General features: G+C 38.9%; 1 long non-coding RNA gene and 1 pseudogene across 1 annotated transcript; one reads left to right on the forward strand and one right to left on the reverse strand.

Moving 5' to 3' along the window:
• Window positions 1-54,477: 54,477 nt before the first annotated feature.
• LOC116563163 lies at window positions 54,478-229,840 on the reverse strand. Its single transcript, XR_004274253.1, has 3 exons — window positions 229,775-229,840; window positions 225,687-225,690; window positions 54,478-54,654 (listed from the first exon to the last, which is right to left on the reverse strand). It is a non-coding gene; the product is annotated as an uncharacterized LOC116563163 (long non-coding RNA).
• On the forward strand, window positions 203,520-203,638 carry LOC116563340 (annotated as a pseudogene).
• Window positions 229,841-288,358: the final 58,518 nt, after the last annotated feature.

The raw sequence follows: 288,358 nt of genomic DNA on the forward strand, positions 1-288,358 counted from the left end.
CTCCTACTCTTCCTGAGTTCAGAAAATGTCTCTAGCATAACAATCCAATTCCCTTTTTTCTCGTGCAATTTATTAACATGTTCTGGTTTCTATCATGAAAGACATTTACTTCCTCCCGTCTCCATGGACTACCTACCTAGTCCAGGCATTGTAATTTCTCACTTGAACTACTGCAGTTGCCCCTAACTGGTCTTCTGCTCCATTTTTGCCAACCTGTAATCAACTCTCCAAACAGCAGCCTCAAAATCCTTCAATGTCTTTTCACTGTAGTTGGGATAAAATTAAAATTCTCTACAACAGGTGCGGGGCCCTAGTAACATCTCTGACCTCATCAACTGTTTTCTCTTCCCTTACCTCTTTCCAGCTGCATCTGCCTCCTTTCCATTCCTTGTCCTCACTCTCACCCCACCAATTTTGATCTCATCTTAAGGCTCTTCTGGGATTCTCTTCCTCCAAATCCTGTCATTGCTGTCTCATTATTCTAGTCTCAGCTCAAATGTTTCCTTCTTAGAAAGCTGTTCCTGACCACCCAATCTAAAGAAATCTCTCACCTGACTCACTCTATGCTATGTCAACCTTTTAAATTTTTCTTCATGAGTCTTTTCCCTATCTAGAATGATTTTTTATTTGTATGTTTATCATTAAAGTGAAAAATCCAAGGGGAAAATATTGCATCTGTCTCATTTATATATTCTCAGAATATAAGATCATGTCTGGTACAAAGTAGATGCTCAATAAATGTGTTGCCTGCATAAGTGAATTCTTTCCAGGCAGGTTGGTTGAAAATTGCTGGTGAATGAAGCAGATGGTAAGCAGGGAGCCCTATTCTGAGAATGGATTTCTACTTTTGTGAAAAGATGAAACGTGAACATTTTATTCAACGAATTAACAAAAACAGTTCTGGACTCTTCCGGTTACAGGGCAAGTGTGTTTGAAGGTGAAAACAATGTGGTCTTGATCTCTTTTCCTGGCTTTGCAAAGAACAAGGAAGATGAAATCAGTGATTTCAAAATGAGTCACTGGAAACAAGTGTTTTTCAAAGAACACACCTTGAAGTTTAAACCAGGTGACAGTGAAAGAGGAAGAAAAACATGATGGTATTTTAGACCTTGTAAACTTTTCAGCAGTTCAGAGGAGATTTGTCATTTAAAACAGGTACACTAAATCATGGGCTATGGCACCCTCAAGGAACGAGTGATTCTGGGTACCTGTGGATGGCTGCTTTCCTGATAACTCATGGTTAACTTGTAATTGCTGTAACTGATTTTTTTTTTTAATGGAAAACATTCTAAGATTTTCCCTTGATTAAGGGAGACAGTGGAATAAACATGGACTTTAGGGCAGGATAGACCTGGGCTACGTCCAAGTTCTGCAACTAAAAAATTCTATGACGTTGGCACTTACGCTGAGATGCCAGTTCTTTATATCTGTAAGATGGGACTAATGATAGCTCATTGAAGGGCTGTGTGATGAAATAAAACAGTGATTGTAAAAATGTCATTATACATAACAGAAATTTTAGACATGGTAAATATTATTGAAGCTACTAGAAAAGTATGCTCTTTAGAGATATTGATCAACATATATCCTTTTCTAATGCCTCATTGTCAACTTTATGAACAGATAAATTCTGCGATGTCTCGTTAAAATAGCTGTAGATGCATGTGATGTAAAATATGAGCTCAAATATGTGCCAACACCACTAGCAGCATTAAAATTGTGCTTTTCTGAAAACATTTCTGATATCAGATTGTTTTCATCCATTTGCCTTTCTCTCACGACAGTTAAGTGAGACATGGTGAAATTCATGACTTCCAGGTCAGCTTTACATGGCCACTTTCATACAAAATCAATTAGTCAATTAAAGAGTGCTCTTTCAGAACGAGACTTCTGATCCCCCCAAAAAGCCTCTCTTGTCTGTGTTGATGCACTCTTTGACAGGATTGTGTTTTCTAAGTTTCTTCCATGAACCCAAGAGATATTCCAGTGGAAAAGGATTCTGTGATAAAATACTCTTGGGAGTTTGATTCACAGTGCACAGGGACAACTTCAAGATTCTGAAATATCGTAAGGCAAGACAAAACATTTAATTTGGATCTAGTATTTCTTAAACAATTAGACTATAATTTTTCTTTAACAAAACACCTGTTAACAGGAAATTCACTTGCTACAGAACACATTTGAAGTAACACTGCTGTAAGAAAATGTTCCATTTCTTAAGAAAACAAGCACTTTAAGGTTGTCTCTGGAAGGAGAAGCTCTTGTAGAAAGGAGGAGATATCGTTCTGATCCTGAAGTTTTATCACTTCCCAAGGTAGGAAAGTGCCATATCATGTAGGGCATTGCATACTGTGCATTCCCTGGGGAACATTTTGAAAATGTGGAGGCACTTTTGTCTTCTAGCTTGATCATACTTGAGCATTTACTTATCAAAGATCATCAACTATTTTCCTTTGATAATAATAGTTTAATACTTACACTGATTTCTTCATATGTGTAGATAGGTTATATTATCTTTGAATTTTATTTTAGTATAGCAAAGGGAGGATCACAAAATATTTGTTCTAAGAAGGTGTTGTTCCTGTAGTGGGGGTGGGAATCACTCATTTAGGGATTTCTTTTTTTTTCTACTGTCAGCTTCACACAGGTATGCAAGTGTCAGGAGGCTCTTGTTCTTCTTTTAATTTTGTCCCTAGCAAAACAAAACAAAATTTTGCTAACTGCTCAAGGAGAAAAGCAGGGAAATAAATATGGACAGTTGGAAGAAATCACACTAGGTAGAATCTAAACAGTCTGGCCCATAAGATGTGACTTGCTGCAGCATCTTACAGAATCCGTCCCAGAGCCTGTGTGTTCCAGAGATAAATAAATGACTTATTTGAATCTCTAACTTTCTAGTACTTGGCTTATTTCTGTGAGTTGGTTATTAATTTTTAAATGTATCATCCAAAAAAAAAAAAGTTTCTTAGATATTGACATCCTCCAAAGCCCATGGAGGGTTTTCTAACATGATACAGTCTTACTTTTCCCCTTGTATTTATTATAATTGGGTTCAGTGTCTTGTGGAAGAAAACCCAAATATGGCAGCTTAAGTCAGAACGTTTTGTTGTCTCATGTAAAAACAGGAGATTACCATCCAGGAGTGGTATGAACAAACTGCCTCCAATTTCTTCTCTGCCATCCCTTGAGGGTGTTCTGTATGGTCCAAGAGGTTTGTTGAAGCTTCAGTTGTTGTCCATATCAGCTAAAAGAAGGAAGCAAAGAAAGGAGAAGATCGTGCCTTTTCCCTTTTTGGACACTTTCCAAAGATGTATACAGCACGTCTTTGACCAGAACTTGGTCATATGGTTGTACCTATCTGCAAAGATGACTAGGAAATGTAATCTTCATTTTAGGAGCCCACAAACCCAGCTGACATTAGTGGGTTCCATAATAGCTGGGATATAATGTCACCCCCATTTTCCAAAGTAGCCTCATTTATTCTGGTTGCAAATTTCCAGATTTGCCTCTTACTTATACGACTGACTTTAGAATTGACTTCAGACACTTCAGGTGTGACCAGTCCCTTTTATAGGTGTAAAAGCTATGCAATAACTTATTTGAATATAATAGGAGCATTTATATGATAGAAAATGTTTCTGTACTTTAATGGTTTAAGAAACGTATTGTCATGTGAGTACAACTTACTTTTCCTCTGATTTCTCCACTACTGACAGTGAAAACATCTTCCAAATATTCGTCTTCTACTTGCAGCTTTTCTTATGAGATGTGAATTAATAATTCTTTTTCCAACTCTATTTAGCCTTTTGATGCCATACCTTTGTATGAAACATCAAAATTAACCCTGATAAAAATGTACATGATTCAGTCAGCTTCAGTTATTCATAAAACATTATAATTTTCCATTGAGCATTGAACCAGAAAGGGAATAATTATGATGTTATATGGCTGAAAACATAAAAAGTAGTGTAAATTTTTGTTTGTGGAAGATGCATCTTTACTATATGTCTGCGTGCTCAGAAAAACTGTTGTAGCTTCCTCCTCTGGGCATCAGTGTCATAGAGGATAGATAAGCAATACTGTCTGGATTGACTTGCATGTGTCAGTGTTCCTCTGGCTTCTCAATGTAAACTTTATGTCCTCAAGTTCTCCAGCCTTTAAGGCCACACTTAATCTGAATAATAATACTAATGATAATAATAATAATAATAATGTGGGAACCCTTTCCGCATGCACAGAAAATGTAGTATCTTCTCATAACCCATCCCACACTTTTCTCAGAATCCCCAAGGAACGCTCACGTGCCCCACAAATCTATCCTGGTCGTGTTATCTCCCTTCAACTGGTCATTTTGTTCCAGATGACTTCTCTGTGCTGGGCAGCCTTTGCTGTTTTGTAAGCAACTTCTCATGGCTTCTGCTGATTTCCTTGCACTGATTCATCTCATCACAGAAACAGGCCTCTCTCTTAATTCCCAGAAGGCATTGGCTTGGCTGGAATAGTTAACAAAAGTGATCAATGACTTGGGAAATACAAAGAAAAGAGAGAGAGGGAAAGCTTAAGCCTTTCCACATGCATTGCTACTCCTGGAGCCCCTAGCTTATTGCCTGCAGAAGGAAATGCCCTCCCCTCACTTTCTCTGCAGGCCTTTGGGAGGTCCTTCTTTCTCACAAGGATGCCTTTGCCCATGCTCCCCTCTACCCTGCCCCTCCCCCAGGATAAACAAACAAGCAGAAATACAGCGGTCAAGTTCAAGATAGAGCAACTGGGTACATATAATCTGTTTTCTCTTTTAAAATTTTTTAATACATTTTAGATTTTTACACTTTGACTTCCATTTAAAAAATACAATTTAAGTCAAGGAGTGGCTTCGCTAAGATGCCAAGCTTTTTTTTTTTTTTTCCAATTTGGTGCCAGCAAGGTTACTGTTATGGCTCAGTTTTGTCATTTAGTTTTGACTTGATGCCGCGAACAGGGAACACCTCCACAGACTGTTAAGTTGTGTACCGGGTGCTGTGGCTTTGATGAGACCCCATGAATATTTCAAGGAGAATGGGGTATAGACTTCTCCTCTTTTCCCACCACATGTGGGCACACATCTGCTGTGTCCTGCTGGCGCTCTCCTTGGTCTCCCATGGCCTTGGCCACATTTCCTCGGTCATTCCCCTGGCAAGCCTTTTACACAGTGTGGGGGTGTCTGCTGCTCACCACGCCGATACCACATCCAAACTTTTTACCAAATGTCTTTACCACTGCCTCCACATTTACTCACATTTGTCATTCCCGCTCTCTTTTTTTTCTGCTTTCTGTCTTTCTAGCCTCTCGCATTTCCTGTCATTTTACTCATGTTTCTTGGATAATGAAATGTATAGGTATTGCCATCCAATGAAAGTTTTTCTTCCATTTCGTAGCCACAGGATGAGTTAGATCCTAAGCATTTCTGACTCTTTCATTTGATGTTGGCTGTTCTCAGAAATTGCTTCTCTACAACTGAGAGATTTTTGCTTTGTTTTGTTCAAATAGTTCAGTCATTTTTGAACCTGGAGCTGTTCCAGAAGTCTAATGGATCCAGAGGCCTCCACTTAGCCAGGGTTTTGCTGTTTATCAATTATTATAATGGTGCTTGGTATTCAACATGTGCTGTGTACCAGAATGTACAGACCTGAATTAGGGGTGATGTTTTCCAGGAAAGTCTAATTCAGTCATGGGAAAAGTATGTCTTTGGGTTGTTAATTCTCCAGAAGAATGCATTTCTGTTTCTCCATTATAAATTGGCAAGGGTGGTAAAAGGGATTCTGAATTGGTTAAAAGTGATTTAGGATTTAAAATTAGCGTGAAGAAAATATAAAATTGTTATGAAACATTCTAGGTATAAAAGGTGAAAACAGTGAGGACTGGGAAAAAGCTGGCATTAGTTTTTTTTTTTTTAATTGTAAGTAACAAAAATTCAAGTAAAATTGACTGAAGGAAATAGGAGATTATTTGCTTCATGCGACTAGAAAGAGTGAAGTGTGGCTGGCCTTACAGCTGGGGACAAGGATTCTCTCTGCGTCTCTCCTGTCTCCGCTCCCCTTTGCCCTTTTCTCCTGTGGCAGATAGATTTTCTCTATGCCACGTGGCCAAGGTAGCTCATGTGACTTATTCATTGCTCCATACTCTTGACTTAATAAAAATCTTCCCAGCTCAGTGACTGTGAAGAAATAAGCGGTGAACTTTTCTCCTCCTGTTTGAATCCATACAAATTGCAGCAAAAGGCTCTGTTGGCACACATAAGGTCCTGAGCCTGTCACAGGCTATATCCAGATTATACCTGCCCTGGCTCTGGTCACTGGCCCAGCCCTGTGGTAGGTGGTGTGAGTGTGTGTGTATGTGGGGGGTGGGGATGGGCTCGGGTGAGTGGGTCACCATAACTGGCAGTTTTCACAGAACTGGATTTTCTTCTGAGTGGGTAGAAGAAGTTACCTGGGAAAGGAAAAAGAGATTTTAGGCAGACCAAACAACTATATTCACTGCAAGGATGAAGAAAGTAACTAAATTGTTAAACTTTGGAAAGAACGTAAATAGAAAGTAGGATAATGATACAAAAATATAGGAGGAAAAGAACAAATTTGTGGGAGGATATGAAGTAATGATTATGCCAATGATAAAATATTTCAAGATTATCCTGAATGTTTGAAGTTTTTAGGCATTATAGAATATAGTTAATATTAAGATGTATTATTAAAAGTAGGATGAGCTTGGCATGGTGGTGTGCACTTGTAGTCCCAGCTACTTGGGAGGCTGAAGCAGGAGGATCCCTTGAGCCCAGGAATTTGAGGTTATAGTGAGCAAGCTATGATTGTACCACCACACTCCAGCCTGAGTGACAAAGTGAGGCCCTGTCTTTAAAAAGAAAATTAAGATAAACTAAAGTAAAAATGGTTCATGGACTAAAGTAATGTATATTGATAAAAACATAAATTGTCTCAAATAGTTGATTTAAATTTTATCTACTCGCTGGCTTAGAATGACATTAGGTGGGTATCCTGGAAGACTCAATCTTCTATGTGGATTTTCAGTGGATTTTTAGTAGAAGGATATTCCATGAGAAATAAAGAAGAACCAGAGGTGGGAGTTTGATCTGACAAGATATGGCTTCTAAAAGCTGGCAAGCATGATGATGAACTAAACCAGAATGACTATCTGTGATCCACATGGCCAACTACAGACAGCCTGAGCACCAAAGGAAATTTCCAGAGAAGACACAAAACAGCCTCATTTGGACTGAGGCTTATGCTAATGTCAGGAATTACACAAGCAACACAATACAGGGAAGTGTGGCCTACATTTGGCACTGTAAGGTCCAAAAGTTCATGGATTATTCTTTCCTGAGGAAATAAACAGTAGGAAATCAAATGAGGTAAAAGGAAAGTTACTCAGTGAGAGCAAAGCTGAACTTCTTTAGGGTTCCTCATTAAGTAAATCCATATGTATAACCTGTGGAGATGGTAAGACTGTTACAAATATCCACTCCATCCCACCCTCTCAACTGATATAAGATGCTAACATCACTTCTCATCCTGAATCAGGATCTTCACCTACCTTCATGATACAGTAAAACACTACCACCTGTCTATGCTGATGAATTAGTGTACTAAAATGGAAACAGAGCGGGCTCCAAATCCTAGCATTACCCCTTGGACATGACACAGTCATTTAAATGCCCAAGCTTGGTTTTCCCACTTGGGGAATGGGGAAACCTAGGATTAAGAACCTAGATCTTCTATTTTTAATACAGTGCACTTTCCCATGAATAACATTATTTTTCTCTCAGCATGATAGTTGTGCACACTGAATGAAACATTCACAAAATTGCTGCATAAAGTATAGACAGAAAGGGAGGTAGCATTTATTGAGCAGCTACTATGATGTAGGCATTTGAGGTGCAAGAATGACTAAGACATGGTCCTGCCCCTGAGGGTTATATTAGACAGACAGACAGCCTTCTCCACCATCAAATGTCCACATCCTAATCTCCCAAACCTGTGAGTATGTTAACTTATATGCAAAAGGAACTTTGTAGGTATAGTTGTTAGGATTTTGAGATTGGAAAATTATCTTGGATTAAATCTTTTTTTTTTTTTTTTTTTTTGAGATGGAGTTTCACTCATGTTACCCAGGCTGGAATGCAATGGCGCGATCTCGGCTCACCGCAACCTCCGCCTCCTGGGTTCAGGCAATTCTCCTGCCTCAGCCTCCTGAGTAGCTGGGATTACAGGCACGCACCACCATGCCCAGCTGATTTTTTGTATTTTTAGTAGAGACGGGGTTTCACCACGTTGACCAGGATGGTCTCCATCTCTTGACCTCGTGATCCACCCGCCTCGGCCTCCCAAAGTGCTGGGATTACAGGCTTGAGCCACCGCGCCCGGCCTTGGATTAAATCTTGATGGGTTCAGTGTCATCACAAGGGTCCATATGAGGGAAGGAGAGAGTCAGGAGAAGCAGAGCACAGAGAAGGAGCTGTGACAATGGAAACAGAGATCAGAGTGAAGAGTCCAAGAGCCAAGCAATGTAGGCAACCTATAGGAACTAGACAAGGCAAGGAAATGGATTTTCTTCTGGAGCCTTCAGAAAGAATGCAATCTTGTGAACACCTTGATCTGAGCTATTAGACCCATTTTGGACTCTATCCCCATGCCCCCAAATAGTAAGATGAATTTTTGTTGTTTTAAGCCACTAAGTTTGTGGTAATATGTAACAGCGGCAATGGGAAGCTCATAGAATGGCTTGAAATGTACGGGATGAAGGGATCCATAAACGGGGAATCTCAATTCAGTATTGTAGTTGCTATGACAGGGGTGTACACAGGGTGTATGGGAGAATAGGGGTAGTGCTCCTCACCCAGCCTGTGTGTGTGTTAGAGTTCAAGGAAGGCTTTCAGACTTAGATGAGCTTGGTCATGAAGAAATTTTTCTCTTGCCTGTGACTTTAATATCTTCCTCTCCATTGTTTTTTCCTATCAACCTATCAAAGGATCTCAAATATATAATGTTTCATTCTAAAAAGTCTTTCTCTACCTTGGCTCTCCTTTTAGGTGTCTCTGTAAGGAGTTATGAGTAATGAGGATGGGGAGGTAGCTAGGCCTTACATGCTGTGATAATGTGCTTGGTTTTTTTAGATAAGCAATGGGGAGCCATCAAAGGTTTTTGAGTAAGGGATAGACATTTAGTTTTAGAAATATCACTCTGACAGTATGTGGAGGAGGATTTGAAAGCAATAGCGACTCTGGGAAGCCTGCTAGAAGCATTCCTCACCTGTAAAAGATGCGTGATAAATATTGCTGTCTCTCAGGGTTGTGTGAATTAAGCAGAAATTGGAAGAAATACTTTCAAAGACTACATATACAGGACTGTACAAATATGGTTTCTTTTGTTTTATCAAGAAGTGCTTTGTTACTTCTCAGGAAATATCATATATTTCTATTCACTCTGTCATGGAGAATCATAGAATATTGGAGCTGGGCAGAATGTGAGCTGGAAAGAATCTGAGAGCTCTTAGATGATACAATCATTTTATTTACACATTGGAACTTGGAGGCTAAAAGAATTAAAAGCAACCTGCCAAGAGCATTCAGTGGCAGGGTGGAGCTGCAACTTAGAACTCCTGATGTCTAGCCTAGGACTTTTCTCAGTACACCAATGCTTCTCAAGCTGTTTTTCTCATCCCATGAGATGATCCTGGAGTGGAGGGAGAATCTATTATTAAAGAATTTTGAGGCAATAGGAAAAGAGAATGAAAAATCTCAGAAAATGCAAATAGTTGCATCTTTTACTTCATCACGTATATTAACATCTTAAAGTTTCTAAGAACACCTGTGCTAAAGAAACTTGTTTAACTTATAATTCTCCATTTCATGACTTAGTTGACTATAGAAACCCCCCTTTTTGTTTTTGTTTTTGCATACGGCCTTTTGGGAGCTGCAGGTGTCACTCTTTAGGGAACCCCTTCCTTCTCTCCCTGCATAATTTCTCTCAATTTCTCCCTTTCATTTTCTTTCTTTCTTTTTCATTGTTTGTTCACAAAATTCACAGCAGAAGTTGAGGCAGCTTATATAATTTGTTTTTCAAAAGACTTAAGTGGGGGGATGAGCATTTGTTTACAGTGTTTACTAATCTCATTTTATTAATGCAAATTCTGACTTTCATTTTATTAAAAAAATCAGTGTTTACTATTTTCTCTCCTTCCTCTCTATGCACATGCATGATTCTCTACATTGATCACTTAGCTAGAGAAACATTGACTCCAGTTAGAAATTAGTGTGCTTTAACTCAATCTGATAAATAGAATGCATTTTTGGTGGGGGAATAGTTTCTAATTGTATATGTTTACAAGTTATAGTAAATATAATAATAAGGCATACCTTATTACCATTGCTTAGTCATAACATTTATACAGTCCTTCCACATTTTTTTCATGCTCCTAGTGCCAGTCTCCTAAAATCAGCAGAATAGCTGCTTTATATGCTCATGTTGCAAATGGGAGTCTGTGACTCAGAAGGATTAGTGACTAGTGCTAGTGCCCAGAGTGTGGCAGACGGGGAGAAGATGTGTCTTGTCCACAGTGATCCAATGGTATTGATTTAAATGCCTACAAAATGGTTCATAAAGGAGTTTAAAAATTTAACTTCCTAAAGTGTTGGCTTACACAAATGTGGAGACTAGGAAGTCCAAAATCTTCAGGGTAGGCCCTCCAGCTGGTGACCCAGGGAAGAGCTAATGTTGCAGCTCAAGTCTGAAGGCCATCTGGGGCACGATGCCCTCTTCCTTGGGGGACCTCTGTCTGTTTATTCTTAAGGCCATCAACTGATTGGATTAGGCCCACTCATGTTATGGAGAGTAATCTGCCTTATTCAATGTTTACTGATTTAAATGCTTAATCGACTTACATCTCATCAAAAAATACCCTAACAAAAAGCATTTAGACTGTGTCTGACCAAATGTCTGAGTACAATGGCCTAGGCAAGTTGACATGTAAAATTAACCATCACATCAAGTAACAGATGTTCATGAGTGACATAACTCCCTCAAACTAGACTGAGAGAGTGTTGTGTCTGTTGAGGGCCAAAGTCCTCTTTGCAGTTTCACAGTCAAGAACCAAGAATGGTGAAGAAATAATGCCAACAGGGAACAGGATAGAGAGAGGCTTATCATTCTAAAAGCTTGGATGAGAGTGGTCAAGAATGACATATTTTATTTTAAGGAGGCCAGATCTTTTCTAGTAAGATTGATGGTTACTACTCAGCCTCAAAAACTATCAGAGCTGGGGTAGACCCTAGAGTTTTCTAGTTCAGCCCTTTCAACAGAAAGATGAAATGAAGGGACTGAGGCCTGAGCCAAAGGCTTCCTTTAAAGAACAGACTGAGAGAAGTCAAGTCCTTGAGTCCTTGTCCAGTGTCACTGATTTTAAAATACTGAATTCCATGGGACTCTTAAATGGCATTCTGGGGCTAGGCATTCACTGGCAATACATCACAGTCAGGCAGATCTTAATGGAAAGGGAGTCATTAGAGGATTTGGCTAATTGAGTTTTTGAATGAACAACGTCTTCAGTTGGAAAACTAATGAGAAACAAGGGGTGTTGGAAAAGAGTCTGGCTGAGCTTTATTTGGGTACAGACTAAAATAAGGTTTTCCCTCAGTGACTATTGTCTTTACCAGAATCACTGTACACATGCAATTTAAAAGCCCTTAAATATTAGCTAAACTAATATTTTGATAGCTGAGAAATTAGAAGTGTGATAAAAGCCTATATATAATTTTCAGGGCTGAGAAAATTCTCTAAACACCACTATAAGCAAGTGTTTCTGAGTCTGTATCTAAGATTACTGAGTTCTTCAACTCTATTTCCTGCCAGTTAGCAACACTGGTCTTTTTTTTTTCCATAGGTTTATTGATCATTTATGTTTCTTTCATGTGAATTTCTTACTTACAGCTTTTTAAAAAACCTGAGCAGTAAAAATTGAATATTTTCATGGCATACAGTATGATGTGCGCGTGGGTGTATACACACACCTCCACACACATCGTGGAAAGATAAATTAGCTATTTTTCAGATGCATGATACCTTACATACTTATCTTTTTTGTGTGGTGAGAGCACTTAAAATCTACTGTACTAGCAATTTTCAAGTATACCATATACTGCTACTAACTACAGTCATCATGACGTACAATATAGCTCTTAAATTTATTCTTCCAAACTGAAATTTTGTGTTTTTTGACCAACATCTCCCCAGCTTCCTACCCTATGGCCTCCGGTAACCACAATTTTCTCTCTGTTTCCAAGAGAGTGACTTTTTTAAGATTCCACATATAAGTGAGATCATGCAGCATTTTTGTCTTTGTCTGATTCATTTCGCTTTATAATGTCCACCAGGTTCATCCATGTTGTCATAAGTGACAGAATTTCATTCCTTTTTTAAGGCTATTATTCCATTGTGTACATATACCACATTTCGTTATCCATTCATCTGCTTATGGACACTTAGGTCGATTCCATGTCTTGGCTATTGTGAATAGCCAAGTAAACATGGGAGTGCAGCTAGGACTTCAAGACATTGATTTCATATCCTTTGAATATATACCCAGAAGTGGGATTGCTGGATCATATGATAGTTATATTTTTAATTTTTTGAGGAATCTCCATATCATTTTCTATAATAGTTGTAGTAATTTACATTCCCACCAACAGCGTACAAGGGGTTCTTTCTCTCTACATCCTCGTCAACATTTGTTATCTTTTGTCTTTTTGACGATAGCCATTATAATAGGTATGAAATAATATATCTCTGTGGTTTTAATTTGCATTTCTCTGATGATATGTGATATTGAACATTTTTTCACATACCTGTTGGCCATTTGCATGTCTTCTTTTGAGATATGTCTATTCTTTAATTCGTTTTGAGTTGCTTTTTGTAGATAGTGTGAGTTAAGAGTCTAATTTTATTCTTCAGCATGTGGACACCCACTTTTCTCTGCACCATTTATTGAAGACTACCCTTTCCCTATGGTGTGTTTTTGGCATCTTTGTTGAAAATATTCCATTTTTTGAGTGCATTAAACTCTCTCCTATCTCAGGGCCTCTGTAAATTCTTCCTTCATTGCCTAGAATCCACTCTGGTTCCTTCTCATTCTCTAGGACTTGAGTTAAATGCCATCTCCATCCTATCCTATCTAAATTAGACCCCAAGTTGTTATTCTCTTTCATGCCACCTGTTTTGTTTCCTTCATGGATCTTATCACAATTTGTAATTATATGTCTGTTGATTGTCTGTCCCCGTGTACCCAACAGTAAGTTCCCTGAGAACAGGAACTTTATTAGACAGGGAAAAGATGGCACATGATCGAAGGACACTTTGAGCAAGGCTTAATCTTAGAGAAAGTTACACTGGTAGGGGCAATATGTAGAAACACTACAGGGGAACTAGTAAAAGCGAGGCCATTGCCACCCTAGGTCTCTGGGGGTAAGTAAGAGAAGGCAGCAGTCAGTGGATCTGGAGGGAGAAATTCATATGCAGAGGAGCATCCTGAACAGAGCAGGCCCTTTTGAGAGATGTGTCAGGGCTGGCTAGCAGAATTGGCTGTAGAGTTAGTCAACCAAGCTGACTCCACAGAGAGGGGGCCAGGTTCACAGATAGCCCAACTTCATTTTCCTTCTCCCTCCCAGTTTCTACTGGGAACCTGAGGGCAAGGAAACCCACTGATATCATCTGGCAGAGATAGGGCAGAAAAAGGTGGAGGGTGGTCATGAAAGATATCCAGTATAAGAATTACACCTGCTTAATTCACCTTTACCCCTAGTGCTGAGCACAGGGCACTGTTTATCATACTTTATCTGCATTTATTCATAAATGCAAACAGATAAATAAAACAAATTTGTTTCCTAGTATGTGTTTTATTACAAGTTCCTTCTCCAATTCTTATTTTTAAGAAGATGCTGCCGCTGTTGGCCCGATTCAAGTTAATTTGAACACTTTTAAGTAGATGGGCCTTCAAGGCATCTTTGTTTGAGGAAGGAGAACTTGATGGAATAGAAGGCAGCAACCACATATTAGGGAGCCAGCCAGAGGCTGCCAAAGCTAGAAATATTCTTCAAGGCTGCCAAGGCTAGAAATATCCTCGCCCTTTAGAGAACAATAGCTGGCTTTTAAATATTCTGGTATTATACTAGGGAACGAACACACGGCTGGATATGGAGTCAGGATGCACATGCTTTGCATGGGAAGGAGGAGAGAGAATGACAGTTATTACTTTCGCTCACATTTCCCCAGTCCCTTTCCTCCATCCGAATGGCAAGGATATGATGCAAACTGAAGCAGCTGCTTGGGACCCAGATATGTACCCTTGTGTTCAGGACAGCAGACTGATTACCGCTGGACTGTCCCATAACAGAAATAAACTTTATCTTAGGCCATTATCTTGTCTCTTTGTGACAGCAGCTCAATCTACATCCTAACTAAAGTAGAGAGATTCCAGAGGATTAAGATAGTCAGGCTCCCAGCAGGGTTTGTTTTGAGTGAGTTTGAGAGTCTTTCTCGAAGAGGAATTCAAAATAGAAGAGAGCCTTAAATAGAAGTGGTGTCACTGGGAGTTTTCGTGTGAAGTTAAAAGGATGTCAATTACCATTGCTTTGTGGTCTAAAATGGACATGAAGAAAGCAATTCATAGTGAAGGTGGCACGGATCCACTCTATGTGATGGCATTGGCACCCAGCGACCATTGGAGCAGCTGGGGCTATAATGTTGGTGTCAGGAGTCAGGTGGGAAGTAAGAAAAGGGGTAGATGGTGGCATATCTGGAGATAGTTAATTTTGAGTAGAAGGGCGTGGTTTGAAAGTTCATTGAGCAGATTCTGAGTAAAAAAAAATACCTTAATCCTTACCTAGTTTCTTACTCCAATTGTACCTTAGAGTAGTGACCCTGGAAAATTCCTGTCACTTTGCCTACTTATGATAGAAAAAGTTTAGACTGAATGAAAATCATTGTGCTTTGGCTAGAGAAGGCTGAACTCAGATGTCAATGAGAGAGGAGAAAGCCTTGCTGCCCTGAGAGGCCTGCTGGTCGGTGGGGAGGAGCAGAGCCATGTGTCACTAGGAACTTAATTTGCTCATTGCCTCAGACTTGACCGGTTCTCTCTGGGGCTTAATCAAGATAAAAGAACTCACAGGAGATGAATATGTTAATCAGAATTTGAATTATTCGTTTGTAAAGTAGCTATTTCTTTCCAGTGACTGAATTTTATATAATTATCATCCATGCCCCCTGTTTCTGTTATTAAAGTATATAGGAAACTGAGTTGCTGTATTTCTATGATTTTAAAATGTTAACTAATAATTAGATTGCACCATGGGTTAATTGCTATTTTTGGAAAACAAAACTAATACCACATTAAATGTGCTCATTGGAAGATGCTTACAAATGTCATAAATGTAAAAATGTGAAAACATATACATCACTTTTTAGAAATGACAAAATGCTATAATAATACGGTTGTTCCTTCATGAGAAGAGGTTCAGAGGAAATAAGGTGCACTCTCCAGTCTGTGGACCCCAGACCAAAAGAACTGGGGAGGCATTTGGAAAAAGGAGTGCCAGGCTTGCTCTCCTGGGAGAGCAAGTGTGCTCTAGTGGAGAGAGGTAGGATGTATGATATGGACAAAGTATATTCAATTTGGAATAATTTGAACTCCATTTTTGTAACATAGGACGTAACATTTTGTTTTAGTTTCAAATTAACATGAAGAAGAATGAAATTTTAATGTTTAAATAAATAGAATATTCTTTAATTCAAAAAATATTTTCCTGCATACCTGTCTCATGCCAGGCACCATGTTAGATGCTGGGGACACCATGATGAGCTAGACAGTCTCTTCTTGTATGGAGGTGAGAGTTCAGTGATAAAAGTTGATAAAAGCAGGCTCTGAGGCAGCTCAATGAACAGTGATGCCACCTCAGCAGAGAATATTCTAGTAGCTACATTAAATTCCTCTACTTGGGACGATGGTGAACCAACTTGACAAGTTTTTGCTCTCTGGCCCCCTTCCTAGGCTCCATGTGCATTGACTTCTTTTGTCTACACATTCATTCTGTTTTTAAAATAAATCAGTTAAGATAATTGATTAGGTTCCAGGTTTTTTTTCATAAATGCAATAATTTGTCTTCCTGTCTCTGATCTTCTGATTTCAGAACATAATATTTTATAAAGTGTTTTTTAGAGATAACAGATCATATCCATTCAGAACTGATTTACTAGTTTAACCTTCAAAGAGACATCTTATTTTTAAGCTCTGATGGGCATCTCAATGTCATCTCAACTTCAGTGGTAGAATATGTCACTCACCATCAACAACATTTATTAAGCACTTAAAATGTGGTCAGCACTGTGCTAGACATACAGGGTACAGTACAAAGATCAAAGGAAGATGTTCTTGATCTCAAATAGCTTAAGGCTGAGTGTACATGTATAAAATGATAACTAGCCCAATGAGCCAGCTTATACCAAATCAGGGCCATTGACAGGAAGTACTAAAGAGCTCTGTGGATGAGAATCATGTGGGCTGCCAAGATTTTGGCAAAGATAACTCCTTAATATTACTTCCATTACCTACAAGTTAATAGTCCATCTGGTCTTACCTTACTGGTATAGGAATAATTCTTTTAGTTTGGATTAAATTTAGATTTTACCCAAATTGGCCCTCAGGGAAGTAAAAAAGAGTCTTTTGAAGACACTGTAGTAGGTACAACGTGAGAATTCTGAGATATAAGACATCTTTTATATCTTCTGAGCAGCTTCCAGTCTGATTAAGGAGATAAAAATCCTAGTTAAGATACAGAATAACAAGCATCTAAAGTTAAATGCCAAACTGTACCATGCAATTAGAAAAACTACCAACTGTGTTATTGGAAAATTTTAATTTAGCTGTCAAAAGCAAAATATTTCTACCCCAATGGAGTAAAAGACAGTTTACAAGTACAATAGGGCTCTGTACAAAGTAAGCCTGGACAACAAAAGGGTTGGTTTGGTCATTTTTGGTGATAAGTTATGGCAGCCGAGGAACGGAAAGTAGCCGTGTCAGGACTCAGGCTGTGCTGGGGAGGGAGTTGCTCTCTTGATGTTCAAACAACCTATACCTCTAAAGTGGAAGAGTGCTCTGCAAAAGCCATATCACATGAGTGCCCCATGTCATGTACTTTGAACTCAGCTCTGCTGTCTACTTAGGTCAGTCAAGGTGGAGGGAGAATTGAAACCAAAGAAAGTGAAATAAAGAGTACCATGCATTGAATATATACTACATTCCAAATATAGTATATGATAATTACTTTACTTGTATGTTATTTTTATAAAAGTTTTATATGAGACATGTTATCATTCCCCCTTTACACATGAGAAAAGTGAAACTCATGGAGTTTGAGTGACTTGTCTCAGGTCAAATGCCTAAGCAATAGCATAGCTGGGATTCGAACTCATATCTCTGTCTCCTAAGCCTGTGCTTTTCCTACACCTTACTCAGGGGGGGTCGCTGAGGGGACAAGTGTCTCTCCAGCAGCAACATCTCATAGGCCATGCCTGCTCTGTAGGGCAGTAGCCTGCCTTCTGCAGTGCAGAAAGGAGAAGGAAGAAAAGCAGGTTTCAGATTGCTTCCCTACTTCCCTATAGTTTCGCTCATGTTTTCTTTTTAAGCTATAGGTTTCTGCCAACAGAGAATGTCTCCCATATCACCCATATGCACCCTATTTATAATTGGAAAGTATTATTTAACTCCAGTGGAGCCAGTGAAACAGCAGAATACAACATCCCCTTGTACGTTGCAGTCATACAATAAACGTTGAACAGAAAAAAAAAAAAAAAATCTCAATATACCCAGAAGATGAACAGCTGGTGTTCATCAGGGCATTCCAGTGGAAAATTCATGAAACTGCAAAAAATTCTGTTTAATTCTCACTGTCACCTCTTGCCCTTTGGCAGTAACTCTTGAAGTATAATGACATGAAAGATATAGTCAGTTTAGAGTTTTCCTCACTCTTTACCAACACTCCCCAAATTAAGAGTTTTCCTTCCCTTCTTCGTCCTTCTGATGCAGGGCAGAAACAGAACTGTGTAGTAAAACAAAGCATTGACAAGAGTTAGGGAAGTCGGGATTTTACTTCTAGCTTGCTGGTAATAATTATATAATTTTGGGCAAGTAAATTTTGATTTTCTGGTCTCCATTATCTCACCAATGAGAGTATTGTTCTGTTGGGACCAGTATTCACTTATACACTGCTGGTGGGAATGTAAATTAATTCAGCCACTGTGGAAAGCAGTCTGGAGAGTTCTCAAAGGACTACCATCTGACCCAGCAATCCCAATACTGGGTACATACACAAAGGAACATAAATCATTCTACTATAAAGACACATGTACTTGTATGTTTGTCCCAGCACTATCTGCAATAGCAAAGACATGAAATCAACCTAGATGCCCATCAATGGTGGGTTAGATAAAGAAAATGTGGTACATATATACCGTAAAGTATTGTTCAGTGATGAAAAAGAACACAATCATATCCTTTGCAGCAATATGGCTGGAGCTTGAGGCCGTTATCCAACGTGAATTAATGCAGGAACAGAAAACCAAAATACCACATGTTCTCACTTATTAGTGGCAGCTAGACACTGAGTACACATGGAGACAAAGAAGGGAACAGTAGACATCAGGCCTTGCTTAACGGTGAAGGGTAGGAAAAAGGTGAGGACTACACAACTACCTATCAGGTATTATGCTGATTACCTAGGTGACAAAATTATATGTACACCCAACAGAGACACTTAATTTACCCACATAAAAAACCTGCACATGTACCTCTTGAAACTAAAATAAATGGAAAGAGAAACAATAAAAAATAGTAATAATATTGTCTACTAGTTCATGAACACAAAATGTCTTTTTATTTATTTAAGTCAGCTTTGATTTCTTAAAGCAATGCTGAAGCATTTTACCTCTTTTGTTACATCTATGGCCAATTAACTTATGATAAGGATGTGAAGATCATTCAATGGGGGTGAATGATCTGTTTAACAAGTAATATTGAGATAACTTTATAGGCAAAGAGTAATGTTGGACCTCTATCTACCTCATGCATGTACAAAAATCAACTTAAAATGAATTGATGATGTAAATATAACATGCAAAAGTGTAAAATTCATTAGCAAGAACATAAATCTTTATGACTCTTGGTTTGGCAATGGCTTCTATGATATGACACTGAAAGCACCAAAAGAAAGAAAAATAGCTGAATTGGATCTCATCAAAATAAAAAGCTTGTGAATCAAAGAATATTATCAAGAAGGCAAAAAGACAACCTAGAGAATGGAAAAATATTTGCAAATAATATGTTTGATAAGGAATTAACATCCAGGATATATAAATAACTCTTATAACTCGACAACAAAAAGATAATACAATTTTAAAATGGACAAAGAACATGAACAGACATTTATCCAAAAAAGTTATACAAATGACTAACAAAAACCTGAAAAGATGCTCAACCTTATGGAAAATGCATATCAAAAGTACAATGGCTTACCACTTTATACTCACTTGAATAGCTATGAAAAATAAAAAATGAAAAGTAACAAATGTTGGTGAGGATGTGAGGAAATTGGAATCCATGTACATTGCTAATGGGAATGTAATATGATTCAGCAACTGTGATAAACAGTTCCACACAGAATTATTATATGAGCCAACTATTTACTCCTAAGTATATACTCACTAGAATTGAAATCACATATTCCAAAAATTACCTGTACATAGCAGCACTATTCACAATAGCAAAAGGTTAAAAGCAACCTTAATGCCCATCAATGGATGAATGGATAAACAAATGGATAAATACATATTGTGGGGTATCAATATGATGAAAATATTAGACACAGAGAAGAATAAAGTACCACAAAGAATCACCTCAAAAACACACTAAGTGAAAGAAGCCTGACCTAAAAGGTTACATATTGTGTGATGCCACTCGTGAATTATCCCGAATAAATAAATACATAGAAATAGATAGATTGGCAGGTGCCAAGGGTTGCAGAATAGGGGAAGTGGGGAGTAGCAGCTTAATGTATACAGGGTTTCACTTTGGGGTGATAGAAACATTTTGAAAGAAGATAGAGGTAGTGTTTGTACAACGTTGTGGATGTACTAAACGCCACTGAATTTTCACTTTAAAATTATAAATTTTATATTATGTAAATTTTACTTTAAAACAGGTAAGAAATAAATAGGTCTTCAGTTATGTAGTTTTTTTAATTACAGGAAATATATTTTGGTTTAATTTTATCTTCTTTAAAATCCTTGTCATATGGAATTTCATGGTTACAACTCTTAAATTCAAAGTTGACACTCTCATGTATATCTGAAAGAATCCCAAGGTGTGTCAGGAACATGCTGATTCTTTGACGTGTATATACCTGCTCATCCTGTACATCTACTATTTAGAATACCTATTTCAGTCTTGAAGCCTGCAACTTTTCAATGTTATCACCCCCAGCTGTCTGACCTGAGGTCTCTTTTGTTTCTCCATTTTTCTTTTTCCTTTTGGATTGTGTTCATTTTTCTTTTTCTGTGGAAAACTGTAGTCAGTATGACTTCTGGGGGAAAAAAGACCTCTGATCATGAGCTACCAAAATGACCAGTGTGGCAAAGACTGTGTGTGAAAAAAGGAACTGGAGTTGGAAAGCCCATGGAAGAGTGTCTAATACTTGACATTGTACAAGACTACAGCTCATGTGGTCCTGAGCACATATAAGGCTCTGCTAAACACCATCTCCTCTGATTTATTTAGTCTGTTTATTTTTATTAATCATATGGTAAATTTCCAACATGACTGAAAAATTCAATAGATAGATTCTAGTATGCCACCAAAAATTGGGCTGTTCTCAACTTGGGAACAGTCTGTCCAAAGAACAGCTAGCTTGGTCACACACTCTCTATTCCCTCACTCTGGCGTGTTGGCGTGTTTAAACTGTAAAGTCATTTTTCTCTGTGAAGCTTTCAGTGACCACACCAATTGACCTCCAGCAGTGTGCAATGTTTAGAAATGTTTTTTTAAGTCAAGTTTCCATTTTCTCGTTAAGTGCAATAAACTTACCCAGAAAATGCTTCTATCAAACCCTAACTTTTATTCTCTTGGGCTTCAGTGTAGCACATTGTGTTGTTCATGACATCATAGTCTCCATGGCAACTCCTCAGTGAGACATCTCATGGTCAAAAGAAAAATAAATGCAAACAAAGTTCTGTTCAGTCTTAATAGCTGTGGTTATTTATTATTGAGAAAGGAGGGAGTGGGAAGAATTGAATTATATTACTTGAGAATAACCACAGAAATTTCAAGCCAAACTTTTAAGAGTCTCAATCAGTAATTTCCATTCTTTCAATTTCTTCTTAACAAAAACTGATCCTTTTGAGGCTTACTTGGACAGGTATTCTGGGCATTGAGAAGTGAGAGGAAATTTGACTGAGCATGTGAAAGAGGGCCCAGCTACCAAGATTAATACCCCTGCCATAATAAACAGGTGTTGGGCTAACTGTGTGATCTTCAGACAGTCAGACAAATTCTCTGTACCAATTACCTCAGGTGCTGAAAGGAAGAAAGTACTTGTTCTGGCACTTTTAGAGGGTATATTGTGAAGATAAAATACCTGATTTTTGTATATTTGAGACTATGTATATTTTTGGAACCAACTGGCAACAATTATAGTTTTCTTTGATAATCAATTGTATAACACATTTCAATTATGGTGGCTGCCACACCCATAATCCTTTCTAAGAAAATATGCCTCTTACTGAAAAAGGGATCTAGACAGCCATATTTACTGCTGTGTTGACCTGCCTCTGCTATAGCCATTGACTAGAGGTGAACACCTAAAGCATCCATAATATGTCCTGGTGTGAAGAAAAGAGGTGAAGAAACCAGATTCTCTCTATTTGGAATTTGCACTGGAAAATTGTGAGAAGCAGAATACAAAACTGAGAGTACAGATAGAAAGTAGTCATGAAGAAGTATCAGAGACATGAGGGAATGGTGTACACTTGTAAGGAAAACAAAGAGAAGTATCAGGACAGATAACGGCTAAGTAGATATTATAAAACAGCAGATACTATGAATTCAGTAAAACTCTAGCGAGAGGATAAAAACAGTAAGTCAACCAGTAGCCAAAGAAAGACAGTGATTGTTGCAGAGAGAATTAGAAACACCAAGAGAAACTATTTATTCAGCAAACATTTATTGAGTGCCTATTGTACAATGTGGGGCTTAGAGATTCAATAGGAAGACAGACATGGAGCAAAAAACTGAACAGATTATTAATTTTTAAAATGTTATAAGTGCTCTGATAGAAAATATATAGTGTACTGCAGGAGAACATAGCAGGTACAGCTAACTTAGTCTGAACAGTTCAAGAAAGTCTTCCCATTGAAACTGGTCATTTAAGCTCAGACCTAATTAATAAGTAGGAGTAATTCTGGCAAAAAGAGTGTTTCAAGCTATTGTAAAGAAAACATGGAAAGACTTGGTAATGAGAAGTCAGCAGCTTGCCAGCCCCAGGATACATGCAATTCTGCAATTAATTCCATTCTTTTAAGATATTCTAAGCAAAGCTATCTTTCTTCTGACCTATATGGTCTAACTAAAGTAAATGCCTTTAAGATTTAAGACAGCTCACATGAAGATAATAGGTTTATAAAGGAATATGAGACATAGTCCTGCTCTCAAGAAGCTCAGAACATCAATGAGCAGGTGGGCTATCAGCAACAAAGAAATAAGAAAACTAATAATTAAACATTCTATTTTTTTAAAGTGCCAAGTTATAAGTATAGACAGCAAATGGTATATGAATTCAAAGTTGGCAAATCATAATTTTCAAATGATTAAACATGAACTTCTTTTCCAAAGAGATATTTTTCTTTGTGGTTAATAGAAGTTTTACATATAATAGCTTATAGATGTAGCAATTTATTTTATGCTGATACCAGCTTAACTTCAATTGCATACAACTTTGTACTTTTATTTTTCTCACACCAAACTTTTTTTTTTTTTTTTTTTTTTGAGACGGAGTTTCACTCATGTTACCCAGGCTGGAGTGCAATGGCGCGATCTCGGCTCACCGCAACCTCCGCCTCCTGGGTTCAGGCAATTCTCCTGCCTCAGCCTCCTGAGTAGCTGGGATTACAGGCACGCACCACCATGCCCAGCTGATTTTTTGTATTTTTAGTAGAGACGGGGTTTCACCATGTTGGCCAGGATGATCTCCATCTCTTGACCTCGTGATCCACCTGCCTTGGCCTCCGAAAGTGCTGGGATTACAAGCGTGAGCCACTGCGCCCAGCCCCATTAACCTTTTTATAGTTATGATTATTTTTAATACTTTCGTATTTTAGCTTTTATACTAGACTGAAAAGTGATATATGATGTATAGTTACAGCATTACAGTATTCTGTATTTGTCTATATATTTGCTTTTATACTTTCGTATGTTTTCCTCTTGCTGTTTAGCATTCTTCCATTTCAACTTGAATAATTGCCTTTAGCATTCCTTGTAAAGTAGGTCTAGTGGTGATGAAATCCCTTAGTTTTGTTTTTCTGGGAGACTTTATTTTTCTTTTATTTCTAAGGGATATTTTGGCTGGGCATAGTATTCTTGCTTGGCAAGTTTTCTTTTTTTTTTCTTTCAGCACTTTGAATATATCATCTTACTCTCTTCTGGCCTGAAGGAATATCTGCTGAGAAATCTTCTATTAGTCTTATAAAAGATCCCTTATATGTAAAAAGTTGCTATTCTCTTGCTGTATTCAAAATTTGCTCTTTATATTTGATGTTTGACAGTTCAATTATAATATGTCTCAGTGTAGATTTCTTTGGGATTATTTTATTTGGGATAATTTGGTATTCCTATACATGGAGCCCAATTTTCTTTCTCAGATTGGAAAATTTTGGTGACTATTTCTTCAAATAAGATTTTTGGCCCTTTCTCTTATTTTTCTGGGACCTCTGTACTGTACCAATGTCCACTTGATGGTGTCTAATAAATCCCTTAACATTTTTTCAATACGTTTCATTATTTTTTCATTTTGCTCCTCCCACTGAGTCATTTGAAATGAGTTTACTAATTCTTTCTTCTGCTTGACCTACTCTGCTATTGAAACCATCTCATAAATTTTATAGTTCAGTTTTTATATACTTCAGCTCCAGGATTTCAATTTTTTTCTTTTAAGGTATTTTATATCTCTTTGTTAAAATTCTTACTTTGTTTATGATGAGTTCATGAATCCTCTTTATAATTGTTATTTTAAATTTAGTGTCCAGGGATTGATACATCTCCATAACATGAGGGCTGGTTTCTGAAGCTTCATCTTATTTCTTGTTTGGATTATGTTTTTCTACTCTTTTATTTTCTTTGACTCTTTGTGTTGGTATCTTAGCATTAGGAAAAAACTCCATCTCTCCCAGTGTAGAACACACAAAATAAAAAGATGAATAAATTAAAGCATGTCATTACAAAAATCATGAAAAAATAAAGACAGAAAAAGAAGAAAAGAAGGACAAAAGAGCTACAAGACAGAAAAAAAATTTTAAAAATGGAAGTAACAAATTATTTCCTATAAATAATCACTTTAAATGTAAATAGATTAAACACTCCAATAAAAAACATAGAGTGGATGAATGGGTAAGAGTAAAATTTGACTACATGCTGCCTATGAGAGACCCACTTTATTTTCAAAGACACACATAGGCAGAAAGTAGCAAGATATAAATAGATATTTCATGCAAATGGTAACCAAAAGAGAGAAAGGATGACTATACTTATAACAGAAAAAAATAGACTTTAAGTAGAAAATTGAAAAATGAGACAAAGAAGTATTTATATAATAATGAAGTGCTCAATTCATCAAGATAATGTAAATATATATGCACCAAATGTCAGAACACCTAAATACATAGGCAATCATTGACAGAGCCAAAGGGAGAAATAAATAGTAATACAATAATACAAGGGGACTTCAATATTCAAATTTCAACAATGGATGGAACACCCAGAGAGAAAGTCAATAAGAAAACAGTGGAACTAAATACTATAAATCAAGTAAACCTAACAGATATATACAGAACATTCTACCCAACAGCAACAGAATATATTCTTCTTGAGAGCACACAGAACAATCTCCAGGTTACATCATGTGTTTGGACACAAAACAAGTCTTAACAAATTTCAAAAGATTGAAATTATCTCAAGTATCTTTTCTAACCACACTGGAACTAAACTAGAAGTCAAAAGAAGAAAAAATTGGAAAATTCACAGTTATGTGGAAATTAACACACTCTTGAACAACCAACGGGTCAAAGAAGAAATATAAACCAGGGAATATCTCAAGATAAACAAACAAAATACCATATTCAAACTTATTTAATGTAGCAAAAGCAGTATTATAAGGGAAATTTATAGCTTAAATACCTACATTTTTTAAAAAAGAAAGATCTCAAGTACATAACTTAATTGTACACCTGAAGGAACTAGATAGGAAAAAAACAAACTAAGCTGAAAGTTAACAGAAGGGGAAAATAATAAATATTACAGTAGAGATAAGTAAAACAGAGACTATAAAAGAAAGATTAGACAAAAAATCAATTAAACTAAGAGTTGGTGTTTTAAAAAGAATTTTAAAATTGGCCAACCTTTAGCTAGATTCACTAGAACAAAAAAAGAGAAGACACAAATAAATAAAATCAGAAATGAAAGAGAAGACATTACAACTGATGCTACAAAAATAAAAATGATCACGAGACTAGTATCAACAATTAGATATCAACAAATTGAGTGACTTAGAAGGAACTGATAAATTTTTAACACATACAACCCACCAGGACTAAGTCTTAAAGAAATAGAAAACCTGAACAGACCCATAATTAGTAAGAATATTGACTCAGTAATAAAACACCTGTCAAAAAAGAAAAATCCAGGACCTAATGGCTTCACAGCTGGATTCTACCAAACATTTAAAGTAATATTAATACCATTGTATCTCAAACTCTTCCAAAAAATTGAAGAGGAGGGCACAATTTTAAACTCGTTCTATGAGGCTTGTGTTACACTGATATTAACTTAAGACAAAGACACTTGAAGAAAAGAATATCCCTGATGAACAAAGATTCAAAAATTTTCAATAGAATACTGGCAACTGAATTCAACAGTACATTGAAATGGTCATGTAGTATGATCAAATGGGATTTATCCTTGGAATGTGAGAAAAATTTAACTTATGAAAATAAATTAATGTGATACATCATACTAAGGGAATAACATGAAAACAAATTAATGTGATATATCATACTAAGAGAATGAAGATTGAAACGTATATAGTCATCTCAATAGACACAGGTCAACATTTGAAAATTCAACATTCTCTCATAAAAAAATATAACAAACTAGGAATAGAAGGAAATTACCTCAACATAATTTAAGCCATATATGATAAGCCCACTGTTAACAACATACTCAATAGTAAAAAATTGAAAGCTCCTCTTCTAAGATCAGGAACAGGGCACGGGGGCCTACTCTCACCACTTTGATTCCGTATAGTACTAGAAGCCAGAGCAATTAGGTAAGAAAAAGAAACAAAAGGCATCCAAATAGAAAAGGAAGAGTATAATGTTCTCTGTTTGCAGGTGACATTATTTTATATGTAGAAAACCCTTCAGACCCTACAAAGAGCTTTATTGGAATAAATTATGTAAAGTTATAGGATACAAAATCACCATACCAAAACCAGTTGCATTTCCATGTAGTAATGACAAACTATATTAAAATAAATCAAGGAAACAATTATGCTTACAATTGCGTGAAAAAGAATAAAATATTTAGGAATAAACTTAATCAAAGAGGTGAAGACTTGTACATTGAAAACTATAAAGTTGATTAACGGAATTAAAGAAGACACAAGTAAGTGAATAGGCATCCTGTGTTCAAAAGTTTGGAAGACAATATTGTTAAAATGTGCATACCACCCACAGAAGTCTACAGATTCAATACAATTTCTATCAAAACCCCAATTATATTATTTACAGAAACAGAAAAATTAAAACCAATACATATGGAGTCACAAAGGACTCCAAATGCCCATACAATTGAGCTAAAAGAACAAAGCTGGAGGCATCACACTTCCTGATTTCTAAATATATTACAAAGTTAAAATATGCAACACTGTATGGTATTGGAATAAATATGGACACATAGACCAATGAAACAGAATAGAGAGCCCAGAAATAAACCCAAGTATGGATGGTCAACTGGTGTTCGACAAAGGTGACAGGAATGCACAATATGGAAAGGATAGTTTTTGACAACTGGTGTTGGAAAACCTGGATAATTATATGCAAAATAACAGAAATGGACTAATGTCTTACATCACACCCCAAAATTAATTCAAGGTGGATTAAAGAGTTAAAGACAAGAAACTGTAAAATACTCCTAGAAGAAAACATAGAAAAAAAGCTTCATAACATTAGTCTTGGCAATGATTTCTTAGATATGATAACAAAAGCACACATGCAAACAAATTCCAAGACAGGTAAGTGAAATTGCATCAAACTAAGAAGCTTCTGCTCGGGAAGAAAAATAAAAAAGCAATAGAATAAAATATATGCAAATCATGTATCTGATAAAACATTAATATCCAAAATATATAAGGAACTCCTACAATTCAATAGCAGAAAATCAAATAACACTATTTTAAAAAGTGTGCGAAATACCTGAATACTAAAATTGGTATTTCTTTAAATGAGACATACAAATGGCCAAGTATATGAATAGAAGTTAACATTACTAATCATCATGGGAATGCAAATCAAAAAAACCACAAAGATATATTATCTCACGTTTAGAATGTTTTTTTTTTAATATGTATATATATTTTATGACACGTTAGGTTCTGGGGTACATTTGTAGAGCATGCAGGATTGTTGCATAGGTACACACATGGCAATGTGGTTTGCTGCCTCCATCCCACCGTCACCTATATCTGGCATTTCTCTCCATGTTATCCTTCCCCAGCCTCCATACACCCTGCTGTCCCTCCCCTATCTCCCACAACAGACCCCAGTGTGTGATGCGTCCCTCCCTGTGTCCATGTGTTCTTATTGTACAGCACCCACCTATGAGTGAGAACATGTGGTGTCTGATTTTCTGTTCTTGTGTCAGTTTGCTGAGAATGATAGTTTCCAGATTCATCCATGTCCCTACAAAGGACACAAACTCATTGTTTTTTATGGCTGCATAGTATTCCATGGTGTGTATGTGCCACATTTTTCCTGTCCAGTCTATCGTCGATGGGCATTTGGGTTTGTTCCAGGTCTTTGCTATTGTAAACAGTGCCACAATGAACATATGTGTGCATGTGTCCTTATAATAGAAAGATTTATAATCCTTTGGATATATACCCAGTAATGGGATTGCTGGGTCAGATGGAATTTCTATTTCTAGGTCCGTGAGGAATTGCCACACTGACTTCCACAATGGTTGAACTAATATACACTCCCACCAACAGTGTAAAGTGTTCCTATTTCTCCACATCCTCTCCAGCATCTGTTGTCTCCAGATTTTTTAATGATCGCCATTCTAACTGGCGTGAGATGGTATCTCAATGTGGTTTTGATTTGCATTTGGGTATTATTTTTAAAAAGATAGTTGTTGGCAAGAATGTGGAGATATTGGAACCCTTGTACACTGTTGGTGAAAATGTAAATTGGTATAACATTTATAAAAACAATATGGAGGTTCCTTGAAAAATTAAAAATAGAACTGCCATATGATCCAGCAATCCCTCTTTTGGGTATTTATCGAGAAGACTAGAAATCAGGATCTTGAAGAGGTATTTGCTCTGTCATGTTCATTACAGTGTTGTTCACAATAGCCAAAATGTAGAAACAGCATAAATATCCATCTATTAATGAGGATATTTACAAAACGTGTGGTGTATATGTGTGTGTGTGTGTGTGTGTGTATATATATACATGTAATATACATAGAATGAAATATTTTTAAGCCTTCTAAAAAAGGAAGTATTTTCATATATAAGAATATGGATAAACCTTGAGGATATTATGCTAAGTAAAATGAACTAGTCACAAAGGGACAAACATTGTATGATTCCACTTATTTGAGATATCTAAAATAGTCAAACTCATAGAAGTAGAAAGTAGAATGCTGGTTTTTATAGCCAGTGGGAGGAGGAAGTGGAAAGTTGCTGTTTGACAGGTGTAAAATTTCAGCTTTGCAAGATGAATACATTCTAGAGATCTACTAAACAATATTTTGCCTATAGTTAGTAACACTAATGTATGCTTAAAAAATTGTTAACAGGATAGCACTTATGTTGTGTTCTTACCACAGTTTTAAAAAAGGAGATATTTGGCATGTGTCAAAATTTTATTTAAGTGATTAAAGGGCCTTTAGTATGGCAAAACTACTTCAGTGAGAATATGAGAAATTAGGATTTACATAGTCAGTGAAAATAAGAGTGCTGAAATAAGATTACTAAGTTAGGTAAAAGAACATCTGGGCTCTAAAAAATTGTTAGTGAAAATTACATTTCTTGAGAGACTCAGATGGCTCTCAGATGCATTAGAAAAATGGTACTAGTAGGACATTAAAAGATTACGTAGTCTTTTTTTTTGCCTTATTTTCAAGTTCTAGATAAACTATCCTGAATATTGCCTGTACCACCACAAAAAGCTGAATATTATTCTTAATAATGAATGTATGCACATGTACTTACACACACATAAAAAGATGATTTCATATATTTTGTACTAAGAGCATTCATCTAACTTGTTAATTGCTTTCTACAGTTTTTATAGATAAATGAAGTTAGACATAGGCTTAATATGTTGCCTACATATACAGCCATGACTCCAACACTAATGGTATAGTAATTTATATTATTATGCCAAATTCAGTGGTAGTTACTGTATGTAGTACATTGTATAGGTTCTGTTCTATTTGGCCTGATTTATTTACATGTGGATAGCAAGAACTGTTGGATCATAAACACTTTTATTGTATTTTCAGCAAAACCAGAGAGAAACTCACCTAATTAATTTCTGTCTGGAGGTTCTGTAAAGAATCTAAGGATCTAGGGCTGCATTTTCAACAATGTTTATTTTTTCAGTTTTGTTTCTGCTATGATTAGCTTATCTTTCCTGAGGCTAACAGTACCTGTAACTGTAATAAACTTTGCCTCTGCAATGTCCCCAAGTTCAGTGAGATTCCTGGCCTGCCAGGAAGTGACCTTCTTTACTGTCAGCTGAAAGCCACAGACCTCCTTAGAGGGCTTTGTAGGTATTGATTCCACATAGAAAGCACAACCCTTGCTCCTTAGTGGTAGGCCCTTCATACCTGATTAAATGGGATTTATTCTCTACCATGGCATTACAAGCATGGTTTTGTTTTCCAGTTTATCTGTCCATTTATATACTGGCAAAAGGACTGATTCCTAAAAATCCTGTATAAATAATTACATTGCCAATAAAGATAAGGAGGCTCAATTCAGGTTGTTGTAATAATATCGATTCACTTTTTAAATACTTATGTAGACAAGACAATTAGTATTTTATATATTTTCTGTAAGATCATGTAGATTTTTCCAGAGATAACATCTGTCAGTGTAGCTTGTTTCTTTATAGATGAATTAAAACTTGGAAATTGTAAAATCTAATTTAAGTAGGATCTTACCTCTTTCTTTTTTGCCAAAGATCAGTTATGATTTTTCTAAGCTTAACCTGACATGAAATCACTTTTCTGAATTCTGGGAACCAGAGTCATTATTATCTTTAAGTTTCCCCGATGATTTGTTAGTTTAAAATATATATTACAAATTCTAGTAGGATATTTTTACTAATTTTAGGGGCCAGTGGGAATAAGCAAACATTTAAAGAGTGTTTCCTTTCAGTTTGCACTAATATAGCCTGCTAAACTGAGCATGAGAAATAGTTCAAAAAGAAAGAAAAAGGAAATCTTGTCTGCTTATCAGAAAAAAAAAACATTAAAAACACTACTAATAATATTTTAAAACAAATAACCACACATAGATTTTACTGATTAATTTTATTCAGTCCTAATTAATTGAATTACATTTTGTTGATACTGAGTGAACTACTGTTTACTTTCATGAAGTTTCTCCTTCTGGATTAAAGTAGTCCTATAAATCCTGACTCACGCACGTGGTAAAATTTGATAGGTGCTTCTCATGGTGTTGATGTCAGCTCACCCTAAAAAGTCTATACTTATGAGTCTCTCCTTGGAGCTTTGGTCATCAGGAGGGCTTACCAGTGCTTCTCCTCTCTGACACACCAAGACGATCCTCCTTTGCTATTTCTTCTAGAAGGTCCAATTTCTGACCTATTGCTAGAAAAAATAAAAAAAGTAGAGGTCTTCATGCAAGATAAGAGAAGAAGGCACCTGTTGATGAAAAAGTGAAAAATTGGGCTAATTTTTTTTGAAGAAAGAAATCAGGAAAATTATGAGAAAACAAGCGAATAAGCTATGTCAACTGAGACGTGTAATAGAGTCCTAAAAAGAATGAAGACTTTAAGGAATAACAAAAATATTGAAGCCTCAAATATGAAATTAGTCAGGAGATTTACTGGCTAATAAGTGAAAGGTGAAGGTAAAGGAAGGAAAGTAAATGACATTGAGGCCACTTAGAAGAAATAAGGTTATGGTTTGTGAAAATAGTTTCAGATTTGTTGAAAAATGAATTATAAACATGTCAGCCAAGGAAGACTTTATATTCTTAGCGATAACCTGTGAGCATTAAGCAAGATTAAAAAATATTTTGAAAGCAGGCTATTCTAAAGGAGATGTCAAGCAGACAGTATTTCTGTTGACTGTAGCTCTAACATGCCCAAAGAGTGGTTTATTCATTGTATTGGTGTTGACTTCGAAATTTCCATGAAAAAGGGGAAAAAGCCTTGTCAAAAATTACTGTTAAATAAAGCCATGTGATCTGCTTACTCATTTTCAGGAAACTCATTAGACCCCAAGGCAGGTTTTCTAGTTATCTTAAAATATTTTCCCTAATCTACTGTCCATTTGGCTGCTAAGCTATAATTAGAAATCTGGGTAAGCACTCAATTATTTTTTAGTGAAAAGCAATGGGCTTGTAGTCAGTTTTAGTTTTCTAAACTAAAACAAATTTAGAAAAAAAAATCTGAAGATGAAAGACACCTTTATCCTTCTTTCCAAGATAATACACAGGAGGCACATAAGCTCTGTGATAAGAGAGCCAAGAATAAAACCAGTACTTGCCTCTTCTGTTTGTAGAAAATTCCCCTGTGTGGGTATCCTAGCACCTGTCCATGCCAGCCTCTGGAGTCTGCTGGTTCTCATGTTGGTGCCATTGTTGTTCTTCTGGAAGTCCTCACCTCACTCTCTGTGTTCACCCAAAAAGCCATCTAACTGACAAGATTCAACTCCAATCCCACTGCCTCTTTGAAGTCAGTTCTCCTCGCTCTGGCTTTTATTAATCTCTGCTTTATGGTCCAAACACAGTTTTCAAAGGTTCTACCACAGTACCCTGCACTTCTGAGTCAAATGATGCACTTACACGCTGTTAAAAAAGAAAGTCATAAACCCTCACAAAATAGTGGTTATAGCCTTGTGTGATGGAAATAAAACTTCATAGAATGAGTATTCCTTGCCTTTTACCTCCTTCTGACCACTCAAATGGCTTATAATTTTGTCTTTTTGGTCACTTTTTCTTTTCAACACTCCAAGTTTCCAGGTGATTTCTTTTGAACTTTTTTGTGGAAAATTAGGAGAAATAGGGGGAAAGGAAGAAATAAAGGCACTTCATTTAAGTCTTGAAGGAGTGCTATCTGGAGGGAATAAGAATAGTGGATGTGAGGACAAAAGCATGTTAAAGAAATATAGCTTCAGACTATACATTTTATTCATGATAGTCAAGAAGTTCTAATCACAGTTTTAAGTAATTTTGAAATTGCCTTTCTTGCTTGACTATGTTCTTTTGACTATGACAATAAAAAGGTGAGGATTTCCTAACTCTTCCATTTGGTATCAATTTATTGAAAAAATATGTGCTAACCAAAATCAAGAACACTCTCTCGGAGTGAGGAAAGACAATATAGCATAGCATAGACTTTTGAGGCAGACTGATAGAGGTTTGAATTCCAGTTTTGCAATTTACTTCTTGTGTGACTTTTGGCCAGTTATCTAAAAAATCTGAGCCTTGAAATACCACCTTTGTAAAAGGAGAATTATAATACTAATAATAACAGTGATGATAATGATACATAGCTCATAGGTGAGGTTAGTTGTGAGGGTTAACTAATGAGTCTAACGAATCTAACAATTTGTCAGACACTAAGTAAATACTCATGAATATGAACAACTATTATTGCAACCCATATGTAATTAGTCCCTTTGGAAACAAAAGTGATGAGAAAGGGATTAATTCATTTAGCTAAGGTAGTTCAAGCAAGGTTCTTCACAGGGTTACATCTCATAGTATTAAATTTTTATTCATTTATACTTTCAAAAATCACATAAAATATGCACATTCACTGCAAAAAGATCATAAAATGTAAAAAAAAGAAAAAGTCATCTGAAACACCATCTCTAAAAATAGTTACTGGCTTTTTTTTTTTTTGCATATTCTTTTCATACAGATTGTTTTCTGTATGTACTTGTGGTTGATTTTTGTTTTAGGACAGAAATAGGATACCATTATATATAATGTTTTGCAAACTACACTTATGTTGTAAATATTCTTTCATGTAAATATCTGTATCTATACTTCCATTTTAGATTTCTGTGTAAAATTCCTTTGTTTCATAATTTATTTAGTTCTGAAGATACAGTTTTGAGTTGATTTCCAAATGGTGAGAAACAGGCTGTCACATGAAACTAATGGCAGGGAAAGCAGCACGTTTCAAGGCTCTGATGTGGAAATAGGCTTTGTCCAGGACTAGAAGATGGCCAGCATGATACCTAGGTAAGAAGAAAATATTGGAGGATTTTGGGCAAAAGAATGACATAATCTGTTTATTATTATTCTTTTAATCAATCCAGCAGCTCAGTGAGGACTAAAATAAAGTTGGGGGTGGTGGCAGAGAACCAGTTAGGGGGGCCGTTGCAGTTTTCCAAAAGGAAATAATAGTAACTTAAACCACAATAGAAAGTCTGATGTTGCCATCTTGAAATGTTTAATAATATATCTTTGAATTTGAGCTACATAAGGGAAAGTTTGATGGCACAATGAACCATGCACATGATCAAATGAGATACATGCCATATGTGTATCTATCATTTCTTGCCATCTCATTTGCATACGGAATTTTCAGTACCCCATGAGCACAAATTCTCGTGGACCCACAATACAATACATGGAAGTTCAGCAAGACTCACAGCAATACTTTTTTTTTTTGGCTGCTTTTAAGATTTTTTACTAGCTTTAAGCAATTTGTGATATGCTTGGATGTGTTTTTCTTCATGGTTCTTGTGCTAGGGGTTTGTTGGGTTTCTCGGATATATAGCTTTCATGAAATCTGGAAAATTCCTGATCATTATTTCTGAAACTAGTTTTTCTGCCTTTACTCCTCTTTTGAAGACTCTAATTATCTACACTTTAGGCCATTTGGAGTTACAAGCTACTTGTTAAGAATTTGATCTTTTTAGGCTTTGCTTTTATGATTTGTTACGTGGATCTGAACTAGGGCTCAGTTGAAAGCTAATTATTTCCTACTACTGAGGAAGGACCTTCCTGAGTACTTTCCCAAGTGGTCCATAAATTATGAGTTTTTCCAGCCTGGCTGGTGAGAACACAGTTCCTGGGCACTGCTCCATTTAATCCTTTTGAATGGTTCTTTCTCCAACGTTAAGTAGCTTCCCTCACATGGATGTACTGATAAGTACCCTGCTCAGTAGCGGAAACGAATGCTCAAGTTTTCCTGAGCTCTTGCTCTGTGTAAATTTTTCTCCTCAACTTTGCTCTGTTTCGAGAGCTGTAACTGTCTTATCTTCCTCAGAGCCTTAGCTTTATCCCTTTAATTTAAGGAGATCACTGGTCTCCACCTGGTTTTCCCCTCTTAACTCCACAACCTGGAATGATTCTTCAGAATGTAAGCTTAGGAATTTGTAGATTTTACTTCATTTGTTTCCTGTGTCTTAGAGATCACTGTGTTTTGTTGCCTGATGTCAAATGCTTGAATGCCTTCTTAAAAAAAAAATACATATATAGATATACACACACACATATATATACACACATGTATATGCACACATACCATACCGTATATGAACATCATATATCTGTATCTATCTCTACCTATCTATTGAGAGAGAAAGTCAAGATTATTCTCTGTTATTCCATGTTTACTGGAAATGGAAATCTTTCTTTCATCTTAATACATAGATTTTTCCCAAAATTTCCAAGATTTTGATTTCCCCCATGCCCATCCATTTCACCCAAACCTTCCACACTCATTTCTTTGTTTTCTTATACCCACCTCTGATGGGTGATCACTCTCAGGGAGCATTTACCTTTTATTGAACAGTTTTTAAATATACTAATCTGATTGTTTTATTAAGTATGTGAATGTTCTCCAGATTCTGCCTATGTCACTGGCGCTTCATTGTAGAACCATGGACTCTTGGCTTTGGGAAGCTCCTCATAATTTATCTCATCATGCAGATACCTCGTCTACATTACCCCTAAGAAGTAACCACTGATGTCTAAATTTCTAGAGTTAGGAAATGTGTCTGTTTATCTCAGAGAGTTGTGTATTTAACCTATGAATACATTCTGTTGATGATGATGATGATGATGATTCATAGGGAATATGTAGGTTTTACTGATTGGCTTAAGTGATGGAATACTAAATAAACGTTACTTTGAAGAAGAATTACCTGAGGGAGGATCCAAGATGGCCGAACAGGAACAGCTCTGGAATGCTTTTCTCAGCAAGAACAACACAAAGGGTGAGTGCCCACCGCATTTCCAAACAAATTTTCACTGCCCACAGACCAGGAGATTCCCCGTGAAAAAGCACCAGGAGTTTTCAGCATGGCGGTTTCGGCTGCTGCCGGGTTGGCGCACAGAAACTCACACAAATCTGGGCCGCCGTTTCAACAGGCGCCTGGAACGCCTGGGAGACAGAGCCGCCCATTCAACTGAAAGGGAGGGGGCAGAGCCAGGGAGCCGGGGATCTGGCTCTGCAGGTACCACCCCCACAAAACAAGCAATCTCTGAAATGCTCTGGATTGAGAGTTTCACAGCAGGCACAGCTGGACCCAGGACGGTCCAGCTCAGTGGGGGGAAGGGCCTCCCCCACTGTCAAGGCAGTTCACACAGCAGCTGGGCAGAGCCTGCGGCAGCTCAGCAACACCTCTGCTGACAGACTGTGACTAGACCATTCCGTGTGGGGCAGGGCATCTATGAAAAAAGGCAGCAGCACGACAGGAACCTATGCAACAATCCTGCATGATCTGCACATGTACCCTAGAACCTAAAGTACAATTTTAAAAAATTACCTTTGCTCTATGGCTAGTTTAAAAACAATTGAGTATGCATGTGTGAGTTGACATACTTGCACACATGCACATATGCACACAAATTCAAGTTCTCCAGTGAACAAATTCCTTCCTTTATCTACCAGTTATTCTTCATAGCAGTTTGATGTGGGAGTTACTTTACTATATTGCACTCTTACGTTCAAGCCTTTACACAGGCTGTGCCCAGGCATGAAATGACACCTTCATTATCTATTTAGTTAACTCTTCATCCTTCAGTTATTAGTTTAACTCTTATTTATTTCCTCAATAAACCTTCTCTTGATTCCTAGAACTCGTTTTGAACTCCTTCCTCTGTGTTGTCAAAACTCTTTTCTTCATACGTAAGTTTTAATTTCTTACTGAGAGTTTGTTTTTTCCACTAGACCATAAACTCTGTGAGGGGAGGGACAGTGACTCTTTTTTTTTTTTTTTTTCTACAGTGATGTATATTCTGTGCCCAGAACAGCATCTGGCTTATGGTAGGTGACCAACAAAAATACATCATGCCGATTTAAATTCCCTTTAGATTTGTCGAGTTAATGAACCACGGAGGCAAGATTTCTCAGCACTTATTTCAAAATACCCTAATGATATGTGAAGATTCTAAAGGGTGAGGTGGAAATTACACCCTGATGGGCTTTGATATTGGACAATGAGTTTGAATTCTTACCAACTACTAGCTGAGTAATATGAGGCAATGTTTTTTGCATTCTCGGAGTCTCAAATTTAAAAATATATATATTGAGACAATTAGAACCTCTTTTTGAAATTGTTATGAAAATTAAATGCGGCTACCTAAGTGCAAGTTCCTAGCACAAAGCTTAAAATATGGTAGAAATCCCTAAATACTGGCTTTTCTTTCCCATCCATTTATCACTCCACTTTCCTCTCATTCCCCTTTCTTCTTTATTTCCATGCTCTTTCCTCCTAAGGAGAATCCTAAGTGAATTGTTAATATTAACTATAGCATAGGGATGACATAGCAGAAAGCATTTTCTTCTCTAGGTCATTAGCAGGAATGTAGATAACATAGATGTAGTACAAAATCAAGAAGTCAGAACTGAGGAGATTTGTAAACTTAAAATCCTCCCTTAGGTGAAGGCATTGAATCCCAAAGAGGAAAAGTAACTTGGCCAGGGTCCTAGCAAAAACCAGTGCAGTGCTATTGAAAATAACATGCCTCGGTATTTCAGGGAATGAATTCATAGGTTTGTTGGTTCTGGATTAATTACTATCAATTAATATTCTTCTTTTTTTTTTGAGGCAGATTCTCACTCTGTTGCCCAGTCTCAAGTGCAATGGTGCCATCTCAGCTCACTGCAACCTCTGCCTCCTGGGTTCAGGTGATGCTCCCTGCCTCAGCCTCCCAAGTAGCTGGGATTACAGGCACCCGCCACCATGCCCAGCCAATTTTTAGTAGAGATGGGGTTTTGCCATGTTGGCCAGGCTGGTATGGAACTCCTAACCTCAGGTGATCTGCCTGCATTAGCCTCCCAAACTGCTAGGATTACAGGAGTGAACCACTGCACCTGGCTTGATACTCTTAGTCATATATTGAGTACTCCCAAGTTGTATTTATGGAACTAAAACTGGAAAATAAAATGCAGATAGATGTTGAGATGAATTCTATCCTTTTCCTTATTTCTAAAAAAATCTGAGACTTCTTGTGTAAAGAAGGTAAGGCAGGCGTTGCTTTCAGCTGGAATTCTTGCCATGTATTTACTGTTCAGAGTAGTCCATCTGTTTAATAATTACCATTAACTGTACCTACTTCTATGGCATAAAACTCATATTGCAGGCAAGTGGGTAGCATGTCTACAAAGGTTGTGTCCATATGTTGTACTGTTGGGGTACGCGGGTGGTGGTCAGGAAGGGAATGTTGAACTCTAGTGTCAGATAGCCCTGATAGAAATCAGGCTGTTGATATCTTATGACTGTGTGTTGTTCCTTTGAGTTGATCTCTGGGACCAGTGCCAGAAAAATAAATGAGAACCAGAGACCAAATTAAATGTTGTCTGATCATTATGTCAAAGACAAAAGCAGGAAGATAAAAATCTCAAAGCCAAATAGATCCAGGACAAAGAGGAAATAATGGCAGCTGTAGCCATAGTTTGGAACTAAGAAGTGGAACAAATGAGGCTGAACTTGCTGACCATCTGTTCAGAAGCAGAGAGAGCCTCAGAAAATACACTGGGCTGGGGAGCTGGTGGTGAGGTTTCATTTTCTTGTTCAGTTTCTTATTGGTGGGGTGACTTGGAAACAGTTCTCTCTGAATTTCAGTCTCCTCATCTGTTAAACGGAGACGATACCCTCCACTATACAGAATCAGCGTGTTAGTTCTCTAAAAGCTTTACCCATTCTACCAACTGCCCCCCATCATGAGCACCCAACTTCCACCTTCAGTGACTTTCCAGAACCTCCTGTCATTTCGAGATTCCTGCCCATTGTAGGCATTGCTGTGGTACTTTAGCAGAAAAATACAATGCAATAACAAGAATACAGAATTCCTATTAAATTATCCCAGAGTTATAATTCTCCCTCTGCTCAAGGATGATCTTGAAAGATTACTTATTTTCTTTAGGCCTCAGGTTACCCAAACTCATAATAGGTCATTGTGAGGATTAAATGTGATGCTGCTTACAAAGTACTTAATACAATGTCTGGCATATAGTAAGATACTGCTAAATATGTGTTATTAGTGTTGATAATATTGTTAAAGTATTCATTTTAAACACTTAAAAACTTATTTAAATATATATTGAGCATGTGTCAAAGATTTAAGCATCAAAGAGAAAGCAACAGGATTGGTAAAGGAGACTCTGAAAGAAAGAAGTATAGATAGTTCGTGAAAGAATAAATGCTCAAATAAGGTTGGTAAGTTACACAAAACTGTACACGTCCTAGGGGGCCGATAAAATGGTGGCCTCTGAGGTTATCTTTTTCACTGGGCAATTATTATTTTTATCCCTGCTGACAAAAATATCTTACAGCTGATCAATCTTCTACAAGTTAACACTCAACTATACACAGAATATGAGCCCTAATTAATAACAAATATTAAGTCGAACTAAATGACAGCCCTAGAGAATCAAATAACTTGCAGCAGCGTTGTTAGAAAATTATTTAATAGATGATGAGAGATCTTGCAGTGCTCTTCTTATCTTATTTTTAAGTTTCGGATAATTAGTTTTGCTTTGAATGTGATCAGTGGGTGACCCGTCCAGTCTGAGACGTTGGCCTTCTGGGATCTAGGCTTTGGAGGTCAAGTTAAAATTTCTTACCCTATGAGTCTTTGTAACCAAATTAAATCACCATAAATATTGGATTTAAGACTTGTACAGGCATTGGGAAATGGGGAAGGGAAAAGATATAGGAGCCCAGTAATTGAACAAGTTTAACTTTCATTTTTTTGCATGAAGTGCGACCTTTTTTCTTGGGCTGTTAGAAATGGGACCTGTTTCACATCTGCACGTAGCATAATGTTTCTATCTGGCCAATGTAATACTTAAACCTCAGCTGTTATCCTTCCCTCTCTGTCCTCTTTAGATGAATTTCCTGTTTGCTTTTTAAATCCTTTCATTTCCCTTTATTCTTTATCTCCCTAGTTCATCTTTCCCTCCTCCTGTCCTATCCTTCCCAGGTCTTTATATTATTTACTTCAAGCTGCTTCTCCTCTTGTTTTATGACCCTTACCTCTTAGAGTGGTTGAAAGCAGAAAAGAACTGTTTTCTTTTCACTCTCTTCTCTGATTCCTTCCTTCGGTTTCCTTTTACGTTATCTAACCCCAGCTGTTTCTTTAGTAGTTACTACCCAGGCCCTTTGTTCCTCAATTCCTTCCTTTTGGCCATTTCACACATTCTTAGGCCATTGAGGGTGGACAAAAGGGGAAATGAAACTCTTAAAATAAATCAACATACATTTTAGAAGTGAATCAATCGTTGATTATTCTTTAATCCAGGATGCCACATTTAATACATTAAATAAATAAAATTATTTTATTACTTTTGAAATCTGTAAAGACAGTGATTCCAGCATAGATTTTTAAATCCATGCTTTCCCATAAGAGTGCCTCACTAATGTAAGTATTTTCATTTCTGTATGCTTTTTTGCATAATTGTATTTGTCACATACCTACATATAAAAAATCTATTTAAGCTTGTGGCATATCTTGCAGATGTAGTAAGGAATAGCCTGTGGGCCTGAAGACCTTTTGGTATGAAAGGCAAAGACCAACAAGCAGAGAAAGCTGAGTCTAACCTCATGGAGGGTGTCATAGTGTTTGAATTACCTTCCTCTGCACACATGGTCACGATACAGGCCTGCCTTCCACAAGTGTGACTATCAGCAATGGACCCATTTTCTAATTCGTTTAGAGCAGAAGGTCAAGCTAGTTAATAAAGGGCATTCTAATACACGAAAAAAGAAGCTCCATTGCTTGAATAAAAAGCAGCACGTGTTGTATAGTGGTGAGAATCTGAGTTCTCGAGTGAGATCAGAGTTGAAGTCCTGCCACTTGCTAGTTGGGTAATTTTGAGTAAGATAATTACTCGAGGTTCCCCAAGCTTTGATTTCTTTTTTTGTAAGATGGAGATAGTAATGGAGATATTAATTACTATTTGTGAGGATAAATTAAAGATACTATTTGTTATATATACTTTGTGACAAGGTGCAGGTTAGCATAAATGTTCAGGAAATGTAAATCTTACATAACCACTTGCTTTTCTGTTCATTGATGTTTGCAAAGAGGAAAACATTTTTCAAGATATGTTACTGGTCTGTATTATCATTTTCTTTTTTTCACAATCCCTTCCAACTGGCAAGTGGATACCTGCTGGGCAAATGGGAGTAAGAAAATCAATAATTAATTTAAAAAACATGTTACTGATATAAAAATAGACTAAATACTTAGTGAGGCAGCATGAAGTTCAGAAATAAACCTACATTTGTAGAGAAGTTTAGTATGTGATGAAGATGACCATTTCAAATCAGTGGGCATTTGGTTGAAAGTACACCCTTGTATGACATATGAAATCCCCACGTTTGGCCAAAATTTAAAGAAAAGCCCTAAATTTTGTCTTTAAAAATTAATAAATTATTACAGGATGGTAAACTGACTCTTCCTCCTAAATCCTGAATATAATCAGAGAAGAGATACTTTAAAATCAATACATTCATAACAATGCTGAAAATTGAGAAAGGGTGATATAAGGAATAGAAACTTAAAAGAATTTCTGGAGAATTGAAAGAAAATAGAGATCAGATTAATGAAAATATTAAGAATATACAGATATTTGAGGAAAAGCAACAATAAAAATATAAAGAACTTAGCGGTAGAGGAAAAAATCAGAACCAGTGACCCAGGAAACAGAGAACTTTAAGAACATCTAATGTTATAGTTAGAGACATTTAAGAGAAGATTGCCACCTCAAAACAAAAACAGGCTGCAATGAAGGAGGAAGAATAAAGAACAGCTCTTATAAATAAAAATCATGATTGCTAATTTTTTAAACATAAGACCTGAAGACCGAATTATAAATCTCAAAGATGAAGATGACAACATTTCCAAAAATATAGAGAGCAAAGGGGATAAAAAGATTATGAAAGAAAAATTAGAAAGCAAGGAGATACTATCTAGAAGTACATGTCTATTCCTAGTATTTAAAATGGTTAAATGCTTCTGGAAATAGACTGATAGATTAGTGTGGCAGCATGGAGCTCAGCATCTGATCTGCATTTATATGGAAATTTATATATGAGAAAGGTGACACTTTCAATCAGTGGGCATTGAGGAAATAGGGTTCTTTAGTCTTTTGGAACATCGTTAGTGCCCTACTCCACTCCCAAGTTATTTGATCAGATGCAAAACTGATGCAGATATGCCAGAAGATCTTGTAACCAACACTTCCAGTTTTAACATTTTAATGTTTATTTCCTTCCACCCTAAAAGTAGACTTCACTTTCCAAGGGAAGGGGAAAATGGAGTAGAATGCAAAGGGAGGTTTAAGTTCTGCTCTAGCAGGCATGAGTAGGGAAAAATAAACAGCTGGGGAATTTTTCCAGTCCTGTCTGCTGTTCCGCTCCGTTAATAATAGGCTGTTGCTCTTTTACAAAACCGAAGAATGGGCACTAGGACACAAATCTCATTCTCTTCCAGTTTTTAGCATTCCTTCAGAAGATGGATCCATGAATATCCCCAGATGACTTACATAACCTTGCTCAAATAGAAGCACAGATTTGCGGAGTTCAAAATGAAAGAAAAAGGCATAAGGTTTCCTCAACCATTTTGTGAACTGAGAGCAGAAAGGAAACATTGATTTTATGTCTTACATATTTCATGTATATTAGAAGGAGGGAGGGAGTGAAAGCCTGACATGATGGTCAAGAAAAGGACTAGGTTTACTAGTTACTCAAACTAGTGTGTGTAGGTTCTTCACAGTAATTTAAATTAAATTTGTGTTTAACTTTTAGCACATTAATCTAAATACATTCTAAGTCATCAAACTGCCACATAATTTCTGTGTTGGAGTTTGCTTTTGTGTTTACAACTTTATTGGCCTCAAGTGGAAAGGAAAAGATCAGAGAAAAAAATAATATATTAGAGAAGGCCAATGGCATTATGATGCAAGCTATGAGTAAAGGTTTCATAGTAACTTAAATAAAGAACTGTGATGGGAACATTAAGTTCTCTCAAATCACACAGTAGCATGGCTGCCAAACCGAAAAGATTCCTGCTCTGACATTCAGGGCCATAGTCACAGAGAACGGAGTAGCATCCTCGGTCACATTAAATTAATAGAGGTAGTGTGAATTATATTGGTTCTGTAAGTTCATAGTTGTGTGAGCATAAGAAATTTATACCCAGATTATGTTTGTACATATATTTAAATAGCATTAGGATAAAAATAATTAAACGTAAACACTAGTGTCATGAGTACTAGTATTTTTATTAGCCAGGACACACATCGAATTAGATCATCACAGACCTTAGTAGTTCTGCCAGGCTGGAAAGGTGGTTACACGTGGTTGAGCTGGAATAGAAAGTAGGGCTCAGGTACTTTGGCCTCCTTATTTCTTCATTTGGCAAGCGCTCCCTAATCTGTTCTGTTTAATTTCCAGCCCATTCTTTTTCATGTTTTAGTTTCTATTCATGAGTAAGTCTCTCTTTCCTTGGTGTTTACTTAGTAGTATGTACTTCTTAGCAGATGGGAGAATGGAGTTTTTGAAAGAGCAGGGCGTGGGGTTTCTGCTGAGAAAAAAATGGGAGTTAGCTCAAAACAAAGTAGCCTGAGTGGTACATAAACACTATCCCAGACAGTTCCAAAGCCTCTAAAATAATCCCAACCATTTTGAAGGCAAGACAAGTGCTCTGGTGAGAATTATGACCACTCCCAGAGAACTAACACTTGGCAAAAATCCTTCCCTGTAAGACAAAGAATCCATGGCTCTTGGAGCTCTTATGGGATGAGTGTTAATCAGATGGAAAGACGGTGCATAGTTATTAAACTAGAAAAAGATCAGTGAATTTACGATGAGAATATAACTATATTAAGCAGATAAAGTGCTCCTGGTTGCTGATCAGTGTATTCCCTCCCTATAGTCAATTATGATAAAAATGTTATCTGGTGGACATATAATCAGAATCAGGGAAGTTAGATAAATTGCCCATCTTGTTAGATCAGAACATGACAGACTGAGGCAGCCATCTCTTTTCAGGGGTGCACACCTGGCACACAGACTTAACACTCTTCACAAATCAAGGGGCCCTCTCTTCTAGACAGGAGTTGAGTAAGCTTAACCAAATTTGCTTCTGTGTTCTTTTTAAAAATACTTTCTTTTATGAATAGTCCCTTTCTGATTGGTGTATGTTTATCTGAATGTACTTACACTCTAAATCTGCTTAGAACTAGGGCTTGCCAGCCTGTGTCTTAATTTTAAAGGCAAACATACACCAGGTTTGAGACAGTGTGTCCATTTTACTTTTCTCTCAGGTAATTGCCTTAGTCCATTTTTGCTACTATAACAGAATACCTGGGACTGGCTGATTTATAATGAATTGCTTACAATTCCGGAGGCTGGAAAGTCCAAGATCAAGTTGCCAGCATCTTGTGAGGACCTTCTTGCTGTATTATCCCATGGTAAAAGGCAGAAGGGCTGAGAGAGAGAAAGAGAGAGAGAGCCAAAGAAAGCAAAAGGGATTCAAAGTCTCCCTTTTATAATAAACCGACTCCTGCAATAACAGTATTAATCTATTCACTGTGCCCTCATGGCCTAATGAATTCTCAACTCTCATTAGGTCCCACCTTCCAGCACTGTTGAATTGGGTATTAAGTTTACAACACATGCTTTTGGGGGACACATTCAAACCATAGGAATAATCTTGTTTGTTTCCACGTTCTTGGCATCCTACTGTTGCTTCAGTTTACCACTTCTTTCTTTCTTTCCCTGGAGAGCCATGGCACCTCAAGAATTCCATTTAGGAAGGGCTTGGGGGCTATGATCTAGTGGGAATGGCAGATGGACAGAGTACTCTTCTGAAGTTGCTTTCGGGGAAAGGTACACTGCTTTATGTAGAAAGTATTTATGTGGCAGTAGCTTGAAGCTGTGTTTACATAGTAATCATGTTTTTACTTGGGTTAGATGTTTATTTAGAGTTGATTTGGGCTATGAGGCTGATGAAGATTGCAGGTATTTCTGCCTTCCTAAGCCACCCCTTTGTTGCCAGTGTGTGATTTTGCTTTTTAACCTGGATCATAGATTGGCTTTGCAATATTCCTGGAGATGGAATTAATTAATTGGCTCTCTCCCAGCCATCTCAAATTACTTGTTTCACTTTTTTGGTTTACAGATATTTGTTTGCACCTGTGTGTATTTTGTGCCCTAGTTTTGCAAATCTGCAAATTACTAACTTTGTCAGCAAATGGACAACTTTCTTCTGAAGCTGTCTCCTTTGCCAGAGAGTAAACATGCTTTTCTCTCTCCATTTGCACAATTTGACTTTAATCCCAGGAAATGTAGATAAAACCTGTGTGGGCATTGTGTTATCTCTCAATTAACTCTTGGTAACTGCAACCAATCCCTTATGGCCCAGGCTTATCCTTGAATTCTGGTAACAAGATGAAATTAGAAGAGGAATGCCACGAGCAGAAATGTAAGAGACTAAAATTTACAAGGGTGTGTATGCAATGTGTAGTTTTGGATGTATATATATTCCCTTTAATTATACTCAAAAGTCAATATAAATTACATTACTAGTTGTTTGAGTGACTCATGGTCTATCTTCGATGCATCAATATAGTGCATAAGTTCCTATTGCTGTTGTGACAAATTACTACAAATTTAGTGGCTTAAAATAACATGTTTATTATCTAATAGTTCTGAAGGTCAGAAATCCAAAATAGGTCTCATTAGGCTAAAAGCAAGATATTAGCAAGACTGTGTTCCTTTTGGAGGCTCCAAGGGGCGAATCAATTTTCTTGACCTTTCTGTCTTCTAGAGGCTTCCCATAGTCCTTGACTCATGACCCTCTTTCTCCATCTTCAAAGCTAGCAATGTTGGGCTAAATACTTCTAATGCTGCTGTCTCTCTGGTTCTTTTCTATTTTTCTCTTCTCCTTTTAAGGGCTCTTGTGATTACATTGAGTTTACGTATATAATCCAGGATAATGGCAGTATTTTAAAGTCAGCTGATTAGCAACCTTAATTCCTTCTGCAACTTTAATTATCCCTTTCCTTCTAGCCCTACATACTCACATGTTCCAGAAATGATAACACAGATATCAGCCATCTTTTGAAGGTAGGGGGTACTATTTTGTCTACCACACATGAAATGTCAAAACAACCTCTGAACATTTCAGTGTGAGTACTCCTGCTTCCACATTCTTTAACCTAAATATAGATCAATGTTTGTATGTTTGAAGTTACCATAATGTGTGATATATGTTCATAAATACTCTCATTGAAATTCTTTCCTGCTGTAGTAAGTGCCATAGTAATGTGACTTCTCATCAAAGGCAACCCTTTTCAGTATTTGATTTGGGTGTCATGGAAAAATCTCCCTGCCCTTTTTTATATTTCTCCCTTGTAGGCCTGCCACAAGTGTATCAGATTTCTAGCATTACTTCTTTGGGTTAGAAAACTTTTATCAATTGACCCTTTCAAAATTAAATTATGAAACTTGGTGGCGTATGACTCTACTGCCACAATTCGTATTTATGTATCAGAAAATTTAGATGGCTATCTTGCAGGGTAAATTTGGAGCTTGGGAAGTTGGAGAGACATAGATGTGCAAGGCTATTGCATGACAGAATGATGTGTATGGTTGGTAGGGCCTCGGGGAGAACTGTTCATTCATAAATTCAACAAAGAGTGCTTACTCTATGTAGTAACTATGCAACACATTGGAGTTTTGAAAGAGAATAAAATATGCAGTAGCTTCCCTCTCAGGCACTACTTTACGGCACTCATTGGGATACAATGAAAATACATTTATTTTTCCTGGGTTTAAGCCTTTGTTCCTTCACTAACTGAGGCTTTTCCATAGCTAACTACTACATAGAACTTTTCATGTAGTAGTTATAGGCTTACCACATATTGTCATGGACTGCTGTCTTGTGTAGCGTGAGTGAACACAGTATAACTGCACCTCAGCTTTTATCAGGAACATCTTACATTAGTATTGTGTAAGCTCTCCACACTATTATTATTCTATTGCTATTTTATTTTGCACACTTACTTTTATTGATGTATAGATAATCCTTTGTCACAGGAGGTTGTGTGTTTGTGCTATGTATTATAGGATGGTCTCTGTCTACTAGATGCCAGTATACCCTCTAGTTGTAACATTCAAAACTGTCTCCAGAAATTGCCAAATGTCCTTTTGGAGGCAAAGTCAAGCCTAGTTGAGAAACAGCAATGTGTAGCAAATAGAATTATGCATAAATCACAAGTGTACAGCTTGGCTAATTTTTATGAATGCACGTCACATTCAATTAAAGAAAAAGAACATTACTAGCACCTAAGCTCCTCTCCTTTTAACTCCTTTCTGTTATTTCCTAACCAAGGAGAACCACTATTTAGACTTCTAATACCATAGTTTTCCCTGTTTTTCAACTTTAAGTGAATGCTGACATGTGGTACAGGCTCTTTCGGTTCTGTGAGGGTCATCTCTTGTGCTGTATGTTGTAATGGTTTGCTCTTTTTCATTCCTTTCTACTGTTCTACCACAGTCATACCACTGTATAGTTATCCCTCCTACTTTTGAGAAATATTTGAATTGTTTTCAAATTCTGGCAGTTATGAATAATGCTGCTATGAAGATTCATGTACATGTTTTTTGGTTCATATCTGTTGCATCAAAGTGAAGTTGCTGAGATTTGAGTCCAAGTATGTCCAGCTTTAGTAGATAATGTAAGAGTTTTCCAAAGTTGTCTTAACAATTTTATTTCCAGGAGCAGTGTTTGAGTTCACTGATCCATCATTGCCGCATTACCAACTACTTGGTGTTTCCTTTTTTTGTTGTTTTCAAAAATTTGGCCTTTCGGGTACATACATAGTCTTACTGCATTGTGGGTTTTGTTTGTATTTCTCAGATGATAATTGAGATTCAGCATGTTTTCATACAATTTTGTCCATTTTCATGTTTTCCTTGTGAAAGGGTATATTCTTTTGTCCATTTTTGTGATTGGGTAGAAAAATGATACCATTGGCTCATGTGATTATCCATCTCCTTGGCATTATTATGGCTAAGCTTAATCTAATTTAAAAATAGGCTGATTTTGTTCATCTCTCTCATGAGCTTCAGCAGTACAAGTCCATTCACCAGTCAGAGCTTTCCTGGATGAACTGATGGAATGGAAGCCATAAACTAGCCAAACTAAGGACAGGCCTGTGGGCCTGGCAGTCCTGCCAAGGAAGGTCTCGGCTGAGACAAAGTTGTAATCCTTCCTCTTCCTTCTTTTCCTTTTAGCTACAAAATCAACAGATAAATAACCATTCCTAGAATTTTCTTTCCTGGTACCATAGCTGAATACATGTTGGCTATTGGCATAAATGTTTTCCAAGATGTTTATTTATCAGATTACTTTATGAACTAATTTGCTGCTTGAAATGACTACCTAGTAAAGTAAGAATTTAATTTTAGGGAGTCTCACAGATAATGGATAACGGTATAGTCTTCTGTTCTTTTCCTTCATCCAATGGTAAGAGCTGTAAGACCAGTATTTTCCTTCCCCAGGGGTTTTTGGCCACCTTTGCTGGTGCAACATCACATTCAACATAAAGCCTAAATCGCCTGCCTCATTCTCAGGCTTCCTCACAAATCCAGAGCCTACTTATGGGGTGCTTCCTCTTTACATTCATGAGCCACCTCCTCCTCTTGCCATTATTACATAACTGTTGAGAGCCCTGTGTACTCCTTCCACCTCAGGCTGTGTCATCACCTCAAGTCTTGGATGCTCTCCATGTTTGGATGGGCAGGCTCCAAGGTGCATTTCATCTGCCCATGCTGTGTTTAGTGCTGCCAAAGGTAGGGCTCCTGCCAGTGATGCATACTTAGGCTAATGGCCTATGGGCTTCTGGGAAACAAAAGGGCAGGTAATGGAGGACAGCCATCAGAAATTGGCAGGAAACAAGGTTCTTTTTGAGCAAAACCATTAAGAAGAACATGAATCAAATAGAAAGAATCTCAGAGGCTCTGGAACTATGATTGTGTTCTCATTTATATCTCTCATGTAGAAGGAAATGGAAAGGGATGGCTGGGATCCCAAATTTCCAAGTCCTTGACGTCCACTGTCACAGCAACAGGAGGAAGAGATAACAGCAGGAACACACAGGGCAAATGCCCTCTGTCACCCTTTATAAAACTTTAGTTTCAAACCTTATGTTCTCAAATAATAAAGAATAAACCAAATTTTCCTTCTACATAGCAATGCTTTTTGATTTCAAATTGGTGATTATGACTCCCTTGAGTTGTCTAATGAACATTTGAAAGTTGAGTTGGGAATAAATGCAGAGGTTCTTTGACCAGTCAATTAATCAGTGAAATGTATGAGGCATGTATTAACAGTAAATTCCTCACATTATGTGCCTAAGGGCAGAAAGAATAATAACAGCCAACACTTGTATATTTTGTGCCAAGCACTGTTCTAAAGGCTTAATCCTCACAGCAACCCTTTGCTGCATGCACCGTTATGATCCTGTTATACAGATGAGAAAGATGAGGCTCAGAGGTGGTAAGTAGCAAGACCCAAGGTTACATGCTAAGGGAGTCACAGAGCTAGGATCCATACCCAGGCATTCTGGCTCCCTAGTCTATGTTCTTAGCCAATAAACTAATACTGCCTACCTAAAAAGAAGTAATAGATTTCTTCTTTGAGAATATTACAAATGAGATAATATTAACTATACATAATGCATGTAGCCATGTCCTAAGAGAGATAATGGTCTGGGCTAAAATGGATAAAGAAGATGAAATATGAAGGAGCCAAGCCTCAGAAATTATGCAGAATTTCAATAGGTGCAGAGGAAGGTGAAGGTTGTAGGATGTTTGTGGACATCTAGCATCCCTGCCTCCAGTAATTACCAGTAGTAATCATCAAGTTTTGTGACTACCAAAAGCTGCTTTACATGTTTACAAAAGCCCCTCCCTGAGGACAGCTGAGCTTCCGGTATAGTGGTTGGAACAGTGGTACTCATGTGCATCAGAATCACCTGGAGCTCTTGTTAAAATTTGGACTGCTGGGCCTCACTTCCAGATTTTCTGATTTAGTAGATCTAGGATGACATCCAAGAATTTATGTTTCTGACAAATTTCTAGGTGATGCTGGTGTTGTGGGACCTCAGCAAGGCCTGAGAGAAAGAAAGATGTGGGCTGACAGCAGTAGAAGAAAAAAAAAATGATTCTTAGAATCATTATCTAATATTAGCGTGATTATCTAATAGCAATAGCCAAGTTCAGTGATAATTTATTCTGAGCCAGAGCTGTATAAAACACTTGATATACATGATACTTTTAAATCCTTCAAACAGATTTTAAATGCTGTTATTATTTCCATTTTGCAGATGAGAAGAGTAAGGATTAAAAATACATTATGAACTTCTCCAGGTCATGTACATGTAAAACTAAACCCACATCCAGCCAACTTTGGGGTCCAGCCACTAATCAGTACTGCCGTTCAATAGCTCTCGGAGGTGTTTTGATGTGATGTGTTCAGAAGTCCATCATCTTTGAAAGTATCTAATCAGCCATGCAACAAGACAAAAGTAATAATTAGCATAAGTTATTCTGGTAGCACTGTGTGGAGCTTAAAGCCTGAAAGGCTAGCTATGGATTTATCATAACAATATAGGCATGATCAAAATTTCAGCAACATAGCTTTTCTCCCTATCCAATTTTCAAAGTGAATAACGTGTCAAATGCTGTGATCGGGGTAATTTCATTAAGACTGCATTCCATTTTGTGTGCATACTTGATATTTAAAAACATAGATTTTGGAATCTTCAGTCTGTTGCTTATAGTTCATTCATTGATTCAAAAAATTTACTAAAATCTACTAAAGGGCTGAGCATGGTGTCTCATGCCTGTAATCCCAGCACTTTGGAAGGCTGAGGTGGGTGGATCATGAGGTCACGAGCTTGAGATGAGCCTGGCCAACATGATGAAACCCTATCTCTACTAAAAATACAAATATTAGCTGGGTGTAGTGGCAGGCATCTGTAATCCCAGCTACTCAGGAGGCGGAAGCAGGAGAATTGTTTGAACCCAGGAGGCGGGGTTGTAATGCCTGAAATCGTGCCACCTCACTCCAGCCTAGGCCACAAGAGCGAAACTCTGTCTCAAAAAATAAAAAAATAATTTTAAAAACTTATAAAAATAACATTTTTTTGAGAAAACTTTGATTTACTTTCAGTTTGTTTTGAGGTGACAAACCAAGCTCAAGTTAAACTTCTCTTACTAGCTGCTTTTAAAACCTCACCTTTGTCTTCAGTGCCCTAAAATTTTATGATTGTATGTCTAAGTGCAGATTTATTGTTGTTTATACTGTTTGGGTCTAAGTGGGTGTCCTTCTGGAAAATTCTTCATTATTATCTCTTCAAATATTGTTTCTTCCTCATTCTCATTGTTACTTCCTTCTGGAATTCTGATTAGAGTATGTTGGACCTTCTCCTTCTGCCCTCTAATTTTATTAATCTTTCTTTTGTATTTCCAATATGTATCTTTCAGGAACATTCTGGGTAATTTCTTCGATCCTATCATCTTTTCATGAAGTCTCTCTTCACCTCTTTCTAATCTGCTATTTAATTTATTTAATGTTTAATTTCATCTACTTTGTTGTCACTTTAACTTTCAAGTTATTTCTCTTCAGATCCTTTTAACAGTCTTGTTTCTTGCTTATATTTTTAAACTTCTCTCTTCAAGCATATCAGACATTCTGAGTTTATGTTTAGCATCTGATAATTCCAGTACTTAGATTTTTTTTTTGTTTATCTGATTCTGCAATGTTATTTCTGCTGGTTCTTATTCATAGTTCTCTGTTTACCTGTGTATTTATAATTATTGGCTATTAGTTCATATCCCTTGGATTGTTATCTGCCAGAATTCTTTTAGCTTCTGTTGAAATTGAATGTTTTTCTGAGAAAATTTTAATTTACTTCTTATCACTTGGGGGTTAGGCACTAAAATCCAGGAACATTTTATGTTTTATATTAAAATTTCCATTGGAATATTTTTTTGACCACACAGAAAGTTTGAACTTGGGCCAAAAACCTGTGTGAAGTCAAGATTACAGTTCCAAATTCCTTAAAGAGATTTTTCTTTCTCTTCTACCCATTGCAAAAGTGAAAAGAGAAGTCTCCTTCCTGTCCACTTCTGAGAGGAAATTATATCTCCGGAGGCCTCAGCTTTACATGGGGCACTACCATTAGACTTTCTACTTTGCATGTTCTGTAAGTTTTGTCTACTTTCTTATGTGCCATATATAATCTTCCATATGTTCAAGTTTGCCAGGGTTCAGTGGATTCCCTCAGGGTCAAAGCTGTCTTCTGCACTTGCTTGTGTCTCATCTTCTAATAGCACTTTGTTTTGGCTTTGACATATCACATGCCTTTTTGCCAGATTAGTGATGTACCTAAAACATTCTAAATATATGAATACAGGCCAGGCTCACATGTGTAACCCCAGCACTTTGGGAGGCAAAAGTGGGCTGATGACGTGAGCCTGGGTGTTCAAGACCAGCCTGGGCAACATGACAAAACCCTGTCTCTAGTAAAAAAAAAAAAAAAAAAAAAAAAAAAAAAAAAAAAAAAAAAAAAAAATTGGTTGACACCCACCTGTAATCCCAGCTACTGGGAGGTTGAGGTGGGAGGATCGCTTGAACCCAGGAGGTGGACGCTTCAGTGAGCTGAGATCGCACTACTGCACCCCAGCCTGGGTAACAGTGAGACACTATCTAAAACACACACACACACACACACACACACACACACACACACACTCCCACACACTCCCACACACTCATACATAATGTTTTAGCTGTTTGCATCAGAAAGTTTGTTCAGAGCATCAAATTAGTCTAATATATTGCAGAGAATGCAAATCCAGAGTTAAACTGAAAATATGTTACAAATTATATTAAAAAGACAAAGAGAAAAGCTGAGATTTGTATTTAAAGTAACCATTAAATGGCAACTGACTTCCCTGAGGACAGGAACAACACGTTTTTTACTTGTTTCTTTAAAGCTTTATACTATGCCTAACACATAAGAGCCCATAAATAATATGTGAATAAAATAATGCAAGCATTTAGATAGCTTTGGAAGCTTCAAATGGATTGATCAGTAGAACTCATTATAAAATGTGTATGGATATATGCTTGACGGATTCCCAAAAATACCTGAATATTTATAGATATTTTAACATCTGTTATCCAAAACTATGAAATCTGAAATGCTCCAAACTCTGAGACTTTTTAAGGGCTGACATGTTGCTGCAAGTGGAAAATTCCATACCTGACTTCATGTGATAGGTCACAGGCAAAACACAGGTGTACAATACACAGTTTACACAGTTTCCTCAGCATCCCCAAAGGACAAAAGACCCTCTCAGCCCCCTTTAGGTGTGATATATTTTTCTATGCCCTCCCAGATTCCCCTACACCAGCACACTACTAAGAGTAATAAAATGGCACATTTGCAGGCTGGATGCACCAACAGTAGGTTCCCTAAGGTACCCCACATGGGTCTAAGACCTATGTTTGTTACGCACTGTGTTTTTTGCTTATTCTCTGTTCTGTAGTATAAGGATAATGTTTAAAATGTTGAAATAAGCCTGTAGATACCCCTATGGGTAACAGTGATAAGAAAACAAGGAAGCATTTATGCTTCCCTGTAGCGCAGAAAGTCTAGCTGTTGGAGAAAGCAGACAGTAATATAAATGTGAAACAGAAGAATGTAGTGTCGGAATGACCACCATACGTCACCTGAAGAAACAAAAAGATAAACTCTTGAGGGTTTATGCTGGAAGGGATTAGCAGAAGTTAATTAAAAGTAGAAAAACACTGCATAAAGCTAACAAATGAAGATATTAATTGTGTGTTAAAAGAGTGGCTCCCTCAGTGTCGCGATGAACATATGCCACTTGAGGGTATACTGATCATAAGACAAGCAAAGAATCTGTCACAACAAACTGGACATTGAAGGGAACTATAAATATTCAACAGGCTGGTTGCAGAAAGTTTTTAAAAGACACAGAATTAAATGTTTTAAGATATGTGGTGATAAAACATCTGCTGATTATGAAACAGTGAAGAAATTAATTGATGAGTTTACCAAGGTCATCACTAATGAAATTCTGAAGACAGAATAAGTCTATAATGCTAATGAAGCATCAATATTTTGGTGTTATTGCCCCAAAAAGATATTAATTACACTTGAAGAGACAATCGCTATAGGAATTAAGGATGCCAAGCACAGAACAACTGAGCTGAGATGTGCTAATGCAGCAGGCATGTATACATGTAAACTTATGGTGATAGGTAAAAGCTTACGTCCGCCGGGCGTGGTGGCTCAAGCCTGTAATCCCAGCACTTTGGGAGGCCGAGGCGGGTGGATCACGAGGTCAAGAGATCGAGACCATCCTGGTCAACATGGTGAAACCCCGTCTCTACTAAAAATACAAAAAATTAGCTGGGCATGGTGGTGCGTGCCTGTAATCCCAGCTACTCAGGAAGCTGAGGCAGGAGAATTGCCTGAACCCAGGAGGTGGAGGTTGTGGTGAGCCGAGATTGCGCCATTGCACTCCAGCCTGGGTAACATAAGTGAAACTCCGTCTCAAAAAAAAAAAAAAAAAAAGCTTACGTCCTTGCTGTTTTCAGGGTATGATTTTTTTTTTTACCAGTACATTATTATGCTAAAAGGCATAGATCACCAGGGGCATCTTTTCTAATTGGTTTCACAAACAATTTGTACCAGTGGGTTGTGCTCACTGCAGGGAAGCTGGACTGGGTAACTGCAAGAGTTTGTTATACTTTGACAATTGTCCTGCTCGTCCTCCAGCTGGAATTATCACAAAAAAATAATGTTTATGTCACGTACTTTCCCCCAAATGTGACTTCATTAATTTAGCCATGTGACTAGCATATCCTTAGATAATACAAAAACACTTTCTCGAATAGCATGCCAGCAACTGTGAACAGAGGTGTTGGTGTGGAAGGTTTTCAAAAGGAGTTTAACATGAAAGATGCTGTATTTTCTGTTGCCAGTGCTTGGAACACAGGGACTGAAGACACACTGTGCGTCCCTGGCACAACCCTGGCCTGCGACTATGCTCAGTGATCATGATGAACAAGAGTGTGGCTTTGGACGATTATATCTGTCGAGTGAGAAAAAATGTCTACCCTCCTTACATATCCAAAAAAATATACTTTTAGAGTCCATCAGTAAGCTGGAAGAAGTAGATATCAAAGAAATTATTAACATTAATAGTGATGCTCAATTGTTTACTCATTGACTGGTGGTGAAGTAATTGAAATGGTTCCGAATCAAGGTGATTCTGATAGTAGTGACGATGAAGACATTGTTGTTAATGCTGCAGAAAAAATGCCTGTAGATGACATGGTGAAAATGTGTGATGGGCTTGTTGAAAAACCAGAACAGTGTACATTTATAACAGAACAAAAAATCATGTCAGTTTATAAAATCAAAAGGAATACCTAAGTCAAAAAACATTAATGAGACAGATGACTCCAGAGGAAACATTTTAAAAAGTATCCAGGAATTACTTCTCATTCCTAGAGGACACATTTCCTGGTTGCTCAACTGCTTCTGATGTGTCTTTTCACCTACAAAAATAAAATCCAGTTTATGGTAACCTTTTAATCCACATATAGTAGGTGGCAGTTGAAAGCCTGGTGTTGTTTGTGGTTAGACAGCTAATACAGGTATTCTGGCGATGCTACCATGCGGCTTAGTTACCCTGAACATATTATTTTTTTCACTATATTAAAAATATGCCATTTTTTTTACTAAGTACTTAAGTGTGAATAGTGTAAAGAATGTTTGCTATTGGTAGCATGTAAATTCAGTCAGAATGACGGTGAAGCCATCACAGGTTGTCCACATGAGTGGATGAGATAGTGACACCTGTGCTGTCTGATGCTTCAATGCACACAAACTTTGTTTTATGCACAACATTATTTAAAATGTTATTCAAAGTTTCCTTCAGTTTAAGTGTATAAAGTATATGTAAAATATAAATAAATTTCATATTGAGTCTTGGGTCCTATCTCCAATATATCTCATTATATCTATGCAAATATTCCAAAATATAAAAAAACCCAAAATCTAAAACACTTCTGGTCCCAAGCATTTTTGAAAAGAAATACTCAACATATACCGATATGTATATTTTTTCTCATACATGTATATGTTGAGTATATATGTATATTTGAGTATAAATGTATATATTATGTATGTGTCTATATGTACAAATATCAATAAAATGGCCATTAACTAAGTAGTTCTAATATTATAACTTAGTCACAGTTATTTTTAAGCCCAGCACATTTCTGATAATCTATCAGGCAACTCCTATTAACAGACATGAGCTTCCTTTAGCATCCTTATTTAGAGCTAACCCATTTTTGATTCTGAATTCCAACCTTGTCCTTCTAGCCTAAAATGGTGAATCACTTACTTGCCTAAGTTTTATCCATGGAACTTCTCCTTGGGTCTACTTCTGTGAGCTGAGGAGAGGGCATGTGTTGAACGTAAAATCACTGAATGCAGGAGAACTGAGGACAGGGGGTCCCTACCAACGGCATTCCCCTTACAACTGAGGAGCTCTTCCAAACTTGGTAGAAAAGGGTGATGTGGAAACCACAAGAATATCAAAATTCTGCCAAGTTATGAGGTATATTGTTAATTCTGACTGCCTGGAAATCTAGTGGGTAGCTAATTATACTAAAAAGAAACAAACAAACAACAACAAAAAAACTTTGCTTTCAGATTAGGAACTGCTCTGTCTCTTTTAGAAGGCATTTAGAATAATGTTTAGAGTAGACACTGGAATTAAACAAAACTAATTTCCAATCCTGGCTTTGTCATTTAGTATATTTTTGTCTCTAAGCGAGCTACTAACCCTTTTAAGTCTCTATTTTATCATCTGGGAAATGTGAATAACACCAACTCAAAATATTGTATTAAAATTAATAAAATATAATACACATAAAACCATTAGCACAGCAACTCATGTGTGTAAATGCATAATAAATTAGCAATAGTAATTGCTTTTATGTTTGTCCTTCTCTATGAAGCATAGTGCAGTGTGCTTGTTTCACGTTAGGACCCTTAATAAATGACTGCAAATGAACTAATAAAGCCAGGCATCTTTACTTGTTTCAGTGACTGCACACATTTCCTCCCTGCCTTGGCCTTCACCACTGGAAGAAACAAGAACCAGGATGATTCTCTGTTCACTGAAAAGAAAACCATGTAGAGACCTATTCACTTCAACTGCTGATGGACTTGTTAAGTAGTTATGCAAAGAAGGCAGCAAGAGCTGCTTTCTTGCCCCATCAAGGGATAGAAAAAATTCCCAGCACCTATTCCAGCTTTGTCCTGGAACTAGCAGCTTCCATGCTGTCTGCTTTGCCTTGGCAAAGCTTGTGTACTTCCATTGAATCAATATGCTGACATGCATCTCTGCTGCCAATGCAGCCACCACCCACATACACTCTCTTAAGAAGCAGTATTTATTCTTGCTGATCTCCAAAAAGAGGTAAGAAATAAAGACCAATCTTCTGGAGGGCCTGCTTTGTGACCGCACTAAGGGTCTTTCCAACCATTTCATTTGTTTGCTTGAGAAACTCCCACCTTGTCTCTAACAATTCAGCTTGTTATCAGAACGAAATATGGAGTCCATAGAGAAAATCTCAGTAGACTGCCTGATTCAAGGATGTACAAAACAGGCACTCACTATGAAATAGCAAGCGGGGGACTATTTCTATGACTACATTAAAGAGGAAAAGAGGGTTCATAGTCAGAACACAAAACCATAAATGAAATTATAGTATTTCTTTCAAAACCCTCCGTCCCCTCCTCCCTCTTATTTTTTACTTGGTTTGTGACATTAAGCTAATGGATTAGACATTCTAGATTCCAAGGCTGTCCTCTGCCAATTGAAAGCAAGATATTTTTACAGAGGTATTTTTGTTTCCCTGCAATACCATGTACATTGCTTATTGTATTGAATGAATTTTTGCTTCACACAATTTTAGAAGCTTCTACAAAACCTTAATATCCAGGTAGTAGGTATATAGTGAGCTGCTTAATCAGAGGGGATCTTTAATAGTATTACACAGAGTACAACGTGGAATCTATGATTCTGACCAACAGGTAAAACTCTTGAACCCCAATAATGAACTGATGCAAAAATCCTCAATATCCATGTTGTGGCAAATGGTAGAATTTCTTTCTTTTGTTTTTTATTTTGTTTAAAGCTGAATAGTATTCTGGGGTGGGTGGGTGGGTGTGTGTGTGTGTGTGTGTGTGTGATATGTATGCGCCCATACACACTGTATTTTCTTTATCCATACACCCATTTAAAGGTCTTACATTTAAGTCTTTAATCCATTTGGAGTTGATTTTTGAATATGGTATGAGATTATGGACTAATTTCATTCTTTTCCTGATAGATATCCAGTTTTCCTAACACCATTTATTGAAGACACTGTCATTTCCCCATTGTGTGTCTCGACAGCTTTGTTAAAGAGCAATTGATTGTAAATGAATGGATTTATTCTGGGTTCTCTATTCTGTTCCATTGGTCTATATGTCTGTTTTTATTCCAGTACTATGCTGTTTTAATTACTATAGCTCTGTAGCATAATTTGAAATTAGGAAGTACATTGCCTCTACATTTTGTTCTTTTTGCTCAAGATTGCTTGGACTGATTGGAGACATTTGTGATTCCAGATGAATTTTAGTATTTTTTTTTCTTTCTCTTTTTTTTTTTTTTTGAGACAGAGTCTTGCTTTGTAGCCCAGGTGGATTGAAGTGGTGTGATCTCGGCTCATTGCAACCTCTGTCTTGTGGGTCTGGGTTCAAACAATGATCCTGCCTCAGCCTCCTGAGTATCTGGGATTACAGGTGCACACCACCATGCCCAGCTAATTTTTGTATTTTTATTAAAGATAGGGTTTCACCATGTTGGCCAGGCTGGTCTTGAACTCCTGACCTCGTGATCCACTTGCCTAAGCCTCCCAAAATGCTGGGATTACAGCCGTGAGTCACTGGGCCTTGTCAGGAATTTTTTTCTATGAAAAAATATTTCAGGATTTCATTTTCTATAAAAAAATGTTATTGGAATTTAAATACGTTGAATAGAAATGGCAAGAGAAGGCATCCCTTTTTTATTCCTGATCTTAGAAGAAAAGCTTTCAACTTTTCACGCTTTGAGTATGATTTTTAGCTTAGACTTATCATACATGGCCTTTATTGTGTTGAGGTACATTTCTTATATACCTAATCTATTAAGAGTTTTTATGATGAAATGATGTTTGTCCCTTATTCTGTTAATGTGCTATATCACATTTATTAATTTGTGTATGTTGAACTATCCTTGCATCCAAGTAAGAAATCCTACTTGATCATAGTGAATTTTTTTCAGTGTGCTGTTGAATCTTATTTGCTACTACTTTGGTGAGGATTTTTACATCTAAGTTCATCAAAAACATTGGCCTTTAATTTTCTTTTATTGTAGTGTCCTTGTCTGGCATTAGCATAAGGATAAAGTTGACCTTGAAAAATGAGTTTGGAAGTGTTTCATTGTCAAGTTTTTGGAAGAGTTTAAGAAAGATTGTAATTACTTCTTAAATGTTTGGTAGAATTTACTAGGTTGTAGGCTTTTCTTTCATGGAAGACTTTTGATTACTAGTTCAATCTTCTTACTCATTACTGTTCTTTTCGGGTTTTCTATTTCTTCATGATTCAGTTTTTGTGGGTAGTATGCATCTAGGAATTTATCTGTTTTTCCTAGGTTTTCCAATTTGTTGGCATAGAGTTATTCAGAGTCTTTTATGATCTTTTGCATTTCTGTAGTATTAGTATATTGTTTTCTCTTTCATTTATAATTTTATGTATTTGAATTGCCGTCTTAGATTAGCTAAAGATATAACAATATTACTTATATTTTTACAAACCCAACCTTTAGTTTCTTTGAATTTTCCTTTTGTTTTTCTGTTTGATTTATTTCTGCTCTGATCTTTGTTATTAATACTTATCTTCTACTGACTTTGGGCTTAGTTTGTATTTCTTTTTCTGCTTCTTTGAAGTGTAAAGATAGGTTGTTTATTGGAGATTTTTTTCATTTCAGCATTTATCACTATAAACTTCCCTATAAACTACTTTTACTGCATTGTATAAGTTTTGATATGTTGTATTTTCATTCTTATTTGTCATCTTTCTCATCAAGATGATGATATCAATGTCATTAAGATATTTTTTGATTTCTTATTTGATATTTTTATTGACCCTTTGGTTGTTCAGGAGTGTGTTGTTTCATTTTCACATATTTGTGAATTTTCTATGTGTGTTTGAGAAGAATGTGTATTCTGCTGCAGTTAGAAGAAATGTTTTGTATATGTCTATTAGATCTATAGTGACATTCAACACTGTATACTTATCAATTTCCTATGTGGATGATCTACTCAGTGTTGAATGTGAGGCATTGAAGTCTCCTGATATCATTGAATTGCTGTCTCTCTATTCATTTCTGTAATGTTGGCTTTATATATTTAAGTGCTTTGATATTGAGGAGGTATATATTTATAGTTATATCCTTTTGATAAATTGATCCTTAATCATTATGTAATAACCTTTTTTGTCTTGTTTTGCGGTTTTTTGGCTTAAAGTCTATTTAATGCAATTACGGCCACCCTTGCTCTCTTTGGTTACCATTTGCATGGAATATCTTTTTCCTTTTGTTCGCTTTCAGCTTATTTGTGTCCTCAAAGCTAAAGTGATCTCTTTTAGGCAGCATATAGTTGGATCTTGTTTTTTAATCCATTCATATACTGTATATCTTTTGACAGAAGAATTCAGTTCATTCATGTTTGAAGTAATATTGATAGGTAAAGATTTACTACTGCCATTTTGTTTATTTTCTGACTGTTTTTTGTAGTTTCGTCATTTTATTCTTCCTCCATAGGTGTATTACTTTGTGATTTGATAATTTTTTTTTTTTTTTTTGAGATGGAGTTTCACTATCGTTGCCCAGGCTGGAGTGCAATGGCATGATCTTGGCTCACTGCAACCTCCGCCTCCCCAGTTCAAGTGATTCTCCTGCCTCAGCCTCCTGAGTAGCTGGGATTACAGGCCTGTGCCACCACTCCTGCCTAATTTTGTATTTTTAGTAGAGACGAGGTTTCTCCACATTGGTCAGGCTAGTCTTGAAGTCTCGACCTTTGGTGATCCAACTGCTTCAGCCTCCCAAAGTGCTGGGATTACAGGCATGAGCCACTGCCCCCAACCCTGTGATTTGATAAATTTTATGCTTTGATTAATGGTATGCTTTATTCTCTTCATCTTTTATGTATTTACTGCTGGTTTTCTCTTCGTGGTTTCCAAGGGGCTTACATAAAACATCTTATAGCTATAACAGTTAATTTTAAGCTAGTAACAAATTTAACTGCATACAAAAATTTTACACTTTAATGTCTCCTCCCACATTTTATGTTAGATGTCACAATTTCTATTTTTATATATTATGTATCAATTAAAAATTACTAGTTACAGTTATTTTTAATGTTTGTCTTTTAACTTTTATACTAGAGTTAAAAGTGATTTATGTACCACCCTTACAGTGTTGGAGTTTTCAGGATTTGACTATATTTTTACCTTTATAATGAGTTTTATACTTCATATATTTTCATGTTGTAAGAGTCCTTTTATTTCAAGTTGAAGAACTTCCATTAGGATTTCTTGTAAAGGGGTTCTTCAGACTTCATGGATCTGGGTGTTCATTTCTCTCTCCAGATTTTAGAACTTTTAGTCATTATTTCTTTACAAAAGACTTCTGCCCTCTTTTCTTTCTCTGTTCCTTCTGGAACTTCCATAATGCATATGTTGGTTTGCTTGATATTTTCCCTTAAGTCCCGTAAGCTTTTTTCTTTTCTTTTTTTTTTAACAGTTTTTCATTCTGTTTTCTTTTTGTTCCTCCAATGGATTAATTTCAAATATCCTGTCTTTTGCTCAAGATTATTTTTTCTGCTTAATTGAGTCTATGATTAAGATTCTTTATGAAATTTTAAAATTCATTTATTGTGTTCTTTAGCTTCAGAATTTCTTTTTGATTTATTTAATATGGTTTTTATCTCTTTATTAAATTTTTAATTTGTTCATTTTTTAAAGATTTGTTTGGTTGACTATCTGTGTTATTTTGTAGCTCACTAAGCTTCTTTAAAAGGATTATTTTTATTGGTATCAGGAAGTACATAGATCTTCATTTCTTTAGAGTCAGTGTTGGGTGCATGTATGTTTAGCATTGTTATATCCTCTTGCTGAATTGATCCCTTTATCATTATATTATGACCTTCTTTGTTTCTTTGTTTTTTAGCTTAAAGTCTGCTATATCTGATATTAGTATAGTTACTACTGCTTAATTTTGGTTTCTATTTGCATGGAACATATTTTCCCATCCCTTTACTTTCAGTCTATATGTGGCCTTACAGATGAGATGAGTGTCCTGGTGGGTCATATATATATTTTTATCCATTCAGTAATCCTATGTCTTTTGAGTGGAAAATGTAATCCATTTCTATTTAAGGATATTATTGATATATGAGGGCTTATTCCTGTCATTTTGTTGATTGATATCTGATTGTTTTGCATATACTGTACTATGTTTCTTTCTTTCTCTCCATTGTTTATCATTGTGGTTTGGTGGTTTTCTGTAATGTTAACATTTGAGCCTTTTCTTTGTGTTTTTCTCTACCAATGGGTCTTATATTGTTGTATGTTTTTATGATGGTAGATATTTTTCTTTCATTTCCAGGCATAGGATTCTCTTTGGCATTTCTTGTAGGACTGGTCTAATGGTGATGAATTCCCTGAACTTTTGCTTGTCTGAGAAAGTCTTTATTTCTCCTTTATTTATGAAGAATAATTTTGCTGAGTTTAGTATCCCTGACTAACAATTTTTTTCCTTTTAGTACTTTGACTGTATTATCCTATTCTCTCCTCTCATGTAAGGATTCTGCCAGAAATTTACTGTTAGTCTGATGGGGATTCATTTACAGGTGACTAGCTATTTTTCTCTTGCTGTTTCAGAATTCTGTTTGTCTTTGACTTTTGACATTCTGATTGCAATGTGCTGTTGAGAAGACCTTTTGAACAGTATATATTTGAGGATCTCTGGGCTTCCTCAATTTGGGCGTCTACATCTTTTGCTAGGCTTGGGAAGTTTTAATCTATTATCTTGTTAAATAGTTTTCTAACCCTTTAGTTTTCTCTTTGCCTTCTGAGACCCCCAAAATTTGAATACTTGGTCACTTTATTGTGTCTCATATGTTATGCAGGCTTTGCTCATCCTTTTTTATTCTTCATTTAAAATTGTTTTCTGGATAGGCCATTTTAAGAGACCTGTCTTCAACTTCTGATATTCTTCTGCTTGGTTTTTCAGTATTTTCTTGGACCTCCCAGAGCTTCTTCAAGATTAATATTTTGAATTATTTTTCTAGGAATTTATAAATTTCTTCTGGATTGAGATTTGTCGCCTAGAATTATTGTGATCTTTTGGCAGCATCATATTTTCTGGCTTTTTCATGTTTCTCTTGTCCTTATATTGATATTTGTGCATCTGATGTAACAATTGCTTTTTTAAATTTTTGAATAAACTTTCATAGAGGAAGATATTTTCCTGAAGACATATATATGTTGATGGTTGGTAAGAGTACTTTAGCTTTGATTCAGATGCATGCTGTAGTGTAGACTCTGGATGATTTCTTCAGCTATGAATAGCAACAGAGGAATCTGTGATTTCCTCAGTGGCTTGGCTGAGGTTGTTAGTAGAAGCTGTAGTGAGGCTTTGCTGGGGATGGGTATGCCAAGTGGGCCAGCTCTCAGGCCCTATTGTATCAGTGGCAGGCAGAATGTGCTTGACCTTGGGCCACTCAGTGGCGTATACAGGCACTGGTTTTACTGGGTCCAGATGGGCCAATTCTTGTGCCTCCAAAAATATTGCTTATGTACAGGCAGTTGTAGCAGTGTGCCAGATGTGTGAGTGGGTCCTGAGGACAATGTCCTGGACATCATCCCTGACATAGGTGATGGGAGTAGCAGTGCCTTAGGTTCCCAAGTGGCACTTACTGATGTTAGCAGTGGCAGTGATGGGCTGGGCAAGCCAGTCTCCAGGTTCCTAGGTGGCACATGTAAATGGGTGTAAGTGGCAGTGTTGGCAGCAGAGTGAGTGGGCCCATCTCCAGGTCCTGGGAATGAGTAATTTTTGTCATTTTCAAGTGTACTTTTGATTTTTTAGTTAAATCTCTGTTTCATTTATTTGTTTGTTTACTTATTTTATTTTAGTGCTTTCTCTAGGGTTTACAAATTGTGTATTTGCATTACTAGGGGCTATCTTTAAATAATGTTATAACATTTCATGTTATAATGGTCTGAGAACCTTACAACAGTGTACTTTTATTTTCTCCCTCTCATTTTTATGCTGTTTTTATCATATATTTTACTCGACATATGTTATAAATTCAACAATATGTTATTATCCTTCATATTACAGTCAATTTTCTTTCATAGAAATTTAAAAATGGAAAAACTCCTATATGTTTACTCACATATCTATCATTTCCAGTTCTTTTTGTTCTTTTATGCAGATAAAAATTAGCATTGGCTATCATTACTTCTTGCTTGAAGAACTTCTTTTAATGTTTCTTGTAGTACATGTCTGTTGGTGGTGAATTATCTTAGATTTTGGTTATCTAATAAACTATTTTGCCTTCATTTTTGGAAGGTTTTTTTTCTTGGAATAGATATCTAAGTTAGTAGTTTATTTCTTTCAATACTTTAAATGTGTTGGTCATTTGTCTACTGGCCTGCATAAGTGGCTATGAAAAGTTTGAATTCATTCTTTTTGTTCCTGTCTATGTAACTCTTTTTTTGAATGGAAGTTCTGAAGTTCTGAATGCTTTTAAGATTTTTAAAACATCACTAGTTTTCAATATATTGATGACAATGTGCTTTGGTATGGTTTTGTTTATTTTTACTCTGGGGTTCTTAGATCTATGCATTTATAATTTATATCAAATTTGGAATAGCTTTGAGTACTATTAATTCAAATCTGTTTTCTAATTATATGTATGTTAACTGCTTGATGTTGTTTCACAGGTTGCTAATATTCATTTTGGATAGCTTTTTGCTATGTATCAAGTTTGCTGATCATTTCTTTTTTAGTGTCTAGTTTTGTATTAATGCCTCCCAATATATCTTTCATTGTAGCCATCTCTAAAAGTTTTGCTTGGATCATTTTTAATACCTTCCATTTATCTCTTCATTATGTTCATATTTTCTTCTACTTGAACATGTAGAGTTTATTTAAAATGTCTGTTTTATGTCCTTGTATGCTAATTTTACCACCTCTGTCTTTTTTGTGTCTATTTTTATTGGGTGATCCTTCTGGTTATGTGTCAGATATTTCTACCTTTTTTACATTTCCAGTATATTTTTATTGGATGCTAGACATTATGAATTTTACATTGTTTGGTGTGATTTTTTTTTCTCATTCTTCTAAATACACTGAGACTTTATTCTGACAACGAGTTAAGGTACTGAAATCAATTTTATTCTTTTGAGACTGGATTTAAGCTTTTAAAATAGCCATTTAGAGCAGCCTGTAATCTGGGGATAATTTTGCTCTTATGCAAAGGTGATGTCCTGAGAATTCTATTCAATGACCAAGGCATTATAATATCTTTCCATTCTGGCTAGTAAGAACACCAGCTATTCTTAGCTTTTTATGAGGAGTTTTCAACCCCCTGCTTCCTGATGATTCCCCAGTCTTCGTGGCTTCTTTCTCAGTTCTGCAGATAAGCACTCAACTAAAGATTCAAGGATACCTTTATGCAGAGGTCCAGAGCTCTTTGATTCCTCTTTTCAACTAAGTGAGTCTCCTAGGCTCTGGATTCTTTCCTCTGAAGCATGGTCTACAAAGTGAAAATCTGGGAATCTATAGGGCTTACCTCACTTGTTTTACTGCCTATTGTCCAATGTCTAAAAATCATTGTTTCAAATATTTTTTCCATGTGGTTCACTGCCTATGGCTTATGAGTATCTGTTTTGCATTTCCTACATTTGGACCTGTTCAAAGTTATTTTATCCTCAGTGTCCCAAATGGACCTCTATTATTCATTCACTCATGGTTTAGACATAATTGACATGCCATGTGCTGGAAAGTTTGTGAGGCACTAGGGAAACAGAGTGAGTGAGACGTAGTCACTGTCTTGGAGAGCTACCTGTGTGTGGGAAACAAACTTTTAAAATGATAATTGGGCTATGTGGCTACAATGTCTGCTATTATGAGAGGATAAATAATATGACATGGGAAACCAGAGGAGGAAAGAATTAATTATAACTGGGTTGGGCTAGGATCAGGGAAGAGTGGTTAAAGATGATTTCACATAGGAGGTGACTTAACTGTGCTACAACTCAATAGTCTATGTCTCACAAAAAACTAATAAGAAATGAAACAACTTTTTGGCTTAAGGGTTAAAGCTGCTGGAATTCCTAGTAAAGTTATCGAATGTGAACACTTAAAACTTATATAATAATAAAATAAGGGTTTAACCTTATTACATGCTTAAATACAGGAGACCATAATAGATAAGATGTGAAGTACTATTGCAAATTTTAAAACCACAGTTCAATAGCACTAAATAATTTTTGTTTGCTTATCCCTTTGAATCATCATTCCATTTAATATTCACGACAGCTGTAGGAGACAGTGTTTTTATCATCAGCTACCCTTTGCAGATAAATTGAAGTATCGACAGGTGAAGTAAATTGCCATAAGCCCTGCAAATGCTATGTGGCAGAGTTTGGATTCAGGGTGAGGAGGTTGTAGGGCACCAGAACTATAGTCTTAACTGTTAAAGCAAACTGAATATGGCCTGAGAAGGGCTACGTATTTTTATATTTGAGTCCTTGTGGATGAACTGTAACCTAGCTTAATAGTCAGACAAAATTGAAAACCTAACTTAATAGTATGCACCTGTAACACCAGCTGAGCGTTTTCCAATCCCAGCAGCCATACTTCACTCATAGACTGCTGAATGCTCAAACTCCATTCAAATAAGGCAAACGCTGAGCTGTAACCAATCTCGCCATTTCTGTACCTCACTTCCGATTCCTGTACATCACTCTACATTTTTTGTCTATAAATTTGTTCTGACTACGAGGCACCCCTGGAGTCTCTGTGGATCTCTTGTGATTCTGGAGGTTGCCTGGTTCACCAGTTGTTCATTGTTCAATTAAACTCCTTTCAATTTGATTCAGCTGAAGTTTTTCTTTTCTCAGTTGGTGTCAGAAGCGAGATCCGAAGTGAAGCTTCTAGCAACTCCAGGAACGCTGAGTGAACACGCAAGGTACCTGCAGGACCCACTTGTGTCCGCTGATCTCTCAGAGCAGTTGGGGATCCTAGGTAAGGTCTCTCTCAGATTTCTGATCTTTACGGATTCGTGTTTTGAGCTCTCCAAGTTCCTTTGAGCAAATTTCTGATCCATACTGGGTTTCCAGCCACTACAGAAACTGGACTGGGTTCAGGAATGGATTTGATCTGGGAATTAACTGGCTTGGATCCAAGTAGAGACCTCTTATGTCTGGCTGGGTCAGAAAGGAACTGGTAGTAAGCAGTAATACTGCAGGGGTTATAAAATTTGGCTTTTGAAAATATATAGACTTTTTGTGTTATACCCACTTTGTTTTATTTTTCTTGCATGCTAAGGTAGGAAAAAAATCATTGGCTAAGTTAAGAGAACCTGAGTGTAAAGGCAATATTTTAGGTAAAACTGGGATCCTTAATTTCTGGAAAACTGAGTTCCTTCTGGCTTATACTTTAGGCCTGGGAGGAGCAAAGTCTTAAAGAAACAGCAAAATCTTACTAAAGATAACTTACAGTGGAAGTGAACAACAGTGCATTGAAGTGCATTTAAAAAATGAGGGCTGACGGTAAAGTCCCTTTTGACGAAGAATGTTGGCACTACAGCATGTCAACTGCTATTCTCTTTGGGATAATCTGCCTTGCATTGGCTGTGGATGTTGGGAGTAGGCATGTATGGGATCATGGGATATGGGGAGATCTTTCCTCCCTAAAAAGGGAAACTTAAGAGATGAAGGGACAGCTGGTTAAGATCCCTTTGCTACCCAGAGGCAGCCCCCTGAACTTTTCAGCGTCACTGCAATGGTTGGATCTTTCTCTGGCCTCCCTGATCATTTCGCCTTCCCCACCCTGCCTTAGGCAATGCTTTTCTCTTTCTCCTTTCCCTTCCTTATCTTTTCTATTACTCAGGGCGATCATATTGCCCAGAGACCACAGGCTGAAACTCCTGGTCGGAGGTTGGATTAACAATGATGGGGCCCAGGCAGGGGCAAGTTTGAGCCTTACCAGTTTGATACTGGGTGCTAATCAGAGTGGCTAATGTCTATGTTTTGTCACACATATTTTACTCTGGCCAGAGCAGAGGAATTTTGCTTTATGATGTGGCTTGGCCCCAGTGTGATGGTGTGGCAAGTTGAGTCACTAGGTGAGCTCAGGGAAAGGGAACCCAGAATCCTGGCATGCCAGCAAAAGGGTATGAATTTCTTACTAGTCAGGTTTCTGCCTTCTCTCTCTCTGGGAAAATGGTCGAATGAATGGTAAAAATCACTGTTTATCTCCACCTGGTTTTATGTCCTTGGGAGCTTGACCTTGCAACCATGTGGCAGTACTTTCTTTTGGTTTCCGCCTTCCAGGGAACAGGAATTTTAGGGTTTATAACATAATTAGCTCTAAAAATTGAGTAGTTAAAAGCCTTTGCAAATTCAAAATTAACTACTCTAGATTTCCTCTGAAAATTACAGTAGAGGCTGCTCTGTGCTATAGCTCAGTAGCTAAGGTTTTTGCCCTTTTATGCTGGTGGTCCAGGTTCAATTCCCTGCTTAGGAAGTAAGCCCTTTTTGGGTTAATATCTGCATTACTTTGCCTAGTGTCTTCTCCATGTACTATCTTAAGTTTTCCTTTCTCTGAGCGCCTGTGAGGTTACCTTTGGTAAAGTTCAATAGCCAGAAATATTGGCCGTTTAGCCTGGCTAAGATTGGGTAATAAAAAATTTTTAAAGGATGTTATTAAGAGTGCTAGGGTTAAAAGTCAACTAATTAAAAGTGGATATTTAAGCTCTAACAGCCTGGTCTCCTTGGGAAAGACAGGAGGCACCAGAAACCCTTTTCCTGGCCCTGTTCTTCCAAGGGCTTCACCGTAAAGCCAATAACCAATTAAGAAACTTAAAAACTGGCAAATGAAAAATCTTATAACTACTGTAGGAGTATTCTCTGTGTAATTTTATATGTTGTATTTATATGTTTATACAAATGAGCTCTAATTTGCTTAAACAAAAATGAGTGCTTAAATCAAACATTTTGAAAGTAAAATAAAAACAGCTTTAAAGGTTATGGATAAAATAAAGACATTTTATCTAAACTATGCAGTTCAGATATTAGGTTTGCTAAATGCTTTAAGGCATAAACTGCTTTGACTTTTGAACATTGTTCAATTTCTTTTGGAGACATTAAATTCTAAATAAGACCTGGGGATATATAGAATTAGCCATGCCCCATTGCTCTGCAAAGAAGGTTATAAAGAAAAGAGATTTTATATAAAAAATGATTCTGTATGGTAAATTCTTATCCTAAAGTAAAATGACTGGTTGTTTGAAAAGAGGGATGTTTAGGGCAAGTCAGAAAGTCTAAACCTATCATATATGGTCTGTTTAAATTATGAAAGAATTTATGAAAATTTATGGCAGAATTTAAAGGTGATTAGGCCTAAATGCTTCATAAAATGCTGCTATGACTCTTAACTATACAGCTTGCCTGTTTTACAGCTAGGTAAGCCCTGGGACATGTGAAGTTAGATGCTACAAAGTGTCAGACCTTATCTGTATTTTTGTCTGGGTCCTAGGCTATACATCTAATACATAATTAAAATCCCTTCTTATCAAGGTTTTCACCAAAAGTAAAAGTCACTAGGTGTTAACACTGTAATATGTAATTGAGACTACTGAAAAAATAAGTTTACATACAAGGTGTGTAAGGAGAATAAAATGTGTTTTTGTAAGACATTATAAGAAGGTATGGGAATGTGAATTTTTGCCTAGGTTAGAGGGTTAAAGAATTGTATTAAATTAAATAAAGTTAAAAGTCAATCCCAGGGACCATACTTCAACCACTCATAGACTGCTGAATGTTCAAACTGCATTCAAGTAGGGCAAATGCCAAGTTGTAACCAATCTCACTATTTCTGTACCTCACTTCTGATTCCTGTATGTCACTTTAGCTTTTTTGTCTATAAATTTGTTCTGACTACAAGGCATCCCTGGAGTCTCTGTGAATCTGCTGTGATTCTGAGGGCTGCCCAATTCACATATTTTTCATTGCTCAGTTAAACTGTTGCAAATTTAATTTGGCTGAAGTTTTTCTTTTATCACTATTGTATTAGCTATTTATGCTCTCCAAGTTCAATAATGGTTCATATCTTCTTTCACAAACATCTGTTAAAAAGCCTTTAAAATGACCCAAACAAACACATTTTAAATAACTAGCTACATAAATAAAAACTTAAAAAAAAACATATAAAATAATTAGCCAAATTTAAAACTTGATGGAAAAACTCAATAACATATAGAACCATAATCTATTATTCATTTATGCTTCATGGAGTGGATTTCCTTTTAGAATTATCCTTGGTAAAACAGTCATGTATAGGGTGCATGAGTAATCAAAGAAATTCAAATAGGATAAATATGATACACTATTTTCTATTTTTCGATCTTTCAAACTGGTAAGATCTAGACAATATTAATAACTAATGTTAAAAGTGTATGAGAAGAGATACTCTTATATACTCATCACATCAAAAATTGATAATATTTGGAAGCTAATTTGGAAATATATAATAAAAGTCCTAAAATTTCATTTCTTTTGACACTGTATCTCCAAGGAATATATTCTAAAGAAATTATTATAAATGCACACGAAGACTTATAAATTAGAAAGTTTAAAATAGTGTTATTTAAATGTGATCAGTCAATAAATTAAGATAAAAACTATAGAATTAGGCCGGGCACAGTGGCTCACAGCTGTAATCCCAGCACCTTGCGAGGCCGAGGCGGGCAGATCACGAGGTCAAGAGATGGAGACCATGCCGGCCAACATGGTGAAACCCCATCTCTACTAAAAAATACAAAAATTAGCTGGGTGTGGTGGTGTGTGCCTGTAGTCCCAGCTACCTGGGAGGCTGAGGCAGGAGAATTGAACCTGGGAGGCAGAGGTTGCAGTGAGCCAAGATCATGCCACTGCACTCCAGCCTGGCGCCTGGCGACAGAGTGAGACTTCGTCTCAGAAACCAAAACCAAAACCTGTAGAATTGGTTAAATTAATTATTGTATAATACTTATACTTGATGAATATTTATATAGTAAAAAAATTTATATGCCAATACAACAAATAGGGCATAATTTCAGTTTCATACAGATGTACACACATAAGTGACCCTTAAGGCTTGTACTAATCACATCTCTTGTATTTTCTAAAACTACAACCATGAATGTTAATTCTTTTTATAATGAGAATCACACACACACACACACACACACACACGCAAATAAAGAAATGCAGTATCTGAGAACAGATTTGAAAATTTTTTAACTTAGGCATATTCAAGAAAAAGCAAGGAGGGTATTACACAATATTCTGCTACATTTGTCAATCTCAGGATGTCATGGTTAATTCAGAAATATCAATTATTAGAAATTTTCTTTGATAACTTGGCCAACTTTTTTATATTTCTGTGAATGTAGCTATGTAGATGGTTAATGCTCTTGATTTAAAAGATAAGCATTTCCATCAATCACATGGAAGTTTCATTCACACAATTTTAAACATTCAGGTATTTGGAAATCCGTTGATATTAAATGATGAGGTTTTCTAATGATTCCTTTTGTCCTCCCTGCCCATCCTGATTGGAAAATCCCTGTTTCAGGCATTTGTGGAAAGAGGGCTATGGCAGAACTCCAGAGAACAAAGGAGTCAATTCTCAGCTTTTGAATTCAAAATAGAGTTTTGTTGAGATTGAAAGAAAGGGCTTATGTGTATGCCACAAACAATAGTTTGGGGAAGAATGTTGTGCAATCTGAGAGCCAGTTTTCCTGCCTTTGACTTGCAGTAAGATTCCCTAGGCTGAGAGAGAAGGTGTAGAAAAGAAAGCGCTACAGTGAGGTATGAGGAAAGATGGCAGTGACAATAGTAAACCTCAGTTCAGAATGAATATTGGAAAGCAGAGGAGACCTGGACTTCCCAAAGGATATGTAGTAGCCCCTTGGAGACTGTAGCAAGACTAGACAGGGTGGGAGGAGTAGAAGGCCCAGGAGGAACTGGGATATGCACCCACAGAGCCCACAGCACCAGAATGGCAGGAGAAATCATCTGAAGGGGGCAGGGGCAGATCTAGGTCTTATGAAGCCTGAAGCTTATAGAATTTGGGATATCCATTTTAGGAAAAAAGAGAAGAATATAAATAGAGATTTAAAAATGGATGTAAATATTTATTAGACGTTGAAAATGGATCACAACAAATTATTAACTTTAAAAAGCTGACAAATACCATCAACATCAGAAAATCTTAAAAAGTAACATAATGTTTTGTTAATAAGCTGTTTGACATGTCCTTTATAATAATTTATTTTTACAGTTCTTGGCTTCATATACATTGATTGCCTCTTCCTATGATAACATCTTTTAATGTTATTTCTATGGCTTTCTATACAAAGATATATATCTCTATACAAAGATAATTTAGTCCCTCTTCTACACACTTGTTAAAATAAAAAAATTTAAAATTTAAAAATAAAATAAATTTTTTTAAAATCTTGGGGTTTTGTTCAGTCAGCTGAGGAACTTAGAATTTTATTTTTGGTTTACATTAGCAATTTTTAAAATTTAGAATTAAATTGTAATTAAAATTAGAATGCTACTTTGGCTAAGAAAGCCTGAAAAACCAGTTCTGGCCATAGACTGGAAGGGAGGTTGGACATACCTCATTATGCTCCCTTTCTTTGGAGTTTAAGCACAGCAAACAGCATTAACATGAAAATAGAGATTGTAAGACTGACAAAACGCCTCTTTGTAGCAATAAGATACCAAATTCCAACCTAACTCTGGTATGGCATCATGTGACAGATAGCAGTCCCCCCAAAAAATTAAGATATTTTACCCAAAAATATATTTCTTTGACATATTTTGAAATGTTCCTGCAAAGCCGTCTTGTAGTGAAAATTTGCATTCTTTAAAGAATCTTCTTCCTTTTCTAGGTCTTTTCCTGATCTAAGAGAGATTTAACTAAGAGTCTGATACCTTTTAAATTCCAAAGAATGTCATTTATCATTCATCATCTATTATCTCTGAAGTCTCCTGCTTAGAAGCTGTGTCTGCCTAAAGAGAACTTGGGCTTCCACAGTCTCCCTTGTTTTAACTCAAGCATTTCTTTTTACTGACTTCAACTCTTCAGGCAAAGCTTAACTCTTTTAACCAATTGCTTATCAGAAAACCACTGAATATGGCTGTGACCTATAAGGCCCCTTTCCGGGCTGAACCAATGTAGGTATACTTTATATGTATTCTTTTTGCCTGTAACTTCTGTGATATGGTTTGGCTCTGTGTTCCCACTTAAATCTCACCTCTTAACTCCCATAATTCCCAAGTGTTATGGGAGGGACTCCGTGGGAGATGACTGAATCATGGAGGCAGGCCTTTCCCCTGCTGTTCTCCTGTTAGTGATTGGGTCTCATGAGATCTGATGGTTTTAAATACAGGACTTTGTCTGCACAAGCTCTCTCTTTACTGCTGCCATCCATATAAGATGTGACTTGCTCCTTCTTGGCTTCTACCATGATTGTGAGGCCTCACCAACCATGTAGAACTGTTAAGTCCAATAAACCTTTCTCTTTTGTAAATTGCCCGGTCTCAGGTATGTCTTTAGCAGCAGCATAAAAATGAACTAATAATTCTATCTCCCTAAAATACATAAAACCAAGCTGTAACCTGACATCTTTGGCACATGTTCTCAGGACCTCTTGAGACTGTACTCCAGGCTGTCATTGCTCGTATTTGGCTCAAAATAAACCTTTAAATATTTCACAGAGTTTTTCATCAACACTAATGTGATAATGTTACACACAGATATACTTGCTGTTATAATACTGCTATAGATTTGTGTTCTGCAAGGGATTCTGATAATCATAAAAATTCTAATTAGCTTTATTTTCTCAAGTTCTACCAGAATGAAAATAAGTAAGGTGTATTAATATTTTATATGCTGCTGTATTACTGTCTATATTCCTGACAGGAGAGTGTGTCCATTTTGACCAAGTGTTGATCAGAATCAGACTTTCTGCTTATGATTTTTCATATCTGATTACTGGAAGAATTTTCCACAGACTAGATTGTTTCACATATTTACAACCATTTATCCTCCACTCTACACATATTTTTAATGCCAGGTGCTGCAGGATATATTTTATATTGCACCTTTGTGTCATGATAGATGAGTTGGCACAGCAGGTTTTAGAAGAATTGTTAGAAGGCAACTTGGGACAGCCAGAAATAACTGTACGTGGAAGTGACTGAATTTCGTAAATACTGATGTAAATATATGTCTGACTCAGCTTCCTCTTTTCTGGATATTAAAAATGCCATCGGCTACTCTAATGCTTCTTAATGATAGGGAAAGTGTAGAAGAGCATACAGGGCATTGATAAGAGGTAATGGTTTTAGTCAATTTTGACTAAACTATTTTAGCTCTGCAAATTTTACAAGACAAATACTATCAGAACACATCGCTGGAGCTCCTCTCAGCATCTTGAATAGGACCTACACGAGTGTGTGGAACATGATGGCTGAGATTTTCTAGCTTTGTGGTAAACTTGTCTCTGACTGGTAGATGGATGACCCAAGGTTCTGGTACATTATGAAAAGACTATACGGGGACCACACACTTCCTCTGAGTTACTATGCAAACCTCTATGAATATAGATGCCACAGCAGAGAAAAAAATGTTCTCTAATAACATAGGTGGGAATGTGTAATTTGCTGGGGTTAATTAGCAAAGTAACTTTATGAGAAAGACCTTAAAATAATTTTGCGAAGTAGAGAAGAGGAAATCTAGCTTAGTGAACCAGTCATTGTCTATGTGAATTTCACCATAGTGTCTAAATATTTTGGAAGCTTAGAAATAAAGTCTCCTACTCCATTGCAAATATTGGTTTTAGTGAATAAAGGATATCATTTATACTGTGTTTTATTCTGAAAGGAAAATTCTCTTTGCCACATTCATGTGTAGAAATATTGCTTGGACATATATGAGATTCTGTCATTGGACAACCTCCAGCGCTGCCAATGGCTCTGTAAAAGCATGCCTGGAGAAATATGCGATGTTTTCTCCGCATTAAATTGATCCTTTTAGGGTTAATTGAGAATTTAAGGGCCGGCCATTTCCTTTAAGCCTAAAGGGATTTATGTATCCTTCAGAATTTCTAGGCAAACCATGTGCACCAAAGGAACACTGTAAAGTAAATTTTCCCAACAGTCTTGCCTTTGGGAGCAAAGCTTCTACATTTTAAGATTATTTTTAAACCCAAAACATGTCTGTCTGTCATCAGTGAGCTATTTTTAGTGGATGACATATAAAAGTAGAGTCAAGTGGGAAGCCCCTCAGAGCAATAGCAACTCAAAGTAAGGAGAAGCGGACTCCAAAGTAGAGGGATGCAAGAAAAAAAAAATGACAAAATCAAAACATGAGAGTTAAAATACCTGAGAGATAATACAGAAAAAATGTGGTGGTGTGAGAAACATGGGCAGCATGTTAGACTTCTCATTAGTTGTTAGGATTTAGTAATAATTGTGACTTGCTTTCCTGTGTGTAACAAGCTGAGTGTTTTCAGAGAACATTATCAATATTCAAAAAGAATTTGCTATTATTTTTCAGTGCCTTCTCTGGGTGAAGAAACTAATATACATTAGTTCTAAATCTCCTGCTAATCTTGAACTTGAGAATCGTTTTCTTTATTTACTAATCTACAAAACAGAAACTTAAAAAATGTAAGTAACAAGTCATGAGGGCTCATCTTAAGCATACATGACTTGTGCTTTAATGGATTTTGTGAAATTACTGATACTTTCATATTTCACTTCTCAACAAACATCATATTCTCTATCTGATTTCATTGGTCCTTCAATTATCCAGTACATAGTTTTCCAAGGACAGCCAAAAAGTATGTATCTTTTAGCTTCCATTCTCAAAGTTCTATATATTTTTAAAATAGAATCCCAAAAGAATAGAATCCCAAAGAGTTGTTTAAAAATTATGGCTTGACAACATGCATTTATGTTTGCTACCCTCTAAAATCTTATCAAAATGGTAATAAATAAATAAAACAAGGATTAATGTACAAGGACAAAGAGAATGGTAGATGAAATAACTGCAGGCAAGAAATTTCAATGATCTTCTTTAAAACAAAAAGGAGAAGCAGGCCTGGCCTGTTATAATGACAGTGCAGCTGGTCTGATTGTACCTTCCATAACTAACAGTTGTAAAGTTGAAGCTACACACACACACACACACACACACACACACAAACACTGTCTCCCCCCCCTCTCCCCCCTCCCCCCTCCCCCCTCTCCTCCCCCTCTCCCCCCCAACACACACACACACTCTCTCTCTCTCTCTCTTTCTCTCTCTCTCTGTCTCCCTTCCTCCCTCCCTCCCTCCCCCTCTCTGACACACACCACACACCACCACCACCCCCACACACACCAGTGCACACATACTCACTATTAGAATGCTTTATAGAGCAGCAAACTTAGGCAGAAACTGGGGAGCAGTTCACTCTTGAAAGATGGAAACTGTACTAGGTGACTTTTATGAGTTGGTGGCTTTTTTCCTGAAGTAAATCCTCAATTAACACAACTTGGATTGGCAGAAAACAGCTGTCTTACTGGCTTGAGGTGTCAGGAGGTTTAGGGCTGGCAGAATGGCAACACTGTGGAACAGAGGGACCACAGAAGGGTTAACAATGGAGAAAATTAAGAAAGCCAAAAAATAAGGTTTTTAAAAAATATATAATTAATAATCACTTAACAGGACTAACAAAAAATTTAAAAATGTATTAAGAGCAGAAATGAAAGTATATTACTACAGATCATTCACACATTCAGAGGAATATTAAGCACTATTCTGAAGTGCTTCAGGCTAATAAATTTGGCCCTGTGTGGTGGCTCACGCCTGTAATCCCAACACTTTGGGACGCTGAGGCGGGTAGATCACAAGGTCAGGAGATCGAGACCATCCTGGCTAACACAGTGAAACCCCATCTCTACTAAAAATACAAAAAATTAGCTGGGCATGGTGGCGTGTGCCTGTAATCCCAGCTACTTGGGAGGTTGAGCAAGTAGAATAGCTTGAACCTGGAAGGCAGAGGTTGCAGTGAGCCAAGATCATGACACTGCACTCTAGCCTGGGCAACAGAGCTAGACTCTGTCTCAAAAAATAATAATAATAATAATAATAAAATAAATTTGACAACCTGGATGAAATGGGCATATTAATTGCATAACAAAACCTACTAAATTGACATAGAACAGAGAAAATGAATATCCCTATTTTCATTAAACAAATTTAATTGATTTTCAAAAATATCTACAAAGAAAACACCAGGCGTAGATAGTTTTACCACTGAATTTTATCAAACATTTAAGGAAGAAATAATACAAACTAATCAAATTATTTTAGAAAACAGAGGAGAAAAAAATCTTTAATGGACTCCTTCCTACTTATGTTGAAAGGCAAGCCTGACACTGAAATAAAATATGACAGACTGTTATAAGAAAAGAAAATTATAAATATTCCTCATGTGTATAGGTACAAACTCCTTAAAAATTAGTAGCAAATTGAATCCAGAAATACATAAGGGGCATAATATATCATGCCTAATGTCTATTTTTTTTTAGAAATATAAGATGGTTTTAATATTTGAAAATCAGGGTAATTCACCATATCTGAAATAAGGGAGAAGAACTATGTGATCCTTTCAATAGAAGCACACAAACCATTTGAGAAAGTTAAAAACCCATTTATGATAACAGTTCTTACAGAATTGAGTTGAGAAGGCAATTTCTTCAGCTTAAGAAAGGGCATCAATGAAAATATACAAATAATTTCATACTTCATGGTGGAAAACTGAATCGCTTCCCATAAGATTGGGAATAAAAAAGGAGACAAAGAAAGTGTTTTTACACATTTATTCAACATTGTATTGGAAGCACTAGTTGGCACAATAAATAATTTTTAAAAAAGAAGAAAAGAAAAAAAATGGAAAGAAGGAAGAAAGAAAAAAATATAAAATTGTCCCTAGGCACAGCAAATATTATTGTTTACATAGAAATTCCTATGTTCCAAAAAGAAATAAAACACTAAAAGTTCAAATAAATGTGTTTAAAAGCTTGAATATAAAGGTGAAAAAATAAAATTGATAAAAATTTCCCAGAGACATGGCAATTAAGAGAGGAAAGAAAAATTAAGAAATTTTCATTTTTTAAATTTGAGGCCTTTTAACTATCAGTAGTTTCAGAAAGAACAAAGAAAATAAAAAGAAGAAGATTATCAAAAAAATAAGAAAATTTCCAAGAACTGATGTCTCCAGAAAGAAAGGGCCTACTAAGTACCTCACACAGTGAATAAAAAAAAAAAGACCCAACAAGCACATTTTCTAGAATTGTCAGAACCCCAGATATAAAAATATTTTAAAAGTCTAGAACAAAGTGTCATATATAATGATATAGTAATCAAAATAGCATCAGTATTCTCAATTGCAATATTATCCTAATAATGGAGGAAGCATCAAAAGTCTGAGTCAAAATGATTTTCCACTTAGAATTCTATACCCAGCAGCCAGGCTCAGTGTGCATGCCTGTCAACCCAGGACTTTGTAAGGCCAAGATCACTTAGGCTCAGGAAGTTCGAGACCAGCCTGAGCAACATGGAGAAACCCATCTCTACAAAAAAACACAAAAAATCATCTAGACATGGTGGCCTGGCTTGTAGTCTGAGCTGCTTGGGAGGCTGAGGTGGGAGGATTGCTTGAGCCCAGGAGCTTGAGGCTGCATTCTGCAGTCAGCTGTGATCCATGCCACTGCATTCCAGCCTAGGCAATGAAGTGAGACCATGTGTCAGAAAAATAAAAAAAAGTCAAAATCGATACGTTAAAACATGGCAGAATCAAATGTAGACCTTTAAAAGAAAGAAATGACAAGTTTACATTAGAAACATTTTTACATGAAAATATAAACAGTTAAAAAAGAAATCACTGTAATTTATGTCACAAAGTGATACTTTCCTAATGTGTAAATTTATCTTAAGGAAAGCTAAAAATCCTCAAAAAGAGTCAAATCTATGAATAAATAGTTCATAGAAAAGTAACTATAAATGACTTCTAAGCATATGAAAGTATGTTAAACCTTTCAGATAATAGATGAAATACAAATTAAATCCAAGATAACATTTTGACAATTGACCATTATCAAAAATGTGATAACAATCTGTAGATAAGATTGTAGAGAAAGGAGCATTCTAATATTTCTAATTGAACTATAATTGATATGACCTCAATGGATGCAATTTGACAGTTATTAAATATAAAATGCACATAATATTTGATACAAATTCTACTTTGAAAAGTATATCCTACTGATATATTTGAATATATGCACAGTGATATATGCATGAGAATATTGATTGCAGTGTGTTTTTGTGAGAGCAAAAGCTGAAAACGAACTAGTCGTATAGTTCATTTAAGTAGCCGAGCTAGACTAAATGTCTAGTTTGTTTCCAATCTTCTGCTCTAGATTTTGTACATCTGCATCTATTTTCTATTAGAAATAATATAATTTTTTTTTTTTTTTTTTTTGAAGCTGGGTATGGTGGCTCTTGCCTGTAATCCCAGCACTTTGGGAGGCCGAGGCGGGTGGATCACCTGAGATCAGGAGTTCAAAACTAGCCTGGGCAACACAGTTAGACCCCGTCTCTACTGAAAATACAAAATTAGCTGGGCGTCATGGCCCATACCTATGATCGCAGCTACTTGGGAGGCTAAGTCAGGAGAATCACTTGAACCTGGGAGGCAGAGATTGCAGTGAGCCGAGATTATGCCATTGCACTCCAGCCCAGGCAACAAGAGCAACACTCCATCTCAAAAAAATAAAAAATAAAAAATAGAAATGTATATATATTTTTTTTTAAAAAAAAGAATTTGGTGGAAGTAAAAACACAGCCATTCAAGCATATTGCTTAGAAATATGAATGTCAATACCAGGTTTTTAAAACGCTGGAAAAAGTGAAAGTGATTGCCTCTTGAGGGTGAAGAGGGCTAGAGCTCTTTTTTATTATGTTTTATTATGTTTGTTGCATTTAATATGTATTTGTTTATTATTATGCTGTCTTTTATTATGTCTTAGAGGCTTTTTAAAATTTTACCCTTATGTGCAGATATTAGTTTGATAAAAATACCAATTAATTTGAAAGAATTCACAAAGTCAAAATGTTATACCATCCCTACTGTCTTCCTTCCTTCCTAGCCCCACATCATACTTCTCTCTAGTGTATAGGCTTATTCCCTTCCCACCCTTCCAAGAAAGACAACTGATTTTTGTGATTTGATTTTATCAGTCCCTCTTTATTCTGTATAAAGTGTGACTTATTTGTTCAGAATATGAATGCTTCTATCAGTGTTTACAAAATCAATATGGAACACCCTCAAGCTTAAACTCACCTTTTAGAAGCTGCATTGTCTTCAGAATAGTGTTATTCTTAGCAAAGACCCATCTTTCCCTAAAAAAGACCTCAGAGATTATCTGATTATGTGAGCATAACTTGTATCTTATTACCAAATCTGCTTCCCCAGATATAAAAATGTTGTTCCTATAAGAATATTATTTCCAAAATAAGGTTTATCTTGTAAAGAAGACCTTCTTTGCTCCACTGAATATTCATGGAGAAGGTAATGTGAGGACCTCATCCTCTAAATCTCCTTGAAGAAGGGAAATATTTGTTGTTATTGTTGACTAGAAACTGTAGGACAATTTGCATTGTTTAGAAGCTGTTTTGATCCTTAAAAATGTAGTGGGTATCCATAATAATGATACAATGAAAATAATATTTTATTATTTGTTTGAATTCTACGAACATTTAATAAGTTATTTGCTGAGTATTGATATGGTCTGAATGTTTATGTGTCACCAAAAGTTATATGTTGAAATCCTAACTCCCAAGGTAGTGGTATTAGGAGGCAGGAACTTTGGGAGGTTATTAGGTCATGGAGGCAAATTCCTCATGAATGGCATGAATGTCTTTATAAAAGAGCCAGAATGAGACTTTTCACTACCTCCACCATGTGAGGACAGAGAAAGAAGTAGGTAGTCAAATCTGGAAGATGACCCTCATCAGAACCCAACCTTTTTGGCACCCTGATTTCTCACTTCCAGCATCCAGAACTGTGAGAAATAAATTTCTGTTGTTAAGTCACACAGTTTATGGTATTTTGTTAAATGGACCAAGACAGGTGTCCTCTCTGTGCCATGTAAACTGGGATATAATTTGAATAAGGGATATAATCCCTTAATCAATATTTAGTCAATAATTATGCTAAGAGGAATAGAAAGCAAGGAAAGAACAAAAAAAGGAAGGAAGGAAAACATGAATTGATTGCCTACTATGTACAGGGAACTTGTGTGCTTTTCTATATTATCTCCCTAATGCTCCCACAATAAGCCTGGGAACTCTATTATCAAGTTTAATATATAAACAGATATGCTAGAGGAATACACACCCACACAGACGCACACACCGCACACACACATACATACACTCTTCCAGGTTAATTGAAAAAAGTATACAAAAGCAAATATATCTATTTATGTCTTCACACACACCACACACATTCACATATACACACATACATATATTTTACAAGTTAATGGAAAGAGCATATGTGTATGTATATAAACATATTAACATACATTAACTTGAAAGAGTGTGTGTGTGTATTAAAATGTAGTATTTAGTGTACAATGGATAGGGCAGACAGAAATTCAGGAGAAAGCTCATTAAAAGAATAGAATAGAGATAACATACTAATGTTTTTGAGTGGCAGAAACTTAACATATATTATCTTTTTCTACCTTCTCAATAACTCTGCGAGGTAGGTATTATTATTCTCATTCAGAAAAATTGAAACAGGTAGTTAATGATGACCTAGGAATTTAAATTCAGATCTGTGTGATTCTAAAACATTTTTTCATCTTACTTCAGTAAATGTCAAGACTTAAGAGTACCCTTAAGGATGGTTAGATGTTAGTACTATTTAATATTTTCAGATATCACTTAGCCTAACTTAGGAAGTTTAATATATAAAAGGAAAATGGGAATTTTTTTCATCATCCATTCATTTAACAAATATTTATTGAATTCCTACTTTAGGCCATGCACAGAGTGAATAGGATTCAACTCTGCACCAGACATAGTCCTTGCACTAGGTACTTACAGTGTTGGGGATTGGGGAGAGAGAACATAGACCATGGAAGTATGGTGTGGTAAGTACTGTGATGGGAGAGTACTGTGTGCAGAGATGTACATGGATGGGTCTGTATCCAGGTGTCAGAATTCCTGAAGGCTTCCAGGACAGCTTGCTGTGACAGGAGAAATGAGCACATGTTGGCCGGATAAGTGGAGGCCAGGAGCAGAGGCTGTGGTGGTGAAGGTGGTAGGGATGGTGGGGTTGGTAGGAGATGGAAATGCTCTAGGCAGGGGGATCTAGTTATGGAGATGTCTGATGTCACAGGAGCCTCAAATGGCCTGACACGTTGTCTAATACTTGTTGGAACATGGGTGGGTAGGCAGAGAGGCAGTTATTGGATAGGAGAATAATTGGGGAACATAATCCAGTAATTACTGTAGGAGCATGAGATGAGAGTTATTGACCCAGAAATTCTCTGTAAAAGGGTTTTCTCTGTTCTTTCAATTCCCAGAGACAGATTGTGCTGATGTCGGAGGGAAAATGTGTGCTTTTATCCCTCATATCTAAGTAGGTCAGTATTTGCTAACACTCAAGGAGTCTGCATTATTTCCCAGTCAGCTAGAACATTGTGCTAATGAGGAGCAGGTCATAGATTTAATCCCCTTATGGGCCTCTTAGCTTCACTCTGTTCGGTAGCCACAGACAGCACCCCTAACCCTGGGCTGCACTTTCTCAAATGCCAGTTTCTGATGAGAGAAACCTAGGGAGATCTTTTGGACAGATTAGAGAAAGCTCATCACCACTCAGTCCCTCACAGGTGTATGACTTCCAGTGAATGTTCCACTGACAATGCATAATCAATGTAATTGTGGTTTTCTAAGAAAGCTCGAAACATTTAGTGTTACTCCCACTAAACCTCTAACCTCAGCTCCTGTGAAAATGTGCAGCTAAGTGGCTACAGTGGACTCATATTCTCTTCTTATTCCTCTTCAGAGGAAACTAAAAAATACCTATTAAGCATCTAGTGAATTTGTGGGGAGTCCTACTAGTTGCTGCAGCAAGAGAGCCAGAGACACAATCCCCTGTGCATTGATGTTTAAGTTTAAATACCATGTATTTATTCAACATTAATTTTACAGCATGATCTATAAACCCAGTTTTGTGCTAGGCATCTGGAAAAAAAATCTGCACTAATTAACATTTATTGAGTATGGCCTGAATGCCAAGCACACAACTAAGCACTTTATGAGGATTATTTCATTTCATGCTCAAAATAGCATGCCAAAACTCAAGCTGGCCAAGACCCCTCACCTGCCATCACAGCACATCGCCGCCTTCTTTCCTGGGATAGGAGGTTAGAAAGTACAATATATGTGGCCATAGGAAAGGCACTATTGTCAGAAGTTCTCCCAGGTGAAATCTCCAGGCAAGGAGGTCTGCATAATCATAGTAACTATAACCAACTTATTATGGGACAGGCATTTTCTGAGCACTTCATATTATTCAAGCTCTAAATTTAGTCCTTCACTGAATCCTAAGAAGTAGGCTCTATTAATATCAATAATTTATTTGTGAGGAAATTGAGGCATAGGAGGGCAAATAAGCAAACCTGTCCAAGATCACATGGGAAGAAGTAAGTGTGGGTCAGGACTGAAACCCAGTTCTGACCTTAGCTATACTGAGCCTGTTTTACTGTGTCATGTATTTTCTTTGTGTGTCTATGCAAATCTTTTGCCTTTTTTTCAGATCAGGTAGTCTGTATACTAATTACTGAATTGAGGAGGGTTTTTATTTACTTTTATTATTGTAGTGGCTAAGATCAGCAAGACAAAATTGAATCGAAATTGTGAAAGCATAGATCTTTGCCTTATTCACAAGTATAGGTGGAAAGTATTCAGTTTGTCATTATATATGATGTCAGCTATTTTGTAGATATCTTAGTTTGAGGAAATTTCTTGCTATTCTGTTAGCTAAGTTTTGTTATTATTTTATATTAAATTTTTGTCAATTACTTGTTTAGCAACTATTGACAAGATTGCATGAGTTTTGTCTTCTGTTACTGTAGTGAATTCCATTGAAAAAATTATCTTTGAATATTAAACTGGACTTGCTTTATTAAAATAAACTTGGTCATGATAGATTGACTTTCTTATAAATTGTTGGATTTGATTTTCTAATATTTTGTTAAGAATTTTTTTTGTTTATATTCGTGAGGAATTTTGATTTTAAGTTTCCTAATTTGGGGTAATATATTTGTCAGTTTTTAACATTAGGATTATACTGGCCTCATAAAATAGTTTGAGTGATGTTTCCTTATCCTTCATTTCCTGAAAAAGTTTGAGTAGTATTGGTGTTATTTATTTCTCATATTTTAATTTAATTTACTAATGAAACTATCTGGGACTAGAAATTTTATTTTGGAATATTTTTGATGAACTCAATTTCTTTAATAAATATATCACTATTCAGATTTTTTTGTTGTCAGTTTAGATAAATCGTGTTTTCATAGAAATTTATCTGTTTTATCTAAATTGCCATCTTTTTGGCCTAATATTGTTTATAGTATTCTATTATTCTTCTAATATCTGTCAGACCTGTAATGACAATCCCATAAGCCAGCCAGTCTGCCTGCCTGCCTGCCTTCCTGCCTTCCTTCCTTCCTTCCTTCCTTCCTTCCTTCCTTCCTTGCTGTCTCTTTCTTTCTTGTCTACCTGGGTGTTTGACAGTTTTATTGATTTTTTTTAAAAGAACAGCTTTCGACTTTGTTAATTTTCTATAGTGTTTGTTTTCTATTCTTATCTTTAATATTTATTTTCTTCTATTTACTTGCTCTTCTTTTTCTAACTTCCTAAGGCAAAATTTTAGTTTATTGATTTTAAATATTGTATTCTAGTTAAGCACTTAAAGCTGTAAATTTGCTTTTTTGCTGTACTTGAACTGCATAGTTCATCAACACTGTGTCTGAGGAAGCCTTTTAAAACCGAAGATGGGAAAAAAAGATTCAGAGTCTCATGACATAGCACCCAAAAGGTCTAGATTTCAATTGAAAAAAATCCCTATACCAAGAACAAGAGAAACTACACCTGAATAAAAAAAGATAATCAACAGATGCAAACACCAAAAAGACACAGATGTGGCATTATTTGACAAGGATTTTAAAACAACTACTATAAAATTCTTGAAAGACCAATTACAAACACACATAAAAAATGAAAAAGAAGTAAAAGCAATTATATAAAAGACATAAGGAAGAATCAAGTAGAAATTTTAGAACTAAAAAATTTTAAAACTGAAAAAACCCCTCAGTCAGTGGGTTTAGCAGAAGAATTAAAAGGACAGAAAGATGAATCAGTGAATTTCAGGATGGAACAATGGAATTAATTACTCAATCTGAACAACAGGGAAAATAAAATTACATAAAAACAAATAAAGCCCCTGGGACATGAAGGCTATAACTGAATATCTAACACTGATATCCTTGAAGTCTCAGAAGAAGAGAGAAAGAATGTAAGGCTGAAAAAATTGTAGAAGACATAATGACTGAAATTTTCTCAAATTTGGCAAAAACACATTTCTAATCCTACAGATTCAAGAAGCTGAGTGAAATACAAACAAGATAAACCCAAAGGTATCCATGCCAAGACACATCATAGTCAAACTTCTAAAAACTAAATACAAAGAAAACATCTTGAAAGCAACCAGAGAAAAATGATACATTGCCTACAGGGGAAAAGCAATTAAAATTCCAGAGACTTTCTCTTCAGAAATCATGAAGTTGAGAAGAAAGTGACACAACTATTTTTAAGTGCCAAAAGAAAAATTTTAAAACAGAATTCTACATCTAGGGAAAACATCCCTCAGAAATGAAGAAGAAATCAAGGCCTTCTCAGATAAAGGAAAACTAATAGAATTTATCACAAGCAGACATACCCTAACAGAATAACTAAAGAAAATTATATACATGTAAGAAATGATAAAAGAAGAATTAAAAGGACAGAAAGATGAATCAGTGAATGTCAGGATAGAACAATGGAATTAATTACTCAATCTGAACAGCAGGGAAAATAAAATTACATAAAAACAAATAGAAATGATAAAAGAAGGAATCCTGGACCATCAGGAAAGATGAAAGAATGACAGGACGTGATGGTCTGTGTATCTCTTCACAGAGCCTTCCTTATGGCTGCAGAGCTCACTTTGTTTTCCCTGTGTATTCATTGTACGTTAGTGAGTTCTATGGTGGAGATAGGTTTCTTTTCTTTTTATTTATTTTTTGTTCTTTGAGCTACAAGTCAACAGAGTTACCCTAGGCAGCCATTTTGAAAATTCATTCAGTTGTTCCATTTTTTTTGTTTAATACCAACTCTATATACAGTGTTTTGCTAGAGACTCTGTAGTAGGGATAGAGAGTTACATAACAAAATAACTGCCTGTAAAGAATTCAGTCTTGTGGGAAAGGCAAAATATAACTTAAACACACATAACATAGTAACAGGCATAAGCCGCAATGTATGGGAGAGTCAAGGAGGAGTGCCTTACCCAACTGGGAAAGCAATAAAAGGCAGCACTCCGAAGTGGTCCCGGGGAGGGTAAGTTCTAAAAGACTGAATACAGGCTTAAATGGATTCTGAAAGATCATTACAAGCTCATCACGGGTGGAAGTAATGGCAGGGAGGGAGGTTCGTGCAGAGGGAGGGGAAGCATTTGTGAAGCCTTGGAGGTATGGGGAGTATGGTGCCTCCTGGATCTGTAATTTGTTTTGACTGGAGTTCAGGGGAGATAAGGCGGGACTGGCAGGCTTGGTTCACACAATGAAGAGGCTATTAGGCCTCTTGGTCACAAGGAAGTCTGAATTCGAGAATGTGGGTGAAGAGGTATTAATTTATATCCACACTAGAAAAACAACTCAAAGTACAAGTCTGGCTGCTGACAAATCAGTTGCCTAAGATATGTGTCTGATCCCACATTGGGGATGATGCAGAAATAGCAATGACTGACTGGGCCTGAGCTCTCAGACAAGAGAGGAAATCTGCTGAGTGGAAGCCTTTAGAGTCTGACTATGGGATAAACAGAGCTCTGCCCTCTGGGCAAACAGTGTGTTATTTCTGGGGGGAGGTAACTCAGCCGGAGGTGGATGGAGTTGGCTCCCAAGGCAGAAATAGCACTGCCTGGGCTTGTGCAGGTTCTTGAGTTCTCAGGCAGACCTCAGGAGGCTGACAAACCCAGAGAGGCATGAACATGGTGGAAAGAGCATTGGCAAAGGCCAAGGAAATGTTTAAAGCCAGGCAAGGGAGTAAGGAGAGGCATATTCTATGTTAGTAACAACCTTAGTGCAGGGCCTAGTACTTGATACTCCCTTCTCAGCTCCATAATTTTACTCGCAGGTACCAGGCTTCAAGCTAAGCACTTTCTGTGCATATTTAATAACAATAACAGACACAGCCCTGTCTCACATACTGTTCCAGATAACATTCCATGTTGCTACTCATTTAATTCTTATGTCTTCCCACAAGGGAGTCAAAATACTATTTTCATGTTACAGATGAAAAAGCAGTCTCAAAAGTAAGCTCCGCCTAATATTACACAGGTAGGAACTAACCACTGGATCTGGGATTTGAACCCAGGTAGTGGAACTTCACAAGCCTGTGGTCCTTTTCATTATAACGCCATAAACATCATTTCCCTGATTTATAGATGGAAAAGGTGAGGCTCAGAGTTGTTAAGTAAGCGGTGAAAAGGCAATGGACCTCTGTCTCTGATTACAGTGCTAATTGCCTCAGATACTATATTCTACAGCTCACGAAGGTAACATGTTCAGAACTAGTTTCTGCCTCGATGGGGCTCTTCCCTGATTAGAACAATGCATAGACCTGAATTGTGTGAGAAAACTGGGCTGAAGGGAGACCTACCAGACCCTTTAAGGAGTACATACATGTACCCTCCAAAGGGCAAGCGTAAATGCTTGTGCTACACAGAAGATGCCAGCCACATGGTCAGTGTTAGTGAAATAATTCATCCATTAGGCAGGAACCACCACCAGGGGCTCCATTTCCCTTGCTCTCACAAGCAGCCTCAAACACCATAGACCTTAGGTCTTGAAAAGAGAACTAGGAAAGGTGTCCTGGGACCAGATATTGACCACCCTTTCCCCCAATCTCCAAGAAGACAGAGTAGGCAAAAACAGGAATAAGCAGGCTTGCTTTCCACTCTAATTCCTCAAGCCTACCTCATGCAGGAGATGTGAGGAAGAGACAGCAAGTAAGTTGGTTATGATTTTCAACTGGACTAGTTAAGTCTTTTTGTTTTTGTTTTTTTTTTTAAAGCAACCTGGGAAGCTTTGGAATCACTCAAGGAATCATTAAGGAAAGAGAAAGAGAGAATCCACAGAGCACAGACAATGACAGAAAAATAGAAAACTGTTTTATGAGACATTCAGTAGACCATATACATTGGTCATCTACTAAGGCATTCCATCACGGCCTCTTCCTGTTGCCTGCTGCTCTTTATTCTACCTGTCTTGTCCTCAAAAGAACTCCATGTCCAGTCCCGATGCTTGCTCACAGAAGAGCCCTTTTATCTCATGGTTGAAAGCTGACAGTTATTTTGCTAGAATTTATACTATGTTCTCCTATCCAGATTTTTCAACAACCTGAGGTTAAGTCATAGCGCTTCTGCAAAGGTTAGATAAGTTTGAGTAGATAATCACGAGCAAGCCTCTAAGTACCTCAGAGGGGTGGATTCTAAAACCTTGTTAAGCAGGATTCCTGAGCCCTTTCTTGTTAATCATGGATGGACAGTGCAAGAACTGTGCAGAGAGGCCCAGGCCTGTTAAACAGTTAGGGAAATGGTCTACATTTCCTTCTACCAATGGGAATCAAGACCTTATAGGGTGAGGGCAGAGGTGGGTAGCTGAGGCCTTGTATTTCTTCCTGAAAGGCATGGCCCTGGGCCAGAGATAGAGTCAGCCACACATCTCTCTGCCTCAGTGGATAAAATGGAAACTATGATAGACACTTGGGAGACCATGAGACTGTGAAAGGGAAGCTCCAGGCTTTTCGACTGAGATGTTAATTGGAAACTTAATTCTTCTGAAAGTTTGACTCCCACCAGACCTCAGATATCTCCCCTAAGAACAGAAAGTCAGGCTAATGCTTGGAGCTGTGTTGAGACTCTTAAAACGACACCAAAAGAGAATGTGTGAGATGGCAGTTACTCTGTGTTACTCCCCATACCATGAACACAACTCCACGTTGCTCTTTATGGTCTAGAATTGATCTATCATCTAAGAATGGGTACTTCTACGTTTACCTTTATTTTATTATTATTCTTTATTTTGTATTCTATTTCAGGGAGAGCAAACGTTATATGACTGTAGGTAGTCATTATCTTAAACTATCCAAGATGATCAATTCATGCATTCATACATTCATTTGTCCAACAGTCATTTATGGAGTACCTCTTTCTTATATGCCAGGCACCCAAACTTAAATTATCAGGTTCTTATATTTCCAGGCCCCACAGGAGATGTCTCGGAAAACAACGATATTTACTCATGCTATAGAAAGGTAGCCATGAGATGCATGAGAAACAAAGTCACAAATTTTAGGACAATGAAGGGCTTTCTGGAGAAAGGAATATGAAAAAAGATGTCACTTTCACTTTACGTTCCCATTTTTCTGAGTACTTAAATCACAGCAGCATGTCAACTTTCAATATGGAGACTGCAGTGTGAAGCAGGTAGTATAATCTATTCCTTTCTATCCTGGTTGGGAATTAGCACACCTGAATGTGGCTTTTTACATGTTCATGGAGATCAAAGTATTTACTGCAGATTACTTGTATGTTGCATAGTAGTGGTTTTTAGCTTCTATCTGGATAAGAAATGTGTCACTTTTATGTTTCAGAAAAAGATGGAGGTGGATTTTATAATTTACATTCCTATCTTCATGTTCATTGGACAGTTCTGTCATGTTTCCATCACTGAAAATGTTTTTTCATCTGAAATGTTTCGATAATGGCATGGAAATTCCTATCCTATGCCTTTGGAGGATGAGAAAGGGTGTGGGGTAGAGAAGCAATTATAGCTTTAAAGAAAGACTGGCTCAGCCTCACACTCTCATAGCCTATTTAGTGAAGTGATTTGGATTGCATTTTGCTTTTAGCCGCAGTCTTGTGTAGGTAAAGAAATTACAGCATGAGCTCACCCTTGGCCCCCAGCCCTGGGCTATCATGCCAGTAAAGTCAGCACACCAAATGTCTATACCTTTAATCTCAAAATGAACTGGACTCAGAAAAAAAAAAACATTCCATATTATTTTTATTCTTAACCTTCAAGCCTGTGGGTTTCTTCTGAGGCATTTCTTTTGTCAGGTAGGAGAAGACAAAGGAGGAGAGAAAAAGGTGAATAAGGGACGAAATGATCTTTCCTAGCATGCTGAGGCTAAACTTTCCCTTTTTACATGGGGTGGGAGGAAGAAAGAATCCACGGACCATTGTGGATGGCACTGTATGGATGTGCGTGGACCTTTCCAAGCAAGTTTTAAAAATTATAGCTGTAAGGGAACACAGCAAGTATTTGCTATGGTTTGAGCAAAACACATACCAGAGCTCTTTTAATGATGCTTCCTGGGCTTCAGGACCCTCTACAAAGCCTCTGGCCTGTTTTACTTACTTGAAACAAGCAAGTGATTTGGTGGTTTATCCTGCAAAACAGCCCTACAACCCTCACCCTTGTTCTTCCTTAAGTGAATGTGCCAAACAGCATGTTTGCCTTGCCCACGGCCTCCCCACGGGACAGCAGCTTCAGTTCTTTATTCAGGCATCTTAAATGAAACTTGAGCACTCAGCAGAGCTCCACAAAGCAGCAGGAGAAGAATCTGGACGGGATCCTAACCCTGGCCCCTCCCCTTGTCTCCCACTGTGACCCTTCCCCCACAACCCTGACACTCTCCCCTAGTTGGTAGCTGCAAGGAGAGCTCTGAACCTTCCTTTATCCACAGTTCTGGGTTGGAGGCAAATTGCAGATACCAGTGACACCTCTCCTAAGGGAAGCACTTGGTAGAGCAGCTGGATGAGGCACCATTACGTGTCCTTTAAAAAGTCAGAATGGTAAGAGATCGCTTTTGATTGGGGAGATGGGATCTGAGAAGGACATTAAAAGTGAGGGACAATTAAGATGGCTGGAGAAGACAAGAGCAGAGATACTTGTGTCTGAGAGGGATGGAGACTCAGGTCAGGAAAAGTCTGTGATAATCCAAATGGCCAGGGCACCCTCATTAGGATTCTCACCAAAGCACATATCCTCAGGACTGTAACCATTTGCTTACTTTTTAGACAGCTAGACAAGATGGTGGCCTCAGAATGGCATCAACTATATCAATAGATTCAACTCCATATGGCCATACCTAGCACAGGCATGTCACAGAACAAGTACTTAATGTGCTTGTTGACCTGAGCTGAAATGACAACGGCATGAGCCAAGCTCAGCAGGTGCAGGAGAGAATAAAAAGGCAGGGGAAAGGTGGGAATAAACCTGGAAGGGAAACGGCTGTTTTCTCTTCCTGTGAGTCATGTAGCTGAAACTCTTTTGGATAGTCAGCAAGACTTCTGAGAGCTTTTGCATAGGTACCGCTTTCAGTGCAAGAGGTAAGATGGCAACTGTGATCTCCACAACTCCTTCCTCCCTCGTAGCCCCGCTTAGCTCCTAAGAGAATGGAAGCCATGAAACCTTTCTCATCTACTCACCACCAGCTGACAACCTTGCCTGCATTCAATCGTATTCTGGCCATCTTTCTGTTGGATGCAAAAACACTTGCTGCCAGGGGCCAGGCTCTCTCCCCAGGAACTGGCTCCTGTCCTCTTTCATCTTCTCCAGGACTTTGCTCCTGTAGCTGTCCTGAAGTTATTCCCTGTCTGTCCTGCACAGATAGTTTCTCAATCACAGACAACTTGCTTCAGTAGCTCCCATTTTAGATATTGACCCCTTTCTCTGCCTCTGTTTATATCAAAGCTCTCCAAAGAGTATATAATATGGTATTATATAATTATATATTTATATGATTGTTATTATATACTATATAATTATATATGATATATATTATATCATATATATTACATATATATCTGTCTCTAACTCTTACCATCCCTATTTCCTTTAACTGATACCAGTCACATTTATGTCCCCAAACTCTGTTGGAAATGCTCTGGCATGGTCACCAGTGATTTCCATCTTGCCAAAACTAACCGTTTGATCACAGCTCCCACTTTTCCCAGTTTATTGTACCAACTCTGTTCATTCTTGCTGTTCTTCAAAGCACCAAGCTCTTCCCCACCATGCACTTGCCCCTTCCTTTTCTGGAACATGCTCCCTTCAGACCTTCTCCATATTTTCTTTGTTACTTCATTCAAATCTCTGTGCAGAGAAGCCACCCTGGCATCCTTGCTGCTGCTGAAATTATCCTTTATCCTCCTCCGTGTCATCTCTTGCTCCCTTATCCTCCTCTGCCTTCCTTCTTACCACTTCTTATTGCTGAAATTATGTATTTATTTGCAAACTAGTTAATGTATAATATTCCAGTAAAGTATAAACTCTGACAACTTAGAGACTTTGCTTGTCTTGTCCCTTCCATATGTCCAGCACCCAGAAGAGAACTGATACACAGCCAGCTCTCAGTAGGCAGTTATTGAATGATGACCGAATGAGGGCATGCCCTGACCCTAAGGAGCTCATAGTCTAACTAGGACCATTGGTAAGGATGAGAATGAGGGTGATGAGAAGACATAATGTTAAGTGTCATATATACACACATATTAACTACTCCCGATACCTATATGAAGTTATGAAGTAGTGAGTGCTATGTCTACTTTATAGATACAGAGACTGAGGCTTTAGAAGAATTATATAGCTTGTGTAGTATTATACAGCAGTCAGCAGGAAAAGCAGCAACTTAAAGAGAGATTCTTTTGATGCCAGAGACATGCTCTTCAACCTTGAGGTCTTTGGCCTCGCAGTCTGACAGCATGTTAAAAGGTCACCCCATCTGTTGAGGTTGTCTCAATGTGGATGTGGCAGTTCCACCTACTTGTGAATGGTGAACAGCAATTTATGCTTGCTTAGTAGAAAAGAGTGCTGACTTTACTTATTTTGCTATAAAAGCAGTCTCTATGCCAGAAGCCAAAATACACAGGATTGGTAAATATTTTGTACTTGGTTACAGGCAAGGACACAAATCCAATTAATGCTGTCTCCGTGTGACATGGTTATTCACTGGTTTTAGGAAATATGTAGGTAGGTTCAATTCCAATCTGAAGGCATTTCTTGGTCATATTTCAGCTGAGTATTTTAAGGAATTAAAGCCTTTTGATCTCTTTGGGCTTGTTTCTGAGTTCAGCACAGTTTGTTCCCCGTCATGGTTTATAGTCAGGTTTGGTACAAGGCCCAGGCTACCGGGTTTCATGGTCTGGGTTTCCTGTAGGCCCATAACCTGCCCCAGGGAGTCTGGAGAAGCCTAAGAAAAGCTCTGTCTCAAGACTGTGCATGTGGGAAGTGATCTTAACCTGGGTAAAGCCAGGAATAATGGTCTCCATTCTGGTCAGCCACATACATAATTTTTAAGTTTCTAGCAACCACATTAAACAAATAAAAAGAAACAAGTGCAACTAATTTTAATAGTACATTTTACTTAACTCAAATACATTCCAAATATTATTTCAACATGTAATCTATATAAAGAATTATTAAATCTGGTCTGTAGTTCACATAGACAGTGTAGCTCACATCAGATCAGGTATGTTTCAAGTGCTCAACGGTACTTGTGGCTAGTGGCTACTTTATTGGACAGTTTCTCTCCACAGAGTAAGAATGGGTTTCAATCTTTGTTGTTTTTGGTGATGATAATAATGATATTGTTATTTTCTCTGAATATACCAGTCAAATATACATGATATACATTATATATTTGGTATATTCAGAGAAAATATTTTTTTAAATAATACACATATATAATGTATATTCATCTGATATATTCAGAGAAAATAATAATGATATTGTAATTATTATTGTCTCTGAATATACCAGCGTCTTTGATTGGGAAGAATACTTAGAGTTTGTATAGTCTAATTATTCATATGATGCTAGAATCTTTTCTAAACTCTCACCTAAGATGGTAAGATATTATTGAATCTTAGTATAGGAAGACCTGTATCCTATAGGTTAGTACTGAATATTGGCATAGGTCATCCATTATTACTGCTTACACAGTAATAGAGAACTTACCCCTTATAAGTAACTTATTCTATCTCTGGCCAGCTTTCATTATTGAAAAGTGATCCTTTTTACTGAGCTGAATGTTTTTTCATAAATTTTTCTCTTGTGGTTCTCTGTGACACTTCACAGCCACAGAGAGTAAATCTGCTTCTTTTCATATGACTGTTGTTTTTCTATTTGAAGATGGCTGTACTGTCTTGTGTTCATCTCCTCCAAATAAGCTGCCCTATTGCTTCCATCATTACTCCTGAGACTGTCAAGTCTTCTCTACATCCCGATGGCGAACAGGATCCAGATTCTCAATAGCCCTCTTAAAGTGTGATACCCACAGCTGAATACAATATCCATGGGTTTTGTGGCCACCCCAAAATAGAGTGAGACCAGGAACTCTCACTCTTATATATTACCTTTCTACTGCACCATTATCACAACCCACTGTTGTTTTATACTGAGCTTCCTGGCCATAAAACGCCAAAAATATGGCCCCATGCCACATTTTCCTTGTTTTTATGTGTGCAGTTGTATCTGGCCACAAAGCAATGGCGTAAAATGGGCATGGCCCATGCATCATCTATCTCTGGGCAGTTGGAAGCAGCAAAAGTAAGGAAAATGACTCAGGATTACAAGAAACTTACAAAAATGTGGCATATTCTTTCTTTTAGAGTCTGAAATACCAAGACATCTTCAGATACATTATTCATTGTATTCATAGGCATTTTCCACTGCCCATTATTAGCAAATTTTGATGAATAAACTTTTTACATCTTTATGTGTCATCAATTAAAATTTTGAGTATGTTATAACCTAACACAAAGATTTATAACATTAGGGCTTTACTAAGTAGTATAGTTTGGGTAAATGTGTTCAAGCACTTTAAAACTACTTAATTTTCATTAAATTAATTTCCATATTTCTCCATTGCTATTTGTAGGCCTTATAACATATTTTTTCAGTTCTCCTGGGACTGTCTTCTCCCCGTCTTTGCCTGGAAAAGTTCTGCCAATACTCTGTGTTTTATTTTACATATCACCACTTCTTCCCGATTAATTCTCATTCTTATGTATTTCTACAGTGCTGCATTGCCACCACCGTAGCAATTGCTACATTCTTGTCATTTCCTTTGTATCTGCCTATGTCTCCTACTAGACTGTAAACTCTGCTAGGATAGGGGTTGACACCATTACATCCTAAGTGTCTAGCATAGGACAAAGTAGCTGTTCAGTACATACTTTTTAATTAAATGAATAAATCTTCAGGATCACATGCTGAGATACTTAGCATCATCTCCATCTTACAGATGAAGCAGCTAAAGTTCAGATACTTTAGTAAGCTAGCAAAGCAGTGGCCCGAGGCTCAGAATTCTGAATCTGGATCTATTGCTGTCATTATAAAACCAGTTATACACACCTTCCACATACTTACCAATGTCTGAAGTTTCTTAAGAAATGATAGAAGCCTTTATGATCTTACTGGAGATAAGACTTAAAACGCAAATACCAGAAATAGAGAAAGCACAATAGTTTCACTTCTGGTAACACTAGGGCATTAAATACTAATGCCAGACATTCTTCTAGAAATAGGTCCTGACTTGAAGAGAAAGTGAGCCTTCTGTTCTTGCCATACAAATCTATACAAATCATTTTTTGTCAGTGTCTCAGTTTCCTATAGTAAATTCTTGCTGATTACCTGATTTACTTGGTTTCCAAGCAGTTAGACAGGAATAGTCCCCCACACTTTGTTCTTTTTCATGTGAACCACCATAATCAGAAATGATTGATTTATTTTACATAGTATGATTTTTCTACTTAAAAAAATTAAACAAGCTTCTTGTTGAACATTTGAAAAAATAATTTTAAAATCAAGTAGAAAAAAACAACCCTTACCACATATTCCTTTTTCTCTCCTTTTGCAAACAATTGCACATTTTCTATAATTTGGGGTTAGTCACTACATGTTCTTATGTTGAGAATTTTCCTATATTGTTAAATATTCAATACTACATGATTTTAAATGATTGCATAAATTCATTCTAGGTATGTTCCACGCATATATCTAATCAATTCCATATTGCGGATATTAAGGATTGTTTCCAGTTTTAGAGTCTATAAATAATATGGTAGTACTTATCCTTGGACATTAATCTTTGCACACATGATGGATTAAGAGAGATTTTTTTTTTCTCATCTAATTGATTGCATGCTGCTCTGGGCCTTATTAGGATAAGACCTCCCCATAACTGGGGCTCACCTTAAAGTACTTAGAAAATTTTGACCCTCAGCAGCAATCAGATTGAATCAAGGATTAGAACTCCTGCCTCCTGAGTACCGAGATTGGATTTGGCTCTTTGAGACTCTTACTGCTCTCCCCATTTTCCCATGGTATTGGAAGAGCTGAGCTCCAGGTTGGGGCTGGAGGACTCTCTGTTTTCAAGCTGGACTCACCTCTGCCAGCAGCACTGCCCCTAGGCCTCAACATCAAAATAAGAAAGAAAATTTAGTATTGAGAATGAGGGAGGCTGAGGTCATCCCTGTCCCAAAGGCAGGAGAGAAAGAGAAGAAGATAGAAAGAGCCTAAGTGAGCAAAGAAGCAAGATGCACAGATACCTTCTTCTGGGTTTTTTTTTTTTGAAACCCAGAGAAGGACAGAAGCAACTGCCTAAGTTAATCCTGCCCTGGGGGCAGCCTGAATGGGCATGACTTGAACGAAGTGGCTTGTCACCCTGCTGCCATTATGACCCTTGCAGTGTCCAAGAAAAATGCATAGATGAACTCACTGAGTTGAACAACACACTCAGTGTCTTGAGAACAAATGGACTTTTCTTTGGTGTTAGTTACAAACATCTTTTCTTTCCACTTATTCAGTTATCCAAGAAGCAAAAGCTAATCTCCTGTGAAAGTTCAGGAGAAAGGCATGTGATGTGGCTCCACGCTGCCTTAGCCACGTGCCCAGGAAAGACCGTGGAGGGGCTTGGAGGGGCTCTGCTTCTGCGCCTGCCTCCTGTGTCCTGTGTCCTATGTCCTGTGTCTGGAGGAGTAAGCCAATTAGTAAACTACGCTAATTTACAGTCCTTTTATTAGATAGGTTCATTCATCTATCTATTATCTGTCTTATCTATTATCTATCATCTATTTTCTATCTATCACCTCTATCTAATCTCTCTCTCTCTCTCTATCATCCATCTCTATCATCTGTCTATTATCTATCCATCTATCGATCTATCTACCTATAGTCATGTGTCCCTTAACAACAGGGACACGTTCTGTGAAATGCATTTTTAGGTGATTTCATCATTGTATGAACATCATAGAGGGTGCTTACACAAACCTAGATGGTATAGCCTACCACACACCTAGACTGCATGGTACAGCCTATTAACCCTAGGCTACAAACCTGTACAGCATGTTACTGTGCTGAGTACTACAGGCAATTGTAACACAATGGTAAGTATTTGTGTGTCTAAACATACCTAAATGTAGAAAAGGTTCAGTAACAATACATTGTAAAATATTCAAAAGTGGCACATGTATATAGGGTACTTATCATGAATGGAGTTTGCAGGACTAGAAGTTGCCCTGAGTGAGTCAGGCAATAAATACTGAGTGAATGTGAGGATCTGGGACATTACTGTACACTACCACAGACTATGTAAACAATGGGCGTTTAGGCTATACTAAGTTAATTTTTAAATTTGCTTTTTTCACTTTTATTTTAGGGTCAGGGCTACATGTGCAGATTTGTTTTACAGGTAAACTCATATGATAGGTTTGGTTTTTATTGTACAGATTATTTTGTCAGCCAGGTACTAAGCCTAGTACCCCAGAGTTATTTTCTCTGCTCTTCTTCCTCCTCCCACCCTCCAGCCTCAGGTAGGTCCCAGTGTCTATTGTTCCTCTCTTCGTGTCTGTCTGTTTTCATCATTTAACTCTCACTTATAAGTGAGAACATGTGGTATGTGGTTTATTCTTCCTGCATTCGTTTGCTGAGGATACTGGCCTTCAGCTCCATCCATGTTCCTGCAAAGGATTTGATCTTGTCCTTTTTTATGGCTGCATTGTATTCCATGATGTATATGTACCACGTTTTAAAATTTCTTTTTTCAGTAATAAATTAAGCTTAGATTACCGTGACGTTTTTGCTTTATACACTTTAAAAAAAACACTGACTCCTTGGTAATAACACTTAAAGCATAAATATTATATTTGCTTTATACATATATTTATAAATATATAGCTGTACAAAAATTTTTATATCCTTTTTCTATAGGCTTTTTGCTATTTTTTTAACTTTTAAAAGATTTTGTTAAAAACTAAGAGACAAACACACATTAGCATAGGCCTACACAGGATCAGGATAAAAAAAAAATCACTGTCTTCCACCTCCACATCTTGTTCCATTGGAAGGTCTCTAGGGTCACTAACATGCATAGAGTTGTCATTTCCCACAATAACAGTGCCTTCTTCAAGAATATCTCCTGAAGTACTTGCCTGAGGCTGTTTTACAGTTAACTTTTTAAAAAAAAATCTTTTTGTAAGTAGAAGGAGTGTACTCTAAAATAATAATTAAGGTTACAGTATAGCAAATACATAAACCAGTAATATAATTATCATCCTTATCAAGTGTTCTATATTATATATAACTGTATGTGTTCTGCTTTTATGTGACTAGCAACACAGTAAATTTGTTTATACCAGCACCACCACAAACATGAGTAATGCCTTATGCTACGATCTTACTACAACTACAGTGTCACTAGGTGCTGGGAATGTTGCAACTCTGTGATAATGTCATGGGGCCACCATCATTTATGCAGTCAGTCTCTGACCAAAATGTTATTATTCTCAAGATTGTAGACAGACACACACACAGACAGACACACACACACACACACACACACACACACACACACACGCATGCAAGAAGAAGGTATATGGTGATTAGTGTTCCTAGTTACTTTAATATTGCCAATAACTTCTTAAGATGAAATAAAAAATTTTCAGAGAACCATACTTTCTCTTGAATATTGCATTATTCTTTTCCTTTTTCTTCTTTTGAAGACAGGGTCTTGCTCTGACACCCAGGCAGGAGTGCAGTTGTGCCTCGCTTCCTGCAGCCTTGAACCCCTGAGCTCAAACACTCTTCCTGTCTCAGCCTTTCTAGTAGCTAGGACTACAGGTGTGCACCATCGTACCCAGCAAATATTTATTTTTATTTATGTAGAGAGGGGTCTCACTGTATTGCCCAGGCTGGTCTTAAACTCCTGGCCTCAGGCAGTTCTTCCATCTTGACCTCCCAAAATGTTGGGATTACAGGTGTGAGCCACTAAGCCCAACATGCATTATTTCTAATTCAGTAATTTATCTCCTTGAGAAAAGCACTCCGAACAATAACTCCTAGAGGAGACTTGGTCTTTGAGCTTCAAATTCTATATCACCTGTTAGTTATGTGCTCTTTGCAGCGTGGGAAGGGCAAGAAATGAGCAACCTTATTTTAAAAACCATTTCTCCTGGATACAGCTAAACACCATACGTGCATTTAGACACACACAGGGACTATAAAACAGTTTCTAAGCATCTGTGAGTCTTGTTCCATCATTCAGTCTTTTTCTTGTATCTTCTTGCTCTAACTCCCATCTGATTCTAATAAATTTACAAATATGCTCTACTGTCTCCCATCTAATGTTGATGTTTCCTTGAATCCCCAAATTATATTCTAATCTCCACCCTATCTTACTCATTCCATGTTCCAAATTGTAGCTACCCATCAGCTCATTTTAATCCAGCTTGCACACCCAGTGTGAAACTTGATGGCTACATTTTTCCCCACACATCACACTCGATAAATCCCCTAGCCCAGCCTGTTTTACTCCTACCACCTTCTTAAATCTGCAGCTCCTCCTTGTCATCCCCTGTGCTATAGTCCTAGTTTAGATTCTCATCATTTCTTGCCTGGAAAACTATAATACTTTCTAGTGTGTCTCCCAATTATGTGGCTTGATAGTATTGACACAGTTAGAATCAGAGTCTTGTGTATTTCATCAAAAGTCATAAAACCGGGGGCCGGGCGTGGTGGCTCAAGCCTGTAATCCCAGCACTTTGGGAGGCCGAGGCGGGTGGATCACGAGGTCGAGAGATCGAGACCATCCTGGTCAACACGGTGAAACCCCGTCTCTACTAAAAATACAAAACATTAGCTGGGCATGGTGGTGCGTGCCTGTAATCCCAGCTACTCAGGAGGCTGAGGCAGGAGAATTGCCTGAACCCAGGAGGCAGAGGTTGCGGTGAGCCGAGATCGCACCATTGCACTCCAGCCTGGGTAACAAGAGTGAAACTCCATCTCAAAAAAAAAAAAAAAAAAAAAAAAAAAAGTCATAAAACCCTATTATGTTCCTGGTGTCCTGGTCAAGATAATAGTAACCCTATTTACCCTGTGACTATAAAGTAACATGGCAGGTTCTTTAAGATAGTCCTGTTAATTCATATTTAATTCATCCAGCAAATATTTATTAAGCACCTATAGATGGTCATGGGATTTCATGAAGCTGCATAAGAGGCATGGGCAAAAGCAAGGACTCCATAGTCAGATGATGATGTGTTCAAATCTTTCCTCCATACCTTATAAATTTCTCAAGAGCATTCATTCATTCATTTATCCAGTCATTAATGGATGCTTAATACCTACTGATTGTCTATTGCGTGTCAGGTGGTGTTTCAGTTCCTGAAGAGACAGGCAAAGTCCTGCCCTCAAGGAGCTTATTTTCTTGTGGGAAATAAAAAGGCGAACAATAAATTGTACATCATAAGCAAGGTTATTTCAGATACTGTAGAAGCTATGAAGAAAGCAAAATAAGGTAATAGGATGGCGTGTGATTTACTCTGACTCTTGTTTAGAAGGATCCATTTTATATTGAGTGGCCTGGGAAGACCTTTCTGGAAAGGTGACATTTGAGCCAAGATGTGAAAGTGGCCAGGGAAAGCAAAGAGCAGAAGGAAAAAGCAGAGGAAATAAAACGAGTGCCAAAACAGTGAGATGGGCATTGGATTAAAATAAATAGAGTACGTGTGGCTGAAATGGAGTGGATGAGAGCGAATGTTGCATAGGTGATGTAGGAGAGGCCAGATCATGTTGGGTTTTGTGGACCACGTAGATGCTCAGCTTTTATTCCAAGTTATTTAATCTCTCCAAGATGTAGTTTTCTCGACCTAATAAGCAAATCTCATAAGGTTGTTGTGAGACTTACAAATTATAATCCTTTCATGCATTAATCAGTTAATTCAACAAATCGTTTTCAAATAGCTACCATATGCCAATTTTAGGCATTGAGAATAATGTGGTGAGGAAGTAATGGCTTATTCTCAAGGACGTCATAGTTGTTATGGGAGATGGACTCATAGGAAAAAATCATAACATAGTCTGACAAACAAAACAGTAGATGTGTGTGTTTCCTTCTAATTCTATTCATCCTAATATCCACAGCTGAGTTAGGACGCCAACACCTCTTACCTTGGGTTGCTTCTAGAGCCTTCTAACTAGTCTTTTTGTTTCCAATCCTGTTCTTCTCCAAAACATTCCCCACACTGCACCAGAGTGATCTTTCTAAAATTCAAATGGCAATTAATTCACTCAAAAATATTTACAATGTGTCTGCAATGTGCCAGGCTCCTTTCTAGGTTCTTATGAAATATCAGTAAACCAATAACACTTGTTTACTAAAATCTTTTAATATTCTACATTGCCCTCAAGATATAATATAAACTACTTAGTTTGGTGTAAACAATCTTCAGACCTCTTGAAGATCCCAGGATAATAGTACAAATGGAGCTCAAATGCCATATGTAAGGTTATAAATGAAGCTATCAAACTGTTCTTAAAATATGCTCTACCTGAATGCCTTGATAAATATAACTGTATAGGGGCTTAGAAGGCCTGGTTCAAATTTAGAATTCTTGAGCTCCTCCGAGTTCCAGGCCAGAACAATGCAGTACCGGGAGACCTGGAGCTCTTGCCTTGTCTCCTCTCTCTTTACCTAATATTGCAGAGGGCCTTGTACACCAGCAGGAGGACACCCCAGCTGTCATGTCCAACTCCTATCTACTGCCCCCTAAAATAGCTGCCTCAGGCATGAGCCACTGCATCCAGGCTTATTTCTGAGACTCTTAAGGGCTTTGTCTCACCGTAGCTCAAGGAACCCAAAGCTGAGAAGCACTTGTGAATTAAGATATTTGTGACTGTGGCTGTTTGTTTACTTAAACAAATTTTACAAATTGATACATAAGATACTACTATGGTTTGACTGTGTTTCCCCAGGTTCATATGTTGAAACTTGGTGGCCAATGTCACAGTATTAAGAGGCAGGGCTTTTAGGAGGTGATTAAATAATGAGGGTGAAGACTTCATGGATGGGATTAAAACACTTAGAGAAGAGCTTGAGGGAGTGGGATGGTTCTCTTCTGCTCTCTCACCATGTGAGGGCACAGCATTCATCCCTTTTTGTCCTGCTGTCCCTTGCCATGTGAGGATGCAGCAACAAGATGCCATCTTGAAGCAGAGAGAGCAGCCCTCACCAGACATCAAACCTGCTGTGACTTGATCGTATACTTTCCAACCTCTGGGATTGTAAGAAATAAATTTTTATTGTTTACAAACTCCACTCTCAGATATTTTGTTACAGAAGTACAAACTGACTGGAAGAACCCACCACCTTTTTGAAGGAATTAACACTGTAGACTGAAAGATTCTGAAGCAGTACAAAAAAGGCAAAGATTTTAATCTCGACGCTTCTGTGATCAAGAAACACACTGAGAAAATTACTCAGCTGGAAACATAGGCTAGAATAACTCAGAGGGTGGACCCAAGAGCCCAGAGAATGAACCAGTGAGTCTGAGAGCATGAGTAAGTCTTAGTTAAGGAACAGACACATTCCTGATTGAGTTTCAGAATTGCCATGAACCAGGGACTGACATATGCCTTCTATTGTGCCCTGCCTCTTTTTAATATCTTGGGTATTTGTGGTATTTGTGAGAATGACAGAAAAAGTATACCTTTAGTTTATAGGTATTCAGATTGAGAAGACCCCATATCGAAGGAACTGAACTTATGGAGTCTTATTTTCTTCTGGATCTAATTTGGATGATGAGATTCTGAATCTCAGACCTGAATCTGATGGTCTTCTGAAGGAAGTTGGAGGTGAATATATTTATAGACATGAGACACTAAAAGAAAATTATGGTAGTAGATATGACTGTGGCAATTTAAAAACATAGTTACAAATTCTTTAATAGTCCTTCTAGTGAGACCTGGGATCTAAGTACCCTCCTCTTGAACCTGGGAAGACTTGTGACTGCTTTGACCAATATAATTCAGTTATTCTCAGCAAGGAAACAGACACATTACTGAAGCCATCTGGGATCTTACAGATGAATCAGTCCCCTAGCTGCATATTGCCCAGTAATCTTTATCAACACCATGTGAAAGAAAAGAATCACCTAGCTGGCCCCTGCCAAAATTCTTGACCCATGAACCAACAGATATAAATAAATGGCTGTTGTTTCAAGCTACTACATTCTGGAGGTAGTTTGTTACACAGCAATATGTAACTGGAACACCGTCAAGACTGGCTTTAAATGCTCTGTCTCTGTGCTCTGATGGAACCCGGTCTTTTTAACCACACTGTAGTGAAATGACCTATTCACTGGTCTTGATCATCTCCCTAGTCAAAATTCCCTGAGGGTGAGGATGATATCAAGAGCAGTGGCTTTCATAGTAAGTACTCAATATGCTATTTTTTTTTTCCTTCTCCCACGCAATGACTTGCTCTAATTAGCAGCATAGCCAAGGCCATGGTAGATGGAGATTCTTAACCATGTTTAGCTTTGTTTTTCTGTTCTTGCTAGGCAGAGTTTGGTTCCTCTGACTTCCACAGTTCCTGTAGGCCTGCTCTGTCTGTGAATATTTATGTGAGGGGCACCCACTAAAATAAGAAACAGGTCCAGGGTTGTTAGTTCTTCTAGAAATACACATGGATCCGAAACCAAAGTGGATAATTATTGTGCAGAAACATGTTTTGAGTTTTGCCTCTCCCAGAACCTTTGAAAAATAGAACATAATGTGTAGCCAAACCCCAAACACCCCCGGGTTTGCACATCTCTAGTAATACCATCCAGACACATTTACATTCACATAATGGATTTCTGGTTCCAAGAGTTTTCCTGTTCGAAAATCAACTCCTAGGGAGAATCGCTCTTCTGTGAGCAGTAGCATTCTGTGAGCAGTAGCCTGTCTGATATTCCCACAGCTGCATGATCACCCCAGGAATTTTAGGCCTGTCCCTCAACCTTCCTGTATGAAAAATACTCTGTTTAAATATATAATGATTCTACCTACTGAGAAATCCTGGGATTAATCAGGCTTGGATCCCAGCTCTGGTCATGTGACAGCACGTTACTTAATCTCTCTCAGTCTGTTTTCATGTAAGGAGAGAATAATGGTGTCTGCATATAGGATTCTCACAAGCATTAGATGAGCTAATGCATGTAGAACGCTCAGCCATGTACTGGCACATATCATCTCTCAATAAACTAATGAATGCTAGTTGTTGCTATCACTGACACATCCTTACGTGCTCTGTGCTCTCAATAATGAATTACTAAACTAGATGGAGCTGAAATCTCCTGAAAATTGCCTGACTTGGTTCAAAGACGTGGGATTGGTCACAGTGACCCTGAAAACCCATTACCTTGCTTTTTAGAGGAAAAGTGCTAAACCAGCACTTGTTATTAAGTGTAAGGAGAGTGTTAAAATAGAGGGAAAAAAATCCCAGTTTATTTTTCTGTAGTTCGTGACCTGTCCCATTTTCCTGTGATCTCTACTTTTACCTGGTCAAATACAAACTTCTGTAGCGACTATGACCATATTTTCTGAACTGCAAATAAAAAGATCCATGGTGTCACAAATACAACTGTTCTTAAGGGGGCAACATGACTCAATATTTTAAACTGTGACTGCTCTAGAAAAATGTGGGCCATATGGTGACCATACACATAGTTCTCAAAGCCAGATGCTGACTGGCTCCAAGAGGAGAAAACCAAAACAATCAGAAATCTCTTCTATTTGCCAAAACAAATCTTGTGTCTCCCCCAATGTTATTCCTGTAGCTATCTTTGTTTGAATTGGGCCTGTTCACCAGTTCCATTTCTGCTACCATCTCAGGGGGTGAAGGAAAGAAAATAGCTTTATGTTCACTCATGTTAACAAGGAATTCTTTTTTTGGGTGAATTTTAAGAGTGAAGGAAATTTGGAAATCTTTTCTATTTTGTCTTTTTTTCTTTCTTTTTTTTTTTTTTTTTTTTTCATTTAGAGGGTCTTCAACTATAGTTTTCCTTCTGGTCCCTCAATAATAACAATAATAATGTTGCTATTATTATTAAATGCATTCTATGTAATGGGCATTCATCATGCATTTGCTTCCAAATACACTTAATCACTACAATGGGTAGATGCCATTGCTCCCAGTTTATAGATTGAGAACTTAATATGTTGAGAGGCTAAGAAATGTATCCAAGTTCACATAATTAATAAATGATAGACTAGGAGTTTGAACCCAGAAATCTGTGGCTCATATATTCGCTATATTCTGTGTTGTTGCCTCTCATAGATTGCTATGCGGAAATCAGACTGAGATTCAGTTAACATATTGAACATCCTCCAGGTGCTGTGCTAAAATATTTAATAAATTATTTAATATAATTTATGATCTGGGTAATATTACTATCATCTTTGATAGTGAAATATTATGCCAAGATATTAAGAAATGTTTCTAGGTCATCTGATTTGTAGTTAGTAGAGCCAGGAATCAAATCCATTTTTTAAATTGCAGGTTTAAAACTTTTTCTAAATCCCAGTAGAGCATCAGATAGCAGAAGTGCAAAATGGGCTGTATTTAGAAACTTGAAAATCAGGAGGATATTGAATGAGGAAAGGAGGCATTGCTGTGGGATCAAATATCTGCACAGAGTCTTACCCCTCAGTGAGAACGAGTTTATCATTGGTAAGTGGAGGGAACAGAGCTGGTGAGTGAAGAAAGGAATAGAAAGAGGCAGGAAATTGGAGAAAGGAACACCAGAAGTCAGCTCAGTCTTACATTAAGCGTTAGCACTGTGTAGGGCCCTCCTTTGTCATTTTTAATTATCTCCATTCTAGTAAAGAGCAATAACTAGAAAATATATCAAGTGGCTGTTTTGATTTTTGGAGAAAGTAGCATCAGAGCAGAACCGAAAGGCAGAAAACATTAGTATCAGAAGGGTAAATGTGAGAGGGCAAAATCAGTTTGATTTTGGTCTGGGAAACAGAGTACCTATTTTAAAGTGATCCTGCTCTAACTGAGAGAAAGAGTAAAATGTGAAAAATTAAAATCTTAATTTCCAGTTAAGATGTGGAGCTATTTCACCCTTTCAATTTGCCTCCTCCAACATCTTGGCTGCTTGGATACATTCGACTTGGTGTGGACAGATTGGGGGAAACAGTACACTCCCTTCATTAATTTTAACCTGTGGTCCTTAATTATTATTTTCTAAACAAATTTTCACCAAGCCCCATGTATAGAAATAATATGTGTTCAACAGAGTAATGTGGAATATACAGAAAAGTTCGGAGATCAGAATTAAAATGTCCCACAATCCCATTGTCCTGACATTGTTAACATCTTGACATATTTCTAATTTGCTTACTTATCTTCTTTTCTATAATAGAGATCATCAAAGTATGCCATTTTTACTCATAGTATATCATAAGGATTTTCCTATGTCATTAGTGTTTGAAGACACAGATTTTAATCAATGTCTAAACTTGCATCTACATCATTATATGATGTATTTAAGTTATCCTCTGTTGTTTGATATTTAAATTTATTTCAGATTTTCACCATTATAAATGTGATATTATCTTTGTATATAATCATTCCACGGCCCAGGCCTCTTCTAGCACGCCCTTTGTTCAGAATTTCTTACCTTTTTTTTCTCTAACAGATACGATTAATGATATTCACATATGAAACTTTTCCTAGAGTTATGTCTTAGACTTACCTAGGGTTATATCCAATTTCTTGTGTTATAATGAAATGTAATATCTTTACATTTTTCTTCCCTTCAAAAAAATCATAGAAGAGTGAAAATGAGTAAAAGTGATATGAGATGTTTTTAGTCCTCTGTATTTTATAAAACAATTTATAAATTACAGTTTTTTATTATTAGTAATGAGTTTTAAACATATAATTGATCATGCCATTTAATTGGCAAACCATTGTTTAGCTGGCCGTGGCAAGCACCCTTGTACTCTGAGTGGCTTTAGCATATATTTCTCATTGAAGACCATTTCTAGCTAGGATTTTTGTCTTTAGGAATAAATAGACTGGTAGTAGGAAATTGTAAACTCTAGACAAAAATAGGTTTTCATTTTGAGAAGTCGGTAACCTAAACATTGGGAAGGGACAAATTAATGCAAATGAGTATTTCTTAAGTGTGCACCTCTTATCCCTCCTCTGTCCAGAGACTCCCATACAGTTTTCCTGGAGATGCCCTTGCCCTCAGCCCTCTGGCTCTGAATTACTCTTTTGGAAGGTATTACCAAGCCGTTTCGTTCTTTGACTGACATTTATGATTAAAATTCTAGTTAATTCAGCTGCCTACTTCGAATGAGGCCAAGACAGATTTTTTTCCTTAGGTTAGGTGATGTGTGACCATTTAAAGAAAGGAAGGGTAGATGAGTGGAGATACATGGGAGTAACTTTATATAATCTCCTCCAGGAAAAGTGTCCCACTTGAAGCATGTATAGAATGGAGTCTTTTCAAGGGTGAGAAGGGCACTGTCGTCTATGTGTAGTACTGGCAAATCTACCCATCCTGATGGGTCCAAATGTTGCATTGTAGAAAAATCTAATCGTAGATAAAAGACATTTTCCTACTGGAAGAATTTTAATGTTGTATTAGTTGGCCCTTTTGGCTGCAATGACAGTATTAAAACTTGAATGAATATTTAAAGGGCATTAATTTTGTTCATTAAGTCAAAGAGATTATTTAACAACCAAATTATGGGAAGAACAAGGATGTCAGTAGTCACTAGACAAGAAAATGAGTAGAACCAGAGACATATGTCAGAGCTCTCTCTTTTTTTCTCTCTTACCCTTGTCTGGGCTTCTCACGGGAATTTCATTCTGTTTTGTTCACAACACTGAAAGCATGGGGTGCGGTGAGCATGATATTTCCAAGTTTTGTATCTTACAGTATCTACCTCTTGGGAGGATTGCTAGACTTCTCTACCTTCCTAATTCCAAAACTACAGGGAAAGGACTCATTAGCTAGGTGGGGTCAGGTGTTCAGACAAGAACTAATAAATTGTGGAAAAAGAAACGTCATAAGAAAGATGTTGGAGAAATGGTGAAAGAAAATTTATTCCAGAAGTGTTTATTCCATCAAGTTGCACAGAAGTCTTTTTATATTTCAGATGAGTATTATATCTATAAATATATGAGTAGCTCACCTTTCTTGGTGGTCATGAATTTCTTCCTCCAAACTCTGTAGCTAAAGTTTCCAAAGAGAGGCCAGAGGTCATCTTTTCTGGCCTAGGGAAGCAAGAGATGGGTGTGTTTTGCAGGGTGTCAGCTTTGCCTGGCCAGTTCCCTCTGCAAAACAACAGCACTGTTTATTCTTTCCCACATCCTGGCATTCAGCAGACTGCTACCTTTCACTGCAGCAACTGGAAATCACACACTGATAGAAAACATATATGTGAGCAGTCAAACCAGGATTTTAATCCAGTGATCACAGCAGCACCCGTTGGTATTCATTTAAATAATTTACTGGAATTGTCTATGTGTGCATATTCAGGGTTTTCTATGAATATCATGTTTTTACAGAATTCCCAGCTTGCCACACAATTTTGTTTACAACAGAATCCAGACAGGTTTCTGCTGAACTTTGGGTTGAAGGGTTGATGTAATACTCAGCCCTTCACGGTCAACCCAATGGAGCATGTGGTTGTTAAAGAAGAATGAATCCTAAAACAAATTCATATTTTCATATATGACAAGGTTCAGACACCATGTAACTCAATAGAAATCGCCTTGGAAAGTATTGCACACACTGATAGGAGTTCCCCAGAAAAGCTGCAATGTAAAAGTTAATAGCACTGAAACAGGCAAGTGGGAGACAAATATCTACTGGTCAGCACCATTTCTTCCTAGGCAAATATGAGAAGCAGTGGTTGACATATGTTGTCTTCCTTCAAGGAGCGTCTGGCCCACATTCCTGCCATGGAGAACAGGTGTGACCTAAGTGCAGAGCCCTGAGCAGCTGACTTCTGGTTTGAATGCTAAGTTAATGTTATTTATTTGTTTTTACTATTACCTTTGGCAGAGATGAGAAAGTCCAAATGCTACAGATGTGAGGCAAATGACAAAAACATGAGGTAGACAGAATGAAGGAAAACCCCACCTAGAGCAGAGAGCTTCTACTCATCTCCAGTAGGTTATTTGCTATGGGGTTATTTAGCTCCAAGCTTCTCTCTCCTTTCTTGTAAAAGAATCTGTAAATTCAAACTTTACAAACACTGATTACATGTTCCACCCCTCACCCCTGCCCCACATATGCATACATGGATGGTTTGGGGTTCCTTTACCCTGTAGTACTCAAACTTTCAGCTGTCTCTGCTTGTATTTAGAATTATAGGCTTTATATTCCATTTGGCATTGTATGCTTCTATTCTTTCTTTGGTGGACAGAGAAGTTACTTTGTTTTTGAGCAAGGCTATGCCTCTAACTTTCATGCCATAGTTTATCTTTCTTTGCTGTATTCGAACAGGGAAGGGAACTCACAACACCATTTTGACAAGAAACCCTGGTTCATATTCTTTCAACTAAATAATATACTCTTAGCTGAGATGCCTTTCTCTGCTGTAATTTTGTCCATTCTTCTGTATCTCATCTGCAAGGAATGAATTTGTTAAATTCCTTGCTGAAATTCGCATAGCATATGTCTACAGCAGTCCTCTCCTCTCTCAGTCTCCAGCAGCACCAGGAAGGAAAAAAGTTAGTTTGGCATATTTTTTCTTAGTGGGCTTATGCTGTTTTCAGGCAATCAGCACTTTCTTTGCTTAGGCTATCAAAACATCTATTTAATAATTCATTTTAGAATTTTGCCAGAAATTAATAGCAGTCTCATTGGCCTGCCTCTCCTGAGATCCTTGTACTACTTTTTAGAGTTATGATAACATATGCCTGTAAATTTTGGAAACCTTTCCTACTCTCATATTTATTAAAGCTATAGCTTGTATCAATGGCACAAAATTGGAGGAAAAGCCAAAATATATATACAGGATCAGCATTCAGATAAAAATGATCTTGACAAGTTAATGAACTCAACTTCATATAATTTTATATATTTTAAAAAGTATATTTTCTAAATATGTATTAAATATATATTATACATTTCTAAATATATATTAAATGTATATATTATATATTTATAGAGTATATTTTATAATATACTCCTAGATTTAAGCAAAAAAGAAATGAAAAAATTAGGAAAAAAATAAAAAATGCTGCTTGATGACCAGCTCAGTAGGAAAATTGTAAGTGCAACGTGGCTGACAAAAGCAGAGACAGACAAAAAGCCCCAAACAAAAAACAAACAAAACCAATCAAACCACCCACAAACAACCTGAGGAATGGTACAAGGTTCATTAAAAGGGAAACTGACAAAAACGAAGGGCTTAGTAGAATAGCACATATATTTGTTGATAGAATTAGGGTTGTCATAGGTGGAATGACAGAATTTACAATTTTTAAGGGGAAAAAATCGAGGATTCTACACTTGCAGTTCCTGCAAACTTCCAAATTTGTGCATTAAAAATGAACTCACCACAGGATGAAGAACATTGAGGAGATACCAAGTTCTATAGCAGCTACCTTTCTCCCCGGTGCTCATTCTTCAGTGTTCTCTCTCTCTCAGTGAAGCCACCACCAACACTCAGGTGTCCCGGCCCCATACATGGTGACATCCTTGACCCCCGTACTTCATTTATGCCCAGTGCTCTGTCACCAGAGCAGTCACCTTCTTACCTCCAGTGTCTGGGATTGTTGCACTGCCAGGTGTTTCTGCTAAGCCTGTGTAGACTCTTATCTTAATGCTGTCACACATCTGTGGCATTCCTTGTTTCCTTGTTTCCCTCCCATCTGTCCCTACCCTTAATGGTCTGTAAGCATTTCACGGCCAGAGGGTGTGTTTTCTTCATTAGGGGGAATGTGTCCTCAATGCCTGTCACATTGCTCAGCACATAGTACTTAATATCTGTAGGGGCATATACCTAGTTTAACCTAGAGAAGTCATGAAAAACCTAAAAGACGTCTTCAAATATTCCTAAGCAAACATATCAAAGAGGAGTTAGACCATGTGACAAATCTGAGAACTGAGAAGCAGGATAGTGTGGTAATGAAAACTACACACTCTGGAGCCCACTACCTGGGTTCTAATCCTATTTCCTCTGCTTTATGCCTGCATGGCCTTGGGAACGTTGTTTATCCTTCTTGTCCCATATAGGTACAATAGCACCTATCTCTTTGACTTGTGATGACCAAATGAGTCAAAACATATAGCAAACTCCAGACATTCCTGATAGGAGTACAGCTTCATTTCAAGTTAGCCATGATGCTAACCATGATTCCAACAGACACACTCTATTTGTGTCTCATTCCGTAATAGTCATGCTCAGTCCACATCACCCTAAAAGCTGGGTTCCAAACAAGGTTCAACATACAGGTGACTTGTTCTGAGAAGTAATCTCACAGAAAAAGAGTAAAGATCTGAGAAGAGTAAAATGGAGGAGAAAAAGCATCTGTCCTCCTAAAAACCCTGTGGGGAGCTGTGTAGAAGGTGCCTTGAAATTGTCCACCAAGGGAAGGGATTTATCCACTTGCTCATGGCTCCTGTCTCCGGTCCGGGTTGCCCATGGAGTGTGAAGTCTCTTTCATGTCCAGTTTGCACATGCATCAGAGTAGCTGAGCAGGTTTCACAGGCATCCCACCAGGTGGGGAAAAAAGGTTTTGGGAAGGAAAGCCACAGATGTATATATAACTGAGGCTAAGTGTGGTCATTTGATACCTGGGTGCCGCAGATGGCTAAACAGGTAGGTCGTGTGGGTCTGGGTACAAGAGGCACTGTACCTGTACTAGTGGTGAAAATGATTTCTGCTTTCTCCTTCCTGCACACTAGGACCAGACACATGACCCAGTCTAACCATACTCCACCTAATACAGGGAGAGATTCAGTGATGGATGTGTAACTCTGAGCCCACCAAAGTTCTCCCTGTGACATTTTGTTGCTAAAACAGGACCTTTCTGTCCATGCTGAGAAATCCAAGGTATCTGAGAATCATATAATCATGCCATTAACAGGATTGAAAATCTGAATTTTCTACCTCAAATTTTGGTAGGAGCCAGGCAGAGAGGTGGGAAAATAGCAGGAGATAAGACTGGAACCCAGGAGGATCCAGAGAAATATACAAAGACCACCTGATGCATATTTTACCCAAATTGCTTGTGCCTTACCTTGTCTGTTATATTGTTTTGAGTTGCTCTGAGACAGGGACAAAATGGAAGCAGTTCTTTGAGAGCTACAAGGATGATAAAGAGCAAGGTCTATTTCTAAGACCCAGAAGCCCTAAGGACAGGGTACATATTCAAAGACCATGGCTCAATCAATAAGATTTCGGCACTGTTTATTAGCAAATTGGCCACTTATTGATTCAGTTTTTAAGGAAGTGGTACTACCAGAGAAACCCCAAGCCTGTAACTTCTCAATCTAAAAGCCCCTAATGCTCCAAGTCTGCACCCTTAGCAGATGAATTGTTAGATCTGCTAAAGGAGAGTGGTTCCACACAGAGAGATCATCCAACACTCTTCTTGGACATGGCCACAGACAACAAGGAAGAAGCAGAACTGGGAATGCTGGGTTGGCTGTCTCAGTCCACTGCAGTGGGGATTCCTCACTAATTCTGTCCCCGCGCATGAGATACGATGTGGGCCTCTGTCTTAACTTCTTTTTCCAACTGGGATTTTGAATTAGTAATATTCTATTTCCCCTTTAAATTGAACACACTTTTCCTGTGAGGGAATGCTTTAATAAATCATCACTTAGCAATGGGTTAAGGTCCGCAGCAGCTACATCTGGTTCTGCACTAAAAGAATGCTTGTCATTTGGAGAACCTCAATTTACAGCTAGATGCAGGAAACATGGCCAGCCAAGTATCTCCTTTGGTAGAAGAGGCATGTCCTTTCTCTCCTGTCACAGATGGGAGGAAGAGACATCATGTGCGTGGGGGGGGAGGGCATATATGGGGCAATTGAAACATTGTTTACTATCCAGGGTCCTTTTTTTGGGATAGTCTTATTTCATAGTAATTCTATTTGGCCCTGTGGTTAAGGGGAGCTGATTCCTTTCACCCCACCTACTTAGTCCCTAGGAATAAGTGTTTGACCAAGAACTGGTGGGTCAGAATCCCCATGCTCCTAGCTATAGTGATTGGTTGACAGATGTATGTGTGACACACATCAGGTCAGGTAGTCTTCCCAGGGCCATTCATTCGATTACCCATTGCTGGATTCAGCTGTGGGTAAACATCTCTGGTAGACTTTTCAATTACTCCATTCTTAAAAATCATGAAAATTTGAGTTGAAGAACTGTGACTTGTAACTGAAAGTTTCATGACTAATACTCAGCTGCTTATAATGAAAATATTTCCTAACATTCAGAGCTTACCAGGAATGGAGTGGTCTATTTTGAGTTCCCTTTCCCTGGAGGTTATCCAGTAACTGGATGACTATATCTGTACATGAAATGCATTTATTTGCTGCTTAAAGGGAGACATCTCAACATTTCATTCAGTATTGTACCCAGCTCTAGGTCCATTGCTCTAGGTGTTTTGCCCTAGGTGTATTCAATGGAAAGGGTGGTTCTTTCCATCAAGTCTGACATGACTTTACATGGTGCTGAGGAATAGATTCCCAAGGGTTCCTGAATGAGAAAGAATGGATGGAGGTGGTCTTAAGTAAACCATCAGTAATACGTGCCATACCACTAAGCAGATATCTTTTTCTTTCTTTTTATTTTTTAAATTTTAAGATCTGGGGCACAAGTGCAGGATGTGCAGGTTTGTTAACATAGGTAAATGTGTTCCATGGTGATCTGCTGCACCTATCAACCTATCACCTAGGTATTAAGCCAACATGCATCAGGTATTTTTCCTAATGCTCTCTCCCACCCCAGAGATTATCATAGAGAGTATTTTATGTATTCTTTAAGTTCAATTCAAACTTTGTATGTCCTCTTTCTATAAAACAAAAATTAAATTCAGACAGGCGCAGTAACTCACACCTGTAATCCCAGCACTTTACTGCCTCCAGCCGAGGCAGGAGGATTACTTGAGTCCAGGGGTTTGAGACCAGCCTGTGCAAATAGTGAGAATTTGTCTACACACACACACACACACACACACACACACACACACACACACACAGAGCCAGGCATGGTGGCACATGCCTGTAGTCCCAACTGCTCAGGAGGCTGAGGTGGGAGGATAGCTTGAGCCCAGCCAGGAAGTCAAGGCTGCAGTGAGCTATGATTGTGCCTCTGCATTCCAGCCTAGGTGACAGAGCGACAGAGCGAAACCCAGTCTCAAAAAATGAAAAAAATAAAGGAAAATAAAATTAAACAAAATCAACTCAAAAATTGTTTTTCATAGTCTGTTTTGTTTAAATGACATCTTCTTGCCTATTCCATCTCTAGGGTTAGTAGGTAGTTGCTCTAACCCCCTTTTCCACTGGGCATTAATCTAGCTTCGTTTCATAAATAGGAAGTAGGTATTGGAATTTCTCAAGTTTTATGTAAATTGAAACGGTTTGAGTTTACCTAGCTTTAGCGGAGATTACTGCTATGGAGTACAGATTTTTGTTATGAGGCATCCCTATATAGACATTTTAATTCCTGGAGCCACTTAGATTGCCAAGCGTTGAACATTTCCTTCTGTTACTCTTTTAAAAAAATAATAGTCCTAGTGGCTGTGGCTTGTGAAGTTTTATGAGAGGCCATGAAAACAAGCTGTAGTATGAAAGGATGCTTATTAAAACCCACATACATTATGTATGAATCTGCACTTTTTTTGACCTCCTCTCCTGGAACTGTCCCAATCCAGATTACACTGGGCTGAGCTGTGAACCTCAGAGAAAACTACAAACCTTTTTAATTGGGGCATTAGGAAGCTTCAAAATACCAGTTCAAGAAAGCCTCTCAAGGCTTTAAGGTTCTCAAAATACATAAGCCAAGTTCTTGAGCAAATGCCATGTTTCACCCTGAGAAAGATAGCTGCAGTCAATATTGAGCATGTCAGGCTGGCAGCCTCTCACAGCAAGGATAGAAAGCCTGATTTTATAGTCTTTATGAAATCAGCAAAATTAGTAAAATAATAAAAGCATAGAATGGGGTTCTTCTTTGAGTTTATAAACTATAGATTCTCCATTTATCAGCCTTAGTGGACATAAATGAATAGTTGGTTAGTATAAAGGGAAGATAAAAGTATCATGGAAAGAACAGATGCTTTTTTAGGCACATTTAAAATTCTCAGAACCAGCTGGTTTGGAATTCTGGAAGGAGCCTTAATCTTTTAATCTGGTGAAAAGCATCTTTGCAGCTTGAAAGGTACAGAGACAAAAGGGGTTGCATGTCTTCTCTAATAGCTGAAAGCTCCCATTTGGTGAGAAGAAGGGGATGGTTTAAATCAAGCATGCAAAAATAAATTACTGAACCACCCACCTCTTCTCCTACTCAACTGCCTGAGCCAGGAGTTCAGGCTGGCAGGCACCCTTATCCTCAGAGAACAACTCAGAGAAGATGTAACTATGGTGGGGCGTTGGTAGTGGTGGTAGAGACAGGGCAGTGAGGGGTCAAGGTATTTTGCACATAAACGTGTCCCCACCCTTGGGAAATAGGAAACTTTTCTTGGAGATCTAAGTACATATGAGTCAAAGATAAGCATCAAATCTCTGAAAACACAATTTAGAAAAATGCATTTGGCCTTTCTGCACATCCCAAAGCATATTTGACCCAATTCCTAACATCATTTTCTGCTCTGTAATCATTATCTGTCTGAACTTTTATATATACAGCTTACATTCTGTTATAGGTATTAGCTTGGCAAAAAGACTCTTGGATAAATTGATTCCATCTTTCTTTTTTCAATAAGAATTACTGAAAATGCTAGGCACTGCACAGAGTGGTCAGGAAAGAAATTAATCAATCCAGTTCTGCCCTGAAGGAATTAAAAGTTTAGTGGAAAAACATAAGCAGAAAATTAATTAAGGATTCTGGTTAAAAATTACTGATGGCTACCACTGGTTTATCTCCTCTCCTTCCTCAAATCCTGCTAAAATTATATAATAATAAAGGAATAGAAACAGGTATTAATCCACAGGGGAAAAAGAAATAGGAGAAGAGACAATAGTAAATGAAGAAATTTTTGAAATAAAGAAAGCAGATAGAAGATAAGTAACAGATTTAGAGGAACAGAAGATGTTACCAACCAAAGTCCTGCTAAGGCTGAAAGGAAGGGAGAGATTTGCCCAACATTGTTACTGATACATACTGGGGATTGGGAGTGGGGACAGTGTACATGACTACTGACTACACTTTAAATTTATGACCACCAACCACTACACTGCAGTTTTTATAATAGTACTATTAGCCTTGGATGATGGCTAATCACATACCAAATGGATTTCACCCATTCTAGATACAATGGAGCAGAGAATAGAGGGAAGCTGGTGAGAAAGCTTTTTCATTGGTTCTCCTGGCAGAAGGCATCCGGCTTTATCTGTGCCTAAACTGAAAGTGAGCTGATTTGGCTTTCCTCTCCAAGAGTCCCAAGGTTGCAGTAAGCCTAAAAAAAAAAAAAAAAAAAAAGTAACTGTGGAGAAACATGCTCTCTTGTTAGCATAAAATAATTAGCTAAGTACAAAGCGGAAGCAAACCAAATGGTGAAGGAGTTCCTGTTGTTTACCTCCTTTCCAATTCTGGATGATAGTTTCCAAAAGCAACAGGAAGGCAGTTTTGCCCCCAAGAATTTGCAAACCACATAAACCATTCCAAATTCCCTCCGATATGCCCCAGCTACCCAGCATTTTCCGAGAATGCAGCTCAGCTTGCTTTGCTTCTAGAAGTTATGAAGCATGGTAGCTTTAAATGGAAAGGTACACTCTCACCCCATGAGCCTGTGGAAGGCTCTGACAAAGTAAGATAAAGGATTCCTAGTTTTGCTTTGGTTTTTCTCTCGTGGCCCCAACTATGAAATGTGAGAATGCTGAATGGTACAACTAGGGCAGGTCAGCGGGTGGTGTTTCCATTCCTGCTTTTTTTTCTTTTTGGACAATTCAGTGAGAAACAGATTAAATATTCATGGCTCTGTCCCCACTCTCTTTTTGCAGAAGCCAAAAGCTGTCAGGCTGTTCGTAGAGACAAATGCAATTTTGCCAAATGTCTGTGGTAAGTTTTCCAGAGGTGTGGAGGTGATATGAGCACTAAATCCACATTAACATTAAAATATGTATTGTTATTAATGAAGATATTTTGCTGATTACAAATTCATTGCCAGCAATTTGGGAAATTTAGAAAAATATAAAGAAGGTAGAATTGATGGTTAATGCATGATGATTAATAAAATGTATGTGATGAGGAGAGAGAAAAGATTGAGTGAATTCTCAGGCTTCTAACTAGAACAAAGTGGTGGATAATAGAATCATTGAGATAGTAAATACTCCAAGAGGAATATACGTATTGGGCTGAAAAATTATTTGGGATATTTGGTTTGTGATGTGAAAAGAACATCCAAATGATTAGATCCAGTAAGGAGTGGAAGAGATTGGTTAGAGCTCAGAACAGATGAACTGGAGACACAGATTTGGAAACACTCTGCAAGCATATGGTAATGAAAACCATGGGAGTGGATATGATATCCCAGAGCTAACTTGAAGGGTAGAATGTAAGGCAGAGATGAGCAAGTGAAAAGGAATTCACAATGAAGACTAAATGGAACATCCAGAGAACTAAGGTGAAAACTCAATGGGAAATGAGAAAACTAAGCCAGTCAATGTAGACAGTATTTTCAAGAAACTCAGGTGCAAAGAGGGGCAGCAGGGTGACAGGACACTTATGTGAAATTGACTCAAGAGATTAGATCCGAAATTCAGTCCCCTTTCATAATACAGACTAACTGAAACACTATAGGTAATTCTATAGCATCAGGCTTAGCTTCTAATTCACACCCACTTGGAAAAAAACACAGTGTTGTTTAAATCCAACACTCTACCTCCAACACACCAGCACTCACGCAGGTCCATGTTGCTAGAGAAAAACAGAATCATAATGATAAACTTTACTTTAGTCTCATGAATATTAACTTCAAGCAGGTTTTAGTTCTGTCCCCACCCCATTGCATGCCCTACTTCATTTACCCTCCCTTTCTCCTACGTGACTATGCCATACCTTCTTGTCCCTCAAAAAACCACCAGCTTCTCCTACTCCATCTTCATTCTCAGCTGGAGACCAGGCTTCATATTTCACTGTGGAAAGAGAAGCAATTAGAAGAGTTTCCATTAGCTCCAGACCACATCTCCCTATGGGTGTATAGACTGCGTTCTTTCTGGTTACTCTAGATGAATTGTCTAGGATCCTGTCCAACTCCTCCCCTTCATCTTAGGATCCCATTCCATCAAATCCAGCTCCACCGCCAAACTCCCCAGACTTTCTCCTATAACCAAGCCTCTAAAAAGGTAATAACACTGGTCATCATTGGGTGTCTCTTGGACCAGTGTCTGTTCTGAAGCCTGGCATCCACACTGCATCTCCTGTCAATGATTTCCAATATAACCCCTGAATATGACCCAGACTTATTTTTCTAGCTCCATCTTGTTTCACTCTCATCTGCGTATTTTATGCTTCAGCGATGTAAGACTAATTCTAATTTCTACCCAAGCTATCTGGTTTCTTTCCTGTGTGTCTTTGCTTCTGCAGTGTCCTTTACCTGGAATAATAATGTCCATGCTCCACTCCGTGAGCCCACTTTCCCAAGCTTTCCTTCTTTGTCTGGATAATTCGTCACCAACATTAACACTGAGAGCTCATTCATTCATGCAGTCATTCAACTATCCTGCAAATGCTTGCCAAACATATTAGGAATGAGGCATTATTCTAGGTATTTGTTAAATAATAGTGAGTAAGATAAACACAGTTTCAATTCTCCAATAAGATTTCCAGAACTTTCAGACAAGGTTCAGTTTTCTTTGAGGCCTCTGAATTATCCTCACTATATTTTATCCTTCATCTCTCTTTATGTAACATAATTATCTGTTTATGTTTTGATCTTTCTCATTCAGTAGATTTTGAGCTCTTGGAGGCTGAGAACTGTGCGTTATTCATCTTTGTTGGAAAAAATGAGCATAAAAAATGCACAATTTTAACCATCAAGAGTACAGAGCTTTGCGTTTATTTCTGTTATTGCAGTTGCCACATTTCCTGAATTTTCTATGGCAATTATTATTATTTTTTAAGATGGTGTTTCACTCTTGTTGTCCAGGCTGGAGTGCAGTGGTGTGATTTTGGCTTACTGCAACCTCCGCCTCCCGGGTTCAAGCAATTCTCCTGTCTCAGCCTCCCGAGTGCTGGGATTACAGGCATGCGCTACCACACCTGGCTAATTTTGTATTTTCAGTAGAGACGGGTTTTCACCATGTTGGTCAAGCTGGTCTTGAACCCCGATCTCAAATGATCCACCCACCTTGGCCTCCCAAAGTGCTGGAATTACAGGCGTGGGCCACCACGCGTGGCCTCTGCGGCAGTTCTGATTTATTCTTTTCTCTTTCGTTATTAGAATATAGAACTTATCGAGTAAACTGAATTTCATTTCTGAAAACATTTAGTTGTCTTATATATCACAGTTTTTCGTGAGGGGCTTCTTTAAGTACTGCCATCTCTTCTTAAGTTCTTCATTAGTTCTTCTGGGGTATAATTTTTTACTAATAAGTTTTGTAAATTCTCTGATCTTCAGTGTCTTAACCTGTAAAAATGGGGGTAACACCTCAAAGTTCTATAGTAAGTATTAAATTAGATAAAGCAGCTAGCACACAGCTATTGGTAAATAAATGTTAGTTCCTTCCCCCTTACTCAGCAGCTAAATTATTTGGCCAAAACTTATGAAACCAATCAATCAGTTATTTGTGCATATATAACCTGGCTGGCACTGTGAAAGCTATGGATACAGAAGAGCACATTAAGATCCTTACACACTTGGTGAAAAGCCTTAGGATAAACAGAGGACAAATAAATGCTAAACTGTGTGGAATGCCGAACAGTCTCGAGTAGATTTTGGAAAAGAGAAATAATAGAGAATCAGCAAGATTTGGTTAGAACCGGAAAATATACTAGAATAGGAAAATAGAAAGTATATTAGAACACAAAAAAAGCCATAGAAAAGCGTTCTAAGAGAAGAATTATGTATTAGCCCATTTTCTGTACTTAAAACAACCTACCTGGAACTGGGTAATTTATAAGAAATGAGATTTAATTATTACAGTTATGGAGGCTGTGAAGCTCCAAGTTGACAGCGTGCATCTGGTGAGGGCCTTCTTGCTGGTGGGGACTCTCTACAGAGTCCCACAGTGGTACAGGGTACCACATGGCAAGGGGGTTGAGGGTGCTCACATGCTACCTCAAGTCCCTCTTCCTCCCGTAACGGCATCAGTTCTCCTCTCATGATAACCCATCAATCCATTAATTTGTGAATGGATTAATTCATTTATGAAGGCAGAGCTCTTATGATCCAAACACCACTTAAAGCCCCACCTCTGAATACTGCCACACTGGGGATGCAACATGAAGCTCCAGTAGCAAGTTTCAGCATGCGTTTTGGAAGGGATATTCAAACCACGGAGAATGGGTTTCATTTCACGTGCCTCCTGAAGTGTTTGGCTGTGATGAGAAGGATGATGACCCCCAGCTCAGGTCCTGGGAGAAGGAATGTCCTGATGGATTGTCAGTGCCTGCTGTGACTATGGAGTGGGCTTCCACAGGAACGAAGCAGCAGGCTATTTGCTAAGCCTGTGCCCAGAGTATCACGGAATGGTGAAGGAAAGTTATTTTTAGCTGTCCTCCTCAGAGGCTTTCCCTTATGTTTTGACTTTTGGTTCCCTCATACTCTGGCTTATAAATCACCTCACTCTCTGACAGGCTGGTTGGGCAGGACTTGCTGCATTCTGGGAGTTTGGCAAACTCACTGTCAGTTCTTGTAAGTTACAAAAGGTGAGAGTTCTGGCCAGTGAAGAGGTTGGGCTTGTGAGGGTGTCAGTGGCTTTATAAAGAAGCATTATAAAGTGTCTGACTATTCCTATTTTAAATATGCCACATTGTAAAAAATAATGGCAAAAATACTAATCCTAAGAAGGCTTGCCTATGGTCTTTTGTGTGGAATATGCTGGCTTACCTAACAGTGGCTATTGACTTTCATACTGACAAGACTGGAACCTGGAATATTCTACCATCTTTTAAAGCCTGTCCTAATGGTCTTTGGAATTACAATATCTGGTTAGGCAGCTTTTGTGATGAGGATCAAGTCACTTCAAATGCAGCTAGAAGGTAACTAAAAGGGTTACATAGCACTTAGCCATAGCAGTAAGAAAAGAATCTAAAGTAATCTTGTTAAAAAGTTCTAGAATATTTTAATTTTTGATATCTCTATAAAAGACATTTATGCTCCATGAAAAATACAGAATTGGGCCTCTGAGAAAACTAAGCAGAAAATCAGGTCACAGACCTTGCTGTAGGACTTTATGAAGGGTTGATATTAACTCTCACATGTATACATGTCTTATGGGAAAGGGCAGCATTTTTCTTGTCCCCTCACAGATGGCATCAGAAAAGAATTTTTTCAATATGCTATTAGAATCTATCAAGGTGGCCTACTGTTCCCAAAGCAAACCTACAAAAATTAATGGTCACTCAAAGAAGAAAAAGAAGGAGGAGGAGGAAAGAAAAAAAAAGAAAGCTAACTTGCTGTGGGAGCAGAGAGAAAAGAATGTCTGATGTTCTGCTGAGAGATATGTTTCTGGATGTGAAAGTACAAATTTACCAGGTGGATATTGTGGTGAGTGGGGTGGGTCTGCATTCCAGAGAGAGGAGCAGCTGATGCAAAGGCCTGGACGCATGATGGAGCCCAGTGTGTTTGGCAAGATTGGAGCAAAGGGTGTAGCAGGGAAGTTGTGAGACAGGACTAGAGAAGATATTCTGAGACTCAGGCCTACCATAGAAAATAGGAAATCCAGAAGCCATTCCTGCTGTGTCATACAGGTAGCTGACTCCCTTTTTCCTATTCTTCTTGCTCTTTCTCTGCTCTTCATATCACCAGTGCCTTCAACATTATCATGACATCATGACAGCTGACCAATAACCATTGTTCTTTTAGTAACAGTGACCCAGTTTCCCAAAGAGAACCATCCATGCCTCCGTCTCTTACCATAGAGTTTGGATGCAGTGGGGTCATCTCCTAACTCTGGGGGTAGGCTTGTGACCCAGAAGTGGCTACTTGCTTTAAGAATAAGCATGTGACTTTAGTTCGATCCTGAACCTAGTGTTGGGAGTCTTGCTGCCTTTTTAGAGGAAGGAATACTCCATAAATCACACTACCCTCATGTCTTTGGGGTAGGTGGACTGAAAGATGCAAGTCTGAAGTTGCTCTTCATCATATTTGTCACCATTTGAAGAACTAGCTTGAGAATAAACCAATATTGAGGACAGTAGAGCTGAGAGATGGAGAAAGACAAATTACATTTGTGTTTTGAGCACCTTGATCTAGCTATGCTTAAAGCCACTTCAGCTCCTTGTTTTTCAGTAGCATGAAACAATACTGTTTACAATCAGAAATGTGTTATTTGCAAACACAGTGGCCTGTAAGGCCCTAGCCCCCTATCACTCAGTGACTCACAGTGCCTCAGAGCATTTGTTAACTAGATTAGACTCAAGAACCTCAGTCTTAGAAATCATAAGTGCTCCAGAGAGAACAGTTACTCAAATGGGAAATGTATGGTCTTCGTGGCTCCAAGTTCCCTCAACTACTCTAACTCCTTACCCTGCATCTGTTTGTTAATAAATGCTTGCCAGGGACATTCATATGGAAGAACTGTCCAACTCCAAGGCTAAGTGATGAGGTTCCTTCTGAGGATGAATCCAGAGCATGCCAGCTCCAGGGGTATTGCTACTTTCACCATGCCTTGTGGTCACTTTAGGTCTAGGCAGCTGCTCTTTAGTTTATTCATCCTAATTTCCTCATCCTGCTTGAAAACGTAATTTTCCTTGCTGGAATATCACCCACTGGCTGACAGTAGTTACCACTCAAGCCTGCTTAACCACCTAAGCTAGAAAGGTTAAGAGGAGTTGGATTCCAACAGACTTTTGTTCAAATCTGGTTTAACCAAATAATTCCTTATTTGACTTTTGGCAACTTCTTAGCCTCTATGAGCTTTAGTTTCCTTATCTATAGAATGGGGCTTTTAATTAATACCTAATGCAAGTAATTGTTGTTAGGACTAAATAAAATCTAAACAATAATAATGGTACACCAAGCCTGTCACTCCAGTTCATCATTGGGTAACTTCTACCTAATTTTCCCATCTTTCTCCATTATTCCTTCCCCATTCTTATGGAAACTCAGTTCCAGCCTCACAGATGTAGTCACCAATCCGAATGTGAATGCACAGCTTCATCACCGTGACTTTGACCCTGTAGTTCGTTTCACCTGAAATGTCCTAATATCCCTCTTCAAGATCCAGCTCAATTTTACCTCTTCTATGAATTGTTCTTTTACCAGGTCAGTTCCTAACTCTTTGATTTCCTGGATAACTTATGGCTGAAAGCTACCCATTTATCATTCTATTTTGGACATTTGCTTTCTTTAATATTTTGTATCCCCATCTAGATGATACCCTCCCTGACCCAATGTCTTACATATAGATGGCACTCAACAAATATTTGCTAAATGCTTTATTTTCCTTTTATGTCATTGGGTAACACAGAAATTCTAATAAATAAATGTAAAAAGACAACCTACCTCCCCAGCATCATAACCCCCACAAAAGGCTGTACAGCTTAAGTTAAGCCTGTCTTCTGCTTTTGAATTTGCAATTGTAAACATATGGTGATTTGGAACACAGCCATTTTTTTCCTTTTTTTTCTCTCTATGGAAATCTTTAAAGCCTCACTAAATATGTCAAGAAACAGCAATGAAAATGTCAAGAAATTGTAATATTGCTTATTGCAAAACACACACACACACACACACACACACACACACACACACACCCCACTGCTGATGTGTTCATGAAGTTCCAAGTTGAAAAAACAAGGGCTAATTTTAGATTCTGGTTTTTTCCTTCAAGTCATAATAAGAAAAAATACAAACATCAACTGAAACCCCAGTGCACAAAACCTCTTAGTCATACCCACTAGGCACTTTCAAAAACCAATTTTCTAGAGAAAGGATTCTAATTCGTAGCTCATTGAATCATGAATCCTGCTGCCCTGATGAATAGAAGGGATTGAAAGCACCACCACTGGAGTCCTGTGGCCCAGTCTTGGATGCGGATATCAAAAATGGGAGCCATGCCTTGTACGTTGTTTTCTCACACATTTTCCACCTCATTGAAACCCTGCCGTGCTTCCTCTGGCTTTGAAGACCCCAACCCAAGAGAAAATGAGCAATCCCAGTTCTCAGTGACAGCAATGCCAATCTTTTGACATCCTGATAATCATCAGAGCAATCAGTGGGGAATCAGGTATTGAAATTTGGACATGACTGAGGGAATTCTCAACCAGTGCAGATGAGTCCTTGTTAACAATGCTCTGACTTTCTAAACACACTGGTATTTATAACTCAATTCTCATCACAGAAGACAAAGTGGAGAGGCAGGGTGATTGTTTTTGATTATCCTGCTTTCTCCAGGAGGAATTCCTGACTGCTAGGCTACTGGTGTCCCAGAAGCAATGCCATCTTCTCCAGAACCATCTCAGAAGACTGACATCATCATACACTTACTCTTTGTTCTCACTTTTCCCTGCTTTCTTATAAACATCAGTAAATATATTAAAGCCAAGGAAAACGGAACCTTCGAAAAGATGTCTGTGTGTCATTGAATCCTTTATGTCTTTACTGGAACTTGCTTTTTTTTTTTTTTTTTTACTGTAATCACTGGGGCTTCAGTGATAAGAGACCTTCATCACTAGCCAAAACATTACTCAAGAGCCAGTGCAAATCTCAGCTTCTTTATAAGCCGTTTTTTGGTCTTCTGGGAACCTTCTCTCCTCTCAGCCTTAGAAAATGTATTGATTATACCTTCATTTATTATGCACTATGAACTTATTTTTTTGTGTGGGCAAGATTTTTCTTCCCAAACCAGTAGTGTCTTGTCTTATTTTATCATAATGTTTAACAGAACCTTGAAGCCAGACAATCTGTGTTCCACTGTGGCTTTGACACTTCCTGGGTGTGTGGGCAAGTTACCTAGCTTCTTTTGACATACTGATAACTTCTTGACATCTTTGACATCCTTACCTAACTTCTCTGTACTTCACTTTCTTTATCTGTAAAATGAAGCTGGTAATAATATCTACCTCATAGAAATGTAATGACTATTAAAGCAGTTAATCAATGGGAAGTGCATGGAACAAGCCTAGGAGATAGTAAGCATTAAATAATGGTATATATTAACTCCCTCAATACCTCTCTTAGCAGTCCATACCATAGCTGATTCATTCATTTAACAAATACGCATTGAGTGCCTACTATATTTCAGGGACCATTTTATGTGTTAGTAACGCAGAGGTGAACAAAGTTGACGAAGTGCTCTCTCATGGAATCTACTGTCCAGAAAGAGAGACATATAATAAAGAAATAAATAACATGGCAGAACATAATATAATACAACATAATAGGATATAGTTTCAGATAATGATGTGAGTTTTGGAGAAGCAGCATAGGGGATAAAGTGTGACGGGGGAGCAGTCTACCACGATGGGGACATGTTTTAAGTATTCACTAAGCATTTAATTGCCAGATCTGGAGAAAGAGGCTCACTGGCAATCCATTGGAAAGCTCAAAGCTGTGCATGACATGTCCATTTGTGAATGTGCAATTAGAAAGAAGACTGTGAAGAAGGAAGTAAAATGGTAAAGTAGGCTAAATGTGTCCTGGGTAACACATCTCCTGACTTGACATTATGTGCCCCTTCCTCTAATTCTGCTTCTAAAAGCATGTTTGCTAATTATAGCTGCCCAGAGATGTTCGGTGAAATTTAATCAATGATTTAAATCTTCAGAACTTTCCTTTCATTTCCTAATCAAAATTAACCAGTAATCCTAAGTCTCCTTCCTGAGGCCTCTGATTCTCTGTGTTTCAGGATTAGACCGATTTATTTCTTAAACTATTCCAGGAATGTTTTCTAGTCATGATTGTGTGTAAAGGGGGAAAATGCCTTGTTGCTCTCAGGCTACATTTCTGCTTTAATGATGGCTATCTAATAATACAGTCCCAAGTCAAGTAATTTGTGTAATAATATTAATTTTTAAAAAAGCAAGACTGAGAAAAGATATCTTATGGGCAGTTGAAACCTTGTGATACCTGAAAACAAAATCTCACAATATAGGCTGCATTCTTGTTCTAGAAAGTATAATTTTATGGAATCACACAGACCTGGGTACAAATTGTGGCCCTGCCAGTTACTTGCTATGTGATTTCTAAAAAGCAACTGTTTCTCAGCTTCCTCGTCTATAGCATGGGAAGACTAATGCTACTTCTCTTCTGGAGTTTTTAATGAGAATTAAATGAGTTCATGCAAGTAGCACATTTGGTAGAATATGTGATGCATTTCAAGTAGACAGTTACCTTCTACAAGTCAGATGAGAGATTAATTTACACAGCTACTCTTCAGAACGGAGCTTTTGATAGTAAATGTGAATATGGTTCCTTTCTTGACCTAACCCTAGGCAGGAAACAGTTTCCTTAGGTTGGGCACATGAGAGTTGTGGCAAATCTGTGTAACCTTATTCATGACATGTTGTGTTTTGTTTGATGGTTTACAAATATTCAAAAGAATCTAACCCATCAAGGAAGCTAGAGGTTGCCAGTTAGAGAAAATAGTCCCTGAGAAACATTTGCATGAACAGCTTAAAAGAAAGAGAATACCAAGAATTTCTTCACATCTCCATTAAAGGAGAGGCTCAAGTCATCCGGGAAAGATGGCAGCGTGGTTCATGGTGCCTTTGCAGATAAATTGGGAAGAGTTTATGTTCTGGGTAACATGGTGTGAACGGGGTGGGGTGGAGAGAAAAGATTTCTTTCCCTAGAGTGTATCTGGGAATGGACTCCACCTGGAACTGCGAAATGGCTTGTAACTTTACTGATGAAAGAATCATCATTGCCATTTGCTACATAAAATGAAACCAGTGTTGGCAGCAGTTGAGTGAAGATGCAGACTTTTCATTGATACTGAGATGTTTGTATTTCCTTTGATAGGGCCACCTCTTGTACCAGGCTAGCAGCACGGTTTGCAAGGGAGAGAATACAGCATGAACGGAACCTCTGGAGCATGACTCCATTGTGTTTTTGTGAATGGAGTCCCCAGGAATTGTGAAAGGCAAAAAAGCCTTGTCTTTAAGCTATTGCTCAAATTACATTATTTTTATTGCTTATAAGAATCCATCACTGGAAGTGTTATTTTATTAGTAAAATTGTGTTTGCCAGCCCATGAAATAAATTAGTGATTCTCAAAGTGTGGTCTCTGGGCTACCTACCTCAGAAATCATCTGGGGTGTTTTCTTTTTCTTTTTTTGGGGGGGGATGGAGTCTCACTCTGTCACCCAGGCTGGAGTGCACTCGCTTGATCTCAGCTGACTGAAACCTGTGCATCTCAGGTTCAAGCGATTCTTTTGCCTTAGCCTCCTGAGCAACTGGGACTATAGGCACATGCAACCATGCCTGACTAATTTTTGTATTTTTAGTAGACACGGAGTTTCACTACATTGGCTAGGATGGTCTGGAACTCCTGATCTCGTGAGCTGCCCACCTCAGCCCCCCAAAGTGCTGGGATTACAGGTGTCTGGCCTTGGGTTTTTCTCTAAAATGCAGATTCCTGGGTTCCAGTTGGATTTTCTGACTCTATGGGGAATGGGGTCCAATAATATGTTTTCCAAAGCATACCAGCTTATTCTAAAACACATTACACTTTGAGCTCCAAAGAAATAGAAATTGTGTGTCAGAGATGTAAGAGTGAATTTAAGAAAATGAGCAGAGCAAATAACATGAGTAAAGCAGGTTGGTTTAATTACTTCCTTTTTTGAGAACTTTAGAAGTATATTCATCATAGATTTTCTCAGGTCAGCTCCTGTAACTAGTTTGGTAATTACTGAGTTTAGAGAAAGTATTCCTTTTAGATACACTCTTTTGGGTCCTAGAGAACCTGAAGTAACCAAGCTTAGTATGGATGGAAGAGAGTCACTTTAATGAGAAGACTCAATTTTAAAGGCATGGATTTAGATTGAAAAGAGCTGAGCTACAGACTAAAAGTACTTTCTATGTCCTAAAGGGAAAACAAACTAAAATAAACAAAAACAAAAAGCAAAACAGAAACGAAGCCTTTCTTTTTAAAAGCAGTTGTTGGAAGTTTGTACCCTTTGACCCAAATCTCTCCATTTTCCCTATCATCCAGCCCTTTCAGTTTGTTTTTTTTTAATTGTACTTTAAGTTCTGGGGTACATGAGCAGATCTTGCAGGATTCTTGCATAGGTACACACATGCCATGGTGGTTCGCTGCCTCCATCTCCCTGTCACCTGCATCAGGTGTTTCTCCCTATGTTATCCCTCCCCTAAATCCCCACCCCCCAACAGACCGCAGTGTGTGATGTTCCCCTCCCTGTGCCCATGTGTCCTCATTGTTCACCACCCACATATGAGTGAGAAAATGTGGATTTGGTTTTCTGTTCTTGTGTCAGTTTGCTGAGAATGATGGTTTCCAGAGTCATCCATGTCCCTGCAAAGGATACAAACTCATCATTTTTTATGGCTGCATAGTATTCCATGGTGTATATTTGCCACATTTTCTTCACCCAGTCTATCAGTGATGGGCATTTGGGTTGGTTCCAGGTCTTTGCTATTGTAAACAGTGCAGCAATGAACATATGTGTGCATGTGTCTTTATAATAGAATGATTTATAATCTTTTGAGTATATTCCCAGTAATGGGATTGCTGGGTCAAATGGAACTTCTATTTCTAGATCCTTGAGGAATCACCATACTCTCTTGCACAATGGTTAATTTGTACTCCTACCAACAGTGTAAAAGTGTTCCTATTTCTCCACATCCTCTCCAGCATCTGTTGTCTCCAGATTTTTTAATGATAGTCATTCTAACTGGTGTGAGATGGTATCTCAATGTGGCTTTGATTTGCATTTCTCTAATGACCAGTAATGTTGAGCATTTTATCATATGTTTGTTGGCCTCATAAATATCTTCTTTTGAAAAGTGTTCATGTTCTTCATCCACTTTTGAATGAGTTTGTTTGTTTGTTTGTTTGCTTGTAAATCTGCTTTAGTTCTTTGTAAATTCTGGATATAAGTCCTTTGTCAGATGGGTAGATTGCAAAAATTTTTTCCCATTCTGTTGGTTTCCGGTTCACTCTAATGATTGTTTCTTTTGCTGTGCAGAAATTCTTAAGTTTAATTAGATCCCATTTATCTATTTTGGCTTTCGTTGCCATTGCTTTGGTGTTTTAGTCATGAAGTTCTTGCCTATGCGTATGTCCTGAAGGATATTGCCTAGGTTTTCTTCTAGGGTTTTTATGGTATTAGGTCTTATGTTTAAATCTTTAATCCATCTGGAGTTAGTTTTAGTGTAAGGTGTCAGGAAGGGGTCCAGTTTCTGCTTTCTGCACACTCCTAGCCAGTTTTCCCAACACAATTTATTAAGCAGGGAATCCTTTCCCCATTGCTTGTTTTTGTCAGGTTTGTCAAAGATGCAATGGTTGTAGATGTGTGGCATTACTTCTGATGCCTCCACTCTGTTCCATTGGTCTATATCTCTGTTTTGGTACCGGTACCATGCTGTTTTGATTACTGTAGCCTTGTAGTATAGTTTGAAATCAGGTAGTGTGATGCCTCTAGCTTTGTTCTTTTTGCTTAGGATTGTCTTGACTATGCGGGCTCTCTTTTGGTTCCATATGAAGTTTGAAGTGGTTTTTTCCAGTTCTGTGAAGAAGGTCCAATGGTAGCTTGATAGGGATAGTGTTGAATCTATAAATTACTTTGGGCAGTATGGCCATTTTCATGATATTGATTCTTCCTAACCTTGAGCATGGAATGTTTTTCCATCTGTTTGTGTCCTCTCTTATTTCCTTGAGCAGTGGTTTGTAGTTCTCTTTGAAGAGGTCCTTTACATTCCTTTGTTAGTTGTATTCCTAGGTATTTTATTCTGTTTGTAGCAATTGTGAATGGGAGTTCACTCGATTTGGCTCTCTGTTAGTCTGTTATTGCTGTATAGAAATGCTTGTGATTTCTGCACATTGATTTTGTATCCTGAGACTTTGCTGAAGTTGCTTATAAGCTTAAGGAGATTTTGGGCTGAGATGATGGGGTCTTCTAAATACAAAATCATGTCGTCTGCAAATAGAGACAATTAAACTTCCTCTTTTCCTATTTGAATGCCCTGTATTTTTTTTTTCTTGCCTGATTGCTGTGGCTTGAACCTCCAATACTACGTTGAATAGGAGTGGTGAGAAAGACATACAAAGAAGAGCTGGTACCATTCCTTCTGAAACTATTCCAAAGAATATAAAAAGAGAGAATTCTCCCTAACTCATTTTATGAGACCAACATCATCCTCATACCAAAACCTGGCAAAGACACAACTAAAAAAGAAAACTTCAGGCCAATATCCATGATGAACATCAATGCAAAAATCTTCAAGAAAATACTTGCAAACCAAATGCAACAGCACATCAAAAAGCTTTCCATCATGATCAAGTAGACTTCATCCTAGGGATGCAAGGCTAGTTCAACATAGATAAATCTATAAGTGTAATCCATCACATAAACTGAGCTGAAGACAAAAATTCCATGATCATCTCAATAGATGCAGAGAAGGCTTTTGACAAAATTCAACAGCTTTATGCTAAAAACTCTCAGTAAATGAGGTATTGATGGAACATATCTCAAAATAATAAAAGCTATTTATGACAAACCCACAGCCAACATCATACTGAACAAGCAAAAACCGGAAGCATTCCCTTTGAAAACTGGCACTAGACAAGTATGCCCTCTCAGTTTTAAGATGAATACGTTCTGGAGACCTAATATATATCACGGTAACTATAGTTGAGAAATGATATTTTGTATATTTGAAATTTGATAAGAGACTAGATCTTAGGTGTGTGTTCCTACCACACACACCAACGTGCACACACAGTAACAATGTGAAGTGGTGGATATGTTAATTAGCTTCACTGTGATGCATACATCAAAACATGTTGCACATCTTAAATTTGTACAGTTTTTATTTGTCAATCTCAACAAAGCTTGGGGGATGATTCTTATAAAAATGAAAGGTAAGAAAAATTCCATCTATATTCTTAAAGAAAAACAAAATTAAAAAAAAAAAAGCTACTAAATGACATATTTTAGGATGTCCCCAGAGTGCCATGTGTCTCTGTAATGTTGGTTCAAAGCAGAGAGCAGAAATTCATCATTACTTCTGTGTCTGGTGATAGAAGATTAAGTTCAGTCCTTTCTGGGCTTTGGGGTGGACATTGAGATACATCACCTAGATTCTCCCACAGAGATGGGATCCTCCCATCTGCTGGGAATGCTGCTGGCCGATACGCCCAGCATCCCTTATGGGGATGATATCTGCTCAAGAGAACGATTTGGCCCAAAGTTGTGTCCCTTTCCAGAGCAGCTTGCATGACTGCTCCAAGTAGAAATGCAAGAACTTGACCTCCTTTTCCCATCTCGGGACAACCCCGAAGGGTCATTCCAGCTTCAAAACTCCCTTTAGGGTTGGCTGAGGTCTCCAGTGAAACTGAATCACAGCTCAACTTCTCCTTCCACACAGTTCTTTCTTCCCTTCTACAGGTGTTGATTCCAATAGCACTCCTTAATAAACCTCCCTCATACGTATCCCAGTCTATTACGGCTGCTATAAAAACATACCTTAAACTAGGTGGATGATAAGAACTTAATTCTCATAGTTCTGGGAGCTGGGAAGTCCAAGATCAAGACACTGGCAGATTTGGTTTCTGGTGAGGGCTGCTTTCTGGTTCAAAGATGGTGCCTTCAGGCTGTGTCCCTGCTTGATGGAAGAGGCCAGGCAGCTCTCTGGGGTGTTTTGTGTAAGACTTTCTAATCCCATTCATGAGTGGTCTACTCTTATAGCCTAATCACCTCCCAGAGTCCCCATTTCCTAAACATAATCACATGGGTATTTAGGCTTCAACATTTGAATTTTTGGTGGACACAAACATTTAGACCATAGTGATGCCCAACTCTATCTCAGAGTCTGTTTCCTAGGCAATCTATCCATGTCTCCTCTTCTGTAGAGTCAGGTTAGGGCAAGGGTCAAGGGGAAGAAAAGGACTCATTGGTATCATTTTTTTCCATCGCAGGTTCTGATACGGGAGGTACATAAGCATGTTCCTGTTAGTCCATGAAAGGTTCTATCCTGTCGTAGGAGTCTGACTGAAATTTCATTCTTTCCTTCAAATTATCTGAATGATTTCATCTGTCACTAAAATTTTACCCCTAAAGACTTGTCCCAGAAATATCACTTTGCTACTCTGATAACCATGTTAGACCTACTAAATTAAAGATGACAGGGTTTTATTTTTTTGTCAGATAATTAAAAACAGAGTTCCAGTTGACTGATTGATTGATTGATTGATTGATTCATACATCCATTCAACAAATGTGTTTTGGGTGCCCATTATGTCTCAAGCACTGATCCAGGATGCTTTGGGACTAAAACTTGGCCTCTTGGAGTCCACTTTCTAGACAGAAAAATAGAGGAGAGACAGAAAATAAATAAGATAATTTCAATTAGTGGCAAGGGTTATAGAGATAATAAAAGAGGATAATATGATATAAAATTATTCTGGACAAGCATATCAATAAAGTCTTGGGCAAAGAAGCAGTATTTGAATAAATGTCTAGATTAGAAGATCTAGGCAGAGGCAGATAGAAATTGCAAAGGCTCTGAAATGGGGAAAAACTTGGGGAAAAAACCCTGTGTGTCTGGAATATGGCAAAAATGGGGGCAGAAGATGAATTCAGCAAGTAGGGCAGAGGTGAGGTTTGCAGAGCACTGTAAACCAGCAAGAACTAAGGATATTATTTGAAAGGCATTACGTTCTTAAGCAGAGGAGTGACTTGATCCGTTTTACATTTGAAAAAGATCACCAGTGGAAGATGAGGAAGATGTATCCTGAGGGAGCAAGAAAGAATCAGAGTAACCAGCAAGGAGGTAGTTGTAGCAGACTGGTAAGAAATGATAGTGGCTGTATCATGGTGAGAGCTGCAGAGGCAAAGAGAAGGGCTTGGGCTCAGGGTGGTTTCAGAGATACAGAAGACAGGATGTGCTTGGGTTTGCATATGGCGTATGAGGAAGAAAAAATGAAAAAGAATCATGACTCCTAGATTTTCAGCCTAAGTAATTGGGTAGGTTCTGGTGCCATTTTCTGAGATGAGAAGACTACATCTGAGTCTCTCTATAAATGATTAATGTGTTTTGCCTTGAGCAGTCACTGTCTTTTCCTGACAGGAAGACTGACAAAGACACTGCCGGATTTTTCATCCTTCTAACAGCCTCACCTGCCACCCCCAGGGTATTGTATATACCACAGAGAGCCAATCTGTACTCCTGCCAGAATTTCTCCTGAAATTTGTTATGCTTCAGTGTTTCAGGACACTTTATTATAAATGAGTAGCTAAAGGCAAAGTGCAATTAGGGACAAAGGTAGTGGGGCATGCAGAGTTGGCACAACTATGAGCTCAGCATCCCTGTACAGGTGCCAGTTCTGTAGAACACTGGCATTGCTGTTCTATTGCCAAGATGGAACCACCTCCCACCACTCATCCCAGTGGGTAGCGGGAGAGGTGGACCAACCAAGTATGACACTTTCAAGATCCCAAACCAGGTAATATTTATTTTATGGGCCATCTTTTATCAGGTACCAAAAAAGAAACAGATGAATAATCGGTTCAACCAAGTTCAGGTGTTTTTTTTCTAAGGACAGTAGTAGAAAGTAGCGCTTTAGCTGAGACTTCACTAGCAAGACTGACTAATAGCAACTTTGAGAGTGCTCTATACTTACTTAATTAACATCAAGGCCTTTTATCAAGTGGGATTTGCTATCTTAACTGTGAAAAGTTTTTTAGAAGTTTTTGTGACTTTTTTTGTTCAGAAACGCACTTCTTCTCTAGGCTGTCATTATTGAGAATCTCTTCTCTATTTTCCCCTCATGTTTTGTGCTGCCCTGGGTTTGATTAAATTTTCCTTTTTTCTATTGCTGTTCATGCTGGTGCATAAGTCGTAGAGACATATATTTCACAGATTCACGTCGCAGCTGGCTTTATTCTCTTTTTTCTATTTTTCTCATCATTTTGGATATATATATAGACATACACACACACACATCTTTGGAAACTTCCTTGAACAAAGCAGTTTATATCCTGCATACATTTATATTCATATATGCATTCATATATCTACTGGCAAGAATTCACTTTCTCTTTGGACCCCAGAGAAAGGTCTTTGGGCAGGGGAATCTTTCCAACACAAAACCACAGTTCTCAAGCTGGGGTATGCATTAGTGTTTGAGGGAAAACATGAAGTCTTAGGGAAACAAAGCATATTTTCCACCATATCAATTTTAATTGGTGATCTTTTGGATATTTTTCCTATTAAAATAAAAGACCTTCAAGAATTTTAAGGATTAAATATGAAGTTTATAAGAACTTGTGAAAAATAACCATTTATTCCACATACTTCCAAGCTACATCTTAGCTAGATTTTTAAATTCACCATAAAGTAGAAGTTTCATGATCTCCAGAGCTACAGACCACCTGATTTTTACCAAAGGTAGGATTTATTTGGAAGTTGAAATGGTTTGAATGGCTGAGCAGACAATAGTTCCTTCGTCTTTGAAGGAGTTCAGAAGGGTTTGCCACAACCTGCAGACAAGGCCATGGGTGTGACAAGGCAGTGGTTTTAAAGAGTGGAGGGGTTGTGTCTCTGTTTGAACTTGCTAGAAGGCAGAAGAAGATTTAAGGATGTCACCTTAAATGACATCCAATAATAACTTATTATAACTCTAAAAGAAGCACAAAGAAGAAGAAAGATTCTCTAAAATAAAAAAGATTTTAGCGAATGGCCATAGGCAGAAATTGCTTGTTCTCTTTAAGTAGCTATCTTTTAAGAGAAAGATTGTCTTCGTCTGGGTTTCTCTAAAGGCTGCCTCTGAGACAAGCGTTTGGCTGCTAGTACTTTATTTGAAAGGAGGTCCTGGGAAACACATAAGACAGTCGGAAAGTTAAGCAGTAGAGCTAGAAATGCTAATAAAGTGTGTGTTAATAATCAAGTCACATTAGGGCAAGTGAGACAAATCTATCAGAGTTCCTCTGAGAGATTATGTGTTGGCTGGGTCTTCCCAGATGCAGGCTCCAAGGTAGCATCAGATGTGCAAGAGATTTGGTGGAACAAATGCCTCTGAGGGAAAAGAGGGAGGCAGTGGAAGAGGTGGGGAGAGCTATCAGATGACAGTGGAGGTGTCACCCCTGTGAAGGACAAAGAGAAGGAAAGAGGAGGTCACACAGGATGACTCTCAGCCTACAATGCAGTTCTATGGAAAGTTCATCCCAGCCAATAAGAAGCCTGGGGCCAAAGCCATCTGCCAGAGGAGATCCATGTCTTTCAGAAGCAAGCTTTGCCTTAGTGTTCCAGCTGCTCTTAGTCATTGGCTGGGAGCTAATGTGTGTGAATTTGGACTTCAGCATGAATGCAGTCTTTTCCCTCAGGGGCATTTCCCATAACAAATCTCTTACAACTATAATCCCATATTACAGTACTTCCTAAATAATCTAAATGAACACAGTGGTACTGAGAGTTTTCCAAGGAGACAGACAATAAAGTAGGGCCTTGGGACTGGCATGCTTATACTCACTGTACAAAGAGGGTGCCATCCTGAGTGGTGACGGGGGCCTGGGTAGTCCCGTGCACAAGGTGGTAGCTCATTTGCTAACAATGTCACCAGTGGTGACATGGAAATTATCCTAGTGGAAAAGATCACCACTGTGGGCACAACCGTTCAGGTATTTGAAAAATCTGGGGTTAAATGCCTGGAAAGACAGCAGAGTTGGCTGGAGACTGCTAAAATGTACTGTTACCTCAAAGAGCATGAAAAACAGAAGGTTATTGACCAGTAGTAAAAGGCTAAATGCGAGAGCCAGAAAGCGTTTTTGGTAGCTTATAAAGAAGCACACATCTTTAGCAGTGGAAAGCACACCCATCTGAACAGGAGACTGAAGATCTGATAGAGTTACAGGGATCAAAGGACATCTGAATGCTAAGTTAAGGAAGGTCTGTTGTTTTAAACTTAGGACCCTAGTTAGGAGAACTTGGGACTCTGAAATTTGGGATAGGGACATCTGGATGAAGGTTTTTGAGGGAATGGGTTCTGCAGACCTCTGTACATCCTCAGAGCCTGCAGAGTTGGTTCATTCATTCATTGCTAGCAAGAGCTAGTATTTCAATGCACTGGAAGATGCTGCAGAGGCCTCTCTCTTGCAGGGCAACAGATGCCCTCCTCAAGAGTTTCCCCAGTCTCCTATGCTGGCTGTCAAAGGGATAACTAAGATTAAAAGCTAGCATAACCCAACAGGGAATATGCTGAGCCTGAAATGGATGGACATAAACTCTCTACCTAAGAATTTTCATGAATTAGCCAGCATTTGTCAACAGGACAATGCTATACCATTGAGACTGAATTTGGAGAGTACTTGATCAAGAGAGCTGAAATATAAAACTGGACAAATAAGAGTTCATTCATATGGGGGCATTTTCTTTGGACATAGGATTTAACATCCCAAAAGCTGCTAGGGTGGCTCTTAAAAGCTCAGAAAACGTGATAGCTAATGTTGAATGAGGCAGAAGTGCCTACATTTCCTTGATAGAGCATAGAGGAAGAAACAAAGAGTTTGAGTAAAGTGAGAATCCTGACATGGATATATTCTGTGAGACCAGAAGACACACTAGAAGAGTACGCTTCATGGGAGGGTCCAGAGGACACACCTTGCACGAAGGCTCTCAGGCATGCGTACTTATGAGACCACCAACATCACTGAGAAGTTCGGTGGTGGCTATCCTCTGCAGGCTGATGGTAGGCGAGGCAGTTGCCGAGTTTTAGTAGCCATGGGAATGATACAGTGTCCAGATAATAAAGACCAGGTACAGGACTCGACCACCAGAAGCCAGGAGCCCACAATTACCATCATGACAGGAAAGGAGGCTGACACATAAGGAGTCATGGAGATGGTTAAAAGACCTTAGCATCCATATGAGCAAAATAGAAGAACAGCCAACAAAGATGTTGCTAAACACCTACAACCAAAAAGAAAAAGAAAGAACAAATGAGTGGAGGAGCAGGACACTGACTGAATGCAGGTGGTTACCCAGTTAATGCCATGTTCCTGGACCCGAGCCAGTTTTCAGATCAGAAGCTCATCTGCTGAAGAGGAGGTCAGCTCTCCAGGAGGCAGGGATCTGTGATGCCACAGCAAATATAACTTATGATGATTCTTTGAGTTTCCTTCTAAAGGGACTTATAACTATTATTAGATGCTGCGCATTATGGAAATGGAAATACCCGGATTTTATTTTTTAGGACTATTGGAAACAGGGTCTGAGTCAATATAGGTAGCTGGAACCCTAAAGCACATCATGGCTCCTCTGTTAGAAAGCTTACGGGCGCCAGATAATATGGAGTCTTGGCGAAAATATGGCTCCCAGTGGACTCAGTAGGTTCAGGAACCTACCTAATAACTGTTTCCCCAGTCCTAGTGTGTATAATTAAAATTGATATACTGGGAAGTTGGAATAACCCTGACATTGGGTCATTTGCTTATAGGGTAAGAGCTATTACAGTGAGGAAGTATAAGTAGATACCTGTGAAACGGCCCATGACCCTCGCCTAGCTAGTAAATCAAAAGCAGTATTACATCCTCTGTGGCACAGCAGAGGTTAGGGCCACCATCAAAAAGCTACAGGATGCAGGAGTGGTAGTAATCATCATATCTCCATTTAATATGCTAGTCTGGCTCCTGCAGAAACCAGATGGATCATGGAGAATGGATGACTTCATTGGCATAACAAATTCACCGAAGGCATAACCTAGTAGTAGCCCCAGTTGCAGCTGCTTTGCCAGACATGTGTTGTAGCTAGAAAGATTAATATGCCTTTAAATCCATGGTGTATGTAGCCACTGATTTGACATATGTACTGTTTTCTATTCCAATTAGAAAAGAGGATTAGAAAGACTTTGCATTCATGTAGAACAGACAACAACAGTTCAGCCATTGTGGAAGACAGTGTGGCGCTTCCTCAAGGATCTAGAACTAGAAATACCATTTGAGCCAGCAATCCCATTGCTGGGTATATACCCAAAGGATTATAAATCATTCTATTATAAAGACACGTGAACATGTATGTTTATTGTGGCACTGTTTACAGTAGCAAAGACCCGGAACCAACCCAAATGCCCATCAATGATAGACTGGATAAAGAAAATGTGGCACATATATACCATGGAATACTATGCAGCCATATAAAAGGATGAGTTCATGTCCTTTGCAGGGAGATGGATGAATCTGGAAATCATTCTCAGCAAACTGACACAAGAACAGGAAACCAAACACCACATGTTCTCACTCATGAGTGGGTGTTGAACAATAAAAACACATGGACACAGGGAGGGGAGCATCACACACTGGGGCTTGTCGGGGGTAGGGGGTGCTATGGGAGGGATAGCCAGGGGTGGGGGGATTGGGGAGGGCTAACAGGAGAAACACCTAATGAAGATGGTGGGGGGATATATGCAGTAAACCACCATGGCACATGTATACCAATGTAACAATCCTGCATATTCTGCATATGTACCATAGAACTTAAAGTATAATAATAATAATAAACAGAAAAAAAAAGCTGAAAACTAAGGACAGAGAGGTCTGAGGTGGAGGCATGTGGGTGGATGTACAGTGGGCATGAAGTGTAAAGATTTTGCTTTATATATAAACATCTGCCAGAAAGCATCCACCATGAAAGACATGCAGAATAACCAAGTAGACAAAATGACTCAGCTAATTGATGTTAGCCAGCCTTTTTTATCAGTTACTCCATAACTGGCACTTTGTACACATGAATGGAGTGGTCAGTGGCACAGACAAAGTTACATGTCAGCCCAGCAAGTGACACACACTTACCAAACCACAAGCTCCTGCTGCCTCTGCACGTCTAACCTGCTAGTAACAGTGAGCAAGGCAGAGCCTCTGATACATCCCTTCTGCTCCAAGAGACCATCTCAGTGTCAAGACAACTACATTGGGGCCCTGTATTCTGAAAAGGCCTGTGCTTTGCCTTCACAGGGACAGATACATATTCTGGGTATGGATTTGCCTTTTTAGCCCACAGAGCCTCAGGAAGCACCACTAGCCAAGGGTTGTGGAATATCTGACCGATAGACATAAGCTCCGCATAGCAGAGCAGCCATCCGGGGAACTCTGTCACTGCAAAGGAGATGGAGGGGTGGAGATCTGAGGGCTGTATTTTCATAGCAGCCACAAGAACATAAGTTAGAATTGTCCCACTGAGGGGGGAGAGAGCTGGGTTATTATCCACAAATGCTAGTTCCTTGCTGGCTCACGGCTGCTCCTCAGGCACCAGCTCTCAGCCTGCCCTGCCTTACTCAGACTGAGCATGATTTCATGGCTGTTTGAAGGCCATCAAGCAAAGGGACACAGGAAGATATCCACAGGCCTAGAAACTGTCTGCCTGTGACCTCCAGGGTAGGTTGAGCGGGTATAAACAAGGCAGCAAGGATATTTTCTACATGTTCACAAAATCTGGGAGTCATTTGTGTTGCATGGTGGGAAAAGTCAGCCACACCCCAAACTAGATGTGTGGGGGAAACATTTTTATTTTTATTTTATTATTTATGATGAGAAGAGGAGAATGAAGGAGGAAGGAAGCTACGGACCAGTGGGGAAGGGGAAGGATCTTCCATCCACAGGATATATATGGATGCCATTGGATCCTTACCTTCTCCCCTCCTTCCTATCATCAGTCTAGGATGAAAGGGTGATTTTTCCCCAAAGTTGTGTTTTATTCCAACTCTGGTCAAGCCTTAGGTGGAAATCAGGCTGAGAAAACTCTATGCACTGATACCTCCAGGCTTGGGCTTTGACAGGCTAAAGTTCGAGCTACAGGAATTTTGGAAGTCTTTTCTCAATAGCCTGCTTGCAAGTTTTCCCAGTCTTGCAGCACAATCCCTTTTTTGTAATGTCAGAAATGGCACTTTAATTCAATGCTTATCTTTTTATGCCTACTCTAGCAAGTCTTAACCTTCCCCCAAGTAGATAGATGTTGGAGAGTGGACCAAGGCAAAAGAGAAAATAACATTTTTAATATTAAAATTATTACTCCTATTATAATTACTCAGGAACAGTGGCTATAGGCTATTAACCTCAATTTTTCTTATGAGAAAGAGATAAAAATACATCATTACTCAGCGATGTTGGAGGGTCCCAGAATTTTCCCAATGGTCTTTCATAAGAGACTGACTTCAAAGGAATTTAGGGCTTGGAGCTAGCTGCTTTGGGCTACAGTCCCAGAACCCCTCAGATACATGGTTGATATCCCTTTCAGGTCAGAGAAAAGAGAGAGAAGATTCTGTACTACAGATTAAAGCCCAGGCCATCTTTCACTAGAATCAGTGGACACCTCTTTACCTTCATGCTGGCTGCCATGGTAACTCTTGGCTACACATTTCCCTGTTGTAACCAGCCTGATGGATACTATGCAGGCAACTTACTATATTTTTTTAAAATTTCAACTTTTATTTTAGATATAAGGGGTACATGTGCAGGTTTGTTACATGGGTATACTGCACCCAGATCATGGGCATGGTACCCAACAGGCAGTTTTTCAAGTCACGTCCCATTCCCCCACTCCCTCCTCTAGCAGTCCTCAGTGTTTATTTTTCTCATGTTTATGTCATGCCTGCTTAATGTTTAGCTCTTACTTATAAGTGAGAACATGTGGTATTTGGTTTTCTGTTCCTGCATTAATTCCCTTAGAATTATGGCCTCCAGCTCCCTCCATGTTGCTGCAAAGGACATGATTTCATTCTTTTTTATGACTATGTAGTATTCCTTGGTGTATATGTACCACATTTTCTTTATGCAATCCACTGTTGATGGGCATCTAGGTTGATTCCATGTCTTTGCTTTTGTGAACAGTGTGGTGATTAACATATGGGTGTATACGTCTTTTTGGTAGAATGATCTATTTTCCTTTGGGTGTATATCCAATGATGGGGTTGCTGTGTCAAATGGTAGCACTATTTTAAGTTCTTTGAGAAATCTCCAAACTGTTTACAGTGGCTCATGCCTGCAATCCCAGCACGCCAGGAGGACAAGGCAGGAGAATAGCTTGAGGCCAGGAGTTCAAGTGTAGGTAACTTATGTTTCTGACAGAGGCAGACCCCAGGTTTATAGATCTCAAAGCTTATACAATTCAGAGGCAGACCCCAGGTTTATAGATCTCAAAGCTTATACAATTATACTTGTATACTTCTTTTATTAAAGAAATAGACAATTACAAGTATAAAATTAGGTACAGTTGTAAATATCTTTTTAGAATAAATTACAACAAATAGGAAGTTAAAAAAACCCTGACAAATACCATAAGTATCACAACATTTCAAAAACATACTAGTTTTATTAATTATATTCTGAATACACCCTCCATCATAATTTTTTCTACATTATTCCTTGCATATTCTGTAACTGACTCTTCATGAGATAAAAGTTGTATAACATTCTTTAGAGAAAGAACAGAAAAATAGTTCAGCCTTTCCTAGAGTAGAGTTTGTTTAGGAGAGTTTGGGGGAGGGGCAACATACAGGTGGGAGGACTCCAGTTATATGGCTAGAAAATGTGTTTTTTGGCATGGAAGTATGTGGGGAAGAGAAGAGATAAAAGGAAGACACTGTAAATAAATACATTTATCCCACTCAATGCAAATTAAAAGTATTCCCAACTCAGCTTCTATAAAATGCCTGTGGCCACTCCAGCACACCTGACTGAAGAGGATGGGTGATGGAGGGAATGTCAGAGTGGAAAGTGAAAAGATTCTTAATTTGTTGGAACTATGATATCTTACTTTTGCAAATTTTGGGAAAATCATGACCATGGAAACATATTTCAGGGTCTTTGAAAGGACCTGTGTAAGTGAAAGGCATTGGCTTTGAGCTTCCTCATCTTCCTTTACCTTCATTGCTCTCTGAAAATATATTTGATGCATCCAATCTGTGCTCAGTTTCCTGATTCCTAATTCAGGACCCACTTCGGGTGTTACTCTTTTAGGAATTCTTTCCGGATCCTCAAAACCTGGGTGGGTTTTGTCATGGAGGCTTTGAACAGGGTCCTTTCCAAGATCACAATGTACTGAAATTGACCCTTATCACAACTAAATTTTATTCCATTCCTTGTCCTTCAGGGATCAAAATCTTTGAGGGCAGGGGCCACATTATTCATCATTGTATTCTCATCATTTAACACACAGTCTGGCATACTGGAGATGCTAAAAACATCTCATAAATAAATAAAAGGAACAATGATTTGGGAGAAAAGACATCTACTCCAGTAATTCCTAAGGAAGAACTCACTTCTTGACAAAGCACCACCCAAAAGGAACAAATATTCTTTTTTTTTTTTAAATTTTTTATTGCATTTTAGGTTTTGGGGTACATGTGAAGAACATGCAAGATTGTTGCATAGGTACACACATGGCAGTGTGATTTGCTGCCTTCCTCCCCATCACGTACATCTGGCATTTTTCCCCATGCCATCTCTCCCCAACTCCCCACTCCCCGCTGTCCCTCCTCTATTTCCCCCTGACAGACCCCAGTGTGTGATGCTCCCTTCCCTGTGTCCATGTGTTCTCATTGTTCAACACCCGCCTATGAGTGAGATATTCTTAAAATATAAAAATCCCTTCTCTATGATGGTTCTCCGTCTCCTTTTTTCCAGATCTCCTTCTATGACTATGCCTGATAGGGATCAAAGTATTCCTATAAAGTGACCACTATATAAAACTCACAGTTGTCCTAGCAGGAGTCTTTTAAAACTTTTAACCATATAACCTCTTTCTGTCTACCACTATGAATCACAGAGAGAAACAAATTGTAGTGTTGGAATGAAAAATTTGTATTCTATCCTTAAATATCTACGTTAGATCTGAACCTGTTACTTTCACCTTTCAATTTATAATTCTTAGAAGATAACTTTCACCTGCCATTGTGTTAACATATTTTTGAAGACTATAATTACAATTAGGGAGATGGAATAGCATATTAATGGTGCAAATCTGTGGAATCAGAGATTTAGATTAAAAACAAAAGCCGGCTTCATTTTATATTATCTGGGAGTAGAGACTGGGAGGCTGGGGAGTAGAAGACCAGAGTCAGCCCTTCTTGTCCATGATACTTCTCACCACATGTCGTAGTAGGCAAAGATTAGTACCCTCTAAGCTGACAACATTCGAAGACATTCTCAAATGTCTCTGGACTGATTCTGAAAGAGTCCTTTTGTTCTTTATATTTTTTCATGGTTAATGACAGCTTATGGGAAGATGTCATGGCCAACTTTGACTTTTAATGACAAACGAAAGCACAAAAGGGAAGGAGGATTTGTAAACAAAGCATAAAAGGGAGACATTTTAAAGTGTAGTGATTTGGAATCAGAGGACCTGAGTTTGGATCTTGATTGTGTCACCAAAAGCCAATTTCTGAGTTCTAATTTCCTGTTCTATAAAATTTTGATAATAAAAATACCTCATGAGGTTGTGAAAAATTATCAGATAATGAAGGTGAAGGATGATTTGTAAAGCATAAAGTGCAAAAAAAAATGTTGGCTCTGATTTATGATATAATATTTTGTGCTAGGTATTACATGTCCAGAAAAGCTATGGAAAGGTTTCTTTGAAAGTTCTTATTATTTAGAAAATGGAATCGTTTTGTGAGATGAAAGAAGTCTGATAAGTCCTGAACTGATTAAGACCAAGTATATCCAGGAAGGGTGCCTCCAATTAATTAACAAAAAAGAAGGTCTTTAAGAGATGAAAATGACTGAATTTATATGAAAAACTCATCAAACGCCCTTAAAGTAAAAATGGGCATACATTTTTAGAACTCTGTCAGAAACAAATTCGGGGATAAATGAGATCTGGTTAACTTTATCAGAAATCTGTGCAAAGTGGATAGATTAAATAAACAAGAGTTACATGTTTCTTTTTGGCCATCAACATGTTATTTGTTGTTGATACAATAACATAGTAAACTTAATGTGGTTTATTTGTCTAAAAGGAACAGCTTATCTTTTGTTTGGAACATAGAAGCAAGCTGAGTCCTGATCTCTGTTATTTCAGTGTCTGGTTGATTTGTACTTGAGGTTTCCGGAGTAAAAGCTTTGTTACTAAATACCTGGCAGGATCTCACTGCCATGACTAGTGATCAAAAGGTCGAGTAAAATCTCCTGTTTGGTATTGAGAAGATTAATTCAGAATTGCCTTTGCTCTCATGATACATAATTCAGTTCAAGAAATATTTATTGAGACCTACTATATGTCAGGCATTGTTCTAGGTTCTGAGAGTATAAAGATGAATAAAGAATATGCTACTAATTTTACAGTACAAGAACAAAATTAATAGCAATTTTCTTCTGCCCCTGTGGCCCTCCCTTCTTTTATTCAACTTTGCAGTCTTCCTTCATTACTTCATGAAGGGAAGACCAAAGCTGAAAAATAGGGAGAAAAAAGTAAGCCCTTAAATTTTAGAAAACAGGATCTCAGAGGAATGGTAGGGGACTTGGAACCAACAGCAGAAAAGCCTACACTGGAAGCTCCATCCATCCTTCACCTGTTAGATTGGTTGTTTTTTTCTTTTTTTTTTTTTTTTTTGGGAGACGGAGTTTCGCTCTTGTTACCCAGGCTGGAGTGCAATGGCACGATCTCGGCTCACCGCAACCTCCGCCTCCTGGGTTCAGGCAATTCTCCTGCCTCAGCCTCCTGAGTAGCTGGGATTACAGGCACGCGCCACCATGCCCAGCTAATTTTTTTGTAGTTTTAGTAGAGACGGGGTTTCACCATGTTGACCAGGATGGTCTCGATCTCTTGACCTCGTGATCCACCCGCCTCGGCCTCCCAAAGTGCTGGGATTAAAGGCTTGAGCCACCGCGCCTGCCCGGTTGGTTGTTTTTTTCTATTAATGTTTTTTGAAAACTACATTAACAGAAAAAAATTAATGTAGTTTTCACAAAACATTAATAGGAAATGTTAGTCATCCATACCAGTAAGTCAGTAAAGATAGAGACTGGACTCTATCTTTTCTGACTTACTGGTATGGGTAACTTTTTCAACATGCCAGGACACAGATAAACTTCTGAGTTGGAAGCAAGGACCCTCTAGGGAAATAGTGGCTATCTAGAAAATATGGAAAAATTACTGTCTCCTCAGTACCTAATGTCTCTTTTATTCTTACACTCATGATAGCCCAACTATAGAGCTAGAGACTCAATTTTATCAATTGCTTTATAGCCAGGTAAATCCATGCGTTAGGAGGCGAGTAGTTGTGCCACTTGGGAGCTTTGATATGGACTTGTAACACTGGACATGTGTTTCTTCATTCCTCTTTCCCTTTCCCACAGGCTGTAACCCTGACTTGGTAAGACCCAGACAGATGATGGAAAAGCAATAGGAAGGAGGAAACCTGGGTCCTTGGAGCAGAGCATCTCCTCCGATTGCACAACTCACTGTTGGACTTACCTTCTCTTTTATTCAAGTCATTGTAAATTCTGGCCTTATTTTCTTTTTTATGGAATTAACTAGCTTTTACCCAAAACAGAAAGAAAAGCCCACTTCACCAATATGTGGGTAGGAATGAATGGAAGCAGAATGAGGTCTTGCCTTAGTACTGATGGTTTATTAGGGGAAAGACACATGGGAACAGAAGAGAGAGCCATCTGTCACGGCTAAAAAGTGAGAAGACAGGTAACATGACAGATCCAGAGGGCACAGGGTCAAAGTAGGGTTGCTTAACTGAGACCCAGTGTCTCTCTCTCTTGTACAATTCGGGGCAGACATTGACAAATTCATGCTGCTTGAACTTTCTTTTTATTACATGGGCCTTTCATTAGCACTATTTCTTCAGGCAAGGCAGTGTAATTGATTAGATATGAATGCAATTTATGCATGCCCCATTGCCACACAAGATTATATGATTACTCATGGATGTTCTCAAACAATTTTAGCCACAGAGTTTAGCCCATTTTTTTTATCATTCTCAGAAGGTAATCGAATTTCCATGTTCTTGCAGTGGAAAAACTAGCTTTGTAAAGTGCCGATGGTTTTATCATCCAAAACTAAATCTCAGAGCTGAATATTGTTGTTGGCAGAGCATGAGAACATGCTCAGTCATAAGAAAACGGAGCATGTCTTGTGTGAAAAATGTATCACACTCTTAATCCCCCTTTTCACCCTCTCCCTACCCCAGCATTGAATAGCTATGATGATACATTTGGCCAGTGGTTAAATATTTGTGCATGATGATGTTCTGAGATTTGATCCAGCCAAATTCAAAGGTGCCCAATGGCCTCTGAGAGATTTTTATTTTTATATTTTTATTGTACTTTAGGTTCTGGGATACATGAGCAGATCATGCAGGATTGTTGCATAGGTACAAAAATGACAATATGGTTTGCTGCCTCCATCCCCTAGTCACCTACATCTGGCATTTCTCCCCATGATATCTCTCCCCAACCTCCCCACCATACTGATGTCGCTCCCTAGCCCTCTAACCCCCACAGACCCCAGTGTGTGATGCTTCCCTCCCTGTGTCCATGTGTTCTCATTATTCAACACCTGCCTATGAGTGAGAACATGTGGTGTTTGATTTTCTGTTCTTGTGTCAGTTTGCTGAGAATGATGGTTTCCAGATTCATCCATGTCCCTGCAAAGGACATGAACTCATTGTTTTTTATGGCTGCATAGTATTCCATGGCGTATATGTGCCACATTTTCCTGGTCCAGTCTATTGTCGATGGGCATTTGGGTTAGTTCCAGGTCTTTGCTATTGTAAAAAGTGCCGGTATGAACATATGTGCACATGTGTCTTTATAATCCAATAATTTATAATCCTTTGAGTATATACCCAGTAATGGGATTTCTGGGTCAAATGGAATTTCTATTTCTAGGTCCTTGAGGAAGTGCCACATTGTCTTCCACAGTGGTTAAACTAGTTTATACTCCCACCAACAGTGTAAAAGTGTTCCTGTTTCTCCACATCCTCTCCAGCATCTGTTGTCTCAAGATTTTTTAATGACTGCCATTCTAACTGGTGTGAGATGGTATCTCAATGTAGTTTTGATTTGCATTTCTCTAATAATCAGTGATGATGAGCATTTTTTCATGTTTGTTGGCCTCATATATGTCTTCTTTTGAAAAGTGTCTGTTCATATCCTCCTCCCACTTTTGGATGGGTTTGTTTTTTTCTTGTAAATCTGTTTTAGTTCTTTGTAGATTCTGGATATTAGCCCTGTGTCAGATGGGTAGATTGCAAAAATTTTTTCCCATTCTGTTGGTTGCTGGTTCATGCTAATGATTGTTTCTTTTGCTGTACAGAAGAAGCTCTGGAGTTTAACTAGGTCCCATTTGTCCATTTTGGCATTTGGTGCCAATGCTTTTGGTGTTTTAGTCATGAAATCCTTGCCTATGCCTATGTCCTGAATGGTTTTGCCTAGGTTTTCTTCTAGGGTTTTTATGGTGTCAGGTCTTATGTTTAAGTCTTTAATCCACCTGGAGTTAATTTCAGTGTAGGTTGTCAGGAAGGGGTCCAGTTTCTGCTTTCTGCACACTGCTAGCCAGTTTTGCCAACACCATTTATTAAACAGGGAATCCTTTCCCCATTGCTTTTGTCAGGTTTGTCAAAGATCTGATGGTTGTAGATGTGTGGCATTGCCTCCAAGGCCTCTGTTCTGTTCCATTGGTCTATATCTCTGTTTTGGTACCAGTAGCATGCTGTTTTGATTACTGAAGCTTTGTAGTATAGTTTAAAATCAGGTAGCGTGATGCCTCTGGCTTTGCTCTTTTTGCTTAGGATTGTTTTGGCTATTTGGACTCTCTTTTGGTTCCATAGGAAGTTTAAGGTGGTTTTTTCCAGTACTGTGAAGAAGGTAATTGGTAGCTTGATGGGGATAGCATTGAATCTATAAATTACTTTGGACACTATGGCCATTTTCACAATATTGATTCTTCCTAACCATGATAATGGAATGTTTTTCCATTTGTTTGTGTCCTCTCTTATTTCCTTAAGTGGTGGTTTGTAGTTTTCTTTGAAGAGGTCCTTTATCTCCTTTGTTAGCTGTATTCCTAGATATTTTATTCTCTTTGTAGCAATTGTGAATGGGAGTTCGCTCATGATTTGGCTCTGTTAGTCTGTTCTTGGTGTATAGAAATGCTTGTGATTTTTGCACACTGATTTTGTATCCTGAGACTTTGCTGAAGTTGCTTATAAGCTTAAGGAGATTTGGGGCTGAGAGGATGGGGTCTTCTAAATACACAATCATGTCGTCTGCAAATAGAGACAATTAAACTTCCTCTTTTCCTATTTGAATACACTTTATTTTTTATTTTTTTCTTGCCTGATTGCTGTGGCTTGAACCTCCAATACTATATTGAGTAGGAGTGGTGAGAGAGGGCATCCTGTCTAGTGCCGGATTTCAAAGGGAATGCTTCCAGTTTTTGCGCATTCGGTATGATATTGGCCGCAGGTTTGTCATAAACAGCTCTTATTGTTTTGAGATATGTTCCTTCGATACCTAGTTTATTGAGAGTTTTTAGCATAAAGGGCTGCTGAATTTTGTTGAAGGCCTTCTCTGCATCTATTGAGATAATCATGTGGTTTTTGTCTGGTTCTGTTTATGTGGTGGATTATGTTTATAGACTTGTGTATATTCAACATATGAAATTTTAATTTTTTTAGTACAAGCAACTTCAAGTGCTTAGCAGTCAAGGGAGGGCACTGAATCCCCCATTGTCTATGCAAGTTCTTAAGAATAAATTCAAATCTAAAGGGAATTACAATTGTTCAAGGTTTCACTCAATCCTTACTTATCACTGACTTTTGAGCCAGGGTACGAACACAGGCACCCTTACTTGCTGCTATTTTCTGTACTAACTTTAAAAACAAACAAACATATAAACTTTTTTACTTTGAAATAATTATAGTTTCACAGTAAATTGCAAAGACAGTACAGAGAGGTCCCTTGTCTAACTTCACTCATTTCCTTCTACTGGCTATATTTTACATAATGATACTATAGTATCAAAGGCAAAAAGTTGACACTGGTATGGTATGTGTGTGTAGTTCTGTGCTATTTTATCACATGTGTAGATACATGTGACCACCACTGAGATCAAGATACATATAACATCAACACAGAAGCCTCCTTGGCTACCCTTTTATAGGCTACCCATCTATATTTCCTTCCACTCACCTCCTCCCATCTTTTTTAAACCTTGACAGCCAATTATTGTTCTCCATCTCTTTAATTCTTCTTTTCAAGAATGTTATATAATGAAATCATAAACCTTTTACATTTAATATAATTATTAATATGTTAAGGCTTAAGACAGCCATTTTATTTCTTTTCATCTCTGTTCTGTTTCTTATTTCTCTATTCTTTCTCCTTCCTTCCTATGGGTTACTTGAACAGGTTTTAGACTTCCATTTTTATTTATCTGTAGCATTTTTTACATATCTTTTGAGATAGATTTTTTGGTAGTTACTGTAAGCTTGATATTGTACACATGTAACTTACCAAAGTCGACTGATGTCAACACTTTACTAGTTTGAATAAAGCATGGAACTCTTACCTGCTTTTAACTACCTTTTACCCTCTCCTGTTTACAGTGTAATTGCCTTAAATATTTTCTCTACCTACACTGAGAAACATCAAAAATTGTTATAATTATTGCTTTAATCATCAAGCACAATTTAGAAAACTCAAGAGAGGGGAGACTGTTGAATTTATTCCTATTTTTAGATCTTTTTGTTTTTCCTTCCAGATGTTTGAAGATTCTTTTAAAGTCCTTTCCTTTTTGTTTCAATAACTTCCTTTAGCCATTCTTTTGAAAGGGGTCTGTGGTGGCAAATCCTTCTAGTTTTCATTTCTCTGGGAAAGTTTTATTTCCTTTTCATGTAGGAGTATATTTTCACTAGATATAAAATTCTGTGCTGACAAGTCTTTTATCTCAGCCCTTGAAAAATGTGCCAATTCCTTCTGTCTCCCATAGTTTCTGATGAGAAATCCATTGTCATGGGAATTACTTTTCTCCTGTAGATGACATGTCAGTTCTTTCCGAATGCTTTCAGTACTCTCTGTCTTTGGTTTTCAGAAGTTTAAGTGTGATGTCTTGGTGGATTTCTTTGAACTTACCATGTGTGGAATTTCCTCACTTTCTTGAGTCTGTAAGTTCAAGTCTTTCCCCAAATTTGGGAAAATTTCAGCCATTATTTCTTTGAATACTTTTTTATCCCTACTATCTCCCTCCTTTTCCTGTGTCCAATGGCAAATGTTAGGTCTTTTGTTATAGACCCACAGGTCTCCAAGGGTCTGTTTATGTTTCTCTCTTTATTTTCTCTCTGTTGTTCAGATTGGGTAATTTCTATTGTCCCACCTTCAAGCTCATTGATTCTTTCCTTTGTCCTCTCAAGTATTCTGTTGAACCTATCCACTGAGTTTTTATCTTGGTTATCATATTTTTTAGTTCTAAAATTTCAGTTTGGATCTACTTCATATCCTCTGTTTCTTTATGAGACTTTTGATTTTTTTCCAGTTGTTGCAAGCGTGTTCATAATTGCTCACTGAAGCATTTTTATCACGGCTGCTTTAGAATTCCTTTCAGGTAAGTCCAATAACTGTGTCATCTCAGTGTTGGTCCATGTTGTTTTATTTTTGTCATTCACAGTAAGATTTTCTTGGTATTTTGTATAATGTGTGGTTTTTAAATTGAAATATGGACATTTTTAGTATTTTGTCATGAACTTCTGTATCTTAGTTAACTCTTTTTTTTATCAGCAGGCATCTTTTGACATTGCTCAGGGAGGGACAGTGATGGGGTGAGCATGGGGGAGTACTTCCTCATCATTATCACATGGGAGTAAAGTTCTAAGTTCTTCCTCTTATGCTATCCCAGATGGAAGAGGTAGAAATGCCTGGTTATTGCCAGATGTGGTCTACATGTGGCCTTCACTAATGCTGTGGTGGGGGTGTGGGGGAAGGTGTCTCATTATTGTGGGATGCAAATGAAAGTCTGAGGTCCCTACTCTGTCTTCTCTGATACTACAGGGTGGGAGGTGATGTAAGAGCACCATGTTACAGACCAGCAAGGGTGGAAATATTGGCTACCCTCCTCCGCCTTTGCTGATGAGGGTGAGACTGTGGGTTTTCTCTGCAGTGTTTGACTAGGAGAGAATGGATTTTGTCTAAAGTTTTCTGTCTAGCTAGGCTGTTCATTTAGCTAAAGACAGCATGCTTTTCTTGGGGTTTTGTTGGTGCTCCCATTGGCATTTCCAGGTTGCTGGCTTCCTGGTTTCATGTCCAGGATATGTGAGACAAAAAGAAAACCCAAGAAACTTGTCATGTTAGATCTCCAGTTTCAGGTCCCTAGTCTGCTATCTGTGCCCCACCTTTGAGCCTTCTCATGTTTATTTTACATATAACATCCAGAGTTTTTGCTTGTATTTAGTAGGAGGAATATAGAGAAGTATGTATAACCACTCACTCGGTTTTATCCTTAGTATTATCAGAGCTAATAATGACGGCTATCTTTTTAGTGCTGTTTATATGAACAGCATCATGCTAATTTATTTATGACGGTAATCTTATGAGGAAGGTACAATAATTACTGGTGCCATTTGATACGTGAAGAAACTGAAAATGACAAATAATTCATGTAAACATTTAGAACAGTGCCTAGCACAAATACTAATAAAGGCTAGAGAATATTATTATTGTTATATTTTTAGCATTGTTAACTTGTTTAAAGGACCTAACTAATAACAAGAGAGAATTCCAACTTGGGACAGTCTAAACTTCTGCTTGTAAACCTTAGGTGTAATTTCTCTCAATTTGACAGCAGCAATTGGGATTAAGCAATTTCTACCGCATCTCACATTCTATCTTTATACATCTCACTTATTTTACTGCCACTGTTTTCTTTTCATTTTGTTTGTTTGTTTGCGATGGGGTCTCACTCTGTTGCCCAGGTTGGAGTGCAACTTCCGCCTCCCAGGTTCAAATATTTCTCCTGCCTAAACCTCCTGAGTAGCTGGGATTACAGGCGTGCACCACCACACTGGGCTAATTTTTGTTTTTCAGTAGAGATAGGATTTCACCATGTTGGCCAAGCTGATCTGGAACTCCTGACCTCAGGTGATCTGCCCGCCTTGGCCTCCCAAAGTTCTGGGATTACATGCATGGGCTATCGTGCCCAGCTCTTTTCTTTGTCTATCGCTATAGTTTTCAAATTTCCTTCCCTTTATATCCTAATAATAAAATAACTAAAGTTTGTGTAATATATATGTGAAGGACAAAGTACTCTTACATTAATTACATTTAATATTTATTTTCAACTTCATTATGACTTTAGAGACAGGTATTAGTAATATCACACTACTTTAAAACTGAAATTCAGGGACAGGCCAAAAGTCACATGGTTAGGAAGGAGTTGAGATATGACTCAAGCCCAGTGCTATTTCCATCACCCTATGGTTCATCTGTAGCCCACATCTAACTTTTATATCTTCCCTGTAGCTCTCTGTGCTCATAGCTTACCTCTTTTTGGACTTCCTGGAAGAATATAAAGAACTTGGGGGAGAGCACACAGTGGGGAAAGATCCAACAGGTAAAATGGTGCCTCTAGAATTATAGATCCCTTCTAAGGGCTGTTGAACCATTAAAGATGTGTTGGAAATTCTGCCATATAATAGCACATTGCCTTAGTCCATCTGTGTTGCTATAAAAGAATACTTACGAATGGGTAATTTATAAAGAAAAAAAGGTTTGTTTGGCTTATGGTTCTGCAGGTTGTACAAGAAACATGACACCAGCATCTGCTTCTGATGAGAGTTTCAGGCTGCTTCCACTCATGGCGGAAGGCAAAATGGAGCCAGTGTGTGCAGAGATCACATTGCCAAAGAGGAAGCAAGGGAGAGGAGGAGGTGCCAGGCTCTTTTTAACAACTAGCTCTTGGGAGAATAGAGAAGTCACTTCTCTCGCCCTTTGGTGGGGGTGATTAATCTGTTCATGAGGTATGTACTCCCATGACCCAAAAACCTCCTCTTAAGCCCCATCTTCAACACTGGGGATCAAATTTTAACATGAGGTTTAGAGGGTCAAATATCCAAACTACAGCACACACCTTTCTCCTTTTGTTTGCGTCTTCCATGGAGTCATGTGTTGAGGTCTATTGAAGAATGGAATGGTTGGGAGCATGGAGAAAAGACAGATGGCTTAGAAGCAAATTAGATATATAGGGGGTTGTTGCAATAGATTTCATTCAAGAGAGAAACTACAAAGGCAGAGAGAGCTGAGATCAAGAACAGGGGATTAGAAGGATCTTTAGAAGACGTATTAGACCTAACAATCAGTGATTGTGTGTGTGTGTGTTTGAAAGAGAATGGTAGAGGAGTCATTAATAACAGTGATGCTGCCAGGTTTCTGATTTGAAAAACTGGATAGGTCATTTTGTTTACAATCAAGATTAAGGAAAAAAAAAGTTTGAAGGAGGATGGAGTCGTGCATGGTAGAATGCTAAAGAGCAGACAAAAAAATAAATTGTATCAGTATAATCGGATTTGAAAATTAGAAGGTAATTAATGACTTTGGAAAAATAGCTGTCATGGATAGAAAGAGAGGTGAGCAGAATAGTGGAGTGGGATGGTGAAGCTGATAAATTATTTGGAAATGAGAAGTAGAGAGACCATTTATGCAGCGAAGCTGTGGAAAACTCAGGGAATTTGGAATTTGAAGAACCACTTCCAAAACTTGGTATTACTTACTTGCTATGCAGCGTTTGGCAAATCACTTTACCCATTTAAGTCTGTTTCATAGAAGATAAGAAACAGTTTGCTCTGTTCCTTTTCCTGTAATTTATTTACTCATTGTATGTCAGTGGGTAAAACAATGGCATAAATTGATGCTTTTTTTTTTCTTTTTAAAATTGATTCCCCTGGCCCCTCACCCCCACTCAAACAATGGCATCTTCCAGTCTAAATCAACTGAGATTTATTTGAGATTTGGTAGAATGATGGCTAAATGTAAAAATATATAAAACTATAAGGGTTATACATAGACTGCACATCAATAAAACCTTATTTCTTTTTTCTTTGTTTTTTATATATATTTTATTGCACTTTAGGTTCTAGGGTACATGTGCAGGTCATGCAGTATGGTTGCATAGGTACCTAGATGCCAATGTGGTTTGCTGGCTTTGTCCCTGTGTCACATATATTTGGCATTTCTCCTGATGTTATCTCTCCCCAACTTCACTACCCCCTGCTGTCCCTCCCCTAGTTCCCCCAACAGACCCGAGTGTGTGATGCTCCCCTCTCTGTGTCCCTGTGTTTTAATTGTTCAACACCTGCCTATGAGTGAGAACATGCAGTGTTTGGTTTTCTGTTCTTGTGTCAGTTTGCTGGGAAAGATGGTTTCCAGATTCATCCATGTCCCTACAAAGGACACAAATTCATCGTTTTTTATGGCTGCAGAATATTCCATGGTGTGTATGTGCCACATTTTCCTTATCCAGGCTATTGTTGATGGGCATTTGGGTTGGGTCCAGGTCTTTGCTATTGTAAACAGTGTGGCAATGAACATATAATAGAACAATTTATAATCCTTTGGATATATGCCAAGTAATGGCATTGCTGGGTCAAATGGAATTTCTATTTCTAGGTCCTTGAGGAATCGCCACACCGTCTTGCACAATGGTTGAACTAATTTACACTCCCACCAACAGTGTAAATATGTTCCTGTATCTTTACATTCTCTCCAGCATCTGTTGTCTCCAGATTTTTTAATGATCATCATTCTAACTGACGTGAGATGGTATCTCAATGTGGCTTTGATTTGCATTTCTCTAATGACCAGTGATGTTGAGCATTTTTTCATATGTTTGTTGGCACCATAAATATCTTCTTTTGAAAAGTGTCTGTTCATATTCTTAACCCACTTTTGAATGGGCTGTTTTTTTCTTGTAAATCTGCTTTAGTTCTTGTAGAATACGGACAGCCCTTTGTCAGATGGGTAGATTGCAAAAATATTTTCCCATCCTGTTGTTTGCCAGTCCCCTCTAATGATTGTTTCTTTTGCTGTACAGAAGCTCTGGAGTTTAATTAGGTCCCATTTGTCCATTTTGGCTTTTGTTGCTATTGCTTTTGGTGTTTTAGTCATAAAGTCCTTGCCTATGCTGGTGTCCTGAATGGTTTTGCCTATGTTTTCTTCTAGGGTTTTTATGGTGTTAGGTCTTATTTTAAGTCTTTAATCCATCTGGAGTTAATTTTAATGTAAGGTGTCAGGAGGGGGGCCAGTTTCTGCTTTTTGCACAAGGCTAGCCAGTTTTCCCAACACCATTTATTAAGCAGGGAATCCTTTCCCCATTGCTTGTTTTTGTCAAGTTTGTCAAAGATAAGATGGTTGTAGATGTGTGGTGTTACTTCTGAGGCCTCTGCTCTGTTCCGTTGGTCTATATCTCTGTTTTGCTACCAGTATCATGCTGTTTTGATTACTGTAGCCTTGTAGTATAGTTTGAAGTCAGGTAACGTGATGCTTCCAGCTTTATTCTTTTTGCTTAGGATTGCCTTGGCTATTTAGGCTCTCTTTTGGTTCCAAATGAAGTTTAAAGTAGTTTTTTCCAGTTTTGTGAAGAGTGTCATAGGTAGCTTGAAGGGAATAGCATTGAACCTATAAATTAATTTGGGCAGTATGGCCATTTTCATAATACTGATTCTTCCTAACCATGAACATGGAATGTTTTTCAATCTGTTTGTGTCCTCTGTTTTCCTTTAGTGGTGTTTTGTAGTTCTCCTTGAAGAGGTCCTTCGCATCCTTTGTTAGTTGTATTCCTAGGTATTTTATTCTCTTTGTAGCAATTGTGAATGGCAGTTCACTCTTGATTTGGTTCTCTTTTAATCTGTTATTGATGTATAGGAATGCTTGTGATTTCTGCATATTGATTTTGTATCCTGAGACTTCGCTGAAGTTGCTTATCAGTTTAAGAGGATTTTGGGCTGAGACGATGGGGTCTTCTAAATAGACAATCATGTTGTCTGCAAATAGAGACAATTTGACTTCCTCCTTTCCTAATTGAATACCCTTCATTTCTATTTCTTGCCTGATTACTCTGGCTCAAACTTCCAATACTATATTGAATAGGAGTGGTAAAAGAAGGCATTATTGTCTCATGCCAGATTTCAAAGGGAATGCTTCCAGTTTTTGCACATTCAGTAGGATATTGGCTGTGGGTTACTCATAAATAGCTTTTATTGTTTTGTGATATCTTCCATCGATACCTAGTTTATTGAGAGTTTTAGCACAAAGGGCTGCTGAATTTTATTGAAGGCCTTCTCTGCATTTATTGAGATAATCATGTGGTTTTTTAATTCGGTTCTGTTTATGTGGTGGATTACGTTTACAGACTTGTGTATGTTGAAACCAGCCTTGCATTCCCGGAATGAAGCCTACTTGATCGTGATGGATAAGCTTTTTGATATGCTGTTGCAATCGGTTTGCCAGTATTTTATTGAAGATTTTTGCATCTATGTTCATCATGGATATTGGCCTGAAGTTGTCTTTTTTTGTTGAGTCTCTGCTGGGTTTTGGTATCAGGATGATCTTGGTCTCATAAAATGATTTGGCAAGGATTGCCTCTTTTTGGATTGTTTGGAATAGTTTCAGAAGGAGTGGTACCAGCTCCTCTTTGTATGTCTGGTAGAATTCAGCTGTGAACCCATCCGGACCTGGACTTTTTCTGGTTCGTCGGCTATTAATTGCTGCCTCAACTTCAGCCCTTGTTATTGGTCTATTCAGGGTCTCAACTTCTTGGTTTAGGCTTGGGAGGGTGCAAGTGTCCAGGAATTTATCTATTTCTTCCAGGTTTACTGGTTTATTTGCATAGAGTTGTTTGTAGTAATACCTGATGGTAGTTTGTATTTCTGTGGAATTGGTGGTGATATCCCCTTTATTGTTTTTTATTACATCTATTTGCTTCTTCTCTTTTCTTTTTTATAATCTGGCTACCATTCTGCTTTGTTGATTTTTTCAAAAAACCAGCTCCTGGATTTATTAATTTTTAAAAATTGTACTATAGGTTCTGGGGTTCTCGTGCAGATCATGCAGGATTGTTGCATAGGTACACACATAGCAATGTGGTTTGCTGCCTCTATCCCCCAGTCACCTACATCTGGCATTTCTCCCCATGTTATCAATACCTGACCTCCCAACCCTCCCCTGATCTCCCTCCCTTGGCTGCCTACAAGAGACCCCAGTGTGTGATGCCCCCCCTCTTTGTCCGTGTGTTTTCATTGTTCAACACCCGCCTATGAGTGAGAACATGCGGTGTTTGATTTTCTGTTCTTGTGTCAGTTTGCTGAGAATGATGGTTTCCAGATTCATCCATGTCCCTATAAAGGACATGAATTCATCATTTTTTATGGCTGCATAATATTCCATGGTGTATATGTGCCACATTTTCCCTATCCAGTCTATCGTCATTGGGCATTTGGGTTGATTCCAGGTCTTTGCTATTGTAAACAGTGCCACTCTGAACATATGTGTGCATGTGTCTTTATAATAGAATGATTTATAATCCTTCGAGTATATACCCAGTAATGGGATTGCTGGGTCAAAGGGAGTTTCTATTTCTAGGTCCTTGAGGAAGTGCCACACTGTCTTCCACAATGGTTAAACTAGTTTACACTCCCACCAACAGTGTAAAAGTGTTCCTATTTCTCCACGTCCTCTCCAGCATCTGTTGTCTTAAGATTTTTTAATGACCGCCATTCTAACTGGTGTGAGATGGTATCTCAATAGGGTTTTGATTTGCATTTCTCTAATAATCAGTGATGATGAACATTTTTTCATGTTTGTTGACCTCATATATGTCTTCTTTTGAAAAGTGTCTGTTCATATCCTTCTCCCACTTTTGGATGGGTTTGTTTGTTTTTTTCTTGTAAATCCGTTTTAGTTCTTTGCAGATTCTGGGTATTAGCTCTGTGTCAAATGGGTAGATTCCAAAAGTTTTTTCCCATTCTGTTGGTTGCTGGTTCATTCTAATGATTATTTCTTTCGCTGTACAGAAGCTCTGGAGTTTAATTAGGTCACATTTGTCCATTTTGGCATTTGGTGCCAATGCTTTTGGTGTTTTAGTCATGAAGTCCTTGCCTATGCCTATGCCTATGTCCTGAATGGTTTTGCCTAGGTTTTCTTCTAGGGTTTTTATGATGTTAGGTGTTATGTTTAAGTTTTTAATCCATCTGGAGTTAATTTTACAGTAAGCTGTCAGGAAGGGGTCCAGTTTCTGCTTTCTGCACACTGTTAGCCAGTTTTCCCAACATCATTTATTAAACAGAGAATTCTTTCCCCATTGCTTGTTTTTGTCAGGTTTGTCAAAGATCAGATGGTTGTAGATGTGTGATGTTGCTTCAGAGGCCTCTGTTCTTTTCCATTGGTCTATATCTCAATTTTGGTAACAGTCACATGCTGTTTTGATTACTGTAGCTTTGTAATATTGTTTGAAATCAGGTAGCCTGATGCCTCTGGCTCTGTTCTTTTTGCTTAGGATTGTCCTGGCTATTCAGGCTCTCTTTTGGTTCAGCATGAAGTTTAAGGTGGTTTCTTCCAGTTCTGTGAAGAAGGTCATTGGTAGCTTGATGGGGATAGCATTGAATCTATAAATTAATTTGGGCAGTATGGCCATTTTCATGATATTGATTCTTCCCAACCATGAGCATGGAATGTTTTTCTCCATCTGTTTGTGTCCTCTCTTATTTCCTTGAGCAGTGATTTGTAGTTCTCCTTGAAGAGGTCCTTTTCATCCTTTGTTAGTTGTATTCCTAGGTATTTTATTCTCTTTGTAGCAATTGCGAATGGGAGTTCTCTCATGATTTGGCTCTCTGTTAGTCTGTTATTGGTGTATAGAAATGCTTGTGATTTCTGCACATTGATTTTGTATCCTGAGACTTTGCTGAAGTTGCCTATCAGATTAAGGAGATATTGGAATGAGATGATAGGGACTTCTATATATACAATCATGTCATCTGCAAATAGGGACAGTTTGACTCCCTCTTTTCCTAATTGAATATCCTTTATTTATTTATTTTTTTCTTGTCTAATTGCTGTGGCTAGAACTTCCAATACTATATTGAATAGGAGTGGTGGCAGGGTGCATGCTTGTGTAGTGCTGAATTTTGAAGGGAATCCTTCCAGTTTTTACCCATGCAGTATGATGCCGGCTGTAGGTTTGTTGTAAATAGCTTACATTATTTTCAGTTATGTTCCTTTGATACCTAGTTTATTGAGAGTTTTTAGCATAAAAGTCTGTTGAATTTTGTCAAAGGCTTTCTCTGCATCTATTGAGATAGTCATGTGATTTTTTTGTCTTTGGTTCTGTTATGTGGTGGATTACGTTTATAGACTTGTGTATGTTGAACCAGCCTTGCATCCCCAGAATGAAGCCTACTTGATCGTGATGGATAAGCTTTTTGATATGCTGTTGCAATCTGTTTGCCAGTATTTTATTGAAGACTTTTGTGACTATGTTCATCATGGATATTGGCCTGAAGTTGTCTTATTTTGTTGAGTCTCTGCTGGGTTTTGGTATCAGGATGATGTCGATCTCATAAAATGATATGGGAAGGATTCCCTCTTTTTGGATTGTTTGGAATAGTTTCAGAAGGAGTGGTACCAGCTCCTCTTTGTATGTCTGGAAGAATTCGGCTGTGACCCCATCTGGACCTGGACTTTTTCTGGTTCGTAGGCTATTAATTGCTGCCTCAACTTCAGCTCATGCTATTTGTCTGTTAAAGGTTTCAACTTCTTCCTGGTTTAGGCTTGGGAGGGTGCAAGTGTCCAGAAATTTATCCATTTCTTTCAGGTTTACTGGTTTATGTGCATAGAGTTGTTTGTAATAATCTGTCATTGTAATCTGTATTTCTGTGGAGTCTGTGGTGATATCCCCTTTATCGTTTTTTATTGCATCTATTTGATTCTTCTCCCCTTTTTTTAAATTAATCTAGCTAGTGGTATATTTCGTTGATCTTTTCAAAAAACCAGCTCCTGGATTTATTCATTATTTGAAGGATTTTTTTGTGTGTCTCTCCATCAGTTCTGCTCTGTTCTTAGTTATTTATTGTCTTCTTCTAGCTTTTGAGTTTTTTTCATCTTGCTCCTCTGGCTCTTTCAATATTGATGATAGGGTGTCGATTTTAGATCTTTCCTCACTTCTCATGTGGGCATTTATTGCTATAAATTTCCCTCTAGACACTGCTTTAAATGAGTCCCAGAGATTCTGGTACATTGTGTCTTCGTTCTCATTGGTTTCAAATAACATCTTTATTTCTGCCTTCATTTAATTGTTTATTCAGTCGACATTCAGGAGCCAGTTGTTCAGTTTCAATGATGCTCTGTGGTTCTGAGTTAGTTTCTTAATCCTGAGTTCTCATTTGATTTCACTGTGATCTGAGAGACTGTTATGCTTTCCATTGTTTTGCATTTGCTGAGGAGTGATTTACTTCCAATTATGTGGTCAGTTTTAGAATAGGGGCCATGCGGTGCTGAGAAGAATGTATGTTCTGTGGATTTGGGGTGGAGAGTTCTGTATATGTCTATTAGGTCTGCTTGGTCCAGATCTGAGTTCAAATCCTGGATATCCTTGTTAATTTTCTGTCTCATTGATCTAATATTGACAGTGGAGTGTTAAAGTTCTCCCACTATTATTGTGTGGGAGTCTAAGTCTCTTTGTAGGTTATTAAGAACTTGCTTTATGTATCTGGGTGCTCCTGTAATGAGTGCATATATATTTATGATTGTTTGCTCTTCTTGATGCATTATCCTTTTACCATTATGTGATACCCTTCTTTGTCTCTTTTGATCTTTGCTGATTTAAAGTCTATTTTATCAGAGACTAGGATTGCAATGCCTGCTTTTTTTGCTCTCCATTTGCTTGATGAATCTTCCTCCATCCCTTTATTTTTAGCCTATGTGTTCCCTTGCATGACAGATTGGTTTCCTGAATATAACACACCAATGGGTTTTGACTCTTTATCCAATTTTCCAGTGGCTGCCTTTTGAATGGGGCATTTAGTCCAATTACATTTAAGGTTAATATTGTTATGTGTTAATTTGATTCTGCCATTTTGATGCTAACTGGTTGTTTTGCCCATTAGTTGATGCAGTTTCTTCATTGTGTCAATGCTTTTTACCATTTGGTACGTGTCTGGAGCGGCTGGTACTGGTTGTTCCTTTCTATGTTTAGTGCTTCTTTCAGGAGCTCTTGTAAGGCAGGCCTGGTGGCGATGAAATCTCTCAGCAATTGCTTGTTCGTAAAGGATTTTAATTCTCCTTCGCTTATGAAGCTTAGTTTGGCTGGATATGAAATTCTAGATTGAAAGTTCTTTTCTTTAAGGATGTTGAATATTGGCCCCCACTCTCTTCTGAGTTGTTGGGTTTCTACCGAGAGATCCCCTGTGAGTCTGATGGGCTTCCCTTTGTGTGTAACCTGACCTTTCTCTCTGGCTGCCCTGAACATTTTTTTTCCTTCATTTCAACCCTGGTGAATCTGACGATTATGTGCCTTGGGGTTGCTCTTCTTGGGGAATATCTCTGTGGTGTTCTCTGTATTTCCTGGACTTGAATTTTGGCCTGGCTTGCTAGGTTGGGGTAGTTCTCCTGGATAATATCCTGAAGAGTGTATTGCAGCGTGGATTCATTCTCTCCATCACATTCAGGTACACCTATCGAATGTGGATTAGGTCTTTTCACATAATCCCATGTTTCTTGGAGGCTTTGTTCATTTATTTTCACTCCTTTTTCTCTATTCCGGCCTTCTTTTTATTTCATTAAGTGGATCCTCAATCTCTGATGTCCTTTCTTCTGCTTGGTCCATTTGGCTATTGAAATTTGTGTATGCCTCACGAAGTACTCGTGTTGTGTTTTTCAGCTCCATCAAGCCGTTTATATTTTCTAAGCTGTTTATTCTCATTAGCATTTCGTCAAACCTTTTTTCAAGGTTCTTAGTTTCTTTGCACTGGGATAGAATGTGTTCTTTTAGCTCTGAGAAGTTTGTTATTACCCACCTTCTGAAGCCTGTTTCTGTCAAATTATCAGACTCATTCTCCAACCAGCCTTATTCCCCTAGCTGGTGAGGAGTTGTGATCCCTTGGAGGTGGAGAGGCATTCTGGTTTTGGGTGCTTTCATCCTTTTTGCGCTGCTTTCTTCCCATCTTTGTGGATTTATCTACCTGTGGTATTTGTAGTTGGTGACTTTCGGATGGGATCTCTCAGTGGAAATCCTTTTTGTTGATGTTGATGTTATTTCTTTCATTTTTTAGTTTTCCTTCTAACGGGCCCCTCTGCTGTAAGACTGCTGAGGTTCACTCGAGACCCTGCTTGCCTGTGGATCACCTGCAGCAGCTGCAGAAAAATAAGGGTTGCTGCCAGTTTCTTCTTCTGTTGTCTTCATTACAGAAGGATACCCACCAGATGTGAGTCTGAACTCCCCTTTATGAGGTATCTCTTTGAATATACAGTGGTCAGGGAGCTGCTTGAGGAGACAGTCTGTCCCTTATAGGAGCTCAAGTGCTGAGCTGTGAGCTCTGTTGTTCTGTTCAGAGCTACTGGGCAGGTAGTTGTAAGTCTGCTGCAGCAGAACTCATAACCGCCTTTTTCCCCAGTTGCTCTGTCCTGGAAAGGTGGGCTCTATTTATAAGTTCTTGACATGCTGCTGCCTTTTTTCAGAGATGCCCTGTCCAGCAAGGAGGTAGCCTAGTCAAAGTCTGCCTGTAAAGGTATTGCTGAGCTGCCGTGGGCTCTGCCCAGCTGCTGTGTGAACTTTCTTATGGTTTTGTTTACAGAGGTATAGTTAGAACAGCCTTGGTAATGGTGAACTGCCTCAGTAATGGTGGACGCCCTTCCCCCAACAGAGCTATACCGTCCTGGGTCCAACTGTGCTTGCTGCGAGACTCCCAATCCAGAGCGGTTCAGATTGCTGTTCTTTGTGGGGGTGGGAACTGCCAAGCCAGATCACCTGGGTCCCTGTTTCAGCTGAATGGGCAGCTCTGTCTCCCAGGCATTCCAGGCACTAGTTGAAACGGCCATCCAGAGACTTTTTGCAGAGACCTGCTGCATCACCTGTGCTGGAAACTGGTGGCACTGTCAGCACAGGAATCTACTGGTCTGTGGGCCTACTGATCTTGGATCTGCCTAATAAAATCTTATTTTTAATCATCACAAGCTTCACAGATTAAACTTGTCATTCAAAAAGTTAATGCGGAGGATCCAAGATGGCCAAACAGGAACAGCTCTGGAGTCCAGTTCCCAGTGAGAACAATGCAGAGGGTGAGTGCCCACCACATTTCTAAACAAATTTTCACTGCCCACAGACCAGAAGATTCCTGGGCTGAAAAGCACCACGAGTTTTCAGCACGGCAGTTTCAGCCAGTGCCAGGTTGGCACACAGAAACTCACACAAATCTTGGCAGCCCATTTCAACTGGTGCCTGGAATGCCTGGGAGACAGAGCCGCCCATTCAGCTGAAAGGGAGGTGGCTGAGACAGGGAGCCAGGTGACCTGGCTTGGCAGGTACCACCCCTACAAAGCAAGAAATCTGAAACACTCTGGATTGAGAGTTTTGCAGCAAGTGCAGCTGGACCCAGGACAGTCCAGCTCAGTGGGGGGAAGGGCAATCACCACCACGAAGGCAGTCTGCCACTACCAAGGCAGTTCACACAGCAACTGGGCAGAGCCTGCAGCAGCTCAGCAACACCCCTGCTGGCAGACTGTGACTAGACTACTTCGTGCAGGGCAGGGCATCTATGAAAAAATGCAGCAGCATGACAGGAACTTATAAATAAAGCTGACCATCCTAGGACAGAGCACCTGAGAAAAGAGGCAGTTATGAGTTCTGCTGCAGCAGACTTAAAAGTACCTGCCCAGCAGCTCTGCACAGAACAGCACTTGAGCTCCTATAAGTGACAGACTGTCTCCTCAAGCAGCTCCCCAACCCCATTATACCCAAAGAGATACCTCATAAAGGAGAGCTCAGGCTGACATCTGGCAGGTACCCTTCTGGGACAAAGCTAACAGAAGAAGAAACTGGCAGCAACCTTTACTGTTCTGCAGCCCCCACAGGTGATCCCCAGGCAAGCACGGTCCGGAATGGACCTCCAGCAGTCCTGCGGCAGAGGGGCCTGACTGTTAGAAGGAAAACTAAGAAACAGAAAGAAATAACTTGATCATCAACAAAAGCGTTGTCCACTCAGTGACCCAATCTGAAAGTCCCCAACTAAAAATACCAGAGGTAGATAAAACCACTAAGATGGGAAGAAACCAGTGCAAAAAAGGATGAAGACACCCAAAACCAGAACGCCTCTCTTCCTCCAAGGGATCACAACTCCTCACCAGCTAGGGATCAAAGACAGCTAGAGAAAGAATCTGACAAATTGACAGAAACAGGCTTCAGAAGGTGGGTAATAACAAACTTCTCAGAGCTAAAAGAACACGTGCTAACCCAATGCAAAGAAACAAAGAACCTAGAAAAAAGGTTAGATGATATGCTAACTAGAATAAACAGCTTAGAGAAGATTATAAACAACTTGATGGAACTGAAAAACACAACATGAGAACTTCGCAAAGCAAACACAAGTTTTAATAGCTGAATCAACCAAGTAGAAGAAAGGATATCAGAGATTGAGGATCCACTCAATGAAATAAAACAAGAAGGCAGGAATAGAGAAAAAAGAGTGAAAAGAAATGAACAAAGCCTCCAAGAAACATGGGATTATGTGAAAAGACCTAATCTATGTTTGATAGGTGTGCCTAAATGTGATGGAGAAAATGAATCTAAGCTGAAAAACACTCTTCAGGATATTATCCAGGAGAACTGCCCCAACCTAGCAAGCCAGGCCAAAATTCAAGTCCAGGAAATACAGAGAACACCACAGAGATATTCCCCCAGAAGAGCAACCCCAAGGCACATAATCATCAGATTCACTAGAGTTGAAAAGAAGGAAAAAAGTGCTCAGGGCAGCCAGAGAGAAAGGTCAGGTTGCCCACAAAGGGAAGCCCATCAGACTCACAGGGGATCTCTCGGTAGAAACCCAACAACTCAGAAGAGAGTGGGGGCCAATATTCAACATCCTTAAAGAAAAGAACTTTCAATCTAGAATTTCATATCCAGCCAAACTAAGCTTCATAAGTGAAGGAGAATTAAAATCTTTTACGAACAAGCAATTGCTGAGAGATTTCATCGCCACCAGGCCTGCCTTACAAGAGCTCCTGAAAGAAGCACTAAACACAGAAAGGAACAACCAGTACCAGCTGCTCCAAAAATGTACCAAATGGTAAAGAGCATTGACACAATGAAGAAACTGCATCAACTAATAGGCAAAACAACCAGTTAGCATCAAAATGACAGAATCAAATTCACACAAAACAATATTAACCTTAAATGTAAATGGGCTAAATGCCCCAATCAAAAGACACAGACTGGCAAATTGGATAAAAAGTCAAGACCCATCAGTGTGCTGTATTCAGGATACCCATTTCATGTGCAAGGACACACACAGACGTCCAAAATAAAGGGATGGAGGAAGATTTGTCAGGCAAATGGAGAGCAAAAAAAAAGCAGGCATTGCAATCCTAGTCTCTGATAAAATAGACTTTAAATCAGCAAAGATCAAAAGAGACAAAGAAGGGTATTACATAATGGTAAAAGGATAATGCATCAAGAAGAGCAAACAATCATAAATATATATGCACTCATTACAGGAGCACCCAGATACATAAAGCAAGTTCTTAATAACCTACAAAGAGACTTAGACTCCCACACAATAATAGTGGGAGAACTTTAACACTCCACTGTCAATATTAGATCAATGAGACAGAAAATTAACAAGGATATCCAGGATTTGAACTCAGATCTGGACCAAGCAGACCTAATAGACATATACAGAACTCTCCACCCCAAATCCACAGAACATACATTCTTCTCAGCACCGCATGGCCCCTATTCTAAAACTGACCACATAATTGGAAGTAAATCACTCCTCAGCAAATGCAAAACAATGGAAAGCATAACAGTCTCTCAGATCACAGTGAAATCAAATGAGAACTCAGGATTAAGAAACTAACTCAGAACCACAGAGCATCATTGAAACTGAACAACTGGCTCCTGAATGTCGACTGGATAAACAACTAGATAAAGGCAGAAATAAAAATCTTCTTTGAAACCAACAAGAACAAAGATGCAATGTTCCAGGTACTATGGGAAACATTTAAAGCAGTGTCTAGAGGGAAATTTATAGCAATAAATGCCCACATGAGAAGTGAGGAAGTATCTAAAATCGACACCCTATCATCAAAATTGAAAGAGCTAGAGGAGCAAGATGAAAAAAACTCAAAAGCTAGAAGAAGACAATAAATAACTAAGAACAGAGCAGAACTGATGGAGAGAGACACAAAAAATCCTTCAAAAAATCAGTAAATCCAGGAGCTGGTTTTTTCAAAAGATCAACAAAATAGACCACTAGCCAGACTAATAAAAAAAAAAAGGGGGGGGGGAGAAGAATCAAATAGATGCAATAAAAAATGATAAAGGGGATATCACCACAGACTCCACAGAAATACAAATTACAATGAGAGATTACTACAAACAACTCTATGCACATAAACCAGTAAACCTGAAAGAAATGGATAAATTCCTGGACACTTGCACCCTCCCAAGCCTAAACCAGGAAGAAGTTGAAACCTTTAACAGACCAATAACATAGGCTGAAGTTGAGGCAGCAATAATAGCCTACCAACCCAAAAAAGTCCAGGTCCAGATGGGGTCACAGCCGAATTCTACCAGACATACAAAGAGGAGCTGGTACCACTCCTTCTGAAACTCTTCCAAACAATCCAAAAAGAGGGAATCCTTCCCAAATCATTTTATGAGACCAACATCATCCTGATACCAAAACCCAGCAGAGACTCAACAAGAAAAGAAAACCTCAGGCCAATATCCATAATGAACATAGACGCAAAAATCTTAAATAAAATACTGGCAAACTGATAGCAACAGCACATCAAAAAGCTTATCCATCACAATCAAGTAGGCTTCATTTCAGGGATGCAAGGCTGGTTCAACATACACAAGTCTATAAATGTAGTCCACCACGTAAACAGAACCAAATTAGAAAACCACACGATTATCTCAATAGATGCAGAGAAGGCCTTCAATAAAATTAAACAGCACTTTATGCTAAAAACTCTCAATAAACTAGGTATTGAAGGAACGTATCTCAAAACAATAAAAACTATTTACAACAACCGTACAGCCAGTATCATACTGAATGGGCAAAAACTGGAAGCATTCCCTTTGAAACCCACTACTAGACAAGGATGTCTTCTGCCCCCCTTGCTATTCAATATAGTATTGGAAGTACTAGCCAGAGCAATTAGGCAAGAAATAAAATAAAGGTTATTCAGTTAGGAAAGGAGGAAGTCAAATTGTCTTTATTTGCAGACAACATGATTGTATATTTAGAAGACCCCATCCTCTCAGCCCAAAATCTCCTTAAATTGATAAGCAACTTCAGCAAAGTCTCAGGATATAAAATCAATGTGCAGAAGTCACAAGCATTTCTATACACCAATAACAGACTAACAGAGAGCCAAATAATGAGAAAACTCCCATTCACAGTTGCTACAAACAGTATAAAATACCTAGGAATACAACTAACAAAGTATTTTGTAAAGGACCTCTTCAAGGAGAACTACAAACCACTGCTCAAGGATATAAGAGAGGACACAAACAGATGGAGAAACATTCCATGCTCAGGGTTAGGAAGAATCAATATTGTGAAAATGGCCCTACTGTCCAAAATTTATAGATTCAACGCTATCTCCATCAAGCTACCATTACCTTTTTTACAGAACTGGAAAAAATTACCTTAAACTTCATATAGAACCAAAAGAGAGCCTACATAGCTCTCTAAGACAATCCTAAGCATAAAGAACAAAGGCAGAGGCATCATGCTACCTGATTTCAAACTATACTGCAAGGCTACAGTAGTCAAAATAGCAGGGTACTGGTACCAAAAACAGACAGAGATATAGACCAATGGAACAGAACAGAGGCCCTGGAGGCAATGCCACACATCTACAACCATCGCATCTTTGACAAACCTGACAAAAACAAGCAATGGGGAAAGGATTCCCTGTTTAATAAATGGTGCTGGGAAAACTGGCTAGCAGTGTGCAGAAGGCAGAAACTGGACCCCTTCCTGACACCCTACACTGAAATTAACTCCAGGTGGATTAAAGACATAAACATGAGACCTAATACCATACAAACCCTAGAAGAAAACCTAGGCAAAACCATTCAGGACATAGGCATAGGCAAGGACTTCATGACTAAAACACCAAAAGCATTGGCACCAAATGCCAAAATAGACAAATGGGACCTAATTAAACTCCAGAGCTGCTTCTGTACAGCAAAAAAAAAAAAACAAACAAAAAAAACAATCATTAGAGTGAATCCGCAACCAACAGAATGGGAAAAAACTTTTGGAATCTACCCATCTGACACAGGGCTAATATCCAGAATCTACAAAGAACTAAAACAGATTTATAAGAAAAAAACAAATGAACTCATCGAAAAGTAGGAGAAGGATATGAACACTTTTCAAAAGAAGATATATGTGAGGCCAATAAACATACGAAAAAATGTTCATCATCACTGATTATTAGAGAAATGCAAATCAAAACCACATTGAGATACCACCTCTTGCCATTAGAATGGCGATCATTAAAAATCTGGATACAACAGATGCTGGAGAGGATGTGGCGAAATAGGAACACTTTTACACTGTTGGTGGGAGTGTAAACTAGTTTAACCACTGTGGACGATAGTGTGACACTTCCTCAAGGACCTAGAAATAGAAATTCCATTTGACCCAGCAATCCTATTATTGGGTATATACCCAAAGGATTATAGGTCATTCTATTATAAAGACACATGCAAATGTATGTTTATAGCGGCACTGTTTACAATAGCAAAGACCTGGAATCAACCCAAATGCCCATTGACGATAGACTAGACAAGGAAAATGTGGCACATATATACCATGGAATACTATGCAGCCATCAAAAATGATGAGTTTGTGTCCTTTGCAGGGACATGGATGAATCTGGAAACCATCATTCTCAGCAAACTGACACAAGAACAGAAAATCAAACACTGCATATTCTCACCCATAGGCGGGTGTTGAACAATGAGAACACATGGACACAGGGAGGGGAGCATCACACACTGGGTTCCATTGTTGCGGGGGACCAAAGGAGAAACAGCAGTGGGATGGGGAGGTCGGGTATGGATAACATAAGGAGAAATGCCAGATGTAGGTGACTGGGGGATGGAGGCAGCAAACCACATTGACATGTGTGTACCTATGCAACAATCCTGCATGATCTGCAAATGTACCCCAGAACCTAAACTACAATTTTTAAAAAAAGCTAATGCATATAATTAGTGTGTGTGTGTGTGTATATATATATATATATATATATATATATATATATATATATGTATAACTGTATTTTCTTCTTTGGCATCTGTTAAAATTTTTTAAGAAGCATTTGTGATTCCTTCAAAAGATATTAAATGAATATAATGCCTTTTTTCTTGCATTTTCTAAATACTAAACTTTAGTGAGTACTAAAATGTGAATATTATACACCTATTTATTTTATATAAACAACAGGTACAGGAATACAGGATTAGCTCCCATTTAATTTCAGGCGAAGACATTAAGAAGGGACTACATTTGATATTTCTTCTATATCCCTTTTCAATTTATTTTTAATAGTCACCAAAACCTTGGGTATAGATTTAATTTTCTCCATTTTAACAGGCAAGAAATCAAGCTTTTAAAAAATGGCAAAACAAATTTAAATGTCCGCTGCATGGAAACACATCCCATGGTCATGGATGGGTTGAATCAATATTGTAAAAATGATCATACTACCAAAAGCAATCTACATATTCAGTGCAATTTCCATCAAAATACCACCATCATTCTTCACAGAGCTAGGAAAACAATCCTAAAATTCATACGGAACCAAAAACTGCCTGCAAGCCAAAGCAAGACTAAGCAAAAAGAACAAATCTGAAGGCATCACATTGCCTGATGTCAAACCGTACTGTAAAGTCATAGTAACCAAAACAGCATAATACTGGTATAAAAATAGGCACAAAGACCAATGGAACAGAATAAAGAACCTGGAAATAAAGCCAAATACTTACAGCCAACTAATCTTTAACAAAGCAAACAAAAACATAAAGTGGGGAAAGGACACCCTGTTCAACAAATGGTGCTGGGATAATTGGCAAACCACATGTAGGAGAATGAAAATTGATCCTCTCTCACTTTATAAAAAAATCAATTCAAAATGGATCAAGGATTTAAATCTAAGACCTGAAACTATATAAATTCTAGCAGACAACATTTAAAAAACCCTTTTAGACATTGGCTTAAAGAGTTCATGATTAAGACCCCAAGAGCAAATGCAACAAAAACAAAGATAAATCAGTAGGACTTCATTAAACTAAAGATTTTCTGCCCAAGAAAAGAAATAGCAGAGTAAACAGACAACCCACAGAGTGGGAGAAAATTTCACAATCATACATCTGACAAAGGACTAATATCCAGCATGTACCAGGAACTAAAACAAATTAACATGAAAAAAAACAATCCCATCAAAAAGTGGGCTAAGGACATGAATAGACAATTCTCAAAAGAAGATATACAGATGGCCACAAACGTGAAAAGTCCTCAACTTCACTAATGATCAGGGAAATGCAAATAAAACTACAATGTGACACCACCTTACTCCTGTAAGAATGGCTATAATCAAATAATTTTAAAAAACAATTTTGGCAGGGATGCAGTGAAAAGGGAACATGTCTATACTGCTGGTAGAAATGTAAACTGGTACAACCACTATGGAAAATAGTGTGGAGATTCCTTAAAGAACTAAAAGTAGAACTACCATTGGATCCACCCATCCTACTACTGGGTACCTACCCAGAGGAAAGTAAGTCATTTGCACATGCATGTTTATAGCAGCATAATTTGCAATTGCAAAAATATGAAACCAGCCCAAATGCCCATCAATCAATGAGTGAATAAAGAAATTGTGGCGCATATATATATATATATATATATATATATACACACACACACACACACACATACATATATATATACACACACATATATATGATGGAATATGTATGATGGAAAAAATATATATGATGGAATATACTAAGCCATAAAAAAGAACAAATTAATGGCGTTTGTAGCTGAATGGAACTGGAGACTATTATTTTAAGTGAAGTAACTCAGGAATGGAAAACTAAACATCCTATGTTCTCACTCATAAGTAGGAACTAAGCTATAAGGATGCAAAGGCATAAGAATGATACAGTGGATTTTGGGGACTCAGGGGAAAGGGTGTGAGGGAGGTGAGGGATAAAAGACTACAAATTGGGTTCAGTGTATACTGCTTAGGTGATGGGTGCACTAAAATTTCACAAATCACCACTAAAGAACTTACTCATGTAACCAAATGCCACTTGTTCCTCAAAAACCTATGGAAATAAAAATTTTTTTAAAAAATTTACATGTCTATTGCACAGCTAAGTAGAGTAGGTGCTGATTAAAAATGTGATCATTACTATCCAATAACAGCATCTTCACTATTTTCGGATTAGTACGTGAGTGTGCTGTCATTGCTGGCATTCAAACTAGCATAGGCCAATAGCCATGCCTTAGGGGGTTTCCAGAATGTCCTACATCTCTGTCATATTTTTTTTCCATTTGTTCACTTATTTTCCATGTATTTATTCCCCAAAGAGAATAGTTACTATATTAGTTAATATTTCTGTTCTTCTACATGTACTATGACAATATATGTATATTCTGACAGTACTTGTAGGGCTCTGGCTTCTGGTTGCCAACACACAGCTGTAAACAATAACAGGAGAACTTAACAGAGCTGAGGTGGCAGTGGGCTCCGGGCCTGAGATGTCCTAGAACTCTTCTAATGACTTGGGTAGTAGAACAAAATCCTTGTCACCAATCAAGTCTTAGTCTATCAAGTCTTCAAAACACTAGTTGAAGACTTAGACTTGACTCCTAAGAGTTGAGCATATTGAACAAAGAATGACCCCGAAGCTGGGCTTTGTTTCCTATGCAAACTGTCTGGTGAAGGCTAGTCCAAGAACACGTTGGAATCTTGTCATTTTCTGTGCTAATGTGGACCAAGTCATTCTTCAATCCTTTGAGAAGGGTGCAGTGGGAACTAGGGTAAGGCAAGAGAGGCACTAGCTTTGGGCATAAAATTAAAAGGGGCACCTTAAATCAAAATCTAAACTAATATTCTATGATAAAAATAAATAAAGATATGATCGTACTATAGATGTTTTCTTTCGCCTCACATTCCAGTGGCATGGCACGGCACTGCAGAGGAGTGAACATATGGTGGTACCCTGATGTGCAGCTGGTAAGGAGATGAAGCGGAGTCCTCCCCAGCAGAGATCCTGAGGAAATAAATTCAGATAATAAATGTTGGCTTCTAAAGGCTGACTAGAGGCAGATCTGCCCACAGACGTCATCCTCTTCCCAAACCTTCACCCTCTGTAGTGTTCACATCAGAAGCAACATTCAGACATATTGGAATGTCTACCTGGAACCTCCAAGTCCCATTACATTCTTCCAGCCTCCCCCAGAAGTGACCCAATGTCTTCTGGGTCTGAGTGCACGCTTGAGCACGTATAGCCCTTTGATCCTGGGTTCCTTTTTCCTCTTGAAGCTAAAAAAAAAAAAAATCCGGAATTCTGAAAGAAGGATCTTCTTGCAAGCTTTAACAGATTCCAGAAAACAGGGCTGAGGCTGGCTTGGAGACTATTCATCAGAGTTAATAAATGGAAGGAAGAGTCTAGATTTTTATACAGTGCTTGGTGTTTTACACTAATGGGAGAGGGAGGGGTGGGAGTGGGAAAAGCAGTTCCACAGAGATTCCAAACTTCCCAACTGTGCCAGAAAACTTTCTTTTTTAAAATTTCTCTTTTTGTCCAACTTTTCTTTTGGATTTGATGACAGGTAACAAAAGAACCCTGGTTGATGAGCATTTGCCCTCCCCAGTGATAAGAAACCTTTTTGACCTCCGTATCTCTCAATCTCTCATTCTCAAGTCTCAACTCAAATGCTGAATCCTTTATGAAGGCTGCTTAATTAACCCCAATTTGAATTATTTCCCCCTTTCTTGGTGCTCACATAACACATTTCTTGGATATACTAAAACATCTATTTATCTCCACTTTAGATTATGGTTATGCTTGATGGCTTTTTAATGGCTCAGCCTCGGCAATTTGCTTAATCTCTCCTGCCTCTGTTTTCTTATTTGTAAATAGGAATAACAATTATTTTGCCAGGTTACCATAAAAGACCTTGACTTCAATTGCAAATTTACCAGTTTACAATTCTGCTTTGGAGATGTTATTTAATTTCTCTGTTATTTAATCCATCTTATTTATCTGCGAAATGAAAATGAAAGTTGTACCTACCACAGAGGTTCTTATGAAAACTTAGAAATATTCCACAAGAAGTAAAAAACAAGAGCTCTTATCATTTTATTCTTGTTACTTTTGTTTTCTTGATCAGACTATAAAATCTTAAAGGGAAAAAATCTTATTTACCTCCTTATCGTAGACAATCTTAGCTCATGGCCAGTAAATCTCTATGTAAGATGTGAATATTTTCTGTACTTCTGTCTCAATTAGTTTATATAGTTTGTAAGGCCTTTATCATGTTCAGCTTTGTATTGGAGTTTATTAATGCATTTCATCTTCCCCTCTCCTTTGCAACGTGCTTTTCCAAAAACCACTCAAAAAATACCACATAAGTAAATGAAATAATACCAACAAAATGAGAGCTTCATAGCATAGAGGCAGGAGATCTCTCTTGATAAGTGACTAAAATGTTCCATTTAAGATGGACAAATTCAATTCTCCCTCTTGAGAAGTGATCCTTTAAAAAAATTGAAATCACCAAAGGAGCAAATTATGAGCAGAAGCCCTTTTATTGCGTTACATGACATACGTCCTTATGTTGCACTGACCAGGCCATGTGCAAGCCATGTCTTGTGACTGCCATAGTCCTTGTCCTCTCCATCTAAAGGAACAAAGCAGGGAGTGAGAAACAGGTTTCTTTTTTGTTTCAAATGATGTCATTCAAGTCCAGCACCAGGGATCTGCTGTCTGTTCTCATTTTTTCTGTGCTGAGAAGCTCTCTTGGCTCTCTCTTGACATTGGCACAACAGAGGCTGAGAGCTGGGAGGGAGATTGAAAGGGCTGATATACCACCAGCTCTAAAAACACATGACAGCAGAAAGCCAGGCTATTACTAATGCTGATCAGCTCGGAGGCAATGCAATCAAAACCTTCAATTACACCTGGGTGATTTAATCAACTCCCTGTCAAACTCAGGCTGGAACTCCTCTGGTACTGTACAAATACAGTAATTACCATGCCAGCTTGCAATAAGATATCATTTCAGAGGATTAGAAAACACATTCTGTTGTCAATTACCAACAGCCAATTTATAGGCCCTGAAACAAGCAATATTTTTTAATTGCTGCCTTTGTGTCATTATCACAAAATTACTTCTGTTATGAGGCATTAAATCATCTCAGCAATGCTGGGAGTGGGGGTAGGGGGGAGATTAAAAAGTTTTCACTCTGTTCTTCCCTGATAAAATAGGAATAGAAGCATAAAACTTGGTATCCCACTGTGTTGAATTTTGTAATGAAAAACAATCAAAAAATCCCAGAGATTCTCAACTACGCAAACCATCATAAACAAATCCTGAAGCTACATGAGCAGATCAGAGAGTAGGAGGCCAAGAGTCAGGTTTATTTTGACTTGTGCTTTTTCTGTATCCCTGGCCTCATTTTCCCATTTGCCTGTCTTGCAAGCTTTATTTTTTAGAGGTATTTATTCGTTTTGAAAGTGTGTTTCAGTTGACCCCAGATGTGGCAACTGTCACTGCAGATGTGCAGATTTGAAGTCTTCCTACTTCACCCACCCCCTCCCAAGCCCATGTATTCAGAACAAAAAATAACAGTGATTGGGCCTTGCCAGCCTCACTCAGCTCCTTCACAATGTTCCTAGGATTCATCTTTTCCTGATGCAAAGGGAACATCTGACGCACCCCTGCTGATTCCTTCAACCTACCCCCTTGTAGCCCAAATATGTCTTGCCTGAGTTAGTTTAAAATGGAGGCAGTTTTATTTTACCAGACAGCAGAATGTAGAAAAACTGTTATTAGTATTATTAGCATTATTGCTATTACTTACTACTAATAATAGTAAACACTCTACAGCACATACAGTGTCCCAAACATTGTTCTAAATGCTTTATAAATATTATAACAACCCTTTAAAGTACATATTATTATATCCTCATTTCACAAATGAGGAGCTATGCACTGAATGGCTGAAGCTTTTTGGCTGCAGTGATATGGTGGGAAGGACATTGGATGTGTCTCAGGCAGAATTGGACTTGAATCTCAACAATGCCACTTAGTAGCTGTGTCACAGTCAGCCAATTATAGCTAAGAGTGGATATATATATTCACTCTTAGCTTTATTTTCCTTATCTTTGAAAAGAAGAAAACCATAATGATAATGTTTATTAGAAATGCCATGCATACTTTTACATGTTTTACACACACTACATCATTTAATCATCACAATGACTCTATTGGGTAAAAACTGCAGTTATTTTACAGATGAGGAAGCTGAGGTGTAGAGAAGTAAAGTAACTTGGTCAAAATTATGCAGCAGGAAAGTGTTGGAGTTCCTAAGGTCCCTTTCTGAACCAATAGCCTACATTGCCTCTTCAGTGAGCCACTCCTCCTCTGATATTGACTACCTCTTGTTAAGTCCTCCTTGTTAACATCCGGATCTAGATCCCTAATTTCCGACTATGCATCACCACTTGGACAGCGTCCCAGCCATCTCAAAGTCCACATGTCCTAACTTGAAGCTATTATTATCTTATCCTCAAACCTGCGCAGTCTTCACTACTTTCTCTTTCCTGTAATGAATACCTCCATCTTCCTGGTTGTCCAAGCCAAAGACTTAAACATACTCCTTGGGCAACACCTCTCACTTGGATAATTGCTATGGTCGATGATTGGTACCTCTGATTCTAATCATGCCACTTTCAGTTATACACAGATACCTCACCAGCCACTCTCTGCTCCTGGTTTATCAGTGAATATGTCACTTCTCTATTTTCAGAGGTTAGATATTATTATCAAGAAAAATTTTATCATCTAAAGTCCTTGCAGACCACTTTACTTACAAGCCATGGCTTTACCTTTTCTTCTAGCTTCTGCATCCCCCTTTCTGATTTGGTCTCATAAACCAAGACTGTAGACATTGGTTCCCCCAGGATTGTATACTTCTCCTCAGGGGCTGCTTTCCTCCCTTATAGTTAAGAGGCATTCAAAGGAGAAAAAAAAATATCTGTGATCCACTGTATGCTGCCTTGGCATATATTCTGACTTACTTAAACATTATCCAATTAGGGGTTGAAAGTGTTAAAAAGGCAGGAAATTTCAAAGATTTGCATTGGAATGAATGAACCATAGAATTTCAAACCTGGAAAAGATCATGTAACTCATCTAGTCAAACCCACTCATCCTTCAGAAGAGGAAAAGTGACACTAAGGTTAGGCTGGAATGAATGTGACAGGTGAAGTTGGTAAGATACCAAAGTTCCTCAAAACCTCATGAACAAGTACATAGCAAGGAAGCTAAGTCCAAACTCCCTGCAGCTTATAGTCCAGGGCTCTGCTTTTGAGACACATCTCTCATTAAAGCCATAGATCTCAGTGCTCTCTGCCTATTGTATCCTGGTCCTTTCTAAGTGGAGAGTTATTTCCCAAATGATATTCCTTGAGATATCCTATGGAAACAAACGAAATGTCTCCTGTGCTTAGATGTCATTGTTAAATTTCCTATAACATCCCCTTCTGAGAAAGACATATTGAACATTGGCATGTTAAAAATTATGCAATATAGAACGTTAATTTTTTTACACCCAATTTCTCAAACTTACAGACCATAGATTTCCCATTGTGTTTTGGGATTTAGCATTAATAAAAATCTCATGAAATTACAATGAAAGAGACTGTGATGATTTAGTCACTAGTCACATTTCAGGGGCACAGTAGCCACATGTGTTTGGTGACCACTCTGTTGGACAATACAGACTTACATAATTAAGCCAATTAAACTAATAGTTAAATGATAAAAATAATAGCACTATTTTGCTACTATTTCCATATCATGATTTTGCCTTTTCATAGTTCCTTCATTGTCAGGCTCCAGAGAAGGAATTATCGTGGAAGATAATTCAGGAACCGTGCCATGCTGGAAATATTTTGGATAAAACCTGTGGATGAATCTTAAAACTGTAACAGGTAGATTCCCAACAAACACATGGATCCCTGATAGCATATTTATGTTTAAGAGGAGTGTCTTGGTTGCTCACCCCCAGTTCCTAGAATCTGCCCTGCTTACTAGGTGTACAAGGAGCTGACTCCTTCCATCATGTTAATGCCATACCAGGGAGTTGGCAAGAGCAAATCATGCTACTCCTTGCCTCAGGATGACCGAGTTAGATTTGCCACTGTGGCCTTTGGCCAATTCTGTGAAGGATGCCCTTGAAAGTGCTCCTCCCCACAGAGAAGGAATGAAAGAGAATAAAAATAAATAGCACTAGGTGGACTCATAAAACGTGTCAAAATCTCTCAAGCATGGCATATTTGATGATTCATGGGGTTTGCAAAGCATTACCAGATTAAAACAAGAAACGTCATGCAGAGCCATCATTCTATGGCTTCAGAACCCTGCATGGCAACATAATCCTAATATTGGAAGTGCTGGTTAGGGGACCTGTGTGTACCTTCCTCACCACCCACACCATTCTAAGGCAGGATAATGCTCATCAGTAGAACAGTGATAGTTACTGGTCCTCCTTTATTCTTTATCCAGAGACAAAGACTTTACACGTTCCCTCTGGAAATTTGTTGAGAAATAATTTGTTCAAATTTCTCTCCCTGAAGATTGAATCCATTTCCTCTCACGCAGTCATCAGCGGGAAAGGAGAAGTACAGATTCATCAGCCCACTTATTCTAACCCTTCACAATTTCAGAGACAGTTGTGATAAAGCAATTTTCCTAGGGTTGTCTCTTTTCTGTAATTTAAATGTTAACCCCTTTATTCACACACAGTTAAAATACACTGCATTTCCACTCTCTGCACATTCTCACTCAATATGATACCTACACCTTTCTGATGTGTGACCAGCCATTGCACTTAATTAACCAACAGAAAACAACAGGGCCTTTTCACATCCAAGCGCTGGACTTAGATGATTCCTGGAGAGACAGATTAATCAGCCCATGAATTCAGCCTAATCAGCTGCTGGAGAAAGACTTTTCACTCTGATGATTCCATGACTGCCACATGGAGAGTTTATTATTAATTTACAACTGCATGCCTGACTATGAAGTCACTGGATGGAGCTGCTTCTGTCATTACAATGCCTACAGCCAAACCCCTCACCCCCAACCATTTTTAACAATGTTATTTTAAAAAGATTTTCTATTTTCCTTTCCTTTTAACAAGTATTTACTGCATATCTACAATATGCCAGGCACTAGAGTAGGCACTGGAGAGAAAATGATGAACAAAACAGACTCTGTGCCATTGATTACAGCCTAATGAAGGACAGAGAGAGTAACCAAAGATCACAAATCTATTGCGCATATACACTAGGGGATTAGACCTAGTAAGGACTAGCGGTAGAGGAGAGGTCAAGAAAAGCTCTCTCAAAGAAATAACGACTCAGCTGAGATCTGAAGGAGAAGAAGTTAATTAAGTAAAAGGGAAAAGATTCCCTGAAAGATGAAACATACTGTGCCAAGGCCCTGAGGTAGGCAGTGGCATGATGTGATAATACAAGATCAGTAAAGTCCACATGCAGCAAGGAAAGGGAGACACTGCAAGGCCTTTGAGTCCCCTTTAAGGATTTTGGTCTTAAACTAATGAGTAATGAGAAGCCATTGAAATTTTTTAGGCAATAGAGGCCATTGAAATTTGCTAAAATAGAAATTGATTATGCCCTTTTTCAACTCCAAAGCCTTAATGACTTATTATAGCCCACATAACGAGCTTTAAACTTATTACTGCAGTATTAAAATTATCTGTGTTCTGTCCCCAGCCTTTTTCCCTGCCTTATATTCCTTGGTACTTTCCTACATGCCTTCATACACAGTGGGCCCTAGGTCTTAGTCATATTGTTCACTGAACTTGCCACATACCTTTGGAACTCTGTGCCTTTGCTTACATTGTATCTTCAGCCCAAGATGCATGTACTGCATACTCTTTGAAGGCAGGAATGATGTCCCATTTATACATATACTTGGTGCATAGAACAGAGCCAGACACATAATAGAATCTTAATAAATGTTGGTAGAATGGATGAATTAATGAATGCCTCTACTGCTCATTCACCTGTTGATATTCTGCTTCTGTTTAAAAGGCCCAACTCCAAACTTACTTCTTCTGTAAAATCTTACCTTATTCTTTAAGTTGGAATAAATTGGTCCTATCTTGCTGCTAACCACTAGAAGTAGGTCATTACTTCTAGTGTTTATATCACTATTTTAACAATTATGTCCTGAGTGAAAGAACAGATGCAGGAAAACACAATCTGCATACCCATCTCAAGAACTCTGCAAAGATGTACATTTTGAATGAGGGTCCTCAGGTCACTAGAGAGAAAGCAATGTGGCTAGAGACTTTGAAACTGTCAGACAGGTCCTTTGATACTAGCGAGATTCTATCTAATCTTATTAGTCTTCTTAACCTTGACCTAAATTGTGTCTGGTGAGATTAAGACATCTCAAACTATATCTGGCAGGTTGGATGGATGACTCTGCAAACAATTCATTTGCATGAGAGACTATGAGAGAACTTAGCCCAAGGGAAAAGTCAGACTGACAAATGGACTCCAAAGCACTAGACAGAGAAGAGGGATAATTCTAAGAAGAAGGTGGTATTTCTTATAGGATGTATCTCCTGGCCCAGTCCTTATGACTCCTTTCTGAGTTTTATGTGGTGAGGGTTGTGAGGGAGTGTCAGCTATATGTATAATTAGGGGTAGATGTTTCATGGATGCTTTGCAAGGCACAGGGGTATGGAGGTTTGCTGTGTAGAAGCACCAAGAGCTATGGAGCTCTATATGCCTGAGGTCACTCCTCTCTCATAATTGTCCTGATCACCAACAAAAAGAGTCTAGCTCCAGACATGCTGAGGTTGAGGAAGCTTCTGAAGTTGAAGTACAGGCAACAAAAGATATGGGACAGCACCTAAATCTCTTTGATTATTGCCCTGGGCCTGGTAGGAGCCTTAACTTCTCCCATGAAGTTATTTTGTTATAACATTGATGAGAGAAAGATCAATCCCGGCGGCGCCACTGTCTGTGTGGAGTTTCCAGGTTCCCACATTCTCCCCATGTCTGCCTGAATTTTCTCTGAGTACTTCAGTTTCCTCCTCCATCCCAAAGATGTGCCCATCAGGTTCACTGGTGTGTCTGAATGGTCCCAGTGTGAATGAGTGTGAGTGTAGGTGTGAGTGTGCCCTGTGATGGGATGGTATCCTGTCTGAATTGGTTCCCATCTTGCACCCTGAGTTGCTGGATAAGCTCCAGTTATCTGCTGTCCTGAACTGGAAAAACTGGGTACACAATTGTCTCACTTCTTTTTATCAATCTTTCTTAAATGTATATATAGTTCATATTTTTTCAATGTTTAATATTGGAAGTATTTTGGTCTTTACTTAAAAGTCCAGTGATGTTTTGTGACCAAAATTATGTCACAGGAATTATCTCTTGCTTTTATCAATTAGCCTATGATACAATGGGTTTTGTTACACGTCGTCTTACTTAAAGTTACAGTTTCTAAGAACCTGTGGGTGACATGACGTGAGGACTTACTGTATCTGAAAGTCCCTGAAGAAGCTTCCTGCAATTTTCCTTGTAAAAGTCTGTTAGCTGTAGTCACCAAGTGGCATCAGCTCAGTCCTCTCTTTGGCTCCAGTTCCCTTCTGTCCGCACCCCCACCACCGGCTGTTTGCAAAGCAGGAGGCAAAAAACTTTCCACACACATGGCCCATCTTGAGAATGCTAATATCCACATCTGGACTACCTCCTTTACACTCTCCCAAACCTCCCCAGTCCTCAGGTGCTAGAATGTTTCTAGAATTCATTGTACTTGGGGCCCTTGGTAGTGACATAGGGGTGGGGATGGAGCATGCTATTCTTTGTCACCATGTGCCACCAGGCCCAGCAACAGTTGTGCTTGAATTGAGCTAAATAATGAAATTTCTCTTGAACAGTTAAATCATCCATTTCTTCTGACTCCTTTCCACCTGAGGTTCAAAAACCCCAAAGTGAGCCAGAGAAAGCTCCTTTTCGAGGGGGTTGCTATGTTGAGCCTGTGAACAATTACTCCTTACTTAATATTTTTCTAGACTTTTTTTTTTTTTGAGAAAGAGTCTTGCTCTGTCGCCAGGCTGGAATGCAGTGGTGGTGTGATCATGGCTGACTGAAACCTCTGTCTCCCAGGTTCAAATGACTCTCCTGCCTCAGCCTCCGAGTAGCTGGGACTACAGGTGTATGTTACCATGCCCAGCTAATTTTTGTATTTTTAGTAGAGATGGAGTTTCATTATGTTGGCCAGGATGGTCTCGATCTCTTGACCTTGTAATCCACCCTCCTTGGCCACCCAAAGTGCTGGGATTATAGGCGTGAGCCACTGTGCCAGGCCTGTAGAGTGTTTTAACAATAGAACTATGGATTTTTCTTCATGGCTACATAGCATAAGAATCAAAGGAAAAGGCTCTGTGAGATTTCTTTCCCTAGAAAGGAGGTTTTTGGTCAAGCCATCATTAGGGTGTAATAGCTGAGTCCAACACATGCTTTTAAGCTGACCGATGTTGTCTACCCGTATTCATACATTGAAAGCACATGAACATGCATGTACACACACACACACACACACACACACACACACACACACACAACCTGGCTCTGCCTTATACAGAGGAAGAATAGTCACAGTTCTATCCCCTTCATACTCTGCTTTCTTTCTCCTGCCATCCCCCACACAGCCATAAATATTAAAGTTCCTTTCTCTCTCACATATACAAGAGTGGCTCTTTTTGCACGTGTCTAAATAGAGACAAGTGGAAACTAGGGTAAGTATATGTTGGGTAGTGCTGCTTTTAAGTTCCTACTGATCCATACCAGATGCTCTGCACATAGTTGTGTTTATGTGCATGTGTAAGGGGTAGGAGCGTCTATAGATGTTTGCTGAATTATGCATTATGGTTAGGAAATGGGTTAGGATGACTAAGAGTTGGGCAGATGTAGCTCGGTACAAAAGGCAATCTTTCCCATCCTTCAGAGTGTTTTTGGAGTTATAAAAGATATACTCCATAGGCAAAATCCCAGAACATTAAGTGACATAAAGCAGGTGGTCAATAAACATTATTTTTCTTTCCTTTTCTCCTTTTAAAGTTCCTCTTACTTCAAGTATCTTGGAGTTTCTTTTCCTAAAAACAACAAAAATAGCTCTCAAGAAAAGAGATCTGATATTAATTCACATCTTTGTATGAATATGCACTGCCCAGCATCCTCCACTCTTGGATTGCGTTTTAAGTCCTATATCAAATTGCAGACTAGAGGACTTTATCTGGTGTTAAAGGAATTGTAGGATCCAGAACAAAACTGGAGAGGTTATTTGGGAACAGAGGGGCTCTTCCGCCATGTTTCTAAATTATGCCAATTTAAGTGTCCGCCTCTCCCCCCATGCATACAAAAAGGGATTCTTCTGATGTGTGATGAATATGAATGTTTATGTATGCATTCCATGTGGGAACAAGACCTAGACACCGGTGTACGGCAGCATGCAGCTTAAAAGCATGTGGTATACATCTCCCTTTTGAGGCTAATAAATAGCTTGGCTATAATCCTTCTCACTATGGAAAGAAATCTCACAGAGCCTTTTCTGTCCATCCTGGTGCCAAGTGGAAAGAAGAACAACTCAGTGTTATTTTATTTAAATGGTTTGGAAAGCCAAAATAAGAATTTTTCATATTGCCTGTAGATTCAACATATCAGTCCTTGAAAGACTGAGCTTTCCACAAATTAAGATTGGAGTCACTTTTCAGTGAACTATCATACCTTTCCAAATATATTTGTAAAGGTTTCAAAACAATTATTATCTTACTGGCTTTCTCCAGTATTTTTCTTTGGGAAGAAACTGCTTTTATATAGGAAAATACCTTAATAAATCACTGGGGTTGAGAGGTTGAAAGTGTGGTACCCTGTGAACATAGACTAGCAGGAGACAATCAAAAGGAGAAGAAACAAAGAAAAGAAAGAGAGAGAGAACACACAGTAAATCATCCATAGAAACAGCTCAGGTAGGAGAGGGGAGGGGGAGGGTCTAGCAGCATGGCGGGAAGAGAGTGTCCAAGTTGGAGGGGATCTAAAATACTATTTTTAAGGACAGATATAGCTTATAAGGAAATGTCAGTTGCTTATGCTACTTTCTATCTATTTTTGTACCTTCACAAACCTTCAAAAAGGCCCGTGTGAGTGGATTTTTCTTAAAAATCAAAGAAAGAAGTTACGTTGCACACATGGTTCAGAGTGAGGTCTGCTTAGGATTCATGAACTGAACTGAAATTTAGTGTAAATTGTTCAGCTCAAAGGTGATCATTGAGTGTGTAAGTTCCCTAGGGATTTGCACAAATTGTGGAAACTTTCCACAGAACACAGAATGGGGGAATCAAGTCAGTCATGTCTAAATTACCTGAATCGTATCTTAAGTCATCATCTGAGTTAGAAATCATTTGTGCCAAGTCAGGGCCACATTGGTGTTCTAAGTTCCCTGACCTTTAATTTGCATTGCTAGACTGACTCTCAGTGGTCTTCCAATGAATCTCAAGGAGGCTCTTGGAAGAACAATTGGGATTTTTAAAAAATAGTTCATCTTATACATACTAGAAAGATGTGCCTTTGAATGAATTTCCCAGATTAAAATATATTTTCCAAGTCTCCTGAGGTTAGCAAATGGTTCTCTTTCTTTCTGGCTCCTTTCAACTTTTACACACCACAAACAAATCAAGATCTGTCTTGTTCACTCCACAGATCCTTAAATGAAGATTTTGAAAAAGGTGGAGGAGGAAGGGCAGTGAAAAGGGTAGTCAAGATAGACTTATTCCTGCTTGATTTCAGGATAATAAGACTGTTCATCCCTGAAAATTCCACAGGGAATCAGAGGGAGGGAGAGAAACAAGCCCTTGTTTGTACAGAACTGTTCACAAATGTTACATCATGGGGTCAGATTCACATACTGGGTAAACCTTGGAAAAAAAATTCCCAAGGGATTTCATAGTATGTGAAAGCAGGCCAAAACCTTTGTTACTTGTCTTTTCGTCTCGTGAGACCTACACATCAACAGTTTTAAAACAGAAGAGGAGGACAGTTAGTACCTCTTGAAGAGCCACTCCAGATGTCTAGGTCCAACTAAATTTATCTACAAATCTCTCTGGTTATTTATAGCTTCTTTTTCATAGCTTTAGGATCTTCAGTAAGGCTGAGACTTATGGGAGGTGTTTCAGATCCAGGAGACGTCATACAAATGTGCACATGTTCTTACTAGTCTGATCCCATCCCCAAAGCCAAATAGGGTGATGCAATTTGTGTGGCTTATTTTTCATAGCTCTAGGAAAGACAAGTGAAGATTCAGGATCAAACAGAACTGGGTCTGGCTAGTCTAGTAATAATTATTTAAATTACCTAAGTCATAGATTAACTAGTAAAAAATAATTTCTGCTCACAGATCATACCTACCAGGACCAGATGATAATGATGATGATGATGATGTCAATATTTTTTGTGTTTTTACTATATACCAGGCACTACTCAAAACACTTGACATACATTGTTTTATTAAATTCTCACAATAATCCTACAAAGCAGCCCTTGCTATTCCTGTTGTAAAGATGAAGAAAGAGAGGTTCAGTAAGTTTAATTAGCTTGTTCAAGGTGTTACAGCTAATAGAGAAACCTGGAATGTGAAACTAGGAGTGTCTGACTTGACCATTGTCCTACAGTGCCTCTCTATTAGTAACTCAAATCATGCCTCCTAGTTGAAGTGGAAAGTAAGGCTGCAGATAGAAATGAGGGTGACTCTCAATAAAATGATGCATTGTGTAAGGGAATAGCCAGCATTTCTTCATTTCATGAAAGTTCCTTCCCGCAGTGGAGCAAGGATGCTCTTGTTTCTTCCATCTTACCCTTTTCATCAAAACTGGCTGTCAAGTAAGAATTTAATATATTCATTCAAAGCAGGCAAACTAGTAAGAATGGTTGACTGGCTCATGGTAAGGTTTGGAATCTCCACAGGGAGCAAAATCTTGTGACCAACAAATGAATCCACAGCAGCAGATTTACAGATGTTCAGAGTTAAGTGAGTAAAAGAGACAAGTTTAGAACTTGGAATATGGGGAGTCAGTAGGGGGTGCTTTTTAACTCCTCAGATAAACTCAGTAGGTGAGGTCTTCATGCAACTGAAAGTGCATTGTGAGTTGAAAACCTCTAAAATGTATCGGTATACCCATTCTGAGCTTCCAATAGGCCGACTTTAGAAATTGCCCAACTTCTTTGCCAAGAAGGCGAAGAATGATTTGGAACCCTGTACTGTTCTGCCCCACAACCTCTTCAAAATAGTCTTTGAAATCTATGAGAAAGCATAAAAAAATGTCCTTAGGGGTACTAGGCCTGTTTATCTTGAAAAGTTTCTCTCAGACATCCTGGCAGGGGATGGGAAAATGGTTCAGCCACCCACAGTTCTTATGCCCTTGGAATTCTAGCATTTTGTATTTGTTTGGGTCTATTCTCTGGATGTCTTCCCTAACTAGGCTTAAAGACCCTTTCTCACAAACCTGCTATCCTTTTTTCTCCTTCTTCTGATTTTTATAATGATTTGTTTGTCATCAGCCAGAGAAGGGATACATTCCCTGTAAATTAAATATGCAGAGAACACTTTCTTTCCTCATCTCCTCAACCTCAAGAAAAAATCTTCAGTCTTAAAAAGGAAGGAAGGAAGGAAGAAAGAAAGAGAAGAACAGAGCTACTATTTCTTTGGGATGAAAGAAAAATAATTATGATTTCCTAATGCCTTAAACAAAACTTTGGGTCCTATGTATCTGTTCAGAAATTAAAACTCAAAGATCATTGATTGTATAATGCCTCTGTTTGTAAATAGCCTTAACCACTTTACAATTCTCCCTGTTCTAAATGTGTGCTCCTATCTTCCAAGGCCCATCATTTTCATGAGTCACCAGTCGTGAGGAGTGCAAGTTTTTAAAGGCTGAGATCCAGCCAAACAGTGCCTGGGCTCCTCAGTGTTTACACAGACAGCCCTGGCTAGTCTAGTAATCATTGTCTTGTTTCCTTATAGGAAAAGCTAGAAAGGTACAGGGTAAACAGGGCAGCAACTAATATATACTGAGAATCTACTATGTGCTAAGCACACTGTTATGCACTTTAAAATTCAATCTTTGCCACAGTCCTATGTGGTAAATATTATTTCTCACTTTTTTTCACATGAAGAAACCAAGGTTTAAAGAGCTGAGGTAATACACCTAAGGAAACAAAAGCTAAGGGTAAGGTTAAGGTCACTATTTCTAAGCTTTGCTCATCCCAACCCATCACACAGCTTCCCCACACTGCAGAACCTTAGCCAAAGATGGCTTAGGGAATGAATGAATCATTCGAAAGGCCTCTGCCTGGCCATGATCCTCATATTTCTGCAAGACCTAACCAGCTAATGATGCCCAGAGCATGTGTCAGCTAAGCCCTGGGTCAGGATAATGTTTCTGGGCTTAGTTACGGTATGGAGTTCATTCTTGATTCACGAGCTGATGCTGAGCACTGTGTCCTCCAGGCTGGAGTTACCTCTGGCACCACAGGATCATTGCTCCTTCTTTCATCACTTGGACTCAGTGGTTACTAATTCCTCCTAAATGAGGCAATTAATTGAAGTCTATTAAAAGAAATTTCTAAAACCAGTGATTGCAGAATCAATTAGCTACACAAAATTTGGAGAGAGAGAGCGTTTCCTTCCATTACCTAACTGGAGTTCAAGTGGTAAAGGCAAAATAATAGTAATAATAATCATCATAAAAAAGCAGAAGAAAGAAATTACAATAACCAAAACCCACCGAGTGAGCTATTTTCCTTAGTCTACAGCTAACAATAACCAAAAAGGAATCAGCAACCCCAACATTCAAATCTCTAGAAGAGTGCCCTGTAAGAATCTATACAAAGTGCATGTGAGATCTTCAGCTGCTACTAGAAGTGGGGGTGAGATCATAAAAAGACTTCAACTTAAAAGACAACAGAGTAATTTCTGCCAGCACTCATACTTAGCAGGTGACAAAGGAGAGGGGCAAGAACTGGTATCAATTTAGTTCCTTCTATGATCTAGGTATTATGCTAGGCAAGTTCATACATTTATGTTATCCTTGAATTCTCATAACAATCATCTAAGGCAGCTATTATGATCCGCATTTATAGAGGACATGCATGATCATGAAATTTTTTTAAAGTAACCTATTTTAGGATGAGTCCAATCACTTCAGGCTTCGTTGATATCATACAGCTCTGTGTAAAAGAACTTTGCAGTCATTAACCTCATCTAGATGTACAAGAGAAACAACTGGAGATCTATGTGATTCACATGCTGGATTGTTCAATGAACCTCTGTGTCTATCGCCTCTTTTTTGCAGAGACCCTATTAAAAGGATATATTTTCAAAAAGAAAAACAGCCTCACACCATAAAATGAATATGAGAGAGCCATAGGAAATTGTAATAAATGTGTAGAATTCAGAAGGTGGAAGGAATAATGTCAAGTAGGGAAGCAGAGAGGAGAAAGACACAACCTTGAAAAGTGGGAACTTCAAGCTTGAATGTGTGCAGGATACTGCAGCACAGGAAGTGGCTGACCTACCTGGCAAAATCAAGAAGGGCTCTGGATTCAAAAAGGTGGGTGGACAAAGGTAAGCTGAAGTCAGTCAAAGGTTTATGTATAGAAACAGTTGGCCCTAGGCATACCTTTCTCTCACCTCCATATGCTACATAAATCCAGGTCCTTGCCCATAAGCAAAAAAATTGGAGAGTTCTCTAATGGAATAGAATGTTCTGCTTGCGGAGGAACTAGGGTAGCCAGCATGAGCGTTGGTGACCTAGCATAAGGCCCTCCTCATTCAATCCCTGGGGCTCTCTACCATCATGGGAGGTCCCATAGCACTCAGCTAAGAGAAGGTCTACCAGTGGACACACCACAGGCATACAGAGAGCTCCTGGGCAGTCTGCTTATTGCTCATTTTGATATCTGAAGAGACAACCAACAATCGCCAGACATTTGAGGAAAGCCTACAACAAGAAAAACACCAAGATAAACTCAACAGCTATTCCCTAGAGGAAAAAGGGAACTTGGGAAATAGAAAAGGACTTGCAGAACAAAACTAATTTAGTGTACTCAGAAGTACTGAAGAATCTGTGGCATGGACAAAACAAGAAGAGAATGTTTTATTTTTTTAAAAAAAGTATAATTGAGGAACCAAAAGGATTTTTTTTAGAAATTAAAAGTATCCTGACAAAATTGAATATTCAGAGTAGATGGAGCATAAACCCAAGTTGAGGAAAGTTTCTAGAAAATAAAACGAGGAGGGAGGAGTAGGAAGAAAACATAAACAGGAAAATAAGAGGCATTAAAGATCAATCCTAGGAGATTGGACATTTCATTAACTATTGTTTTAGAGAAAACAGAGATAACAAGGTGGGAAATGATCAAAAACAAAAAAGAATTTCCCAGAGACGATAGGAAGTTATCTTTAAATATAAAGAGGTTACACGAGGCCCAGAATAATAAACAAAGTGTTACTCATACAGTATGGTAAAATTTCAGAACACCAAAGATGAAGAGAATAACTTACACCTTGTCAGAGACAGAGAGATGGAAGAAAACAGGAGCTAGGTCCTCATAGGTCATAGTGTGAAGCTATTAGCCAAAACTCTAAAGTCTACAACAATTGAAACAACTATATAGGCCTATGATTTAGGATAACCAACAGAGGACATAAAATCAGGGACCATTAAAAATTAATTATCTCTGAGGAGCAGGATTTACAGAGGTGAGTGGGCCACAGGATGGGATTGTGAATTTTTATTGTCAGTGTGCAAGCATTACTTTGGATACATGTCTGTGTCTATGTCATCTATATCTATATCCACACATATAAAATAAAAATATGTATATCAATATATACTAGAGTCAAATATATCATACAATCTAAATAGCACCTAAACTACCACATGTAGTTATTTCATATTATATTTCATAATATATTTCATATTATCTGTGTATATGTCTTTAAAAGTAGCATTTGCAGGCTATATGTTTATTACCCATTAAGAATAAACCCATTAAGCAATGTTTCTTACATCAAACACCCAAACAAGGTTTAGTCTTGCCAATACATACTGCAGTACACTCATAATTATTGATGAATTTAATACAGAGTTATAAAATCATATCCTGAAAAGGTCTCCTAGTGGCCCAGAAAATAAGCCTCCTACCAATACAGCTTCAAATAGTCAGTGGTTCCTAGCACTTTGGGAAGTTGAGGTGGGTGGATTGCCGGAGCTCAGGAATTCAAGACCAGCCTGGGCAACACTGTGAAACCCTGGCTTTACTAAAATTAACAAAAAAATTACCTAGGTGTGGTGATGTGCACCTGCAGTCCCAACTACTTGGGAGGCTAAGACACGAGAATTGCTTGAACCCAGAAGGTGGAGTTGCAGTGAGCCAAGATTACACCACTGCACTCCAGCCTGGGTGACAGAGCAAGATGCCATCTCCAAAAATATGTATACATGTAGTCAGTGGCTTAGACTGAGCCAATAGACTTTAAAAACAGTTGGTTGAAAAGCGGGAACGTCAAGTTGAAAACACTCATGACTTTCTGATCTTAGCTGGAATATTTTTTAAAACCTTGACTTCAGCAAACCGGTTTGTGTATATAGGGAGTGAGCCATACGCACTGTGGAACATTTGACTCTTCCTGCTGCTAAACATGCTGGGAGAAAGAAGCTTCTGGAAGCTGGTGGGATTATTTTAAGCCATGACGAATCCCTTTACAAGAGGAAAGCAAAATAGTTTTCTAGTTGGTCCCTTTGCAGTATGAAGGATCAGTCTTACGTGGGAGATGCCACCAGGTAATGGATCAGAGTCCTTGCTTCATGGTAGAACTGGAAAATTCTGATCTATGGGATCGAAAACATTTGGCCAAAACTAAAGACTACGATAAAGTGGAAAGAAGAGAGTTAAACAAATGCATGAGAGAGAAAAAATGCAGGAGTAAAAAAGATTACATTCCTGCTCAGTATGTGAGAAATGCAGACGCGCTATACAATTGCAGCGAGCGCCGTATTCATCAGGCTGCACCAGCAGCTGTTTGGGGCTTAAGTTGCCATTGGTGGTGTTTTTCTAAGCCTGCTACCTTTTCATTGACTATGTGAAAAGCATTCCTCAGAGTTAAGGCATGGTGCAGACTATGCTAAATTACAGAGGTTAATTTCCCTGGAGGCAGATGAGCTGTAGAAAGATAAAACCAGGGACTCCCGAGATAAAGTATTAATGGGGGAATGAAGAGTGCAAGGAGATGGAGTAGGCGGCGCTGGTCAGTAATGGAATAATTCAAAGACTGCAGGTAAAAAACAGCCTCCTGGGATGGGCCAGTTCATCATGCACTGAGTCAAGAAAGGAAAACAAGATGCCAAATACTGTGGTGAAACTGTTTTTTCTGAGAGAGGAGCTGCTATAAGTACAGATGCTTTGGGATAGAAGGAACAAGAGGCAGGAGAGCAAGCCTAGATTCAGAATGAGATGCCGATTCCAGCTCAAAGTATTGCTCCCAGGTATTGAAGGGAAAACCACCAAGGTGATGGAAGCTTCTGATATAAATGCCTTCATGTTATAAGAGGATTAATTCAATCTTATGTATCAGGCAAAATTATAGATTCAGTAATAGCATTGTCTTTTTGGTCTGAAGATTTTCCCTATGGGTAGATGATAAGAATATAATGAAGGGGAGAACGTTAGGGGAAGCCACCCCAGGCACAATTCTGAAGGTGAACTGACCTTATGACCTAATTCCTGCCCCTGGCGTTCATACCATGTATAGTCCTCTTCACTTACCTGTAGGTGGGACACACTTCCACCTGTGACTTGCTTCTAGGCAATGGACTCTAGGCAAAGTTGGTGGTGCCACTCCCAGCATTACTTTATGTTATTTATGTAAGACTCCATCTTAGCAGACTAGAGCAAGAGGTTCTCCTTTCGGGCTTGTTGAAGTAAACCGTTGGCTTGTTGAAGGAACTGCGGGTGATCTCTAGGAAATGTGGGGAAATTCTAGGACCTGAGGTCATACAGCCACAGGAAAATAAGTTTTTCCAGCAACAGGAATCAAGTTTGGACATGGCATCCCCAGTTAAACTACAGATGACAGCGCAGGTTGGTTGACCCCTTTTCTGCAGCTTTGTGAGAGCCTGAAGCAGAGGACTCACCTAAGCCATGCCCAAACTCATGACGCACAGAAACTGTGAGATACTAAATGTGTGCTGGTTTAAGTCACTAAATGTGTAGTACTTTGTTACACAGCAGTAGGAAACTAATACATAAGGGAGACGCAGGTGAAAAAGAATGAAGTATGGTGTCAGATAACCTCTAAACCACAAATAGGAAAGTAGTCATGATGCTAGGTGTCACTATTAAATTACATTAAGACTTCCTCGATGTTCATGGTCCAAAGCCTACCTAATGTTAAGCTCTTGTCACCTCTGAATGTTCCTACTTTCCTTGAGATAGAATCCATTTGTTGTACTACTGCCCAAAGGATGACAAAATGTATTGTTCCCAGCTTTTCAATATGAAAAGTTGCCCTTTGCAAAGTTGTGAAGTGGGAAAATTTGTTTTCCTACTCTTTTGATAGTTTCTGTTCTCATGCAGAACCTTTCACCCAAAGGACATAAATAGCCTCATCCTACCCTCTACCTGCCTTACCCTATGCTCTGTACCCTTTTTAATTACCTTCTTTAAATCTTGCCGGTTTCTGTATCCTATTCCTTAGATTCTGCCTGGTATCAAAGAATCCACGTTTACAGTAACCATGAGACACCAGCTTAATGAATCATCTCACCCTGAAAGCATCTGCATTTTTTCACAGATGTCTTCAAAACCCTAACCATCAAGGAACTCAAGAAACTCATGAGCAGATATATGGTCTAGGCAAGTCTTCAGAGCTCCACAAACCACATCACTCAGGGACAATAGGAAACTGAGCTTTCTACTCTCTTAGAGAAATCTGCTTTGCATTTTCTTCCCACTGGAGGCCTCTTGTTGGTTGGAGCCGATGCTAAGTGGCCATTGTGTGTATTCCAGAAGCAGTAACAGCAGCACCTGTGAAGTACCTCCCAGGTATCAGACTTCCCCCATGTGGAAAGGGCATTGGACAACTTGCCTATCACAATACATTACTCACATCTGAGTTCTTTTTAGAATTCACCATTAATATATAAAATTTCTGAGCTGCAGTGAAATGTGAAAAAGAATGAAGTATGGTGTCAGATAACCTCTAAACCACAAATAGGAAAGTAGTCATGATGCTAGGTGTCACTATTAAATTACATTAAGACTTCCTCGATGTTCATGGTCCAAAGCCTACCTAATGTTAAGCTCTTGTCACCTCTGAATGTTCCTACTTTCCTTGAGATAGAATCCATTTGTTGTACTACTGCCCAAAGGATGACAAAATGTATTTTTGTCATCAACATCAACAAGAGGCCTTCCTTATGGAAGCAATGGGAGAGAAGCCAGGCAGTAGTCCCCCCTTACCCATGGGGGATACATTTCAAGACTCCCAATAGATGCTTGAAGCAGACGGTAGTACCAAACCCTTATATATACTTTTTTTTTTCCTATACACACATACCTATGATGAAGTTCAATTTATAAATTAAGCATAGCACTCTTGTGCTTTGGGGCCATGATTAAGCAAAATAAGGGTGACTTGAACACAAGCACTGCTATAATGCACAATCAGTCTGATAACCAAGATGGCTGCTAAGTGGCTAATAGGCAGGTAGGGTATATAGTGTGGATATACTGGACAAAGGGATGATTCATGTCCAGAGAGGATGAAGCAGGATGGAGTGAGATTTCATCACACTACTCAGAATGGCATGCAATTTAAAACTTATGAATTATTCATTTCTGGAATTTTCCATTTCATATTTTTGGACTGCAGTTGACTTCGGGTAATTGAAACCACAGAAAATGAAACCACAGATAAGGCGGGGACTACTGCACATGGAGCCCAACCACAGACTTGCCGGGCTTCCAGGAGGAAGTGGAATCTCCATACCAGGGAAGGCCCCCTGCATCCTTCTCCAGGGTAGACTCAGAGAAGTTTTTGGTCACACAAGAAGATTCAGGGTTTTCCACATAGACAATTTTCTCTTGGTCTCCAAGCCCTGTGCAACCTACTCCATCTGCCTGAAATGTTCCCTTTGTCTCTTTGAATCCAGATTCAGTTTAGATGCATGTACACCTGGACCCCTTCCTTGACTGGCTCCAGGCTGGTTAGGGTACCTACACTGAACACTCATGGAAACTACAATAATGATACTTAATACCCTGTCTGGGAAGGATCTGAATTGCCTTCCTTTTCTACCAAACAGCAAGATTCTTGAAGATATGATCCATGTCATATTATTTTTTTTGTTTTGTTTTGACATAGTGTCTTGCTCTGCTGCCCAGGCTGGAGTGCAGTGGCAACATCCTAGCTTACTGCAACCTAGGACTCCTGGGTTCAAATGGTCCTCCTGCCTCGGCCTCCCAACGTGCAGGGATTGCAGGTGCGAACTACCATGCTCTGCTTATTGTTTTATCTGCAGAGCCTAGCATGGGTCTGGCAGTGAATAAACGGTTTATAGATGAGAGAATGAATGGTCAGATAGGAAGTGAGGACCTGATCTCGTCAGACTCTGAAAATAAGGGGGAAAAAAGAAAAAGATGATGAGTCCACATTTTTTTTCCACAGCTGAAAAAAAGGTGGTTTTATTAGGTGTTCTACATTAAGATCAATCCTCAACTCATCTATTTTATCCTGTCCCACACAATTATTGGGCAACAAAGCCATTTTATGACATTTTCCAAAAAGGAGTGGGGGAACCACTCAGCTGAGGGCAGGAGGCCAGGATTTTATTAACAGAAATGTGGCTGAAAGTTTTATAAGTAGTAGTAGAAGTGGGTTTCACCTTCATGGCAGTTTTGATTTTTTTTTAACAGTTAAAGTATGTTATAAATATTTATCTGTCTTATGCTTATACTTTGATGTTGGTAAGACCTACCCCTCCATTTCACTTCCTGTAATATATTATCATTTATGGCTATTAAAAATGATGTTATGTGATTAATTTTGTGTGTCTTAAGCTACATATATTCAGCAAATGTTAAAGTTGTATTAAAATACAAGTAACTAGTGAGTTTTTCACTTATTTAAAAACAAAAAGAATTTCCTTTCTCCCTCCTGGTTGCTTTTCCTTCACTGCACTACTGGCATGAGTGCATGGGAAAGGACAGCCCTCAGCCCACCCCCCATGAGTAGGACCAGGAAGCAGGGGTAGGTGCCCTTCCTAAGATGGCTCTGCACAGCACTCTCCTCCCTTCTTGCCTGCATCCTCCTCACACCCCTCCAAAGGAACACGGCCTCTGTTCCAACGAAAGTGCATTCTCTATCCTTTATCCCCAAGAAGTTCCTCCTGTTTGGCAAATATTTTTCTTACTCACAGGGACCGACATGCCTCAAAGGACAGCCCACACCAGCCTTTACATGGAAGACCATATCTATTCCCCCTGGACACCAGCTCGCTTTTCCTAGATCTCCAATCCTCCTACAGTGGATTAAAGTCTAGAGTCTAAACTTTAAACTCACTGCCCCGTATCTCCGGTCTTTCAGTTTCTTCTACAGAATTTTGAAATTTAACTTGTGCTGAAACCATGCATCTAAATCACTCTGTTTAAGGTTCCCAATGAGCTCCTTCTCATTAAAGGCAGTGGCCAAACTTTCCCCATTCCTTATCCCCCTCAATATCTGTCATGTTGGAGTCTAGATACCAGGGATCTGGGCCTCACATGTTCTCTGAGAAGACTGAGGCAGAGTTTTAAAGGTGCAACAATCTTAGGAATTCTCCATTGGTCCAAGCTCCCACTGCTTCTAGATGTGGAGCCCCTTCCTATCACTTCCAAGCACACTTCTACCTCAGGGCCTTTGCACCAGCTGTTTCTTTTGTCTGGAATGCCCTTCCTTTACATATCTACATAGTTGATTGTCTCACTTCCAAGTTTTGCTGGCCCCATTTTCCATGGCAATGCTCTCTACTTGGCTGTTGCTCACATGGGCTGGGCTTCAGTTTCCTGTTCTAATCCAACTCATTGCTTTCCATCTTTCAGAAAGTGCTCACTGTTTCTGTTGTACTGAGAGTTCTCCTTCTATTTTGAGTCAGAATCTTGCTCTGTCACCCAGGCTGGAGTACAGTGGCACGATCTTGGCTCACCGCAACCTCCACCTCCTGGGTTCAAGAGATTCTCCTGCCTCAGCCTCACGAGTAGCTGGGATTACAGGTGCCTGCCACCACCCTAGGCTAATTTTTGTATTTTTAGTAGAGATAGGGTTTCGTCATGTTGGCCAAGCTAGTCTCGAACTCCTGACCTCAAGTGATCCATCCACCTCGGCCTTCCAAAGTGCTGGGATTACAGGTGTGAGCCATTGCGCCCAGACCCCTTCTATTTTTGAAAACAATGATACACATTTTTGTTAATTAAAAAGTACCTCTACTATAATTTCTGTGGACGTAGTATGAGAAAGAGTTTGTCATCTTGAAAATTGAGAAAAACTTGGAGAGGAAAGAGTTAACTATGTGGCTATCTAAAGAAAGAACATTCTAGACAGAAGAAACAGCTGGTGCAAAGGCCCTGAGGTAGAACTGTGCTGGACAGGAATAGGCAGGGGCCCAAGTTTGGAACAGAGTCACCAAGGGAGGAAGATGAGCTCACAGAGGGAAGGCAGCAGCCAGCTGCGAGGAGGGCTACACAGCATGTGGAGTCTTCAGGCGTGCGTGCGTGCGTGCGTGTGTGTGTGTGTGTGTGTGTGTGTGTGTGTGTACTTTGAAGGTATTGGAGGGTTTCTAGCAGAGAAGTAAGATGATCTAACTTAATATTTTAAGATAATAACTCTCACTGCTATGTTGGGAATAGACTCAAAGGAGAAGAATCGAGTTGCTAGTTCAGAAATCCAGGTGTGAGATCTTGGTGGCTCAGACCACAATGGGGGCAACAGCTGAGGTAGGAAGTAGTTGGATTGTGGATTTACTCTGATGGTGAAAGCAATAGAATTTCCTGCCTGCTGGGATCAGGAGGGGGAGAGAAAGAAAGGAATCCAGGATGATTCCACGGTTTTTAGTCTGAACACTGGGTCAATGAATTACAGGTAAATTAGAAGTCACTCTTGACTATAAGGAAAACATTGGATACAATGTTGGCCTAGCATACGATGCAAGTGCTTTAAAAATTACACACTCCAGCCAGATGCGGTGGCTCACGCCTGTAATCCCAGCACTTTGGGAGACCGAGGTGGGTAGATCATAAGGTCAAGAGATCAAGACCATCCTGGCCAACATGGTGAAAGCTCATCTCTACTAAAAATACAAAAATTAGCTGGGTGTGGTGGCACATACCTATGATCCCAGCTACTTCAGAGGCTGAGGCAGGAGAATCACTTGAACCCGGGAGGTGGAGGTTGCAATGAGCTGAGATTATACCATGGCCCTCCAGCCTGGTGACCGAGTGAGACTCCATCTAAAAAAAATTACACACTCCATACCCATCCTTCACAAATCCAGCACAATACCAGACAACCTATAAGGAAAACTCCCATGGGTCTTTCTAGTTGTTTGGAAAAGAAGTTTACTCTTGGTTATTTTAAAATAAAGGAAAATCAGTTAGGTTTGTTTGCAGAGATGGAGAAATTGCTTGCACTCTATGATTATGCTAGGACCTGGCACCTTCTATAACTCAAATAAGGAAAGGTCTTCCTAGGAAGGATTCCAGGCTAGCTGGCTGCAGGTTCTGTCTTTTCTCCCCAGACTCACTCTGTACTGCAGGCAAGTTGCTTAATTGACGCAGGACAGGGTGAATGATACTAAAGCTTTGAGGTCCTTTCAGGAAGGTGTTCTGTAATGTCAAGGTCTTATTAGAGACCTTAAGAAGAAGGTAGCTTCCTTCTCCTGATTTCTGGGAAGCTAGCTGCAAATGACTGGGATTTAATAAGTTAGCAAGACAATGTGTTATTTAAAAAGCAATGAGATCAGTGCTTCCACATCAATAAATGTGTGTGACTGCCCCAGGAGAGATGTGCCTGCCTACATTCATCAGCCCATAAAGGTGACTGTGTAGGCATGGGGCTTGAGCTTAGGACTTCTGATTTGTGATCCTGCTATCAGAGGTCTGCAGACTGTCTCCTGGCTTCCTGACCTTGGGGCAGGTGGGATGAACTGTAGTTGCTCCACCAGCCTGGATCCTCCTTCCAGGGCCCATGAATCTCCCGTGGGGTAGTGAGGTAATGCTTAGATCAGCACACCAGGCTTCTTGACATGACCCCAGGCGGTAGGGTTATTCTGTACATAAAGGGCAGACAGCTCACTCTGTTAAAAAGCACTCTGCCTACTGACTGATTACTGGTGAGCAGGAAGGATTCAATCCCTTGCCTCACACTGTCCACAGCTACTCCAGCCAAGCTCTCTGGGCTTCGGAGGGAAAGGGGGGTCAAACTGAGCTAATTATTTTTTAAGAACTATCTCCAGTCTCCCTGCTCAGTGAATTTCAAAGCTCAAGGCACAAGCTCTCTAAGTTCCAGTGTGACTCCAATCAGATTCTTGAAAGGTAGTTACTGCAAGAGAAAACAAGGCAAATAGGATCAATCAGCTCTGGATCTGACAGGAATTCCAACACTCTCATCAAAATGTGGATGGACCTGACCAACATGGTGAAACCCTGTCTCTACTAAAAATACGAACATTAGCTGGGTAGAGTGGTGGGCACCTGTAATCCCAGCTACTTGGGAGCCTGAGGCAGGAGAATCACTTGAACCCAGGAGGCAGAGGCTGAAGTAAGCCAAGATTACACCACTGCACTCCAGCCTGAGGGACAGAGTGAAACTCTGTCTCAAACATAAACACACACACACACACACAAATATTGATGGAGTAGAGGAATGCTTGTAAGCAAAATCTCATTGTTAACAAAAGTTCCAAACACAGTTCTTCAGCATGTTTGCCCTCATTACAGCAGCAATATAAGTTGCTGGAGTGCAGTGGTCCAATCTTGGCTCACTGCAGCCTCCGCCTCCCGGGCTCAAGTGATTCTCCCGCCTCAGCTTCCCTAGTAGCTGGGATTACAGACACCTGCCACCATGCCCAGATAACTTTTGTATTTTTCTAATACTTTGTGTCCAAATGTAAAAAAAAAAAAAAGGTGTGGTTTAAGCTCTTAAGAAAATTACAGTGAGTGTCATGGAAAGATTATAAACTGAATGTCCTGTAAGATAATTCTAACTTTGTCACTTAATTAATTAGTTATGCTGGGAAATTTATTTAACCACTACGAGCCCTGGTTTCTTTATCTGCAAAATGCAAAACAATAGTGTGTGACCTGGTATCTATAGTTTTCCAATAGACTCCCTACTGAAGGTCTTGATGCATAAGATCAGAACTAAATGGGCTTGCTAATTATCTTACTTATGTCTTTCCCTCTCTTGCATCTCTCTCTGCGGTAAGAAAATAAGTTTCATGAGGGTACTAAATTATATAAGCAGTATACCATTAGCCTGAGGCCAGCTCTGTACTTTGAGCTCCTACATAATGAACTGCAATCTATCTTGGTACATAAACCCAAAAGCTAACTTAAGACTATAAAAAACAGCCAAGGTTCATCCAGTCACAGGCAGCTAACTCATCACATCACGGCCAAGTAAGGTGGATGCCAGCTGCGGACAGTCAATCAGGTGATGTCTCTACTGTGTTTCTGTGTCCAGCCTGTGAAAGCTCATCACTCAGACTGCTGGGTGGAGCTTTCTGAACCTCTTCTGGTTCTGAGTGTTGCCCAATTCATGAATTGTTCTCTGCAGAAATAAACTCTGCTAAATTTAATTTATCTGAAGTTTGTCTTTTAACAAGGGCAAAGACTTGGCTCGATTCACCTTTTTACCCTCAGCAACCAGAAGAGTAATACCTCCTCTTATTTTACTATTTAAAAATAACTTTAAATACTTTTTTCTTAATTAGAAAGAAAACCAAGGTATGGATGTTTATTAGTCATTTGTCTAACACTATAAATTACACAATAAAATAATTTGACACTTAGCAGAAGTTAGCCAGATATGTTGAGGATGTAGAAGGAGGGAGAAACTTTTGAACATGGATCAATTGAAGAAGAAAGGAAGGACTTTGACCTGTAAAGGGCAGCATCAGTTTCTTAGATGACAAAAGAGAGGATGACTCAGGACACAGGATAGGGGCACAGAAAGAGATAGACGGAGGCCATAGATCAGCCTTCCCTCCTTTGCTATTTTACTGAAGGTCCTGAAAAGGGTACATGGATGCCAACCAAATCATCCCATGTGCGCTTCCTTCAAAAGTGTGGCTCCTCCTTTATCATTCTTAGGTGTGTGATAGCTATTTATTAAATTATTTGCAGTTGGAAGGAAAAGCTATCTGGAACATCAGCACTTATAGGCCACATGCTGAAGATCAAATTGCATGTGGGGGAAAATCCATTATTTCAATAAGCATTTTTAGAGTACCTACTCTATTTCAAGCAATGTGCTCAACATAAGGCATGAGTAAATAAAGCCCAATCCCAGCTAGCTTTTAAGGAACCCAGTGTCTGGAGAGAGGAAAATGACAGAAAAAATGAGTCATTGCAATGGTAGTACACACTCCTCTTCCACACCTTGATCTTGGGCAGATTTAACACATCCTCTAAACATCCTACTCGACATTCCAACGCAAGGCAAGCTCTTTAACAAGGGCATCCAGGAAGGTAAGAAATCCAGATATTTATTCTTAGTGGTTAAGGAATTAGGCATGACAGACAGAGACCTGGCTTCAAGTCCCAGCTCTGCTCCTTGCCAGTCATGTGATCTTGGGCAAATCACTTCTTACAACCTATTTTGTCATCTGTAATAATACGTATGTTCTTGAGAGGTGCAAATGAAATAGCGTGGACAGAGAAATGAGGATAGGGACTGATAGGTCCCAGAAGTGTCTGGTACTGCTGTCCTGTGTTCCTCAGCTCTGATGAGCTAACCAATATGGGAAACATGCTGATACCCTCTGAGAGAGCCAAAACCATCCACTTTTAGCAGGTATTTTGTAGTCAGGGAGTTTAAGGGAACAATGAGAGGAGGGCAGTGGGCAGAGCATGCTGATCTGGGATCTGAAGAATGCAGCACAGCTGGGGGCAGTGGGAGCTCAGGCATCAGGAGTGCAGATTGACAAGCAGCTTCTAGAGGCAGGGACAATATATCCTGAAACCATGTGGACAACCTGGAGGCCAGGGGCTGAGCTTCAATAGCAATCGACATGGGCTAGGTGCTGCCAATAGAAAGGTGAAGAGGACCCTGCCCAAGTTCACCAGCTTCTTGTTCACTGGGAATGATGAGCACATATACAGGTTTGTTTACATAATATGTTAAGTGTAGTGACATAGTGTACACAAGTTTACTCAACTCATTTTTTTTTAATGCCTGCAGAATGAGTAATGATAATACCAGTTGCCCTGGAGGGTTGTTGTGAGAACTAAATGGGAGATATAATGCATACAAATATGTGTACATAATACCTGTCCACATATATACACACATATAAATGCAACTCATAAATTATGTACTGCTGAAGAAATATTAGCTTATTAATAATTAATCATTCATTTTTGTGTAGGCTCTGAGGAAAATCATGGGACTTACATTTCTCTCTATACTTGAATAGTGCTGAGCCCAGCTTTAAACACATAGTGGGTCTCTAATAAATATTTGTTAAAAATAAATACAATCAAAGTCTAGACTCTCAAGTCATTAAAACTTTCCCCTTCTCCATCTATGGCCATGCCACCCTGAATGCACCTGATCTTTTCTGATCTCAGAAGCTAAGCAAGGTCAGGCCTGGTTAGTACTTGGATGGGAGACCACGTGGGAATACCCGGTGTTATAGGCATTATAAAAACAATAAAGTTTCCCGTTTTTCTGTTAATTCCAGTTTGTGCAACTCTTTCCTCTTGAGAGCTATTCTTTGCAAAATATATCTTCTGGTTTCCTATGTGCATGAATAGGTACCTTTCCTACAGGCTTTAGCAAAAGCAGCAAGTCCCTCCAAACACAGAATTTGGCCTGGGGCAATTGCAGTGGGCCAAGTTCTCAGCTCCAAAGATCAGCTGTGACGGGAGGATTACCTGGGGATTAATAATTGGCTGTGAGAAATTGACAACCAGACCCGGCCTAAGAAATGCAGGGCACTGCACTTTTCACTCTCATTGTATCCTGAAAAAAAAAAAAATCTAAAATGGTAATATGTTTTCCCCACAAAGTGATTATATGAGGAATCAGAACACGTGTATAAAAACAATCCATGTGACTGGCTCAGGTTTCTGGAAATACATTAGAAGAATTTCTTTAAAATAAGCTCTGCTTTCTATACAGTCTGCCTGTGGGCATAAATAGCTTTACAATCAGTTTGTTTTGACTACAGATTTAATAGTACTATAGAAAGAAAAAGTGCTCTCACTTAGAACTAATCATTATTATTTTATTACAATCAGGTTCTGATGATCTGCTCCAAGATTTTTAAAGGTATATATAATGAGATTATTTTGTGGATGCTGAGACCCTATTTTCCATCTGTGGCTCTGTGGCTGCTTTCATTAATTGTGTAATTCAAAGCTTTTTTGACCCGATCAATTTGCCTGAAGTAATGGGAATTTCTGTAAAGATACATCTGCATGGGCACTAAGAAAAGATGACAACTTAGTTTCAGGAAGAATAGGTACACTTGATTCATTTGGGCTCACGGGAACAAGAACAGAGAAGTCAGCCATACCTTAGAGATTTTTTGAGACTGACCTTTCCATTTCTCTTCATGGTATCTCTAGTCTCTCTCTCTTCAACTTGATTCTCATGGTGCCATCTGTAATTCATCGTATCACACTCAGTTTCAAACATCCCTAACCAACCTCCTTGTTCTTCCGAGAGAAACTGATCAAGTGGGCTGGTTTCGTATCACATAGGACACTGGCTAGTTTATTGGTTGGCAGCCTTTGGGTCTGGTGCTTGTCCCCGAAAACAGAGATATAGTGGTTGAAATATGGTAAGCAAACAGCGTTACATGGTCAAAGCCTCCCTTTTCAGGAAGGACTGTATACAGGCTTCTCAGAAAGTTTCAGTGGGACTGAGCCCCATATGCCCCAAGAAGCAATGCACTCATTTACTCACCCTGTAGTGACTTCTTTCCTTTCTCTGTTTTACTTTCCCAACGTCCTCATTTATGCTTCCTGAGGTTACCTCCCAAATAAACAGTCTAGATTCAAATCTTTGTCTCAGAATCGGCTTTTTGAGGAACACAAACTAAAACAAGAAGACTGTAAATATGAGAGACAATCTGCCCTAAACTAGCTTGTCTTCAGAGTCACCATAAGAGCTTCAGAAAAGTACAGACTCCTGGCCCCCACAACATGAGTCAGAATCTTTGGCTCTCAGAGATCTCCATTCGTAAAAGCATTTAAGGGAACTCTGATAAAAGGCAGCCTGGGAACTACAGTAATACATAATCATATCCCAAAGTTTTTAAAACATTTTCTATTATTTTATATCAGTGAATCAGCCATCATTTATACACATCAAAGCCTAGAGATGCCTTTTGAAAAAAGTAAGTTGGTGGTGGTGGTGGCTGGTTGGTATACCTGAATATTTTTCTTGCCTTTGTAGCAATTCATTACCCAAAAATAAATGATGAAGAATTAATATTACTTAGAAAGCAAGTCATAAGAAAACCTTGGACATTCACCCTATGCAAGGTTCTTCTGAATCCTGCTTAAATATCCTGCTTAAATTTTAAGATATAACTTGATGATCATTTTCTACCATCTCTACCCTGTGTGCCAAAATGAAATTTTCCTTCCTTAATGCTCCCAGAGCACTCTGATTGGATATTCATGTACAGCCTTTCCACTGAGTTTTGTTAGTTATTTGCTATAGTCAGTAAGACTAATATGCTTGATTCTGAATTATTTGAGGACACTGTTTTCGCCATTTTTAAATTTATCTTGGAAACCTGAGTTCTTGGCACAGAGCGGAAGACCAGTAAATATTAAACTTGTGATTTAAAAAAATATAAATCCAGGCCAATCAATCCTACGCTTAAATGCTTCTTTGGCTTACTGTTCCATTTGGGATAAAATATAAACTCTTTAACATGACTTAAAATTTCTACATAAGAGGGCTTCTGGCTTCCATGAAGCAAGTAGAAATTGGAGAGTCACTCCCACACTTACCAGAAGAAAAGAATATGTAATCTTTAGAACCATAAACCCTCTTGAACTTGTCAAAGAACTGAACCCATCAAAGTAGCGGGGCAACCAACTATCCTGAAACATAAGAGAGGTGCCTCCAAGGACAGATGAGATGGGAGCTATGGCTTACCACAAAGTTAGTCAGAAAAATTTGGTTAAGTTGAAAATTTTAACAAATTATAAAAGTCCAAACTTGAGCTAACATTATTACTTTTATTTATAACAACAACCTCTAGTCCAGATGAGCTAACATTAGATCACAGATCTCCTAGTAGCTGTAGACGCAAGAAGAATTTGCAGCCATTTGCAGTTTTTTCCCCACAGCTCTCACTGAGTGTTCATGTGAGAGATGAGGTCAGGGCAAAAGACTGGAGAAAGCTTCCCTGGTAAAGGTTGAGGGAAGAAAAACACTAGATACTGCAAAAAAAGCACAAGACCACTCCTTAATGGTTCTTCTTCCCTGTCTCCCCTACGGCACAGAAAACCCTTAAGCTTCCGATGGAAGCATAACAAACTCTGTCACCCTCAGGGCACAGATGAAGACCCTTTGCAGCTGGGGTAAAAACAGAAAAAAAATTTACCTCTCAAGTAAGGGTATGAAAATGTCCTGGGTCCAGAACAGGGCCTTAGAGATCCTTTACCAATGAGGAGGGGCAGGATAACCAAGAAGCACCTACCACTGAGACCCAGGAACACAGTGTCTGCCTAAGACTGAGGCTAAACTAGAACAAGAGAAAACACCTACATCCTAGACCTTAAACAAGAGTAGAAAGCACTAAAAAACAAGCAACAGCAGCCTACTGCTGGGTGTGATGCTACAGCATGGAGAAAAGCTCCCTCTTCAAGGCATAGGGTCACAGGGAAAATCTAAAGCTACAGATAGAAGAGGAACATTGAGAAAAACCCTTCAGAAACTAATCCCTGACCCTAAACACAAAATAATGCTAGATGAATTTGAAGCCTCTGCTATACTGAGGGTAAACACATCCTCAACAAAGCCAACTTAACTCCTGATTAGATTATTTCAACCCTCCACACTTAATACTTAGCAAAAAAATGAGTTATGCCTATTTCAAAGGAGAAATAGGATTTGCCACATTCTCTTCTGTCCTACATAAGATGACAGGCTTTCACCCCAAATTATGATTCACACAAGGAAGCAAGAAAAAATACACTGTCAAGAGACAGAGTTATTAACAGAACTAGACTCAGCTATAATTCGGATACCTGAATTATCAGACAAGATAACAAAACTAAATATGACTAATATGATAAAAACTGTAGTATAAAAGATAGATAACATGCATGAACAGATAGGTAATATCAACCAACAGATAGAAATTGTAAGAATAAATGAAACAGAAATGCTAAAAATAGTAAACGTGGTAACATATATGAAGAAAGCCTTTGATAGTCTCATCAGTTGCCTGGAAAAACCAGGAAAAGAATCAGTGAACTTGAAGACAGATCATTAGAAATTACTCAAGTGAAATACAAATGAAAAAAATATTTTTAAAAAATAGAGTGTTCAAGAGCTATGGTACAATATCAGTCCATGTAACTGGATCCTAGAAGTAAAGGAAAAAAAGAAGGAATATTTGAAGACATAATGAGAATTTTCAAACATTAATAAAAGATACCAAACCACAAATCCAAGAAGTTCAGAGAACACCAAGCAAGATACATTAAACACACACACACAGACACACACACAAGCACGCACACACACATGTACATACACACACACAGCTCTAGACATATATTAAAATTTCTAAAAAAGAAAAAGGGTTAGCCTTGAAATCATCCAGAAAATACACATATGTGCAAGTGTGTATGCACCCACACACACACACACACACACACACACACACTAACACATACAAGTAACAAATAAAAAAAATTGCAGTAGATTTCTTGTTAGATCTAATCAAGCCAGAGGACAGTGGAATGGCATCTTTAAAATGTGTTTAAAAATTTACAACCTGGACAATTTTTTACACAGTAAAAATATCTTTCAAAAATGAAGGAGTAGTAAAGATATTTTCCCAACAAAAATTGAGACATTTGTTGCAAGAAGACCTGCACTAAAAGAAATGCTAAAAGTTCTTAAGGAAGAAGAAATACGATACAGATAGAAACTTGGGTCTACACAAAGAAAAAGTAATGTAAGTGGCATTAATGGAACTAAATGTAAAATTATTTTAATTGCTCTGAAAAATTTCTGACTCTTCAAAGTAAAAATAATGGTAACAATTGTGTATTTATAGTACAGTTGGCCCTCTGTATCCATGGGTTCCATATCCATAGATTTAACTAACTGTGGATTGAAATATTTAAAATAATAAAAATTAATGCAAATAGAAAACAATAGAGTATAACAACAATTTACATAGCATTTACATTGTATTAAGTATTGAAAGTAATCTAGAGATAATTTAAATTATATGAGAAGACTCTCCAAGATGGCCGAATAGACACAACTCCGGCGCACAACACCCAGCGAGATAGATGCAGAAATCCAGAGATCTCCTAGCTCCAACTGAGGTTCCAGGTGCATTTCAATGTGTCTGGTCCAACCGTGAGCAAAACCCATGCAGGGCAGACAGAGGTGGGGAGGGGTGCTGCTTTACCCAGAAAGTGCATCTGACCGGCAAGTTGGAGGCTCCTCCTCTGGCACTCCATTCCAGATACAGCGCTTCCCCAAAAGCCTCAGCAATACACAGAACAGGGGATCTTTGCCAGTCAAATGCTGGGAATTATAAGTGTGGAGTGAATAATAATCCAGGATGGAGTCCCGGATTGCCGCACATACCTAAACAGATGCATAAACCCAAAAGGCAGCCAGGAGAACCTGTGGACCATGCTTCCACCCCCGACCCCCGCCCAGAAAGAGAGGGAGCCGTAAGTGGGAGCAGCTGGGCAGGCCCCTACCCCATGACCCATGACCGGAGAGAGAGAGGAAGGTGAAGCGGGGAGACAGCCAGGTGTGGCTGGGCAGGTCCCTATCCTCCCCACAAAACCCCTAGAGGGCTGAAGCTCTGACTCTAGTGGGTTGTGCAGCCAGTGCCACAGTCTGAGATGAACCCTGAATGATCCAGCCCAGTGGAGGAAGGGTACAACCCACCACTAGAGGGGTGGGACTGGGCTACATGTTTTAACAAAAAACACAGAAAGAAAGGGACTGCCTTCTTGACCACCCAGCAGCACCACCAGGTCAGCAGAAGAGGCGGACCTAAACCCCCAGTGTAAACAAAAAAGACACAGGAAGCTTCCCTAGTAACCTGAAGGAGTCCCTAGAAACCCAGTAGGGCCTCCACAGGCAGACAAGCGACCTCATCGAGCAACTCCCTGAGACCACAGCCAGGTAAACCCACAAAGTTGGGAAGAAAACTGCGCAAAAAAGATGAAACCATCAAAGACCAGAACACCTCTTCTCCTTCAAGGGATCACAACTCCTCAACAACACGGGAACACAACATGACCGAGAAGGAGTGCAACAAATTGACAGAAACAGGCTTCAGAAGGTGGCTAATAACAGACTTTTCTGAGCTAAAGGAACACGTTCTAACTCAATGCAAAGAAACCAAAAACCTTGAAAAAAGGTTAGACAAAATGCTAACCAGAATAAACAGCTTAGAGAATAACATAAAAGACTTGATGCAGTTGAAAAACACAGCACAGGAACTACGTGAAGCAAACACAGTAACGATTAATGGCTGAGTCGATCAAGCGGAAGAAAGGATATCAGAGATTGAAGATCAACTCAATGAAATAAAAAGATAAGGCAAGACAAGAGAAAAAACAGAAAAGAAATGAAGAAAGCCTCCAATAAATATGGGATTATGTGAAAAGACCTAATCTACGCTTGATTAGTGTATGCATACCTGAATATGACGGGGGAGAATGAATCCAAGCTGGAAAACAAGCTCCAGGATATTATCCAGGAGAACTTCCCAAGCCTAGCAAGGCAGGCCAACATTCACATCCAGGAAATACAGAGAACTCCACAAAGATATTCCTCAAGAAGAGCAACCCCAAGGCACATAATCAAGATTCACCAGGGTTGAAGTGAAGGAAAAAATGCTAAGGGCAGCCAGAGAGAAAGGTCAGGTCACCCACAGAGGGAAGCCAATCAGACTCACAGCAGATCTCTCAGCAGAAACTCTACAAACCAGAAGAGAGGGGGGAACAATATTCAACATCCTTAAAGAAAAGAACTTTCAACCCAGAATCTCATGTCCAGCCAAACTAAGCTTCATAAGTGAAGGAGAAACAAAATCCTTTACGGAGAAGCAATTACTGAGAAATTTTGTCACCACCAGACCTGCCCTACAAGAGCTCCTGAAAGAAACACTAAGCACGGAAAGGAACCAGTCACTGCAAAACCAAACCAGTGGGCAAAGACCAAAAATGCAGTGAAGAAAATGAGTCAACTAATGAGAAAGCTAACCAGCCATTAACAAAATGGCAGGATCAAATTCACACACAACAATATTAACATTGAATGTAAATGGCTTAAACGCCCCAACAACAGGAGCCCCAACACAGGAGCACCCAGATACATAAAGCAAGTTCTTAACCACCTAAAATGAGATTTAGACTCCCACACAATAATAGTGGGAGACTTCAACACTCCACTGTCAACATTAGACAGATCAACGAGACAGAAAATTAACAAGGACATCCAAGACTTGAATGCAGAGATGGACCAAGCGGACCTAACAGACAGATACAGAATGCTCCACCCCAAATCCACAGAATATACATTTTTCCCATGCTCCACCCCAAATCCACAGAATATACATTTTTCCCAGCACCACATTGCACTTACTCTAAAATTGACCACATCATTGGAAGCAAATCACTCCTCAGCAAATGCAAAAGAATGGAAATCATAACAAACAGTCTGTCAGACCACAGCGCAATCAGACTAGAACTCAGGATTAAGAAACACACTCAAACCCACACAACCACTTGGAAACTGAACAACTTGCTTCTGAGTGTTGACTGGATAAACAATGAAACGAAGGCAGAAATAAAGATGTTCTTTGAAACCAATCAGAATGAAAACACAACTTAACAGAATCTCTGGGACACCTTTAAAGCATTGTCAAGAGTGAAATTTATAGCAATAAATGCCCACATGAGAAAATCGACACTCTATCATCAAAATTGAAAGAGCTAGAGGAGCAAGATCAAAAAAACTCAAAAGCTAGCAGAAGACAAGAAATAACTAAGATCAGAGCCGAACTGAAGGAGATAGAGACACAAAAAACCCTTCAAAAAATCAATAAATCCAGGAGTTGGTTTTTTGAAAGATCAACAAAATAGACCACTAGTCAGATTAATTAAAAAAAAGGGAGAACAATCAAATAGATGCCATAAAAAACAACGGGGACATCACCACAGATTCCACAGAAATACAAAGCACCATCAGAGATTACTACAAACAACTCTATGCACATAAACCAGGAAGAAATGGATAAATTCCTAGACACTTGTACTCTACCAAAACTAAACCAGGAGGAAGTTGAAACCCTGAATAGACCAATAACAAGGGCTGAAGTAGAGGCAGCAATCAGTAGCCTACCAACCAAAAAATGTCCAGGTCCCGACAGGTTCACAGCCAAATTCTACCAGACGTACAAAGAGGAGCTGGTTCCATTCCTTCTGAAACTGTATCAAACAATACAAAAGGAGGGAAACTGTATCAAACAATATAAAAGGAGGGATTTATGAGACCAACATCATCCTGATACCAATATCATCCAACATCATCCTGATCCTGATACCAAAACCAGGCTCAGACTCACCTAAAAAGAAAACTTCAGGCCAATATCCATGATGAACGTCGACGCAAAAATCTTCCATAAAACAGAATGCAACAACACATCAAGAAGCTTATCCATCACAATCAAGTAGGCTTCATCCCGAGGATGCAAGGCTGGTTCAACATATACAAATCCGTAAACGTAATCCATCACATAAATGGAACCAAAGACAAAAACCATATGATTATCTCAATAGATGCAGAGAAGGCCTTCAACAAAATTCAACAACCCTTCATGCTAAAAACTCTCAATAAACTAGGTATTGACGGAATGTATCATAAAATAATAAAAGCTATATATGACAAACCTACAGCCAATATCATACCGAAGGGGCAAAAGCTGGAAGAATTCCCTTTAAAATCAGGCACTAGACAAGGATATGCCCGCTCTCACCACTCCTATTCATTATAGTATTGGAAGTCCTATCCAGAGCAATCAGGCAAGAAAAAGAAATAAAGGGTATTCAATTAGGAAAGGAAGTTAAACTGTCTCTATTTGCAGATGACATGATTGTATATCTAAAACACCCCATCGTCTCAGCCCAAAATCTTCTCAAACTGATAAGCAACTTCAGCAAGTCTCAGGATACAAAATCAATGTTCAGAAATCACAAGCATTCCTACATACCAATAACAGACAAACAGAGAGCCAAATCAATAGCAAACTCCCATTCACAATTGCTACAAAGAGTATAAAATACCTAGGGATACAACTAACAATGGATGTAAAGGACCTCTTCAAAGAGAACTACAAACCACTGCTCAAGGAAATAAGAGAGGACACAAACAAATGGAGAAACATTCCATGCTCATGGTTAGGAAGAATTAATATTGTGAAAATGGCCCTGCTCCTAAAATAATCTATACATTCAATGCTATCCCCATCAAGCTACCAATGACCTTCTTCACAGAACTGGAAAAAACCACTTTAAACTTCATACGGAATCACAGGAGAGCCCACATAACCAAGACAACCCTAAGCAAAAAGAACAAAGCTGGAGACATCACAATGCCGGACTTCAAACTATGCTACAAGGCTACGGTAGTCAAAACACCATGGTATTTGTACCAAAACAGAGACATAGACCAATGGAACAGAACAGAGGCCCCAGAAGCAACACCACACATCTACAACTATCTGATCTTTGACAAACCCAGCAAAAACAAGCAATGGGGAAAGGACTCCATGTTTAATAAATGGTGTTCGGAAAACTGGCTAGCCACGTGCAGAAAGCAGAAACTGGACCCCTACCTGTCATCTTACACTAAAATTAACTCCAGATGGATTAAAGATTTAAACATAAAACCTAACACCATAAAAACACTAGAAGAAAACCTAGACAAAACAATTCAGGACATAGGCATAGGCAAGGACTTCATGACCAGAACACCAAAAGCAATGGCAATAAAAGCCAAGATAGACAATGGGATCTAATTAAAATTCAGAGCTTCTATACAGCAAAAGAAACCATCATTAGAGTGAACCAGCAACCAATAGAATTGGAAAAAAATTTTGCAATCTACCCATCTGACAAAGGGCTAATATTCAGAATCTACAAAGAACTAAAACAGATATACAAGAAAAAAACAACCCCATTCAAAAGTAGGTGAACGATATTAACTGACACTTTTCAAAAGAAGACATGTATGAGGCCAATAAACATATGAAAAAGTGCTCATCATCACTGGTCATTAGAGAAATGCAAATCAAAACCACATTGAGATACCATCTCATGCCAATTAGAATGGTGATCATTAAAAAATCTTGAGACAACAGATGCTGGAGAGGATATGGAGGAATCGGAACACTCTTACAGAGTCGGTGGGAGTGTAAAGTAGTTCAACCATTGTGGAAGAAAGTGTGGTGATTTCTCAAGGATCTAGACATAGAAATTCCATTTGACCCAACAATCCCATTACTGGGTATATACCCAAAGAACTATAAATTGTTCTACTATAAAGACACATGCACATGTATGTTCGTTGCAGCCCTGTGTACAATAGCAAAGACCTGGAACCAACCCAAATGCCCATCAATGATAAACTGGACAAAGAAAATGTGGTACATACACACCATGGAATACTACGCAGCCATAAAAAATGATGAGTTTGTGTCCTTTGTAGGGACTTGGATGAATCTGAAAACCATCATTCTCAGCAATCTGACACAAGAACAGAAAGCCAAACACCTTATGTTCTCACTCATAGTTGGGTGTTGAACAATGAGAACATGTAGACTCAGAGAGAAAAGCATCACACAATGGGGGCAATTGGTGGGGTAGTGGAGAGACAGTGGGGGGTGGGGAGGGATAACATGGGGAAAAATGCCAGATATAGTATGTACCTAAAGTAAAATTAAAAAATTAAATCAAATAAAAATAAAAATAAAGTATATGAGAGAATGTGAGTAGGTTATATGCAAATACTACACCATTTTGTACAAAGTAACTTAAGCATCCATGGATTTTGATATCCATGGGAGGTCTGGAAACCAATCATGGTTATCAAATAACAACTGTTGTACAAACTTAAAATATATTATAGTATATATAAAGTAGGACAAAGGATGGGAAGGAAAAATTAGAAGTATATGACTGTAACATTCAAATATACTTGAAGTGGTAAAGTATTAGGTAGACTGTGATTAATTAAATTTGTATATTGTAAACCCTATGGCAATCTCTAAAAAGATTATTAAAATGTGTAAACCAATAGTGGAAATAAAATTATAACAATATTCAATTCAGAGCAAGACATTATAAGAGAAATAATTTTTAAAAATAGAAACAAGCAGTCCATTTTGTTACAAACATATTAATAATTGCATTAAATATAAATGGTCTAAACACACCAATTAGAAGAGATTGTCAAATTGGATTAAAAAGCAAGACCCAAAACTATACAGTGTCTATAGGAAACTGCCTTTAAATTAAATTATATGTTAAATATAAAAGATGAAAATATATACACATATAAAAATCTCTAGTCAAAAGAAAGTTGAAGTGACCATATTAACATCAAACAAAGTAGGCTTCAAAGAATTTTAGGAGAGATAAAGATGATTATATGATGTTAAAAAGGCTCACTTCACCAAAAAGACATAATGATTCTCTATGTGTATGTGTCTAACAAGGAGTTTCAAATGGCATGAAGTAAAAATTTATAAATTGAGGAGAAATAGATAAGTTCACAATTTTAGTTGGAGACTTTAAGATTGTTTTCACAATAATTGATAGAACAAGTAGGAAGGAAATTATTAGTAAGAATACAGAAGACCTGAACAACACTATCGAATAAGTACCTGAAAAGATGCTCAACATAGGAAAATGTTTATTAGGAAAATGGAGATTCAAAGTACAAGGAGATACCACTACACACCTATTTCAATGGCTACAGGTTTTGTTTGTTTGTTTGTTTTACAATAACTGGCTGGGCATGGTGGCTCATGCCTGTATTGGAAGGCTGAGGCAGGCATATTGCTTGAGCCCAGGAGTTCAAGACCAGCCTGGGCAACATAGCAAAACCCCATCTCTACAAAAAGTACAAAAATTAGCTGTGCATGGTGGCTGATGGTGCAGTCCCAGCTACTCAGGAGACTGAGGTGAGAGGCTCACCTGAGCCTGGGAGGTTACAGTGAGCCAAGATTGCACCACTCTGCTCCAGCCTGGGTGACAGAGTCTGTCACAAAAACAAACAAGCAAAAACACTTTTATTAGTTGCTGGTGGGTGTGTAAAATGTACCGTCACTTTGGGAAATTGTTGCCAAATATATATATTTACCACATGGTCCAGAAATTCCATTCCTAGGTATTTACCCAAGTGAAATGAACGTTTATGTTCACACATAAATCTGAATTTGAATGCTTATAGTGGATTTATTCATAATTAAACTAGAAATAATCCAAATGTCCTTTGCCTGCTGCATGAATAAATAAACTGAGGTACATTCACACCACAGAATACTACTCAGCAACAAAAAGCAACAAGCTACTGAGACATACAGCATGAATTTCAAATGCGTTAGGATGCTCACTCTCACCATTCCTATTCAACATAGTACTGGAAGTGCTAGCCAGAAACATCAGGCAAAAATAGGTAAAGAGAAGTCAAACTATCTTCTCTTTGCTGATATTATTTTATATATAGGAAACTCTAAAGATTCCACCAAACAGCTCCTGGAACTGATAAAGAACTTCAGTAAAGGTTCAAGATACAAATATAAAAAATGTACAAAAATCAGTGGCATTTCTATACACCAATAACACTCTAGCTGAGAGCCTATCAAGAACACAATCCTATTTATAGTAGACAGACATACAAGAAAAGAAATACTGAGGAATACATCTAAGTGTATTCCAAGGAGATGTATAACCAAGGAGGTGAAAATCTTTTGAAGGAGAACTATAAAACGTTGCTGAAAGAAATGAGAAAAAAACAAAAATAAATGGAAAAATATTTCATGCTTATAGATTGGAACAATCAATATTGTTAAAATGGCCATATTGCCCAAAGCAATTTACAGATTCAATGCTATCTCTATCAAAATACCAACATCATTTTTCACCGAATTAGAAAAAAACGATTCTAAAATTCATATAGAAGTAAAAAAGAGTCCAAATAGCCAAAGCGATTCTAAGCAAAAAGAACAAAGCTGGAGGCATCACATTACCTGACTTCAAATTGCAACAAGAACACAAATTGACAAGTGGGACCTAATTAAACTAAAGAGCTTCTGCACAGCAACCTAAATTACCAACAGCATACACAGCCTATAGAATGGGGAGAAAATATTTACAAACTGTACATCCAACAAAGGTCTAACAACCAGAATCTACAAGGCACTTAAACAAATCAGCATGCAAAACCCAAATAATCCAGCTTAAAAATGGGCAAAGGACATGAATAGACACTTCTCAAAAGAAGATATACAAATGGCCAACAAACATATGAATAAATGCTCAACATCACTAATCGTCAGAGAAATGTAAATCAAAACCACAATAAGATATCATCTCACATCAGTCAGAATGGCTAAAGAATCAAAAAATGACAGATGCAGGAAGGCTACAGAAGAAAAGCAATGCTTACACATTGTTGGTATGAATGGAAATTAGTTCAGCCACCATGGATAGCAGTTTAGAGATTTCTAAAAGAACTTAGAACTACCATTTGACCCAGCAGTCCCATTACTGGGTGTATACCTAAGGAAAAATAAATTGTTCTACCAAAAAGACACATGCATTTGTATGGCACATTACCATGTTATTCACAGTAGCAAAGACATGGAATCGACCTATTTGTCCATCAACAGTGGTTTGATAGAGAAAATGTGGTGTTTATACACTAAGGAGTACTACTCAGCCATAAAAAAGAATGAAGAAATCATGTCCTTTGCAGCAACATAGAATCAACTGGTGGCCATTATCCTAAGCAAATTAACATAGAAACAGAAAACCAAATACCACATGTTCTCATTTATAAGTGGAAGCTAAATATTGAATACACAAGGACATAAATATAAGAGCAATAGATACTACTAGTGTGGGGAGGGAAAACAGCATTGAAAACCTACCTATTTGGTACTATGCTCACTATCAGGGTGATGGGACCATCCATACCTCAAATCTCAGCATCATACAATACAGTCATGTAACAAATCTGCACATATACCCCCTGAATCCAAGAAACAAACACAACAAAAAACAAAAAAAAATGCATTGTACCAAGTGAAAGAAAGCAAACTCAAAAGGCTACATATTATATATCCCTTTTCTATAACATTTTTGTAACGGTCAAATCATATGGTCAGAAGAAACATAAGAGGATGTGAAGGGGAGTTTTGTTAACAAAGGGGCACTAAAGGATTTTTTTGAGGCTCTCAAACTCTTATATCTTAATTGTAGTGGTGGTTACATGACTATATGGGCATATAGAAGCTCACAAAGCTATACATTAAGAATGTGACTGACTCTATGTAAACTATAACTTTCAAAAGAAAAAAATGTTACATAATCTGGCCTCAGTTTACCTCTTGTCCTGTGATTGCCCTCTCAGTCATTACGATCACTGGCCCTCTTCACCTCTTAAAATGCCCCATGCTATCACTGCCTCCTTCACACATGCCATTCTCTGTGTTTGAAAAACCAAATACACACTCGTCACCTACTTCTATTTTACTCATTCTTAAGCCTCAAATACTGGGTTCAAATCCAGGATCTACCATTTACTGGTTGTATGACTTGGGCTTATTAATTAACATCTTTGTAGGTTTCCTCATCTGTAAAATGGAGGTATTAATAGTACGTATGTTATAAGGTTTCCTTGATGATTACATGAGTAAATATGTATGCCTAGTTCATAGCAACATTATATAAGGTAGCATAATAATTAATCAGGGAGATCTACCCTAACTTCCTTCTTATGCTGTCTCCTGTTATTTTCCTTCATAGGCATCATAAAATTTGTATGAATATATTTATCTGTGTGTTTGTTTAATATCCAGTTCCACGGAAAGTAAAGGATATGCTTTGTATGCTATGTCCATGTACTGTATACTGTTTTGGCATGTTTGGGCTACCACAGCAAAAATACCGCAGGCTGGTGACTCATAAAAAAAGAAATATATTTCTCATAGTTCTGGAGGCTAGGGAAGTCCAAGATCAAGGTGCCAGCAGATTCAGCGTCTAGTGAGAACTTGCTTCATGGTTCAGGGTGGCTGTCTTTTTGCTGTTCTCTTACATGGCAGAAGGTGAACAAGTGAGTTCTCCGGGGTCTCTTTTATAAGGGTTTTGGTCCTATTATCTAATTCTATGGAGAGCTCTCATGACCTAATTACCTCCCAAAATCCCAGCTCCAAATACAGTCACATTAGAGAATTATATTTCAACATATTTATTGGGGGTTTAGTGGGAGAGAGGGGGATAAAAACATTCAGTCCATAGCATCTATATATCTATATATACTCTATATATTCACACTATATATGTTCCTGACACAATGTAGGCACTTAATAAATGCTAAGTGAATGAATGAATGGTTAGAATGGCATCCTAGATGAGCATGTTTCTCATAACTTAATCTCTTGCTCGGATACAAATGCCATTGTCATCCTGACTACATTCACAAAGTGAATGGATGATGAATACTGGTGCAACTTGGTAGCACGTTTGAGTCAAAGCTCAGACTCAGCCGCCGTTGCCTCACTGCTCTGCTTCCGCTTCCGCCAAGCCATGCCTCACTGCCCTCCTAGTTTCACCTACGACTGGGTAGAGAAGTCAGGCAACCTCTAACTTGCAGGCTCAGTCATCTTCAGTTCAACAAGCAGATAGTGAGAAGTAACATACTAGCCTCAGAGTCTGGTTCAATTCTCCACTTTCTCCACTCCACCTTTACCAGAAGGCCATGCATTCTGAAAGTTACTGAACAAGCTTCACTCAGCAAAGCCCATCCTTTGATCCCCACAGCACTCAAGTGTTGGGGCAGTTGTTTGGATACTGTATGAGGCTGTGCTCTGTGAAGGAGAAGATTTGCTAAATAGAAGAGAAACTTGTCAGCCAGAGCCCCACATCTCTGCTCTGGGAATGTTTCCTGAGAGAGAGAGACGAACACGAGAAAGAGAAGTCAGTTCTCTCATGGGTGGAAAAAAAACAAAAAATCACCAGAAACCCAGATGGAAATAGCCCAGAGGTAGGTGGCTCAGAGGAAGCTGGCGCCTGCATGGACCATGGTGCACTGGGACAAGGAGGCAGGACTCTGGGCAGGCACAAGTGAACAATAGAGAAGAACAACACCAGGGGTTGCGGGGTGGGGTGGGTGGTGGCAGTTTCCCAGAGCAGAAGGTCTTGAACAAATGCTACAAGCGGTGGTACTGCTTCAAGATGAGGCAGGCCACTCCTCCTCCCATAAAGGCTCTTGAGGAAAGAATGAACATTCCCAGGACTATACACTTAAGGGGACTAAGGATTTTCCAGCTACTCATATAAATCCCATTAAAAACCTCAGAAATATCTGAATCTGGGCACCTCTGAAATGAACTGGACTACCCACGCGAACATGTTGGGGGCAGGGGGCCGGAGCCGTGGAAATGTAGGAAACATTATTGTAAATGTGAATACTTCTTCTCACCCACCAGCTGGCGAAGCTGGATGAGTGTCAGTTACGCCTGCTGATTGACTGAGCTGCGATCCCCTCATCGTGGCCACTGCACCGCTCCATCTGGCATTTAATCTCTGTGATTGGGATAGTTTGGGAAAGTGGCCAAAATGATCATATCCTGCTCTCCACAGTCTGCTTCAGCAGCTGCATGTATACCCAGCCTATGCCCCAAAATATATTAATCTAGACAAAATAAGTTTTACTTTGGATTTGATTTAGAAGAGATAATATCAAAGATGAGAACATTTTCCTTGAATAAGTGAATATAATCAGAGTGCTAAATTATAAAATTCAATGTATGCTATTTAGTAGAGAACTGTTTCAAGTTATGGAAATTCTACATGCGATCATATCTCATGATTATCATACAAAAATATAAAACTAAATTTCAGTTCACACTAATAAATGCTAGGTTAGGTAAAGACACTCCAAGGTCATAAAATTTAGCAACATGTAAGATTTGTCAAGACTAAGATGAGATGGTGGACTTCTTTTTGTTTCTTGTAAAAAAAAAAATAACTTTTATAGACTATGTCACCAAAGGAGCAATTAATAAGAAAGAACACATCATTAAACTCTGCTCTCAGATAATTTATATGCCATAGCATTCATTGTTCATAACCCAGGCTCTTCTTAGTGAATCATAACATTGCCTTCATTATCACTACCATTCTCAGGTAATTGGTTTCCTTCCCTCTCATCCAGGAATGGGTTTTAAACCAAACTTATGAACTCTTTTGCAAAGCATGTACCTTAGATTTCACATGGATTGTCATCTTAGACGTAAATTAACTGAAGGTTTCCCTTACAATGTGCTTAGGTCATAGAGTCCCGAAAGCCTGGTACAATGAAAAAAAATGACTTCTTCTACCACAATTACCACAAATTCTTCAGACACTCAGCAATCCACAGCTTTTTGTTCTGGGTTTTGTAAAGAAGTAATTCAAAGCTTAATATTTCTGGAATCCTTGGAGACACAGAGTCTCATGGATATGATCTATTCTGGAATTGTCTCCTCAGGCAAATAAGCTACAACCAGTTGATGCGAGTCTGACTTCATGCTGGGTTGACCTTACAGTGGGAGAAGGCATGACGGGCATGGAATCGTCATCTGGCCTTGTCTTAAAAAAAGATGCTGGTTGTTGCTATTCACACACCTCCTGTGAATGATGTGCTTTGTTTTGAAATGTAGACTTTTACTTAAAAGAGTCTTTTTGTACAACTATGGTACAAGATAATTGGCTTGCCTGAATTGTACACTTTTCAACTAGTTGTTTTGATATCATGTAAACTCGGTCCAGTCAGAGAAAGAAAGAATACATTTTGCATTAGCTAATCCTTCCTCAAAGCTGTGAGATTATCTCAGACAATGAGTTAACTACTGCTTTTATACCAAATGGTTATATTTGAAAGGTATCTGGACAGAGAAGATGAATACAACATAGAACAGTGCTTCCCAGACCTTAATGCATATACAAATTGCCCAGGGAGCTTGTTAAAATGCAAATTCTGATTCAGTGGATGTGGGCTGGGGCCTGGGATGCTTCATTTCCCAGGTGGTAATGATGCTGCCACATCAACGCCCTAGACATGGGCCCAGTCATCCATTTAAACTAGAATTCCACATGACCTTGAGACAGGTGAGAAACGCTGAAGAGTGGTTTGGAGCACAGGTTTACAGCTGGGAATACCTGAGTTTAAATCCCAATTCTGAATTAACTTAAAACACTTAAATCTTTAGAGCCTCATCTGTAACATGAGACTAATTATACCTCCCACCCGGAGGGCTACTGTTGTACAAATGAAATGTATAAATGATTAAACATGTTGCTTTTCATAATTTTCAGATGCTAAAAAGTTCATGAAGGCACAAAATAACCTAACTTCGGGATACATTATATTGATATATATGTGTTTCCATAAATATACTTTTAGAAATTATGAGTTACAACAATTTCTATGTATCTTTCTAGGAATATCTTCATGCCCAAAAGAGCTCAGTGCATTAGGAGCACAGCATTTTTGGAGGCCTGTGTCTCATATACGTAGCTGAACACATGAGCCCTCACTCTTGTTCCCAAATGCAGGTGTCCCACTCTGTGCACCGAGGTCTCCTCTAATGCTTTTCAGAAGTACCCTGCTGGTGCCACTGCTGATCCTACACATCTGTTGAACCCTCATATTTTTGCTGGACCTCCCACCCAATGCTCTGAGTTCTTATACTGCCAGGACTGTATTGTGGGTAGGTTGGGGGAAGACAGCGAGGGGGACACGGGTTAGGTTGCTTGGAAGAGGAAGAATGACTTGAGCCTTCTTGTGCCACAGTCTGTTGAGGGTAACCTCAAGCAGCATGTCCATCTCCAAATTATTTATAGAATTTAGTGAAAAACAATTTCTGCTTTTTAATATGCCCTTTGTTGTAGGATTCAGATATTGACTAGGAAAACAAAATGAAACAAAACTGTGATCTACATTTACTGTAACAACCTTCCCCTGGGACGATAAACTCCATGCCTGCAGGTGTCTCAGGATCAGACTGCTGTTGTCCAAGCCTGCAAGCACCTTGGACATGCTCAGTGGTGTCTGATCCCATGGGCACAGAGCTTGGCTTCTCAGGAGGCTCCTCAGAGTCCTATAAATAGGGTTGCTGATGCCTGGCCTCACCAGCTTACAGACATATCTGAATCTCCTTTCACTCAAGCCATACTTACATTCACTCTTCCCTTTGAACGTTTATTAGTTAAAACAAAAAAAAAGTTTGAGGTTCTCAGAATTTCTAATGAGGAAAATCAGGGGAAAGGAAAGAGAGGAAAATGGCATGTATTAATACATGAAGGCACATTGCTCTTTACCTATAAATTTTATCTAAACAACAATCTATTGGATGAGTTTGGTTTCATAGATGAAGAAATTGAAGTTTAGAGGCATCAAGTAACCTGACCAAAGATGTGTCCACGTTGTGATATCAGCCCATGTTTGGCCTCTAAAAACATGCTATTTCTAGTAGCCTACAAAGCATTGCGAATTAAGAACAGAAGTGCTCACAGAAGGGCAGTCTACTAATGTGTTGAATGCTAATGAACATTAGTCAGTTGATGGACATTAGCTGTGTCACATTTTCCGGGAATATGACCCTTTTTTTGTAAGGAGTGCTTGCTATTTCTGGAGCATTTTAAAATTGCTTCATTGAATTCTGGCCGCAGGATGTATTAATCACATTTTGAGACGACATTGCTAGTCACTAAATTCTAATGTTATAATATACCCTATCTGCATAATGCCATGCAACTGGTTAGAACATGAAATCATGAAGATATTTAAAGTATTGTTTGTCCTTATGTGAGAGTTAAAAGGTTTAACATGACTAAATTTTTTACAGAATTGTTTTTTTAAACTAAATAGATTAAATAAACTGGCTGATTTAGCTTCTGAAATTCCAAGAACCCAAGCTCTTCTCAGTTTGTATGTAGCATAAAAAAGACGAAAATCTGCTACTAAAAACAGTGGTTGCCACTTATGAAAGAATGAGGATTTCTTAAAATTTTGTTTTTTAAAAATCAAAATCATACAAGTACATGGTATTTTAAGAAAATCAACGGAGGCTGGGAGAAAATGGGAAGATGTAGTTCAAAGGATACAAAGTAACAGATATGCATGATGAACAAGTCTACAGATCTAATATACAACATGAGGATTATAGTTAATGATATTGTATTCAGGGTTTTTGCCAAATGAGATTTTAGCTGTGTTTGCCATAAAAAAGATAACTATGTGAGATGATGAATATGTTAATTTGCTTTACTATAGTAACCATGTTACCATCTCATAACATTGTGTTGTGTACCTCAAATATATACAATAGAATTTATTTTTTAAAAGTTCATTGGAGAAGTTTATAATGAGAACCAGTAGTCTCCCATCTCACTTTTTACAGTTAGCACACATTTGGTGTTAATTCTAAGACACACAGTTAAAACTGGCTTAAACAATAAAGCAATATATTATTAAACATACCGAAGTCCACATGCAAGGCAATCTCCAGGTGTGTGTCTCAAGACTCATTCCAGTGCTCCAGAGCCCTGGTCTTCACACAGTCACAAGATGGCTGCAAGCGCTATCTGTTGAGAGCAAGAGATGGTTTCCACTTATAGAACAGATGCCCTTCCTTCAGCTTTATTAGGTTACCTTAGATCATGGCCCTCTCCCCACCATGACTAACAGTAACCAATGAAACGTCAGGCATGGATTCACCAAATCAATGATTCTCTATCAAATCCAGTGTCCCATAACCTTTTGTTTTTTTTGAGATGGAGTCTTGCTCTGTTGCCCTGGAGTGCCATGGTACAATCTCAGCCCATTGCAACCCTTTCCTCCTGCCCATGCTCCTTTCGTAAACAAGTTTTTCATAGTCTCCTCTGTCCTAGCCTGATAACATGTGATGGGCACCATCATCCATTCACACATTACAATTTCAGGAAGAACTCACATTTACAAAGTTTCCCAGACAAGCTTAGTTACATATAGACCTTTGGAAAAAGATGAATAAAATATGCTTCTTCCCAAACCCAGATCCATGTGGAATAGATAAGCTTGTGAACTGAATATCTTAACTATTTGTCTCAACTTTTACTTTGCTTTCTGTATTTGGAACAATACTGGGAGGTCTGTGTTGCTATCCTTGTTCACTGTTGCTGCCTAAGCTTTAGGGGAAGGGATATGCTTTTGGAAAAATGATCTTGAGCAACTAATCCTCTCTTCTTTTCTATAAGACTTGCTAGTACTAACTGATTCTTAGCCATTTAAATTCAGGCCATTGAGATGGTTCAAGAAATTGCTATTCAAGTGAGTGGAAGATCTCCAGGATCTCAGGCCCAGGTGAGGAAATATAATATAAACAAAAGTAGAGGAAGGTCAACATTGTTTCCCATAGGAAGTTACTTCTCAGAGCTGTTCTTAGAGATTCTATAGCTTTGGATTTTCTAAATTCAACCTTTCCCTAGGGCACATTTCTAATTCTTGCTAAAAGAGAGAAACAGGAAGAACGTTAACATTGATTAAACTTCTACTGTGTGTTAGGACAATTTCCATGAGATATACCACTTAATGCTCACTGGAAAATTCTAGGGTATCTGTGACTGCACTGTTTTATAGACAGAGACGAGGATGAATCCCAGAGAGTGCAGAAAACTCAATTTGAGCAGGGATCTGTGTGGGTACAAAACCCAGCCTCTCTTTGAACATCAGCGAAGTCATCCTCATCTTATCCTGCCACTTAGTTTTTGGTTTTTTTGTTTTTGTTTTTGGAGATGGAATCTTGTTCTGTCTCTCAGGCTGGAGGGCAGGGGCATGATCCCAGCTCACTGCAACCTCCGTCTCCCAGTTCAAGCAATTCTCTTGGCTCAGACTCCCAAGTAGTTGGGATTACAGGCACCTGCCACCATGCCCAGCTAATTTTTGTATTTTTAGCAGAAATGGGGTTTCACCATGTGGCCAGGCTGATCTCAAACTCCTGACCTCAGGTTATCCACCCGCCTCGCTCTCCCAAAGTGCTGGGATTACACACGTGAGCCACCATGTCTGGCCTAGTTTTCATTCTTATTTTAAACTAGGGAGTTCTCAAGTTCTCCTGGTTTCAGAAAAATATAGACTACTATAATCTCCAACTCTCCAAGTCTAACCTCCATATCTGTTGCTTACATTCCTTTCCCAGTGGTCACCTGACTCTGCTTGGACAATTTCAGCATTGGGAAATTCTCTGCTCCTGAGGCAGCCAGCTCGCCTTCAGATGCAGTGATTGTTAGAAAGCTCTTTCAGATACTGTGCCAAACTTTGCCTTCCTGAAGCTTGATACACTGGTGGCAGTTCTGCTCTCTGAAGTCACCTTAGAAAAGTCTGATTGCCATTTCACATAGTGGCCTACAAATATTTGAGCCAAAGTCCATTTGACTATTTTTAGGTATAATGAATGGGTCTACTTCAGGTCAATTCATCAATGCTTAAGGTATTATCTTATTCCTTGGTGCTCAAGTCTCTCCACTTTCTTCTCTAACTTTACTAGCTTTGGCTCACATACTCCTTTGCAAAAGGTTTCTATTTTCTAGCTTCCTGTGACCTACCTCATCCTTATCCTGGCCTCTAATTACTTCTTGTATAGGTAGGTATTATTTTTCTTCCAATTAGTGTTAAATTCTACTAGGCTCTTGTTCATTTACACATTTCCATTTATCAACAGGAACATTTCACTGAATACACAAGGAGGGAGACCTGACAGCAGCAGAAAAATATTCACAAAAACCAGTTTGATTCTTTTTTTCTGCCCTCAAGTTTATTTAGTAGAGATAGTAGACAACCATGGACATTCTGCATCCAAGGCATCTTTTCTGGATACTTCTCTATTTAAGCCTTACATGATGCCCTGTGGCCTGGGTATTGTTTCCCAAGTTGTGGCAAACAATGAATTTCAGAGCATGGGACTACCGAGGCATGTTAGCAGCCCCAGTTCTGAGAATCTTGCCCAGCAGAGCAGTTCTGGCTAATTTCACCAAGCAGCACGCACAGAAGACTCACTGGGCTGAGAGCTGAAGACGGTGGAAGACAAGGCAGGCTCCTCTCATGTGTTGGCCCCCTTCCCAGGGCATCAGAGCTACCGCCTGAGTGATAGCACTAAAAATGGGGCAGGATAACACCACCTGTCTCTGAATGCATCACTCACTGGACTTGTCTGTTTATAACTCATTACTCAAATGAGATAATGACATAATGCATGCAATATCCATGACATAATTTATATAAAATTTTAGCAGTGTCTGGCACATAGTGAGAAGTCAATAAATTTAACTCTTAGGAATACTATGGATAGTTGATTATATGAGGTAAGGCATTGAAGCTACTTCAAACAAGGAGCAACATATTGAGCCATAAACATTACTGGCCCTTTAGATTCAGTATTAAGCCTGGATAGGACCCCTAAGAATAGGTCATGGAGGAGACGGGAGGGGGTCAATTTGAAAGATGAAGGGGGTTGATAAGTGCTGGAAAGATCAGTAGGACATTGTAATAAGGATAAGATACAGATATCAGGGTCCTGTTGGATAAATATCTAAAAGTAAAAACAAAAGATGAAAACCACACAGGGAAATAGAAATATTCCTGCTCAAAGAATCAAGAAACATAGTCCTCATCCAATCTCAGGCTTTAGCTGTGTGGCTTTCACAAGTCACTCACCCTCTCTAGGTATTTATTCAATATAAAGTGATAGGTTGGGATTAGATTACCCCTTAGGGCCCTTTCAGGAGTGTTAAAGGCAAAGGTTTCCTAACTTTCCCTAAACCAGCCTCTATATGTAATAAGTTTATAACACAAAGGCAAACTTTGAAAAGTTCTATAAATGTAAGCATCATCAGAGCTTCATAAGGTGACTTGCAAAGAAGTCAAGATCAAAAATCTATCGTTGATAAACCCATGCACAGTGTCTGCTGTCCCAAGGCACCAGTAAATCATACCTATACTCTGCATTATTTTGTAGTTCAAAACCAGGAAAGGTACCTTGCACGTAATTCTTTAAAATCCATGTGTTTCAACTAGTAGGAAAGGGGCATGTCAGAATCTTCGTGAGTATTCAGAGTTTAATAATATGTATTTTTTTCAACCATTGTATGGTTTGTTTTTATTCACAGCATATAATGTATTTTAAAATTTTGAATCATGTTAAGGAACAGCATGAAATTTTATTTATCAAAATGAGGTGAGTTACCAAAAAGAAAGAAAAGGACTGGATGTTTAATGTAAGTATGTTTTTATTTTTCTCTTATTATTTTCTAAGGAAATTAAAAACTTTCTATCAATCTCCCTGCTTTAGTAAAATAGTAATCTTAAAGCTGAACGTTTTAGATTGTTCATACACACACAAAAAAAGACACAAAGAGGAATTTGGAAGTTGTCCCAAGCTCAACCTAGTAATTTACGAAGATACACAGAGAGCAAAACGAAATATAATACAGAATTATGAGGACCCTAACTAGATTCTTGAGCCATTACCAAAAAGTTGGGATGGAAAAAATGAACAGCTGATGAAAAACTTGCATAAATGAGTACTCTCAGAATTCATTTGAGCTTCAAAAAAATATATTCAGGTTGAGTATCCCTAACGTGAAAATCTGAAATCTGAGATGCTCCAAAATTTGAAATGTTTTCATCACACACATGACACCACATGTGGAAAATAAGACCTGACCTTATGTGATGGGTTGCAGTCAAAATGCAGGCATGCCGCACATCATTTATTTGGCATCTCTGAGGGAAAAAAGACTCTTCAAGGCCGGGCGCGGTGGCTCAAGCCTGTAATCCCAGCACTGTGGGAGGCCGAGGCGGGTGGATCACGAGGTCAAGAGATCGAGACCATCCTGGTCAACATGGTGAAACCCCGTCTCTACTAAAAATACAAAAAATTAGCTGGGCATGGTGGCGCGTGCCTGTAATCCCAGCGACTCAGGAGGCTGGGGCAGGAGAATTGCCTGAACCCGGGAGGCGGAGGTTGCGGTGAGCCGAGATTGTGCCATTGCACTCCAGCCTGGGTAACAAGAGGGAAACTCCATCTCAAAAGAAAAAAAAAAAAAAAAAGGACTCTTCAAGCCCCCACCTTTTCTGATGATGCCCAGATTCCCCCATGCAATCATGCCCACAAAGGACAATAAAATGGCATTGTGATAATCAGGCACACCAAGGGTAGGTTTCCCACAATGCCCCACATGGGGCTAAGACCAATATGCATTACTCACTGTGTGTTTTTGCCTATTTTCTGATATGTATTGTAAAATATTGTTGAAAATGTCAAAAAGGCCAGTAGATGCCACTATGGGTAACAGTAATTTTAAAAAGAATGATTTATATTTATCTATAGCAGTGAAAGTGAAACGGGGGAGAAACTGGACAGTGATATATGTGTGAAATGTCTTATAGAAGAGTATGGTGTTGAAATGACCACCACATATGACCTGAAGAGACAGAAGGATAAACTGTTGAAGTTCACACAGAAAGTGATAAACAGAAGTTAATGAAAAATAGAAAAACACTGTAAAAAGCTGAAAAGCCTGGTCAACAAGGTGAAACCCCGTCTCTACTAAAAAATACAAAAATTAGCTGGGCATGATGGTGTGTGCCTGTAGTCCCAGCTACTCGGGAGGCTGAGGCAGGAGAATTGCTTGAACCCAGGAGGCGGAGGTTATGGTGAGCCGAGATTGTGCCGTTGCACTCCAGTCTGGGCAACAACAGCAAAACTCCGTCTCAAAAAAAAAAAAAAAAAAAAAAGCTGAAAGGAAGATTTCAATCGTGTTTTAAAAGAGTAGATCCATCAGTGCTGCAAGGAACCTATGCCACTTAAGGATGCGCTGATGATGAAACCAGCAAAGATCTGTCATGATGAACTGCGAATGGCTGGGTGAATATTCAACAGGCTGGGTGCAGATATTTTTTAGACATAGTATTACATGTTTAAAGATTTGTGATAGTAAAGCATGTGCTGATCATGAAGCAGTAAAGAAATTCATTAGCAAATTTGCCAAGGTCATCACTGATGATGGCCTGCGTCATTACTGATGAAAATGTTACGCCAGAACAAGTCTATAATGCTGATGAAGCATCACTATTTTGGCATGATAGCCCTGGAACTATACTGACTACCACTGATGATACAGTTCCTAAGGAAATTAAGGATGCCAAAGGCAGAATAACTGAGCTGGGATGTGCTAATGCAGCAGGCACACATACGTGTAAACATATTGTGATAGGCAGCAGCTTGCATCTTCACTGTTTTTAAGGAGTGAATTTCTTACCAGTCCATTATTATGCTAACAAAAAGGCATGGATCACCAGGAACATCTTTCTGATTGGTTTCATAAACATTTTGTACCAGCCACTCAGGCTTACTACAGGGAAACTGGACTGAAAGATGATTGAAAGACTTTGTTATTCCCTGACAACTTTTGGCTCATTCTTCAGCTGGAATTCTCATTAAAAATAATGTTTATGCCATATACTTTCCTCCAAATATGGCTTCATTAGCTTAGCTATGTGATCAGAATGTCCTTCGATCAATGAAAAGTAAATATAAAAACACTTTTTGAAAAGCAAGCTAGCAGCACTGAACAGAGGTATGAATGTGGAAGGTTTTCAAAAGGAGTTTAGCATGAAGGATGTCATGTATACTATTGCCAATGCTTGGGCACAGAGACTAAAGACACAGTTGGGTATGCCTGGCATAACCTCCAGCCTATGACTGTGTTCAATGATGATAAAGAAGATGGTGACTCTAAAAAACTTTTTATGTCAAGTGAGAAAAAAATAAAACCCGACCTCCTTTACTTTGGCAAAAAAATATACCTTCAGAGTCTATCAGCAAGCTGGAAGAAGTAGATATCAAAGAAATTATTCACATCAATAATGAGGCTCAAGTTGTTCATTCATTGACTAATGGTAAAATAGCCAAAATGTAATAAGGTGGTGATGTTGCTGACACCACAGAAAAAGTATCTATAGACAACATAGTGAAAATATGTGATTGGATTAATGAAGGACTAGAGCAGTGTGCATTCACAACAGAACAAGAAATCATGTCAGTTTATAAAATCAAAGAGAGACTTCTAAGGCAAAAACCATTTTTAATGAAGCAAATGACTCTGGAGAAAACAACATAAAAAGCCATCTATCAAAATACCTCCTCTTCCTTAGAGGGCCCACTTCCTGGTCCCTCAATTGCTTCTGGTGTTTTTTCTTCCCTTAGATATAAAATTCAGTGTACGTGAAAACTTTTAATGAAAACACATCATAGGTGGAGACCGAAAGCCTGCTGTTGTTTGCTGTTGCTGCTGTTAAACAGTGGATACAGGTATTCTGGTGATGCTACTGTGCTGCTGAGTTACCCAAACACATTAAGTTTTGACTGTATTAATGGTATATCACTGTATTAATGGTATGTCATTTTTTTTACTGTTAAGTACTTATGTGTGAGTAATTGTAAGAAAGTGATTGCTTATTGGTAGCATATAAATTCAGAGTTAGGAATGATGCTGATGCCAGACAACCACAGATCCTCCATATGGGTGGCTGAGATAGTGATACCTTTCCTTTCCAATGATTTAAGGTAACCAACTTTGTTGCATGCACAAAAATTATTTTTAAAATTGTATAAAATTACCTCTAGGCTATGTGTCTAAGGTGTATCTGACAAATATAAATAAATCTTGTGTTTAGATTTAGGTCCCATCCCCAAGATACCTCATTATGTATATGCAAATATTCCTAAATTCTAACAACATCTGAAGTTTGAAATGCTTCTGGTCCTAAGCATTTTAGATAAGGGATATTAACCTGCAGTCCCTCATACACATATACTTCACCACTACCAAATTATGTGTAAAGGAGCTTTGGCACTGAGTGCAATTTAATAGGAGCGTTCAACCAATCTTCACAGATGAAGAGGACTCTACTGTGCTTCCATTTCTAGAGTATATGCTTTGAGTTGCTTTGCCATTCTAAGTGATGGATGTGTTTGCAACCATTTATCTACATTCTTTGGCCCAAGAGCTAACACACTGTTATAAGCACAAATGTATAGGCAGCTACTACAGGGTCAGAATTATGATCTATGGTTATGCCTCAGGGTAAGGCTCACGTATCCTCATGGGAAGCATCTGATCAATATATCAGTGAGCAATTCTTCTGCTCATTTTTTTCTGAAATGCCTCTTTGATCATTTCATTGCACTAGTCAAAACTCTTCCATGGTCACAGGATAACAGATCAATATACAGCAGTAAAGTGTATTCAAAATTGAACTACAGAGTCAATGAAATTCCAATACAAATTTAGAGTTGAGGCTGGTCTGAAAATAGTGAGTTATCTCAACTGATTGTTCACAGTCACAGATAGAATTCCTTGTTCCCCCTTCTTACTAATATACTTGACTACTCTGAAAAATAAAAGAGATATTAGAGTTGATTCCAGAGTTTAAATAGAAGTGTGACGTAAATACACTTGGTAAATGTTTGGATGTGAATAGCCAAAAAGAATTTTGAAAATTATGGACAAGTTTTGGGACTCACGTTACCTGAATCCAAGATAAATTACAGTGCTATAAAAATCAAGCCAGTTTGGAAGTGATGTAAAGCTAGACAAAATGTATTAGTAGGATAGAATTAAGAGTGCAGAGATAGATCCAAACATACACAGTCAATTGACTTTCAACAAAATATGCAAGTGATTCAATGGGGAAGGGTAAGTCTTTTCAACAAATAATGCTAGAACTACTGGATAACCCCATGTAAGAAGAAAATAACAACAAATAATAAACCTCTACCCCTACCCTATACAACTTAAAAAGTTAATTCTAGGTGAATCACAAATGTAAACATAAAGCTAAAACTATAAAACTTCCAAAATAAAATTTAGGAGAATATCACTGGACTTTGGGGTAGGTAAAGATTACACAGGATCCAAAAATCTATACCCTTATAAAAGTAATATTTCACTTCATCAAAATTAAAACTTCTGTTCACCCAGTGTCACCATTATAGAAATTAAGAGGCAAACCACACCGGACCGGTTAATACTATTTGCTTTGCATATATCTGATAAAGAATTTGAAACCAGAATATATAAAGAATTCCTACAACTCAATTGGAAAAGAGAAATAACCTGATAAAAATGACCACAAATCTTAGACACTTAACAACAACAACAAATTTCTATGTGAATGACACTTAACAACAACAACAAATTTCTATGTGAATGACTAATAAGCCCATGAAAAGACACACATTGCCATTAATCTTGAGGGTAATGAAAATTAAAAGCATGATGAGATACCACTTCACACCCACTAAAGTGACTAAAATTAAAAAGACTGACAACACCAAATGTTAGCAAGGATGTGAAACAATATGAACTCTTCTACTGCTGTTGGGAGTGTAAAGGAGTTCAATCACTTCGGAAAAAAAAATGCAGTTTCTTACAAATTGCACCTAATCTTTGATCAGTAATTTCATTTTCAAGTTATTTATCCAAGAGAAATAAAAGCATATGTTCACAGAAAGATTATACAAGAATGTTTATGCCAGTTTTATAATTAACAGCACCAAACTAGAAACAACTTAAATGTTCATCAACATTAGAGAGGATAAATAAATCATGGTACACTCTTACAATGAAATACTAGTCAGCAATTAAAAAAAACAAACTACTGGCACATACAAAACATGGATGACCCACAAAAGAATCAAGCTGAATGAAAAAAAAGTTGACATAAAATAATATTTACTGTATGCTTCCATTTATATGAAGTTCCAGAACTGACAAAATTTATTTATGGTGATGGAAACCACAGCACTGGTTATCTGTTGGGAGGTGGTGATTCACTGGAAGAGATAGGAGGTGATAGAAAAATGCTCTGTTTTGTTTGGCGATCTGGTCACATGGGTATATACCTTTGTCAGAACTCAGAATTACATACTTCAAATCTGTGCTTTTGACTGTTCACAAATTTTGCCTCCAGTTAAAAGCACAGTCTTTGAAATCAGACAGATCTCAGTTTAAATCTTTAATTTGTCACTGACTAGCCGTGTGATCTTCGACACATTTCTTAACCCCCTTAGTTTCCTCAGCTGTAAAACGGAAATAATTTCAATTTCACAGGAAAGATATAAGTATAAAAATGGGAGTATGTTTTAGAGAGATGAGCACAGTGTGCACATGCAATAAATTCTATCTATAGCTGTTTTTACACACAATAAAAATCAACTTTTCAGTCTTGCATTTATGAGCTGCATAAATATGGCCTCCATCCATCTTTCCACTCTTTCTCCCACTATTCTACTAACTTAATTGTATTTAGCTACTTTGTATTAGTCCTAATTTTTTTCTGTTGTATGTTAAGTTCTGGGGTACATGTGCAAAACATGCAGGATTGTTGCACAGGTATACACATGCCACGGTGCTTGGTTGCATCCATCACCCCATCTACATTAGGTATTTCTCTTAATGCTGTCCCTCCCCTAGTCACCACCCTCTGACAGGCCCCGGTGTATGATGTTCCCCTCCCTGTGTCCATGTTTTGTCATTGTTCAACATCCACTTATGAGTGAGAACATATGACGTTCGGTTTTCTGTTCTCGTATTAGTTTGCTGAGAATGATGTTTCCAGCTTTATCCATGTCCCTGCAAAGGACATGAACTTATCCTTCTTTATGGCTGCATAGTATTCCATGGCATATATGTGCCACATTTTTTTTATCCAGTCTATCATTGATGGGCATTTGGGTTGGTTCCAAGTTTTTGCTATTGTAAACAGTGCCACAATAAACATGCATGTGTGTGTATCTTTATAATAGAATGATTTGTAATCTTTTGGGCATTTACCCAATAATGCGATTGCTGGGTCAAATTCTATTTCTAGTTCTAGCTCCTTGAGGAATCACCACACTGTTTTCCATAATGGTTGAACTAATTTACATTCCCACCAACAGTGTAAAAGTGTTCCTATTTCTCCATATCCTCTCCAGCATCTGTTGTCTCCTGACTTTTTAGTGATCACCATTCTAACTGGCATGAGATAGTATCTCATCATGGTTTTGATTTGCATTTCTCTGATGATTTGTAATGATGAGCTTTTTAAAATATGTTTGTTGGCTGCATAAATGTCTCCTTTTGAGAACTGTCTGTTCATATCACTTGCCCACATTTTGATGAGGTTGTTTGTTTTTTTCTTGTAAATTTGTTTAAGTTCTTTGTAGATTCTGGATATTAGCCCTTTCTCAGATGGGTAGATTGCCAAAATTTTCTCCCATTCTATAGGTTGTCTGTTCACTCTGATGATAGGTTTTTGTTTTTTTTTTTTTCTGTGCAGTAGCTCTTTAGTTTAATTAAGGGCATGTCCTGAATGGTATTGCCTAGGTTTTCTTCTAGAGTTTCATGGTGTTAGGTCTTACATTTAAATCTTCAATCCATTATTTTTGTATAAGGTGTAAGGAAGGGATCCAGTTTCAGCTTTCTGCATATGGCTAGCCAGTTTTCCTAACCATTTATTAAATAGGCAATCCTTTCCCCATTGCTTGTTTTTGTCCGGTTTGTCAAAGATCAGATGGTTGTAGGTGTGTGGTGTTATTTCTGAGGCCTCTGTTCTGTTCCATTGGTATATATATATCTGTTTGGTACCAGTACCATGCTGTTTTGATTACTGTAGCCTTGGAGAATAGTGTGAAGTCAGGTAGCATGATGCCTCCAGCTTTGTTTTTGTTGCTTAGCATTGCCTTGGCTATGTGGGGTCTTTTTTGGTTCCATATGGAATTTAAGATTTTTTTTCCAATTCTGTGAAGATAGTCAATGGCAGCTTGATGGAGATAGTAATGAATCTATAGATTACTTTGGGCAGTATGGCCATTTTCATGATATTGATTAGTCTTAAATGTTTTTGCCCAACAATACTACAAGGTAGTAGAGGATAGAATGCATCTTCCTAACTCCTTCAGTGCTTCTCTTATTAATTTTATAAAAAATAATTTAAACTCTCCGAATCTCAGTTCTCACTTTTAAATTAGAGTCATAGTTCCAACCCCATAGAATTCTTATGGGGATTAAATGAGAATACATATATATATATATACACACACACACACACACACACACACACACACACACACATATAGACTTCATGCAGGTAACTAAGACTCTAATTAAAAGCTTAATACATTAATGTACATGTGCCTGTATGTGACATATCCAATAAAATGCATATATCACATATATCACTTGGGACAAGTTGAAAGATAATTTTATCAATAAAATAATCAACTTTCTGTTTGAAAATATGAAGCAGGCTTGTCTAGGTGCTTTAACATTGTAGTAACTAGTATACTAATGGAACAAAAATAAAATATTCTTCATTGTTTAACACAAATAAGAATCACCCAAATATATGTGCTTTATTGGGTGTGTGAAGTTTACATATAGTGATATATACTTTATATATATATGTTTGTTTAAAACAAGCAAGAGTATTTAGCTTGTCCTGGAGGTAATAGCTCTGGTAAAAAGAACACTGGTGGGAAGTTAAAAAACCTTTTTCAATGTTCTGGCCCTGCTACTACTAGTAATAGTAACTTAAACAAGCCCCTCACTCTCCCTGGACATCAGTTTCTTTAGAGATTGCATAAATTGGTCTTTCACCTTTAACATTTTCATGATAGAACTTCCACTCTACTGATAATGAGTAAATGTTAAAGGATTCATAGAATTTAGATAAAGTTTTTTTTTAATCATAACACAATTAAGTAAGAAATAACAAATTACTAGAGAAAGACTACACATTTGGAAATTAAGTAATACATAGACCAAAGAAGAAATAAAGAGGTAAAATTTTAAAATATTTAGAATAAGACAATAAGGAAAATATTATTTTTAAGCATAATGAGATGTAGATAATGTGATTGGGGAGAAATTTATAGCATTAAACTTATTCATTAAAAAGCAAAATAGTCAAAAATTAATAAGCTAAGCACTGAAATTAAGAAATAGAAAAATAAAATCAATGAAGACAAAGAAACAGAAGAAAGAAAATTGTAAAGAGCAGAAATGAAGGGAGAATCTACAAAGCAAAAATTTAGTACTTGAAAAGGCTAATAAAGTCAAGAAATGATCAGCAAGACTGATCAATAAAAAGGAGAGAAAGTACATAAAGGAGCCAAAGCACTTATCTGATAGAGATTGAAAAGATAAGAAGATATGAAGAACTTTTTGCATCAAAGCTTTGACAGATTAGATAAAATGGACAAATCCCTAGAAAAATATAATTTACCAAAATGTGCTTAAGAGAAATAAAAATCCTGAGCCAATAACCACAAAACTATCTTTAAAAACAATCTTCCCATGCAGATAAAGCAAGCTGAAAAAGTTCTACTAAACATTAAAAGAAAAAATAATTAGAAACATATGCAAACTAGTTGAGAGCACAGAAAAGAGGAAATACTCCCTAACTCAGTTTATGAGACTAGCATAATCTTGAAAGTTAACTGATGACAATATGAGAAAAATAAAAGTATGGGTCAGTTTCATTCATGCAGTTAGTTCCAAGAAATCTTAAGTAAAGCACTGGAAATACTGGCAAACTAAATTTAGCCATGTATAACAATGCTTAAAAAGATGATACATTAAGATCAAATCTGGTTTTTCCTATTTACTGGGTAGGGTTGGCTGATGGCTGCATTAAATTCTAAAATGTATACTGATTCACATGATAAAAGATTACTTGTAGCTCATGTCCAAAGTGGGTGAGCCATGGAGAGAGACTGAGAAACCCAAGTACCTCTCATCTTCTGGCTTTGTTACCTTCAGTAGGTAGCGTTCAAGTCCTGTGCTCATGCACATCTGCTGTGGAAGAGCAAGGAGAGAGAACAGCACATAGCAGGTAGTTAGACCACGCCTGGAAGTGGAGCACATCACTCACAGTCCCCTGGTCCGAACTAAGGTGCATGTGCCACTTGACTGCAAGAGCAGCCAGGAAGTAGTTTGCTGTGTGCCCAGGGGAAAAAATAATGGGTTGGGAGAACAGCTAGCCAGTATAGGCAGCCTCCCAATAACAGGGTATAAGTTCTCACATTAGCTTGTGAAAGGAGAGGATGCATCAATCATCTCAATAGATATAGAAAACAATCATACAAGATTTATCACATACTCATGAAGAAAATTTATCAAACTGGGAAGAAAACTGTCTTAACCTGATATAGAGTGACAGCAACAAAGCTAATTGCAAACATAATACTTAATGGTAAAACACGAACACTTTTCCTGTAAGACGGGGAGGACCAAGATCAAGATAAGAATTATCATTATTGGCCAGGCTCGGTGGCTCACACCTGTAATCCCAGCACTTTGGGAGGCCGAGGCAGGTGGCTTAAGAGGTCAGGAGTTCAAGATCAGCCTGGTCAATATGGTGAAACCCCATCGCTACTAAAGATACAAAAATTAGCTGAGTGTGGTGGCACATACCTGTAGTACCAGCTACTCAGGAGGCTGAGACAGAAAAACTGCTTGAACATGGGAGGCGGAGGTTGCAGTGAGCTGAGATCACACCACTGAACTCCAGCCTGGGAGACAGAGTCTCAGGGTGATAATTTAAAAAAATTATCATTATTATTATTTACATTCAATGCTGTACTGGAGGTCATAGTTATATACAAATAATACAAAAATAAATGTAAAACATGTGAAAGATTAGAAATCTTTTTTTTCACATTTGATACAACTGGCCATATAAAAAAACCCAAGGGAAACTAGAGAAAACCATCATAATTAATAAGAAAATATAGCAGGCTTTGTAGATTAAAAAAACTCATATAAGGCCAGGCGTGGTGGCTCACGCCTATAATCCCAGCACTTTGGGAGGCTGAGGCGGGTGGATCATGAGGTCAAGAAATTGAGACCATCCTGGCCAACATGGTAAAACCCCATCTCTAAAAAAAATAATTAAAAAAAAATATTCTCTCTTTAGGGGGTTCCCTCTCTCGGCTTTAGAGCCCCCCTCCCTCTGTCTCTGCACAGGGGAGCTACTTCCTTCTCCCTTCCTTCTTGCCCCTTCTTGTCTATTAAACTCTCTGCTCCTTAAAACCAAAAAAAAAAAAAAATATATATATATATATATAAATCAACTGTATTTTATATACTGCCTGTACAGATCAAAATGCATAATTTAAAATGCTTTTTATAAAATCTTCAATGTAAAAAATTATAAACTTTATTAAAAACTACATAATTAGATTAGGAAGACTCACTGTGGCAAGGATGTCATTTCTCCTTAGTGTATCTGTGTAGATTTAATGCACTTCCAATTAAAATCCCAATAGGGATTGAGAACATGATTGTAAAATTAAAATGGAAAAACAAAAGGCCAAGAAGTTCCAAAAAGTCCTACGGAAGAAGAAGAATGTGGTGTCAAAAGGGATTGCCCTGCCCTATAAAGGTATAAATTTTATAAATGTATGAAATGTAAGACAGGGTGGTATTGACCAGGTAAGAGACAAACAGTTCCATGGAGAAGGCCCAGAAGTAGCCCTCCTTACATATAACAGAAGGCTCACTGCAAACCAGTAAGGAAAGAAAAGACTAGTCAGTAAATGGTGCAGAGACAGTGAATTATACTTATGGAAAAGAATGCAACTGAATTACTATCTAACTTAATCAATTCTGAATTGATTAATTCATGAAGGTAAATGGTAAACACATTTCAGGGTAAACTGATTAATGCATGAAGGTAAAAGGCAAAACATAAAATTTTAGAGTAATATCTAAGAGAATATACCTTCAGTTTAGAGAAGGACTTCCTATAGCACATACCAACTGTAAAAGAAGATGATAAATTATATTAGTTAAGAATTTTGTTCCTTAATGAAAAGAATGTTTTTACTGTTCATGAAAAGATAACACAAAGGGAATAAAAATAAAATCCAGAAGCTGGAGTATCTGCATTATATCACCAATGAAGGATTACTATTCACAGAATATATAAGGAATTGCTAAATTTCTTGCAACAGAATAAAATAGATTATGCAATGACAATGAGGAAATAAACAAATGATAAATAGGCATGCAAATATTTTCATCCTCCTCAGTAAAACCACAATAAGATATCATTTTATTCCTACCGGTTTGGAAAATATCTTAATATTGACAATACACAATAACTGACAACACACAATTGGCAAGATCAAGGAACAATGGCAGCCCCTATACACTGTTGCAGGAGTTTAATTTGGCACTATCATCCTGGAACCTACCTAGCACTATCTAGGAAAGTTGAGCATGTCTTACTGAAGCCTGACAGTCTCACTACCAGGACTAAGACGACCTAGAAAAACTCCTGCTCATATGCATCAGAAGACATGAAAAAGAATGTTCAAAGCAGCACCATTTATAACAGAAAATACAGAAAACAACCCAAAGTTTTACAAACAGAAGGACAGTAACCAAACTGTGGTCATACAACGTGATGCTATGCAGAATTGAAAATGTCTGGAGTGAGATGATGTGCAGCCATATACATAAATCTCACAAATGTAAAACTGGACCAATCAAGCAGGCTGCAGAATAACACGCTCAGCATCAGTCCACTTATAACAAGTCAAATAATAGTACCATATGTAGTTTAAAAAAAAAAGCCCTGGGAAAGACAAACACAATATTCACCAGAGAGGTTAACTCTGGGGAGGGAGAGGAATTAATCAGGGAGGGCTTAATGACCTATTGCTACATATTTCATTCTTACACTGTGGTGGTGTGTGCGGGCATTCATTTTTGTCTATTTAAAAATACTTTACTTGCATGCTATTAATATTCTTTTGTATGTGTAAATATTTAATTTAAATATTTTTAAAATTCTCTACTCCTCTATGCTTATTAAGTGATGGAGATGTAAAAGAGGTCACGTAGCTCCTGCCCCATACTTTTATAATAAAAATGAATATTGCCCTCGGCCTATCTCTCTGATAATTAAATTTCTTTTCCTTTCCCTTCTTGCTTTGACGGGGATAAAATAAATGTCCTTTAGGGAAAACAAAGAATCATGCTGAATATCACCTCTATATTTTGAGACATATTTGCTCTTTATTTAAATAACAAATCAGCAGTAACTATTGGGCCTTTCTTTGATCTAAAAGAAAGTAGATTGCAAAAAGAATCAAGTTCCAGCCCTGAAAACAAAAGACCAGCTATAAAATATCTCTTACTTTTGCAAGAGCTTTTACCCTATTAAGACAACTGTAGTTGTGCACATTTTACCAATGAGGTTTATGAGAAACAGGGAAAAGAAATGACTTAGACAGAATTAACAGACTTTTAGGAGAGCATCAAGGTGACGATTTGATTTTCTGATTGCCAGTCATGTATCCGGGGTATTTTTTTTTTCATTACCACATTAATTTGTACATGAAGGATAAATTCTCCAATGGTAAACAATTTTGGGCAGCTGACAGGCCAATGAGAGGTATTTTTGGATGAGGGATATTTGCCAAGAGCACCCATATGTAATCATTCTCATTATCTCCCTCCCTCCATCTCTTCCTTCTACACACCCACTCCACGTGTTTTCTCTCTCTCTCTCTCTCTCTCTCTCTCTCTCTCTCACACACACACACACACACACACACACACACACACACACACGAAGTTTCTCTCTGTTCACACATTATTTTGGCATAGAAAAATTAAACTTTAACTAGACATAGGGAGGCTGTTTTAACTTCCAGAACTAACAGTTTGGCATAGCATGGCTCATGAAGATCCCTGTCATTGGGCCCTCACTTATGTCTACCATAAGAAGGTCAGATCCACCTTATCACAGCAGACCTTTCCAACATGGGCTCATAATCTTTTACTCTAGTCTTCCCTCCCAGCTAATGCTTTTCTCCTCTCCTTCCCTGAAAAAGTAATTTGATATAAGCCCCAGTTTCATCTTCTTAAAAATAAAAACACTAACTACTAATATCAAAATTTTGTTAAAAATGTCGACAGACATTGAGTGTCTCCATAGGAGCAACTAGAGACCACAGACAACAACAACTGAAAAGAGAGTCTGGGATGAGGTACAAGGGAAATATCAAGGGCGATGAAAATGTTCTGAATCTTGAGAGTGGTGTTAGCTACACAGTCACATAAATTTTCAAATGCACACTTAAATACACACTTAAAGTGGCTTCATTGGATTGCATATAAACTGCACCTAAATGAAGCTACAAGAGACTAAAAAGAGTGTACCTCTCATTATTGGAGTAACCCATCACCCTGTCTCCCAACTTTCTAAAGGGAAGCAGAACTGGCATAGGAAAATCCAACCATTAGCATTGTATCTCATTATCCCCTTTGGTCTATGCAAAGAGGATGGGGGAAAAGGAAGAGAAAAGAGAGGGAGAGTCAAGTGTGTGGCCTCGTGTGCAATCAGTGGTTAGGAACAGGGAAGGGTAGAGAGGCGTACTTCCCCCACAGGCAAGGGAAACATTGATGTTGTAAGAGAATCACTCACGGATATGAGAGTACCTGCAAAAAGAGGAAGCTGATATCTTGTCACCTTGCTAAATTCTTGCTGAAATGCAAAATCTGCAAGTCCACCTGGTATTGTCACAAGAACTAAGCAGAGCACAATGAGGAAGTTCTTGGAAGGGTTTGCTATATATACCCTGAAGGGTTGAGTTGAGATCTAAATAGAGACTGGTGCTACTTCTGGAGATTTCTGGAGGAGGTAAGTTTGCTGAGAGCCTGCCTCAGCAAGGTAAGAAGGGACCCTGGTTTACCACACCTGGGAAGAAGATGGACGACGCTTTCCATCTATCCTGTTTGACCACTGGAGCATGGGAATGATGACCTCTGTGGTTCTCCAGACCTACTAGAAGGAGTCCATGGCTTAGAGGAGAACATTGGAATCCTACAGTGGCCAACTAAGCCAAAGCCCTACATGGAAAAAGGGTTGGGAATGTGAACATACGGGAAGGGCAGACAGGAAACATGGGTCCCCTTTCTGAAGGGCCCTTGATCATAAAGCGTCAAGATGAAGTGTTTACAATGGCCCTTCCCACCCTCATATTGCTACTCTGCAGCAGAGTCAGCAGGAGCACACGGAGCCAGAACAAACCACCACAGAGCCTGGGACACTTGGCCTCCACCCTATGGCTAGTTACAGAAGATCACATCTCAATTGCTCTCATAATCTGCCCCATTCCTACCAGAAGAGCCAACCCTTGAAAAGGAGGTGGTGAGGAAGCATCTCGGAGCTGGGCTATACCCTGCCTGCCCACCTTATCCCCAAGTAGCCTATGCTAGAGGAAAAGGAGAAAGTGAGCTTCGAACTGAGTTTGAGGTTTGAAACTAGACAGTGCTTTTAATAGCAAAGAGCAACCCAAAAATATACCTTGTGCCCAAAATATCCTCAACGAATTGGAAGAAATGGCCAACAAAGCCCTGTTGGAAACAGTGGTTTTAAAATAATAATAAATTCATGTCATGTTTATAGCCTACTGAGATGAGATGAGATGCGTTTATTACAATAGGAGAAGAGATATTGCTTGGCAAGTCCTTAACTGACCACCTGGCATGTTGGTAATAACCAGCATTTACCCAGGAAAGAGGAGTCATCAGAAATGATTATTTATTAATTTTTTATTAAATAGTTGCTAAAATGTTTTCACCTTTTTCTTGTCTTATTCATGAATTTAAGACCCATTTATTCTTCCATTTATCCAGCAACTATTTAGTGAGCACCCAGTGGGTTCTGGGACAAGAAGACGATGTGGCCCCTTCCTTGGGGAGCAGGCTGTGTCTCTGACCCCATGAGGACTCATGCTGACAGTTTTCAGCAGCATCATTTGCACCCTTGTGACACCTCTCAGACCCTTACCCTCCTTCTTCCTATCCCACCCTGGGATTCCTTCTAACCCACCTCCTTTGTAAAAGTCTCAGCCTTCTTAATAAGACAATCCTCTTCTCATTCTTTTTAATTTTATTTTTATTTCTTTTGTAGAGACAGGGTCTCACTATGTTGCCCAGGCTAGTCTCAAACTTTTGGTGTCAAGCAATCCTACTGCCTTCTCCTCCCAGAGTGCTGGGATTACAGGCATGAAAAACTGTGCTCAGCCCCTTATTTTAAACAATGCTTTGGAAGCATAAGTCTTCCCCCATGTATTGGGAAGGGTACAAGATTTCAAGTCACACTGGGGTCTGAGCTGGGACTCTGAGTTCTTGTCCCAGCTCCACCTCTTCCCAGCTGGTGACTTGGCTGTGGGCAGGCACCGCTGCTCAGAACCTTGTGTTCCTGGGGAAAAGAACATCTCCACCTCATGGGGAGCTGTGAGCATTAAACGGGATAATGTATATAGAGCATTTAAGCACTCCATAAATGATACTTATTATTATCATAATATAGGTAAATTTGAGCAAATCACTTAACCTCACTGAACCCTAGTGCCTTTGCTTTTAAAACAAAGTTATTAATAACAGACTTGTCTAACTCATAAGGTTGGTGTCAGATCCACCGAGATAATAGATGTGAAAAAACATTTTATATATTACAAAGCGCTATTCAACAGTAAGCTATTGTTAGTATTTTCAATGATACACTGAGCTGAAAGCATCTTTTTAAAAAGACTCAAAAGAAAAATGAAAAAAAGAGGGATTACAGCCATGTTGTTCCCTTTGCTTTCTATGACATTTATAGGCAATCTGGAAACCATCCAACTCCATGAGTTAATTTGATTCTGCTTTGAATCACACAACTGCGGGTTGGCACATTCTGCCTTGCCCTTCTCTTCTCAGCCCTTACTTAACATGCCCAGAATTCATCAAGAAGGTGTCAGGTTTGCAGGAGGCTTAAGCCCCTCCATTTGTGCCCTGCAGCAGGACCTGTGTCAGCTTTCTTTGGATTTCACCCTAGAAAGTTCCATCTCCTTCCAAGAATTTCGAACTGTCTCATGAGGGAAACATCAGCTCGCATGAAATGAGGCCAGCGTTCAGTATTGTTCTACTGGATGCGGGAAATGCTCCTACAACAGCAGCCTCATGCTCTCAGCCTGGAAATTGTAATGTGGTTGACTGCTTGAGAGAGAAGTGATTATCTGCTATGGGAAAACACTCGTCCCGGCTAGGCCTCCTGTCCACTGGAAACGTTTTTTCAGGAGGTGGCAGGAGGTGCTCAGCCTGTGTTGCATTCGTAAAGGCTCTGGGAAATGAGACTCCTGTTGCTTCTTTACCCAGGCACTGCCAAGGTCTAAACTAGTTGATTTCCAGAGTAACAGACCAATCCTTCAGCCTCTGTGGTTCCGGCATGAGTGGGGGTAATATTTGCCCTGTGGGTTACAAGGCATCAATGTAAAAAGATATGTCAAGTGCTTAGGACAATGTCTGATGCATTGTAGTTAGGAGGATCACATAATGCATCATCTATTATAATTTATTTTGAGACAGGGTCTCACTCTATAGCCCAGGCTGGAGTGCAGTAGTACAATCATGGCTTACTGCAGCCTCAATCTCCTGGGCTCAAGGGATCCTCCTGCCTCAGCCTCCCAGTAGTTGCGACTACAGGCACATGCCACCATGCCTGTAGTCGCATGCCTAATTTTATTTTCTGGTAGATAGATAGAGGGTCTAACAAGTTGCCCAGACTGGTCTTTAACTCCTGGCTTCAAGCAATCCCCCCGCCTCAGCCTCCCAAAGTGCTGTAATTACAGGTGTGAGCCACTGAACCCAGCCACATCTTCTATAACTTAACAGAAAACTTTTTAAAGTGAAAGAGGCACTGCCAAGATGAATGGCACTGTAAGAACATGATATTAGCTAATACTGGTCCACAGTGGATATGCAGACACTAGTGACAGGGAATCTATTGCTGTTGGTGTGCCTGGGACTGGTTCCCTGTGTTACCAGAGTCACTGAGCACTGCCTGAGGTATGGGTGGAGGTGGGTCTCTGCTGAGCCTCCTGGCCCCATAGGAACAATGGAAAGAAAAGTTCAAAGTGTGGTTGTAGGGGAATGATCATGTAGCATGAGCTCCATCACAGGCGTCGCTAATGACTGAAGCTTAGAGAGCCTCAGTATCACAGAGTATCTCTTCCCCCTACTGATATTCCACAAGGACAGGCCAGAGAAAACATTCTCTTCTGCCTAGCCCATTTGTCAACTGGTTGGGGTGAGCATGAGAAATAAATACACCCTGATCCAGGTATGGCATCTTCTCCTGCTCATTATATTCCACCAAATTGGGAAGGTGATGTGGGGAGCAGGTGAGAAGGCCACCTTCTATGTCCCCCAAGCCACTCTCCATGACACTCACAGCTTTGAAAGGGCACTAAAGCATTTGTCATGGACACTTCCTCTTGCAATCTACTGCCCTCCTGCCCACCATATTCATTCATTCCTTCAGCAAGTAAGTAGTTAACAACTTCTAAATGCCAGCATCTGTTCCAGGCACTGGGGATATAGTAGTGAATAAGATTTTTTTTAAGTTCTTACTGTATGGAACTTACAATCTGGAGTGCTGTCCAGTATGGTAGCTACTAGCTAATGTAGCTATTTAAATTTCAAGGACTTAAAATTAACTGAAATTAAAAGTCCAGTTTTCTCAGGTGCCATAGCCACATCCTAGGTGATCAATAGTCACATGTGGACATGGTTACCCTATTGGGCAGCTCAGAAATAGAATGTTTCCATCATTACAGAAACTTTCTTTGGAGAGCAGTCTTCTAGAAAGAGGAGTATAGAAAAGTGCTGAGCAAGTAAATGGAAAAATATATTACAAATTGGATGGCAATAAAAAGCACTTTAGAGAAATATTAAGTAAAATAAGGGACCCAGAGAGTACCCTGGGATAAGGGGATGAGGCCAGGGTAATGGGAGACACCACCCTGATGATCAGAACTGATCACCACACTTGCTGTTGAAATATTAAAGTATCTCCTTACCAATTGTTAGACAAGCATGGCCTCTCCACCACGTTGGCTGTCCTGGCTCCTGTTTTGGAATACTTCCCCCCAGCTCAGCCATGAAAAGATAAATTCCTGGCTCAGGAGGGGACAGCCAAGTCCCTGATCCTGCTCTGTAGCCTTGACTGTTGTGATTGGTCGGTCCTCATGCCAAAATGTTTAAAAGATATTGCAAATATCACTCTTGCTGGCATGTCATTTAAGCAGGTCTCCAAGGAAGTGAGGCCAGTAGCCATGGGGTAGGTGGAGCAAAGTATTCCAGGCAGAGGAAACTGCAATGCAATGGGCCAGAGGCTGGAGCACGCCTGGTGTAGTCCAGGTAGAACAAGAGGCCGCTGTGGCTCCAGCATGGTGCCCAAGTCTTCCAGAAAGTAGCAGATGAAGTCAGCATTGTAAGGGGAGTTGTGGATCACATAAGGCCTTGTAGGCCATTTATATCAGTTATTTCTTGCCACAGTAATTCTGTATTTAAAAAAGAAAACCCACAAAACCAAGCAGCTTAAATCAATAAGCATCTTCTACTGCTCATGAGTCTATCTATGGTTCATCTGAGCTCTGATGATCCTGACAAGGCTAAGATTACCTCAGCTGGGCTTGCACATTGAGGATCAGGTCTTGGCTTTGCTCAAAGCTGGCCAGTCTGGGGTGGCCTCATTCCCATATCTGACTGTTGACCAGCTGCCAGCTAGGGCAAGGACATGACTAGACCACATGTCTCTCACCATCCTGAAGACTAGCCCAGGCTTGTGTACATGGGGACAGCAGGCTTCCAAGAGGCCCAGACTCAGAGGTGGTACATGGTTATTTAAGCTGCATTCTGCAGGTCAAAGGAAATCACAGGGCCTGCCCAGATTCAAGAGGTGAGGAACAGACAATACCTCTTGCTGGGAGGTGCTGTACAGTCACTTTGCAAAGGAGGCAGATACAGGAAGGGGTGGGTAACTGCAGCTGTTTATGCAATCAATTTACTCTACCATTGTAAAGGCTTTGACGTTTATCCCAAGTATTAAAGGATGCCATTACAATTTGAAGGAAAAGTGGGTTGTCATATGATTTGATTTATATGTAAAGTGATTCCTCTGGCAATTGTGTTGAGCATAGATTATAGGGGGTAGGGACAGAGGCAGGGACACAGGTTAGGAAGTGTTGTGACAGACTAGGAAAGAGAATGGTTACCTGGGAAGGGATGCTAGTGGTGGGGTTGATAAGGAGTGGCCAATTTTGGATTAGGTTACAGTTGAGCCAATGACTTGTGTGTAAGTTACAGAGAGAGAGGCGTCACGGATGGCTCCAGGGGCTTTCAGCCTGAGCAGCTAGTAAAGCAGACTGGCCATCGACTGAAATGGAGAAAGTGATGGGCAAAGTAGGCTTGTGAGGAAAAACTCAGAGCTTCTGTTGGACATAGGAAACTTGATGTATCTATTAAACATCAAAGTGGCAATGTCCGTTACACAGTTAGACATGCTAGCCTGGATTTGGGATGGAGAAGTCAGTGCGGGAGTTGCTGGCACATGTGGGCGGTGTTTAAAGGCCTGAGAGCAAATGCATCACCGAGAGAAAGGGTAGTTAGGGAAGAAAAAAAGACAAAGGACTGAGCCCTGGAGCCCTCCAATATGAAGAGGAGAAAGATTCAAAGCCCGAGAAGCAACCATCAATGAGACTGAGAAAAAAGCAAGAGGTGGTGATGCGGAAGCCATGGGTGGAAGGCACATGAAAGAGGAGTAGCTGCATCGCCACCACAGTCAGCTTCCAGCTCAGGAATTCTTGGAAGGTGGAGCGTTCTGGGTGCTTCTCTGCAGTCAAGATACATCTTTCCTCAATCTTAAGTATATTAATAGAAAAACATATGATCTTAGTTTTTGCCTGAGGATGTCTATGAAAAACAGGAGGTTGACCTGCTGGAGAGGAGGAGGCCTTTCACCTCCTGTTGCTAGAATTCTCCATGAGGCTGTCTCTGGCTCCCAGGATGGGGACCTCAGCCCCACGCTGTGCAGTGGCCCATGCTTCTCCAGTCAAGGAAGGAGAATCACCACTGCTTGGAATGTTGTAGACACCAGGAAATGTTGGGTAAACAGCAAGGGAACGAATGAAGTAATGAGTGAGTAAATGAAGGGTAACTGATCAGAAGCTATGGTTGATGAAAGAGAAAACGAAAGTAAACAGGCAAATATTGGAGCCCCAGAAAGAAAAATATGTGGGTGGCTTGAAGTAAGAAGCTTTCTGTATGATTTGCATTGTCCACCACCCAGGCCTTCTACCCCTCAGATCTTCTCACCCTCTACCCCACCCTCAGAGACTCAGCTCCCCATTCCCTGTCTTCACTCTGTAAAAGTTCCTGGTTCTTCTTGAGAGGTAGATGGTCACTAAACATGGAGGAAAACAACCTAGATTTAAAGTGAAGAAATTAGCTGGATTATAATCTGAGTTTCATGAGATTGTTGTGAAGATTTTTCTACAATGAGGTTTATGAAAACATCTTGTAAACTGCAAAGTGCTATCCAAATGGAAGGACATGTATTTATTTTCCAGAAGCTAGCATGGAAAATCCGCACTGTCAAATAGCGTCAGATGGGAAAAGAGGGTTAAGAGCTTCACACCAAAGGAAATGCAAGAAGGTGGAGGCGTAGACTTAGGAGAAAGATAGCAAAGTAGAAAGAGAAGAGCTAGTTGCAAGATTGCAGCCAGAAACTGTGTTGGGATAACGCCTTTACTCCCAACTCTTTAGTGAACTCACTGCATTGGTGATATTTGTGGCTCAAGTGGACTTTATTTATCCCCAAGTAAATCGGCAGCTTTAAGGTAGATGACATGCAATCAGGGAGGCCACACAGTCTCAGGAATGGAAGCCCCAAGAATCCTTACGAAGTGAGGTTGGGAGACACAGAGTACAGCAAAGAGCTTTCAGTAGGCATTCACTGTGGAGTAGAATTCAGGCCAAAGAGTAGGAGAATCTCTGAGGGGAAAGCAAGCCTCGAGCAGTATTTAAGTCACACACCTGTCTACAGCGTGAGGTGAATGATTTGGTGTATATAATAGATGCTGTGCACTTTAGGAGGCTAAGGCGGGGGGATCATGAGGTCAAGAGATTGAGACCATCCTGGCCAACATGGTGAAACCCCATCTCTACTAAAATATAAAAATTAGCTGGGTGTGATGGCATGTGCCTGTAGTCCCAGCTACTCAGGAGGCTGAGGCAGGAGAATTGCTTGAACCCAGGAGGCAGAGGTTGCAGTGAGCCAAAATTGCACCACTGCACTCCAGCCTGGCGCCTGGCATTAGAGCAAGACTCTGTCTCAAAAAAAAAAAAATGCTGTAGGACCTCAAATGATATGACTGGAGTAATATCTAGAAGGGATTCGTTGAAGAAACACTTTCCTGTTTTCTACCTTCTCTCCTGCACCCCTGAATCTGTTACCATCTTTGTTTCCCTGTTGTCATCTCTCTTTTCCTTTTGCCCTGCCTGTGCCTGAAGGTATCTATGGTTTTAAAGATTGAGTCTAAACAGCGGTCTCACCAATGCCCTCCCTGGGTCACTCCCCTCCTTTGCCAGGGCCAGCACTGGAACTGCTGGTAAGAGACCCTGCACAATGTGAGGCAGACTGAGTGGACTAGTGCCTGACCCTCTCCCCACCCCATTTCCATGCCATACTATTCACCCTGTCAGACAAAAAGGAAAAATGCTGGCACCATGCAGATGACCCAGAACAATGTACACAGTTTCCAATATAAACTGTGCAGCTCACGGCTCCCACCCTGCTGAGCATCCAATAACTTTTGCTGAGCCATCCAAGCCCAAGGGAAAACAACTTACTGTGAAAGAACAAAGGCAGCCTTAGCTCAGGCCTGTCCCCACCAGTCAGGAGAGGCAGGCGACAGCACCTCTGGGCCAACGCAGTCCCTGGAGGGCGGCCAAAAAGTCTGTTCTGAGCATGACAAGGCAAGGGAGGGGCCCGACAGGCCCCAGTCAATGAGAAACAGATCTGTCTGAAAAATAATAATGAATGAAAAGGCACAGTGACAAAGCCTTGCCTCCGAGCTGGTTTGGCACACCCTCAGATCTAATGATATGTTCAGAAGGAAAAATCCACGGGCAGGATTTGGAATCGTTTAAGCCAACTAGTCATCCGCAGACAGGCCCAATGAACTTGGTTTTACCAGCAGGCGTTCCAAGAAAGGGCTCTTGAGCCGACAGCTGTCCTTCTTCAACAGGCTCAGCACTTGTCAGCGCTGGAATGCGAAGTAGCCTGTTTGGGAGCAGAGGGATGGACTAGATGAACCTACAAGCTCACGTAGTTCCAGGTCACACAGGCAGTGAGAATGAGACCTGTGACTGCGAAAAAACGTACTGGTGAGGGAATGGAAGCAAAGATCAGAAGGAGTGGGTTAGAGGAGCAGGGTCTTTTTCAGTTCTCAAATATTTGCTGAGCTTTCCTTAAGACTTGAGAGCTGAGCACAGTGAGGTTAGGGCACAAAAATAATAGATGCCACCCCACCCTCAGAGTGCTTATCAGATTATCTATCTACAAGTGCCTTAACAAATGTTTTAGGGGGGTGAGAGATTATTATTGTTGTGACCAAAGATGCCTGGAGATCATCTGACTCTGGAGCCAAGTCTGACAGCTTGGTAGAGCTGCCTGGAAGTGTGTATTGAGAGAGTTTCTGAAGGCTTGTGTGGGTTCAGGCTCAGCAAAATGAACGCCTTGATTCATTAATGCAGTTTGTCATGTATGGAAGGAAATGCTGTATATCCAATGATCTGAGTTCCAATCTAATCTGGCCTATTTCACAAATAAAACAGCTGAGTTCTGGGAAGAGGAGGAGGTAAAGTTGAACGGAATGGGCACTAGATTGTCACAGCAGAGCCTTCACTCACCCTTCCTTGGGAGAGCAGGACAGATGAGCGCACTCCAAGAGACGATAGCGATGCCACTCAATCCTGGGGAGGAGGAGAGAAAGGAAGGGAGGGGCTGGGAAGGCTCCTAGAGGCCACAGAGCAGCACCATGTAAACATATACGTGGTTTTCAATGAAACAACAGCATAACCCACATAACCCTCCTTCTCTTTTCCTGACCATGGAAAGTTGAGGTTAGGTTGCCAGGAAAGTGGCAAAACTTTCCCATAGATCCTACCCTGGGTTGAACTCTGAAAGAGTATTATAGATTTCTTAAGAAGTGAGTATTATAGGCCACAGCTTATGATGATTAGGTAAGAGTTAAAGCACATATTTCATTCTACATAATAGAGCTAGTTGTATACCAGTCTCTCTTTGTGAAACTGAAGATTTCATGAAGATATTATCTCTGCATTACCTAGTACCTAATAAAACTATATAAAGAGTAGGCATGCAGTCAATATTTATGAATGAGACAAATAAATGAAGACATTATTAATTTCTTTTTTAAAGAATCCAAAGATTAGGAGTCAATATTCCGGCCAGGAGAGAGAACAAAAATTCACTTGTAGTATTAAGTTTATTAAAGTATGATAGGATTGGAACTGCTCACTCAGCCATTCCAGCCAGGGAGTAAATAATCATAATCATAATTGCCAATATTTATTGGAGAATTACCACGTGCTTTATGAAAATAAATACATCAGGACAGATTAACTGTTTTAACAAACAATTCTAAAATATCAGTAGTTAAACCACAATCCAATACAGGTTGAGAGGGGTGGGGGGGGAGTGCTATGCTCCAGTCATTCAAGGACCCAGGCTCCTTCCATACAGTGGCTCTGCCTTCTCTGAACCCTAGAGTTCTCTTCTAGACCCTCTGAATCTAGAGGAAAGAGAGGGTATGGGGACGATAAGGAAGGTTTTGGGAATAAGGCTTAGATAATGTAGCCTGTATCTCTTCTATCCACATTCCATTGATCAGACCTTAGTCACAAAGCTTCACTTAGATGCAAGGAAGCTGGAAAATGTAGTCTATTGGTGACTCATGAGGAAAAAGGAAAAGGTTTGTTGGGTATCTAGCAAGTCTCAGCCACAAAGCATTATCTCATTTAATGCTCAAGACAGTCTGATAAGGCAGATCTTCTTTTTATTCCCATTTTGCAGATGAGAAAGCTGAGGCTCAGAAATTAAAGAAATTCCCAATATCACACATCTAGTCAATGACAGAATTGAGAGTTGGTCCTAGTTCTGACTCTAAAGCATACATTCTAGACCCACTAAGTTATGCACCTTCATATCTGAGGTTTTTCTCTTTTCCTTCCTCACTACACAGATCTTTACAATGTTGGTTTTGGCTCTCCTGGATCTAAACTGCTGATAATACTTAGCTATTTGGCATCAGAATATATACTCTCTTATCTATTTTCCATTGCACTTCCATGTGGTAGGTATTATTAGCTCCATTTTACCAGAGAGGAAGCTGAGATTAGATGGGTTACATAACTTGGCCAAGATCAAACAGCTAATGAGAGGCACATTTGAACATAGTTGAATGCTATACTGTGTCTTGCTCTTTGGACTGAAACTTTGGAAGGCTTTTCCCCGCAAAAAAATTTTTAATGACAAAAAATAAAAATTGAATCCTAAAAAATGCAACAGTTCACTTTCCCACAGAGCATCCCAGAGTGGCTGACATCTACAAGGTCAGAGACCTCAACACTGAGGTCAGACAAGCTCCTTATTCTTCAGGTCTGAATCCATCTACAAGGTGGGAATAGCAAACACATTTTGTAGCTTCTGACCTTGTTAACAGTAGACTGGCGTATCAATGCTTAAAGAAGTTCTTCCCAGCCAAAACCATCCAGGAAATAAAGACTCAGATAAATAACAAGGCTGACGCAAGGCTAGGGAAACACTCCAGATTCAACTAGGGGGTGGTCTCTCTAAGCCAACAGCATTATTCATGGTTGGGTCACTGGGTGCTGACGTGGAAGCAACAGCTAGAGCCAGATTTGTCTGCTGGGCTCTCTTCTTTCCTCTCCCATCCTCACTCCTATCCTGACCTGGCTACCCTCCCCTCTCCTTGAACTACCCAGCCACAGAGTTTGTTTCTTTATCACACCCTCCCCAGGCATTTAGGAGCCATCAGACATCGTCTACTGGTCCCTGAGAGGGGAAAACAGGAAATGAATCTAATTAAAACTGCAGCACTGTAAAGCAGGAATTAATGATAAGAATAATAATGCAATCTAAAGACTTAGGCAAATTGGGCAGATAAAAGAAAAAAAAAGCAACAACAGTAGATTGAGTCTTTGAGGCAGTTGACTTTACAGTGTCTTTAATTCTGCAAGCTGCACTGGTCATAGCAGCACATTGCAGAGTTCCTGAGCCTTGGAACACCAGCTCCCTGTCTTCCCAGTACCATTGTGGAATTTTTCTCTTGACTACAGCCTCAAATCTTTCTTCCCAAAGATCTTGAACCCCACTATTTACTCTCAGGCCAGTCTTCATGAGATTGACTGTCACCAGCAATGACAATCTATGAAGATATAATAATCCTCCCTGTTGGAACCTTTGAGATCATCTACTCCCATACACAGGGAGGCAACCAGGGCCAGACAGTTTAAATCACTGGCCCAAAGGCAAACTGCTAGTTAGGAAGGGAGCCAGGACACTCGAGCCTATAGCCTTTAAGCTTGGAGAGTCTCTCTGTTAGACCACACTTAGGTGTGCAACTCCAGGTGCACGAAATGGTAACCAATTCTACTCTATTGTTCATTTAAAAAAAAATCCTACCAAGATGTCTGGGTCAAAATTTCCCTTTAGTGCTTTTTGCCGGATGCCCAAGAAGCTGGTGGTATCTTTTTCCACATCAGGTGAACGATAAACCTGTTCTTCTTCCCTTTCAAGCTCTTCCAAGAACGTGGGTTTTGTAATTTCCCATTTCTCCCTATCTAAACTGAGTTTATTTGCCACCTACCTAAAGAGTCTGCCTTCTGACCTGATTCCCACAGTAATGCAGTCATTTTACCTCCCTCTGTATCTTCTCGTGCCCTGCCAAGGTCCATGGTCCTTATATCTCCTGCCCTTCCATGGCCTTTCCCCATTTTAAATTCTCGTAATGGAGACAGAAAATTGTCCTTTATCTACACATTTAAAAGTTTTCAGAATAAAAACAGAATCGCAGGTGATTTCCGAGGTCCTCCACTGCCAACCTCTTTCTTCCCCACTATCCCGTGCTGTTCCTACCACACTGGCCTCTGCTTATATTTTAGAAAACACCAAGTTGTCTCTTGCCTCATCATCTTGAGGATGCCCTTTCCTCTGGCAGAATCTCACCACAGAGCCCATTCTCCCACTCCCACTCCTCCCTCCTGGCAAGCTCCTTCTTGTCCTTCAACATTCACTTTCCGTATTATTTGCTCTAGGTAATCATCTCTGACTCCTCTACTTAGGTTAGGTCCCCTCCACTAACTGCTCTCAGACAATCCTGTATTTACTTTTATATCCCTTATCATAAATGGGTTTATACAATTGTTTTTATGATTGCAACTGATTGTCAATGTCCTTCAATAGACTGTAACTTGCATGAGCAAATGGCCAAAAGGGATTGACGTGTTGTACACATACGTTTTAACTACAATCATCCCTCAGTATCCAAGGACAATTGGTTCCAGGACCTCTCAGATTTCAGAATTTATGGATGCTCAAGTCCCTGGTATAACACAGTAGAGAATTTGCATATAACCTACGCACATCTTCCCACATGCTTTAAATCATCTCCAGATTACTTGTAACGCCTAATACAATGTAATTTCTATGTAAATAGTTGTTTTACCATATTGTCTGGGAAATAATGACAGAAAAAATTCTATACCTATCCAGTACAGATGGCTTTTTAAAAAATATTTTCGACCTGAGTGGTTAAATCCCAGTGCGGAACCCAGAGATACAGAGGGCTAATGGTGCTGTTCTCAGGACACTAAAGCTGACATCGCTTTATCTGTAATTATTTGAGTATATGTGGAAGCACCCACCAGGAGTATAAATCCCATTGTAGCAGAAACTCCTACACTGATGGACATATAATAAATGTTCATTGAATGAATGGAGGGATTGATGTCAATATAGCTCTAGTAACACTTGAGGGTTGAGGGAGTGGTGTTCGTTTGCTAGTGAAATACTGACAAAAGACATAAAAGATCGTCACTGTGTGAGTGTAAAGCTGTTATTTCTCTTTGTCACGCCTCCATTTTTGTTTCTCCTTCTTTCCAGGAGTCTCTGTATTAGGGCATCCTACTCCCGCCTACTGAAACCTATGTTAGTTTCCTATTGTTGTGTAATAATTTGCAACAAATTTAGCAGCTTACAATAAACATTTATTATCTCACAGTTTTTGTGGGCCAGGAATGTAAGCACAGCTTAGCTGGGTCCCTAGTGGGGTCAGGAATGTGACCATCAAGGTGTCACACAGGGCTGGGTTTTCATCAGAGGCTCAAATAGGGAAGTCTATTTCCTATTTAGATTCCTTGGATTGTTGGCAGAATTTATTTCCTTGCAGCTATAGTTTTCATGGCGGCTTACTCCTTCAAAGGCAGCAACTGAGAGAGAGAGAGAGAGAGAGAGAGAATGTGTGTGTGTGTGTGTGTGTGGCCCTAGCAAGATGGGTGCTATGGGGCTGGGTTATGCAATCCCATGCACATAATCATGTACATCTCTTTACCTTTACCATATTACATTCATTGAGGCAAACATAGGTAACACTGAACGGGAGGGGATTATACAAAGACATGAACATCAGAAGTCAGGTATCATGGGCTACCTTAGAGTTTATCCACTGCAACCTTCTAAGACAAAGGGACATGGATATGGATATGAATATGGATATGGATATGGATATATCTCCATCCAACCATGAAGGGGATCATTTCTTGGTGCTGTAGCTTTTCCGCACAGGTTCATAGGCTCTCTAAATCCAGACTGAAAACCAAGAGTTATTTGGTAAGAAGAAGCACATATGTATATGCTTATTTATTTGTATGCATTTGTGTTTTGAGGGGGCTAGTAAGGGGCAGGTGATGGGAGGGAAGAGAATCATTTAGATCAAAGGGAAGAAAGGAGCCAGCAATATTTCAGAGAGGGAGACAGCTTTTGTTGAAAGGAAAAAAGAAGAGGCAGTTTCCAGCAGAGAGAAGAGGCAGATCCCACCAAGATAGAACTCTACACAGTAGGGTTCACATTGCACAAACTTCCCTGGTACTGTTTCCTTATGCCCCTTATCTCTGATGTTCCACCCATCCCACAAGAAGCTTAGAATGAGTGCTTCCCCTGAACTGACCTTAAAAGTACTCATCCAGCCTGATTTGTACGCCCTGCACCTGTCCTCTGTCCCCAAGGCTGCCTTAGGGTCCCATCCATACCTTGACCCAAACAAGTAAAGTATGAGCCCACATAGCCAACTCGGGCCCAAGTCTTCATTCCCACAGAGCACATCCTATGTACTACTGATGGCAACGGCGACCCATGAGAACAGCTGCTGCCATGACACTGGCTGCAGTGGGGAAGGTGTGACCCAGTCTGTGCACTTCACGGAGCTGGTGGGGGCCAGAAGCAAGCAGGAGCTGTACCTTCCTGAGCACAGCTGCAGCCAGCCAAGCCACAGCTGTGGACCTGGCATCTCTGCACTCTCAGAGGCTCGGGAAGGCCCCCCTGCCCCTGCAGGCTCAGAGGTGTCTGCTTCCATTGCCCAGCCTCTTCCTGCTCCTGGCACCTGCTCCAATATCAGAGCAAGGTTGGGGCTGAGCACGGGCCCTGTCACAGCCCAGCCGGGTATGTGCCAGCCCCCTGCCGCCTTGGTCCCCTCTGGACTTTGGATGCAAATGAGCATGGGAGAGAGGCCGAGGCGGAAGCTGAGGGCAACTTGGTTCTGGCCTGCAGGCACCCCTCAGCATGAACAGTCTGGGCACCATGAATGGTGGCAGCACGTAAACAGGCTCCTGGTGGAAAGGGGACAGGTCCCCAGTGAAGTCCCGCCTTCAAGCTGCAGAGGGCCTGAAGCCTGGGGACGACAGTGGGGGAAGTGTGGCCTGGCTGCATATTCCACAGAGCCTGGGTACTCCCGAAGACCAGAGTGGGAACTTGTGGTACTTTTTCTGGGCTTACCCGTAGCCACCCATGGACCAATCAGCGCATACTTCCTCTCCTCTGAGACCCATAAAATCCCTGGACTCAACCAGACTTGAGGAGACAATGGGCCAACCAGCTGTGGAGAGGAGATACCCACTCCAGGACCTCCTCTCTGCTGAAAGGTGAGACACTCATCGGGACACCCTGCTTGTGGAGAGGAGCCACCCAATGTGGGTCTCCTCTGAGCTGCTGTATTGGTCAACAAAGCTCCTCTTCACCTTCCTCAACCTCCACTTGTCTGTGGACCTCATTCTTTCTGGAATCAGGACAGGAACTTGGGGCCTGCCAAATGGCAGAGCTAAAAGAGCTATAACACAAACAGGGCTGAAACAGGCCCCTGGCTCCCCACATTGCAGATGCCAAGAAGGAGAGACAAAAGAAGGAAAGAAGAACTGTGGCCCTTTGGGGAGCCCAGACCTAGGAGCTCCCTGAGCCAGGGCTGAGAGACACACAGCCTCTTTGGGGCTCTGAAGTTCCTGGCATTGCCAGGCTTCCAGGTGCCACTGCATTCCCTGGTGTCAGCTATGGAAACTGCCTGCAGTACGCCAGGTCCAGCTGTAGCCTTGCAGGGAGCGAGCACCTGTGCCTGCACCTGAAGCTGCCTTCCCTGCCACAGCCAGCATGCCTGGCTGTGCACAGTGGCTGAACCCTACACTTGCTCACACACCCCTTGCCGCTCTGCGCCTGGCTCACCCTTGGCAGACATGGGGTCCAAGCCTGTAGCGTGAGCCAAACACAGCCTGCCAGGCCAAGTGGGCAGAACAAACCCAGCGGGACTAAGCAAAACTTGGACAAAGGTGCCACTGACCACAAAGGTTTCCAGCTGGTGAAGTGACACTCCAGGAATCCCGTGGCACTGGGAGCTCTCTCTTTCCTGACTAGGAAGGCCATATTCCAACCCCCTCCAGAGCTACCTGCTGTGGCTTTAAGAGAATGACTCTGAGTTAAACAGTGAAAACAGGACATTCAGCAAGAAGCAGCCCAGAATCCTTCCCAGGCCTGAGGAGTCCATATCTGTTGTGAAGGGATGAGGTCTCTGGGTACTTAATTTAGGAAACTTACTGCAAGTCAGATGGGTAATGCCAAAGGCCAGATGTAGCCACAACCAGAGCTCCCTCAGCACAGCCTTTATTCATTTGTGGTAGTTTTAACCTTCAAAATCTCACTCTTTTAAAACTGTCAAAACTGGTGACCATTTCCAGGGATAGACCTTGAATTACTGCTATTGCCCATATTGTGTCTTCATTATATTTTCCTTATTTATTTTGACATATAAGAATTGGTGAGTGTACATGTCTGAACTTCTATACTGGATGGTACACTTTTGAGGATGGGATTCCCTTTTTTAATTAATTCATCTTTCTTCCCAAACTCCCAAAATACAGTTAAATGTACAGAGAGGAAACTCACTTGTTAATCAAATAATCTTTATCTCAATGAATTGTGTGAAATTGAATAAGACAGTAAAACTTTATAATCCCTCAGTTTCCTCATTATCTTTCAAATGATTTTTAAGTTCACTTTCTACTCTAGACCTTAAACGCCAAGAGGTTTTGGTAAGCAAATTAAGAGTGCAAACAAAAAGGAGGAATGTTTTAACCTATTTTAAGAGAACAAAATGCTTTCAAGTGCTTTGGAGGTATCTATTTTTACACATATAGGATCATTAAAATATCAGGGGAGCCAGCTGCCATCAGGCAAGTGCTTTGGATGTTCTCATTGCAAACCCTTCTGACCCACTGTACTTAGAAAGCTCCTTCTCTGGTGAACAGAGCTTCCCTTGAAGTAGGTAACTTCAAAGAGGCAACGTGGTACACTGGCAAGCCCTCAGATCTCTTATCTGAAAATCCAGTAAATGAATCCAATGATAGGAAGTGTAATATAATAGGAGAAGCAGCTCCCACTCGATTGGGCCTTTGCTATTCTGGTAGGTCCCTAAAGAACATTTCAGTCCTATACCTGGTGTGATGGGGAGCGCCAGGATCAACAGCCACAGGTCTGGGTTTAAGTGTTCCTTTCCTCTGTCACTCACTGGCTGTGTGACATGGAGCAATTAACTTGCTCTCTCTGACCTTCAGTTTCTGTCTAGATTTGTCCTTCCATCCTGAAAAGCATACTGTAAAGATCAAATGAGGAAATGAAGTAATGAGTAGGCAAGCTTTTTGTGAACTGTAAAGAGATACAGATGTTAGTGCTATATTTTAAAATAATCCATCAATCTTATTGTGATTTAATTAGCATAGGTCATTTCCCACAAGCTAGTACAAGTCATAGGAATTTGACAGTATTGTGTTAGCATGTTACCAGATTCTTTTGCAGATACACTGTGAAGCAATCCGGTATAATAGTTAACAGTATGCCATTCAAGGCAACCAGACCTGGATTTCAATAACAATTTTGTAATTTACTCGCTAGGACTTTTGGAAAGATACTTCACCACTCCTAGCCTCAGCTTCCAATTCTGCAAAGCAGCATTAAAGTTGAAAAATAATAATACCTGTGTTATGGACTGAATGTCTGAATCCCTACCGAATTCATGTAATGAAGATGTGACCCCCAGTGTAATGATATTTGAAGATGGCATTTTGGGAGGTAATTGGGGTTAGAGGAAGTCATGAGGGTGGGGCACTCATGATAGGGTTAGTGCCCTCATAAGAAGAGACCCAGAGAGCTTGTTCATTCTATTTCTTCACCTTGTGAGGACATGGCAAGAAGGGGGACATCTACAAGTTAGGAAGAGACCCCTTTCCAGAACCCAACCATGCGTGCACCCTGATCCTGGGATTCCAGCCATCAGAACTGTGAAAATAAATTTCTAGTTTTTAAGCCTTCAGTCTGTGGTATTTTGCTTTGGCAGCCCAAGCAGGCTAAGACAATCTACTAGAGTAAAAAATAACCAGAAAGATAATAATCACTGAATATTAAAACCAGAGGAACTTTAAACCAAGACATTAATTACCCAAGTGCAAGAAGAGCTGAAAACTCAGCAAGGGCCAGTGAGCCCACTCACAGATCAAGAGCAGGCTGCTGCTACCCCAAGACTGCAAGGACAAAAGGAGGCAGTGGGGTTACAAGAGCCCAGGGTCCAGGTCACCTATTGGAAGCTGAAACCACAGTGGGGCTGTCTGGGGGAATCAAGAGGGCTTCGGAGGAAGTGTAGCTGCTGATGCAGGCAGAGAGAGATGCCCTTAATTATCCCTTCCTCCCACCCTCAGACTCCTCCCAGTGCTTCTCATGGGCTATAGAAACCAAGTTCAAGTGACATCAGAACCTGGGACACACAGACCCTGATGAGGATACCCTATACATAGCAGAACAGGGAGGGGCAGACTGGCTTCAACAGCAAATAGACCAAGGACCAGTACACTCACCTTCTTGGGATTCTTATTGGTTAACTGAAGATTAATATTAATTGTATGAGAGGTTCTGGCTATTCAATGAAGTATTGAATTTAAAAACTCAATGCTGAGCTATACCATGGTTCCTCTGGTGCCAGGTCTTTCTCTTACTGTACTGGACATCCTGAGTGTCAATAGGCTCTTTCACATATGTAATCTCACTTAATTCCAAAGAATTTATGCTTTTCTCCATTTTCCTTCCTATCTGCTAAGTGGTCTTAACCCTAGCAACTGAGGAATGCCAGGATGTGGGGTTAAAAAGTTGGCCCTCCTCAATGTAGCTCCAACCTAGCTGTCCAGGGGAATGCCCTGCCATTTCTTCCCCATGAACTCTATGCTGCAATCACCTTGGAGAACCACCTACCAGTTCCCAGAATGCTCACTCTTTCCTGCTTCCTAGGGATCATTCACACTGTCCTCCAAACGGCCTTCTTTTCAGGACCAGCTATTGTCACCTCCTCTGTGAAACCTAGAAACTCAGCTCACTGGTAGAATGTAGCACTTCCTCCTCCATATCCCTAACGTGCCCTGGGCTTCTGAGAGTATTGTAGGAAGTATCTGGTTGTAGGGGAGCATCCTCTTCTTCTGCTAGATTATGAGATTCTGTTTAGCAGCTCAGAGAATCTGGAGGCTGAATCCTGGAGGAAAAGGTAACACCCATGGTGGCATAAGGATTTAGAGACCAAAAAACCTAAGTCTGAGCTCTCAGTTTATGTCTGATCCCAGGAGACCCATTCTGATCTCTACCAATTCCTAGCTGGGAATTTAGACAAGTGAATTAATCATTGAGCCAGTTTTCCCTCTGGCTAAAATGGAGATGACAAGTGCACACCATCTCTTAGGGTTAAAGAATTAACGCAGATAATCCATGTCAATAATCCATGTCAAATGGTGGTAGCTAGGAGATTTTTACCAAAGCCTGGGCTCCTTCCCTTTCCTCCTCGCCTGCAGCTAACCTCAGGGTAGTGAGGCCCAGGAGTCATGCCTGGCCTGGTGCAGGGAAAAAAGGACCAAAGAGTAAACGTTTATTTTAGGCTTTGTGGGACATATTCAGCCCCTCTCACGTATTCTTATTTATTTATGATTTTTTTACAATTCTTGAAAAATGTAAAAACCATTGTGCAATCCAAAAACAGGTCATCAGGATGGACTTGACTCACTGACAGCAGTTTGCTGAGCTGTGTTTTGCTACACAGCTTAGCAATCTGCTTAGCCTTAGCCTGAAGCTTCCCCTTACTGTTTCCTTTCTTCTCTTCCTTGTCTTCTTTTTGATTTCCTTGCATTTTATCCATGTTCTTTTAATGAAGGAGTTAAAAACCCAAGTGTGAAGTCGGCCAGGCCTGGGTGCAAATCTCAACCCCAATGCCAAATGTTGAATAACTGCAGACAAGTTACTTAACATCTTATAGCCTCTGTTCCGGCACCTTTAACATGATCCTATAAAATCCTCCTCCTAAAACTGTTGGGAAGTTTGAGAGAAAGGATGTGCCTGCAGTGAAATACTGGAGATATCTCCAAAGGCTTCTGAGTGAGGATTGTTAAATTCTCAAGAAATTTACAAGCCAGCTCTCCGGCTGCTGGTAGTTTGAAATCAGCCATGGTGCACATACTTACACCACAGAAATTGGCAAACACCACAAATCAGTCTTCCTCCCCACTCCCCAGCCGGTTGTTAAATGTTTACAGCACACCACTGTATTCTAAGCACTTTTCCCCCTCACTTTTCTTACTTCCTTGGATCTCCCTGTTTCCAGTTTCACACTGCAAGGAATTAATGATATACCAGGAGGAATCTTGAGAGAGGAAAACATCCAAGCCTCCCAAGAAACTCTAAACAATAAGATCTTCATAACTCACACATCCTTTTAGCCACTGTTGTGTTTTTCAGGCTGCAGAGTGCTACCCACTCAACACCCATTATGTTGAAAAGCATTTGGTTTTCACAAGGAGGCATGTAGACTTTACTGTAAGTGCCAATAGAGAAAAATGTAGATCGCTTCGTGATTTCTCAAAATTCTAAGTGCAGCGAGACTGAGAGCTAGTAGAGTTTCTGAAGATGCCTTGTAAAATTGATAGATTCTGTTAATAAGCCCAGGAGGAAGAAAGAATTTGTGAAAGGAAAACACTTAACTAAAATGAATGGGCATTTCAAACCAGAAAATCTTCTGGGAGATATTCTTCTTCTTGAGTGGGACACTAAGTTTCAATTATTTTTTATGGTAGAATAAAATATTCTTCTTTTTCTTGACTTACAATCTTTTGGGTTCACTATTTGACCCAGAAGATGAAGATGCAAGATTTAAATTCTTTTCAGATAATCATATTTTTTTTCATTCAGTTTAACAAACTATGGAATACTCTACCAGCAAGGAGTTGTGCTTGGCTTCTAGCCACAGAGACCAGAAAGGACAATGGTTTCAAAGAGATAAAACTTTGTTTCACTGAAATGTGAAAGAAGTCTAGAGTTATGCAATCTAAGGCTGACATGATACCTCTTTCTATTTTTGTTTTCCTTTAGCTGTAGCACCAGGCATTCATCCTTCATGTTTCCTCATGGTCCAAGGTGGCTACCAAAGCTGTATTTACCATATCCACATTCTTGGCAAAAAGGTGGGAGAAGGTGAGAGACGAGCTATCTATGTTTTGCTCCAGAGATTTTCCAGAACTTCCACCCATCAACTTCTGCTTGGTCTTATGGACCACTCCTAGCTTCAAGGAAAGCTGAAAAACAGACTTCAAGCTAAGCACATCACCACCGCAAATAAAGTCAGAGCTCAGTCACTAAATTAAAAGGGAGAAGGGTTACCGGGGGGGTAACCAGCAATGTGCATTTGCTGTAAGTGTTCTTTGCTCAAACATTGGTTTGTGATGGAGAGAGGAAATGGGGGCGTTGAATTTTGGAGAAAAAGTAAAAATACAGCTTTAAAAAGAGTTGAAGACATTCCGTGATGTCAGAGAATGTGGTTTGTCACAAAACTCACAGTCAAATGCACACAAATACTCACATGCACATGCACAGGCACAAACACATGCATAACAGCCTTTGTAGATGAAGTAAGTAAATGAATTTAGAAAGCACAAAGAGCCATGGAAACACTATGTTAATTCATGCTGCCAGTGTTCTAGAGCATATAATGCCTAAACTCTTTGCTTGCTTTCTCCGTATTTGGTCTAGAGTTGAGTGAGTTTGTGTGTGTATCTGTGAAGGTACTCATCATTTTTTGTAAAGATGACAGTGGACAGAAAATGAAATGGAGAATTGTTTCCCAATTTATTTCTACTTCTCTCCTTCATCATCTATGTTGAACTAAGAAAAAAGCATGGTAATACTATCACATATGTATATATGTATTATTCCTGTGTCTTCTTTTAAAAAATATTTGAGCTCTACAGATAGAGGCATAAAAACAATTTTTAAAAATCAGAAGAGATTTGAAATCATCAAAAAAAATAGGAATGAAAATCATCAAAGAAAGAAAGAAAAAAAGGCAGGCAGGCAGGCAATTTAGAAAGTAGTTAACAGCTAAGATTCCAGGACTTTGTTCCAACCTGGCTCCCTTCCTTTTTAGCTACACAACTTTGGGCAAATAATTTCATGCATAAAGCAAAGTTTGTGTTAAGTACTTATTTGTGGCATTTTCCACTTGTGGCATCATGTCAACATTCAATATATTTCAGATTTTGGAGCATTTCGAATTTTGGATTTTCAGATGGGGATGTTCAACATGTATTTGTGTGAAGTAGGTAATGTTACTATCACAATTTTGCAAACAAAAATACCAGGGCTCAGAGAGGCCAAGTCTCCTGCTGGGTTTCATGGCTAGCTAAACGCTAGAATGAGGATTTGAACCCAAGATAGGATGCATTTTGCTGGCTGATGCCAGAATGCCGTAATTGACAGGTCTTCCCTGAGTGGACAGAATGTGTATGGGGGACTGGTTAGCTTGGTGTAGACTTAGTTTTCAGAGGAAGGAAGTGAAGGGTGGTTTGGAGCTCAGGGCTTCCTTGAGTCAGGGAGATCTGGATGGCAGCTGGGAGGAAAGTTGAGATCAGCAAGAATGTGGGAAGCTACTGGGCAGGTAATGGCATAGAACAAGGAGGTGCAAGCATTCATTCATTTTTGCAATTCGTAAATGTTATCTACGAATTTCCTAGGTGCTGGGAATAGTAGTGAGAATGAAAGAAAGAAATAGTCTCTGCCCTTGTAAAGCTTAGAGTCAAATGTTCAGAGATACTATTTATAGACTACTACCAGCAACTGTAGAATTACAACTGTGATAAGTGAGTGCTTCAAAGAGGTTGAACATGGTGACATAAGGTCCAGGTCAAGGACTTTGGATTCCGGGTAGTATGTCATAGCAATTCAAGCTCTCTGAGCTCCCACCCCATTTGCAAAGATTTCCAAAGCAGGCACACAGCATTTACTAGGATTTGTTGCTAATTCAAAAAACTCTAGGAAAGCTAGACCAGTCCACCACTTCTGGAAAGAAAGGAGAGGCACTCTCCACAGAGAGTCATAGACTGCATAAGTTCTTCTCATGAATGCAGGCTGAGGGTGAAGTCATATGGAAATACTCAGGCACTGTAACAGAAGAAATGCTCAAACCAACACTGGGGACAACCATGCCCCCATGAGCAGCTGGGCATATTTCCAAGTAACCTGACCTTTTGTTACATGCTTCTGGAGGCAAGCAGAAGAACAACAATGACGAGAAATCACACAAATTTGCCCGACCTCGCCTGTTCTGGGGAGATTTGACTCCCAAACACCTGCACTTAAATTATTTCAGGCAGCTGCTGACTGCAAATAGAGCTCTGGAGATAAATTTTCTTCAATCCTGTGATTTAAAATCTTATCAAAAAAGAGGCCTGGGAAAATTACACTGAGGAGCACGGATGACTTAAGAATCTAGGTCAATCTGTGAATGAAGTATTGAGGAAGCATAGGAAGCTTGAGCCCCCCTGGGCCACCCATAATCCCTTGGGGTCTCATCTCCTGGCATCTTTGCATATCCGTGGATCTGATCCTCTCACCCCTTCTGGGAGTCCTCTGGAACTCATGCTGTTATCAGAAAACTATCCCAGCATTTATTAACTACTCTGAATTTCTCCTTCCCACTATGGATGTGTTGCACGACTTGGGAAGGCACCACTTATGTCATCTTCTATGTAGATCGTATCCTATCAATGCCGGCAACACTGCCTCTACCTGTTGCCCTCCTAAACCCTTACTCTCCTAGGTGCAGGCTATTTTTTTTTTCTTTCTCACATCTCATCCTTGCTTCCAAGTTTAACTTCAAAATAGTTTTCCTCCTGCCTTTAAAATCCCCAGGTCCTTCAGTCACCCAGTAGCCCTTTGTTATGGTTAACCACAAACCCTAGAGAGCCCCCTTCTCCAGTGACTTTAGCAACAGACTGTCTGTCGTTATACTACTAGTCCCATCATTCTTGGACACTTCAATATTCGCGTGTATCCATCCATCATTCTGGCCACCTTGTTCCTCAATTTCCTCACTTTCAACGATCTATTCCTTCATCCCACCTCATTTATCTAACCTTATCATCATGTCCTTAACCTTGTATCTTCTCAAAAATCTCAATTTTGAGTGCCTGTTTTTTGGGGCTTTTTTTGTTTGTTTGTTTTTTAATCACCAGCTCTTATACTCCTGGCTTACTTCCTCTAAATATTTTTACTCTAAAAATTCCTTAATCTCCTCAAGATGACCATCCATTGGAGCCACATTCAGGGAACCAACTCCTCTTTCCTTCTTCCTTGCCCAATGAAGAGTTTGTGGCCATTATAACCATTTCCTTATAAACACTCTTAAATCACCAGCTTCCCTTCCTTCTGCACAGCCAACCAGGCTAAGCCCAAACCTGATTACACCTCACTATCTCCTACTCCAAACCTGCAGTCCACACAGCTGAATGTTTCTAGATGGAAACACAACACATGATTGCAAATCTCAAATAGGCACTAACGTAGACATCTACCATTTTTCACTCTTCAAAACTGTTTCCTAGTTTTTTCTCTCTTCTCAGGTTTCATGCACCTGTGCCCTTCCACTCATGACCTTGTCTTATATTTCACTAAAAAAAAAAAAAAAAAAAAAAAGGAAGCCAAAACTAAACAAAGAGCTTCTTCTTCCCACCTCCAAACCTCCACCCTGCCTGCACTGGAGATGCTCAGTTTCCCCTCATGTTGGTTTGAATGAAGCGTCCCTGCTCCTGGCAGAGGTGATCCCCATGCTTTTGCCCTGGACCTCAATTTCTAGCCTTTTCCTAGAATCTGCTCCTGTAATTATCCTTTCTCTCTTTTGCATTATGGATCTTTCCCTCTCTACTAATTTATCCCAATAAGCAGACAAGAATGCTGTAGTATCTCTATCTTAAAATGAATAACAAAAGAGCTCACGTCCACATTTCTTCCAACCTCTGCTTCATGCCAAGGTTTCCTCTATCACAAACTTCCTCCAATACAGTAAGCACTAGCCACATACTTGCACTGCATATGGAGATGTGCTCTGTAAACACACATACCAGATTTTAGAGCCTTTGTAAAATAAAAATGTAAAGTATTGCCAGTCATGGTGGCCCATGCCTGCAGTCCCAGATTCTCCAGAGGCTGAGGTGGGAGGATCACTTGAGCTCAGAATTTCTAAGCTGCTGTGAGCCATGATCATGCCATTGCACTTAGCGTGGGTGACAGAGAGAGACCCTGTCTCAAAAGAAAAAAAAAAAGTATCTCATTTTTATATTGATTAAATATTAAAATAATAATATATATTATATTAAAATTAATTTCCCCTGCTTCATTTTACTTCGTTAGTGTGCTTAATACGGCTACTTGTAATATGGCTACTTATTAAATAGCTACTAAAAAATTTAAAATTACATACATGGCTCACATATATCACTTGCATTATATTTCTATTGAGCTGCACCTATCTACACAGCCTCCTCTATGACCATTAGTCCCACAGCTCTAAATATACTAAATACCATCTATAGGAAGATAGATGTCCCTCAACTCTCAATATTTTCAGCTGTAGTATTTGCTCCGAACTCCACGTTGCTGTGCCCCATTATCTATTCAGTAGTTCTACTGGATGTCTAAAAGATATCTAAAAATTATCAAGGCCAAAACAGAACTACTGCCTATTCTCTACCCTAAATTGTCGTCTTCTCCAATTCTCCTTATCTTAGTAGATAGCACTACTGGTAGTGCTAAAAATATAGGTGCTATTTTTGATTCTTTCAATTTCTTCTCTCCTTTCCCCAAAGCCACCAGCAAATTTTATTGAGTCTCCCTCAAAAACACATCCTGGGCCAGGCGCAGTGGCTCACGCCAGTAATCTCAGCACTTTCGGAGGCCACGGCACATGGGTCATGAGGTCAGGAGTTCGAGACCAGCATGGCCAACATGGTGAAACCCCGTCTCTACTAAAAATACAAAAATTAGCTGGGTGTGGTGGCAGCTGCCTGTAATCCCAGCTACTCAGGAGGCTGAGGCAGGAGAATCACTTGAACCAGGGAGGCGGAGGTTACAGTGAGCCGAAATGGCACCACTGCACTCCAGCCTGGGCAAGAGTGAGACTCTGCCTCAAAACAAAAATGAAAACAAAATAACACGTCCTGAATCCATCCATATTTCTCCTTCTCCACTACTGCTAATCTAACACAAGACCCACTTCATCTCTCCCTAGTAAGCTTGGAACTCATAACCCTGCTTCTACTTTCACACCATTCCATTCTGCACACATTCTTCGGAGTGGTATTTCACAGACATAAGTCATATAACGTGCCTCCCTGGTTAAAGCACTCCAGCAGCTTTTGATTACACACAGAAACTAACACCATTCACTGGGACTTCCAAAGCCTGGGTTTTACCCACCACATTTCAACTGCTTGACCTTTCAGCTCCTCTAACTGGCCAAGTTTGTTCCTCTGTCAAGACTCTGCCTTCCCCACCCCACTCCCATTTGCATGAATGGTTACTCTTATTCACAGTTTAAATGCCAGTTCCTTAGGGAAGTCTTCCTTGACCATTCAAACTAAAATATTCCCTGTATTATCACTCAACTTCTCTAAATATCACTTACTACTCAGACATTTTCCTTGTAAATTCATTTATTTCTGTATCCTTGATTTATGATTGAGTCATGAGTGGGATTACATCCCAATAAACCCATGTTGAGTTGAAAATATCACAAGTTAAAAATGCATTTAGTACCCCTAACCTAGCGAACATCGTGGCTTAGTCTAGTCTATTACCATAGTAATATATGTTAGAAAAATATCTGTCTAAAGTTTTTTTAAGTTTTAAAATTGTGGGGGATTGTGTTCTAAGAGATCTGCAACTACTCCCAAGGTAGAAAAAATATTTTTCTTGAAACTTCATAGTTTTCTTTTAAATTTATATCTACGATCCACTTCAAATCAATTTTTTTTTTTTGTGATTCAAGTAAGGTAGGGGTTAAACTTCCTTTCACCCTATACATACTTTCAGTTGTCGCAATAATATTTAAGAAAGACCTTCTCTTTTCCCATTGAATTGTCTTGACAACCTTGCCATTGGTATTTAGTTGTGAAGCACTAAAAAGTGGATATGAAGTCTTCTGCGCATTAGAATGGTTTTTTTTAACAAATAGGCTTCACTGCAGAGCCACTGAGTAGCAAGTCAGCTTTTTTATTAGTGCGTGTCCTAAATGTTAAATCCAGAGGTCTTGATTCTGAGATCTTCTGGGTTCTCCAGGAAAAGAATTTTCAAATTTTCTTGCTTAATAGTACAAAATATCCTGGGAGCCGGACTGGAGAAGCGATGTTGGGGATTCGCCATTCAATATGAAGTTTGTGTTCAGTACGGTCTTTCTCCTTCTTTGTGCCTGGTAAGTCGGGTTTATTTTGGTTTCATTTCACAAAAGTATAAGCTTCCCTTCTTTCTTGGGGTTGGAGGAAAGATTAACATCCAACTATGAGTTGGAAAGTATTGTTTTAACTTTTCTCGAGCAGGTTTCGGACCTAAGGATCATAGGGTGCTTATTTGGGTGTTTCCCTTTATCATCAAGGCTTCTTCCACTCTGCAAAGTTCTTGCCATTCTACTTTGTCTTTGGATATTATGTAGTTGTGTTATAGGAGTCTCTTAATTTTATTCAAGTTTCTGTTATAAATTCTTATTGTCTTTGTTATTTTTGTGTGATGTCTGTGAGGGAAGAAAAATGGTCCCACCACTTAAAAGTGTAAGTCATGATTTCACACTTATAGAGGTTATTGGGCTTAGACAGTGATGAATAGGAGGATCCTATTGTGACTCAGGTGAGTTTGAATACGTTAAACACAACCAATATGTTGATTTGTACAAGATGTTCCATTCACTTTAGGTATTGTTTGTTTTAAGAGACGGTCAGTCACTCTTTGTCACCCAGGCTGGTATATAGTGGCACGATCTTGGCTCACTGCAACCTCCACCTCCTGGGTTCAAGTGATTCTCCTGCCTCAGCTTCCTGAGTAGCTGGGACTACAGGCACGCATCACCACACCCAGCTAATTTTTATATTTTTAGTAGAGACGGGGTTTACCATGTTGGCCAGGATGGTCTCAATCTTTTGACCTCATGATCTACCCACACCGGCCTCCCAAAGTGCTGAGATTACAGGCAAGAGCCACCATGCCTGGCCAAATATGCCTTGTAAACCTAAAACAATATCACACTGTTACCTGTTGGGTCCATCTTACTGATTCCCTGCACAACTTTGCTGATCTTTTGCCCTTACCATCTTTAAGTAATTTCCCTTTATCTTTCTTCCAGCCAGCATTTTTGAGCACATATTATATATTAGTCACTGTACTAGAAAATGGGACATAATGATGAACATGATAAACATGTTTCCAGCACTCAACGGATTATATTCTAGTAACAGACAAGAATAGCAACCAGGCAATTATTATATGAGAAGTTAAGTGCTGTCATAAAGGCACATCAGACCATTATAAGAGCGGCTTGAAGATACACTTAATGCCAGACTTGAGGGCTTGAGTTTCAAGAATATCACCCAGAGAAAGTTTATCTATGAAACCTGAAGGGAGAGGGGTAGTTAGCCAAGCCAGGGAGCAAAGTGGAGGTACAGAATTGGTAAGGAGAAGAATGATTAAGCCTGAGACAACCACCTGGGAAAAGATCCAGAGATGAGAACATTATCATTCCAAAGAATGCATTGAGAGCAAATTCTTAGGCTTCAGTGCTTCTTTTGCTACAAAGCACTTCTCTAGAAGTGGTCTGCAGAACACTGCTTTAGAATCATCTGAGACCACTAATTAAAATGTAAATTCCTGGGTTCCTTTCCAGATGTACTAAATTCTAATCTCTGAGGATAAAGCCTGAGAATCTAAATTTTTGATCAACTTTCCAGGTGATTCTTTCGTATATAAAAATTTGAGCATTTGTGAGATTTGGGGTTGGAAACTGGTAAACAAGGTCTCCATAAAAGTGTTGTAAGCCACATTAGGGAGTCTAGAAATTACCCTAAGGGTACAGTCATTGGAATTATCTTCTGATCCGTTGCTAGATGAGTGACCACTGCATATTTTTACCTTGGGTACACACCATGTAGCATAAAGCCTTTCAAGAATTCAGGTCATTTTATGACAGTGTCATAATTTAAAAAAACTGTTGCCAAGACAAAAGAAAAAAAGAAATCAAGGTTTGAAAAAAGGAGGAAGGGAGCAAGAGAGAGGAGAATCATTAATAGAAAGCCTAGATATCCTATTTTTCTATCCCTTTTCCCTATCCCTTTACCCTAGTGAAAATCATTGCCTCAAATCACAGTTGATCTCTTCCCAGAAACACTTTTCACTGAAGTGGAGCATCTGTAGTAGAGATTGTCAGTGCTTTCCCATTTTGTCTTCCTCTCCTCCAGGGCAGAGTGGACATTTTTGTTTTTCCACAAACGATCCTGTCCTTGCAGTTGGACAGGACTATACGACTACTTCTGGCCAATGGATTGTGGGAAGGGGCATTTAATTACCAGTATAAGATTGTATCTCAGCCAGGCATGGTGTCCTGAACCCATGACAGTAGTCTCAGCTACTTGGGAGGCTGAGGCAGGAGGATTACTTGAGCCCAGGAATTCAAAGCTCCAGTGAGCTTTCATTGTACCACTGCACTCCAGGCTGGGCAAAAGAGCGAGACTCTGTCTCAAAAGAATAAGAAGAAAAATTAGATTATATTTCATCCTCTTCCTTTGCTATGTTGATCATGCATGAAGGAATTCTCACTAAAAAAGTTGGTGAAACTGTAAGATCAAAGAAGCCGAGACTGCTGGGTCCACATGTGACAGCTTTCTTAGAGAGTATCCTGAAACCTTAATGGATTTGTGTGTGAGAAATGTTTGTTGTGTCATGAAACAGAGTTGAGGACATTTGTCACCACAGCATAGCCTGGCACATTCTGCCTAGTGTAACATCTGTTCTTTATTATGTACCTCTGTTAACAACAGTTCTATTTCAATTATGATTCTCCTCTCTCCACCCAGTCTCAACTAAAATTCAATGGTGCTTAGTGCAGTTAGAGAGTCATTCAACTTCCATTTGCCCAATATTTCCTAACTGCTCTCTAAACTTCCCCAAGGCAACAATCCCATGAGACCAACAATTTAATTTCAGTGAAATGGCTAGTCAATTGTATCAGAGTCATTTGAAAAGAAGTATGAAATAGAGAACTGTTATGTGATAGCAAATGTTAAATATGTTTGGAAGAGAGGAAATAGAAGTGTAAATACAAGCACATAGAACCTGAAGTCCTAGGAAAACAAAAGCACATATATTCAATCAGCTACTCTGTGTTGAGTTCATCCAAAGTCCTATTGCCCTTTCTTTAGGATGGCAATTCTCACATTTCAGTGTGCATAATAATCACCTGGAGAGTTCACTGAAAACTTAGATTCCTAGGCTCCATCCCTGGAAGTTAAAATTCAGTACATCTAGGTTGGGCCCAGGAATTCACATTTTAATAAGTGGCCTCAGATGATTCTAAAGCACAGGTCTACAGAAAAGTGCTCTGCAGAGTTTGAAGCACTAAAGCCTAAGTATTTGCTACCAATGAGATATTATTGCAGCAAACCCAAATGGGCTCAATATTTTCATTGAGTTTAATTCTTAAGGAGCTGCAAAGCTCAGCTAAACAATAACTTAATCCTAGAGGGTTTCCTTGAGTGTCAAAATGACCCTCCCTTGAGAGTTCCAGAGAAATAGTATTTGTGTAATTGCTAAATCGTGTGGTCTCAATCCTATGTGTCATAGAAGTTCAGAAGAGAGAGATTAAAATCTGGGGCTGGGACTAATTTAAAAAGAAGTTACCATGAAGATTCTAGGATATGAAATATTTGTGATAGTTTTTAAAAATAAGGGAATTTTTATTGATAAGTGGTAGAAAATTGAGTGGCCAGAGAGTCCATTTGGATAAGCCAGTGATTTTGGCCAGGGCATGAAAGTAATCAGCATGAAAAGAGAAATACAGGATAGCAACTACTAATGAAAAGGAGTAAGTGTCTGTTTTCACAACTAATCTCCTCTTCCTTACTCACAAACTATTTATCTGCTACGTGGTCCTTAGAGTCCTTAGATAAGGAGGACACTATAACTCAGGCTACTGGCTTCCCAGGAGATGCTAACTAAAAGGGTATCAGTCCAATGCAACACAGGTATCAGATCCAGCCCCAGCAGAAAAAAGATGCTTCCACTGGAGACTGGAGGAAAGAGAATGCCAAGAGTCAACTCATACCACAGATTCTCAAGTATTCTGGGATACTCAATCTAGAAGAAAGTATATTCCCAAACCTCATTTGAATGCCCATTTGCTCTAAGCAATAATCAATGGTTACAAGTGAAGTTATTACAACAATGGTTTCTGGTGACAAGCACCTCCTAGAAATTCTCATGTATAAAGTGTTCCCACTTAATATTTGACATTGATAAACTTCTAAATGTAACTTTGACAGAAAAATATATGTGCAGCATCCCGGCTATTCCCAGGAAAGTTCAGTATTGAAGAAATTCTTTAATGTATGAAGTATCCATTGGTGAAGAGAACCTACTTTAATGATCAACTTATTAATTACATAAAATAATGTGTGTATATATATATATATATACACATATACATATATGTGGGCATGTGTGTGTGTGTATAAAATACATGAAGAAAACATTTTTTCTTAAAACATTGTGAAAGTTGATCATACAAATTGGGCCATTTTGCCATACCCAATTAAAACAAAGTTGCGAAGCCAGAGGGAAAAAGCCCTCAGCACGCATAGATAGCGTTGCTTCAAAAATGCAATTCTCTACAAGCCTGGCTGCTGAAACTGCCTGCTGTAACCCTAAACCAGTTTTATCTAATCACGACTGAAACAATCAGCTACAACTCTAAGGCAGCTTTTGCCCACCATGTCACTTACCAGTCAGAGCTTGCCAGCTCCCAAAACTTTACTAGTGCCAATGAACTTTCTCAAAGAGCGATACGTAACATTTCTCTTTTTAAAGTAAAACCTCTAACCTTCTCCCACTTTTTCAGACATACAGAAGTCTATCCAATCTATGTGTATGCCCTGAATTGCAATTCTTTCTTTCCAAATAGAATATTTTAATTTAGAGACTTGTCTCCGTATTTTATTTGACTTTTACATTAGGAATAATTACAAACTTAATTGCTTTAAAGTGTTTCAGCAACAGATGTAAATTTAATATGATTGATTGATTTAACACTTCAAATCCCATAAGCAGGAAAATAAACTATATATAAATACAATTATCACAGAACAAAGAGCACTAATATTTAATCCTGCTGTAAAGTATCAACACTTAGGGTTTCATCAATTTCTTCCTTATTTCTGTACTTAAATATTTCCTTCCTAGGTTATAGTTCTATTTATTTGGCTGCTTTTCTAGCATGTCAGTAACATATTTTGACACCACCCCAAGGTTGCAGAAATCTTTCTACATACAAAGAAAAAAAAAACCTTTTCAGGCGACCCCAGCTTATAGAATCTGGCTTATTTCCCAACTCTCAGGATTTTGTTGCTTCTCCCAAAGTGATTCTAACCCAAGCCACTGTTCAACAAACTGAGTTTTCTTTTTTCTTGTTAAATTTAACTTGTTGGCCAGGCGTGGCAGCTTATGCCTGTAATCCCAGCACTTTGAGAGGCTGAGGTGCGTGGATCATGAGGTCAGGAGTTTGAGACCAGCCTGACCAACATAGTGAAACCCCGTTGCTACTAAAAATACAAAAATTAGCCAGACATGGTCATGTACACCTGTAATCCTAGCTACTCAGGAGGTTGAGGCAGGAGAATCACTTGAACCCAGGAGATGGAGGTTGCAGTGAGCCAAGATGGCACCACTGCATTCCAGCCTGGGTGACAGATTGAGACTCCTTCTCAAAAAAAAAAAAAAAAGAAAGAAAAGAAAAAGAAAAAATTTAACTTGTTACATTAATAAGACTTTTGAGGTCCACACTTTGACACAGGTTATATTGTTTTTCAGCTTATGTCTTGCCATGAAACAATGCACTAAGTCTTACTTGGCCAATGTTATCAAATCAATTGTTCCATCATCACAATATATAGTTTCATAAATATTATAAAAATGTTTAAACTCTTTGTTAATATTTCCTTCTAATGTAATGGAATCTATCAAGCATTTTTATCTTCTATGAGAGCTAACATCTACATACTTGTCTTCTGAGGTTATTTGGTTAATTTATCTTCTTGGAACACATGTTGAACCTGTTTCATATTTCACTATCATATGTGGCCACTGGCACTATTTACCTGTTCAATCCCCTTTCTGCTTGGAAGGATCCTATAAGAAGTAAACTGTTGTAATTCTGAAAACACAAAGTCAAAAAATAATGTAGATGATAGCCAAGTCGAATTCCTTTTCATCTCATATCCCCAGAACTTCTTCCACAAGGCCAGTATTCAACTCTCTAAGTTAGTGAATGGCCAACATGAAAAGCCCTCAAAGATAGTGAACCTAATGGCTAAGTTTCCAGTCAATAGAACTTACTAGGTATTCTTAAGAAAGGGAAGATCACATCTGCTTTTGTTCCATGTACCCAGGCTGGACTACCTGAGAGAGTTGTCTGGCCTCTAATTTCTGTTTTTACTGTGGTCATGCTCCAGAGCCTATGACAATGCAGCCCGAGAAAGAGCATCAACTGACTTTGCCAGATAATTACAACAAAGCAGGTCTCAGAATTCTCTGACTCCTTCCCATTTCATTTACTGTGGAAGCTAACATCTTCATGATGTCCTCTGTGGTCTATCATGCTCTAGGCCTGTGTTACCCTTCTGACTCTTAGGTCTTAGTTCTCTCCTCCTTACTGGACTGCAATCACTTTAGCCTCTTAAAATGCTCCAGAATCCCAGCTTAGGGTCTTGGCACTGCTATTTGCTCTTCCTGAAATGCTTTTCTCTGGAAATTCATAGCCTTTGAGTCTTTGTACAAATGTCATCTCATTCATCAGTCCATTTTGACCACCCAATTTAAAACTGCAACAAGCCTTCCACCTCTTTGCACTGCTGATCTCCTTTGCCCTGCTGTAGCAGACACGGTTGATATCCTGCCCATAATCCCTCAGCCCATCCTTGGCTGTCACCTGTGGCTGTGGTGAACAGTTCCCCACAAGTTGACAGCTTTCCTCATTAGGCATCTCACATTTCTGTTTCACTTTCTGAGGGTTTTCTCTATGCTGACGATTGCAAGGTCTGCTAGGGACAGTTTTGAAGGGGAGAGTATTTAATGTCCTTTGAGGTATCGCTTAGCTAATGAGGGATGGGGTTGATGAATAAATAACCTAGATTTTTACACTATTTCAAACTATTTTACATGATTTTTCGGTGAGTCTCCAGCAGGATTGAGCTCCCTGCTCATTAATAAACAATTAACTGGCTTTTCTCCCTTTCCTACCTCTATTTCCCTTCTCCCTTATGCATGCTTTCTGGGATCATCTCCTAATAAGCTAATTGCACCAAAGCCCTTCTCTCAGGATCTTCTGTGAGGTGAACCCAATCTGAGACACTGCTCTACATTTTTATTTTTTCATGGCACATACCATCCTCTAACATAATATGTACTTTACTCATCCACTTATTTATTGTCTGTCTCTTCGCCACTAGAATATAAGCCCCATTGTGATATTATAATGCAATAGTGACATTGTAACATAATAAGAAATAAGTATTTGGACTTCATTCTGGGTTCCTGACATAAGAGCTTCTAAGACCCTTTGAATCTCCATAGATTACTCCTATTAAGGAGTGTCTTTTTGCTTATGAGATGGTTGAGAGTCTCTAGATAGCCTCAGGATGGGAGCTGGCTGCCAGAAAGACCAAAGCAGGATTAGAGGGTTAGAACTTTCAACCCCACCCTCTGACCTCCTGGGAGGTGAGAGGAGCTGGAGGTTCAATCAGCCACCAATGGTCAATGATTTAATCAATCATGCCTATATAACGGAACTGCCATAAAAACTCTAAATGATAGCAGTCAGAGAGCTTCACTATCTTCTCACTCCTGCACACCAAATAACTTCCTGATTCCTGACTCAGCTCCCAGGATCTCTCACCACTGTAGGGGTCCCTGGCATTCTGCTCACTACAGAGTTAAACAAATGAGCCGTATGTCTTACTCAGCAGTCTCTTGTGAGTTCTGTAATTCTTGTTTTCCACCAAAAGTCTAGTCATCTCTGAGGATACTAACTGCTCCAGTTTTAGATTCTGTAAGGATAGATAAATTGTGTAGTAATTAAGCACACCAGCTTTGGAGTGAAAAAAAAAACATTTGTTTGAATCCCAGCTCTACCAGGCATTAGCTATGGATTTTGAGGCAAGTTGCCTGACTTTCTGAGTCTCATGTAAGTTGGAGCTAATAATACTCACTTTACAGGTGTGCAGTCAGGTTTAAATAAAATACTGTGTGAAAGTGCCTGGCATGGGGGGTAGAAGATGCTGAATGAATAGATGCTTTTCTGATCAAGGCTGAGAACCAGAGCCTTGGCCCTTTATCAAGTCACTGTCCTTCCAGGCCATGCTAGTCAGACAGTCAATCAACCTTCCCCTGACAGTTCTCCTACCGCATCACATAGATCCTTTTAAATAACTTCAGCAAGTTGATGAAATAGAGTCTGTTTAAAGATCGTTAGGCCAATGGAGTGTGTTATTGCTCCAACATCAGATTGGTCTTGGCAACTGACTACATATCACAGAGGCAGGTTCTGTCCCTGATTTCACACAAATACATTTGTAAGCACAGTACCCTATTGCCCACAGAGATAACCCATGCAACCTCCAGGTGGACAAAGACCTACTCGGCACCAACATAAGGGATGGACCCTTGACAGCAAACAAAAGAAACTGACTGCATGTACCTGGCTGACCTCAGCACCTTGTCGCAGCTTTGCCGATTCTGAATAAGGGGTTAGTTGCCCCACAAACCTATGCTGGCTGTCTCCAGTATTTAAAGAAAGAAAAAAATCACGATTCTACAGTATCTTATTATATGATGCCGAACAAGTGACAGTTCCTCTGAGATTTTCAGACAACCTGATAAAGCCTCCCACGGTCCCCACCCTTCATTGCTGACAGGTGGCAGAAGGAGAGAAGGAGGCAGGAGGAAATAGAAAGGCCATAGGATTTCTCCTTTCTATTTCTTTGGGCTCAGGCTCCAGTGCCTATAATTTTTGCCAGTTTGGAGTTGTCAAATCCACTGTTTCTATAATGTTATAACCAAGAAATTCTTTCCAAAAATCACCTTTGTGACAATCTTCTGAGTAAAAATTAAATATAGGAGTACCCCAAGTAGCACTAATTCTGTTCTTTCCTCCCTTCTCACCATGCAGATAATCTCCACCCTCCTCCTAAATGCTCCTTCTGTTCCTTCTTCCGTTGTGTCCAATCTGTCCTCTGAATTCTTAAACTGATAGGATTCTTTTTATCAGAACTATACTTTCTGACCTTTATTTGAACCTGGGCTTAGAGAACCCTAGAATCTTCTATTGGAAAGACCCCTCATTCTGACTGGGCCTTCTAGCTCTCAGGGTAGGTCCAGTAGAGCACGGCCAGCAGGACAGTGGATGGAGAGAAGGATGCCAGGGCCCAGGGAAGCCTCAGGCAACCTGAATCAAAACCAAGGTGAGACCAGAAGCTTTGCTGAGAGGAGCCATGGTTATAGCCAAAAGCAGACTCAGGGGCCAAATGTGAAGATTAAGGTGAGACTAAGAAGGAGGAATAAGAAAATAACGTAGTGAGTGGCAGCATGCAGAAGGCACACAGAATTAGGATGAGAAATGGGCTGATGTAGCCCACCAGGGTACTGGACCACCTTTATAAGGTGCATTTGGCCAGAGGGGCCTGGACAGTTTGAAGGAGCTAGGTAAGACGGAACCAATCATATCAGTGGAACCACTTCTTCAACCCCTGATAGACTAGACCTTACATTTTAACAACACTTGCCTATATTTTCCTCTCCTGGGTAACAGGGACCCAATACCTGCCCTATATGAAGTTCCCCATAATGAGGGACTGATGAAGGGGATGTGTTCTTGGAAGCTGGAGAGTGGTGGGGTGAAGGCACCCAAAATTTAGATTTGCAAATCCTAGAGACATGCAAGATCTGAGCCCAATATACCCGAAAATGGAGTCTGGACAGTTTTCCAAATTAAGAGTCCAGAAGTAACTATTAGAAACCGAGGAGCAGTGGCCTGCAAAAGGAGGAAATAACAGAGTGTGGTACTGGAAAATTATTTTAATTACCTGGGCAGGTAAGGAATGAGGTCTCCAGGGGTTATGACAAGCCAGGGAAGCTCAAAGTGCAGACAGTCTGTGGGGCCAGGGAATAGATCACTTTTCCTTGCCCTCTCTACAGCTTGATTTAGAGAAAAAGAACCAGGTTAGGGAGTTTAAAGTAATTACTAGGTCATTGGGATTGTGAAGAGAAGCCAGATGATCCTTAACCAGTAGCTACAGCTAGAGTACTATGAATATAGCAACGTCTTCCCCCTGAAACTAATAAAATCCCTATTTTATTGTATTAATAATAACCATGAAAATATTAACATTGAGCCTCAAGTTTTAGGCAAGTGTGTCATTCAGGTAGTAAAAGTCATTGTGAGTTGTTTCCACAGAGGGGTACGAGGAGTAGAATTTGGCTGTGTTTCTCCCCGGCAGCTCCAAGGGTCCTGTTTTGTTCCATAAGGTTGTTGGGAGTGGGCAGTCAGGGTGGTTGTAATTAACAAAGAACAGCAATACTGAGTGCTGAGAACGCTGGACCTGTGCACAGCCCACAACTGAGCTCTCTAAATAAGCCATTCTTTCATTTGAGTATTTACTATGAACCTAACAGAAACTGAAAGAGTGTTGAATAGTAAAGTATAATTCTCTGCCTCCAAGGTGTTGTCACACACAGAGGTAAAACAGTGGGAAGCCTTCTGTTCTACCATTAAGAAGTGATTATAAATACAATTATTCAATGAAGGCAGAAATAGTATGGGCCAGTACAGTCCCTATCCCCTCCTCCTTCCCCTTCCCCCTCCTCTATGGAGAGCCACACCCGGCATCGGATATTCAGTGAACAAGGCAGATAGGGCTCTGACCCAGTGGAACTTAATAATCTTGGCTGGAAAGCCTATAGCCTTGAAGAATGGATAAGGCTTAGAGTGCCTAAATGGAGGAGGGAGAGCATTATGGCAGGGTCAACTATAGGAACACAGGCCAAGACTGGAAACAATGGTGGAGGAAGGAAAGGGAATCATTGTATACCCTGGCAATATCATTTTAGGACACTGGAGCCCTTTTACAGGAAGGGTGATTCAAAGAAGCAACTTAAGTTTGTTCATCCACTTAACATTTTTCGGTCATTTCTACCTTCCTCAAGAGAGTGGTTTCTTTCTCATAGATCTGAATTCCCAGGTTGGTTTATACTTTCCTTACACTATCTGATTTATAGTCATTGCTAACAGTAAAACATTGTAGTTCAGGATACAGCCAGGCATAGTGGAAAGAGCCCAGCCTGAGAACTAGTTGACCTGGATAAATGTCAGTGACTGTGGGAATATGGAAATGCAGGAAGGGGGAGTCACCCAGACACTATAACCCAAACCTGGTAGTGCAGCATTAGGCACCTCCTTATTCGCAGAGAGTTGCCAATGATGCCTCAGCCCCATCAAACTACATTAATTAATGTACACTATGTACTCTCATCCCAGATCCCTATTGACTCCAATAGGGATAGCACCATGTCCAAGAGGCTGAAGAAGAGACCAGGAGCCAGTGAATAAGACAGGGTTTATTGTCGACTTGGATATGGGGCCGTTCAGGGGCTGTGGACTGGACAGGAGAACCACTACCACTTGTAAAAAGCATGCAGTTTGTACAGTATTTTCACTTAGCTCCCTCTACCTAGCAACCGTCACCTAGCAACCCTCATTTAATTCAAAACAAAGGGCCTTGATCCCCAGTACAGCCTGTGTTCCAAGGAATGGGTCAGGGGTTTGAAACTCTGAACACACATTCTGCTTAGATCATAGGGTCATTTTTCAGGGTATGCATAGTTATTGCTATCAGGTGCATCTGCCATATATGTACCAGGTGCACTGCTAGGCAAGTTAGGAGAGAATCACTATAGTCTGGTTCCATTCGCCATCTTTGCAAAACATAAGCACCTGCAAAAAGATGATTTGAATAATAATAACAAAAATGTTTTAAAATCTGAAGTTTCTTTGTGGGAATAGAGACAGGGAAGGCTGTCCACTTTAATCAACTTAAAGAAGGCTTAGAAGGAGGAAGGAGAGTAAGGGTCCAGGCCAGGCTAGTCTTTGGACTGGACTCGAATCTGTAGCCATTCTTTTGGTACACCTTGCATCCACACAGCACTTAAGCTAGGCCACCTCCTAGGCACAACTAGTATGTATTCTATGCTGGGTGCCTTACGTGTGTAACCCAAATGTCAGTTGGGATCACCTAACCATTTAAAACACACACAAAGTTTATTAGAATGACTACTTCATGTCTTGTAGAAGTTCAAAGCCTTTTAAAAGATTTCTGCCAATTCTTGGGGGATTTATGTTGCCTCCAAAGTACTCTCTTTGTTTCAAACTAGAGAAATCCAGAAACAAACCTCATGCCCTTCTTTAATTACAAGACAAAACCAAAATAAAATAAATTCCTTAAACACTGAAACATTTGTGAATACCATAATTATGATTCTAATATCCCAACTAAAGAGCCAACAAAAAGAACTTTAAGTTGAACATCAGTCATCTCCCTTCTTGAATTATTCTTTAGCCTCCAAACTCTGGGGAATTTGCCCATGATACTCTGCCATAATCCACTGCTTTCTCTCAATATTGACTGCTTGCTCTTAGGCTCTCTCTACTTCTCTCTCTCTCTCTGTCTCACACACACACACACACACACACACACACACACACACACACACACATACACTTGCTCCAGTTCTTGCTCCCTCTGTTCTATGTTTTCTTCTGACCCCCTTTTTCTGATTCTCCAAGGAACTCTAAATTCTTCTTTCTTTCCCTCCTCCTCCTCTTCTTCTTCTTTCCTTTTTCCCTCCCTCTCTCCTCTGTCTCTCCTGTGTCCAGAGAAATTTACTTTTGAAAGTCCTGGCTACTGATAGGAACAGGTTATCAAAAGAGGGTCCTGGGATCAGGGTGAGAATGGCTCATGAATAACCTCTAAAATGTTGACTTCTGATTGTGCGTCCCGGCCTCTAGCATTTTTACCAGGCTTAGGTTAAGTGTTTGAAACAAAAGACAACATTATTGGACAGTAACCCAAAATGTATTTATACTTTTACTTCTTTCTTCTTCCAAACCAAAATTTTGTCATATCAGATCCCACTTTCTGCTTTCTTTCTCCTGATAATGTGTGAATAGGCCAAGAAGTCAATCAGACACTGAATCACAAAATATAAAGGTGGAAGAGGGAAAGGCGAAGCAAAGATCAAGCAGCCCTCTTAAAATACCTGCTGTGTGCACTTTATTAAGTTACTTTCAAGGGATCTTACATGTACTCTCCAAACTTTTAGTTTGACAATTGAGAAAATAGATTCTCCAAAGTGAAAGTCATCCAGCATTTGGTTGCAGTTAGTTGGTATCAAAGCGAACACAAGTAACTTTTTTTTTTTTTACTCAGCCTAGTGTTCCAATAAGATTCATTCTCAAGAAAAATCTCTAAGAAGGACACTGAGGGTATGACTTTCAGATGATATAATTGGGTGGCTGAAATAATTTAGGAAAGGGAGAGGGAATTTTCTTATAACATTTAAAATCATACTATATAGGTGACTATCTACTCTATCTACCCATGGTGTCATCCCTGGTAGCAGGAAAATAGTAAACACCCATTGACAATGATGTGGTGTGGTGGTGGTGGTAATGAGAACAGACAAGATATAGCCCATAGCTATAAGAAAGCTCTAGAAGGTTACTGTGTCTGCGATGCATTGGGTTGTGCAGGAGCATGGAGGAATTTGGCTATTTATGACATTTCTCTTCTGTCTAGTGTTAATACTGCCACATTTGACTTTTGGCTCAAGGGAACACAGCTCATCTCCCCAGAGTAAGCAGTCAATGAAATTAGGTCTCTCCAAAATAATTGTGTGATAGAGTTGGATGGGCTACTCAAGTCTACAGCCTCCTCCAAATTAGTAGTCTTCGTATGACAAAATCTCCTTAAGGCCAGTGCCCTCAGTTAAATTTGGAGAATCAGTGAGGTTTTGCACGGTCTCAAGAAGCTGATTTCTCCCTCAGGAGTTTCAGCTCTCCAAGAGAACATGTAATTCACTAGGCAGAATAGACTCAGTGAGATGACCACTGATTTTGGCCAACTGGCAACAGCAAAAGGAAAAGCACTTGACCAGACCTGGCCAATTAGAGACCAACATCCCTGTAATTAGTAGAATTGGCTCAATGACAACCAAATAACCCAGGCTGGACTAACCCGGAAGCTCTTTCTTCAAGTAGAGGTGATGCTCTACTATATGTGAGACTTGGCTGAAGCTACTTTGAGTCAATTCCTTTCACTTTCACTAAGAGTCCTGAAAAGTATATGTCCTAGTTTAAAATGTAGACAATGATGAGAGGTTAGCTGAGCTTTATTTCCATTTGTCCTGAATCACACATTCTTCTGCCACCCCATATACGCTAGGTCTAGTAGTAGTAAAAAGAAAGATGTTGAAATTCGGAGTTTTCCCCTTGGTTATTGGTATAGTTTTGCCTCACAAAACAAGTACAAAACCTACTATCCCCAAAAGTAAATGGAGAACCAAATTCAAATTAAATTTAAGTGGCAAAATGTCCTGGGTCTCCTTTCCTCAGCTCTGGCATTCTTGTTTATAATTATTAGTAGTATCTAGTGTTAAATATATATAATGAACTCTTTGAAAGCAGGAATTATCTCTTGCTCATTTCTGTAGTCTTCACAATGCCTAGGATAACAAAGGCATCATTCGTCCAATGTCACTAAGCACTGTGCTAGATGACTTTCATACATTAAGCTATAGTTTTAACACAATAATCCTAAAAGATGAAAGTTATTATGTAGGAAACAGTGATTCTAGAAGTTTCTTTAAAATCATGCAACTAGTAAATAGCAGTGTCAGAATTTGAAACTCGGTCTAATTCTAAACTTATGCTCATGATATTACACTGTACTGTATGCACAATACTTAGCAAAAAATAGGTACACAATAAAGCCTTATTAAATTGAGTTGAAAATAAGAGCAGTTTCTAAATAGGCAGAAAATTTCAATCATAAAACCAAATAGCTTCCAAAACTACATAAATTAGGTTCTAATTATTTCTGGTATGTATTTTGTTTCCTTAACCAAATCAAAAATACTAGGACACTAAATTCCTGATTTTTATAATATAGTGTTTTCAAAAGAGTGTTATCATGCAAACACAGTAGACATTCTGGAAATTTTCATTTAGTTGAAGGGCTCTGAATGCAATTCGAACCCCCAATGTTTAATGATATCAATTCTTTTGCAATGGATAACCAGCAGTCACACGCTAGAGCACCATCAGTAGCTAAACTCAATAAAAAGGAATACAATGAATTGCCTAGCTGCCTCCCCCTCCACCCCATCCACACCTCCCTGCTTTCAATTAATGGAGTTTTCGACACATCCTTAAGCATATAACAAACCTTCTCTGTCACATGCCTGCCAAGGCCTGTATTACAGCCTGGAGGCTATTGTTTCACTTACTGCATTTGCCATAAACATTGCTGACCTCATCAGCTATTGAGAACCTGGGCTCAGGTCTCAACAGGTAGGAAGACTTTGAACTTGCCATCTGTAGCACCGCAGACTACAATTTTCAGGCATTTTGACTTTCTGGCTACAGGGGCTTAATTATTGATTCAAGTAGTTGAGGGCAAGGGGGTTGGGGCTGGAGGTAGGGCAAGCCCTGGCAAAAGCAGAACATGGAAGGAGCAAGGAAAGGCTCTGCCCAAACTGTTGAAGTGTTGGAAAGTTCCAGCTCTTTGGGAGGAGTCAAGCTTACCATTTGCCATTAACCAATAGTCAACCTCTAACTTCCCAATGCCCTCTTAATGACACTCTATATATTGGAAGGCAACAATGACAAGAGGAGAAACAGTCGGGTAAAGGAAGGAGAAAAGTAATTGTAGGATGAACTGATGCCCATGCTACCTTTGTAATAAAAGTCAAAAGAAGGAAAATGAAGAGGGGGAGACACAGTAAAAGGAGGAAGAGGAGCAGAGGGAGATTAAATAAAGCAAAAATTATTTGAATCTAAATTTTGTGTCAGTGATCTCCTGGTAACAGATTACAAGGAAACAGGAGACCTAGATCCTGCTTAGATATTAAGTAGCCAGCTTGGGTGGTCTCTTTACCTCTTTGGGCCTTGGTCTTCATCTACTACATGAAAAATAGGGCCAAACCGGCTCGCAGCAAACTTTGTTTTTAAGTTTGGAGAAATGTGTTTTGTGAAGCAGCACAAATAAGTAAATAAAAGCTGAACTACTTTTGCTGAGGTATGGATGAAGGGCCTACATTGCCCTGAATTTGAAATACTCATTTAACCTTCCAATCACAGGGGCTCCTGAAGGGTTCCAAAGAGGAGTAGAAGTCTTCTAGTTTAATGATTGATTTATAATGGCCCTCCCAGGGATAATATTCTATGACTAGTGATCCATGTCTGGGATCTCACAATTCTTTGAGGAGGTACAGTCTGGTTGTTAGTGTCTGGAAAAGCCTGCATTCTCAGCCTTGACCTAGTGTAGAAGCTACCCTGGCTGAGAAGTAGGTGGGACAACGGACCAGAAAACACCCTCATTACAAATACTGGAATAAGTAGTTCTATTCCTGCTCTGTAGATCAATCACAGATTATATACACAGCCCAGTTTGTTTCTCATTGAGTGTGCCCAATGGCATCATTCAGGACCTGGCTTATGAGTATCTTTGAAAAAACAAATAAACTACAATGAATTAATCCCCAAAGGCTGTGCACATTTGCCAATCGGGCTCACTCTGTGACCAAGTGAGCAGACGCTTTGCTATGTGCAGTGACTTGACTTACTATGTAAGTGTGTGCATGTGTGTGTGTTTGTCTGCAGACACGGTCCCTATTTCATGCCATAAGCAATCTTCTCAATTACCTCTCTTCTACCTTATAATTCTCTGAATAAATTCCAGCAAATTCTCTAAATATCTAAAAAATTCCCCAAAATACAACCTTTAAGGGCAGCTGTCTCCCATGAAGCCTCCTGTAGGCATTAGACCCTCTCCTATAAACCTAGCAGCTGCCACAATCATTCTATGCCTAATTTCTCCAGCAGTGTAATCTTGCACTGTTGTTTAATTTTCCATCAAAGTCAACTTCACCCCCCACAAGCAAAATTAAACCTTCATGAAGTCAAGGAAATAATGTGTTTTTCGAAAATTCACAGTGCTATGCACAGAGTAGATACTTCAATATAATGGACAGAGCAGTTTTCTGAATCTAAAAGACCTGGCCCTGCCATTTTCTAGCTGTGTGATTTTGACTTAAATTATTCTGACTTGTACTGAATTAAAAATTAGTTATTAATATCCATTTTACAAGAATCGGGTAAAAGCAAAAATATAATGCACATAAAGTGACTAGAACAGTGCCTGGTATATAGCAGATGTTATTATTTTTCAGTCCATTATTTATGCATTTATGGTAATATTTAAGTAATGCCATGAGGACCCAAAGAAAAAAATACTGAACAGATGTTAAGCTTTGTGGCTTTCTTCCATGACAGGAATTTTTCATTTCTTCCTTGTGAAAAGAGGGCTTCCAGGTGTGACATAAAGGTGAAGATGGACATAATGTGATTAGTCAGAGGCCCCTGGAAAGGTATATCTTAGACACAACTGGAAAAGAGAGCCAATCTGAAGCCTTTTCTAGAGGAAACAAGGTGTAGCTGGGATATACCCAGAGGAGAAAGGGTAGTCTTGAAATATTTCAGTACAAATTGGCAGTTCTTTAATCCCAGGGACTTACTGCAGATCTGGAAGGTGATGGAGGAAACAGTATGGCTACAAGTAGCTCAAGACAGAGCAAGTTTATCTAATATTAAATCAGAAAAGGTCTTAAGAGTCATTGACTCCAATCTTCCTTTCCTTGTTCCAGGACCCCAGCACCTTCTTTTATCTTAGGGACTGTAGCTATAGCTTTTGAGGCTAAGTAGATGTGGATTCTAGAAGTCTCTTACAGGCTAAAGTCATACTGTTATGGATTCAGGATTGATGATGTTCAGGGTTCTTCCCTATAAATCACTTTAATCACTGGGCCAGAAAACCATCAAAATTCTAAATGATTTGACACAACAAGACTTAGGCCTGAATTGGATTTTTTATGATAACAGAAGTTGTGTAGTTACAAGCTCTATTAACTCAGAAGGCTGCAGATTGGCTACATTGCTGATTTTCAGATATTCAAGAGGCCCATCACTTGAGGCAAACAGAGAAACTTTGCTTCCTTGTAGCCACCTGAAGTTGGTAATTTCAAGAGTTTGTACCATGATAGTGATCCACATATTCATTTAGAAGGGCAATGTCACTGGTTTTTAGAGTGAAGGCATAGGACTTAGTTCTAAAGATCTCAAGAAATTAGGAAATCCATGAAGACTGTATGCGTGTGGCTGAGGGAGATGAGCCATCAGTTACAGAAGAGACTGCAAGTTGTTACAAAGGAGGTCTGTGCCTTGGAGTCATCTGTTCAGCACATTATCTGGGTAGAAATGGGGAAAGCAGCCAACAAACATGTAAAGAGCTGCTAAGCTTCACTTATAACTAAAGAAATGCTAATTAAAATAACAATGAGATACCAATTTTTTTAA

The sequence above is a fragment of the Sapajus apella genome, unplaced genomic scaffold (genome assembly GCF_009761245.1).
Source record: "Sapajus apella isolate SASKATOON/1434 unplaced genomic scaffold, GSC_monkey_1.0 scaffold34, whole genome shotgun sequence".
Taxonomy (NCBI): Eukaryota; Metazoa; Chordata; class Mammalia; order Primates; family Cebidae; genus Sapajus; species Sapajus apella.